Source organism: Pelodiscus sinensis, chromosome 16, assembly GCF_049634645.1.
Source record: "Pelodiscus sinensis isolate JC-2024 chromosome 16, ASM4963464v1, whole genome shotgun sequence".
Classification (NCBI taxonomy): Eukaryota; Metazoa; Chordata; order Testudines; family Trionychidae; genus Pelodiscus; species Pelodiscus sinensis.
The window spans coordinates 14798660-15044562 of record NC_134726.1 but is presented as its reverse complement, the minus strand read 5'-3'; the positions used below and the strand labels follow the sequence as shown (position 1 = coordinate 15044562).

At 44.5% G+C, this 245903-nt stretch overlaps 4 protein-coding genes and 2 long non-coding RNA genes across 17 annotated transcripts; 2 read left to right on the top strand and 4 right to left on the bottom strand.

Annotated features, from left to right (window-relative positions):
- Positions 1–2564: 2564 nt before the first annotated feature.
- On the bottom strand, positions 2565–32915 carry LOC102457826 (alpha-N-acetylgalactosaminidase-like). Of its 6 annotated transcripts, none has more exons than XM_006134124.4 (10): positions 32781–32915; positions 29922–30002; positions 26475–26507; positions 26212–26380; positions 19982–20156; positions 18399–18576; positions 13051–13145; positions 11897–12058; positions 10331–10528; positions 2565–4337 (listed from the first exon to the last, which is right to left on the bottom strand). In XM_006134124.4, exons 4-10 carry the CDS (start codon positions 26364–26366, stop codon positions 4041–4043), a joined length of 1260 nt encoding a protein of 419 aa, XP_006134186.2. In that variant the 5' UTR covers positions 26367–26380; positions 26475–26507; positions 29922–30002; positions 32781–32915; the 3' UTR covers positions 2565–4040. The 6 variants fall into 6 exon arrangements, with proteins under 6 accessions (XP_006134186.2, XP_006134184.2, XP_006134187.2 ...); XM_006134122.4 differs by having other exon boundaries at positions 26471–26507; positions 32781–32914; XM_006134125.4 differs by having other exon boundaries at positions 26471–26507; positions 29922–29966; positions 32781–32908.
- Positions 32916–33138: 223 nt separating this feature from the next.
- ZC3H7A (zinc finger CCCH-type containing 7A) lies at positions 33139–101126 on the top strand. 3 transcript variants are annotated; one of them, XM_075899325.1, is made up of 23 exons: positions 33139–33280; positions 40522–40625; positions 44343–44382; positions 45966–46163; positions 51818–51976; positions 59226–59306; positions 59389–59430; positions 60258–60291; positions 60952–61226; positions 69912–70119; positions 71918–71985; positions 73428–73620; positions 75288–75449; positions 78338–78534; positions 78788–78882; positions 81603–81784; positions 93795–93871; positions 95161–95294; positions 95668–95773; positions 96752–96860; positions 97871–98001; positions 99117–99280; positions 100203–101126. In XM_075899325.1, the coding sequence occupies exons 2-23, from the start codon at positions 40558–40560 to the stop codon at positions 100390–100392; spliced, it is 2913 nt and encodes a 970-aa protein (XP_075755440.1). In that variant the 5' UTR covers positions 33139–33280; positions 40522–40557; the 3' UTR covers positions 100393–101126. The 3 variants fall into 3 exon arrangements, with proteins under 3 accessions (XP_075755440.1, XP_075755438.1, XP_075755439.1); XM_075899323.1 differs by having other exon boundaries at positions 60952–61232; XM_075899324.1 differs by lacking the exon at positions 33139–33280 and adding an exon at positions 33522–33838 and having other exon boundaries at positions 60952–61232.
- LOC102459272 (uncharacterized) lies at positions 83317–103753 on the bottom strand. The gene is made up of 3 exons (XR_332785.4): positions 103616–103753; positions 87899–87992; positions 83317–84220 (listed from the first exon to the last, which is right to left on the bottom strand). It is a non-coding gene; the product is annotated as an uncharacterized LOC102459272 (long non-coding RNA).
- TXNDC11 (thioredoxin domain containing 11) lies at positions 103663–207036 on the top strand. Of its 3 annotated transcripts, none has more exons than XM_025190141.2 (12): positions 103663–103794; positions 110204–110420; positions 112040–112137; positions 116660–116789; positions 123787–123880; positions 167357–167469; positions 174750–174950; positions 185119–185908; positions 188781–188926; positions 192493–192602; positions 196579–196659; positions 206013–207036. In XM_025190141.2, exons 1-12 carry the CDS (start codon positions 103703–103705, stop codon positions 206656–206658), a joined length of 2718 nt encoding a protein of 905 aa, XP_025045926.2. In that variant the 5' UTR covers positions 103663–103702; the 3' UTR covers positions 206659–207036. The 3 variants fall into 3 exon arrangements, with proteins under 3 accessions (XP_025045926.2, XP_006134183.3, XP_075755441.1); XM_006134121.3 differs by lacking the exon at positions 103663–103794 and adding an exon at positions 104253–104398; XM_075899326.1 differs by lacking the exons at positions 103663–103794; positions 116660–116789 and having other exon boundaries at positions 110389–110420.
- Positions 132832–150860, bottom strand: LOC112547583 (uncharacterized). 3 transcript variants are annotated; one of them, XR_012896123.1, is made up of 3 exons: positions 150458–150860; positions 134129–139301; positions 132832–133177 (listed from the first exon to the last, which is right to left on the bottom strand). It is a non-coding gene; the product is annotated as an uncharacterized LOC112547583 (long non-coding RNA). The 3 variants fall into 3 exon arrangements; XR_003091351.2 differs by lacking the exon at positions 150458–150860 and having other exon boundaries at positions 134129–134511; positions 136341–142018; XR_012896122.1 differs by lacking the exon at positions 150458–150860 and having other exon boundaries at positions 134129–142036.
- On the bottom strand, positions 206709–210332 carry SNN (stannin). Its single transcript, XM_025190144.2, has one exon. The coding sequence runs from the start codon at positions 210330–210332 to the stop codon at positions 210069–210071; it is 264 nt and encodes an 87-aa protein (XP_025045929.1). The 3' UTR covers positions 206709–210068.
- Positions 210333–245903: the final 35571 nt, after the last annotated feature.

Below are 245903 nucleotides of genomic sequence, written 5' to 3'. Positions count from 1 at the left end.
GAGTTCAACAAATCTTTTGATATGGTCCCCCACAGTATTCTTGTCAGCAAATTAAAGAAGTATGGATTGGATAAATGGACTGTACAGTGGAAAGATAGCTGGCTAGATTGTCAGGCTCAATGAGTAGCGATCAACAGCTCGATGTCTGGCTGGTGGTCCATATCAAGCAGTGTGCCCCAAGGATCGGTTCTAGGACTGGTTTTGTTCAACATCTTTATTAATGACCTGGGTGAGAGGGTGGATTGCACCCTCAGCAAGTTTGTAAATGACAGTAAGCTAGGAGGAGAGGTAGATATAGTGGAGGGGTAGGGACAGGGTTCAGTGTGACCTAGGCAAACTGGAGGATTGGGCCAAAAGAAATCTGATGAGCTTCAACAAGGACAAGCACTGCTACAGGCTGGGGGCTGACTAAGCAGCAGTTGGACAGAAAAGGACCTGGGAATTACAGTGGATGAGAAGCTGGATATGAGTGAACAGTGTGCCCTTGCAGCCAGCAAGGCTAATGGCTATTAGGAGGAGCATTGCCAGCAGATCTAGAGAAGTGATTATTCCCCTTAATTCAGCAGTTGTGAGTCCACATCTGTAGTATTGCATCAATTCTGGACCCCCATTACAGAAAGGATGTGGACGTACTGGAAAGGGTCCAGCTGAGGGTAACGAAAATTATTAGGGGGCTGGAGCACGTGACTTACAAGGAGAGGCTGAAACATTTTAGAGGGGTAGACATATTAGTCTGTAACAGGCAAAACTTAAACAATGAATAGTCTTGCAGCACCTTATAGACTAACAAAAAGTGTAGATGGTATCATGAGCTGTCGTGGGCACAACCCACTTCAGATGAATGAGGAGAAGATGAGGGATTTGGGTTTGTTTAGTCCGAAGAGAACAGTGGGGAGGAGGAAGGATTTGATAGCAGCCTTTAACTACATGAAGAGGGGTTACAAAGAGGATGGAGAGAGGCTGATCTCAGTGGTGACAGATGTCAGAATGAGGAGCAATGGTCTCAAGTTGCAGTGAGGGAGATCTAGGCTGGATACTAGGAAAAACTTTTACTAGGAGGGTGACGAAGCACTGGAATGGAGATTCTACCACTTCCCTAGGTAACCCATCACTAGAGGTTTTTAAGTTCCGGCTTGTCCAAAGGGTTGTGACCTGGGGCAGGGGACTGGGGTATAGGAGGGGGTGCAAGGGTGTGGGCTGTGACCTTGGGCAGGGGATTAGGGTGTAAGGTCTGGGAGGAGGTAGAGATTCAGGAGGCAGACAGAGGGTTTGGCTTATGTAGGGTAGAGGAGGAGGAGCTGGGGGGCGTAGATGGTTGAGAGGAGGAAGGGGCTGGGATGCCACAGGCAGGCTTTGACTGGGAGGCTTATCTGGGTGATTCCCAGCCAGCAGCCCAGCCCCTTTCTCAGGCAGCTTCCCTGTCTGCCCTGCCCCCACACAGGATGCAGGGGCCATGTGCATTGGTGAATAAGAGCCTGAGGAGAGGGGGGAATGGTTCTTCATGCTCTGCCTGTTATTCAAATAGGCAGCTCCCATTGTTCAGAAAGAGAAATGGGTGTGGTAGCTGCTTTTCTGAGCGGTTTTGGGAGGGACACGCAGGGAGTCTGCTTGAGGCTCCCCACTGCGTCTGCAGGACATAATAGCTGATCATTTGTACAATTGATATTCTTTACCCATTTGATTTAATCAGAGACACTATTAGTTTTTTTGCTATTAGAATCCGTAAAAATATTAGGGATGTGAATGAGTAGTTGACTATCTGATAAGCAAATGCTTATTGGATAGTCGACATGCTAGTTGACTAGTTGCTTCCCCCTCCCTTGCTGCTTCTATCAGAAAGAAGCAGCAAGGAGGGGGAAGAGGGAGGGGTGCTTCAAGAAGTAGCCCCATGGGGAGCCCAGGGTCAACTGGGGCCTGCCCCGCTGGTCCCGGGTTCCATGTGGCACTGCTGCTTTGAAATGCCATGGGGAGCCTCATGCTTGATCAGCTTGCAGTCAGTACCAGGGATGTGAATGACTAGTCAACAAATGCTTATCGGCCAGTCACACACTAGTCGACTAATCGCTCCTCCCTCACCTCCCCCCCCCCCCCCCAGCCCTTCTTGTTTCAAAGCAGCAGTGCTGTGTGGAGCCTGGGGTCTGCTGCTTTGAAACACTGGCATGGAGCCCAGGGCCAGCTGGAAACTCCTGCACTGAACCTGAGCTCCATGTGGCGCTGCCACTTTGAAACACTGCAGGAAGCACAGAGCCAGTGGGGGACTGCTTGAATCAGTTACTGGCCCGTGCAGCCCACACTTTTGAAGTGTAGCAACAGTTGAGGCACCCTTATCAACTATTAAATTAGCTAATTAATCAATTTTACATCCCTAATAAATACTGCTATTTAAATGATGCACTACATAGTAAACTACATGAGCTAAGGTTGTGTTTTTAAATGGTTTTAAGAACTCTTGCACATTTGTCAGTGTATTTCACACACTTGATGATTGGAACAATATTTAATTTATATTAAACATCACTGCAAATTCAGTTTCCTTCTAAACAAATTAACTCTGAAAAGTGATCTGACTGTTTAAAGAACACTTTATTTGTTTCATTCAAAGTAATTGCACTTTGCATAACAAGGTGCGGTTACAGTTTAACTATAAAAAGAGGTTCCCTGACCCTATGTACAATAAGATGAAATTGCAATAAGATGAAAATTAAAACTGATTACTAGTGAAACTTTTAGACATGAGTGAATAGATAGAATACACCTTAGGGCAGATTCTTCCCTTAGCTAAACCAGTACTGTGTTGTTGAACTGAAGGGAAATGCTGTAAAATTACCTTATCAAAAGCCTAAGATGCAAGATTTTATAGAGCAATTGCATTTTACTTTACATGAAAAGAAATCAATTCTCGCTACATGCCTGTGAGGTAGGAAAGCATTCAGAGTTCTATTTTACAGAAGTGGAAACCCAGGCATGGAACAGTTGAAACCACAAAGGACGACTGCTGGGCAAAGCAGCAATAAGTTCTTAGCTCTCAATTCTGCATTTTCAGGCCCTTAGAGCATGTTGCCTTTCAGCTGCTTATGCAGAGAATAAAGCTGTAATCTTTTAAAGAAATGCTCTATCAAAGCTGACAGCCCCAAAATAGAATGGAGTCTGCACCACAAGCCAACACCCAAACAACTTGTATTCTATATGTCCTGTTATTAAGAAAACTCCATAAATACCACTGCCCCAGGAAAAGGTCTGCATAGTCCGAAACTGCCTTCAAGCCTTGTGTTTGTTTGGCTCTTAAATACAGAGCTGGCAGAAAGGGAGACTATGGAAGTCCTAATATCACATTTTGTTTCTTAAATACAAGTTGCAGCAAAAGCCTAGCATCTTAGGTTTGTTCTCAATCATGTGGCTGAATGGCCAAAAGTTTAAGGACCACATTCTTCCTCAGGTAGCACATATGTGCTCTCATTTTAATATCTTTTAAATATCTTGTTAACTATCTATGTTCATTTAGCTCCTATTGGACTGCAGTCTTCATTATGAAATACATAATTTCTTCATCATCAGTTGGGGAACATCCTGAAACTCAGTGTAAAGAAAAAAAAAGTGGTGAGAGAAAAGGAGAGACTATTATATTTCAGGTCTAGCAATCTCTGTGGTGTCTCTAAATAAAGGTATATGTACTATATTTCCATATCTATCTAAGGAAAGGTCTGAAGGGTTCAAAGTGGCTCTTTGTTTGTTTGCTTTTAAACAAACAAAGATCAGCCACTTGGTTTTTGTACTGCTCAGAAAATGCTATTTTCTTCTCTTCTGCACACCCAACCTATTCCTTGGGGAATATATTTAATATAGAACTTACAGTAGCACTTCAAGCAGCTTCAAGAAGTTACTTGTCTAGTAATAGTTGAAAGATGACAGACATTTCAAATGCATTTTAGATAATGCATCTGATATCTTTCTGATACAAAACTCCTATACTCTAGCTCCCATCCACAGTGAACTCGATTGTAATTACCCTAGTTAACATCTCTTTATAGCAGTACAAGTGCTTAGGCTCTCAAGACTGGTTTTGTAAAGTCGGTGAAAGAACACAGAGGCCTGAGAAACAGCAAGACTACCCCAGTTGGAGTAACTTTTATGTTAAGAGTTGTATTCAGTGCAAAATCTCCTAAGAACACTTGCTCCAAAACATCGTAGATCTTGTATCCTTCCTTGCAATCCAGGATACCCATCAGTGCTAAATTGGTTTCAAAAAGTCTCGGTATTCCTTCAGTGCCATTGTTCATAACTGCTACTGCAAACTGTCCATTGACCAGGATTCTCTTCCATACTTCAAAATGATGGCTCTGTCAAAATAGAAGTATATTGTGGGGATTCATGTTCATTGTCCTTACATCATCATTTCTGAAACTGGAGGGCTATGGAACTTAAACATCCCTTTGTATTTACAATACTATTAATAGAAACTGTCACCACTATATAATTAATTTACATGTAAACTAGTAGTAGTACTACTTTTAAGCTGTGTGAAATCCCTGTGAGATAGATGTGATGGGAATACAGACCTGATGCAGGTGAGCAAAATATGGGCCATCTCTCTTAGCTATTAATTCTTTCAGAAAATAGAAGCAAGAGGTGCTGCTGTAGGGATTCTCTGGATTCCAGATGTTACTTATGCTGAGACTAAAAGTACCTAAGGGTATGTCTACTAGAGATATGGACGGCTAACCAGTTAACTGGTTACTGGGTAAGGATCACCCTTAATGGGAGTCGACACCTTAGAGTCGGCAGCGACAGATACGGCAGGGCAGAGGTAGGAGGGCTGCTGGCTCCCAGACCATGTGGGCTGACAGGCTGGGAATCCACAGCCTTGTGGGAGAGAGGGGAGCTGCTGGCTCCTCTGTGCAGGCTCATGGCTGGGAGTCAGCAGACTTGCATGGGGCGGAAGCCCTCCTCCACCCTCGTGTGAGGCTGCTAACTCCCAGCCCATGTGGCTGGGAGCTGGCAGTCCAGCACAGGGTGTGAAGAAGCTGGGCTGGAGCAGCCCTTCTTCTAGTACAGGGGCTGCTCCAGCCCCACAGGCTGGAAGGTCCCTACTGCCCAGCCCCATTTAATCAGAGTCAGGCTCACAGGACTACAAAATTGCAAGGTAGATGCTTGGGCTAGAATACAGGTTCTGGATCCCTCCTCCGTCATGGGGGACACAGAGCCCAGGTTCCAGCCTAAGTCCAAATGTTTATACTGCAATTGTACAGCCCTGGAGCCTGAACTCTGCAAGCCCAAGTCAGCTGACAAGGGCCAGAGGCTGGTGTGTTATTGCAGTGTAGATATACCCTTAGGTACTGAACACAGGTTCCTGACCTGAACATCTTGGTTTAAGAGGCCTACTACAGCCAGATGTAACCGTCTTAAGAAAAAACTACCTTTGTATGCTGTGTTTGGCAGCATATATCCACTCACATTTTTACATTACAACATGTGACGGGGAAGAAGCTCCCCGCACTGCCATCTGCGCCGCCGCCGAGGTGCCGGGCGGCGCGGCCGGGCAGGGCCCTGGGGAAAGCGCTCGGCGGGAGCCGAGCCCGCTGAACAGGGAGGCAAACGGGCGGGTGTGCACGGCGGTAGGCACGCCGCCCGCGGCAGGCAGCAGGACCCGGGGGGAGGGGGACAGCAGACAGGGGGTGGAGCTGCACGTCCCTGGCGTGCCGGTTCAAAAGGGGGAGGGGCCGGAAGAGCGGGGGGCTGGCGGCATTCCCTCTACTCCCGCAGGCAACCCTGGGAGGCATGCCGGAGGGCCGGAGGAGGAGCGCCGGACCCCCACAGCCCAGACCCATCACGGGACGACCCACCCCAGGGACCCGAGGACGGGGGCAGGCGGCGGACGACTCCGACCCCCCCCACCCGAGGAGTGCAGAGGGCCGAACCCGCTGGAGGGCAAACCCCCGTCGCCGGCCTGTGAGTGGGGCCGAGGGTGGAGAGCCCTCTCCGCCCCCTGGCTGAGAGTAAGTCAGGGCGCAGCGGCAGCTGCCGCAGGGGCAGAGACATAGGGGCAGAGACCCAGGGGAAGAGACGGGGTAGAGGCGCAGGCGAGCGGAGAAGCGAGGCGACCCCGCACGCTAGCCCGCTCGATCTCGCCACACAACATTGGAAAATATGCAGAGATCAGATCAAAATGGTGTCCTTTCCAGTTTTTTTTTTTAATAAAAATGTAAGCAAGCTATTGTATACCTTTTATAATCTTATGAATTTTTTCCATGATGGACACTTGCGATGATTAATAAATAACATTTTTGTTTGTTTTGAGGGGACTAATCTAAAATTTTCTCCCAGAGGAGGTGAAGGTGCAATGTGTTAAAATGAGTAAATGATCTCTGACTGACGTGTCTTAAAAAAACTTAAATCAGTGTCCAGACAGATTTGTGAAACAAGAACTGAATGGCACACACTGCTCTTAATATGTTCAGGTTGACTCAAATGTTCTCTCAATCAGCAGCTGATGGTGCTGGATGAATGCATGTTGCAATTTACATTGCTAGTAGGGCACTTGATTAATCAAGAATTAACTCATGCAATTAACTCAAAATTTGTGATTATAAACCTGGTTAACCACAGGTTCAATAATCAATGTATTAAATATTTTGGAAAATGTAATTATTTAATTAAATATTTTGGATGTTTTTCTACATTTTCAAATTGATGTCAATTACCAACACAAAATACGAAGTGTGCAGTGCAAATTATTGTAATACAATTCATCTCCTAAAAGTACTGTAGTGCTTTATCATGAAAGTGCAACTTGCAAATGTAGGATTTTTTGTTACATACCTTTTCTGGGAGGCGGGAGGGGGAAGTAAAACGTTAGAGCCTAAAAGTCCACTCAGTCCTTCTTCTTATTCACACAATCACCAAGACAAACAAGTTTGCTTATATTTATGGTATATAATGCTGCCCACTTCATATTCATGTCCCCTGAAAGTGGAAACAGGCATATGCATGGTACTTTTGTAGCCAGCATTGCAAGGTATTTATGTGCCGGATATGCTAAAGATTTTTATGCCTTTCCTTTCCAGGGAACATGCTTCCATGCTCATAATATTTGTTTAAAAAAAAAGTGTTAATTAAATTTGTGACTGAGTTCCTTGAGAGACAATTGTATGTCTTCAGCTCTGTTTTTCCTGCATTCTGCAGGATGATGACCCTACACATGTTGTTTTAAGAACGCTTTCACTGCAGCTTTGACAAAACACAAAGAAGGCATCAATGTGATGTTTCTAAAATTAGCTACAGCCCTCAACCCAAGATTTAAAAATCTGAAGTGACTTTCAAAATCTGAGAGGGACATGGTATGAAGCATACTTAAGGAAGTCTTAAAAGTACAACACTCTAATGCAAAAATTACAGAAAAAAAACTATCACCAAAGAAGAAAATCAACCTTCTGCTACTAGAATCTGACTTAGATGATGAAAATGACATGTATCAGTCCATGCTACTTTAGATCGTTATTAAGTAGCACCCCTCATTAGCATGGATATGTCCCTTCGTGGTTGAAGTTTGAAGGGACATTATCTTTGGCACATAAGTATCTTGTGATGCTGGCTACCACAATGCTATGCAAACAGCTGTTCTCACTTTCAGGTGATACTGTAGACAGCATCACCTTGTTTGAATGAAGTTCTTTTTTATATATAATTGTACATTTACAAGTTCATTTTTCACGATAAAGATCGTACTGCAGTACTTAGCATTTTTCAATTCACCTCATTTCTTTACAATGAAAATATTTTAATCAAAGATAGTACTGTACACTTTGCATTTTTAATTTAAATAAATATTTGTAAAATATAGAAAACATCCAAAATATTTAAATTGGTATTCTATTGTATAAGAGCTTGACTAACCACAGTTAACTTTTTAATTGCCTGACTGCCCTAATAGCTAGTGTTGTTGTTGGTTTTGTGCATTTATTATGTTATGCAATAGTATTACTGCAAAAACAGGGAAGATAGATTACGTCAGTTTGTGTACTAGAGTTTTACCAGGCAGAAAAAAAATTCCATTACCCTGTATCTATCCAATGCTGTTTAAAAAACAAAAAACAAAAAACCCAACTCTGACCTTTTTTAAGTTTTTGAAGGACAGTATGGCTGGAACAGAAGAAAAATGGAACAACTAGAAGACTGAAGTAGTAGTATGCACTGCAGAACCAGTTGACTATGAGGCTCACATTAACAGTTCACTCTCTCTCCTGTTTCTTCTATCAAAATGTGTGTTATTTGAAAGGAAACTGTCAACATTAAAAATCCTGTAAATAGAACTTTATTTAAATTGGCTTCTGGTTTTGTTTTTATGGGCACACTGTGTAGCCTGTTATGAGCTTGTGTACTGCTGCATTCTTTTGGCAGGCAGGTTACTGAAATGATTATCATGTTTCACTATTCAGCCTGTTGGAGCCTGAAGGCACAGCAGGGGGAAACAGTACAAAGTTCATTTATTCTTTCATGGAAAAATTAAAATTGCTGTACCCTGGGATGTGATGACAACTCTTTCAGTAGAGAAGTTTGAATTAATAGTATACTTAGCATCTATATTGTGGAGTCCTAATCATAAACCAAAATCCCAGTGTCCTGGTACAGGATTAGGACCCCAAGCAGCTAATGCAAATGTCACTCTTCTAACAGAATGATAATGTAGAATCCAAACTAATTACAAGTTAACGTATGGTCCTGCAAGCACTCTGTATGCAGAAATCTTATTTAAATTAATAGCTGAAAGCTGCACAACTGGACTGTTAATGTTGTCTTTTATAGAGCATTTCCCCAAAATGCTTACAACATTAATTTGTTTATAGAATAAGCTATATCTTCTCCTTCACGACAAAATTCTGTTTCAATAATGCCAATTCAGCAGTACACAAACAAGCCGCATGCTCCTAGGTGGCAGGCAGTGTGCATGTGAGAGCTCCTTCCCTCCCTCCTGAGTTCCTTCTCTATGCTGGAACGATATCAGGGAGGAGACCAGAATTCCAAAGTAGAGGGGACGAAGGGAGGGTAGTGGAGCAACCAAGGGGACACTCATCTCGAAGAACATCCATTACTGTCGAGGTGAGTAACCTCCTCTTCCTCGAGCGATGTCCCCATGGGTGCTCCACATTAGGTGACTGCAAAGCTATTCCGACTCTCTCAAGTCCACGAGCACTAAGCAAGTATTATGATCAACCTATAGATCTAGAGAAAAGTCAAACAAATAAGGAAAAAGTAACTCTGAAGCAGAGTTAGTAAACTGCCACTTGAATTACATTCTTCTTTAATCCAAGTTGACACTGGATCAAGTGACATTCTCCTTAAAAGGAAAATATTATATGGAGCCTAAACTGCTATATATTTCAGCACAGAAATTGCTAAGTTTTTTTCATTCTAACAAAATCCAAAGTCCAAACTGTAAGGGTGTGTCTAGACTACATGCCTCCGTCGACGGAGGCATGTAGATTAGCCAGATCGGCAGAGGGAAATGAAGCCGCGATTAAAATAATCGCGGCTTCATTTAAATTTAAATGGCTGCCCCGCTCTGCCGATCAGCTGTTTGTCGGCAGATCGGGGCAGTCTGGACGCGACGCGCCGACAAAGAAGCCTTTCTTGATCGGCACAGGTATGCCTCGTGAAACCAGGTTTACCTGTGCCGATCAAGAAAGGCTTCTTTGTCGGCGCGTCGCGTCCAGACTGCCCCGATCTGCCGACAAACAGCTGATCGGCAGAGCGGGGCAGCCATTTAAATTTAAATGAAGCTGCGATTATTTTAATCGCGGCTTCATTTCCCTCTGCCGATCTGGCTAATCTACATGCCTCCGTAGATGGAGGCATGTAGTCTAGACACACCCTAAGATGGTACAACTCCTGTGGAAGTGTGTTGGCCAAATTCACTGGTGACGTGAATGCCAGTGTAAGTTACTTATGTGTAAACAGGTCAAAAATGGATGTTCATTCCATTCTTTTGTATCCAATCAATGTGTAAACTATTTATGCAGAAAGTGAAAGGGAGGACAGTATGGCAGGAAAAATAATTGAAGGGAGAGTGTAAAATAACACATCTTTCCTCTACCTTTCCAGCTACATTAAATGATTAAAACAAATCATACAACACAAGTTTATTACCAAAAGACTGGAAAAGCTGTCTTAAAAAAAAGGAATTCTGAAGCTTCCTTTCTTGGGGGAAAAAAAATAAGATCAAGCTCATATTGCCAAGTGTGAGTTCCTGGCAGAGCATGGTGATGAGATATAGCAGAACCATAATTTTAAACCCAAAACAAAAATACAGAGAGCAGACAACTAGCAAATCGGGTACCTGCATAATACGCTGTCCCTGAATTCCCAGAGAATCTTGATTTATATAAATTAGCAGCTGGTTTTGCAAGATGTACTTGGTATCCTCAGAGATTGTCCTTAAATCACTGGATATAAAGAGAGGGGCTGCCATGATTGCCCACAATGCCATCTGCACTTTTGACTGCTCATAACTCAGGCCAAAGTTACCAATAATCAGCTGAAATAAATCAGATACTGTTAAATGAAATTGTCTATATTGTGGAGTCCTAATCATAAACCAAAATCCCAGTGTCCTGGTACAGGATTAGGACCCCAAGCAGCTAATGCAAATGTCACTCTTCTAAAAGAATGATAATGTAGAATCCAAACTACATTACGTTAGTGTATGGTCCTGCAAGCACTCTGTATGCAGAAATCTTATTTAAATTAATAGTTGAAAGCTGCACAACTGGACTGTTAATGTTGTCTTTTATAGAGCATTTCCCCAAAATGCTTACAACATTAATTTGTTTATAGAATAAACTATATCTTCTCCTCCATGACAAAATTCTGTTTCAATAATGCCTCTGCAGACTTGGAAAATTATCTTAAATTTACCAGTTCATCAACAAAATGTACTCTTCTCTCTTTACACCACCAGGATCAGTGAGCAATTCAGGTTTTGAAAGGTTATTTTAATTGCTCCCCTTTTTCTGTAATATTTGTTCAAATGTTTACCAGCATTTTTCAACTAAGCTATTTTGTAGAGGAATTTTAGGTAATAAATTGTGCATCTATCTTCAAGCGTAATCCCAGCCAGGTTCACTAATGGCTCCATTTTGCCACCCTTCCTCTTAAATATATTTGTGTCACAACTTCACGAGATTGTGAAGCATTTTGGACTTTTAGGCTATTAACTTGCTGATTATAATGAAGGGTATGATTCTGTCACCGAGGTCAAGGATTCCGTTACTTTTTGGGACCTCCATAATTTCTTTCAGGTTAGTATTGGAGCAGCTGTCAGCCTCAAGGCTTCTGGAGTCGTGGGTGTTGATACAGATGACCAGCGGTCAGCCCCAAGGCTGCCAAAGCAGCAGTCCTGCCCCTGTCATAAAAGTGGCTGTGGTTGGGTCTCTTCTTGACTTATAGTTAAAAACGTTTTGGCTTGATCCATGTGCAATTCCTAGCTGATTTTTTCCCCCCGAGACCGTTAAATGTGAACATAGTTTACATCAATTTAAATGCAAACACAGTGCAACCTTAATGACTGAGTAGCCACTGCTTCTTTTATGCTAACTCTAACCCTATATTCATCTTATGCTATAAATACTCTCTAATTGTATTGTACCATTTTGCAGACTGTTAAGTTGAGGTAAAAATAATGATGCAGTGAGTTGGTGATGGAGGCAGAAGTAGAACCCAAGAGTTCTAACTCTGTCCTCTGCTCTAACTGCTAGACATGGTTTATTATACACTTGTGCATAGTATCAGTCTTCTTGGTTGGCTGTTCACAGCTGTCTTTTTGAAAGTCTTACTGAATTATCTTTTTATTAGGCTCTAGTTAAAATTTCAACAGACTACAAAATATTTAAAAAGACAACATCACCATATCTGGATCGTTCCATCTTCCTGGGCCAGCTGCAGGTTGCAGTTTATCCTGGTTATTTCCATACCACTCAATAATATTTAGAACACTCTCCCAGGAATCCTGGATGTCAATAAAATTTCTCCAGAGGTTACAAATTTCACCAAGTATGGTATAATTTACCTTAATAAAAACAAGGAATATTTATAGGTATGCTACATACGTGATCATCACAACCATGAAATAAATTACTGTGTTTCTATAGCCTCTGAATAAATTACATTTACACTACACTACTACATTTACACTACACTAAATTACATTTAGATTGCTACTGCCATTATAGATCTCTGAGGAACTTGGACAGCTCTGATTTTCAGCTGCCTCTATTCTAACTGTTCCCTTCTTCCCTCCTCTCCCTTGTTCTGCTTCTGCTGCTTTTCTACCAACACTACTTGCTAAGTGGTGGGTCTAATCACCCCTCACCTTTATGACACCATCAAATTAAGTGGATCACTAGGCTTCAGAGCTGGAACTAACAGGCTGTTAAAAATTATTATATAAACTCTCGGACAAAAAAGTAGATGGGGAAGACAGTGTACATAAATACTGTTTTGTTAGAGTTTATAATATATAAGTAGTATTGTCCATCACCAAATTCACAAAAAGTATTGATATAAAAATATTTTAAAAAACAATAAGCTGAACTGTTCTCCAGAAAATCAAATAAGGCTTTTTAAAATTTCTAAAGGAGTAAAATATTCCTTAGAATAAAACATATATCTGTTGTTAAATGTGTTTTTCCCCCAAAGGAAAACAACTGATTTTAAGGCAGTGGTTTAGTTGCTATTTGTAAACTGAGAAAATTAGACACCATTAACAGGCTAGTTTATTTTCAGATGTCATATTCATTATCTGAATGGTGACTCTGGTATCTACAGTACACAGCTTTCTCCTAGATACAGCTGAAAAGCAGAAGACTTTGATGTTTCCTTAGTGGAGTGAGTTTGTACATCTAACGAGGTGGTGCCAGTATGCAGGAATGAATGAAACCTATTAGGAGTAATGTGGGTACAGTTAATTCAAATAAGTTCCAGCCATTTTATCAAGAGGTTCTTGTTAGCTAAATACTCTCAGCTAAAGAGGAATAAAATAAAACCAGACAGTAGAGATACCTTTGGGGGAAGCCCTCCTTCATAGGCTGGCCAGCTACATGAATAAGCAATAGGTCTTCCTGTTTTATTCAGAGCAATGCTCATCTTTGGGTAGCCTAAATAAAACAGAGTATTCGATAGTAAAGCAAGGTAATATTAACAAGTTAAATAATAATAATAGCAATAGTGTTCTAGTTTTTTACTTGTTCTTGTTTTACAAAAATAAGAGTGGAAACGCTCCATGGAGAATTACATACGGAACATGAATTATATATGGAACAAGGCTAATTAAAGGCTTCCTTTACAAAGAGTTTATGCAATTTATGATCATGCCTGCCCAAAATTGACTGTTTCTGCGGAAGTAACAAAACCATTTTTGTACATTTCTATTTTCAAGTTATTCGGCAAGAGGAAGATTTTTTTCCCCCAAAATACATGTGTGATTGGAATAATCTTATACTTCTGAACCAGTGTTTATGAAAAGAGCTGAATGGCACAGTAGCATTATAGTATGCTGCCATTAAGGAAGTCTGGTTTTGGGAAAGAACCAAGGACTCTAATTTAGATCAGCAGAAAATGGAACATCCTGAAGAGATTATATTCCTGAAAACCCTTATGCAGATAGACTCATAGACTTTAAGGTCAGAAGGGACCATTATGATCATCTAGTCTGTCCCCCTGCACAGTGCAGGCCACAGAATCTCACCCACTCCTCCCAGAATAATCCTCTCACCTATATCTCAGATATTGAAGCCTTCAAATACTTTGAAGACCCCAAGATGCAGAGAATCCTCTAGCTGTGATCTGTACCCCATGCTACAGAGGAAGGCGAAAAACCTCCAGGGCCTCTGCCAATCTACCCTGGAGGAAAATTCCTTCCCAACCCCAAATATGGCGATCAGCTAAACCCTGAGCATGTGGGCAAGACTCATCAGCCAGACACCCAAAAAGTTCTCTAGTAATTCCTGAAGCAAAATGCAGGACAATGTAGCACTTTAAAGACTAACAAGATGGTTTATTAGATGATGAGCTTTCGTGGGCCAGACCCACTTCCTCAGATCAAATAGTGGAAGAAAGTAGTCACAACCATATATACCAAAGGATACAATTTAAAAAAATGAACAAATATGAAAAGGACAAATCACATTGCAGAATAGAAGGGGGATGCGGGGGGATGGGAAGGGGGAGGAAGGAAGGTAAGTAATTCCTATCATCCCTCCATTGACCTATTTCCCAGATGAATAAGTTTTTGAGAAAAGAGGTGCTGCAAGCACAGGATCTTGTCCCCCTCAGTAACTTTCCTTTCTAAGCACTTACTATAACAGTCTGGGAACGTAGTCCTAATTACCCTATCTGAGATTCACCTATTAAAACAAATCATAAACCATCTCTATTGGCACTTGTTCTATACACACAGAACTTAGGTTTCAAAACAGTTGACTTAGTAATACTTATTTTCTTGTACTTGAATAAGTTTATAAAAAGGTACTCTACTAATTATTGGGCCTCCAAAATTACTCTAATTGTGAGATCAATTATAAAAAGTTCATAATGTCACAACAACATAGAGTAGAACCTGAGACTATCAAGAGACTTACAAACTGACCAGTCAACCACACACCTCATTTGGAGCTGATTGTACACAGACAAAGCAGAGACGAAAAAAACTAAAAAGAGTAGAGTACTGTGTTAAATGTAGACTACTACTAAAAAAAGAAAAGCAGCATTTTTCTTCTGTATGGTAAAATTTTAAAGTGTATTAAGTCAGTGCTGAGTTGTAAACTTTTGAATGAATATCCATAACTTGTGTTCAGAGCTTTGAACATATCAGAGTACAGAACAACCAGTCCCAAGGATCATAATTCTGAAGTTCTAGTGTAATAATTAATGGTGACAGAAAAAGGTGCAAAAGGAAGACAAACTATGTTAGTCAAAACAGAAATGATATAATCCAAAGATTGTTGAGAATGTGCCTCAAACAAGAGTAGCATGGAACTGGAATTCAATGGTCTATAGCTGGTATGTCAGAAATTATGCTTGACTGCAGGATAAAATAATGAGGGGATAGGTTGTTTCACCTTCCTTTTCAAAATAAGATTTTGGGGAAAAATCTGCCTGCAGGCTAACAATCACTGCTGATTAGGAGATAAGGAGACTGGAAGAAGTGAACTTTACCATCAAGGCTATCTCCTGGACCCTGAAATTCATTGTTACACCGCTGGCCCTTTATTTGTCCTTATTCTGAGGAAGATCTTGATGAGGCAGGACCAGAGAGAGGGACCAAAAGGAAATCAGCATCTCCACTAACTAAACCCTGAATATCACCGAGGATGTGAAGCTTTGTCACTCAGGCCATAGTCCGTGTTTCTTCTCTTTCCTATCCTCCTACTTTTGCCCTCTGACTATTACAATTCTGGGTTGGCTGGACAAGACCATATATTTTGCCACACTGCTATAAGCCTGTAAGCAAAGAGGCAGTTGAAAGCAATATCATAAAACAGGCTGATGCTGGTACAAGCTTGTCAGCTCACAAAGTGACTGACTAGACATTTGTCATGTCTGTGTTTCTCTAGGAAGGAGGTAGCAAGTAGGAGTCAACACCATCAGCAGGAGCTGCTTTTTTCTCTCCTTTTGTGTATGTTTGTTTTGTTCTGCTTTTTAGAAAATAGGATCTGAGCTTAACAACAAAAGCTGCAGCCCATCTCAACCAACTTTTTCTTGTTTCCTAAAAGGCCAATTTTACGATCTAAGAACCGACTAAAAGTCTATCAAACTGTTTTGTTGTTGTTTTGCCTTTTAATAACTCTACAACTAAAGAGAAAGGGACTAAGGGATATTGTTTAAAAGAGAACATGTAAGCGTGTTCCCTTTTTTAACCTTTAATAAAAGATTTAAAAGATTTTACTGGTGTATTTGTTATGCTCCTCGGCAGGCTGAGGTCTCTGTTAGGGATGTTAATAATCATGTATTTGTGTAAATGTGTAACTGCTGAAATTTATAGCAGAAACATGTTTACACACAGAGGGCCAGGCAGGAGCCGGTGGACATGAGGAGCTGGTTTAAAAGCTGCCTGCCCCCTCCCCGCCTCTGACAGAGAGGCAGCAGTGCAGGGGGTAGGGAGGCAGGCAAAAGCCAATACATGCATGAAGACAGCTTTCAAGCATGTGCATACAGACTCCCATGGAGCTGCCTACCCACCCCTTTCCCCCATGCTGCTGCCTCTCTATCAGAGGTGGGGGAGGGAGGGAGCAGGCAGAAGCCAGTGCTTGGGGGGAGCAGGCATAAAAGCTGGCTCCCTGCGAGCACTGGCTCCTGCCTGTCCCCCTGCGTGTAAATGCATAACTGCTAAAAATGTCAGCAGTTACACATTTACACAAATACATGTTTATCAGCATCCCTAGCATGCACACTTGCATACAAAACCAAAAAATGTGATTTCAACAAAAATTTATTTTTCAAATATAAATATTAAACTGTCACACCCAAAGAAAATGATCCCCATCATGAACACACTTAAAGTGTATGGATCAAACTGTCCCATCAATAGGATTCACCACCACAGAACAAATCTGCAGTCCATCAAGTTTGCTTTATATTTTGGACAGTGATGAATCCTTCAGAAGACTGCAACTGCTTCATTAAATCTTCTCCTCTTGCAAATTATGGAATCTCCACACATGCAAGCTCTGATAGAGGCAGCATTATGGGGTACAGGCAGCTCTGTTGAAGCCAGTGCTCATGGAGAGCTGGCTTTTAAGCTGTCTTCCCCCCAGCACCGGCTCTCACCTGCCCCTCTGTGCTGCTGCCTCTGTGGGAGGCAGTGCAGGTGGGGAGAGATGCAGCTCCACAGGAGCCTGCACGCATGGAGAGCTGGCTTAAAAGCCGGCTCTCCACATGTACCAATTACCATCTGCCCCCCTGCGCTGTTGCCTCTGATAGGCTGGTGCAGGGATGGGCAATAATTTTTGGTGAGGGGCCACTCCAAAGTTTTGGTAAGTGGCCAACGGCCACACTTTTCTGAGGAGGTGGTGCAGAGTCTAGGTTGGAGGTTGAGTGCAGAAGGACACACTGGGTAAGGAACTGGGGTGCAGGAGATGGTGTGAGGTCTGAGAGTCTTTGGGTGGAGGAAGGGGTTGTGACCTGGGTCAGGGGAATTGGGGTGCAGGAGAGGATTCTGGCCTGGGGGAGGGATGTAGGAGGAGGTACAGGGTCTGAGAGGAAGTTGTCACCTGGGGCAGGGGGTGCAGAGGGTTTGGATGATGATCTGGGGAGGGAGTTGGGATGCAGGAGGGGTTGGGGTGCCAGAGGCAGGTGCTGGCTGGGAGGAGTTTACCTAAGTGTCTCATAGCCAGCAAGCTAGACTCTGCAGCCCCAGCCCACTTGAAACTGCAGCTGCTCCCTTCACATGCATCTCAACTCCAGCTGCCCCAGTCTCTCAGGCCAATCTCTCAGCTCCAAGTGGCTGGCTGTTTCTAGCCAATAGGAGCTGAGGATTGGGCTGGAAGCAGGGAGATCACGTGAAGCCTCCCCCTCCTTGCAGAGCAGAGAAGTACAGGGACTGGGTTTTAAACTGTGGCAGCTGCGTGCCTGACAGTCCTGGCATAGTGGTCCACAGGGTGGATCCTGTGGCTTGGCAGGCCAGATCCAGCCCCTGAGCCATATTTTGCCCAGGCCTGGGCTGGTGGGTTCTCAGCACAGTGCAAGCAGAGCAAGACGGGGCCCCTCTGAGCATAGGCCCGGCTCCATGGCACTACTGACACCATTGTCAACCCAGCCCTGGTTGAGGATGCTCAGGATCTATCACGTGGAGTTCACAAAATGTTTCACTTGAAGCATCATTTATTAATTGCAATTTGAGGCAAGATACTAGATGGGATGAGCAAACATGACCCATATTTCTATTAAAATGTTATATTGAAAACTTGAAGGGGACTGAGAGAAGAAATGGGCGGGAGTAGAAAGTAGACCCAGAAAGAGAAAGGCATGATCCTCTTGACTTAGCTGAACTTTGAGTGCTCAAGGAATGCAAAACAAAGGCCCTATTTCAAATCTTGTTTCTACTTAAAATGAGCTAAAACTGCATTATGAATGGGATGGGAAGAAGCATCATTCAGATCAAGAACATGAGAGATCACAATTTGATACTGAGCTTTACAAATATCAATGTTTAGTCACACAAAATAAATAGAAATTGTTTGGGGATTAAAAACAGGGATGAAGAGCAAGCCTACTACTTAACAGAAATTGAAGACTGTGCAGGCTTTTTTATGAACCTGAATAATCCAAGTGTAATTAGCTTAATTTATAAACAAAACAAAACTCTTGATCCATCTTTTCCCTTGTTCAAAAGTTAATCCTAAGAAACAAACCTATCGCTTTAACAGATGAGTTGGAATAGCAGCCATCGAGCTTCAGCATATCAACTTCCCATTCTGCAAATGTTTTGGCATCTGTATCAATGGTGTCCAGTGTGGTGCCAGGGTAGCCACTGCAGGTGTAATTACCCAGGTCACTATAAATTCCAAATTTCAGCCCTTTGGAATGAACCTGTAAAGCCAATCAAAGGGATTCTAGTTAATGTATGATTCCAGGTTACTCGTCTTCTAATACCTACAGAATCCCTCTTTCGTTTGTAAAATATCTCCATTACTATTCCACAGTTGGTTTTTTCTTGGCTACTTGCTAGTGAGGTCTCTGCCTATTATGGCAGTGATTTTCTGACAGCCTTTGCATACCAGAGTCCTAAAAAAACGATTGTTGTTCAATAATGGCTGCCTTGTATTCATAGTGAAAAATATAGTTAAAGGTTAATTACTGCTCCTCTTCATGCCTGGATCTCAAAATACTTCAAGAGTTAAGATGTAGGTAAGCATTCTTATATACACTGGGTAGAAACAAAAGAAAACAGTGATTTACCCTAGGTCACACAGTAAGGGGCAGAAGTAAGACTAGAAACCAAGAAGTGTGGGTCCTGGTTCTCTATGTCAGTGGTTACCAACTGCCCGTCTGCAGACTGGTGCTGGTCTGTGAACTGCTGGCTGCCAGGACACAGTGGCTACCGGAGCTCAAGCTGGCTGTTCATGGCGTCTCAGCTCCGGCAGCCATGGTAGCTGATCTTGCCTGGGGCTGGGGCTGGGGCTGGGGTAGGAGGAGGAGCAGGAGGTGCCTCCCTCCCTCTTTTCCCCTCCCACCCAGGTAAGATGGTGGCCTGGCCGGAGCTCCACACTCTCCTCCTCGGCTCTACTCGTGGGGGTGCAAGACACTTGGGGAAGGTGGGCGTGCAAAGGAGGAGGGAGTGCGCGTGCCACCAACGAATGCTCCCCCTGCCCATGCGGCCAGTTTTGGCTGGTGGTGGTGCTAGGGCTGAGGCAATGGCAGGAGGAGGCAGAGCAGGAGGCGCTTCCCCCCCCTCCTTCTTACCAGGTGAGGGCTCTCCCCACCCCTACCCATGGGGGAGTGAAGGAGGAGAGAGCGTGCGCGCCACCAACAGCTGTTCCCCCTGCCTGTGCGGCAGTAACAGCCACATTCCCTAGAGGAGGCAGCCTGGCTCTGGAGAGTGCGAGGGTGGGGTCAAAGGGCACAAGGCGGAGAGGTGGGGATCAAAGGGTGTTAGGCACTGAGGAGCAAGGAATAATGCTGATTAACCCTAAGTGTCCACTGATCGTCATCTATCTGTGCAGGCGCAATGAAAATCCAGTATGTATTTCCCTTAGAGATATGTAAACAATCATTTATACATATTATAATTAAGCCATTCCCTGTCATTTTTTCAGACAAATAGGTTGACGTTTTAGTTGACATTTAACTGAGTTCTGCAGTATATTATGCATATTTTTTCTAATTAGTTTATTTAAATAACTATGTTCACAAGAAAATTCTATTTTTAACACCTACACATGAGATAGCATAGTGAGAAAGTAGTATGTAAGTACATGTATTTTACTTAACTTACATAATCAGCAAGGGCTTTAATACCACTTGGAAACCTGTCTGGGTCTGGCTGAAGCCTACCCTGTGAATCCCTTTCCTTTGCAGACCAGCAATCATCAAGGTTCACATATTCATAACCCAGCTCCTTCCATCCATCTTCTGCCATCTTGTCTGTCATACTTTTGATCAAGTGCTCGCTGGAAACAAACAGAAGATTGCATTAACAAAAGTATTGAAATTCTACATTTTGCTTACTTGTATTTGATTGCAGGGACCTCAGAGTCAGGACAAAAATTTTATATTTCTTTAGAAAAATGGCAATTACACCTAAAAAATACCACCTTATGCCTTGCTGGCTGGCCACTGAGTCATAGGGAAAATGGCTAGTTCCTCCAGCTCCTGAACTTTTCTTTAAAGAAATCTCTTCTAGGTATGTAGTATATTTGTCCCTCCTTAGTCTAAAAGATCTGAAAATCTCAGTCTGTAGTTATGTAGCTAAAATGTAGCTTTATGTAATATAAAGTGCCTCCATGTATCCTGCCAGCCATCCTTTCTGAAAGCAGAAAGGACCTTACCTTACCATTGGTAAAGGTGCACCAGCCAGAATTTTGTATCTGAAGCTGATTCCAAGGCAGGAATAGATTTTTACAGTTTTAAGTTTTAGAATGAGTATTGTGAAATAAGTAAAAGGGATATGATGATTGTTTGCCTTAAATTATAAGTTGATGTTCCTGCTTAAATATTCATATTGTGTCTGTGTAACAAAGAAATCAACCCTGTTGTGTGTGTGTGAGAATGAGGAATGTGTGTGTTAGAAGATAAGTGTGAAGGCCATCACCGGACCAGATGTTCTAGGGAGAAGCCGAGAACAGATGTAAAAGGTCCAGGAGATGTCTGTATACCCCTCTTGAGATGCAGATGAAGGGCAGATTCATGACTCTACAACCATGGTGTCCAACACTCTAGCCAGTAGTCACATACGGCTATTTGGCTGTTTCAGTGTGGCTAGTTAGCTATAGTGGCTACTGCTTCAGAACTGGTTAGAAACCACAGCTCTCAAAGAAGATGCAAACACCTATCAGTTGGGACAAGATAGTTGTGATCAAAACTAGCATGAGGAAACAACAGATAAGGGATGAGAAGAACAACTTAAAACAAGCACTCGTTAAACAGCAATTGATTGTAGCATGAGGGTACGAAACTCACTGATCCCAATGAAGGGAAACTACTATAAAAAGGAGTGGGGGCAGGCAGCAACGCAGAGATGGGACTGGGGGGGGGGGGAGAAAAGGGCTTTTAAGCTGGCTCCCTGCAGCACCAGCTCCTGCCTGCCCCCACCCTGCTGCCAACTCAGGTGGTTCCACGGGAGCCAAAACGCATGGGGAACTGGCTTGAAAGTCAGCTCCTGCCTGTCCTCCTCACCCTTCACACTGCTGCCTCACTATTGGAGGCAGCAGCATGGGAGAGAGGTGGGGCAGATGGATTTGGCGCTTGTGGGGTGCCTGCTTAATGCCAGCTCCTCAGACACTGGCTCTGCTCTAGGGGTGGGGAAAAGTGCATGTAGTTGATAGGATTAACAGATGACCCTAGGCTTATTGGTTAATCATTTACTCTACTATACGCTAACCTTCCTACCCATTACTGCAGCTCCGGATGGAACCCAGAACCGCTCTCGCGGCCCGCTCTCACGGCCGGCCCTCTGTGAGCTGCATGCATGCTCACGGCCCATGCTGTTCTGCTCACAGCCGCCAGTGCACTGTGTCATATCCTGCAGGTGCAGGCCGGGTCTCACACAGCATCCCAGCCTGCATGTGCTAGCAGCTAGCTGCTGAGCCCAGGCCTTGGCAAGGTCTCAGGGGGTGGTGGCGGCTCCGGGACCTGGGAGGGGGACTGGGTTAGAATGAGGAGGGGAAGTGTCTGGCTCTGGGGAGCGGGAAGAAGGGGGGGGTGCGCCTGTCGCTCAGCGTATGCACCTGGAGGGAGACGCACAATGATAGTGGCTCCAGGACCCGAGAATTAGGTTAGATCGGGGGGGGGGGGGTGCCTGGCTCTAGTCTGGGGAAGGAGAGGGGAGGGGAAGAGAGAAGGATGGAGGGGGAAAGAGGGGGTGCGCACGGCATCCCAGTGAGAATGTCATGGCTTTAGCGGCAGCAGCTCTGTCTCTGGGACCCGAGAATTAGATTAGAGCGAGAGAGGGGGATTGGGTTAGAGGGAGGGCGGTGCCTTGCTCCAGGGAGGGGAGGGGGGAATGGTGCCTGGTTCTGGGGAAGGTGAGGGGGATTGGGTTAGAGCAGGAGGGGTGCTGGGGGAGGGGAGAGGAGGGGAAGGGAAGAGCAGCCAGCATGCTTCCTGAGACCCGGGATCCCCAGGTACTGGCCCCAGCTGTCTCTGTCAGCTCCCCCTGGCCAGATTCCCCCATAAGTATCCTTCCCCAGCACCCACAAGCACCCTGCCCCAGCACTCTGTCCCCGGCGCCCACCAGCACAGTTGGGGGCACATTAGTGAGGCTTTCGGGGTTTTGGAAGGGTTGTTTTTTTGCATCTCACTTGTGTTGCCCTGACTGACTTTTCTGTGGGTCAGTCACCCCTGACTCAAAACAGGTTCCCCGCTCCTCTCATAAATAAAGACAACGCTGAAACATTTTGTGTTTGACTTAATATTTTATTTAAAAAAGAAGCCTGGCCAACAAGCCCCCAGTTGGGGCCAAACCCCCATCTCGCCTCAGCATCATAACACTCCTGCACTGCCCCGACCCCAAACCTGAGCCTATCATACACTGGAACTCCCTGTCCCGAGCCTCTCACATCCCCAAACGTCTGCACCTCCAAATCCCCAATCTTCTGCCACAACACTCCTGCACCATCCATACACTGCAAATCTGTGTCCTGAGCCCTTCATACTCCCAGCCTCCCTGCCCTGAGCCTCTCATACACCCCAGCCCAAACTCCTTCACCCTCACAGCCACAAACCTGTGTCTTGCTCAGCACCCCAACAGTCTCCAGCCTGGAGCCCCCTCCCTGAGCCAGCATCTTCTTCTCTACTTCCTCCTGCACCCAAATTCCCTCCCAGAGCTTACACCTCTCTCCCCCACCCCACCGGTACGTGGCTCTTCACACTCTATCCACCCCTATTTTGGCTCTTCGTCTCCAACGGATTGGCCATCCCTGCTTTACTGGGTTGTGGAATGTCAAGCACTGGGTCTCATTGCTGCAGGGGGATCAGGTGACCTGTGTGGGTGCTAAGGCAGGCTATCCGCCTGCACTGAGGTGGCACTGTGCCTCAGATGTGGCCGGCAACAGGCCTGGCTCTTAGGTGTGTGTGTCGGGGAAGAGCGCACTGCCCCTGTCCTGAACACTGGCTCTGCACTCCCACTGGCTGAGAACCTGCTACTGGCTGCTTTTGGGGCACAGCATGGGCTGCAGTGCCAAGAGAAACAGAAAGCCTGCCTTAGCACCCCGGCTACATCCCTGATTGGGAGTCGCTCAAGATAAACCCCTCCTCCTACTGCCATGACTCCCCCTCCCAAAACTGGGGCCACTCCTACACTCCAAAGCTCTCATCCTCAGTCCCACTCCAGAGCTCAAACTCCAGTCAAATTATGTTAGGTTGAGGAAAAAAATGTTTTAAAATCACTGATCTAGGAAGTCTATGAAGGCTTCCACAAGTGAGATTTTAAGATAAAAGGATAAAAATTGGCATGTAAAATAGGGACAATAATATAAACATTTCTTCATAAGAGAATGGGAAAGGGAGAAAACCTTCCTGAATTTTACAAGAATTCTTTGAACAAAAGACTCAGGTCAAAAAAGGGAAAACACATAAAAACACTTTCAGTAAATGGTGTAGGACTAGAATTATTATAAGGTAGCCTCAGGGACAACTGCTATACACCATTCTTCTCCTTGGAGTAGTAAAATAAAACATTTCTTTCATAAATAAGCTCTTTCAAATAAATTGAGAATTTTTTATTCAAAATCTTCTTCCAGTCTACTGTATCTGACTTAATCTGGGTTTATTCTTATCCTAAAATCTTACCTAAATCTATGTAAGCATTTATACTACCTCTATTCCCATGGCATCTCACCACCAGCATTCTGTTGTACTTTAACATGAGAGCTATGTCTACACTGCCCCCGTTTTGCGCAAAAAATATTTAAATGAGGCAAAGTGTGGAATATCGCTGCACCTCATTTGCATAATTAATGAGGCTCCGTTTTTGCACAAGAGGATTTTCTGCAAAAACCCCCTCTAGCGCAAGAGCCATTCTTCCTGAAAAAAATGTGGAAGAACGGCTCTTGTGCAAGAGTAGTGTTTTGCCCAAAAACGGAGCCTCCTTAATTATTCCATGCTTCACCTCATTTGCATATTTTTTGCGCAAAATGGGAGCAGTGTAGGCATAGCACTATAGAAGTGTTACTAAGGAAGCACTACTCTCACAAACATTGTACTAACAGTATATTTGTACCAACACAATGCATTCACTCTTTGTCTTTTTATAGAGACTAATACAGACAAAACCTCAAAAGTTTGTTCAACATTCTCTTATCTCTAGAACAGGGGCCAGCAACTTTTCCTAAGCGGTGTGCCAAGATTTAACCCTCTTGCCCTGGGCCGTGCCACTCTCCTGGGAGGGGGAAGGACTCTCCAGCGTGCACCCGATGGACTCTCTGGGTCAAAGCAAACCTTTCTGCGAACTACCAGTTGCTGATGGAAACTCACTATTAATTATGTAATTCCATCCGAGCCATTTTACTAGTGCTGCAACTGGGGAGAATAGTTTAATTTAAATTGTTAAACATTAATCTCTTCAAATTTTAAATTTCTAATAATATGAGAAATTACAATATTTTACTTCCAATATTTTTGCTGAAAGTAAAATATTATGTCCAATAAAAATGTTTCAATGTTTACTTTATTTATCGCAGGGGTGGGGCTCACTGACCCACAGAATCAGTTGGGGACCACACAAGTGAGAAGCAAAAAAACTCCTCCAAAACCCCCAACTTTCATTGATGTGGCCCTCAACTGAGACACCCCATTCTTCTGGCACTCCAGCCCCATGTGGTGAGGTGAAGGAACAGGGAGGACTGAGGTTCAGGGCTTTCCATAGGCCACATTTATTTTTCTGGGGTTCCAGAGTTAGTGGATTTTGTGGACCGCCCCCCCATTAGGCTCTGGGGTGGGAACGAGAGGTTCAATGTGTGGGACAGGGCTACCAGAGAGTGGAATAGGGATGCAGGATGAAGTGAGGAGCACAGGGTCAGGGGAGTTTGGTAGCAGGAGAGGGTGTGGGGTGGGGGTATGAGAGGGAGTCTGGGGGTGGGAGGGGCTTGGGGGAGTAACACAGAAAAAGTGAGAAGGTGCGAATGCAGCCAAATAGCTTTTTGAGGAGGGAGACAAAGAAGTGGGGAGTAAAGGAAAGTGCAGCTTCTGTAAACTAAAACTGTATCCCCCCTCACAACATCCCTTTGCTCCAACCTCGCTCCTCTTAGTCCCATGATCCCCACCAGCCTGATCCCCTGCCTCACCCCATGCCGCTCAGTGTAACCCCTGTTCCCTCCCATGCTGCCCCCACAGCCTGATTCCCTGCATCACCCCATGCCCCCTCCCATCCTGCGCCCGCATCTTCCTTCACCCCCCCTCCGGCCCCACATCCCTGTACCCCCAGTGCACTCACCAGCGAGCACACTTCCCTGCCAGGACCAGTCCTTTGCTTGTAGGCTGCAGCTCCGAGGCTGGAGCAGGCAAAGTCCATGGCTGGCTCTAGCCCATTTGGGCAAGGGGCTCCCTGACCCCGCACACAGCCTATGGGGAGCAGCTCTGCATGCCGCATGTGCCAGCCACCCACCCCCAGCTCTACAGAGCAGGCCCAGGTCCTGCAGGCAAGAAGCCTGTAGGCAGCAAGGAAGGAGGTGGGTTAATCCTTTAGCTCCTGGGAGCTGCATGCCCAGGCTGGGCAGGGGCAGGCCCAGAAATGTGCATGCACCTCTCCCACCCCCTGCCTCCCAGCAGGAAGCCAGAGCCAGTGCTCCAGCCTGCAGCTGCGCGACTGAGGCTGGAGTCACAGCATAAGCTCCCCGCTGGGGGGGAGGAGGGGTTTGAACGCCCACCCGTGTACCATGGTAAGTCGGCTCACATGCCACTTGTGGCACATGTGCTGGGGGTTGCCAACCCCTGTTCTAGAACAAACTTTGAGAAGTTTCCTAACTTGGTCATAATTAGAACACAGACATTCTTGATCAATTACCTCACCTGATGCAGTTTTCAGGATCAGTTTTGCAATCAGTATTGCATCTAAAATGTTCCCAAGACAGCCAGCCCATTGGTGGCGTCCTCAGTAAACCATTATCTAAAGATGAACAGTAGGCAGCCAATCCAAACAGGATGCTCAGAGGAGGCAGCAACATGATTTACTGGACAGCTATGAAACAAAAGAATGCATCCAATTAATATTTTCACTTTTAGCATATCTGATGTTCAAAAACAGTCCTACAATTTGATTTGATCTTACTTGCGAGGTACTTCTGGGGCTGCTAGCATCCAGGTATCTGAGGACGCAAAAGACATAGAAATTAAAAGGATTTCAAACATGAACAAAGCTAGACATACAGTGGGACATTTCCAAATCTTTGAACAATGACTTATTTGTCTCTTTAATTTTCAATAGAAGATTTGCATCTAAAATCCAGTGATAACTTTGAGAATACATCATCTATCTACTAGAAATGTACACCTGACTGTCTGTGAGTCTGTTCAAGAACTCCTCCTAAACAGTAAGAGCTAGGACCACCAAATTTGGTATGCACCTTCCACTTAACCTAACTTAAAGCATGGTCAGGGTTTGGTTGTGCCAGGAAAATGGGATCTGTCTGGAATGAGATTGTTTTCCATAATGTGGAAACGGAGGGGGGCTGACCGGAGGACAGTGGTATTGCAGAGTGGTCACTGAATGCAACCATACTACCCTCAGGCTATGTCTACACTGGCGTGATCTTGCACCAGAGCTATGCAAATGAGGCTAAGCATGGAATATCACCGAGCCTCATTTGCATATCTAATGAGCAGCCATTTTGCGGAAGAGGCTCTTGTGCAAGAAGAAGCTGTCTACACTGCCCCTTCTTGTGCAAGAAAAACCCTCTTGCACAATGCTGTTACGCTGATTATTTTCAGCAGTGTAGACAGCTCCTTCTTGCGCAAGAGCCTCTTCCGCAAAATGGCCGCTCATTAGATATGCAAATGAGACTCAGTGATATTCCACACTTAGCCTCATTTGCATAGCTGTGGCGCAAGATCGTGCCAGTGTAGACATAGCTTCAGAGTGGCCTGGTGGGGTCGGGGATCACTACGCTGCTAGACACTGGATCAGGTAACTGGCCTCCTGCCTCAAACGCCTCCTATCTCACATCTCCAATGCCCTGCCCTGACTCCTGCAACCCCATACCACTAGCTCCCTGCGCTGAAGGACCTGGGCAATGCTGGATAAGTCTTATAGTTATAAATATAATTCCACACGTCAAAGTTTGAATATTCCTTTTGCCATTTGTTTTCCATAAAAGTGCATATAAAGATTTCATGAATTGCTTTTTTTCCCTACTAGCTTCTTAAAAATATATATCTACATATAACATTTAATTTGGGCTGGTGGATCTCTCTTTCACTTTACCATTCAAAGGCTGACCTGGGGTGATGACTTTACCTTGTACTAAAGATGCAAAAATGCAACTCCTTTGGTGTAAACTACTTTCAGTACCAAATTCATTTTAATGTAAATGACATCAGGCTGCAGAAAAGGATTGGTTACAATATCTCACACTTCTCACCTGGTCCCAGATCTTCACTGCTTTTGCTTTTTCTAGTTTAGCTGTTACGTAATGAAATCCTACTCACAATAGGAATGTTAAGAAGGGTGTAATACTTTAACTATGTAATTGACAAACATTTTGTTGACTACATGATTAATTGATATGGATTAGCATTGCTACCACTCAGTCCCAGCTTGTGTCAGATCCTGGCATCAACCCCTGCTGTGGCTCTGCACTACAAGCCCTTTAAGAGCCGGTACGCAGGCAGACTGGTGCCAGAGCTGCAGCAGGGGTTGATGCCTGGATCTGGCGCAAGCTGGGAATGAGCAAATCTGTTGGCCAGCCCACTAAAAAATGTACTTGCAGAGCTGCAGAAGAGTGGGGAGTGGATGCATGTAACTGATAGTGTTAACCAATAAGCACCCACTTACCGGTTAATCGTTTAGTTGACTACACTATTACATCCCTAACTCACAATGATGTTAGACTTAGGGATGTTAAATTTCGATTAATTAGCTAATTGAGTAGTTGATGGAATTTCCATCGACTACTCGATTAGCTAATAAGGGGAGGTGGGACGCTCGCTATCCTGGCTGCATCTCTGCCTTTTAAATGTAGTAAGTGGCATCTATGGCTCTTAATATATTTAAAAGGCAGAAGTGCAGAGCGGAACATGGGGCGAGCAGGGATTCAAGCAGTCCCCACTCACCCTGTGTTCCAACTACAGCGCCTCTGCCTTTGAAATGTAGGAAAAGGATCTTGGAGGATCATGCTACATTTCAAAGGCAGAGGCACAGCAGTTGGGACCCAGAGCAAGTGGGGACTGCTTCAGTCCTCGCTCACACTGTTTCCCTGCTGTGCTTCAGCCTCCCCACACCTACCCTGCAGAGACAGTGCTGGGGGGAACTGGCTTTTAAGCTGGATTTTCTGCCCCCCTCCCCAGCAGTGGCTCCTGCTCACCCCCACTTGCTGGCTATGTCTAATAGAGGCAGTAAGGGGGGAGGGTAAGTGACTAGTCAAGTCACTACTCAACAACCCAATAAGCAATAAGTCAACTAGTCGCTTACATCCCTAGCTAGAGCACAAATAGAACTATTGTAAAAACAGAGGGATAGTCATGGATAATCCCTGGGACTCTGCTTGTAACAGAACCCTTGCTTTCCTGGCAAAATGGTTGATAAAGAAAAAAATAATTAATTGCAAGGGTAATAGACTTCCTTTACTTCCCAGTGTTGTGTTTCTGTTAGTCTCTGTCTGGTACTATCAAAACTACATTTCAGAATTAATTGGATGAGCACTTAAAAACGATTTTCTTCTCTATGAGGATATTAAAGGTCTTTACACAACAACACGTTACTCCCAATATTCTTGACCAAAATTTTCCTTGCTTCTTTGCTATTGTGGAGTGTGCTAAACTGATTGATTGAAAGGTACAGTAGAACCTCATCGAGTAACGAGCACCAGAATCATAAACTGACCAATCAACCACATATTTCATTCAGAACCGGATGTATGCAACTAGGGAGCAGCAGAGACACCCTCACCACCTTCAAATGCAAATACAGTACAGTACTGTGTTACATTTAAACAAATAAAGGTAAAGACTTTTTTTTAAGATTTGACAAGATAAGGAAACTATTTCAGTGCTTGTTGCATTTAAATTAAGACAGTTATAATAAGTATCATTTTTCTTCTGCATTGTGAAGTTTCAAAGTTGTATCAAGTCATTGTTCAGTTGGAAGTTTTCAATAGAACAACCATTCAGTTACAAACATTCAGAGTTACAGACAGCCTCTATTCCTGAAGTATTTGTAACTTTGAGGTTCTACTTGTAGCTGCATTTCAGTCTGCAGAGTGCTTTGGAAACCTTTTGTATACACATAAAAACATACTACTTTATCAGATAAATATAGCAAAGTTTTATTCATTAATTAGTTACATTGAAGAGCAAGAACTTGTAATAGAAGCAGGCAGATTTCAACTATGTATAGCTGAAACTTCCTCATTTTGTATCAAAAACAATTCATTGCAACATTTTTTCTTAACTGTGAAAGTTACTCATGAACTATAATTACACAAGAAGCAATGTAGATACATCAAAAATAAGAAAAAATATAATTATCCAAACATTAAAGAAAAGTTAATGATCAAATATCTCACCTATATCGAAAGCAGGCAGGCTGACTTATCTGTTCCTGGGGAGATCTTCATTAACAAAAGAAGACACATGTGATCCCTCTTCTTTTAAATGAAGATTTAAAACAAAATTAATTTATACATTTGTCTTCTATAATTTATATTTTTATTTCAGCTAGGTCACTTATCTCCTGTTACTGGGCTGAGCTACATTTAGATTTCCCCCTCTCTTTAAAGGTACAATAGAACATTCCAACAGCTTCCCATCTGACACATTTGCTCTCCTAGGGGGAAGCAGAAGAGGAAATATGTCTTTATCGATCTTGGGGGATTCTACAATATCCATCAGTACAGTATCTAAGTGCATAAGTAGTAAAATATTCTATTGTGCTAGCAAGTTTGTTTGCCCCAACTGTCTCTGAAATGGAAACTATTACTAAGGACAATAATCTAATTCCAGTCCTCATATCTTCATTAATTCTCTTTTATGGCTGCAATTATTTTGGCTTAATTGTATCACTAAGAACTAGGGTCTAAGTCTTAAGAGCTGAATGCTAACCCACTTCTGGAGGAAAGGAAATCCTTAAACACAACTATTGCCCTCATTCACTGGGGTAGTTCAACAAGGTAAATTGGACTATTCAGTGCCTTGCTGTTGTATTCAAAATCATTAAGTAAGGGAATCAGACCAAGGTTCTAATTACTGCTATTTCTGCCCCTTATTTCAGTTTCTTGCCCCCGCACTCTCTTTTCTGTTTCTCTCTCTTCCCTCTTTGTGTCTCCTCCTGTGTGCATTCCCACTCAAAAAGCTCTCATTTTCCATTCCTCCTTGTAGATTTTATTTTCTTCTCCCTTACATGTGCTAAAACAACAAGTAATGAAATAATTCCTACATTTAACCCATCCTAGTTAATTTTAAGCACTGACACACAATGATAGTAATCCTTAAAATAATTGGTTTTAGATGCCTGCACATTCAAAAAACAGTCTTGTGATGGATAATGCTTGTCTGTCCACGCTATCGGATTTTTACTGGTGTATCTATAATGATGGAGTTATGCTAGTGCAACTCTCTTCACTGGGATTACAGCAATATATTAGTGCAGGTGTGGGCAATAAAACAGTAATGGGTACAAGCAAGCATAGCTCTCATTGACTGGGAATGGCAACCCACAGCCAACGGGAGCTATGATCTCCCATGCCTGCGGAGGGAGAGGTAAGTATGATGGAGTGGGGGCCCATCAGGGGCAAACCCTACAGACTGGATGCAGCCTGCAAGCCAGTATTTCCCCATCCCTGTACTGCTGTCAGCCCCAGTTTGTGCTGGTGTTAGATGCCTAGATTAGGGACTTGTAGCACTATGACTATAGTGAAGTGAATTTCCTTAATGCAGAAAGGAACTCAGTTTGCAAGTACAAGATATATCTTTATTATTTGGGATGAGCTTCAGTTGATATGCTTTACTTGCATTTTGATTTTCAAAACAAAATCAGAAATAGGAAGATATAACAGTAGTCATTGGAGTTAGTAGTGATGTGCTATCACACTAGAGTATAACCCTGACCTATTGTATATGTCTGGGGCTACGAAATAAAAAAATATCCTTGCAACATCACAGTTACTACTCTCAGGACCAGAGCCAGTAGTATCAAAGAAGCACTGGCCTAATTAGTGCTCTCAGCACTCTGCTTATTATAATTAACTGCTCAGAGTGTAGGGGAGTGAGATCAAGAAAGAGCAAATGGCATAAAGGGCAAAAAGCATCTCTATTTTTATAATGGACTGCTATAAGGAAGGTGTACAATTTTCTGGCATCCCTCATGCATATTAGTAGCCATTCTTATGGAACCATGTGTAAAATAAAACACAGTTAAAGCTCCAGAAACACAGAAGGGAAAAAAATTACTGACTCAAAAAGAGTAAAACTGGAATTTTAGATTTCCTATACCAGCTCCAACTATTTGTCCATTAAGTCAGACATTCCACACCCAGCAGTTTTCAAAGCAATGCTTCAGAGGATGCAAAATTCCCTTATGGACCAGTCCATTCTACAATGCTATGGAATCCTTTCTGAGTGCAGCAGGCCCAAAAGGTGATGTGAGCTGGTTCAATTGCAAGGGGAGCCAGTGTGTGTGTGTGTGTGTAGTCCTCACTGTACTGCTGTAGGTAACAAGAAAGGGAATCATGCAGGACACTGTCCCAAACCAGTGAGTGTGAGAGCTACTGGCTTTGTAAGATAAAGAACTACACTTTCCCTCACTTTAACCTGTTCACATACAGCTGAGGGTGATCATGTAGGACTATTTGTGAAATGAAGACAGGGCAGGGCAGGCTGCCCAGTTCAAGCCATGGAGTGTCACTAGTGTGGGAGAGGCCAGTTTGATGTTTTTGCCTGCAGCTGTACCTATCTGGCTGCAGGGCTTGTTGTAAATCCAACGTTGTACAGTCGCTGTCCCCAGGACAAAGCACGGCCCATGGCAAAAGGAGCCAGCGCCACTTGGAGGGTGCGATGCGGAGGCCACGTGCCGACCACATTCCGCTCGTGACGGGGGGCAGGCCCGCACTCAGTCTGACGGCACCGTCATGCCGCCCCACGAGGGAACCTCTTCCCCGCTCGCGGAGGTTCAGACAGGGGGGCGTGCAAGCACCATCCCCGTGTTTTCCGGCCTCACCCAGGGTCACGTGATCAAATAGCGCGCGCCCTGTGGGAAACAGCGAGAACCCGCGAAGGCGGAAGGAAATCCTGCGCACGCGCGGTGCTGTTAAACTGCCCAGCGACCGGCTACCCCCCCACATGGCAACAACAGTTTGAGGGTTGGCACCAGGCCGGAAACAGGACCTAGAAGCCGGCCCGCCCAAGCCATAGTAGCCAGTGCTAATTACCGTGCGGACAGCCGGGCCTCCGCCTGCTTTCAGAGAGGGCGTTGTGATAGTGAGCCTGAGCCAATGGGAGGCGCTGAGATTGCTGGCTTCCGCCTATGAGGACTGACGTGTCTCCAGAGTGGCAGTGGAGGGGTCAATCGGAGGTGGAGCTGTTGCCCGCTCCTGCCAGTCAGTCGAAAGAACATGTAGAGCCAATGGGAAGCAAAGAATGTGTCGTCTTCAGCCAATCAAAAGAGTCGGTCCTGTCCTCGGATTGGTGGAGCCAATAGGAGAAGCGGAAATATACTCCCGGCCGCTAATCGGCTGGGGCTGCTCAGTTTGAGGCGGCTGATTATGGCGCTGGCCTCCCATCAGCAGGGGGCGCACGTAGAAGCGGACGAGTTTAATCGGCGCCGCCGCTGAGGCAGGACTGGCGCGGAGAGGGCGGTGTTGTGTTGTTGTCCGGTGATCTCACTGTCCCCCGCCCCCCTTCTCAGCTGCGCCGCCGGACCTGGGAGTAGGTAGGTGGGCTAGGGGGGTACCGATCAGGGCGGGGGTGGCGGCTAGATCCCGCACACCGCCGGGCGGGCTGCCCGTCCCTCCCCGGGGACCGGGGCGCGTCCACTCCTCGCCGCCCCGGTGGGGGCGTCTCTCGGCCCACTTCCCTCGCCAGGCAGGTTGCTCCCACCCCGCAGAGCCGGGTTGGGCGTGTCCCTCCCACCCTCGCGAATGGGGCTACCTGGGCGCCTCCCTCCTCAGCTCGGATTACTCTTCTGGTTGGGGAAGTCCGGTTCTGCTGGGGGGACGTACGCAGGGCTAGTGCCCGGTGCTAAGTACGGGCCAGGACCGTGGCACCGGCTCGGCCGCCTTTGGGTGTGAGCCTGCTACGGGCGTCGTGTGTCCTGAAACCCCTGGCAAGCCCTGGAGAGGCTGGAGGACTCGGTTCGGAATCCCGAGGGAGGTGCTGGAGGACAGGCCGCCCGGCCTATCCCTTCTCCGAGTCTAATTGTGACTTGATAACATTTCAAGAGCCCTTATCCACTCGGTCTGGTCAATTTTAAACAGTGATTTACAGTAAGGTCAGGTGCTACACCTGCTCCCGGGTGCATCTTCTAATGTTTGTGGGTTTATAACGGTTAATTCCTATTGCTTTTAAAATGGTAGTTTTCTATATCTGTTGTGATGAGAGTGAAAGAAGAAAAAATAAACCAGCGAAGGAGGGAAGTTGACTATAAAAAACTAATTATTCAGAGCCTAATTCTGTACACAGTATTAAAACAGTATTTTAATCTTCAGATACATATCAAACAGTAGTAATGAACACAGTGACTGGTGTTACACACTCAGTGTGGCATGAGTCACCTTTTCCTTTAGTATATGATTTTCTTTTCTGTATGTTACAAATGATTTAATTTTTTTCCAGATGGCCCAGATTAGTTTCTACAAAGTTAAGAAAAACACCTTAATATATGCAAAGTGCTATCACATTTATAAATTGAGCATATCACATTTATAAATTGAGCAATCAAGATAAATGTGAAATTTTTTAAATCCTTCATTTGTAGTAAATATTACTTGGAAAGTAGTTGCCCAATAAGTAAATAAAATAGGGACATGATTTTATATTTGATGGAGTCTCTGCCACAACTACTACTCCTGTGTATTTATAGTCTTTATCTGCCAAAACAACAAGGATATCTGTGGTAATGAACAGATTTATTAGGGCATGTCAAGGCTCCTTCCTCACTCTAGCATGATAAATGCAGAAGTGGGGGCCTGCAAAAGTACCCCAAAACCATATCTTTCCAGGCTTTGGTATAAAACTTCCCCCCAAAATCTTAAAAACCTAGATTTTGGGAATAAAATCTGCTGTCACCACCCAAGTAATGATGAGAACTCAGGAGGGAGATCACTTGAGAAATCTCACCCTTAAAGTGAAAACCAGGACACCCATATTAACCGATACCGAGTTAATAAAAGAAAAGAGAACTTTTATTATCATCACAATATTCCTGTTGCTAGCATAATAACTAGATGGATGAGTCACAAATTAATAAACTCATGGAGGAACTCCACCATGGACCAAGACTTAATTTCAAAGGAGAGCAAAACCCATTTTTAAAAATGCACAGACATCAGATCCCATTTCCTAAACAATAAAACCTAACGGATTTATCTAAATCTTACCCAACTTGCACATAGTGAAGAGTCTTTTACTGGAGGGAGATATTTTGTCTGACCCCCTCACTAGCTGCAGAGCAGCTGCCCCAGAGACAAAGGAGGGAGAAACCAAAAATTCCTTTGTCCCAGTTTGAAATTCCTACCTGCATTCCTATTGGCCAACTCCACCTGGCTTAGGTATAGTTAGCCCCTTAGTCCCCAGGCTGCTGGCTAACCCTCATGATCATGACAGGGCATAAGCTTTCCTGGGCAAAATCTACTTAATCGGATAACTGGAGAAGAAATTACAGAGGCAAATGTGAATCTCCCCTAAAGTACAACTGAAAAGGAAGTGACTTGTCAAGTGTAGGACCAGACACATTGTTAATTGTAGGAATCACATTTAATTAGCTGTGTTATCTTGGTGAAACTTCTATCAATATGGTTTCCTTTATTGATACTTGTTTTTTCTAAATAAATATTTTAAGCATCTTCCTTTATTAAAAACAAATCTCAACTCCTATCCCTCTAAAACAGCCTGAAGTTCTTGGGGGTGAGAGGGAACGTTGCAGTATTACTATCTTCTGTTTTAATTTTCCAAAGAAGTATTAAAAATAATGGGGGAGGTGTGACAGCTAAAGCAAAACAAAACCTGCTTAGTGCTTGCTCAGTCATGAGTGGGAAGAAGCTAAACATGCTGTTACAAAATGATGCTGATATATAACTTTGAAAACTAGTGGGTTAGTCAGTGGTTGACCTTTAGCTTATTTTTTGTTTTGCTTTAGATGTGTTGACTCAAACACAGTTCTGTTTAGTTTCAATTTACGTAGAAACTCTTGCAAACATAGTAGGGGAGTTAAGATCAGTGTTCACTCTAACACAGTGTTTCTCAGTGTGGTCTGTAGATGCACTGTGAGAAACCTGCTAACTGGCTGCTCCAGTTCGTTTTATTTACTGGTTCCACAGCCACTGAGCCTTGCAGCTCCCATTAGCTCCGGTTCGCCGTTTGCAGCCAAGGGGAGCTGTGGAAAGTGGTGTGGACCTGGCCACTTTGAGAAACACTGCTCTAACATTTTCAGTCATTAGGTGAGTTGAATTTTCTTATGTGGAACACCAGTACTGAGATTGTTTGGATGTGCACCACTAGTACCAACAAAAAAAATCTCTCTCTATATCTATGGATGTGCACCACTAGTACCAACAAAAAAAATCTCTATATATGTAAAACTGTTTATCATATATATAGTAGCCCAATGTCTGTGACTCTGTAGCGCTGTAGCATTACGTGTTGCCTCCCACCGTGGAGCTTGGCTGACTTCTGCGCTGCTCAGCCAGGCCGCCGCGGGGGAGCAAGTGGCTATTTGGGCCCCACGGACCCCGTGAAGCACTCCCGTGTATGTCACCGCCCCACCCCACTTTGTACCGTCCTTCTCCTCCCGCTGTGGCGCTTGGCTGAGTTCTGCGCCGCTCAGCCGGGCCGCCGTGGGGGAGCAAGTGGCTGTTTGGGCTCCCCCGTGGCGGCCTGGCTGAGCGGTGTACAACTCAGCCGAGCGCCACGGCGGGAGGCGAAGGGGGGTGGGGCAGTGACGTACACAGCCAGCCCCTTCGTCCCCTCCTCCCCCCAGGCCGTGAACAGACCCTGGCTGGGGGGAGGGCAGGGGAATGAGGGGGAGGCGGAGGACAACTGGGATGCTGCAGGATCAATGCTGGGGTGGAGGGAAATGGTGCAGGGGGGCAGCTGGAGCCCATAGGCAGCTGCTCAGCCAGGCTGCTGTGCGGGAGTAAGTGGTGCAAACAGCCGTTTGGGCTCCGCACTCCCCATGCAGGAGCGGGAGGAGAAGAGAAAGAGAGTGAGAGGCAGGAGATGGAGGAGAGCTGAGAGAGGGGCAGGCAGGAGGAGGAGGGGGGAGAGAGAAAGACGAAGCGAGAGACCGGAGGCTCAGGAGAGAAGACTGAGATAGAAAGGGAATAGGATGTGGAGGAGAGACCTGAAAATCCCATTTTATAACGGGCTAATTGGCTAGTTAGGGATGTTTATAGTCATTTAAATGAACAGAGGCATCAAGGGGAAGGTAGGAGTTGGTGCTCATGGGTAGCTGGCTTTTAAACCGGCTCCTTGCGTGTGCTGGTTACAGCAGAGCTGCTCCCTCCACACCCCCGCCTCTGCTGCCTCCTACAGAGGCAGCAGCGCTGGGAGCAGGCAAGGAGCCTGTACTCAGTTCCCCTGAGCACCAGATCCTGTGGAGGATGAAGGGAGCAGATGGGAGCTGTATCAGAGGCAGCACTGTGGGAGGGAGGAAGAGGCGGGAGCCGATATGCTGTTCGCATGTGCCAAAGCCAGGAGTGCACTGACCTTTGGTTCTGGCCCTGCCCTTGAGGGAGCATTTTTAGTAACAATGTAATTGCTAAAAATTGTTGCAGCTATACGATTACTAAAATTAATTATATCGAACAAAAATACTGTTTATAGGTATGGAAGAAAAATATTATAATAGAGGATAATTAGGAAGGAGAATTGCTTAAGATGTTTGTTTAATATGAAATCAAATAAAAAGAAAATAATGCTACCTTTAAAGTAACTGTACTTTGTCATCCTTTCTAACAACTTAAACTAGTAAACACACCAAAATGGGGTATACTGAAAATGGCTATATAAATAAATCGAAGACATGGCTGTTAAATAAAAGCATAAAAAATATGTGCAGAGCCCCAATTTAACAACCTACTCCCACAGGCCACTAAATCGTCAGAAACTCCACTAAAGCTACTTTCAAAAAATAAAACATCTGCAGAATTTTGCAGTTCACAAAACTATCCCTCTTGCATACATATTATCTGCACATAAGCTCAGCTCTAAGATGCTAAACAAATCTAAGTAAATGAGAAACAGTCATGCTTTCCTTGCAATTGTTAATGCAATATTTACTGGAACTGGAAAGGAGAGTAAAAGGCATTCACTCAGTCTTACAAAGTTTTTCTGGGATGTCAGCTCTTGATAGTGCACAAACTTTCCCTGCTAATACTAAGTGAAAAAAATTTTGGTCTAGAACTTCAGAGGCTTCACCGTTTTGTGTTTGCTCTGTAAGTCTAACAGTGGAAAATAGCAGGGTGCCGCAGTATTCTTTCCCTCATTATATTTTTCCTGGCATAATCTTTTAACTATGTCAAAACTATATTGGTTGGTAACTATGTTGGTTGGTAATTTGTACCACTTCCTCCTCATTCCAGATTCAACAAAAAAAAAAAAAATGGAAGGTGTACTTGAACTAAACTCCCTCTGATGCATTAATGAAATGGGGTGCTGGGGAAACCGCCATCTCCTAGCATGACCCACCTGAAATTTTGGCACCTCCCCATGCAGCCTGCTTTTATTGCCCCCGCCTCGGAGAGAGTCCTGTGTCTTTCCTGTGCTTTGGCAGCTGCAGCCTAGCTAGTCTGTAAGGTGTAAGAATTATTCCCATTTTAAATATGCCTACAGCATAGCACAGAGTTGAAAAAGTTCTTGGATGAAAGGCATTAGAAAAACGCATGGTATGAACAGTAAATGCTTTAAGGTTACTTCTAGAATTTAAATGAAAAGTTGCTCATCTGGAAAATCTACCTTTTGGCTGAAGTATCTTAGTAGGGAGATTCCTCAGCCTACAGGTGTGTGTGTGTGTGTGTGTGTTTGTTTTTGTTTTTAAATTTTGAACAAAGTCTCTTCACCTGTGCCAAGGTTTGGTTTATAGCTTGAGCAGGATAATGGTCAAAAGTGCATAAATGTCAGCTGACTTTTATTTAGGACTGTTGCTATTTTTGAGAACTTCATCAGAGAACAAAATGTTACTCTTGGTTGCTTCCTCATTTTTCTGAACAGTCAACATCTGTTTAGAATAGGAATCCATTTCAGTAGTCTTCATTTTCTATAGAATAAATCTTTAAATGTCAGTGTGGACAGTTAGAGGCTTTGAGATAAAAGCTTTGAATTGTCTCTAAATTTTTCAATTGAACAGATTGTTAGAGCTCCACTAATACATTTACCCAGTGTTGCTCTGGTCCTTAACTCACTTAAATGGGAAAAAAAATTAAATCATTGCGTTGGGGTGGGGTTGGGGATGAGGGGTTCAGTATGTAGGCTTCCCTGAGGAGAGAGGATTACCCCAGGCCTCTCTCACTGCAGCACCTTGAAGCTGGGTGAGAAGTGTCTCTACATGGCTGCTGCAGCTACAGCAGGCACAGACTGAGGAGGAGTGCATGTCCATCAGCTGGGGCAGGTCCAGGTTTGTCTGCCCCTGCAGTCTCCAGACATACTGAAGAATGGAGTACACTGCATTTTCCCCTCATTCCCTGAGGAAGGGGAACAGCTAGCAACGTTCCCGTATTTTTAGGAAGGGGGTGCTGCAGCCTCTTTACCTTGAAGGGTGCCTGGAGGATAGGAGGCTTGGGACTGTGGCTATCACTTGCTTGGTGATCAGTGTTGCTTGTAAGGTTAGTGTTTAGGCGGCCACCCAGGAGAGATTGAAATGCTGCGCAGCTGATTAGCAGAGTGCCCACAGCAGGCAGCATGTGTTTCTACTGGTGGTGTACACCCTCACTTGCCTCAATGCACATAACAAAATTTATTCTGCATGTGGGTAGAAAAAATTAGAGGGAAAAAATTAGCTGGTGATACTCTCTCTCTTTTCTATATGGTTTTGTGTGTCCCTATATGATCTGGGGGTGGGTGGGGAGCAGCAGCCAAACCTTACACAACCAAACCTTTACCTTGCATTAAGTTATGATAGGAGAAAGCTGTATATGGTATTTGGGAGGAGTTCTTGAACAGACAAACTTGCTCTGTCATCGACAGACACTCTCTCAAATATATAGTAAATGGTAGTCTTATTGGCCGAGTCTGGGAAGGTTGCTCTTATCAGACCAGTGGTCCATCTAGCCCAGTATCCTGTCTTACAGTGGACAGTGCCAAAATTGAATAGAAACGGACAATTATTGTGTGCTCGAGGGATGTAAATATACCTAAAACAGGGCTACTCAACTTTGGAAGCCTTGGGGCCACAATGATACTCGCAGCACATGCTGAGGGCTGCAACTTAAGTGTGGTTGCATATACATGCAAATATATATGCAAATAGCTTTTCACACTGATGTACATGATAAAAGCACTTCCACAATTGCGGCGCTCCTGGCACCACCTCCGTGAAGGCTAGGAATGCCAGCACCCTCTACCCATCTGTTCCAGCCAGCCTGTCCACTTCCATCTTTCAGTGATCATCCCTCCTGGGAGATGCCTCATCATTGTGGAGCATGTACCCAGCGGAGGCCATGTTCAAAGGATCCTACCTGTGGGCTCCATGTTGAGCCCCATGTAAACCCAAACTGCATTGTGAGACACAAATAAATGGACTGCGGGCCGCATGCGGCCCCCGCATGTTTAGTGGCCCTACCTTAAAATGTCAACTGGTTAAACAATATTTTAATAATTGCCTGTGGGGCGGGCAGTGGCACTCCTCTGGTCTGGCTTGGGGTCCTCCTGTGGGGCCTGGAGTAAGACTAGAACCTTTTGGTATAGAGGTAAATACGCTAGCAAGTGGAGCATATTAAAAGCCTTTCTTTGTTCTTTCAGAAATCGTAGAATTAAAAAGTGGATGTGCGGGGTAACATGTCCAGTGTGCTTGAAGACAGAAGTATCAGACAGCAGGAGATCAAGAAGGGATTGCGATTTATACAGTAAGATCTTATGACAGATGTTCTTACAGTGTGTGTATGTGTGTGCGATCCTACTTAGTGTGGTTAATCTTTTATTTATATGGTCTCTTTTTAAAGAGTGAGATACGGATGAGCAGTTGGTCAATTCAGACTTCGTTATATTTGCACATTTAAACATACTGTCGAAGCAAAAACACGCTTCTTTGTGTTTAGGCAGCTAACAAACAGCTTTATTAATTAATAAAGCACAGCATGAGCTAAACGTGGTTACGGCAGAGCCGGGCCCAGTAAGGCTGCTAATACAATCAATTTTAGTATCTTTATACCTTTAGCTAAACAGTCTGACGTCAGGGCATTTAATTACAGAAATCCTCAATTAAATTTGGAAAAACAAAGCTTTATCAACAAGATGGCGGACAGGTATGAGGGAGTACATCTCCTGTCCCAACCAGCCCAATTAACACATACTAATAGCCTATCCTGTAGGCCTCTTCTCACGGGGTGACAGAAAGTTCACTCTGGTCTATGTGCTTGAGAGAAAAGCTGAAATGGGTTCTGATATACAAGATGGCTTCTAGCTAAATATGAAAATGGTTTCTACAGCTTTTACAACTCCCCCCTTTTAGCCTTTTAAAGGCTAACCTTGAAACTATTTTATACCTCCATTTTTCATTAAAGTATTTATGTACATTTTTTGTTCTTTTTTCTGCTTATTCTATTTTAACATTATGTACAATACTCTAGTTTTAAATGCTTAGGAGCTCCAAACTGACCCTTCTATTTGCTTTAACACAAATGGGAGGTATATCTCCAGTTTTCATATGGCTTCTGGTATCATTGGGGTAAGCTTGGTGCAGTGCTCTGTCTGAAAAGCAAAGACTGTTACTTGAAAAACCAGCTGCTCAATATGGGGAGAGAAAACCACACCTATATGTTTTGGGGAAGCTATAGAGCCGTGGTCGCCAACCAGTAGATCGTGAGCTACCGGTAGATCTCAGGGGTTCTAAGAGTAGCTCTTGAGCCCCTCTCTGAACTGTGCATCTGCGCAGTACATTTACATTAGATTTCCTCATTCGAGGAGCAGCTACTCACTGAGCAACAGCACAGGCAGCTGGCCATGGCGCTCAGCCAGGGTGCACCACGCTCCACGTGGGCTGGTGCAGAGGAGAAACTGCCTGGCCTGCTGGCTGTGGTGTTCAGCCCAGAGGAGGCTGAACCGCGCTCCAGCTGATTGGGTGGCTTCCCCTCTGCGCCTGCCTACGTGGAGCTTGGTGGCACCATGGCCAGCTGGCCGGGCAGCTGCTTTTCTTCGCTCCAGCCCGGCTGCCCTGCGGTTAGTCCGGAGAGAGCGCGGGTCGGAGGCTTCCCTCCATGGCTGGTGTAGGGAACTCCCTGCCCCCAACCTTGTTCCCTCTCCTCTGCCCCAAACTTGTTCCCCACCCTCCTTGCCCCCCGACCCCGCTGCAGAAACCTGCCCCCCCTGCAGAAACTTTTCCCCCAGCACCCTGCCCCCCCCGCGGAAACCAGTTCCTTCTGGCACCCTGTCTCCTACTACAGAAACCTGTCCCCCTGCTCCCCTCTGCAGAAACCTGTCCCCCCCCCCCCCAGCACCCTGTCCCCTGATGCAGAAACCTGTCCTGGCACCCTGCTGCCTCTCCCCTGCCTCCACTGGCACCCTGTTCCCTGCTCCAGAACCCACTAGCACTGCTCCCCAGTACTGTGTCCCCTGCTCCCAAATGACTTTTCTATGGGTCAGTGACCCCTGACTCAAGGCAGGTTCCCTGCCATTCTCATAAATAAAGACAATGCAGAAACTTTTTGTGTTTAACATAGTATTCTATTTAAAAATGAAGCCTGGCCAACACACCCCCAATTGGGGCAAAGCCCCCATCTGGCCACAACCACTCCTGCATTCCCCCTTCCCCAGACCCTAGATCTGAGCCTATCAAACACTGGAACCTCATGCCCTCAGCCCCTCACATACCCAACCCAAATTCCTGCACCCTCACGTCCGTGAGCCTGTGGCTTGCTTAGTATCCCAACACTGCCCAGCCTGGAGCCCCCTCCCCGAGCCAGTGTCCCCTTCTCCACCTCCTCCTGCATCCAGATTTACTTCCAGAGCTTTCACCTCTCACCCATTCCCACACCCAAATCCCTCATTCCCACCCCAGAGCCTACACATCCTGTCTCAACACAGCAAGGGTCCAGCTAGACTGCAGGAGTTTTTCAGGATTCTGGAGATATCCCAGAAAAATTCTTCTGCATCCAGGGTTGTGTTTGTTCTTCCGCTTTTTTAGTGGAAGAACAAACAGGCTCTTTTGGTCACCCCTATATTCCTCTTTCCACAAGGAATAAGGTGGCTTCCAAAAGAAGGGTTTTTTTTTTCTGACATTTGGTCCAGTGTAGACAGGCCAAATGTTGGAAAAACCTCTTCCTACAGAAGAATAAAAAAAAATAAGCAGCAGTATAAGGATTGGGGATAGCAAGTGATAGAGAGGAGGAGAATAGAGGGGGCGGGGCGGTAGATCTTGGCTTGGTCTGTCATTTAAAAAGTGATCTTGGGTGTAAAAAGGTTGGAGACCACTGCTATAGAGGTAGTCAGGTAGTGCAGGAAATCAAAAGTGTGCTCCAGAGGAACTCAGAGGGCTAATTGCAGTAACATTTACTGACCTTGAATGTAGAATAAACTTAAAAAACAACAAATGGTCTGGTTGCATTTATAGACTAACAAAACATGTAGATGGTATCATGAGCTTTTGTGGGCATAGCCCACTTCTTTAAATGAAGTACAGAGTAACTCGGCTACCCTCTGCAGCTTCTTGAATGTAGAGTACATTGTCTGTCTATGTGCCTAACAGCCCTTTTAATGTAATAATGGAGGAGGAAATGGTGTAGGCCTGTGTGTTTCCTTCATAAACAACCCCTGCTCTGAGCAGTGTATTTGCCTACTCCAGCATGGAAATGGAGTGGGAGAAGGGGCCGTGGAGAGCAGAAGACTCCCAAGGCCTCCTCTTTTATTGTCCCAACATAAGTAGTTAAAAAAGACTGCTGGGATGAAGAATACCTCTTGAAACTTCAGTGGGAGGAATGAGTTGCTTCAACATTGAAGACTTGTTTTCTTGCAGTTGGCCCACTGAGATCTTTTGTCCACACCCAGTTATTTCTTATTTTCAGGGGAAGGGAAATTATTCCCTTACCCATTTATAGGCTGCCCCAGATTCTTGTTGTAACAAAAGTATGTGATCCTTTCTGTGTTCCTTTGCCTCCAATTATTGCTTGGTTATTGCAGTTAGAAGCAGAAATGGTCTCATCTCTCTTAAAGCAGCTAGTGCTGTTTTAGGAACTGGATCAGTTGTTATCCATCCTCTGCTGACGTTCGGAATGTCTCTGATCAGGGTGTCAGAGTTCTATGCTGACAGAATTACAAAAATAGGAAGGGGTCATTTAGGGCCCCCAAACATTTTTTTCTTTTTCTCTGTCCCCCTCACCCATGTATGTAGGGATGCATTTTCAAAGAGAACTTTAAGTTTGCTAAGTCAAGCACTTGGAAGTTAGGGAATGCCAGAAGTAAGGCTGACCATGCATTGTTTTTTGTAGGATCCATGCCTCATTACTGTACAAAATGGATGGTGCTTAGGGAATTTAATTAGTATTGTCTGTAGCATGCAGGATTGTTAAGTTTAATATTCGTTTTTAACAATCTATTAATTTATAAATTTCATTATCTTTAATTCCTAGGTCTACTTTGCCCTATCCAGGGACACACAAACAGTATGAGGTAATAATGAAGTTATTCTCTGAAATTTGTTACAAATATGTGATTCTGTAATAAGTGGAAATCTCTTTTTTGTGGTTTAAAAATGTCAATGTTTTTGAGTGTCTAAATGATATTTTTACTAGTTTTTAATACTAATAAATTACAGTGGTATTTGCCTTTCATTATCTTGCCCTGCCCTGTGATATATGTAATCAAATATTTGAATGCACGAAATAACTTTTGTAGAAGCTCAGTGAGAGAATTTTTAAACTACCACTTAATCTTAGCTAAAAATGTAGATCTTTACAATTTCAGAAATTAAGATCTTGTTCTATTTTCATACAAATTAGTTGGACACTGCATTCGCTAGTCTAGAGGAGGTAGCTTCACCATGTGACACTACCAGGCATCTTTCTGCGGTTGTAGATAACTGGCAAATGGTTTTGCAGCTCTCTTTCTATGGATATTAAAAACTCTCCTTTTTCAGTTGTTTGAATTACAAATGTGAAAGTGTAAAAATGTACATGGTTAACCAATGAGCCTGGGCTCATCAATTAACGTTCATGGTTACATGCAGGCTCCTAGTATGGTGGGAGGTGGGAGCTGATACATGCAGGGAGCCTCCCTGTGTGTAACCCCTGACATTTTTCAGGGGCTATAGAGCTACTTAATTACACACATTTTAATATCCCTAGTTTGAATCCTAGCCAGATAGTAGTACAATCATGAATGGGCAATTGGTTGGATCCAAACATATCCCTTCTGAGACTTCAGTGTGAAATATCAGACTTTAGTTTTGTGGGGGCTTTTTCCAGTAAAAAGTAACTGTTTCACACAGGTGTCTAAGCTCTTCCATAAGCTGCTTTGTCAACAGTTGATGCCATTCATTTATGCCTAGGTTCTTTGATAATGGGTACCTTAGAAATGTCTAGATAATACTTTTCTGTAGGACTTTAAATATTGGTTAATGGAATAGTCAATTAACTTCTTAAATTTTTATCTGTGAATTATCAGGGACAGCAGCAAGAGTAGCAAGGGGTGCCAGGCGGTAATTGGTCTGTGAGGAGAGCCAGTTTAAAAACCAGCTCCCCTTATGGACTGGCTGCCTGTCGCCCCATGCAGCTGCCTCGGATAGAGACAGCAATGGAGGGTGGCAGCAGTCCCTGTGCTGGTGAGGGCTGAGCTCCTAGGCCCAGTGTGAGCTGGAACTGAGCTGGGCTGCTTGCCTACCTGGCTCCTAATACACTAAAAATGCAGAGGTGCAGCAGGGGTAGGTCCCAGACCCGGTGCAAGCCAGGGCTGAGCCAGGCTGCTGGCCAGCCTGCTAAAAAAATTATTGTAGGTGGGGAAAAGAGGTGGTGACTTTGTGTAATCTATAGCATTAACCTATAAGCATTTGTTTATCGGTTAATTGACTACACTGTTCTAGCACTACTTCTCTTGCTACTTTCTTGTAGTGTATTTTCTTTTAACTTGGAAACCAAATCTTTGCATTTAATTTTTTCCAATTAATTTGTTGCACGAAAATTGCAAGTTAATATGTATTCAGAAATATGGACTATTTGCCCAGAGTTCTTCAGTTCATGAGTGTTTCTTTGTTTCAGTTATTCATACGAGGGCTAGTTAGAAATCTCTTTAATGAAGGGAATGATGCATACCGAGAAGGTGACTGGAAAAGATCAGTGAGCCACTATACAGAAGCTTTAAACATATCAGATTATGCAGATTCTGAAGAAATCCACCTTTCCAATGAAATACTGGAGAAGCTACATGTAAACCGGATAGCATGTTATTCAAATTTGGTAAGTGGTTTTTTTTTTTTTTCCTCCTTTAAGCTTTGTGGCTTTCAGGGAAAGTATATTAACAAAACATGAGTTGCCTTAGGGAGGTTGTGGAATCTCCATCATTGGAGATTTTTAAGAGCAGGTTAGACAGACATCAGTCAGGGATGGTCTAGAACAGTGTTTCCCAGTTTTATTTGGCCAAGGAACCCTTTTCAGCTTTTCAGAATTTCAAGGAACGCCTAGGTTTGTCAAGCCAAAAAAAAAAAAGGGGAGGGGGAGGCGGGGGCCCACCAATTCATGAAAATCACATTCCTTCCCCAAGACACCCCCCATCTCCCTTCTGTGAGGCCTCATCCGCTCTGTTCCCCTCCTCTCCATCACTTGCTATACCCAGACCTTATACCTGTCTCAACCTTGTGAGAGTGAGGTGTGGGGTGGGAATGAGGGATTTGGGTTTGGGAAGGGGTGAGAAGTACAAGCTCTGGGAGGGAATTTGGATGCAGAAGAAGGGGCTGTTGACTCAGGGAGGGGGCTCTAGGCTGGGGAGTGTTGGGTTCAGATGGAAGGTTGGGGTGCTGAGCAAGCCAGGGCTTGTGGATGTGAGGGTGCAGGAGTTTGGGCTGGATATGTGAGGGACTCAGGGCAAGAAGTTTGTGAGTATGAAGGGCTCAGGACACAGATTTGTGATGTGTGGCTGGTGGAGGAATGTTGTGGCAGAAGACTGAAGGATGTGGGGATGCAGGAGTTTGGGGATGTAAGAGGCTCAGGACACGGGGTTCCAGTGTATGATAGGCTCAGATTTGGGGTCAGGTGGTGCAGGAGTGTTATGATGCTGCAGTGAAATGGGGGTTTGGTCCCAACTGGGGGCTTGTTGGCCTGGCTTCATTTTTAAATAAAATATTATGTCAAAATCAAAAGGTTTTAGCATTGTCTTTATATATGAGAGGGGTGAGGAACCTGTTTTGAGTCAAAGGTCACTGATCCACAGAAAAGTCAGTTGGGGCCACACAAGTGAGATGCAAAAAAACAAAAAAAAAAGCTCCTCCAAAAACCCCCAGGCCTCACTAATGTGGTCCCAAATGTGCTGGTGGGGGTAAGGGACAGAGTGCTAGTGGGTGCTGGGGCTGGGGAGAGGGTGCTGCTGGGTGGAAGGATGCTGGCTCAGGTGGCAGGGTGCTGGGGCAAGGTGCTGCGACAGGCAGGTGGCAGGGTGCTGGGGTCAGGGACATGGTCCTGCTGGGCACTAGGGTGACTGGCAGGGTGCTGGGACAAGGAACAGGGTGCTGCTGGGTGCTAGCGTGGATGGCAGGGTGCTGGGGCCAGGGCTAGGGCCAGAGCCAGGGTGGTGCTGAGTCCTGGGGTGTGAGGCAAGGTGCTGGGGCCAGGGCGGTGCTAGGGTGGATGGCAGGGCTGCCAAGGAATGGGATAGGGATGGGGTGCAGGATCTGGGAGGGAGCTGGGGGGCGGAAGGGGACAAAGTCTGGGTGGTAGGTAGGGTGCAGAAGCAGGCTGGATGTAGGGTGTCTGGCTACGAGGGAGGGAGCGAGGAGCGGACTTGGGTAGGAGTTGAACCTCTCTGATCTGGCACCCTCTAGACCTGACTGGTCCCAGATGAGGAATTTTTGGACCAGGGGAGGTCATTTCAGGGCTCCTGGTTTCTCCCCCCCTCCTTCCCCACTAGGCTTCTTTGCACCTCTATCCCCTGCAACCGAACTAAGCTGCCCACCCCTGCTGGTTCCCTGCACTTCCCCCAAAAACATCCCTCACAATCCAAGGGAGTGCAGCACCAGTTCCCTGCAGCCCCTCACAGCCCATCTGAGCTCCCCTGGTGCCTGCTGCCCCCCTACTCCTCACGTTCCTCTGCTGTCCTGACTCCTGCTCTTCTCACTGTCCTCAGCCCTCCTGCAACCTGCCCCCCTCCACCAGCCCTTCTCTCCTCCCTGTGCCCACTTCTCCAGTAGCCCCACTCTGATCATGTGAGCTACCCCTCCTCATCCCCTCTTCTAACACCTCCCTCTACAAACCTGCCCTGCCTCTCTCCTCTGGTGGTGGTCCCTCCACTGCAGGTGTCTGCCCTTCTGCTTCACCCCCAGAATCCCCTGGCACCTGCACCTTCTCTTACCCCTGGACCCTCCTGGTGCCTCCCCCTTCCCTCACTTCCCCTGCCCCCTTTGCTCCATTTTTCCCTGATGCCCACCCCTCACCATCCTCTGCCCTCATGCCCCTGTGCTCTCTCACATGACTTGCTCCATCCCAGCCTTCCTCATGCCCACCCCTTCTTTCAAGCCTTCTCCCAGCACCTCCCCTCACCCCTCTAGCCCCCAATGCCCTTACTTTCTCCCCTCCCAGCATCACTCTGTCCCCCTCCCACTGACACCTCTCCTGCCTTTTTCCTCATTGTCTGCACTTGGCCCCCTGCCATTTGTTTCTCCTCCACCCCTGTCCCTTTGATGCCTTCCCCTTTGCACAAGCACCTCCCTCTCCCTCTCCCTTCCACTTTGTGGGGCTGGAGTCTGTGCTCTGTCCCCGGACTCCGAACCCACAACTCAGCCATGCGGTGCATCACAGCACCCAGCAAGTTTAAAATCCCAGGCCATGACGTTACGTCACGTCACGTCCGGGCGACTCCCCACCCACTGGTTTGAGCATGCTGCGCAGGGCAGCAGCAGCCAGCGAGGGGGAGCTCAGGGAAGGTTGTGCACGGCGGTGATGGAGGAGAGACGCTCTCGGGCCGGGGTGGGAGGACGTGCGTGGGGGGAAGGAGGGTCGGGACCAGCTCCAGCTCCAAATATTGCTGGAGCATGGGCACCACGAGCCCACACAACTTGCCACCCACGCCTCTGCTGGCTAGCCGTCTCTCTCTCTCTCTCTCTCTTTCAGGGGGAGCGCCGGCTCCTCGCAGAACCCCTCGTTTTGCTCTGCGGAACCCCAGGGTTCTGCGGAGCATCAGTTGGGAAACACTGGTCTAGAAGATGGTGCTTGGTCCTGTCATGAGCGTAGAAGGCTAGATTTGATGGCCCTTGAGGTTCCTTCCAGTTCCATGATGCTATGAAGTCATAGAAAATTCACTAGTAGACAAAGAGCTTTTGGTTATGGTTTAAGAATTGTCAAAATGTTTCAAAATTGTTGAAGATTGTTTATTGTCTCTAAACATGTTTAGATATTTCTAGACAATAATACTAGCAGTATCGTACTGTCTTTTAAATGGGCATACTAAGCTCACATGCTGATAAAGTGGGAAGGCTGTTGTGGCTCTCTTCCCCATCCAGCTGGGAGGGAGACCATTCTCCCTTACTATAGGGTTTCTGGAGCAACTCGATTCCAGAGAAAATTAGCTGACATTAATAGGCCCAAGTCTGCAGTTCAGTCTGAGTAGCAGCTGGGCCTGTTAATCCTGGAGCCCTCAGTCAGGACAGATCAGCACACAGTCAGGTAAAGTAGCAGTGAGCGTATAGGAATCAGGTCTGTAGAGCGACAGAAAGCAAAACTGTCTGGCGTCCTTGGTTGGGTGGGAGACAAACCAATGCAGGCCTCTTGGCTGAAAGATGGGATGGCAGGGGGTAGGGAGACATAGACCCACCTGTCTCCGCTGTATCCAAGTCCCAGCCCAGGACCCTAACAATGGCAGAGGGGTCTGCCCCTGGGTCATCAAAGAAATCCAACTGCAGTATGTTGGCCTACTTGCACTCGGTAATAAGGATGTGAATCACTAGTCGACAAATGCTTAGCAGATAGTTGACACACTAGTCACTATCTCCCCGCCTCCACTTGTTTCAAAGTGGCAGTGCAGCGTGGAGTCTGGGGTTTGCCGCTTTGAAATGCCACGTGGAGCCTGGGCTGCATGCAGTGTTTCAAAGTGGCAGCGCACATGGAGTCTGGAGCAGCAGGGGACTCCCACGCTGACCCCGGGCTCCATGTGGCACTGCTGCTTTGGAAAACCACAGGAAGCACGGAGCCAGCGGGGGACTACTTCAGTGCCTCACTGGCCCCATGCTCCCCACAGCACTTTTGTCTTTGAAGTGTAGCAATGCCCTGGGGCTGTTGTTACACTTCAAAGGTGGGGGTGCACTTATCGACTAATCAAAGAGTTGATGCAAATTACATTGATTATTCGGTTAAGCCAGTTAATCTCAATTTAATATCCCTCGTCAGTAATAGAGCCAAACCCTCCTTGGTATCCCTGGGATCCTTCCTACATTCTCATTCTGGGGATACTTGGGTTTTAGGGTTGTCATTTGTCTCATTGGGATAAATGGATAGTCACAGCCCCAGCAGCTCCTTGTTGTACCAGGTGCCTGGCAGCTCCGGCAGTCCCTCTGGGTTTCTGGGTTTCATAATGGTAACTCCAATAGAGGGTTTGTCTTTAATGTTTCTGGTTCTTGTCTCTTCCTGCTCCTCCCCCGCCTCCCCACCTTTGTATTGGAGGCAGCAGGGGAGGGAGCAGGCAGGAGCCAGTGCTTGCAGGGAGCCAACTTTTAAGCAAGGTCTCCTTGAGCATTGGCTCTCATGGGGTGGCCTGCCCTTCTGTGCTGCTGCTTCGGATACAGAGGCAGCAGCGTGGGGGAGCAGGCAGGAGCTGGCACAGGTGGGGAGACAGCTTTTAAGCCAGCTATCCATGTGTACTGGCTCCTGGAGGAGGAGCAGGTACCAGCTCTTGCGGGGGCAGGGGCGGGAAGGAGCAGCTCTGTGGGACCCAGCTTAAAAGCTGGCTCCTCATGAGCACAGCTCCTGCTCCACGACACTGATACAGAGCCAGCAGTGCGGGGTAACAGGTAGCTCTGCAGGAGCCATCTTGAAAGCTGGCTCCCTTTGCGCACCGGCTCCTGTGGTGCTGCCTCCCTCATGTATGTAAACACTGAAAATTTCAATGGTTACACATTTACACCCCCCCTCCCCAAAATGCTTTTCAACATCCCTAGTCATTTACCGTTATATCTGTTTACTGGTATATCCACAGCTTTTAAGTACAAAGAATTAATGAATCAAAGGCATTATTATTCCCTTCCTTTCTATCTATATAAATAAAACTCGTCTTACTTCCAGAATGAATAAGAAATAAAATCTTAAAAGCTTTTACTATTTCTACCTTTGATTCCTCTAGAACTGAAGTATTCAAAATCTGTCCAAGTATTGTAATAGAGCTGTTTGTCTTTGTGAGAGCCAGATACACTGCACTTCTGTCAAATACTATAGACTAGGATTATGATGTTTGGTATGACCAGGCTTTAATACTGTTGCTGCTTTGTGCTTCGCTCACTTTGTAAGATAAATAGTCTGCTGTGTTACTTCAGTGATGATTTTTTGTTTTTGTTAAAACATAGTAAATGGTATCATTACCTTTTTATTATATGAAGGTGTAACAAAGTGTTAGCTGGACTAAATGAGGGTTCTAGAATATTTTGCTGAAGTATTGTCTCCCTATGCAATCTGTCTACAAAGCATTCCATGCTAACAGTAAGAACAATAAACAGCTAGTGAATTTTGATTCGGCGTTGATTCAGCACTTCTATCCAGAAGTAAAACATTAGGAAGGAATAATATCCTAAGAAGAAAGCCTACTTGGGAATTGTAGTTGCTCAGCACTTTCTGATTTAATTGTAGGCTATTTGAATTGTCTCCTCTAGCAACAAAATGTTTATTGAAAAAGCACTTAAACTTTTTTCCTTTCTCAGCGATTGCATGAAAAAGTTCTAGAAGATTGTGAGAGAGCTTTAAGATTAAATGAAAACAATTTCAGAGCTTTGTATCGGCAATCCAAAGCCTTAAATGAATTGGGAAGGTATAAGAAGGCTTATGATGCTGTAGCAAAATGCTCTCTGGCTGTACCCCAGGTAAGTAAATTATACAGAGTTAACTATACTTTTGCAATAATATCTTGGAAAGAGCTGGTATTTTATGTAGGACTGTGCTTTATTGATTATTTATTCATTGTATCTGTTTTCAGTGTGGAAGCTAAGAAATATCTGAAATATTTTTGTATTTGGTAGTGAAAACTAGGGCCCTCAAACCAAGTAGAATTGACATAGTTGCGTGTTTTTTTTTTTTTTTTTAAAGCAGGAGAAATTGTGTTGTGGTGGTGGTCTGGCTGGCAGGGGTGAAAGTGTGACTTTTTAGCCAGTATGTATGGATGTCACCAATGAGGTTCTTTTAGAGCAGTGATACTCACATGTTGGTGGTTCAGGAGCCAGATTAGCAATCTGTGTTACCCAAAAGAGCTGCAGTAGTGTGAATTAATTATTCAGTTTACTATAATGCTAGATATCCATGTTTAAACAGTATGATGGGAAATATTTAGCTTTCATTTACATTTTCTCATATATTATATATTGATCAACTACAGTTGGTTAATAATGTAGTACAAGAATGCTGATTGGTTTAAAAAAATTAAATCAGTGTTTCATTATCATCTGTTGCAAAGAGCAACAGGAGATGCATTAAAGAACTACTTGTGGCATGGAAGCCTCAGTCTGAGTATCCTGATAGTAATACTTACACTTTAAAACAAATGAATTAGGTACATGTTAAAATTTCAGCATAGTCAGTGAATGGGTTTTGCTTCTCCAGTTGGACAGTGGCCCATAACATCTACACATGATTTAGAGCCGTGGTCCTCAAACTTTTTTTCCCATGGCCCACCTGGCTCAGTACAAACTTTTCCGTGGACCACCAGTTGCTAATGGGAACTTGCTGTTAATCACATAATCAGGGCTTGCTGAAACGTGGCAAGCCCCGCTTGCCAGCCGCGCTGTCCAGCAATCTGCGCATGCACAGATCGCCCGAACCCAGCTCTTCTGGGTTACAATCTATTCTCCCATGGCGAGTAGATTGTATTATTTGTTGAGCCCTGCACATAATTATGCCCAAGCCATTATGCTAGTGCTGCAGTTAGGGAGAATGGTTTAATTTAAATTATTAAACAGATTAAACATGAGAGAGTTTAAATGTTTATCAAACTTAAACTAAGTAAAATATTAATTTATTTAAAATTATGTCCAAGACAAAAGTCTTCAATATTTTCTTTATGGCAGGGATGGGGAACCTTTTTGGGATCTGGGCCACCCACAGAAAAATCAGTTGTGTACTACACAAGTGAGAAGCAAAAAAAACTCCTCCAAAACTCCCCATCCCTCACTGATGTGGCCCTCAACTGAAACACCTCACTCCTCTGGCATTCCAGCCCTATGGGCGAGAGGAAGGGACCGGGAGGACTGAGGTTCAGAGGTTCTCATAGGCCCTGAGTTAGTGTATTTTGTGGACCTCCTTCGGCTCTGGTGTGGGGACAAAAATGAGGGGTTCAGTGTGTGGGACAGGGCTGTCAGTGAGTGGGATATGAATGGGGGGGTGCAGAATTGAGCGAGAGGTGAGATGCAGGAGGGAGTGAGGGTGGGAGGTAGGGAGCAGAAGCGGGCTGGGAGTAGGGTGTCTGGCCAGAGTGGTGAGAGCAAGGGCGAGTGTAGTATGTGGCCAGGAGGGAGGGTGCAGGAGCTGGCTGGGGGATAGGGCAGGGATGGGCAAGAGCCTGTCAGTGGGCTGAATCTGGCTCACCCAGCTCTTTCATCAGTCCTGTGAGGCAGTTGCTGGTCCTGCCCCCTAACGAGTTGCCTGGGAGCCGGGGATGTGTGAGCCCTTTCACCTGCTTCTATTTAAAGGGCTTGCACCTTCCCGGAAGCTGACAAGTCATAAGCAGTGTTCCCTGTAAGCCAGGGGTGGGCAGTAATTTTTGATGGGCCACTCCAAGTTTATGGAAAGTGGTCGAGGGCCGCACTCTTCCATGATATTAATGGAGATGTGGGGTCTGGAGTGGAGGTTGGGTGCAGAAGGGAGCTTGGGGTAAGAGTCTGGGGCGCAGGAAGGAGACTGGAGTCTGGGAGGGAGTTGGGATGAAGCAGGCGGTTGTGACCTAGGACAGGGGACTGGAGTGCAGGGGTTTAGGATGTGACCTAGGGTAGGAGGGGATTGTGACTTGAGGCAGGAAATTGGGGTGCCAAATTGGGAGAGGGTATGGGTGTCAGAGAGGGACAGAGGGTTTGGTTATGTTGAGTGTGGGGGGGGGTGAGAGGGCTAGAGAGTTGGGGCAGGAAAGGGCTGGGGTTTCAGAAGAAGGCTTACTTGTCAACTGCAAAACAAACCTGTCTGCCTGGCCATGTGCTTCATGAATAACTGAGTCCAGGAGAAGGGGCATGATTCTTCTTAGCTACCTAAATTCTAACTAGCGGCTCCCATTGGCTGATATCTGCTAGAAACCAGCCAATGGAAATGTGGTGGGGGCAGGGCAGGGCAGCTCCTAAAACTTCTTCCCTCCCCTCCAGTTTTAAAACTGAAATGGAGCCCTGCAGCTGAGTTTCTGCATGGTGCGCAGGGTTGCTGGGCAAGTCAGGGAGCATGCCTGGGGCTCCCTGCTGCCTCCGCAGGCCAGATCCAGTGGCTTGGTGGGCCGGATGCGGCCCGTGGGCTGTGTTTTGCCTTGGCCTGTTCTAAGCTGCCGGAAAGCACAACTTCACAAATGATGAATCAGCCCCGCCCAGTCAGGGGCTCAGGGTTCCATTCACAGAGCTGACTGACTGGGTGGAGCTGAATAATCTATCCTCTCTGAAGCAGTGCTGCTGCCTAGCTTAGAGGGAACACTGAGCGTGAACCCTTTAAATAGAAACAATTGAAAGGGGTCACCGATTCCCACCCTGCCACATTGCCTGGAAGCCACATGGAAGGTGAGAGCCCTTTCTCTTGCTTCTGGTTAAGGGCCCCACTACTTCTGGGGTGTCCTGCAACTATTTTGAAAATTTTTGAAGTAGTCTCCCTTGAAAATTTTTCCCACCCTTGGGGTAGCGTGTCTGGCCAGGAAGGGAGGGTGCAAGAGGAAGGGAGGGTTTACGAAGAAGCTGAGGGTGCTGGGTCTTTGAGGGGAGTGAGGGAGGGGGAATAGTGTGCGGCGGTCTGGTCTTGGGGGGGTGGTGCTTACTTGTTTTTGTGCACCCACTGCTCCCATTGGATGAGCAATGAGAACAATGGGGAAAGCCCCTGGAAAGTGCTTCGCAGCACTGCTGTTCACCCCCAGTGAGGTGGGAGGGGGGCTTAGTCCCTTGCGCTCCGCAGCACGCAGCCCCTTGCTTTGCCTCTCTCTGCAAGCCAAGTGTGGGAGGAAAGGTTGGGGCTTTCACACCTCCCCACGCTCTTCGCGCCATCTGAGCAGAAAGCCGGAGTCGGTGCTCAAGCTGCACATGGCTGGAGTGGCAGCACTGGCTTCCTGCTGCAGGGGATGACAGAGGATCTGAGCTTGAGCCGCAGACCACCTATAAGGTGGCCGCAGACTACTAGTGGTCCACAGGCTGCAATTTAAGAGCCACAGATTTAGAGGCTTATAATATAAAATATAACTTTTTAATGGAAAATAATTTTGTAAACTGGGAAACTAACAAACTGCTTGGTTCACATCCAGCATAGCATTCGCTGTACAATTAGTTAATTTGAAAGTGTTCAGCCTGAATTGAAAACAAAAGCAAATAATTAAAATGAAAAAAAGTTCTAGCATGCCTCAAAAAATCCCTGTTTGTAAATAGTAAGAAATGTCTTATCTGAATAGTTAACAAAAGGGCCGTTATGAATCTCCAGGTCAAATATACACGTGTACATGTATCAGTACTGCTGTGATCAATGAAGCAGCGTCAATTTAGCGGGTCAGGTGAAGAAGACCCACTAAGTTGATAGGAGAGTGCTCTTCTGTTGTGTCTGGTATTCCATCTTTCTTAGAGTAAGATAAGTTGGTGGGAGAGCATCTCCTATTGACAAAGCACAGTCTAGACACTGCAGTAAGTCAGCCTACACTCTGGTCACTTCAGTTATATGAATAATGTAACTGAAGTAGCATAACTTAAGTCAACTTACCAGGGTAATGTAGATAAGGCTGAAGTGAAAACTGCCACTATGGAGTATCGTGTGTAGTGTATCTGTTTTTCGGCCTCCTAGGTGAGGGGGACAATTTGGTAATGTAATGAACACTTCCATTTTGTGATATGCGGGGGTTAGGGGAGCCAGCGGGGAGCCACTCAGGGTGCAATGTCTGAAGCCTATCCCTAAAGCTGATGGTAATTCCAATATTTATATTTACCAAGCCAGCACAAAACAGCTTCTGCATTATCTTATTAGCCAAATCAGCAATCCAAACCACTCAGTTCCCTTAAAGTACCCAGACTCAAGCTTCCATCCTGACTTCCCAGTCAAATAAAGTTCTAACAGTCCAAAGGATAAGACAAGACACATTATCTTCCAGATCAATAAATGTCAGATGTAGCCCAAATACATGCTTTTATAGCCAATTCTTATTAATAAACTATTTTTTTAAAGAAAAAAGTGTAAAGAGATCAGTATACATGCAGACAGTTCAGTTCTTCAGGTTCATTTACATAGCAGAGATGGTGATCTTGTAATTGCAAAAATTCGTTTAAAATTTAGTCCATGGTTATAGTCCAGAATCTATATCCAGAGTGATTCCAGCCAATGTCTGGGATCTCAATCCTTATGGCTTATGGTCTCAGATCAGCTTGAAGTTTTCTTCTGGATGAAACAAAGTCAGTGCACCTTAAAGAGACACAAGGATATTCTAGGATCACATTTCTTTGGCTTGCAGCTTTCCCCAAGAGCATTCAAGCCAGGGAATTGCTTCTAGTTTATTTCCCATCCCTGGCTTGGATGCTCCTGGGGAAAGCTGCAAGCTTGGGAGAATTTAATAGTTTTTTGATTAACCCCATGGTAATCAAACATGAAGTAATTAACATAACGTAACTTATCCATTAAGCAGTTTATCACAGACTTTGAAGAGATAACAATGACACTATATTAACCTAGGTTCATCTAATTGTTAATGTTCCCTTTTGGTCTCCTTATCAGCAGTTAATAGTGATAGAAGCTAGCATGTCTAAGATATGTGTATTTACTTGTAACTGGTACATTTACTTGGCATTGCTCGGGTCCTTAATTCTATTTTTTTTTGAAGATAAAAGGAAAATTCATGCCAAGGCTGCTAGCTCTTCCTTTTCCTGTCCCTGTTAGGGAGTGAGAGCAAAGTGCACAGCTTGTCTTCCCAGCAGAGTGAGGAATGCAGCAAGCTGTTCTACTTCCCCCACCCCCCGCCCCTTGCTCCCTGATGTAGGGGAACAACCAGCAATGTGCCCATAGGAATTGGAGAGGTGGGGCGCTTCAGCCCCCTCCTTCCTTACAGGGCAACTCAGGTGGTGGTGGTGGTAAGCTTGGGGCTGGAACAGTTGTGAATGAGGGAGGAAAGGGGTGTGTCCCCAGCCAGCCAGCCTCTGTCCCTTTCACCTACTTGGTGATTCTGTCTCTTCCTTCTGTATGGTTTTATGAGAAACAAGCCCATTCCTGGCATATTCCATTTTCTTGACACAACCAACTCCTTACTTTGCTTTTAGTTAGTTAGTTTATGTTAGGAGGAAGCAGTATACCAAATTTAGTGGTGGTACTAGTTCTTGGTTAGGAGGTGTGGATGAACAAAACAAACTCAAATATATAGTGGATTACCTCTAATTTCTAACAATACAGGTTTGCATTTCAAAGTTCTAGAATCTAGTCTGTCTAGCATTGAATGATCTAAATTACCATTTATATGCTTTTCTCACATGTGTAAGTTGACTCTGGATCATTTGGCCTGGGACTGTTTAACCATTTTTGGTAGTGTGTCATTGGCGCAGATTGTGTTGCAGCTATTTAACAGTGGTTACATCTATAATGTATGGACACATTTTAATCAGATAATGCCAGATTAGTCAGGGGTAACTGGTAAGTAGGATTCCAGAGGGGATACTGGCCAAGTGATATCCCCAAGCCCAGTGAAAGGCTTGAACACCCCACCCTGCTTTGCTCTGCCCCCTCCTGTATCCAGGGCAGCCCAGGAGACTAGCAAGGCTGATTGGCCGGTGCCAGCAGCTGTAGTCTGCCTTCCTTTAATCACTTCTGCATTCACAGGCAGTGGGGTGGAGGAAAATGGAGCAAGGTGGCCCCAGCTCACGCTGCTCTCAGTCTGCACTCCACCACTTCTGGGGTGGTCCTGCCTTGTTCCCCAGAGAAGTGCCTCTGCTCCAGTCTGACACCACCTTCCAGAGCCAGCATTCCCTTCTGCATTCCAAGCCCTAGGCCTGTGCCTTCTCCCAGAGCCAGCACTGCATGCCTCCACCTTGACCCTCCTCTCATATCCAGCAGCCCTGCCTGCATTTCACTCCTCTGCCCCAAACCTGATTCCCCTCCCAGAGCCAGCACACATGCTCAGTCCAGTAAAAGTGAGTGAGAGCAAGTGCTGGAAGAGAACAGGATGGGGCTTTAGGGGAAGGGGCTGGGTAGATCCTGGTTTGCCCTTAAATTCTGAAAGTCATCTTGGGCATAAAGGTTGGGTATTACTGTTCTAAACCTAGTTAAATAATTAAGCAAGCAATAAGGTTTATGGCTAAAAGGTAAACTTTTTTTTTCTAGCAACATCCAACATAGCAAAAAATGTGGAAATGGTAATACACATTGTTCTTCAGACATACCCACATTAGGGATGTAAAATTTCAATTATTTGGCTAATTGAATGCAATTTGCATTGCAATTCAATTAGTCAACAAGGGTGCTTCTGCCTTTGAATTGTAGCAATAGTCACCACACCTCAAAGGTGAAAATGCTGCGGGGAGCATGGGACTCAATCAGTCCCCCACTTACCCCAGGCTCTGCGCGGTGCTTCTGCTTTGAAATGCCGTGTGCAGCCTGGGCCAGCTGGGGACTCCCAGCCGGCCCCAGGCTGTATGCGGCATTTTGTAGCAGCAGCACAGTGTGGAGGCTGGGGTCTGGCCCCAGGCTCCACATGGAGCTGCTGCTTTAAAGCAACCTCCCCTCCCCCATTGCCTCTTTCTGATATAGAGGCAGCAAGGGTGGGGGAAGCGACTAGTTGACTAGCTTGTATACCAAATTTTGTGGTCCTATTTCTTTCTGTTTAGGAGGAGTTCTTGAATAAACAGATAAACTCTCTCAAATATATAGTAGATATATTATATATATATGTGAGTGGTTATTTATTTATTTATTTATTTATTTTAGGATGAAAATGTGATAAAGCTGACTCAAGAACTTGCTCAGAAACTAGGATTAAAAATAAGAAAAGCATATGTCAGAGCCAGGGTAAGAGATTTTTTTTTTTTTTTTAAATCTCATGAGTGTTTAATGTTCACTAAAGACTTAAAATTCTGTGTTTTAATTGCAGCCAACTTCCTCAAACTCTGTTTCTGGAGAAGAGACAATAAAGGTAAATTTCCACATGTTCATAATAGAAATTGATTTTCTTACAGTGAAGTGAAAATGTCCTGTTAACTTGGTTAAAATTCCTGCACTGATATGGATTCCTGTCTAATCTTGGGCTTGGTTTTGCCATGAGTATATCTTACTCAGTCACTTGTACAAAGAGAACTTAGATACAAGTCTTCCTCGAATAAAAGATAGTTAAAATGTTGTCCTTCTGTGTTTGGCCTTATTGCTAATTTGTAAGGAAAGGATACAATTAACTATTGCTTTTTGTACTTAATGACAGCTTAAGTACTAAAGATAGTCCAGTGAGTACTCAGGTACTTAGGAATATTCAACTATCTACCCTTAACATATAGTCCAGTGAGTACTCAGGTACTTAGGAATATTCAACTATCTACCCTTAACATATATATATATCTAAGTCACTAATAAGTACTGAGAGACCTGTCCAGGTGTCTTAGATGCATAAAGTCCACCTAAATTGTAAAAGGGTTTTGTTAGTTAGAATTGCTAATAACACATTGCCTGAGTAAATACGAATACTTTAAAGCAGTTTATTTACACCAAACAGTAAATGAAGAAGCTTATTTTAGGAAATGAAATTCTATTAAATTAGTCTCACTGTTCGTTTCAGTTTCTTAGGGTTGCAATGATTGTTTCACATACTGTTTGAAAAGCCATTTTTTGTGTGTCAATCTTCTGAATTCTCAGATTTTACAGAAACTAAATTTTAAGTCAAACTTGGATTGATAAGACCAACTTTAAATGCATGCTTGAAGGGTGCTGTTACTCTTCAAGTTGATTGATTGATATTTTACTTATTTACAGAATTCAGATTCTTCTGTGGAGGATATTGAATCTGGTGAGTCTGCCTTCATGGAAGGAGCTAGCTATATAGTGCAGAGCCAATGTGTTTGTAACTATAATGATTCTCTTATCTGAATCATGAATTAAGCAGATTGAAAAAGTTTCAAGTCAGTCCAAGAAATAACTTCACATATGACTTCTTACTAGAATAGTTTTTTTATTTTGCCAGCAAAGTAAACTTAATAAGATGGTGTGACAGATGTGTGGGGTTTTGAGGGATTTGGATGAAGCGTGCGTGCATAAGAGAATACAGGTTAAGGTGGCTGTGCAAACTGTCTCCTGGCTATTATTGTTGCCGCCTCTTTTGATGTTGTGGCATTCTGATATAACTTCTGTAACTAGAAATAAATAGTTGTGGCTGTCGGGAGGCAGAATAAAGCATAGTATGTGATAACTTAAGCTACAAGTTTCTTACTGTGCCTGTTCACTAGGTATATCAGAATATGCAAACACTCCAATATACACATCTGCATATTTTTTCTGAAGTGAATTAATGAATACGAATGGTTGGTATGCTTTTCTTCAGTATCTCTTTCTATTCTAAAATTAAATTTCTTTAAGACAAAATATTTTTTTTCCATATTAAAAGTGGTGAAAATTGTTTTTTTCACAACAATGACTAGAAATTTTGTTTTTCTGAAATTTCCCATTTCAGATTTATCAGAAGAGAAACAAGAGATCCTTTCTACTGTTTCCTCAAACTTTGCCCTGGACGTGTCGAGTGATTTGGCCTCTGTATCTGTGCAGGCCATATCTTCTGTCATGCCTCTTCAAGTGGAAAAGAAATCCCTGCCTTCTTCAGTACTGGCAAATGGAAACATTACTTTCTCTGTAACAGAAGCATGTGTAGATAGTGGAGATGGAGATGATATTAGTATTGGAGAAGAACTTGATGAATTACTTGATTCTGTACCTGACTCGGATGAAAATGTAATGGTAAACTTTTGTTTTTTTTCCTTCTGGAAAGCAATCATTTAAAAAAGAAATTGTTTTTGGGAGGGTTTTTTTAGTAAACAGGCTTATAATTAAGTGTGCTATCTGTAGTAATACCTAGTCTATCAAATGCCACTCTATCTTTTTAATATGAACTTCCTAGAAATGTCATGTTTTCAGTTTCTTCTTAGAATAGTGACAGCATTAACAGATCAGTTCTTATCAGGTAATAAAGATATATCAGTATTAGAAATAGAATTGTGTAAAGGGTGGAATAGATAGAGATATTGAATAATAGGTCACTAGGATCAGATGGAGTATATCTGACACTGCTAAAATAATTAAAAAGTGAAGTGCTGAACTGCTGACAAAAATATGCAGTCTTTCCATAAAATTGGTTATTCTCTGGTGTCCACTTGAGTGGCTTGGTGGGTGGGAGGGGGAAGAAACCCAATACCTCCCTGTGTGTAAAAAAACAAACAAAAAAAACCCCCAACAACGGTATGTTCATGTGTTAACTTCAGTATATAGCACTATTATTGACAAAGCAAGAATTTTTTAAAATTCAGGAGTACGGAAATATGTCAGTTCTCAAACAGATTGTAAAAGTGAATAATAGTTCCCTTTAAAATAGCACAAACATAATCCAAATTATACTATTAGTATAATTTACTAATAAGGCAGTAGTAAATAGATTCGTCATGCAGGTTTAGTGGATACAACTGAGAATAGGTCAGTTTTTCTTCAAGGGGTGTCCCTGTGAGTGCTCCATATTAGCTGTCTTAGTGCCTTGTATTTAGTTGGAGATTTGTAGCAGGAATATTTGGATGGCGGCACATACATGGTTAACTGTAAACAGTTAACTGATGTGCGTTACCAACCATTTCTCCAGTTCCTTCCTTCTCTACTGCATTAGGCTTAGGTCAGAATGCACAGCAACTCGTGCCTACTGTTCACAACTGATTATATAAGTTTCCCCCTTTTTATTTAAACCTTCATACTTGTTATTTCTCTCCTTTTTTAATTCTCTCTCTCAAAAAAAATTATTTTTGTCTCCATTCCCATTCCCACCCCTTTGGCACAGAACTGGACCCAGACAAAATTTTCCTTTCCCATGGATTCAAATGTTGCCTCACTTGTAGGCTATCAATTCCAATATCAGATGGTTATGCCTAATATATCCACTGTTTGGATGAAACACATACCCCACAGAAATTTCTGCACTACGAAAAGTTGTCAGCCAGAGACTTCTGATTCATGCTTTTTTCTTACAGAGCAATCACTCAGACCATCTTTGGACCCTGAGATAAGGTCTTCACTTGCCAGCGTTTTCTGTCAGCAGCCTCAGACTAGGGATCCCTTCTACTTTTGCTGAAGGACCCTGTTCCCAAAAAGGCAACCAAACACAGACTGCAATAATTAACTTAGTATCTTTTTGGGTTTGTCTTTCTATCTCCACTGAAAACATCTGCCTGGTACTGATGGCACTGACCATCTTGGACCAAAAAGTGATGGGTATGTCTGTTATGGAGATGTCCCAAGGGGCAAAGGCAACAGTACAGTCAGGCCCTAACTTGGGCCCATGAGCTAAGAAAACATCCTCTTGCTCGTCTTCTGCAGTACTGAAAAAAGTGGTGACAGTCTCCATCATTCAGGTGTCACCTGTTGTCCAAACACAGCCTGGCATGATCCCAGCACAGTTTGTTCTAGTACAGACCAATGCTGAGCTTCACAGTACTGCAGGCACTTAACAGTCAGACAGACCTAGCTCTTCCTCGGTACCTGGAACTCTGCTTTTTGGTGTCCTGGGTCCGGTACCTCAATCCAACCAGATCCAGGTTAGATAGTGACTCCAGTGAGCTCCACACTACTTTTTTCTGGTGATGAAGAGAAGGCTGTGATTGTGGATGCCTCTCGTCATTCCTCCCTACAGAAACATCAGCAACAACCACCATTGCTACCGGAGCATGCCAAGTCGGAGGAACTTGCAGAAAGGAGAGATTAAAAAAACTGGGACTTTTCATCTTAGAAAATAGTATACTAAGGGGGGATATGACAGAGGTCTATCATGACTAGTGTGGAGAAAGTAAATAAGGAAAAGTTATTTACTTGTTCTCAATACTCACAAACTAGTCGTCACCAAATGAATAGGTAGCAGGTTTAAAACAAACAAAGGGGAGATTTTTTTTTTTTCATACCGTGCACAGTCGACCTGTGGAACTCGTTGCCAAAGGTTGTTGTGAAGATCAGGACTTCTAACAGGGTTAAAAAAAAACTAGATAAATTCATCGAGGATAGGTCTATCAATGGCTATTGGCCAGCATGATCAGGAATGGTGTCCCTAGCCTCTGTTTGTCAGAGGCTGGGAATGGGTGAAAGGGGAGGGATCACTTGATTACCTGTTCTGGTCATTCCATCTGGGACAACTGGCATTGGCCATTATTGGAAGACAGGATACTGGATTACATGGAACTTTTGGTCTGACCCAGTATGGCTGTTCTTATGTGCTACACACGCTCATTTCATCCTCTTCTCTTCATCTCATGAGACAGTCATGCCTCCACCACTAACTGCTGGGGAGAATTTAAAGTCATTTCAAGATCTCTTTAAGAGAGTGTCGATTTCTCTGGACATGTCTATGGTGGAATTACCAGAGACCTCAGCATCAACTGATGGACATACTGCCGATATCCTCGTCAGCCAAGATTGGCCTACCAATTAACCCTGATATTATGAAACCTGTAAAAATAATATGGCATATGCCAGCCACCTTTCTGCCTTCTTCCAAATGAGCAGATAAGAAATATGATGTGCTTGCTAAAGGTGCAGAATTTTTTTTCATACGCACACAACTCCAAACTCCTTAGTGATGGAGGGAGTACGTTACAGTTGGAAAACCTATCCAGTTCAAACTACCCCATCTGATAAGGGCAGGAAAAGACTGGATATGTTTGGACAGAAATCTTATTCATCAGCTTACCTACAGTTTTGCATTGCCAACTACTGCATGCTCCTGGAAAATTACACGTACAACTTGTTTGACTGAAACTCTTTATTGAATAATTACCAGATGAAGTGTACAAACAATACAAAGCAAACATCATGGAAGGCTCCCTCAGAGCTAGGACAGCACTACAGGCATCCCTTGACTTTGGTGACACAGCAGGCAGATAGTTAAGCGATGCTGGTTATGTGTTGCATTTCTTGGCGTCTCTTGGGATTTCTTAAAGTACTACTGAATACAGATGGGGATCTGCCTTTTTGTGCCAGAAACTGTAGAGAACACAGATGCTTCGCTGTATACCCTGAAAAAACAGGGTCACTTCATATGCAACGCTTCTGTCTGTCAACATACTCACAATTCCAATGTGTTTCTGACCAATGGCACAAGCAGGCAAATACAAGGTAAGCCCCCAGCGTCTCAGCCATTTATGTCATGGCATTCATTTTGAAACACTGATCAAGGGTTTGACATCTGTCCCTTCTCTAGAATGCCAGACAATGCACAGACACATGGCTTGCCTCTCACTATCCTTTCTGGCAAAACATTACATCAGACAAGCTGGTACTGGAAATAGTCTGCAATGGTTACTCTAGCCCATTTAATGTCCTTCTACCCCCCGTCCCCATCCCTGTCCCTCTGCAGGGATCCCTCCCAGGAGGCCCTGCTACAACAGGAAATCTGTATTTGAGAGAAGTGAAAAGTGCCATTTGCTCACAAGGGAACAGAGTTTTATTCCCACTAATTTGTGCTATCAAAAAAGAGCAGAAAATGGAGACCTATCCTGGACTTGCCCCAGTTCAACAATTTCATACGAAAATCATGTTTCAAAATGGTAACCGTAGAAATGATTACTTGAGAGTTACAAAAAGCTATCGTGCCGTGACCTTCAGAATGCATGTTTTTTTATTACATCACCACAGATGCTCCTGGAGCAGAGCGCACGGGAGCCTAAGGGCAGGCGGGCCAGCCGGGTGGGACATCGGAGTCGGCAGCCCAATTGGGAGCAGCTGGGGACCAGATCCAAAGTCCTCTAGCAGCCCCTAGAAGTGCGGGGCTGGGTCCAGAGCCCCGCAGCTTCACCTGGCTAACTGCCATTAGCGGGTGACGGACTTGGGGGCCAGTGGCAGGAGATCTCCCCTGGTCTGGCAAATTCACTTGTTTGGGACCAATCAGGTCCTGATGATGCCAGACCAGAGAGGTCCAACCTGTAACAAACCCATGAATGAGTGATGGATTCTTACATACTCACCACCATATTTCAACATTGGGGATATCCACTTATAGACCTATTTGTGGCAGCTTGCAGTTCCACGTGTCTCAAGTACTGTGCTCAAGTGAGACTATGGCATTTCTACTGGGGGATGCCCTCCTTATCAAATGGACTTACCTCTCATGTTTGTGCTTCCCCCGCCATTCCACTAATGAGTCATGTGCTACAAATATATACAAACAAGATAGGGTCCGGGTTATATTGATAGTTGAGATAAATGTTTCCTTAACTTGCTCAAATGGCAATGGCACCCCCACTGCCTCTTCCAAAAATTCCTCATCTTTTGACCCAGGATGGGTCCTCCATATACCCATTGCAGTTCTCCAGTTTATGGTGTGGCGGCTTCTTGGCTAATACCGCTTGATCAGGATTACTCTGAGGTGGTCAAAATGATCCTTGTCAATAGTCTCAAGCCTAGCACATGCAAAGCTTATAATCAGAAGTGGCTTTTAGTTATGCACAAGGTTTGGGGGAAAAATGCCTATCATTCCATTCGGCACCTCTGCCCAGAATTCTGGACTACATACTAGACCTTGCCAATGGTTCCATCAAGGTGCATGTAGTCATAATTTCAACAATTCACAACCTGGACAGAAATACTATCTGCACATCCATAGAATCCTAGAACTGGAGGGAACCTCAAGAGATCATCAAGTCCATGGTAGAACCAGGCACCATCTAGACCATCTCTGACAGATATTTGTCTAACCTGCTCTTAAAAATCTCCAATGATGGAAATTCGCAACCTTCCTGGGCAATTTATTCCATTGTTTAATGACCCTGACAGTAAAGAAGCTTTTCTTTATGTCCACCCTAAACCTCCCTTACTGCAATTTAAACCCTTGCTTCTTGTCCTATCATCAGAGGTTAGAGAGAATAATTTTATTCCCTTTTCCATGTAACAACCTTTTAGGTACTTGAAAGCTATCACGTCCCCTTTGTCTTCTCTCCAAACAAAGCAACCCTCCCTCCCCTTTTAAGTCTTCCCTCATAAGTCATGTTTTTCTAGACCTTTTATCTAGACCTTTGTTGCTCTTCTCTGGTCCTTCTCCAATTTGTCAACATCTTTCCTGAAATGTGGATCCCAGAACTGGACACAGTACTTCAATTGAGGCCTAATCAGTGTGAAGTAGAGTGGAAGAATTACTACAGCACTCCTGTTAATGCATCCCAGAATTATGTTTCCGTGTGTGTGTTTGTGTGGTGTTTTTTTTTTTTTGCTATAGTGTCTCACTGTTGACTCATATTAAGTTCATGGTCCTCTATTACCCCTACATTCTTTTCTGCAGGACTACTTCCTAGATGGTCATTTCACATTTTGTATGTGAGAAGCTGTTTGTTCCTCCTAAGTGTAGTACTTTGCATTTGTCCTTGCTGAATTTCATCCTATTTCTCTCAGACCATTTCTCCAGTTATTTTGAATGATAACCCTATTCTCCAAAGCACTTGCAAGCCCTTCCAGCTTAGTATCATCCAGAGACTTTGTAAGTGCACTCTGTGCTATTATCTAAATCATTGATGAAGATATTAAACAGAACCACTCCCAAAATTGATCCCTGTGGAACTTCAGTTATGTCCATCTAGCATGATGATGATAACTACTCTCTGGGAATGGTTATCCAACCAGTTATATATACATCTTCTAGTAGCTCCATCTAGGTTGTATTAATGAGACGGTCATATGAGACTGTATCAAATGCCTTACTGAAGTCAAGGTGTATCACATCTACCACTTTCCTCTAATAAACAGGCTTGTTATCCTATCAAAGTTATCATGGTGGTTTGACGTGACTTGTTCTTTACAAATCCACAATGACTATTATTTAACACTTCATTATCTTCTAGATGTTTGCAAATTGAGTTTTTAATTATTTGCTCAGCTATCTTTCATGGCACAGAAGTTAAGTAAACTGTTCTGTAGTTTCCTGGGTCGTTTTTATTTCACTTTTTGTAGATGGGTACTATATTTGCCCTTTTCCAGTCTTCTGGAATCTCTGCCATCTTCCACAACTTTACAAAGATAACTAATGGCTCCTACATCTCAATCAACTCTTTTAAAATAATATAGGATTCATTTAATCAGGCCCTGGTGATTTGAATACCTTTAACTTGTCTAAGTAATTTTTAACTTGTTGTTTTCTTATTTTAGCTTCTGAACTTAGCTTATTTTTACTAAAATCCAACCACCAAATGATTCTTAAAGGGAGCAAATAATATCTTCCCCTTCCTATGAAACAACCTGTGCCAGTATGGAACTTTAACATCATGCACCACATACTCAAGGGGAAATTATTGAATCCATGGCAGTCTGCTCATTACTACAGCTCTCCATGCAAGTCTTCTTCCTTACTGCAATCACTACCTCCAGGAGAGTAGGTGAACTAGCCACCCTAATGGCAGACTTTCCCTATACAACATTTCAGAAAGATAAGGTCACTCTAAGACCCTATTCAAAATTTCTACCAGAAGTTGTCTCTTCCTTCACCTGAATTAAGCTTGTTATTTTCCTGAAACCCAACATTGATGCCAGGGCTTCTTTCATCCATACTCAATAGCCACAGAGCTCTCCTATTTTACCTGGAAAGAACAGATCTTTAGAAAATATTGCTTTTTCCTGTCAATTGCCAAACAATCCAAAGGTTGAAACCATCTCTGATTAGAGACTAAGTGAATTTTGCAATATATTCATCTCTGTTGTGACCAGTGCAATATTCCAACTCCTCCCACTGGCTGCACTCACTGGACGAGAGCTGTATCTACATTTCTGGTCTTCCTCAACAATGTTCCCATTGCAGATCTTTGCACAGCAGCTACATGAGCTTCTGTCCCATACATTTACCAAATGTTATGCACTAGAACAACATCTTTTGGTAGATACTGTTTGGGCATTCCATACATTGTACTATGCAACAAGGTCCAAAGCCCCTCCTTTCCATACAGCGGTACTGTTCCATAGTTATCTAACATGAAACACTCACAGGGTTATTCCTCAAAGATTATTCACCTGGTGCAGTAATTGAGATTGATTGTTTGAAATGGTTGTCTCTCTGGGTGCTCCACAACCCAAGCTCACTCCCTCCCCTTAGCTTCAGAATCTGGGCTAGAGAAGGAATGGTTGGCAGCCTGTGCTGAATAGCTGCTCGCAGGAACACAAAGAAGTACTGCTGCTACAAATCACAAGCACAAGACACCAAGATATCTAATGTGGAGCACCCACAGGGACAACCATCTCAAAACTCCAGTTACTGCACCAATTGAATAACCTTCTCTTTTGAAAAGTGTGATTATTCAAATATACTTACAGTACAAATACAATGTTAGAGAGAGATGACTTAAAATTCCACTAGATTTTTGGGGGAGGGGAGCTCTAGTTTCTGCTGCCTCTTGTCTGTGTATTTAAATGTATTCAGAAAATAAACTCTCGGGGTCTTATCCTACAAAGGTTTTAAACCTGTACTTAACTTTATATATTGTGGTAACTTCTGTTAAGTTAACGGAACTATTCATCACTTTATATAACGTTTAAACATGGGGTAAGTCTCTTCAGTGTACAGGCAGTCCCCGAGTTACGCGGATCCGAGTTATGTCTGATCCGCAGTTACGAACGGGGTTTGCTGCCCGTCTCCCTGGTCTGCTGGAGAGACGGGCAGGGAGACCAGGGAGACGGGAAGCAAAGCCGGGGAGCACGCGGGCAGCGGACAGCCCAGACGCACCGCGGCTGTCCCGCTGCCGGCGTGTTCCGCGGCTTTGTTCCCCGTCTCCCTGGTCTGCTGGTCTCCAGCAGACCAGGGGGACGCCTGTGGTAGAGTAGCTGGGGCGCTGCTGGTTGAATCAGGACGCCTGGGGCAGAGCAGCTGGGGTGCTGCTGGGTTGCTCCAGTAGCGCTGAGGAGCTGCGCTACTGGAGCAACCCAGCAGCACCCCAGCTACTCTGCCTCAGGCGTCCCCAAGTCAGCTGCTGCTGAAACTGACCAGCGGCTGACTACAGGAAGCCCGAGGCAGAGTTGCTCTGCTCCAGGCTTCTTGGAATCAGCCGCTGATCAGTTTCAGCAGCAGCTGACTTGGGGACGCCTGGGTTTCTTAAGTTGAATCTGTATGTAAGTCAGAACTGGTGTCCAGATTCAGCTGCGGTTGAAACTGATCAGTTTCAGCAGCGGCTGACGCCAGTTCCAACTTACATACAGATTCAACTTAAGAACAAAACTGCAGTCCCTATCTTGTACATAACCCGGGGACTGCCTGTAATTCAGACTGAAGTTCAAGATATTCTTCATTTGAACTGTGTAGAGAGAGGTTTTGATACAAAAACAAAGCAATTACTAAAAACTATGCTGTAGCAGACCGTGTCATCTTTTGGAATTTTTTTCCTGAATATTTTGTAAAAATATTTCTTTTTTTTTCCCCCCCAGCAAACTGCAGTTGTCAGAGGATCCATTCCATCAGCTAGTGTAGCTCCTAATATAGCATTTTCCACAACTTTGTTAGGAACTTTACCAGTTGGCGCAGGATTTGTTCCAGCATCCTCATTTTCAGAAATGTATTCACAGCCTCTGGCTTCTTCTTTGGAGAATTTTTGTTCCTCTTTAAATACCTTTTCAGTCAGTGACTCAAAAAGAGGTAAGGAATGAGTCTGAAGTTATACCCTGTTTAATCTTACTTTAATAGAGAGTGGGAGAAGTCTGTATATAACAGCTGACTTCTCATCAGTTAATTTAAACAAAAAATGGTTTGTGGTGAAATGTTCAGGCAGTTCGACTTGCCTGTGTTTTTAATAGTCAGTACAGTAAAACTCCAATAGCGTGGCATCCAATTGTCTCGCACTCCCGATAGGCCGATATCAAAATGGCAAGAGCCTAGTGCAGGGGTGGCCAACCTGAGGCTCCTGATTGGAAAAAATTGTGGCTACTGACGGAACCGGGATGGAACCCAGAACCGCTCAGGTCAGCCACTCTCACGGCCGGGCAGCTGTGAGCCGCATACGTGCTCACGGCCCACGCCGTTCCGCTCATGGCCCCCAGCATACTGCGTCATACCTTGCACATGTATGCCGGGTTGCACACAGCATCCCAGCCTGCACATGCTAGCAGCCGGCTGCTGAGTGCAGGCAGCTGCTTCGGGGCCCGGACATAAGATTGGCGGGGGGGGGGAAAGATGCCTGGCTCTGGAGAAGTGGAAGGGGATTGGGGGGGGAGAAGGGGAGGGAGTGGGAAGGGGGGGGCACATGGAGTCCCAGATGCGGCGCAGTGGCTCTGGTTCTGGGATCCGAGCATAAGGTTGCAGGGAGGGGGATTGGGGTACAGCAGGGAGGGGAGGTGATTGGCTCTGGGAAAGGGGAGGGAGGGGGAGGGGAGATTGGGTTGCGCACAGCATCCCAGCCAGCTCATGCTCAAAGCTGGCCGCTCAGTGCACATGTCCCAGCACCTGGAGGGAGATGCGCAGCTGTAGCGGTGGCTCTGGGACCCAAGAATTAGGTTAGAGTGGGGGGAGGAGGATTGGATTGGGAGTATGACCCTTTATAGTACTTCCTGATAGTCTGGCATATCCGATAATCTGGCACCACCTAGGTCCCAAAGGTGCCAGATTATTGGAAGTCTACTGTATAAACCGTCACCAAGAATTAAATTTAAAGCATCTGTTCGTGTGATATCTACATAAACATGTTCTAGGCACCTCTGTTGGAGCTGCATTAACTATTAGGTTTTCCTAAAGTTGTTTTGATGCTGGGCATATAACATAAATTAACCTGAGGGAAATTAATTTTACTGAGTGGGATTGGGGATTTATTATGTGCCTGAATGAAATGGGAGTAAATAAATCAGGCTTTTTTTTTTTTTTTTTTTTTTTTAATTCCAAGGTTCTAAAAGGATTATACCATGGAGAGTACACACTTAAAAAAAATCTAAGACCTTTTTTTAAAAAAAATTGCTTAACACTTAATTAAATAGGTATAATTAATGGTGAATACTGAGATGCTAAATAAATAGGAAATATGCAATAAACTACAGTTTAAAAATACTCTCTATCAGACAATTATATAATTTGTACTTGGTAGTAGACTGGCTATTGCAAAATTTTGGTAGGTTCTCTTCCCTTACCATGTCTACAAACAGGGATTTGACAGTGACTAGTTGCCTGTTTGCCCACTTTTTTTATTTTCTGGACCTCTCTCTTCAGTCTGTACTTACAATGGCTGCCTCAACACATGTTCTGTGAGGCTGCTATTGAAGGTAATCCATTGGCTGACTAACTCAACATAATTTACGTTGTTTTTCTGTCCCAGAGACCACAAGGCACTTGCATGTAGTGGGAAAAGACATTGTTCCCTGTCACCTATATAGCAAGTGCATATTCTTACCTGAATAAAATGTGCTGGGAGGGGAAATAACTGAAAAATTGTTTCTTAATCACTGTCCAGATTTGTCCAGTTCAGTTTCTAGAGATGGAAAACCAACACTTAACAGCAATAATTCCTCTCTTTTACTTGTGAGTATCTTTCACATTTTCTTTCATGTGGATTAACATTTTACATGTCGTAAGAACTGAAGGAAATTTCTGGTTTTTTTTTAATTAATTAAAAAAATGCACAGATAACTTCATCTACCATGAAAATGTACAAACTGGAGTGGGGAATAGTAAACAGCGTCATTCTAAGACAGAAAATAAAACAAAACCCCCAGTTTCTGAAACTCCAGGGGAAATTGTATTTACTACTGTCCTAGCCAGTTTTTGAATTTGGTAAACTTTTTTGCAGCATGGAAGCTTATTTGATAGTCGACTAGTCGCTTACATCCCTAGTCCACAACAAAACTTTTTGTATGCAGTCCAGCTAGGATAAGAGACATTATGATACTGTAGTGGTCCACAAACAGGGCAGTAACCATATTGTGATGAAGACTCAATCTGATCTCTATTGTACCTGCATCATATATCTTGTCTTTCCCAAATGCCTACTCAGTAGTGGCTGATCTATAGGTGGGACTAGTGATTTGCATACTTGGCCCACCAGCAACTAACTGCATTTCTCACAGTCTCATTGTGGGATTTGGCAATGCATGTAGCCTGTAAAGGGGATGTAGGCTTCTTACCTCCCTTATTGTCCTGTATGGATATGCAGATAGACTGACAATTAAACCCTATTTGAAGACTCTGATCTTTTGAGGAAGACTTTCCGTAAGTTCTAGTTATGGAGATATTTAAATGATGTTGATAGATCAAGTTACCGTAATTTAGCGAATATACCCTGCTGCTTTTTCTATTTGAGTAAAAATATTGTATACCCCGTGCACGACTATAACCCGCGGGGTATACAAGACTTTTCTGTGCCGGGGGTATATTTGCTGGGGGTATATGTATATGGAGGTGAGGGGGGGGAGAGGAATTAGCCAGTCACCGCCCCAGGTTCCAGCGCAGCCGCCAGCCTCCGGGCCAGGGAGCGCTCATTGCACAGGTTCCTCTGCAGGCGCAGAAAGGGGCAGGGGGAGTAGGACCCACCAGTCTCCAGGCAGGGGAGTGCTCACCTCCTGATTCCTGCACAGCTGCAGGAAGGAGCAGGGGGATGAGAGATCCCCCACCCCTTCCTGTGGCTGCGCAGGAACCGGGGGGTGAGCGCTTCCCCGCTCAGAGGCTAGAGGCTGGCGGCCAGGAACTGGGGGATGAGTGTTCCCCTGCCCCTTCCTGTGGCTGTGCAGGAACTGGGGAGTGAGTGCTCCCCTGCCCGGAGGCTGGCGATTGCGCAGCCACAGGAAGAAGCGATTCACCACCAGGTGAGTAAAAAGAATTCTGTATACCCCGTACCCGAGTATACCCCACGGGGGTGTGTGTGTGTGGGGTTTGTGAAAATTAATATAACCTGTGGGTTATATTTGCTAAATTACAGTAATTCTCCTCTTTTCCCCCCCCCCCCCCCGCCCCCCCTGCTCTTGCAGATAAATGGCCCCAATACTTTGTTTGGAACTGAGGACTACGTGGGAATTGCAGGTCAAACTAGGAATGACTTTTCACATGTTTTTAGCAGTGGACCTGCTAATGTATCTGTGTCTTCATCACTTGTTGCAAGAAACCCATTGGAAGGTACACATGAACTAAGACAGGCCTGCCAATTATGTTTCATCAAAACAGGTAGGATGTACAGGAAATAAGTTTGATAAACAGTTAAATACATTGTTACTGTATCAGTGTTGTAAATTAAAATATTACTGGTTTCTAGAAGTGCTGAGTTCTGGCTTGTGTGTCATTAACAAAGAGAATATGGATCTGCATATTGAGTCTCAAAAAATATTGCGCCATTTTTCTATCTTTCCTTGATTTGGTGTTCTTGCCCTAATGGGGTCTTAATTTCTAAAATTATCCTCAGTCACTACATGCTTTCTCCAATCTGAAGGCTTACTGTGTGAAGTCATTCACATTCTGTATTCACTTTCCTCCCAAACCTCAGGGTACTCTGAAGAATGACTCCTTTGCTCAAGACTTAAAAACTTGCAATAGACACTCTGATTGGTCATGGGGAATTGAACTGCAATTCAAAGTGCCTGGTAACCTTCACATCCCATCTGTTTTATTCTTTCAAACTAATTCTAAATCATTATTGTGATACTACCAAACTTTAGCAATAATTATTAACTTCACTTTATTGACACGAGGGTCTTAACCTATTTTGGGCTGTTTGGTCAACTAATCTTTGAGACTTGAGCTATTGCTGTTACACAGCTGTATTTTAGAAGCAACCTTTTTTTCATCAAGACTGATATTAAAATCAAACACTATTCTTCAGGTTTAATATAAATATTCTGGAATATAATTGGAGCAATAAAATATATTTAATATTCTTAAAATTGCAGTGGCATATCTAGGTAATGTTTTTTGTTCGTAATTTACTGATCTGTAGTTTAGTTTAAAATGACTTCTGATATCTTGTAAGGAGGCTCAACAAGGTGATTTTGAAATGTCACTTATACATGGTATTTAATAAAAAGCAGCAGTTAGAAAATGCCTAAAGGATGAACTTCAGGATATGTTGACCTTTAACAAAGCATCAGTTTCTTCCCTTGTTTCTTTGCATCCATGCTTTCCTTACTCATTTCTGAAACCACACCGTTCCACCATGAACTTTTTATTCAGAGAGGACCAGACAGGAATGCACCAAACTCTATTCTTAGTAGGTTATTGTAACTCCTTTATTCACTCAGCATTGGAAACTTGACAATCTGCTCTCTGCTGTACATGCATTCTTAGTATTTATGGCTTTGGAAGAAAAAATAGATGTAGTTTTGAACCCAGCTAAAACCATAAGCAACTAGACCATAGGGCTGGCATTGTATTGTTACAGAATGCAAAAGTTGACTTCACTTGTGTTATATCTTTGAAAGTTCAAGTTTAATAAAAAAAAAAATATTTAGTTGACTGAGTATGGGATTTTAGTTGCATGGATCTCAATGATCTTAATATTAGAGATGAAAAATTAAAGGTCCCAACCAAATTTATGAAAATGCACCCATTGGGGCCAGTTTCCAAAAAAATAAAAATAAAGCTGGTGGTTCCAATGCAGAAGCAGAGGAAGATTGTAAAATCTTCTTGAATGACCTATTTTTCTTGAGTTTGTAAGTATTTGCGGGTTCCTTCTACTCTTCCTTTCCACCCTCTTTATTTGAGATTATTTTGTCTCTTCAGATTTATTGGTGCAAGTAAGAATTGTTAAATCTGTTCATGCATTTCATATTGGAACGTATACCTGAATATAAATTCACAGCTACTTATATAAATAATAAGCAACTTTTCTATTATTTCAGGGCCTAAGTTATTGGATTTCACTTATCACCCCAATTTAGAGCATAAGTGTAAAAAGGATATCTTCATTGGTAAAATAAAAAATTCTGAAGATAAATCATGGAAAAAAATACGCCCAAGACCAACAAAGACTCAATATGTGGGACCATATTATATATGTAAAGGTATGTTTAAAATTGGGAAGTTGCATAGTTTTAACCGAAACCCTATCATGAAAACTAATATTAGTTAGAGCATATTCTTCCTCCTAATTATAATTGTTTATTTTTAAAACATGAACACTTACTGGGCTATTTCCAAGAAGTTACTAATAACCCAGTGACTTGGAGGTTTTGGACACAACATAAAAGTGAACATTGCTTCATAGATTGATGGTATGAACCTCTGCTTATAACTCTAGCTGTGTATAATATCAGTGATAGAAGAGAGCAGGTATCTGTGGAAATACTATTTTTCTGGGTTTTTTGGCTTGAAATACAGATGGGCAGCTGGAAGGATAATTGGGGTACGCAAGTTCTAATGGACACTCCACATCTTCTGAGGGTTCTAAATGTCAGCTGTACTGAAAGGAGAACAGGAGACTCCTGACATGGATTTAATTGGGCTGCAATTTTATTATTCAGTGTCTAGGACTACCCTGCAGATAAGTGTATAGCTCAGACAATTCCCATGTTTATCCAAATAACTATCCAGGGCTTCCCCCCAACTTTCTCCCATTTCCGTCTAGGTTCCCCAGTCAACCTATGGCTTGGACCTTCCCATTGACACCTGCTTGTAGATTAGTTAAGGTGGGCTATAGGAAAGTGGGATTGGTTCCCTGCCAGACCAGTCATAGGAGTCGCATTCTATTCCTTTAACCAGCCTCTCCTTTTAAGTCCCTTATCAGGCAATGTATGTGGTCACTTAGGGTACATCTAAACTACATCCCTCTTTCGAAAGAATGATGTAAATTAGACACCTCAAAATTGCAAATGAAGCTGAGATTTGAATTCCCTGCGCTTCATTTACATAATAACGTCACTGTGTTCTTTCAAAAAATGCTATTTCAAAAGTGAAACCGCGGTCTAGACGCGGTTCTTTCGAAAAGAAAAGCCTTTTTCGAAAGTTCCTGTAAACCTCATTTTTAGAGGAGTACAGGATCTTTCAAAAATGGCTTTTATTTTTGAAAGAATTGCGTCTAGACTACGGTTTCACTTTCGAAATAGCATTTTTCAAAAACTCCATGATGCGATTGTGCAAATGAAGTGCGGGAAATTCAAATCTCAGCTTCATTTGCAATTTTGAGGTGTCTAATTCACATCCCTCTTTCGAAAGAGGGATGTAGTCTAGACATAACCTGAATGTCTTCCCTATGGAGTATCTGCACTGGACATCCACCCCACACTTAAAAATGAGTTGCATATAGCCTAACTACCTTTTTCTCCTCATCAGAAAAGTATCACCCTGACATCCACTGTGGGAGAGACGGGGGGTGGAGGGGAAACCTCTCACTCCACTGAAGCCAGTAGGTGGTGAAGGAAAAATTCCTTCCTCCGTCCCTAAGTCCTCCTCCTAAAAAGAAGCGAGTAGCACAATGGTTACAGCAGATCCTAACCCATCTCTAGGAGAGGGAAGGTGGCTGCTGCCTTGCCTAATGGGTGAAGAAAGGGCTTCCCATGTCCAGGGTTTGCGTGTTTTAAAGTTATCTCCCCCCTTACGTTCCCTGGGATTCAGTCAGCACCACAAAGCTGACCACTACCCACTTTTTGCTGCAGTTTCTGACCAACTACCCCCTGTCATAAAGTCCAGGTGTCATAGAATCATAGAACCATAGAGCTGGAAGAGATCTCACAAGGTCATCAAGTCCAGCCCTCTGCTCTAGGCAGGACCAATCCCAACTAAATCAACCCGGCCAGGGATTTGTCAAGCCGAGACTTAATCACTTCTAGGAATGGAGACTCCACTATTTCCCTAGGTAACCCATTCCAGTGCTTCCCTCCCAGTGAAAAAGTTTTTCCTAATATCCAACCTGGATCTCTCCTACCACAACTTGAGACCATTGCTCCTTGTTCTGCCATCTGTCACTACTGAGAACAGCCTTTCTCCATCCTCTTTGGAACCTCCCTTCAGGAAGTTGAAGGCTGCTATCAAATCCCCCCTCACTCTTTGCTTCTGCAGACTAAACAGACCCAACTCCCTCAGCCTCTCCTCATATGCTCCAGCCCCCTAATCATTTTGGTTGCCCTCCGCTGGACCCTCTCCAATGCATCCACATCCTTTTTGTAGTGGGGGGCCCAGAACTGGACACAATACTCTAGATGTGGCCTCACCAGAACCGAATAAAGGGGAATAATGACATCTCTGGATCTGCTGGCAATGCTCCTCTTAATGCAACCTAATATGCCGTTAGCCTTCTTGGCTACAAGGGCACACTGTTGACTCATATCCAGCTTCTCATCCACTGTAACCCCCAGGTCCTTTTCTGCAGAAATACTACTTAGCTGGTTGGTCCCCAGCCTGTAACAATGCTTGGGATTCTTCCGTCCCAAGTGCAGGACTCTGCACTTGTCCTTGTGGAACCGTATCAGATTTCTTGTGGCCCAATCCTCCAATTTGTCTAAGTCACTCTGGACCCTATCTCTGCCCTCAAGCGTATCTACCTCTCCCCGTAGCTTAGTGTCATCCGCAAACTTGCTGAGGGTGCAATCCATCCCTTCATCCAGGTCATTAATAAAGATATTGAACAAAACTGGTCCTAGAACCGAACCTTGGGGCACTCCGCTAGAAACCGACCGCCATCCTGACATCGAGCCATTGATCACTACCCGCTGGGCCCGGCCTTCTAGCCAAGTGTCTTAGATGTGGACAACATTCTTCTCTCTCTCCACCCTCCCCACCCAAACACACACTTTAAAAGTGAGGTGAAGTTTTGCAGAAAGGAGTAAGATGGGAAGCGTAGATTAATTTACAATAGAAGTGGCTCTTGACTTCCTGAAATGCAGAGATCTAATAATGATAAATGTGTCTGTGTAAAAGCTAGGTCAGATTGAACTTTTATTTAATGTCATTTTAGATGTTGCTGCTGAAGAGGAATGTAGGTATCCTGGCCACTGCACATTTGCATATTGCCAGGAGGAGATAGATGTGTGGACTCTAGAGCGCAAGGGAGCCTTTAATCGAGAAGCTCTCTTTGGAGGAAATGGAAAAGTCAACTTCACTGTATCCCAGCTCCTTCAAGAACACCATGGATTATTTATGTTTCTTTGTGAGGTGCTTCTTTAAAGACATTTCGCTGCTTTTTTAAAGATATGAAATAATTTAAACAGTTTTCATTTGACAGCGTTGCTAGATAGTAAGTAAACTGCTTATGAAATGATTTGGTTCATGACTAACTTGTAAGCATGGAGATGCGTATTGAATAATAGTTTGCACAGCCTCTGTGTCTAGTAAGATTTTGTTTTTTACAGTGTTGTCACACATGAAACATTCAACTTTTCTTTAATCCTTTGTTTTTTTATTTCAGAAATGCTTTGATCACAAACCTAGAATAATAAGCAAAAGGAACAAGGATAATTCTTCTTGTTCTCACCCTGCCATGCATGACTTCGAAGATAACAAGTATGTCTGAAATATTCTCAATATAAGTTTAACATTAAAAGTACAGGGATGTCTCCGAGTCACGGAGGTTGTTTGTAACTCTGAACAAAACATTTTTTCCCAAAAGTTTACATCTGAGTGATGATGAAATACAGCTTTGAATCTTTACTACGCAGAAGAAAAGTCCTGCTTTTAACCATCTTAATTTTAAATGAAACGAGAACAGAAATAGTTATTTTACCTCACATTTGGAGCAGGAGGTTGGGTGCAGGAGGAGGTTCAGGGCTGGGACAAGCGTTCAGGAGGCAGGCTCTGGCTGGGCACCCTTTAACTAAGACTGCTTCCAGGTGGTGGAGCAGTGAGGTTAAGGCAGGCTTACTCCTGCCCTGGCTCTGCTGTTCCTTAAGAAATGAGGTTTATGCGGTTTTTTTCGAAAGGGGGCTTTTCTTGAAAAACCCCCGCATCCAGACTACATTCACTTTCAAAAGAGAGTTTGGAATTTGCATATCCTTTTTTGGGAAAAAAAAAGTAGTTTAGACGTGCCCTGTGTGTTTGTGAGTGAGTGACTGACAGACACACACACACACACACACACACACACACACACACACACACACACACACACACACACACACACACACACACACTCTGTGTGTGTGTGTGTGTGTGTGTGTGTGTGTGTGTGTGTGTGTGTGTGCGCGCGCGCGCGCCAGCGATTTTTATTGCCAAGCTTCCTCCATCCCATTCCCTCTGTGTGGAGATGGGGTACAGGAGTGGGGGCAGAGGGGATACCCTGACATCAGTGGCCTCTCTTCTCCCTCCCACACCCTGCACAGCAAGCAGGAGGCTCCTGGGGCAGGGCAGCTCCAAGGTAAAGGGCAGGAGCAGCATGACAGTGGATGGAGGGGCAAATGAAGTGCCAGATAAGCTTATTGAGAGCATTTTGTGCTTGTAGTACCTAAGACAGTGGTCTGTAAATGGGAGATTCAAGGAGCTACTGGAGTATGAATAACCATCGGAACAGCTTTCTTAGTAAAGTGATTGCTTCATCACTTGTAGGCATGCCTTTAAAGCCTTCAACAAGCAAAAATGTGGTTACTAAAGTGCATTGATGTGTCTGTGTAGATCCTGCTGGCATGAACTAAAAGTTCTCTGGAGTGCGTATCAACAGCTTTGAAATAGTACTATGTTAAAGGCACACCAGGGAACTTTTAGTCTATGCGGACATGCTGGTGTGCTTTAGAAATTATTACCCCTATTGTGCTCTCTGTAGACAAGCCCAACGTAGTTTCTGCTTGATACAGGGGTTACTGGAGTAAAATCCAGTGACCTATATTTTATGCAGGAAGTTGGATTAGATGACCATTGTGGTATCTTCTGGCCTTAAAAATCTGTTCTTAACAAATGCTGTTCTTGGCTGTACATAATCTTTTCGCTGACTTCTTCAGGAGTTGTGTGTACACATACCTCAGAGGAAGGAGAATGGAAGTCCATGTAATTCCAAGAGAGTAGAATCCAGGAGCACCAAGGGCTCTGAATACTGCATATTCGTTATTTTAAAGCTCAAATGTACTAATTTATGGTGCATGCTAACCCACAGGCTTCCAAAGTTTTAATAATTCCTTAAGTGGCAATACCTCAGTTGCACAGAGAATTTGCTTGTAAATATTACATGAACAATAGTGATATAGGATTAGTCTGCCTACCAGTATATAAAAACTGTTTTAAAGAGCTACTAAGGGGCAGTGCCTTTGCTATGCTTGCCAAAACCCCTATCTCTGGGGGTAGGCAGGCCCGGCTCCCCTCCACCCTCTGATCAGTCCTGGCCTCTTGCAGGGGACTGCTGGGATCATGCCGTTCATGGCCTCTCAGCCCGCCGCTCTGGACACAGCCAGCTCTGGCCTCTTGGCTCTCCCCGCCCCTCCCCAGGTGCTAGGACCCTGTTAGCTCTGGTCTCTTGGCTCTCCTGTCCCCGCACCACCCCCTCCAGTCACAGCCCTGGCCTATCGGCGGCCCCCCCTTTTCCCAGTCACAGCCCCAGTCTCTTGGCCCTCCTCTGGCCACTGGAAGAGGGCCGGGGCTGAGCCAGGGGATGGTGGCAGTGGCTCTTCACTGCCTCTGGGGTTCCATTACTCTGGGACGCAGCAGGGAACTGCTGCCTTGGCCTGGCCTGCGTTTGGGCCACCAAACTCCAGCCTTGAACCTCGACCCCCGCAAGATTATAGTGCTAGCACTGGATTCCTGTAGGGGAGGGGCGGAGAGGAGAGAGCCCTGAGATTCCATGGTGGATTTGGCTCGTGGGGAAGCACGCGCACTGCTCTTCCTGTCCCCACAGCAGCACTTGCGCTTCCCCACAAGCCAAATCCACCATGGAATCTTGGAGCTTTCTCCTCCCCCGCAGGAATCCAGTGCTGGCTGTGTAAACTTTCAGGGGGCAGGGTTCAAGGCTAGAGTGCTAGCCAGGCGGGTCCCAGAGCATTGGGGCCCTGGACCTCAGTGAGGAGACACTGCCACCACCCCCTGGTTCTTCTGCAGGGGCAATCCTATGAGGGGTCAACTTCCCCTTCTGGGGACTTTGTTCAGGCTGGGATGTGAGGTGATGCAGAGTAGCGATGATGTCATCGTGTCGCTCTGCAGGACACAGAATTAAAATAAAATATGAAGCGGAAAGAATAGTCACGTTTTCCATATGCACAAAGAAAGTCAGACTGTTTAAAATACCAATTTCTTTTCAAAAACAGGTGCCTCGTCCACATTTTGAGAGAAACTACAGTAAAGTATTCCAAGATCCGTTCTTTTCATGTTCAGTGTCAGCTTGATCTGTGCAGACATGAGGTGCGTTATGGTTGTTTAAGAGAAGATGAGTGTTTTTATGCACACAGTCTTATAGAGCTGAAAGTCTGGATAATGCAGAATGAGACAGGTATGTTTTTAAATACTACCTACCCACAAAAAGATAAAAGAAATACAATTAATTGACGCATTAGTGAGTGTCTTCTGCTTACATCCTTCTGTAGTTTTCTGTATATCTAGTAAACATTGGTCAGTTTACCTGCTAGCAAATTGGTTTTGAGTAAGATTGCTAGACCTATACAATTAGAAAACTTCAGCTTTATCTAAAAGCAAATAATTTCTGACCCATAGAAGTGTCCTGCATTCATGGGAGGACTAAGTATCTACTACAGGTTGGACCTTGCTATTCTGGCATCCTGGGAACTCGACTGGCCCCAAATGAGGGGATTTGCCAGACCAGGGAAGGTTCCTCCTCCTCATGGCCACTTTGCCACCTGATTAGGGCTCCAGTCTGCCCCTGCTGCTGCCTGGCTCTCTCCCTGGCCCCGCTGCTGCCAGGGCTGGAGCGCCATGGCCAGAGTTCCGCAGCCAGGGTAGAAGTGCGCAGCTGCCTGGCTTTGCAACTGGGGCAGAACTCCACAGCCACTTGGCTCTGAAGCCACAGTGCAGGGACAGGGCTGGAGCTCCCTGGCTGCCACTGGAGTTGGGGCTGGAGTTTCCCAGCCGCTGGAGCCAGATTGCGGTTGCCGCTTTGCGGCCAGGGCCAGAGCTCCCTGGCTGGGGCTGAAGGCCCACCACCATGGCCAGGCTAGAGCTCCCCAGCCACTGGGGCCAAGGAGCTCCGCTGGGGCCATAACTCTCCACCATGCTGCACCCCCCCCCTCTCCCCTCCCGCCCCCCCCCCCCAAACCGCGCACGCGCTCTCCCTCTCCCTCTCCCTGCTGAGTCGCTGGCTCCCTTTAGAGTGCTCCTGCCCTGTAGCCAGACCTCCCTCTTCCTGGGCTCTGTGGTCCAGGAACATCCGCGGTCCGTAGACACCACAGATGTTGCTGGACTAGGGAGTCCTGGTTAAGGGAGGTACAACCTGTATATATTTTAGAGAATCCCGTGTGACTGTCTGTTCAAGAATTCCTTCTAAATGGTAAGAAGGCCTGAAATCAGTATACAGGTTCCTTTTGTAAGTTAAAGCAAGGAAACGGTTTGGATATGCCTGGAATGGGATTGCTCTTCATGAACCATACAGAAACAAGACAAAATCACCAGGCAAGAGGAAGGGGCTGGCTGGGGGTGTTTTTCCCCACTCCCTCATCCGGGACTGCCTGAGCCTCCCACTCCTACAAGCATACTTTAAGAAGGGCTATGGAGTGGGAGGCATCTGAAGCTTCCCCCCCAATTCATATGAGAATATTGCTGGCTGTTCCCCTTCATCAGGAGGTGAAAGGAAAGTGCTCAGTTTTCTGCATTCCTCACTCCAGCTGTGAAGCGCAGGGGGGCAGATGAACCTGGCCCTGCCCACAATGGAGCTGCAGTGGTCATGGAGAGGCACTTCTCATCAGGCTCCATGCTTCTGCAGTGAGACGGGGCTGGAGTAGTCTTCTCCCTTTGGAGCAGCTTGCATTCTGAACCCCTCATCCCCACCCAGAGCAATGATTTAAATGAAGCATGTAAATTTTCACTTTATTTTCAAAAAATAAAAAAATTAAGCATTGAGCAGTGCTGGGTAAATCTTCTAGTGGTCTATTTTTTATTAGTGTTTAAGCTTAAGGTCTCAAATGTGTTTTAGTTTTATTACAAAATTGCTTTGACTAGAAATTGAAATTTATTTTGAAGGTAAGAGAATGTTTCTGCAGAGTAAGAGAGACCTTTATCGGGCTTATCTTTTTATTACAGGTCATTTACCCAGTTTTGAATTTGTACTCATCTAGGGTGTGTCCAAACTACATGGCTGATCAGCTGTTGGTCGGCTCAGCGCGCGCTAGTCTGGACGCTCCCGCGCCGACCTGAAAGCCCTTTATCGATCTCCCCGTTATGCCTCGTAGGATGAGGTTTACCAGGGAGGTCGATAAAGGGCTTTCATGTCGGCAGGGGAGCATCCAGACTTCCCCGATCTGCCGACAAACAGCTGATCGGCAGAGTGGGGCAGCCATTTAAATTTCATTTCCCTTTGCCAAACAAACAAATCTACATCCGTCGACAGAGCCATGTAGTCTAGACGTACCCTTAGTGTTTTTGTTTCTGTAGCTCAAATTTGCTAAATGTTGCTACAAAACTTTCTTGTTAAATCTCTTCCTTTCTTCACCTTCTTGATATGGTATTGATGCTCCTTCCCACCAACTTGCAGTGGACCTTAGTTCTAGCGGTGTTCCTGTGGGTGCTCCACTGATGTCTTGGCGCACCTTCGTGCTGCTGATTGGAGATTTTGCCTAGCAGTGCCTTCCTGCACCACACATGTGCAGTTGCTGTCTCGCACTGTTTTAGTCCATTAGATGCATGCATAGCGCGATCCTCCCTAAGTTCCTTTTCTACCATCCTCAGCTGAAGATGGAGTCACAGCAGTGCTATCCTTCTGACAGAATGTTAAAAAAAAAAGTACAGTTAGTTTACAAATTGTAAATAGTTTTATTCAGTTTATACCCTAAAATCCTGACTATAATGCATACCTATGCATAATGCACACCTACCTTTTAAAAATGAGAATTCCAGCATAAACTGAACTCCTGTCTATAATGCGCACCCCGACTTTGCTGTATTTTGTCTTGCCTTTTTGTATTGCTGGGTAATCACACGTGAGCGCACGAGTATACAGTGCGCGGCGTTTCCATGCTGTCTTTGGGATGCCATGAGTTGTTGGCGATCTTACATGATTGCTGAAAAACTTAAAGTTGTTAGCTATGCTGAGGCTCATGGCTACAGAGCTGCCAGCCATGAATTTGATGGCAGAGCAGAGTCTAACATTTGGCTTTGGAGACTGCAGAAAGAGCACCTACAAGCGCTGCCTCAGATGAAGATGGCTGAGCGAGGTTAAAGTGCTGCATATCCTGAATTGGAGGCCAAGCTGGTTGAATGGATTGCTGAGTGTAGACAGCAAGGCGGTGGTGTTAGCATTGCGGAAGTTAGAATGAAGGCTTTGACCATGGCCAAAACGTACGCTAATACAGCCGGGTTTAAAGCTTTGCATAGCTGGGGCAATCGGTTCATGAATCGCCATGGCCTATTGGTCCGATGCCAAACAACAGTCAAACAGAAGCTACCCATGGACTCAGACGCCAAGGTACTACAGTTCCAAAAGTTTATCATAAAACTACGCAAGCAGCACTGCTACGACCTTTCATTAATTGGTAACGCAGATCAGACACCATTAAATTTCGATAATCCCTACAACAGAACGCTTGTGTGAAAGGTGCCAAGACCGTCTCCATTGCTACCACAAGCCATGAAAAGTCTAGGTTTACCATAATGCTTGCTTGCTTGCATGGCCGACGGAATGAAGCTGCCTCCTTATATTGTGTTCAAGCACAAGACAATGCCAAAGAATATTATATTCCCGAACACCGTTCACATGCGTGTTCACCCTAAAGTCTGGATTGATGAAGCTTTAATGCTTGATTGGCTACAGACGGTTTGGGCGAAGCGGCCGGGTGGACTTATGAGAAAGCGGTCTCTAATAGTTTTGAATGCATTTTGGTGTCAGCATAGGCCATCCGTCAAGAAAAGGCTTCAGCAGGACAAAACAGTCTTAGCAATTATTCCTGGTGAAATGACCAAAATGTTGCAGCCGCTTGATGTGACAGTTAACAAGCCAATGAAAGATGCACTACGTAGGAAATGGAACACCTGGTTCTTGGAAGGTGAACATACATTTATTGCAGGTAGAGGTATGCGAATACCGACGCTGCAAGATGTTACCCAGTGGATAGCGGATGTCTGGGTTGAACTTGATCCCGCTATCGTAAGGAAGGGGTTTCTGAAATGCAGCATCTCGAATCCTATGGATGGCAGCGAGGATGATGCCCTGTTGATGGATCCGAGCGACGATGAATTGTCCGAGGGCAAACTGCCGGTATGCGAAGATGACAACGATTTGTATTACCTGGATGAAGATGTCGAGAAGATACCCCGGAAGATATTGCTCGTCTGTTTGAGGAAGATTCTAACAAATGTGAATTCGAGGGCTTTGAAGATGAGTAGAAGATCAATTAACATATGGTATTTGCTTGTTTGTGCTGCAGTGTTGATTTCATTTGTTTAACTTACTTTTTTGAAACTGTGTGTATAGTTGCTTGTCGATGCTAATAAAAATCAACTTAACCTCTGGTGTCCAGCGATTAAGTGCCGCGGAACCGCCAAATGAAAACTTAGGGGGAAAAAAACTCGTATAGATAATGCGCACCCCGACTTTGATGTTAAACAAAAGGGGAGAAAAAGTGTGCACTATACTTGCGACTTTACGGTAAGTAGTTTCACCTAGTTCCTTATTTCAAAACCAAAAAAACCTGTTTCCCAGGAGTTTCTCTCTCTTCTCCCCCCCACCCCCCATTACTTTGTTTCTCTCCAAGTTCTGTATCTTCACGTTTGTTCAGCATGCCAGGCTCTCCTAGCTTCAAGAAATGTGATTCATGTAGGGACTCAGTGCCGATGATATGTGTCCTGTATTTAAATGCCTGGGAGAAAGCCATGTAGTGCAGAAGTGCTCGCATTGTCAAAACATGATGGCCAGAGTGAGGAAAGACCACAAAATGAGGCTGAAGAATCCTCTGGGAGAAATCCCTCTAACCACCGGAGGATAAGCCCCCAGACAGATGGGCGCACACAGCGCCCGGTGAGAGGGCTAGTTCATTGCCCCACCGAGGCTCTGGAGTGCCACAGGCTTTACTGGCACAATCACTGCCCACTCCATGGTGCTGTCTACTTCCAGCACCGGGGAGAAGTGAAAACTGGCCTCAGCGAAGAGATCGGAGTTGGAACCGAAATGCTTGGCACCCGCTGATGTCATGCTGCTGCCAGGGCACCCACAGGCATCCTGGCACCAACTGAACAAGCCAGTTCCTGGCAGACGGAATTAAAGCATGGTCTGGTACCGGAGCATAAGACAGCGGTTCCCAAGACCTGCCACTTACAAAAAGCCCCACATTTGGGGGCCCCATCTCCACTGGTGCAGGAAGTACCTTCATCACACTCCCCAACATTACCTCACTCCAGCTCTGTCACGTATCTCTCCCCACTCGGGGCTTAGTTCTCCCACTGGGGCTCCCCTTGCAGGTGCTGCCACCTCCTTCCCGCCGTAAAAGCCGGGTTTGCACATCTGGCACCGGTCGTGAGCGGAGGGGGACCTGGGCCCTCCCTCTCTCCAGGTCCCAGCCCAGGACTCTTAAGAACAGGTGTCGTGGACACCCTGCCCAACCGGGGGGGGCTATAGCAGCAACTCATTGGTCCCCGGGTTCTCCCTGATCCCGTCCTGGGCTGCTACCTCCTCTCCGGCCGGTCACCGGCTGTCTCCGCCAGGTCCGGTGGTTATCCTCACCCCGTCCTGGCGAGCCGATCCTCCAGCTCCGGTGGTCCGGTCTGGTCCCAGCTGGTCCAGAGCGGCTACCTCCCTCCTTCCCTGCTCACAGCTGGGAGCTGCCTTTTGAAGCTGGCGCCCCTTTCCGGGGACTCCGGTGCATGCCTTCCGGGCCCTCTGCCCCTACCCCGGGGCAACCGCCAGGGAACCGCCTGCGCTGGCGGCCGCCGCTGAATAGGTGCGGCAGAGCCGCTAGGGCTTCCCGGCACCTGTGCCTTCTGGCGCCCGAGTGCAGGGCGCGGGGCTAGCCTCTGCAGTCCCGTCACAAGCTCATGTAGACAAAGTATAGAAATATTTTCTAACTCTCCTACACCATTGTCACTGCGAACTGAACATGGCAGCAGGCTGGGGAGAAGATTTTCATCACATCACTAATCCCCAATGGGATTAGTGGTTCGTGGAACTAAACTTGACACCATCTTTTTCAATAGCCTCCACACCTTCTGTGGCTTGCTGTGGATCCGGGTATGAGTGGGTAACAGCTTTGACCTCAGTGGCCTCTCTGGGAGTCATGGCACCAATATCACCCCTGCTTCTCCCATTGCCACCACTTACGAGATGCACCAGCCTCTACCCCTGTGCATTCAGCCACACAGTCTTTGACTCTCAGAGCACATTCCATTTATTGTGCCCATCTTTCAGTAATAACCCAGGCAGATCCAGCACATGATGATGATAACTTACCTCAATCCAATTCAGAGTTCTTCACAGGCCTTGCAGTTTTCTGCTGTTCCAGACGAGGCAGTTTTCCAAGTATCGCCCTCCACTGGCAGATGACCTAAAAAAATTCCAAGATTATTCAAATGAGTGGCTCAGTCTGGGGACATTACACTCCAAGAAGTGCAAGACTAACAATATAAATTACTTAAAATACTCCAACCTGCTACATCCTCAGAGAGCATTACCCATCAATGAGGATATCATAGAACCATCGTATATACTCTGGCAGACACAGGCCTTTATCCCCTCGACCAACCAGAGAGCTGATAGAAAATACTTTGTCCCAGCAAAAGAGATGGATACTCTTTTCTCAAATCCCTACCCAAATTCATTAGTCATAGATTCAGTTCTTCATAAATAAAATACAACTCTACAACCCCCGATACAACTCTACGACTCGAGAGAACACAAACAACTAGATCTCTTTGGCTGGAAAGTATACTCCTCTGCCACCTTCCAGTTCAGAATATTGATTTACACTGCCCTTCTGGCTCATTATGATTATACCAATTATTCCAGATTACAAGATATTTTACAGGATCTTCCTGAAAACAAGAGACCCTATGTCCAGTCCATCATCAAAGAGGGCCAATCCATAGCAAAAACAGCTCTCTGGATATGATGGATTCAACATCTAGGCAATAGTAATGCTCAGGGCATCCTCGTTTATACTCAGTGGGAGTTCTAAAAGAATTACAGAAAAGGTGGAGGGACCTCTCCTTTGATAGGAACCAACTGTTCGCTACAAAAACAGAGGGGGTGTTACACTCAATCAAAGATTCTCTGCTCCACACTGGGTACTTTAGGCATGTACACCTTGCCTAATAAAAAATGCAGACACGCCCCACACCAAAGACCAAGAGACTTGAACTATCATAGGCAACAGCAGAGGCCATATGACAACAGGCTGGAGCAACATCCCAATAGGAGGACCCAACACAACCAGTCCTCCAATACTCGGTCTGAGTGACCATTCCAAAGATCCAGTGCATCCAAACACAATCTTCCATCACCATCTGAGACCCTTTAACCAACAATGGGCCCTTATTACTATGGACAGATGGGTTCTCAAGATCATCAAATCAGGCTACACAATCCCTTTTACGTCTGTACCCCCTACCCAACCCTCTACCCCGTCCCTCTTCAGGGAGCCCTCTCACAAGCTCGTTACAAGCAAAAGTACAAAAGCTGCTCAGCCTAGGGGCAGTAGAACCAGTTCCCACAGAATATTAGGGAAGACTAACTGCCAAGAAAACGGGGCTAGAAGCCAATTTTAGATCTCAGAAAGCTCAACAAGTTTGTCTGCAACAGCAAATTCTGAGTGGAGATTCTTGCAACCATTTATACCAGCACTGGACAAAGGGGACTGGTTCTCAGCCCTTGACCTTGTAGACGCAGATCTTCATATAACCATACATCCTGGCCACAGGTTCATGGTAGAACAAGAACGCTACCTATATAGAGAGCTTCCTTTTGGTCTGTCCATAGCCCCTCAAGTATTTTCCAAGCCTTCAGCCATGGTCATGGCCTTCCTCAGGAGGCAGAGCATCATTATTTTTTCCCTATCTTGATGACTACCTAATCAAGGGGCCCACGAGTCAACAAACAATAGCCATGACAAACACTACCAAAGATTGCTTCTCCCAACTGGGCTTCCTTATAAATATCCACAAATCTACCTTACAGCCTACCCAGAAGATAGAATTCATTGGGGCACTTTTAAATGCAGTGACAGCAAAAGCCTACCTCCCACTGCAACAACCAAACGTTACGCAACCTTTCAGGGGAGTCAAACATGCTCCCTTCACCACAGCACACGTCTTCAAATGTTGGGACACATGGCAGGCACAACCTTTGTCGTCTTATTCATGAGACTACGTATGGACTGCCTACAGTCCTGGTTCGTGACCATCTACATCCCCAAGTGACACAGCCTTGCAAAGCGCCTCACACTCCCACCAGTAGTCGTACAATCTCTCGACTGGTGTAACTCTCCAAGCAGTATCTTAGCTGGCATGCTTTTCCATTGCCCAGACCTATCAGTAATGATCACATCTGATGCATCACTTCTGGGCTGCGGTGTCCACTGTGGCACGAGAAGGGTACAGGGAAGATGGTCTCAACTCAAGATGCACCTCCATATCAACATCCTGGAACTCAGGGCCATCTGCAAAGTGTGTGCTCACTTCATTCCCCTTATAAAGGGCAGAACTATTCGTGTCTTTATGGACAACACATCCTTTCTGTTCTGCATTAATCTACAGGAGGTTGCCTGATCAATCTCTCACTGTGTAAAAGCAATCAGTTTGGAACTGGTGCAGCAAGAACCAGATAACCCCAACAACCACTTACATTCCAAGCCAGCAGAATACCAGGGCCGACAAACTGAGCAGACGCTTCTCTGAACACGAATGGGAACTCAATCTCAATGTTCTCCTTCCAGTTTTCTGAAAATGGGGATTCCCAATCATAGATCTGTTTGCCACAACAACCAAACACAAATCTGTTCCTGAGCAGGTCACGGCAAGAGATCAGAGGGAAACGCCTTCACCATTTGCTGTATCGCTCCTCTACTCTATTTTTTCCCACCAATTCCCTTACTCTCCAGAGTAATCAACAAGATCCATTCCGACTGAGCTGCAATAATTCTGATCACTCCCTGTGGGCTGAGACAACCTTGGTTCTCTTACCTACATCACCTATCAGTAAGTCAACCAATTCCTCTCCCCATGAGTCCCCACTTGCTAACCTAACTCTGGGGCAAGACCCACCAACCCAAACATGAAAACCCTGAAACTCACAGCATGGCTTCTTCATGGTTCCAAAATGAAGAACTTAACTGCTCAGAGAGAAATAAGCAGATCCTACTAAATAGTTGACATTCCTCCACAAGATACACCTGCCAAAACAAATGGAAATGCTTTTTGGAGTGGTGTAGGCGTTCATCAAATTACAACCAAACACCGCCCTAACACCTACCATACTGGCGTACTTGATGGACCTCAGTGAGGCAGGCCTCTCCATCAGCTCGGTTCGCATCCATCTCTATTACAGCTTTCCGCAAACAAGTTGATGATCTCTCACTCTTTGCACACTTGATGACGAAACGCTTCTTAACAGGCTTGCGGAAAACACATCCACATTTACATTCACCTGTACCACCTTGGGACCTAAATCTTGTACTTGACACACTCACCACTAGCCACGGCCCCACCATAATACCTATCCATGAAACTGGCTTTCATAATGGCAATAACAGCTGCAAGATGAGTGGGCAAAATTGCAGTCTTCATGGCTCACCCCACTGTACAGTACCTTTACTAAGGATAAGGTCACCCTTGGGCCTTATCCCAAGTTCCTCCCCAAAGTAATATCAGAATTTCACCTGAATGAACCCACATACTTATCCATGTATATCTCCTAAACCTCACAGCTCTCCAAGAGAGTCCATCTTGAACACTCTAGATGCCAGACTAGCCCTCACATTCTACCTAGGGAGAACCAAGGAGACCAGGAAATCAGACACACTCTTCATCTGTTTTTCTCATCCCCACAAGGGAACAGCCATCTTTGCACAACGCATTTCCAAGTGGATTGCGAGCTGCATATACACAGCTTACCAGCTTCCTGGAAAAGAACCACTACAGACCATTAGGACATACTCCACACATGCGATAGCTATATCAGTTGCTTTTCTACATAATGTGCCACTAGTGGACAGTTGTAGAGCAGCGACACGGTCTTCCCATCATACTTTTGCACAATATTATGGCCTACAGAAAGGACCCATACCTACCATCACTTTAGTAGATGCAGTCCTTGCTTCTTCACATAATGGCTCCAACACCCACCACCACATGGCAGGTACTGCTACTTAGTCACCTTAGTGGAGCACCTACGGGGACACCACTCGAAGGAGAAAAAGTTACTCACCCTGTGCAGTGACAGTGATTCTTCGAGATGTGTGCCCCTGTGGGTGCTCAATTACCCTCCTTTTCTCCCCTTTATAGGATTTCTGGTAGAAAAGGAACATAGGGAGGATAGTGCTGCATGCGCATCTAATGGACTAAAACAGTGTGAGATTGTGCATGCGTGGCATGGGAAGGCACTGCTAGGCAAAATCTCTGATCAGCGGTGCACAGGCACACTGAGACCTGTGTGGAGCACCCACAAGGACACACATCTTGAAGAACCACCGTCACTGCACAGGGTGAATAATTTTTACTCTCTTTACCTTGCAGTCTGAGGGAACACTGCTTGAATTATTGAGTTTACCATCATGGATGGCAGTGATGCCCAGAAAAAGGGCAGTGTGGAAGTGACAAGGTTTCCCATAGTTGGGTCCCATTTTTGCCCAGACTGTGATTCTGAATGTGCTCCTTCCTTGGAAAGGAACATCAGGTCAGCTCTTCTGTCAGGAAGTATAGTGGCCAACTTAGGATGACCCCAGGCCAAGAAAAATTTCAGAGGAAGACAGTCATGTGGTGGTATACAGAGTTCTCCGTCACTCAGTCCATTTATCTCTGCGTGGCCTTTGAGGATTTCGTTGGAAGGAAGGGCATCTGGTCTCCCTTCTTTTCTTGTCCCCAAAATGTCTAAGTTCAAGGTTAGCTGCAATTCCCTTTTAACTCAAACTTTTTTTTTAAAGTGTTAGGCCATTGCACAAATACGAATGTACATGTGTGTGCTTTTCACCTAGAGTACATCTACATAGCAACATTATTTTGAAATAATGCTAATAAAACTTCGTTCATGTCTACACAGCAAGCAGTTATTTCAAAATAATGTCAAAATACTGTCAAGCTAGAGGACAACTTACTCCAATTCCTGTAACCCTCATTGTATGAGTAAGGAAAATCGGAGGAAGAGTGCTCTATTTTGAAATAAGTGCTGTGTAGACGCGTCCAATTTCAAAATAAGCTATATTGAAATAAGGTACACAATTGACGTAGCTCAATTTGTGTAGCTTATTTCTAGTTAAGCCCTACTGTATAGACACACACCTACACATGTGAAAGCTCAGCTTCACATTTTCTAGAAAGCCAATTGATCTCTTCAGATTCTGAGAGAGGACTGTGAAGAAGGGTAACGCTCCGCTGAATGGAAATTCTCTTCCTGCTCCAATTTTAGGCACAGAACTTATTTTTCAAGGACTCTTAAAGTATGATAGAGTTGATTTGTCTTTAGTCTTCAGCCTCTCCATTGGCATGTGGAGAAGAAACCTTGGTGAAGCTTTAATTACATAGAAGGGTGTGCAGTAAAAGTCAGTCTCTGAGGACATAGGGATTATTAAAGAGTCTGAGAGAAAAGTGGTTGCAAGAATGGCTATCTTTTAAGGGCGATGTGACAGCCTTTTACTTCCTGCCTATATGATGATGCAAGTTGGGGGGAGGGGGAGTGAAGCAGGAGGAGTTACTATTCTGAGTAACATTGTTCCGTACAGGAGGAGTGTTTTTGAAGGAGCCTTGTGAACATAAACTGGAGTCTAAATTTTAGAAAAACAGGTGGTTTTCAAGAGGATTTCGGCTAGCTAATCTATGGTCATTTGTACCAGGGCCTTCGGTATCTGGCTTCAAAATTTGAAAACAGGCTCTTTGGAAGATCCAGACAGAAAACTTAGGTGATATTTTGCTCCATCTATGAATGTATTTGTGTTATGTTGGGCAGTATAGCATTTTAGGATGTCCTTCACTTGTTTAACTGCTTGTTTTTTTTTGAAATGTTATGGTAGGTAACACTAATGTCTGTCAACCTCAGCTTTCTTTTGTGGCGGTTGGAGTATTCAGTAGCAATTGAACATGTATATGTATACAACTTCCAAATATTCATAATGGTTTAAGATCTTTGTTTTCTCCTGCAGGTATGTCACATGATACTATTGTTCAAGAATCAAAGAAATATTGGCAAAATATGGAAGTAAATGCACATGGATCACAGGTATTTCCACTTATATCTTTCACAGGAAGCAAATTTGCATGGGATTAGTATGATTGGTGATGTGCTGGTTTTGATGTCAATGTTTTTACATGATCTAATTGTCAGTTTATCAGAAAATGGTTCATCTGAGTATATGCTCTAATGATTCTCTCTCCCCTCGCCCTTCCCCCATTCAATTAAGCTTTCTGGATACTTCATATAGTCTGATTTTTTCCTAATGCCACATTTCTCATTACAAATGTGCAGTAACCTTTTTCCTGCTTTATTTACTTTATCATTAAGGCTACATCTAGACTGCAAGCCTTTTTCGAAAGTATCCTTCGAAAAAGCCTCTTTCAAAAATGAGTGTCTAGACTACAACCAGTTCTTTCAAAAAAGCAAGTCGCTTTTTTGAAAGAGAGCAGCCAGGCAGTCTGGATGCTATCTTTCGAAAAAGCACAGTTTGCATTACATAGCGCCTTTTTATGAAAAAGCACTTTTGAAAAAAGGCGTTATATCTCATAAAATGAGGTTTACCGTGGTCAAAAAAACTGCTGTGTTCTTTCGATTTATTGTCAACAGAACGCGGTGGTAGTCTAGATGCAGGTAAAGATTTTTTCGAAAAAAGGCCACTTTTTTCGAAAAATCCCTGACACACACTTAACAGAATATGAACCTTCAGAAATATCTTATTTCAAATTCTGCCTTCTTCAGCTGAGGGCCTAGTAAAAAAATCCTTTCCTTTTCTAGGAGTTCCCATTTTTATTTTGTTTAAACAGCACATTGCACACCCATTGCCACAACCTTTGCGTGGATTTTATATGATCTAAACCAGTGGTTCCCAAACTTTTTGGCATCACGGCCCCTTTTTTATTTTTGAGAAACCCTCATGCCACCTCCCCCCCTCCCCCAAAAATAGCTGCAAAACTAGTTGAGGAAAAAAAATAAACACACACAGCAGACACCCGAGCCAGGAAAACTCATTCTCCAGTATTTTTCTGAATTTTTTTACGGGACAGATCAGGCTTTTTCTTGGGAGGAGGGGGGCTGGGTTGCCTCCCCTCCTCCTCCCTCCCCCCCTCAGATTTCCTTCATGCCCACCAGTTTGGGAACCTATGATCTAAACAAAATTAGCATGTTGTCATTAAGAAAAACTTTTACTTTAAGATTGCAAATCTATGTTTTCTGATGCATTTAGAAGCTGTCTAGTATGTAACATTTTATAACCCTTTATCTTAGGAGGTATGTAGTGATTTATGTATGGATTTCTCTGCTGATGCAGATAGTCATTTAAAATTTTTTATTTTAAGATTCTTGGCAACCAAATGAAGCATGGATCTCTAAATTTGAAAATGAAGTTTGTGTGTGCCCAGTGCTGGAGAAATGGTCAAGTTAGCGAGCCAGACAAAAACAAAAAATATTGTAGTGCAAAAGCAAGACACCCGTGAGTAACATGGATTAACTTCAAATGCATAATGTGTCTCATTAAACTATTTTGTAAAAATCTTTTGGATGAGGAAATAAGACTCTTCAAGGGGAGGCAACAAAGCCAAGCATGGTTGAAGTAGATTAAAGTCTTCAACCTTTCAAGTGTATTAATAATCAGGAGTAAGAAATTAATGTTACATACTTTACTTGGCAGTTTATACTGACTTTATTTTTCCTTTAATTCACAAACATGACAAGTGTTTGAGATTTATTAATTGCATTAAAATTAATGGTTTGAGGACGCTTTAGGATCAATCGTTCTTTACCTCTACATACTGTACTATTTGTCAATGGTATTGTATACATTTGAATGCTTCCATGTTCTTTAGGTGGACCAAAGATCGTCGTGTGGTGCTGGTGATGTCTAATGAGCGTAAGAAGTGGATGACCATTCGCCCTCTTCCCACGAAGAAACAAGTGCCTTCACAATTTGATGTATATGTTTATTTGAAAACTACCTTTTAAATAAGACACCTAAATAACTGGAAAATATTAGTAAAGGGCCAAATGTGTGTGTGATGTCCATTGAAATCAGTGGGAGTTCTTGGAGTGGCAGCAGAGCCAGGTGTTACAAAGGATAGCTCTTTTTTTTTTTTTTTTTAAATTGTTGAAGTGCCTCCAAATCAGTGAAATCTCAGTAATAAAAATATAGAAGGTATTAATTACTAATTAATTATTCACATTTGAAGCCTGCAAAATATTTATATAGTTCTCATAAAATTGTATTAAAAATGCAGAATATTTTGAGGGTGAGACACTCCAAACAATATTGGAAGAGATCTGGAATTTCATTTCTTGTGCAGTTGTCGAGATGAGTTTGCAAAACTGTGCTTCCTGGGTTCTGACAACTTGTTACTTTAAAAAGGTTCTGTTTTCAAGGAGCATTGTGTGATTTGTTATAGTGAATGGGAGGCATCCAGCTATAATAATATATACATTTGCCTTACATTTTTAATACTGTCAAATAATTTGAATTCCTGGAAACACAAAATGTTTTAATCATGGTGTGACTTCTAAGTTACAACTGACTGCATTCAATTTCTGTATTTTCTACTGTTGTTGAAGACTCATGAGCCCTTGTGCGCCTAGTGCTTCATAGGGCTTTTTTTAGGACTAGACAAGATCAGTGTGTTATGTGGGCTATATCCAATACTACCTGGATGGCCTTGAGAAAGTCACATAGACCTCAGCTGTATACTGACTGGGCCACAAGTGGCTTGTAGGCCACAGGTTGAGAACCAAATAAGCTGTTAGAGCCGTGGAACTCAACTATTTATTTGAGTTATAGTAATAATAGCTTGTCTGCTTACAGAATGTTAATGGGCATGAAGCAAAGCTACAACAACCTTTTATCACCCATGTAACAATATATGGCTAAAAGTGTTTTGTTTTGGTTTTTTTATTCTTATCTAGTTGTGCAATCATATTGCTTCAGGAAAGAAATGTCAGTATGTTGGAAACTGCTCCTTTGCTCACAGTCCTGAGGAGAGAGAGATGTGGACGTATATGAAAGAGACTAGTAGTAAGTAAAGAGTGTATGAAAGGTATTAAACACATGTCATAAATATTGGCATTTCTGTCTTTTTTTTTAATCTTTCTCTTACATTAAGTATCTCTTAATCAGTTTTCCTGTAGCCTTCCCAAGGCAATCTGGTGGGTAGATTTTTCTTTGAGTAAACCTACCCCACCTCTGATAATACAAAATTAGGGTTTGATACATTGTAACAGCATTTTAATAGATATTAATATTAATAGCAGGTGACCCATTTTGACAGAAATTAGTAATTACTAATAGTGCAGTTTTTAGCTTGATGTGTAAGTAGAAGAGTTGGTTGAACCATGTAAAATAGCATTTGTAGTCATTTATAAGAGCACCAAATTCCTGTATCATTTTTGGAAATGGAGTTAATTTGTATGTTGGGGGTCTGAGTGACTGCAAAAATACCTGTGTTAACATGTGAACAAGAATATTCACTGTTCATTCTTAGGGTTTAAGTTTGTTGTCTAGTTAGGTATATTGTGAGGGAGAAATAATGGATTTTGTGTGATTGCAAAGAACAAACACTGAATAACTGACGTGACACTAACATTTGCATTGCAGATGAGGAAGCGGGATAAATATCAGAAAATTTATTTACAAAACATTTGATTAGCTCTGATATCAGGATTAATGGATATTTCCATCACAGATGAGCACAATGGGGCCCAGCTGCAACTGGGACCTTTGGGTAATATCTAATAAAACTGTGCTTGCTACTCATATTAGGTAAATCTTAATTTCCCCTGCCTAGGTGTCTTGGAAGAGACTGGTCAGGTTCAGAAGCCAGAGTTTCACAGAGCTGTCATTATTAGCTACTGTCTCTCTCTCCTCCCCTCATACAATGGTCTATAGTTTGTCCTTCCTTTTCTACCTACACTAGATGGGGCCTAAAGATATCCATGCCTGATTGCAGACAATTTGGCAAACTCAGCTACATATTGGACTCTTGCCTTTAATTGCTGAATACTTATTTTAGCTTCTGCTCTTGTTAGTTCAAGATATGGAGCAGTTGTATGAAATGTGGCTAAAGAGTCAAAAACCAGAAAAAGAAGATACAACAACTCAAGCAAACAAAGAAAACGGGAAGCAAATTCATATGCCAACTGACTATGCTGAAGTTACAGTAAGTATTGCAGGTGTAGTAATTGTCCTAAACTCTTAACTTTTTTTGCATTTAATACAGAATACTGTGTTCCTTGCTCATAAAACACTCATTAAATGCTTGTATGCAGTGTTCTTGTGGCCATGTCAGTTCCAGGATATTAGAGATAAGACGAGTGAGATCTTTTATTGGACCAACTTTTGTTGGTGAGAGAAATTAAGTTTTGAGCTTGCGCAGAGCTCTTTCTGCTCCTGAAGATGAGCTCTGTGTAAGCACAAAAGCTAGTCTTTCTCAACAGAAGTTGGTCCAATGAATGATATTACCACACACATCTTGTTCTCTGAAATCCTTGCAGTTAGTTAAAAGTGAAGTCATACTGCAGACTCTGCAGAGAATTAGTGCTGCTCTTCAGAATTGGGGGAGATGGAAACTTCAGATGATGACTTTGTATAGAATCATAGACTACTAGAACTGGAAGGGACCTCGAGAGGTCATTGAGTCCAGCCAGTCCCCTGCTCTCACAGCAGGACTAAGCACCATCTAAACCATCCCTGATAGAGGTCTATATAACCTGCTCTTAAATGTCTCCACAGATGGAGATTCCATAACCTTCCCAAGGCAACTTATTCCAGTGTTTAACTACCCTGACAGGAAGTTTTTCTTAATGTCCAACCTAAACCTCTCTTGCTACAGTTTAAGCCCATTGCTGTTTGTCCTATCCTCAGAGGCCAAGGAGAATAATTTTTCTCCCTCCTCGTGACACCCTTTTAGATACTTGAAAACCGCTATCATGTCCCCTCTGTTTTCTCCTTTCAAAACTAAACATGCCCAATTCTTTCAGTCTTCCCTCATGTTCTTTAGGCCTTTAATCATTCTTTTTGCTCTTCTCTGGACCTTCTCCAATTTCTTGACATCTTTCTTGAAATGTGCTCAGAACTGGACACAGTACTCCAGTTGAGGCCTAATTAGTGCAGAGTAGAGGGGAAGAATGACGTCTCATGTCTTGCTCACAATCCTGTTTATGCATCCCAGAACAGATATATAAACACATTTAAAATTATTACTGGAAATATTAAACTGTTAAGCAGCTCCTTGCATGCAATTTTTCTTTAATTTTTGAAATGTGTGTAAACCAGGTGGACTTTCACTGCTGGATGTGTGGAAAGAACTGTAATAGTGAGAAACAATGGCAAGGTCATATATCTTCAGAAAAGCATAAAGAAAAGGTATTCCACACGGAAGATGATCAAAACTGTTGGCAGCATCGGTTTCCAACTGGATATTTTAATATTTGTGATAGGTATGTAGCTTTTAAATTTGAGATATCAAAGTTGCTCATGCATGAATGTGGTACCGCAAACGTAGACAGATACTATCGTTATTGCAGCTACCTGAGATGGTAATATTGATATTGTTTTAATAATGTCCACTCTATTAGTATAAATTGTTGATATGGTATGCAAAACAAATGGTTAAATAGCAATATTTTAACATGAACACCTGAGTGACTAATCGTGTATTTTAATGTGTGGTGGTGAGGTTTGTGTCAGAAGTGACACTGTGGAAAGGTTCAAGTCGTCTTGTGCTAGGATGAAATTTAGTTTAAATAACAGCATTGGTATATCACAGCTATTGCTATAAATATGCCCAGTTCTTAGAACTGCATACAGGGAATTATCCACTCTTCTTATGTAACACATTATCTTGAATTTATGGGGTGTTCTTTGCAAAGCAGATAGCCTTTGGTGACAGAAAACACTGTCATTGGAAACTATCCAAGAAATGTAGGTATGTTCTAGTGACTCAACACACCAACCTGTGCTGGTTAATATACTCTATTTTGTGTCCTCCAACAATGGAATAGACCAGTTAACATACTTTGAATCTCTGGAGACAACCTTGTTGGTTTTGGAGTCTGGGATCCTGTGTTAGAGGTCTAAAGTGCAGGAGCTCTCTGTGGCAGTATTTAAAAACTATATTTTATGGATTTGAGAAAATGAATGGCTGTGACAGGATGGGATTCTGATGATTTTTGGAACTTTGAATTTAATGACTAAATTAACATCTTAAACTGTATGAAAATCTCTCTGAAAAAAGAATTTGTGCTTCTTTAATAAAGATCTAATTGTATGAAACATAGTAGAAAATATTTAAGACTTTTTAAAACCAGATATTTAATGATACTCTTGTGAAAACTATAACATACCAATTTGTTTTAATAGATATATGGCTGGTTCTTGCACTGAAGGAAACAAATGTAAATTTGCACATGGAAATGCTGAGCTTCATGAATGGGAAGAAAGAAGAGATGTTCTAAGAATGAAGCTCAGCAAAGCAAGAAAAGATCACTTGATTGCTCCAAATGATAATGACTTTGGAAAATATAATTTTTTGTTTAAAGACTTAAACTAATACTAAAATGATGCATTCATGTTACCTTATGGAAGCATAAACCAGAAAATTTGACAGAATCCAAAGCACGTGACAGAAAAGCAGCAGATTTTCTGCCTTTATTGGTGCATATTGTTCCTCCTGAACAGCAAAAATAGTAGATGTAGGGGGATTCAGAAGACTTGTCTGTGCTCTCATGAAATGGAATGGTGAAGTAATAAAAAAGTAAGATATAACGTATTACATGCTTATTCGCCTTCTGTTGGACATAATGTTAGAAAAGAGGAGGAGGAGAAGGAAGAGGTTATATCTAGGAAGCCTCCCTAGAGTTGGTCCTTCAGAGGAAAACTTTATGGTAAAATTACAAAACACACTGGGTGTTTTGAGCTAAGAAGAAAATTATGGATGAAAATTCTTTAAATGTTTTAATGGAGAGGATTTGTTAAATAAAACTTTGCTATTTATCTCTATATAGGTTGCTAAAGAGGGTTTTCTTATTAAAAAGGATTTTAAGCAGAATAACCATTTAACAATATATGCTGAATGGTGTATTTTTTTCTCTATTTGTATATTTCAATATAATTTACTGAAATTGGGAGAAAAATGTATTGATTTTTCTTTTTTCAAAATCAAGTAGTTTAAATTCTATCTCTTGGTCTTTGTTTAAATGATGAGTTTTGAAAGATTACACTTGTATGTCAGTATTGTGTATTGTATGAATCAATGTTGCCTATAATAAAGTAACTTTACATGAAGCTCCTTTCTGCATGTAGCTTCTGATTGACTTATATTTTGCACAAAACAGTTACTTAGCCATTAGAGAAAAGTTTCCTTTTGGGCTGCTGCTTACAACCCAAAAAGGGCAAATATCCATCCAGGACATACATGCTGGGTGTTTTGAGCGAAGAAGAAAATTATGGATGAAAACTTCTAACGGGTAAGAGGTAGGGTATGCAGCTTCCTCTTTCCCCAACTTAAAGAAAGGTCAGGATTTGGTTGTGCTAAGAAAACGAGAGGTGCCGGTAATAGGTGTTTGTGCCAGTACATGGAAAGGGAGGGGACAGGAAGAAGAGGGATATGATATACTCAGTCACCACTGGAGGCAGCAAGTGCAGGAGACAGGGATATGCAGAATAACCACTGGGGCAGCTTCACCAATGAGACTAGTTAGCTGGGGGAAGGGGCTTTGCAACAGAGCAGGTAAGTGGTCCCTAACACAATGCCAGAAGGAGGCCCCCCAAGAAAGGCCAGAAACCATGGCCCAGGCCTGGATAGGCTGCATGCTGTAGAGGGGAGCACTGTAGGGCCAAGGGCAGCCCTTGGAGCCTCCCCCACTCCAGTCAGCTGCAGGGGCCAGTTGTAAAGCTTTGCCCCCCTTTCCTCCCATGGACAGGTTGCAGGCCAGGAGAAAGCAGCTCAAGTCAAGGCCCAGCCACAAGAGTGCCACCACACTTCCCTGGACAGGCTGAAGGGCAGAGGGAGGCTGAGAATAGCCAGTGGAGGCACTCCTCCAATCCCTGGACAAGCTGCAGGCTAGGGCTGTCCTGCACAGCTCTGACCCTCCTGGATCTGCTGGCCAAAGAACACAGCTTCGGTCCTCCAGAAAGCTGCTGCCACAGCAGCAGTGTCCTCATTGCCCAAGTGAGCTTTCCTTCCTCCCTCCACTCAGCCTGGGCTTTGTGCCCTCACTCCTGCACCACCACTCAATGCTATGAGCCAGGAATAGTGTCTCTAGCCTCAGTCAGAAATTGGATATGTGCAGTTGGTTGGATCACTTGATTACCTGTTCTGTTCATTCCCTCTGGGACACCAGTGACACAAGACAGGATATTGGGTTAGATGGACCTTTGGTCTGACCTAGGATAGTGGCTGTTCTGTTCTTACAGATTTTCTGCAGTGGTAAGTAATGTGGTCATTTATTTTGCACAGTGAGCAACACTGAGTAGGCAAGAAACTACATTTTAAAAATAAAGCTTGCTTTAGGTTTTTAACTGACTACTCCAGACATGTGTGTTATGATTTGAGGAATTGGACAAAATGCTATCAAGTTTTGTATTGAACACATATGGTTTCTAGCCTCTAGGTTTTGGAAGTATTTTCCCCCTCTTCTACTTTGCAGCTGAAATGCACTTCGCAAGCCACTCCAGAGAAATTCCTTTCAGCAGTAGAAGACCAAAAGAGTTGTGCTTTAATCTGAAATGTCACTTCTGAACAAGGTTATCCTCCGGATCACAGCTATGAGCTCTTTTCTTTCTACATTTTGTCTTTACTTCTAGGGATGTTAGCATATATTAGTTCAAAGGATTAACCAATATGCCTGCTCTTATCAGTTAATCATAATGACTACATGCAACTCCCCTCCCTGCCCCTGCACTCACTGTTCATGCAGCAGTTATAATAGGATACATATGTTATGTATACTATTTGAGTTGTCCTACTGGTTGTTGAAAGATGAAGAAAAGTGTAATGAAGATTAGCTTTAGTAAACTTTTAAGATTGAAACAGGACTTCTCTACTTGTACTCAGGGCTGGATTAAGGCATGGGCTAGCCGGGCAGTCAACCTATAGGGGGCACCTGACAGCAGCTGTAAGGGGCATACAGTGCCCCTTATAGCTGCCATCAGGTGCCGTGCGCCTGGCTCCCAGATCACGGGCTGCAGCAGCTCCTAGCGACCACCTACAGCGGCCGCCTATGGCGGGGGCTGCATTAACCCCCCGCTGGGCCGGCCAGCCATGCCCTTCCCCCCACAGCCAGGGGGCCCTGCATGGCCAGGCTCTGCCCACCCCGGGCTGTGCGCCAGCGGCGGTAGCTGGGCAGGGCTGGGCCTGGCAGGTGCCTCCTGCTACTATCAGCTTCATGTGCCCTCCCCTATGCACCCTCCCCCAACCCAGAGCACAATTAAACTGTCTGGCAGGGGCACCGGAATGGCTGGGTCCGTCCCTGCTTGTACTGTTCTGTCTGCTAAATATATTCCTATCTTTCTCCTTTCAGTTAATTTATCACCCACAGAAACAAGTTATTTTTTTCATTGTAAATTACCTCAGACTAGCGAAATCACCCCAGACCTTTTTTTCTGTTAACCCCCCTCGCCGCCCAGTTTTCTGACGGGGCTTGAGTTGATTTGTATGGCCGCTACTCAAAAAGCCGTAAACACTTCAGCGACGGTCGGTGCCCTGCTTTTCGCCTGCGTTTATTCAGCCTGGAACTTGCCTTTGTTTGAAACATTCGCTCAATGATACTTACAAGAGTGAACCAGAAAAGAGGGTTTCAAAGTTCAGCGAACACCCACGGTGCGGAGACCAATCCCGAACGCGGTCTCTGCTTTCCCCCATGGCTGCACTGCGGCCCAGGGAGAGCGACATCGCGGCCGTGGCCCGGCTCGGGCTGAGGACACTCGCCTCGGTCCGTTTCCCAACGGGCAGGTGAGACGCGAACACAGGGAGTTGTGAGGCGATGCGGGGGCCGCGCTGGTGTTTGACCATCGTTAATGGGGAGGCGGCGTTTTTCGCCTACTGCGCGTAGGCCCCTGGGGCTTGGCGACGGCCGACCCTCACCCTTCCCCCCATTTCCGAGCGAGCAGGCCGCTGGGAGCCGCCCGTATGCCCCGCGCTCTAGCGCTGCAGTGGCGGCCGCGTGGCTGCAGGTCCCTGCCAGGCGCGGCGACGTGGGGCCGGGCCTGTGTGCGCCTGCTCCGCGGGCCCGGCTGGCGGCGCCCGGGCCGGGCCGGACCGGGCGAGGAGACGTGGCGGCGTTGGGTTCGCTCGTGAGCCGTAGCCGCCCCCAGCCGTCCCGCCCAGGAGGCCTTGACAGGCCGGGGGTAGGGAGACGTGTGCGAGCGCCAGCGGCCCGTCCGCCCCTCCCCGCCCCGGGCTGGGAGGTGATGTCGTTATGCGGAGGCTCCGACCACTCCGCTGCCCCCCGGCCTCGGCCCCGTGCTGCCCAGATGGCCCGGAGACCCGAGCTGCTGTGCGGAGCGGCGGTCGTGCTGGTCTGCGCCCTCCTGGTCACCCTCAAAGTCACCTGCAGGTAACGGGGCCTGCGAGCTGCCCGGCCGAGGCGGCGCACGAGGGGCTTCCTGGGGTGGGCCGGAGGCGAGGGCGAGGGCTGGGCGCTGCCATGCTACTAGGGAGGCTCAGCGCGAGAGCACGGCGGTGCTGAGTCTCCCTGTCACTGGCACGCAGCCCGGGGAGCCTTGCTGTGAGAGTGCGTGGGGAAGCGCGCTCCCCCTTCCCGGGCATTGACACCCGTCCCCGGGAACTGTGCTTGGAGCACATGGAGACGGGCGGAGCTCTCTCTGGACACTGGCATGCACCCCAGGGGGCTCTGTGGAAAGTTTGAAGGCCCTGAGCTGTTTTTATGACACCAATGTACCTGAAGAGCTCTTAAATCAGGTGTAGGGAACCTTTTGTGGGTTGGGGGCTTGTGGCCCACAGAAAAATCAGTTGGGGACTGCACATAAGTGAGAAGCACCCCCCCAAAAGAAAAAGAGAAACTGCTCACTGATGTGGCCCCCTGACTGAGGAGAAAGAGACACTCCAAATTCCTCTTCAATACCAGAGCCTAAGGGGGCCCAGGCTCGGAGATTTTATGTGCCTCAGCCCTGTGGTGGGGGGCTGGTTCTCCAGCGCAGGCTCCCCAGTGCTGGGGAAGAGAGCTCTGAGCTTCAGGGGCTGCTTTCAGCCCCCAGGCCTTAAGTTTCCCACCCCTGCCTTAAATGGCATATACCTACTCTGACCCCAGGACAGTGTTGATTTTAAATGCGCAGTCTGGTTGTACCCATAAAGCGCTGAAATGTCCTGGAAATTCCAGTATTTTGGCAGGGGAGAGGAGAGGCTTTGCAGGGAGGAAGCGAGCCAGAAATGGCTCCACACTCTGCCCTTTCCTTTCCCCTGCCTGGGGGAAAAGCCTCACAAAGACGCACTGCCTAGAGACTTTCCCCTTTGCTCCCATGGGATATCATCTGGCCCATGGAAGCCAAATGGAAAGCCTCTAGGAAGTTGGTCCCTGAAAAGATGTTCCTGCAGCTAGGGGAAGGGACAGGGCAGTGTGCATAATCTGGCCAATGGGAGCAGTGGAAAGCCATGCATGTCTGAAAGGGGTGTGAAAACAAGTAAGTGGTCCTCTCCACCTCCCACGCAGAGATCTCGCATCTTCAGCCTGCTCACGCACCACCCTGCTGACCCCTTGTGCCCCAGCCTGCTTGCTTACCACTTTCTCACACGCCCACCTTGCTCATTCACTGCCTTGCTGAATGGGCTCTTTTGTGCTGTGATGGGATAATCCTTTGTGTCCCAAACCCCTCCCGATTAGTAGAGGGGGGGAAGGAGCAGTTCTTAGAGGAGTCACACAACCTGCTTCCAGACTGCTCACTAGGGATGTTAAATAACTATTCAATTAACCGATGAGTAACCTCATGAATTATTATTGGTTACTCGACTATTCTATAGTCCCGGGGACGTGGCTGGCAGTCAGTGCACTCTGGCCCCACTCCCGACAAGCCCCCTGCCACTATGCATGGAGTGCTAAGTGGGAGCTGGCCCACAAGGAAAGCCAGTTTAAGAACCAGCTCCCCTCATGGCCTGGCTGCCTGTTGCCCTGTGCTACTGTCTCTGATACAGTGGTGATAGCAGCCCCTTTCCAGGGAGAGAGGACAATCTCAGCTCCTGGACCCGGTGTGAGCCAGAACTGTGCCGGGCTGCCTGCCTACCTCCTAATAACATTTTAAATGCAGAGCCACAGCGGTGGTAGGTCCTGGACTTGTCACAAGCCAGGACTAAAAGAGGCTGTTGGCTAGCCTGCTAAAAAATTTATGAGCAGGGAGAGGGGGAATTGTGTGTAGGCTATGGCATTAACCTATTAGCTTTTGCTTATTGGTTATTTGGTTAATTGACTGCTCAATTACATCCCTTCCGCTCACCCCGCCCTGGCACTCTCTCCTGATTGGTCAAATCTGCTCTCGGGGTGGTTCTATGGGGCCTAAACCTATCCTTATTGGTAGAGGGTAGTGGGAGGTATTCTTAGAGGGGTCATGTGACACACTTTACTTCCAGTCATGAGCCCATCTTGACCTTGGAAGTACTATCCCAGGGGTGGGACTTCCTGTGGCAGGTGGGCAGGGCCTAAGGGCTATGGGGGCATAGCTAACTGGGTCAGGGGTGTGGCTAACACTAGATATGTCCCCATTTTTAATGGTGGGCCTGGATTGTCATTCAGATCTTGCATTGGAAGGACATTGAAGTTAACTGTACTAGATTGCTGAAAGTCACCCAGGTTTCTCTAGTGTAGGGATTCTCAAATGTTTTCACATCGTGCAGCATAAATAAAGAATTGTATTAGGAACATATGTCTCTCCAATTTACAACTGTGTAGATCTCCTTCCAATTTGTTGACAAATAACATCACTATGGCAACTATAGCAATGTATTTTTTTGGAAAAATATTAGGAAAGAATTTATAGGTTTGGTGATTTAACAACTGGAGATAGGTTAGGGATGCCAGCCAACACTGTGTGACCATCCACTTCTCTGCAGATCACCACCAGTTTCTGCTTTAATGGATGATGTTGGAGTGAGAAGTAGGTATGTGTGATGAATATATTAGGTTGCCATAATTGGATGATATATGGGTGTAATTACCAGTATCTTGATCGTCATCCCAAGCTCTGTTAGCCAGTTGATTTTTAAGGTGAGGGTGAGAGGACAAAATGGGTTAACCCTCTGAATACATACTAATTTATGGATCAAGCTGCCATAAAAGGGAGCTTCTTTTCTTCTCTGTATAATGAGCACCAACCTGATTAGTAGTTCTGCTATCCATAAGGACTCAGTGAGTTCATTTAGTCAAAATGAGTTTTAATAGCTCTGTCACGTAGGAGCAGCTCTTTGAGAATAGTTCAGTGGCTCTCAAAGGGTGGGCCAAATGCTTGGGGCTCACTCCCCCTACCAGCGGGAGCCTGCACTGGTGCTCCAGCCCCTCAGCCCTCCCTCTGCTCCTTGCAAACAGAGTCTGCTTCTATGGGGCTGGAGCAGCCTCTGTCGATGGTGGGCCTACGTCCCCTGCAGACGAGGCTTAAAAAACAACTAATAGTCTGCAGCACTTTTAGAGACTAACAAAAAATGTAGAGCAGCTGGTCTCCAACCTTTTTAAGCATGAGATCACTTTTTGCATTTAAGTGCAATCCAAGATTTACCTCAAACCCAAATACCCTTGCTCTGTCTCCTTTGTGCCCCTTCTCCGAGGCCCTGCCCCTGCTCACTGCATTCTCTCTCCCCCACCCTCCCTCACTTTCACCAGGCAGGGGCAGCGGGTTGGGGTGCAGGCTCTGGTCTTGGATAAAGGATTTGGAGTGTGAGAGGGGCTCTGAGCTGATCCTGGGGCAGGTAGTTGGGGTACTAGAGGAGGTTTTAGGTGGAGGCTGTGGGCGGGCGTTTGGATGCAGGGGTGCTTAGGACTAGGGCGGAGGCTTGGAGTTTAGGAGGGGGTTCATGACTGGGGTCGGGTTTCGGGATATGGGCACCAGCTGGGCACTCCTTACCTCAGGTGGCTCTTGGTGGGTGGTGCAGTGTGGCTAAGGCAGGCTCACCCCTGTCCTTACCGTGTACTACTCCCAAAAGCAACCAGCAAATTTCATGCCAAATCCTGCTGTGACCCCTCTCTGCTCTGTAGAGATAGAATACAGGGTGGGAGAGGGAGCACCATGACATTAGTGCCCCCTCCTCTGCTTCCCCTGCCCTGCACAGAAAGCAGAGTCTCTTGAGGGGACTGCTCCAAGACAAAGGGTAGGAGTTGCGCAGCAATGAGGGGAAAGGCAGTTGAAGTGGTGGGCCTGGTAACCTCTTGACCAAACCAGTTAAGGACAACCTTTCAGAGGCTCCAAGATCTACTGGTTTTATTTGCATGATCCCGGGTTTTATTTGCATGTTCCCGTCCGGTCGCCATTTTTAAATGCCACTAGTATGGACTAACTGCCCGCGGCTACACATGGCAGTTAAAAGGTAATTCGGACTAAGGACTTAGTTCGAATTACCGTTTAACTGCCGCGTGTAGCCGCGGGCAGTTAGTCCGGACTAGTGGCATTTAAAAATGGTGACCGGACGGGAACATGCAAATAAAGCCTGGGATATTCAAATCCCGGGCTTCATTTGCAAGTTCAAATGCCTACATTAGCCTCCCTAGTTCGAACTAGGGGGGTTAGTGTAGACATACCCTTAGTTATTTAAGTTTTTTCTATTACAGACTAACACGGCTACCCCTCTGAAACTGTGGGCAAGGTCTGCTCCAGCCTGACCAGAGAAGTCACTGCCTGCGGAGAAGGAGGCAGAGATGGGCTGTTCTGACTGGCTGAAGCAGCCCCTGCCTCTGGTGAAAGGGTCTGCTCCCCCTTTAATGGGTTAACCAATTAAATGGGATTTTACATCCCTATTATTAAAATAATTTTAAAAAACAGCTTTGGAGCAGTTTTGTAAAAGTAAGATGACCTTTTACACTGTTCACCCAGATTAGCAACTGGCTGACAGTTCTGTAATCTTTTACTTTGTTTTGTGAGGACCTTTGTTACAGTGAGGAAATGTGAACATGAGATGTGTGAATGTGTAAGGTAGGGATGTTTAAGTATCAATTAATTCATATCAGACAATATGAATTCTTATCGGCTACTCGATTATTCTATAGAGCCTAGGAGCAGGGCTGGCAGCCAGTGCTCTCTGGCTCCACTCCTGAGGAACCCTCTGCCACTCTGTGCTGCTAAGGCAGCTGCGTGGGGTGCCAAGCAGGAACTGATCCGTGAAGGGAGCCAGTGTAAAAACCAGCTCCCCTTGTGGATTGGCTGCCTGTTGCCCCGTGCTGCTGTCTGTGATAGAGGCAGCAGCTCAGGGTGACAGCAGTCCCTTTCTGGGGTTGGGACTGAGCTCCTGGATTTCTAGCGCGAGCTAGAACTGAGCTGGACTGCCTGCTTGCCTGCCTTCTAATACTCTTGAACTGCAGAGTTACAGTGAGGGTAGGTCCCGGACCCAGTGTGAGCCAGGACTAAGCCAGGCTGCTGGCCAGCTTGCTAAAAATTTACTGGCAAGGGGGAGAAGGGAGAGGTTAATCTATAAGCTTTTGCTAATTGGTTATTACCCCTTTTTTTCTTGGGCTGATCCCAAGGAGACAGGAAATAAAGACCAGACTGCTGTAATGCCTCTTAACATAAGATAGTTGATCCAGAAGACCCAAACTGGGTTCTCCAAACTGCATTTCCTGAGTGCAGGAGCTAAAAGAGGAGGCAGCTAGGGACGTTCTATAGACCAAACAAACTTAAGAGGAGAACCTTTTTATTTTTAAACATTTTTCTCTTTTGAATTCTTTCCTTAGATAATTGTGGGGTTGTTTGCAATTATTTGTGTGTATATGTGTTTTAAGTAATAGCACATGCTGATAAATCCATGTTAGGAAGTTGTAACATGATTAATCCCAGCCTAAATCCTACCTCATGACAACTTGTGACATCCTGGTCTGAAATGAGTTAATACAAACCACTTGGCCTAACAGCAATCTGAACTGCTGATCACCTTTCATTGAAAGTAGAAGGATTAGCCATGGTGAGGAAACAGAGTAAATCATTTAGGTTTTGCTGTCACAAAGGACAAACTAGTATGTTTTAGGGTTAAAGAGAGATGCTCTTCTTCCTTACGAGAATGTAAGGGGTTGTATGTATCAGGATTCATTCTGGGTATCAGTTTCGAAGATTTTTGTCATTGCATAACCTTTTCTAGGCCTCAGTAAGCGAGTGTTTAAATACATTTTGCTGCTGAATTATGTTTTCTAAATGCTTTTTTTTTTCCTTTCGCTTAGCCGAGCAAAAGATGTAACAATGGCAGCGAAGGCACCAGTTAATTTCTTCTCCTCAAGATCCCCGGTCTTTGATCTTTTTCGGGGGCAGCTGGACTATGCAGATCATATTCGCCAAGATTCTGAAGTTGTATTGTATTTTTTCTATGCTCCATGGTGTGGACAGTCTATTGCTGCAAGGGAAGAAATTGAACAAGTATCAAGAAGATTGGCAGACCAGGTAATTCCGGTTAAGATGTTGTTTTAAAAATGGCTTAAATGGCCTTGGTTGATTTCCAAACTCTGTCTTTCTCTGAGAATAGATAGTTCCCATGGGAAGTCATTGAGACTTGGATGCTCGCATGTAGCTTGTCCTCTTAATTTTTAAATTAAATGCTGAAAATCCATGGCTCCTGGATGTGTTATTCTCACATCTAAAAGGGAAATTTGTGAACTGCAATTAGTAGAATTTTCTCATAATTCTTCAGAGAGGGACAGGGTTGCCTTTGTGTAGAAGTGACAGCTTCAAACTTACAAATACTTGACTCCTAGGGGACACATTGAAGTAATAGACATTTATGTGGAGGCTCCTCTGTCTTTACTCCGCTGCCCTGCTCTTGGACATTTCATGCCACACATTAGGAGATAAGTGTAAATTACTGTATGCTTTGTCTTCAGTAGTACTTTTGTCAGCAAAACTTTTGTTGGTTCGGGTGTGAGAACACCCCCCTCCAATCAACATAAGTTTCACTAACAAAAGTGGACAGTATGCTATTAGTAAGAAACTCGCTACAATGTATATATTTGAGTGTATCTTCCCAATCAGTGAGTGGGGACTAACAGATGCAATTATTGTTGGGGCACATCTTCCCTTGCTGTGCTGGAGATCCACATTCTGGCATCCAATTTAGCGGGTCTATCAGACCTTCTAAATTGAACGCTGAGGGCAACTCTGGCCTGTGTTTGTACTCCTTGCAGTCGTGAGGATTAAGGGAAGCTGACAGGAGCATTTGCTCCCATTGGCCACTGCAGTGGAGATGGGCACCAAACTTGACTTTAGGGTAAGTCTCCAGCTACATATTCTATTCTACATATTCTATGTAGCTGGAGTTGCATACCTTAAGCCCACCTCCCTGGCCTTAGTTGCATATTTTTTCTATACTTTGTTTGGAGAGTAGCCCATTTTGCATATTCATTTTAGACACCAGTTGTGTATGGCACTATGTTAATCTTTGCAAATATTGGATTTGCCTCTATAATTGTGTCAAATAACCTGACTCTTTAAAAGAAGTAGAAAACTAGAGCACAGCCTTCTCCAGAAAGAAACAAGAAATCATATACCACAAATTATATACCACATCCATCTTGGATTATGGCAGCTATGTTTGCAATATTAATTTGATATAGTTTATTAATCATCTTTATTACAGTATAGTGCCTAAAGACCAGTCAAGAATGGGGTAACGTACACACAGAATGAACAGTTTTTGCCCTGAAGAACTTACCATCTAAAGAGACAAAAGGCAGAGACAGGATGGGAGAAGGGATGTAATAATGAACAGTGTGAACCAAGTGATGGCACTAAATGTTATTTCAGTCCCTTGATTTTGCGTATGGGTGTGTGGAGGAGGTGTTAGTTAAGAGAGAACAAAATAAATTAAAAGAAAAGTGAAGTGAGAAGGGACACTGAGAGAAAAGGAGGAGGAGTTAAGGGAGCAGAGAACAGGGTAAGAGGCAGTTGTAGAGTGAAGCTGAGGTGAAGGGACTTCGGTGGGCAGTGGAGATTGACTCCAACACTCTATCAGCACAGGCTAGAGAAAGTCATGGTTATATGTTTTGTACCTTTGGTCTGTTCTGCAGGTTCTGTTTGTGGCAATTAACTGCTGGTGGAACCAAGGGAAGTGCAGGAAACAGAAACACTTCTTCTATTTTCCTGTGATATATTTGTACCATCGGAGGTAAGAGTTTCACAAATGTGATTTGTCTGCATTTTAGATGTCCGATAGACAGAACATCATAGAAATATCAGGAATGCCGTTTGCAATTCATTGACATGTTGGAGGGGCTGTGAGCTTATGTTCACCCCTGTGCAGTGACCCAGCAGAGAGAGAACCTGAGAACCATTTAAATCCCACTTGCACTTCCACTGAGCCTTAGTGGAGCTTGCCTGGCACTGCCTCCTGTGAATAGTCAGTTACGGTATGTCTAGACTACATGCCTCTGCCAACAGAGGCAGGTAAAATAGGCTACCTGACATAGTGAACGAAGCGGGGATTTAAATATCCCCGGCTTCATTAAAATAAAAATGGCGGCCACGCTGTGCCAGCACAGCGCGTGAGTCAAGACGCGGATCGATCGACAGGGGAAGCCTTTGTCAACCGCTCCCTTATGCCTCGTTATGGGAGCGGTCGACAAAGGCTTCCCCTGTCGACCGATCTGCGTCTTGACTCACGCGCTGTGCCGACGATCAGCTGAGCCAGCACAGCGCGACCACCATTTTTATTTTAATGAAGCCGGGGATATTTAAATCTCTGCTTCGTTCACTATATTGGGTAGCCTATTTTACAAGCTGCTGTCGGTAGAGGCATGTAGTCTAGACATACCCTTAGAGTACGTCTACAGAGCAGTGTTGTTTTGGAATAACCTAGTCCTCATCTACACTACAAACAGTTATTTTCGACATAATGTCAAAATAACGTCAAGCTGGAGGACTTCTTACTCTGACTCCTGTAACCTTTGTTTTGCGTGGAGTAAGGGAAGTCAGAGGAAGAATGCTCTTTCTCGGACTTCTTGCTGCATAGACAGTGCCAAAAGCTGAAATAATCTATTTCAACTTGAGCTATGCAATTGACATAGCTCAAGTTGTGTAGCTTTTTTCGGCTTTAGCCCTGCTGTCTAGATGTGCCCTTAGGTTAAAACCTGTCCATTGCTTTGTCCTTAGGCAAAATTCCCAATGACTTCAATGGGAAGTTGTCTCCAATGACGATTCAAGACTTTGGACCTATATCATTTATTTTCTTTTTGATATTTCCTGCTTGCTTTGGGGGTAGGTAACATCATTTGGACTCAGTCTAGGAAAGCACCCCTACTGAAGACAGAATTTAGATGCTTAGGTCTTTTGCAGAATTGGGGCCTCTACCAATGTTAGGGTGTGAAACTTTGGCATCTCTAGTGTCCTTTAATACCTTTTCTTTTTTGTATTTTGCCTGTACTTGAAAATAAGGTTCTGAACACATTGCCTGACAATAGTTTCAGTGGAGGCAGATGCTGTATAGTCTCCCATGTACATTTCTATTTGTGCAACTTAGTACTTCATTGTGGCTTTTCCAGCTCATTATTTCTTCCTTGACTGCTCAACTAATCATGTTAAACTATGCAACATTGTTTTATTCATGTAAGTTAACTAATGTTTCAATTTTCAACAAATTTTATGTTAATCGGGGGAAATGCTGAAATTTTCTTTTGGGTAAAATAAGAATTGATTTAGTTAAATCCGTGCAACTCTGAAATAGACACATATTATTGATTTGTCTTGAGTCTGTAAATTAATCAGTACAAAATAAATCTCTGTAAGCCAAGATTAAATTGATATGAGCGCCCACATAGAAAGTTGCACCATAATAATAAAAAGGTTTCCGTTAGAACGTGTTAACTTATTTCAGTTTGTTTGTATTTACCAGCCCTCAGAACATGCTAAGCTCTACAGCAGGGCTACTCAAGTTTGAAAGCCCCAGGGGTCACAGTGATACTCACAGCACATGTTGAGGGCCACAACTTAATTGTGGTTGCATACACATGCAAATGTATATGCAAATTGCTTCTTTCACACTGACGGGCATAAATACAAAGATTAAGCTTTAAGCCGCAGTGCCGGACCCAAACATGGCCAGTGTGAGCCAGTCAGCACCTCTCAGGTTCTGCCCACAAGGCTAAGCAGCCAGCACTTCCCACAGTGCTCCTGGCACCTACTGCCTGGGAGCTAGAAATGCTGATGCCCTGTACCTGTCTGTGCCAGCCAAGTCCGTCTGCTTGCGCCTTTCAGTGCTCACCCCGCCCGGAAGACATCTTGCCATTGTGCAGCGTGTTCCCAGTGGAAGCCATGTTCAAAGGATCCTACTCACGTAAACCCAAATTACACCACGGGCTGCAAACAAATGGGCCATGGGTTGCATGTGGCCCATGGGCCTCGTGTTGAGTAGCCCTGCTCTACAGCATATTTTTCTGCCAGTATGTTTTGGATTAGTGTGGTCTTTGTAGTTCAGAGGACACTGCATTAATTAGTGTAGCAGGTGTTTGTTTAAATTCTTCTTTTTAGGTGTAACCTTTTGTTTGTTTGGGGATTTATTTTTTAAACACAGCACACCATTTTATAGGTCATATGTGGATCAATCCCTCTCCCAAGATGTTAAACTTCCAAAATTGTGTGTTGTGCATGCAGAATAATATTTTTGCACCCATTTTTCTACCCTAAGCATTGTGTATTATGTTCCTGCGTTTTGATATAATACATGTTGCTAACCATCTAAAGAGCTGTAATAATACCAGTTGACATGATCCAGTGCAATGCCTCTGGACCAATTCAGTCTGTGTGAATACATTGTATGTTTTAATGCAGATGTAATATTTTTCTTGTAATAGTGTATATGTATTACATATAGTTATGTGCAAAACTGTATAAAAATTCTAAGTGAATTCCATTGAGATAATGCCATATGGGTATGTCTACACTACCACCCTAGTTCGAACTAGGGTGGTTAATGTAGTCATACGAACTTGCAAATGAAGCCCGGGATTTGAATTTCCCGGGCTTCATTTGCATGTTGCCAGGTGCCGCCATTTTTAAATGTCCGCTAATGCGGACTCCGTGCCCGCGGCTACACGCGGCACAAACTAGGTAGTTCGGACTAGGCTTCCTACTCCGAATTACCTGTACGCCTTGTTCCATGCCTCAGAATAGGAAGCCTAGTCCGAACTACCTAGTTCGTGCCGCGTGTAGCCGCGGGCACGGAGTCCGCACTAGCGGACATTTAAAAATGGTGGTGCCCGGCAACATGCAAATAAAGCCTGGGAAATTTAAATCCCGGGCTTCATTTGCAAGTTCATATGACTACATTAACCACCCTAGTTCGAACTAGGGTGGTAGTGTAGACATACCCATAGAGAGTTAAAACTACATTTTATGGTTTTAATTTGATATTATGTATTCCTAAATTTCTTTTGATAATTTATTAAATTGTGCAGTGTGGTGGTAAATCTAATCAAATGGTTGCTAACAGCCACTTTTGAAAATGTATTTCATTCTTGCATCCTCCATTGGTAATGGAGCAGCAGTATTTGCACGTGTCTAGTTTAATTCTTTTTTTTTTTTTAATTTTCAAGAATTTTTTAAACCTCTATTTTTGCTGTTATGTGTCTGCTGAGGTGTGGGGATGTGGACGACTAGTCGACTATCTGATAAGCAAGTGCTTATTGGATAGTTGACAGGGAAGTCAATTAGTTGCTCCCCCCGCTCCTTGCTGCCTCTATCAGAAAGAGGCAGCAAGTGGGAGAGGGAGAGGAAGAGGTGCTTCAAAGCGGCAGCATCGTGTGGAGCCTAGGGCCAGACCCCAGGCTTCACGTGGCACTGCTGCTTTGAAACACGGTGTGCAGCCTGGGGCCAGCTGGGGTGTCCCCAGTCTGCACCCAGCGTTTTAAAGCGGCAGTGCCATGTGGAGTCTGGAATCGGCTGGGGACTCCCCTGCTTTGAAACACTGTGGGGGACCTAGGGTCAGGCTCCAAGCAGCGTTTCAAAGCAGCGGCACTGCATGGAGTCCAGGGTCAGTGGGGGAGTCCCCAGCCGACCCCAGGCTCCATGCGGCGTTGCCACTTTGAAATGCTGCGGGGAGCACAGGGCCAGTGGGGAAGTGCTTGAGTTCCCTGCTGACCCCATGCTCCCCGAAGCACTTTTGCCTTTGAAGTGTAGCAACAGCCCTAGGGATGTTGCTATACTTCAAAGGCAGAGGCACCCTATGGAGTAATTGAATAGTTGATGCAATTTAATTGACTATTTTATTAATCAGTTAATCAAAATTTGTTCATACACCTCAGTAGAGATATTTAAGTAGAATGGCCTATTCATCTACATGCTAATTAGAATATTTTTTTAATTTATCTGTCTTTTATCACCTTTTAAAAATAAAACTCAGAAGTTGTCTTAATCCCCAGATCCTTACCATCGTACATAATAATAGGCTCTTTTTTGGAATCTGTTTTTTCAGGAGGTAAATTCTGAATGGGACTCCCTTCTAGTCCCTAAACACGGCTACTCTATCAGTTACAGAAGTTACTCTTAATCCGCACTAGAAACTATCTGCTGCTCTCTAGGGACTGTGCATGGTGTCTGTGTATTACTCTCAGCATCTGCCATCCCAGCCAGGGACTGTATTGTTAATGTTACAGCTTAATCGTCAAGTCTTAATGTATTATTATTTTTTGTGCTAGTTTTGGACCAATTGAATACAAGGGCCCTATGAGTGCTGTTTATATAGAAAAGTTTGTTCGCCGGGTGATGACACCGCTACATTACATCTCGTCTCGATCAAAATTACTAGATTTCCTCTCAGATTATGAGGTACTTGTCTCTCTTGTCTGGTTTTACCATTTGTGGTTCTGAAAGGGTTTGTTTTGTTTCAGGATTAAATCTGACCTTATCCAAATCAGTAATTTCTTTCTTTCAGTGCATTCAAATGTTGTGACAGTTACAATACATGTGAAATGATAGGCCTGTAATCTGAGTCCTGCTGCCCAGGACAAAAGCCTAAGGGTAACTGCTGGAAACTTACACAAACTCATAGCGTTTTCTAGTTGTGTCCTATTAATAGGACACATTTCCATAAAGAATATGTCATGCCATGTCACAAGGTGCACAAAGGAGATGTACAGTGGACGGTTTTGCTCTTTTCACTTTTCTTGGCCTGTATGCAGCGGAAATCTTAAGTCTTCAGTTGATCTTCCAGCCCTTAATCTGTACTGTGACTGATTTGAAGAAAATGAAATGCAACTATTACCTTTCATCAAAATTAAGAACACAATCTATCTGGAGCACAAGAACCCAACAAAGAGCACCTAAGTGAGACTTGAACAAGGTACAGCCAACAAGCAGATGCAAGATCATTACTGGATCAAGCTCTGTAAAGAGATGCAGACAGCCTCAGAAACTGGAAACCTCAAACTTGTATGTGAGAGCCTGAAGATAGCTCTGTCTCAACGTCAACAAGGTTGCCTCCCTCAAATTACACAGTGCAGTTTGAAGGCACGAACCTTCTTTTGGTTTGAACACTATTCAGCATATAGGCACAAGAAAGAAACAGCACCAGCTAATCACTGGACCAAATACTAAGTCTACAGGTCATGTCAGTTATGGAGCCCACTGGAGACAAGCTAAGCAAGGCCATTGATTTGCTATCAAGTGGTGAGGATCCTGAAAAAGATGGCATACCAGCAGAAATCCTCAAGTATGGAAAAGACAGCCTATTACCATATCTCTATCAGCTGCTACTTAAATACTGGAAAGAGGTGACCTCAAGAGATGTGTGACACAAACATCATGACTTTATATAAATATAAGGGTGAAAAGGGTAACTGCCACAACTACAGGGTATCTTGTTACTCAGTTTGGAAGGAAAAGCTTTCACAGAAATCAGCTTAGTGCACCTACAACACACTGAGATGTCTACCCTGAAGGTACATAAAGCAGTTGCATTTCTTCATGCAAGCCTGTGTAATCCTTAGGATTTCGTAGTACTCAGCAGATCAAGAGATAATCTTAATTTGTGATGCTTGATTCTTCTTTTGCTTTTTGAGGCTATAATTGGCAAACTTTAGCTTTTTGTGTGGGGGCACCGAACATCCTCTTTAACTAGGGATGTTCATGGGTAACTGGTTAACTGGTTACCTGGTATGCATCACTTTAACAACTGATGCTTACTGGTAATGGTTAGCAGTTTTCTGGGAAGAGTCTTCCATGGGTGGGGTTTCTGGCTCTTAGCCTACAGGAGCTCATGGCCTGGGAACTGGCAGCCCTCCCACCCTGCTGCCACTTAAGCCCCAACAGCCCTCACCACTTCCAACCCCCCACTCCCCATGCAAGGCTGCTGACTTCCAGCCCCTCCCCTGTTTAACTAGTTATGAGATTTAATTAACATATGTCAGGTGCTTTGATATCTTTCAGTGGAAGAAGCCATAGAAAATATTTTTTTAAAATAATATTTGACAGTTAAACATAATGTATATATTTTCAGTGAAAATTCAGACTCTTTGCTCTCCTACTTTCAAAGCTCTCACCTTGAAAGCTTTCAGTGTCTTTGCAAACTGACTGTGTATTTTAGATCTGGCACATTCTCTTACTCTGTTTTTATAGACAGACGTTATAACAGAGAAAACATATTGTTGTTAGTTCCCATGTAAAGTGGACTAAGAAATGTCTACTTTGTCTCCAGCTGAATATTCTCCAGCTGCTGTGTCATCTGGCCAATGACTCCTGCCAGTACTAAGACAACTTTAATAGTAAATAGGAGGCAGAGAGAAACAGGAGCCAACTGCAGCAGCTAGAGCATTGGTGAGATTTAAGCTGCCAGCCACAAGTGGGAGAGCCAAGGGAATTGGGCAACGATGGCAAATGTTTAGTTAGTGAGGAGAGAGCAAGTGTTAAAGCAGAGGGTGAGAGGAACAGATCAGTTAGAAGGGGAAGATGAGTTTAAAAGCAAAAGTAAATGTTGTGATTCAAATTTTGTTACATTAAAAGCAGTAAAATATATCTAATTTTCTAAAATTGCTTTTCTGTGTAAAGCCAGGAACAATGTGCATTATGAATGGGAGAACATGAAATTATGGGTCCCTGAAATTATTTGAATTGAGATGATGATCCCTCTGTCCTGAGGCCTCCGTGTTTTGGATTGAAAATCAGGAAACGTGCAGAAAATAAACTACTGGTGATTTCTATAGACTTCCCCTACAGCAGTTTATTTTTGACTAACCTTTTGTATTGAACCTCATCTTTTACATGAAGAAATGTTAGTTTATAATAATTAAAAAAACCTAAATATTTATCATGACTGATCAGCAGTCATTCTGATTTTCAGCTTTTTATAGCTAGAACTCAACCCCTGCAATGTGCGTCTTGTAACAAGAAGTCTGAAAAGACAATTTGCTGTTAGTTATTCTTTCACTTATCTCATTGATCTTACTTTATGAGAAACATAGGACAATTCTCAGAATGCCATTTCATTTCTCATATGACAAAACAAAAAAGATTTAAACTGTTTCTGAGCAGAATACTTGTATTTTTTCCTATTGTGCTAGGGGACACATTTTTGTAAGGGACTGAACTGGTATAAAGAACATCAGAAGTGAAATTCTTCAAAATTAAATGTACAAAACATTTTTGATTTAACATGTTGGAAAGGACGTAGAAAACTTTGATGATGATATCATTTCATTTTGACATTTACCTCTTTCCGCTTCTTTTAACTATTGATGAGTAGAATGCTTCTTCAAATCATGTGACTGTATGGAAATTTAAGATAAAAATGGCAAGTGGTTGGGAAAGTGACATAGTACTGTATAACAAAAATAGATATTAATAGATTGAAAAGTTATACTTAATGCCACAAGAGGGCATACAAACCCTGTGATAAAATATCTGGTGAGAAAATAATAAATTTTCCCAAGTTTGAATGTGCTGATTCTGCTTTCCTTAACACTAGTATTAAACTGTTGAGGGTAGCAGCAGAGTTACATTATTGTAAAAGTATCTTGAGATCAGAATTGGAATTGTTTGCAAATTAAAATTCTCAAAAAACAAGAAAACAAATCTAGTAAAACAAAGCATAATGAGCTGAAATATTTTCCAGTATCTTAAGTCCAAGCTGTTTATGCCCCTTCATTTGACCTTTATCGTGATTGGTGAGTGTGTAGTTCATGAACATCACAAATGACAGCGTGCCAGAATTTTTACACACTTCAAAAGAATGGTAGGGAGCTGCACCCCCTGCTCACTATGTTGGCCACCCCTCCATCTATCCACCACATCTGGATCATGCCCTCCCCTCCTATCCGTGCCGCAACAGAAAGGGGGCTGCCACTAGCTGTTCTTGCAGCCAGATGGGGGCTGGACCATGGGGACTGCCCCAGGATTGGAGCCGGGGACAGAATGCTGTGGCCAGATGGGGGTTGGGCCCTGATGGGGCAGGGTGTATGGTTGAAGAGAGGGGTCAGGAGCAGGCTGGGCACAGGGTGTCTGTTCAGGAGGGAAGGGGGCAGGAGCGAGCTAGGGGCAAAGTGTCTGGCCAGCCCAGAAGAGGAGAGAGCCAGTGCCCAGGGAGCACACGTGGATTGCTTGAGTCTGGTGGCATCTGCATGTGGGCAGGTGAAGGGGGGGCAATAGCTGCCTGTGGCAGACTATCTCCCTTCTCAATGGGGAAGATGGGGCTGGCCCCTTCTAGGGGCAGTGAATGCAGGGGCGCCTAAGGCCATAGAGACTCGTCGCTCGGGAGAAAACTTTCCCTTTTGGCTCCCATCAGTTAGCATTGTGATCTCCACCCCATGTGTGGGGGCTACTCGTTATCCTGTCTCTCCAATGCTCCCCCCACTGCAGCCACTGGGTCACGGAGTGTCGGGGCCCCAGACCTGGAAGTAGAAGTGGGGCCGGAGGCAGCTACTGCCACAGCCTTCTGACCTATTGCAGGGAAGCTTGGGGCCAGCGCAGATTCCGAGGAAGGGTCGGGGGGGAACCCAGAGCCATGGCCACCGCTTCCTCTTCTGAGTCTGTAGGGGGGGTTACATGATTATGTGTCTGTTGTCCCACCAGAAAAAAAAATTATATATAGAGATAAAACTTCTGCTTTCTTCCCAAAGTGGGAGCAGCATGACTTATTTTGTTTAAAGGAACAGCTGTCCTTGTAGGCTGTTTATTCTTAAACTAGCTTCCAGCTTTTTTCCTTAGTTTAAGATTTTGTTTTGAAGCCTCCTTTGACTATCTGTACCTTCTGGGTACTTTTCCAGAACCATTCTTGTCTTTATAGATTATGTAGTTTGTTGGTAATATCTCACAAACAGTATCTAAGAAGGATCACAAGTAGGGAATACTTTATGGGTTTTAAATGTGGGAGTTAAAGTCCTCAAGGGAAGCCTCAGTGTCTGGGCAATCATGTGTAAATAGCCTTTTGTCCTTAAGTCTTATCAGTCGTTGGTCTGGAGAAGTCACATATCCACCCCTAGTGGCCAGGTGTCTGCCCATGCAAAAAGGGAATCTTTAAAAACAATAGGAAAGTAGGAGTCTTTTGTCTGGCTTGTGTGTCATACCCAAGGGAGGGAACCACAGACCCCAGGGAAAAGGTAACTTCCCTGGTTTGGCTGGGAAAGAAACAGTTTTAGGATGAGTTTGTAGTAAGTTTGTACTGGAGTTTTAGTGTAGAAGTCACTAAGCATTTTCTGTTATTTTGAATTTGTACTCTACTTTGCTCTGTCTGTTCTCACCTAATACCACTTAAATCCTATGACTTGTACTTAATAAAATCACTTTTGTTTTCTATCAAGGTCAGTGTTAATAGTTATTACCTGGGGGAGCAATCTGTGTACATTACCCCTTTCATTGTTAGAGGGGGCTTATCCAAATAATTCATGGGGGTTTTGATCTCATTTGGGGAATGGCATCCCAGGAAGCTGGGCCCAAAACTGCATTTTCCTTGGACTTAAAGAGAATCAGTGTCTGTATTGCTTCTGGGAGGAGGGTGTGTTCTCAGCTCTGTACCTTAGCTGAGTGGAGACCAGGGAGCTGGCCCAGCAGGACAAGGTGGCACCTAGGCCACTCTAGCCATGCCTTTGGGATCCCAGTTAAGCAGTTAATCAGGATATTACATCCCTATTTCCAATGTGCATTACTTTGCATTTGTCAGCATTGAATTTCATCTGCCATTTTCTTACCCAGTCACCCAGTTTTGTGAAATCTCTTTGTAACTCTTCACAGTTTGCTTTGGACTTGAAAGTGCTTTTCCAGTCATGGGCCTTGTTTGCCTGTCAGGCATGCCAGCTTGTCTTGCGTGAGTGTGTACGAGAGAGAGAGAGGGAGATGGACAACCTTTGTGTTTTTGGGACGTGGACAAGATTACTTAACTCGTTTTCAGCTGTACTTTAAGGCAGAATTTGAAATGTGACATCTGATTTTTTTTCGCTTAAAAGTTATTTCACTATGAAAAGTGGATTCACAGAAATCTTAATGTATCCTATGACAGTGAAATGAATAGTGATAACCACCCACATGTAGAACATATAAGTTAATATTTCACATTAATGTTAACAAGATGCATATAGTGTTCATTTTTAAAAAGGTAACTTTTAAACTTGCTTTGTAGCTTTTTGTTTAGATAACAGTGTAGTTATCAATCAAAGTGTGAACTAGAATCCTACATTTTAGGTCAATTTCTGTATAAGTGTGATGAATTGCTTGTTTTATCTGAAAATGCAAATATAAATAAGTTCGAGGACATCTATATTACATTCTCAGCTGTCTTCTCTCGTACCTAAGTTCTAAGAATCGCTCCTACACTATTATCACATATTGAAAGTCTGACAAACCAGTACAAGTCTTATTAATGTAAAATATCCCCAAGTAATATTTTTAATTCTCTAGCCATCTCAGTAAAAATGCAGGGTTTCTCTTCATTTTTAATTGAAGAAACCTGAGAATTTTGAGCTTACTTCTTACACACCTATCATTAATATATTTTTATTGGGCTACCAATCATGCTTCATATCTCCAGCAAAGGCAGTGTGATCTGCAGTCTTTGCCTATGCTGATGTGATAGTATTCTTCCCACCCTCAACCCAGTTTCTATTTAAAAAAATTTCTCTCTCTTTTCTGGAGATCACAAATCCTTTTTATCTCCAATTATCTGGTTGCCCAATGAAATAATATATTTCCTTTTTGTGAAAATGCAAATAGAATCTGGATTTCTCACCTTTGTTTTTGATAAATCAGTCTCTCACTGGTTTCTGTAGCAACTCATGAAAATCTCACATGACTGATAGCTTCCCAGTGTGAAAGAGACTGGCAATCATACAGAAGATTCATTTATGGATGTGAATCATGCATAGTATAGTAAAAACTTAAAGAAAACCAAGAATTTTTTGTTGAAAAAGGGTTACTGTTGGCTTCATTGTACAGGATCACATTACATTTCAAATCTCAATTTCAAAAGAACCCAGTATGGTGTAATGTAGATAATCAAGTATTCTATCAACATGATGGTGATGAAGCTTGACTCCTGCAGTTATTTTAAATTACTGCCATTTGCATAGAGACTAATATAACAACTAACGTGGAAATTATGCAACTGTGAAATTATAATGTTTCTGCATGTACATGAGCTTTGTCTTGTGCACATTTTCCAAATTTTAGCATTGAATGATGTTTTTTTCTTTTCTTAAAATTCCGTTTTCTTGCATAGTAAAATGGCTAATTTGCCTTTCTAAAAAATAACGAAAATAAACCATCAATGTTTAATCTGTTATGGTTTTTACTATAGTGTACTTTGTAATAGTTTAGCTAACTCTAATTCTTATTCTTGTAGCCTGGAGTTCTGGGATATTTTGAGTTCAATGCTTCACCTCAGCCTCCTGGTTATATGACATTCTTCACATCAGCATTATATTCATTAAAGAAAGGTAAAAGCTTTATTTTCAGATTTTTAAGAGATCTTTGCAAATAGTTTACATAAGTTAACTTCAGTCCTTATCTGAAATACTTTTGTAATTTGAGCATTACAGCCCTTAGCATTGGTCTGACAACTAACTCATGTATTGCTTTGTTAACCATCAGTCAATGAGTTAACGAGAAATACAAAAATATTTGGACAGACAGAATGGAACAAAATACATAGTGTATTTATCCTTGGTCACATTTTCATAACACAATAAATATGTAATCTTCATTATGTATACAGTTTACTCAATATAACAAGCAAGTCTTGTTTGCCAAGTCTCTCCCCATTATTAAAGGAACTGCAATTCATGTTTCATATCACGTTTCCTTGTCTAGTATTTGGGTACAGAAGTACTCAAAAATAATATAACTGTTGTGTGATTTTTGCTTAATTTCACTACAAGTACATAAGAACGGCCCTACTGTGTTAGACCAAATGTCCATCTAGCCCAGTATCCTGTCTTCTAACAGTGGCCAATGCCCAGATGCCCCAGAAGGAGTGAACAGAAGAGGTAATCAGCAGGTGATTCCCTCTCCTGTCATCCATTTCCTATCTCTGACAAAACAGAGGCTTGGGACACCATTCTTTCCCATTTGATGGAACGCCATGAATCTATTCAGCTCTCTTTTGAACCCTTTTAAAGTATGTAAAGTCATAGTCTTCACAACAGCCGCTGGCAAAGTATTCCATAAATCGAAGCAGTAAAATTATTTGGTGCATTTTTTATTTTAGTATCTGAAGATTATTTTAAATGTTATTCTGTTCCTGTTAAAGCTTTTTAAGTACTGAACATTTTTGCCACATTTCCTAAGAGCAGAAGCAATAATGTCACAATGAGCTGGCCTCCACAGTTGAACCATTAGTCTCTTATTTCTGTGTACATTGTAGAGAAAAATTCGCAGAACATTCTCACATTTAAAATGCTTCATCTCTGACACAAGTAATCCTATACTAAGAATAAATAGTGTAAAATATAATTACAGAATATCTTAAAGATTATTCTTTGTTTTCATGTTTGCAGACTGAAAATGTCATAGTGGTTTTTTTTTTAAGATGTAGCAAACATGGTATCTGGATAATTTCTTGTCAAATATTGTGGTAATGCTAAATACAACTTACATAGATGCTTATCTAGTTTGTTACAGACATTACATTACACTTTTCATGAGAGTGTTGGGAGAATTAAATAATATTGATCCCACTTCATATGTTGGGGACCTGTGGCATAAAGAAATGGAATAGCTTGTCCCCTGGATTTGCTCGTCCTGAATTGCTGAATAAGCAGTTCAGTGGCAAAACTTGTCATAACAGAGTAGTCCCAGTTTTGAGTTTGACATACTATTAATTAGTCATGCTTTGAGACCCAATCCTTATTTTATATTTTTAGTTTTCCTCAATAATGCACATCAATAATTTGTGTTTTAAAATGCTGAGGAAGACAGATTGTCTTATTTTTGCAGGTTGAGTAATTATTTTGTTAACTATCTTGTGATGGGTTTGATCACAGCAGTCCCCTTGGGATTGTCACCGTCACCTCACCTGGTGTGTTGATTAAGCCCCTGAGCCTGCCTTCCTGCCTTGTGGGGCTCCCTACCACTCTGTTTTTGCTGGGCCAGGAGCTCTGGTCTCCCCCAGCCAAGGCAGAGTTAGGGTTACTGCCCTCTTGCAGAGCAACATGGACATTGACCAACTCAGGTCTGGAAGGACTCAGCCATAAGGTCGCTGATACGACCCAGGAAACCAACCCCCAAAAGGGACCAAAACCTCAAATAAATCTGTGTTACCCTGTGTAAGAGTTTTACACAGATCAAGCTATAAGTTCAGCTACCTTAATCAGTGAAAGAGAACTATACACAGAGCTTGCTCCCCCCCCCCCCCCGTAACAATTATTTATAATGGGCTTGATAATAAACAAGTGCTTTTATTAAGTACAAATAGGATTTAAGTGGTTGCAAATGAAAATAGTCAGATCAAAGTAAGTTACCACATTAAAAGAAACTAAAGATACTAGCTAATTCTAATACACTAAGAAACTTGATATGTGCTCATTATTACCCTAAATAGTTGTTCTTATCTCAGATAAAATGCTTCAAGTCAGAGTTGATCTTTATTCTGACCTGGGTCTACAGCTTTTCAGAGTCCTTTGTTTTCAGGTTTCTTCATGTCTATCCTCTTAGAGTGGGCAGGCAGTTATAAAGGCCTGATTGCTTGCCATTCCTTGAATAGGCTTTCCCTCAATAAGGGAAACCTTTATTCAGTCTCTCCATCAGCATGGAAAATTACTAGATTCAAAATGGATTTCAGTACAAGGTGGCATGATCACATGTCTTTCTAGGACCAACCACAGTTTAGGCTTACAGAAAAAACAAAACCATTCACAGGTTATTGATTTGATCACCGAGCTGTTAAGTTTCTAAAGTATTACTGACGGCCCTCCTTAGTACATTTAGAATTAAAACCGCATTCACACTTCGTATTCCTAACTTTACATACCAAAATTCATGAACAAAAATAGGATATATAGATTCTGCAGATTGTAACTTTTGAAATTGTTACACGATCTGTTTTGCATAAAGCATCTTTAAGTTAGGCATATTCATTTTCATCAACCAATTTTCATAAAGCATGGGGGGGAGGGTAACACATTGTATGTGTTTTGTCATAAAATGCATGCAAACCCAGGTACCTTATGGTTTTCACTAGTCAGATGTGTACAGGGCAGCTAGTGCACCACACTTCAGAGCACTTTTTAGATTATATCTCTTTATTCTCTCAGATTGTTCAGAAGAATCATGCTGCCATCTTTAGCACACATTATCACAGTAAGGTTTAATCTATAAGGTATTATGGTGGGATAGCATTGTGGGAGGAAGAAGCTGATGGTTGCTCTATAGCATGTAATCCTACTTGAGCTGATTCTACAAAGTACAGAGGATGCCATCTTGTAGGATCAGATCATTAATGAGTTAATTATGGACAACTGCTTTGTTGTAACATCACATTTTTGTTCAACTGAAAAATTAGTGTTATGAATATTTTTTTATTATCCAAATGTATAATTATAAAATTATGTTGTGTGTCATTCAGCCTGATTCTTTTGGCCACCAGTGTGTGTTCAGGCCGTGCCTACAGTCTACTACCTTGCCACAGCCACACCGAAGGCAGTACAAATGGAATGGGCCCTGCCATTCCTCAGTTTCTTCGTATTGATTATGCCAATGAGACCAAACTCATGCAGTGTTTCCTTTTCTGTGTGTACTGTGCTACTGATATTAGTTCGTAATCTTACCATTTAGGTGGCTGTTAGTTAATTCATTCTTCTAGTTACTTAGATTAAGAAGATTTTTCCTAAAAAATAAATAGATTTCAGCTTTGGTTTCCTCAATACAAAGTGCCTTGGTGAATTGGAGCTTTGGTACCTACCATCTCTGTACCCCTGATGGATAATTATCAGTTTGTTTAATTGGATCCATCCTTTGCACTATGTGCCTGAAAGCAGGTTGGATCTGAGCAGTATTCAGTTACTATTCCCAATTCTGGTCCTTCAAGGAACACATTTTGATGCAGGCCTCCTGTGTGGTCACTTGTCAGCCCTCCACATTTGCTTTTGTATGTTTCTTCCAAAATCCATCTCAGATTAGATCTATGCTGGTGGAGAAAATCAATGCAAGATACGCAACTCCAGCTATGTGAATTGCTTAGCTGGAGCCGAAGTACCTTGCACAGATTTTCTGGGGCAGCCCCACAGTGGGATGTCAGTGGGAGAAATGTTTCTGTCAACTTCTCTTACTTCTTGCCACAGTGAGGAGTTCTTGCACCGACAGGAGTGCCCTCATGGTTTGATTTAGTGGATATTTACTAGACCCGCTAAATCAAACCCTAGAGGATTGATCGCTAGAGTGTCAATCCTCCGGCAAGTGGAGATATGGCTATAGTAGGAATTCTGCTTTATAGTTGAACTCTTTTGGAGGACCACATGGTAGGTGAAGCAAGGAACATAGGCTTTGCTCAGGGCTTTATAAAATCACAAGAACAAAGCATACAAGAGTTACAGATCTTTAGGCAAATCAATAAAAGCCTGTGTGGTGTTCCCCTGGGATCACCGCTTCTGGTGAGTTCTTATCTAGTCTGTATAGTAGGTAGATTAGCCCTTTCAGAACTCTGCCCCATGTGTTCCCTTTTTATTTGTCTGCTGAGAGAGTTGGGACACTGGGTAAGCCTTGCTCTTAAAGTTTCCATTCCCTCTCTCATGCTGACTTCCTGACCAGCTTCATAGCCCCCAACTCATATTTAAAGTCTTACTTTCACCCGAAGACAAACTGGAACAACTAGTTTCCTTTAGTTTGGCCACACTTTTTGCTCGTTTGTTCTGACTGTCTCTTTGGCAATTCTTGTGTTAGTAGCTTCATGGAAATGTGATGCATTAAAATAATCTGCCTCGGTCTATTCTTGTCATTTCTAGGCAATCACAGCTACACACTCAAAATTCAAGTCATGTTCTTCATAATAGTGGTTACAATGTCAAGGAAAGGTCAGAGTTGATACAGACATATCACTACATCTCACTGACCTCTCCTCCCCCCCCCCCCCCCCCGAGACAAGACAGTACAGACAGAATGGTCCATCCCTTAGAGGACATTTGCTCCTATTCATCCCCATCTAGACACATCAGGAAGTCATCTTCCATTCACCTCCCCCTCCTGGTGCTGTACAACGGAATCAGGAAGAGACTGTTAGGGAAAATTCTAGAACTTTTCCTATTACTACTTATGGGACTCAGGGAGAACACCCCCCGATAGACTCCTCATGTGTTCTGTACTTCAGTACTCATATTCCTACTCACGGGACACTGTCCTTTGTATGTGGGAACATCACAACATAACATGTGTTCTTGTGCCTGTGAGTAGCAAGGAGGGCAGCTGTGAGGAGCTCAGTCCATACCTTTAAAAGACACTTTCTTTGGTAGGCTTCCAGACCAGATCTCTCTTTTGGTCAGGGGCAATGAGTGCAAATGCCCCAAAACACATTGATGGGAGGGACTGTCCAGTAGCTGGATGGGTCACTGGTGACAGGAAGGGGGCCCCCCAGCGACCGCTTGAGGGTATGGCCCCTCCACACTCACCAGCAGTAGCAGAGGAAGCAGTGCAAGGTGGTTCTTCTGCTTTGTTTTCCTGGCTGCCACTGCACTCCCTGGTGGGAATGGAGCAACACAGCAGCCAAGGGAGCAAAGTAGTGGACCCGCCTTGTTCTGCTTGTCCCATGGCTACCAGTGAATGTGGGGTGAGGGGAGACGGTGGACCACAGGTGCCAGTGCTGCTAGTTCCACAGGCTGCCTCAGTTGGGGGAAGAGACGGGATGGGGGTGGATCAGAGTTGGGGAGTGGCAGGGCCTGGGTGGAAGTGGATTTTCCTTGCCCTTCCCTTACCCAGGCTGGGGTGGGGGGCGAGGGTCACTTGTCTGGTAGCCCCTGAGGTTCCCTCTAACCAGTCACCTCTGCTTTTGTTAGAGCTTATGACAGGTTGGGTCACAGAGATCCCCTTGAGATTGTCACCTGATGGGCTGATCAAACCACTGAGTCCACCTACCTCTGTCCTCGGAGGTGCCCCACCACTCCCCCAGCAAAGGCACAGGTCTGGGGTTAGGGATGTTCAGTTGCAATTAATTAGCTGATTAAGTAGTTGATGGAAATTCCATCAACTACTCAAATAGATGTTGGGGGCGAGCTCACTACCCCCACTGTGGCTCTGCAGTTTACATGTAGTAGGAGCTGGGCACACAGGCAGCTCAGCTCTTATTACTTTTAAACTGAAGAGCCGCAGTGGGGTTAGCTCCTGGGGCTGGCCGTCTTGCGCCGGCTCCGGGACCACTGTGGCTCTGCCTCTCCTACTAGCCCCCTCGCCACGGAGGTGGTGCTGGGGGGAACCGGCTTTAAAGCTGTCTTACCCCAGCACTGGCTTCTGCTTCCCTGCCATGCCTCCCCCTACTGCCTCTGACGCAGAGGCAGCGGGGTAGGGGGAAGTGTGTAGTCGAATAGTCGACTACTTCCACAACTACGGATTTAAGGAAATAGACTTCTAGCAGAGTAACATAGATACTTATAACAGCTCAGCTCTGGGAGTGCTCAGTTACAAGAACTTGACAGCATCCAAGAGCACAGCCCCAATGGGAACAAAGCCACAAATAAATCCATCTTACTCTGTATAAAAGTTTTTTAAACAGAAAGCTCATAAAATTCACTCCCTTTATCAATGAAAGAAAGATATGCTCATCTGTTTTCTTCCCACCCCTAGGTAACAGTTATTTACATTGGATTTGATAATATACAGAAGTGATTTTATTAAGTATAAAAAGTGAGATTCAAGTGATTGTAAGTTATAGATGAAAATAAGTTACTAAACTAAAACAAAACAAAACAAGCCAGCTAAAATTAATACAATAAGAGAAATTGTTAGAAATTATAGTTTCTCTCCCTAGTTTTCATTTCAGGTGAAGTCTTTTTAGGCCAGAGCTGTTCTTTCTGACTTGGGTTCAGCAACTTATCTCCATCCCTGTTGTTAGAGTACTTTTTTTTCCAAATGCTTTCATGTATTCTCTTGGGGCACAATCTGTGAAGGCAGCTGAAGACCTTCATCGTTTGCTTTCCTTAAATAGAATTTCCCGAGAGCAGGATGTCTTTTTTTTCCCATTCCCCCATTTGGAAAAATACCAAATTCAAGATGGATTCAAGCATCAGATGGCCTGGTCACATGTCTTTGTAGGACCACAGTTTAGGCTTACAGGAAAAACAAGACTATTCACAGATCATTTTCTTGAGCATAGGAGCCATTAAGTTCCATAAGTACCACTAATGGCTTTCACTAGACAACCTAGATTAATAAACAAAGGCGTGTACTTTGTATTTCTAACTTCACATAGAAGAAAGATACATGCTCACAAATAGAATGTACGCATTCAGGGGATTACAAGCTCCATTACTTGACCCATTTTGCATAAAGTATGCATATTCATATTCAGGACCATATTTCTGTGAAAGTATTGGGGTTGTATCACATAGTTGTCCTGCAGACATTGTTTGAGAAGGACTCCTACTACCCACCCACAAATAAAACTGTGAGTTCTAGATACTCACTTGAAGAAGAAAGAATGGTTGTATACTCTGCAATAAATGGTGTTTTTTGGAGACGTGTTGCTCGGACAGATTGCACAGCCTACCCTCTTCCCTTGCTCCTTTGGAATGCTACTCCTCCAGGAATCTTTACTGATGAAAGTGCTAAGACACGATTGGATTCACTCCACCATTTATGCCTTCAGGTGGGGGGAGGAGAAGGACAAGGAGCTAGGCTAGATAATCTGATGATTACTCATGACCATAAAATCAGTTATGTCCCCAGTAGAATCAGCTGGCCAAAAGAATCTGATCTGCACATGGGGCACATATGCACCATGTGTAATTGTGTGGACCACACATTTTTGAAGAAAATTATTGTTGGTTAAGTAATCATTTTATTTTGTATTAAATAAAAAGCCAGCTACTTTGTAAAAAGGATAACTGGCTTTATATCTGAAACAAAATACAGGACTATGTAGCACTTTAAAGACTAACAAGATGGTTTATTAGGTGATGAGCTTTCATGGGCCAGACCCACTTCCTCAGATCAAATTGTGGAAGAAAATAGGCATGACCATATATACCAAAGGGATACAATCAAAAAAAGTGAACACATGTAGCATGAGAGTATGGTATCTTCCATAACTCCCAGTGCCTCCGCCACAGAGGCACCAAGTGCATCTTCATTGCAATCGGCACCAAGGCATAATCCAACACCTCACATAGCATCAGTGCCATCTACTATGGCACCATCTCAGCACAGCAATACACATAATATAGAGATTTCACTTTCCTCCACATTCAGTTCACCATTTCTCAGTACCAGTCATTCTCCTGCTATGTTAACATCACAAATAACATTTTTTCATGAAAGATTTTCATCCGAATCTGAAGTTGACCTTGATATGGAGTTTTCTCCAGAAAACTTTCTCGACACAGATAAGTCTATTACTCTTCCAGATCACATTCTAAATATGGCAATCCCTGGGTACCTCCACCTATGCCAGACCCACACTGGTAATACTGGAATAACTGGCAACCTTGGCACAAACACCAGCATGGCCAGAAATGACATTTAGTGCAATATTTCCCTCCACCACACTCCCCACTTACAAAGCAAGCACAGGAAGGGGACCCACCCAGCCAACTTGCGGATGTAAGGTTGAGCCAAATGAACCCACCCCACCAGGGGAAGTGGCTGTGCCTTCAGTTCCAACAACCTCAGATGACTCTGCACATTTTCAAGACCTTTTTAAATGTGTGGCTGCTGAATTAAACAATCCCCTCCAGGAGGTCATCAAAACCCAACATGAATGAACATATTGCACTCAGTAAACAATCGAAAATAGCACTACTAATTAATCCTGCAATAATGGAACCTGCAAAGATGGTATGGCAAATGCCTCCATCAACCATTCCTACCTTTAAGAGAGCCAGGGCTCGACAATATATGTAATCTACTCGCCCGTGGCAAGTAGATTACATCCCAGAAGAGCCGGGTTCGGGCGATCTGCACATGCGCAGAATGCCGGACAGTGCAACTGGCGAGCCCTAAAGAGAGCAGATAGGAAAATATTACATTCCACCCAAGGACTCTGAGTTTCTTTTCACTTACCCAGGACCTAACTCTTTGGTGGTGGAAGCTACACGCCAGAAGAGCAAGCAGGCAATAATTTCGGTCTATCCCATCAAACCATGTTGGCAAGAGACTTGATTTATGCAGGCTCAAAGTTTGCACGTCTTCCACCTTACAATTTCGTATTTCCAAATATGCTGCTCTATTGAGTGAATATGTCTATAGAAACTACACCAAGCGCAATGATTTTATTGCAGATATTCCTGAGGCAAGAAGACAACAGTTCAAAGACCTGATAAGAGTCACAAGATTGCCAGAACAGCCTTGCAGACTGCATTAGATGCTGCTGATGCAGACTACATTAGATGGTGCTGATACAGCTGCACGATCTACAGCAACAGCAGTAGTGATGAGAAGGGCTTCATGGTTTAACACTACTCCTTTTCTTAGAGAAATCCAAGCTACGGTGACGTTTGACGGCCAGAAACTGTTTGCAACCAATACCAATGAAATTCTTCACTCGGTGAAGGATTCCAGAGCAAAGCTCTGCTGTTTAGGGATCCTCAACTCGGCACCTAGAAAGAGACAATACAGGTATCAGCCCTACCCTAGGCCTTGATACCATCTGTACACTCAACATTACAACAGACAAGGCCAACATCAACAGAACAGGGGTAGAGTCAGAAACCAGTGACAACGCCCTCCTACCAACTCGTAACAGTCACAGCAAATTTTAACTTCAGGTTGAGGGTCGTGAGAACCACAAGAGATCAACTTCCTTGACACTACAATACAATTACATGACGGACACATTTTCACCATCTTATACCAGAAACTTTCTGACCACTACATTTACTTTCATGCTTGTAGTTTCCATCCCCTTCACATTTCTCAAAATCTATAGTTTACAGCCAAGCCCTAAGATGCAACTGGATTTGTTCCAATGCCACAGACAGAGACAAACACCTACAGGATCTATATAGAGCATTCTTAAAACTGAAATACCCACCCAGAGAAGTGAAAAAACAGATTGACAGAGCCAGAAGAGTACCCAGACATGAACTACTTCAAGACGGGCCAGGAAGAGAAAACAACAGAATTCCACTTGTCATCCTCTAGGGTGTGTCTAAACTACATGGCTCCATCAATGGAGCCATGTAGATTAGGCTGATCAGCAGAGGGAAATGAAGCTGCAATTTAAATAATCGCGGCTTCATTTAAATTTAAATGGCTGCTGCACTCTGCCGATCAGCTGTTTGTCGGCAGATCAGGGCAGTCTGGACGCGCCGCTGTCGACAAGGAAGTCTTTGTTGACTGGCGCAGGTAAACCTCGTTTCACGAGGCATGTAGTTTAGACACACCCTTATAGTCCAGAACTTAAACCCCTCCAATCCATTATCAACAATCTACAACCTATTGTGGAAAATGACCCCTCACTCTCACAGGCCTTGGGGGAAAGGCCTATTCTCGCTTACAGACAACCCCCTAACCTCAAATAAGTTCTTTGCAGTAATCATGCAACACACCTCCATCATAATCATCCAGGAATCCATCAGTGTGATCAGCCCTGGTGCCAACTCTGTCCACACATCTACACAAGCGATTTCATCACTGGATCCAACAACATCAGCTGCTACATCAGGGGCTCCTTTAACTTCACATGTGATCTGTGCCAGCAATGCCCCACTGCCATGTATATTGGGCAAATTGGACAGTCTTTATGGGTTAGAATTAATGGACACAAATCAGATATCCAAAAAGGCAACACAGAGAAATCTGTTGGAGAACACTTTTACCTGCCCAGGTACTTGTTAATAGATCTCAGAGTCAGAGTGTTGTTTCAGGCCAATTCCACAAGCCAAATACACAGGGAAGGGTTGGAAGTTAACTTCATTTACAAGTTTGATTCCTATCAGGGAGGAATGAATAAAGTTATCGGCTGGTTCACATACTATCTTCCACATCCTAATGACTTAACCAACCAGTAGGCCAATGGATACTCATAGAGGTGAAATTATTCATATCAGCCTCTTGTAACTTGAATAATCCAATTCACTATTTTTTCTTTTCCCCCTCTTTCCATGCCTCCTCCGCCTTCCCTTATTTATTCTTGGATCTGGACTTTCAATACTCCAGTCATCTGAAGAAGTGGGTTATACCCATGAAAGCTCATATTACCATCTACATGTTTTGTTAATCTTTAAGGTGCTGGTAGACTATTCGTTGTTTAAGTTTTTCCAGTTACAGACTAACTCAGCTACCCCTCTGAACCTATTCCAACATTGCTTTTACAAGCTAAATTATATCACCGCTGTCTGCTATCATTCTTGACAAAACTAACAGCATATAATCTCTGACAGATGGGTCTTCCAGATAATTGAAAAAGGCTATCTTATTCCTTTCATGTCTCTACCCCATTTCCATCCCCCATCCCAGTCCTTCTTCAGGGAACACTCTCATGAGAATTGGCTTCAACAAGAACACCTTTTGCACATACGGGTAGTTGAACCTGCCCTGCACAATCTAGAGGGAAAGGTTTTTATTCGCATTTTTTCCTCATGGAAAAACGTTCCTGAGGTTGGAGACCCATCTTAGTCCTGCAACAAATTCGTTTAGAAACAGAAATTCAAGATGGTGATACTTAGACATTTTCTCTGATTTGTTGTAGGTTCACAACACTACCAATACAAAGTACTCCCCTTTGGACTTTCTGCGGCCCCGAGAGTCTTCTCAAAGATTCTGGTGGTCATCACAGCATACCAGAGGAAGCTAAACGTCATCATAGTCCCTTAGCTAGATGATTGCCTTTTGAAGGCACACACACACACAATGACTCCTGCCACTCGCTGTGAATCACAACATACCTATTCCAACAAATAAATGCAGCCAAATCAACACTCTCCCCCACAGAAAAGATTCAATTTATAGAAGCATGTCTCAGCTCAACAAGGGATACTGCATCCCTTCCTAAAGACCGTTTCCAAAAAATTGTGGCCTTGGTAAACACCTTACAATCCAGTCCCCAAGCAACAGCACACAAATGCCTTCAGCTTCTGGGGCACATGGCGGCATGCAATTTTGTTGCCAGCAATGCTTGCCTCCACATGAGATGTTTGCAGGGATGGCTGGGACAGATCTACAAACCTAATATCCACCTACTATCCAAATCCCTCATCCTCCCAGTCCTGGTAAAGAAATCCCTGCAACGGTGGACCAGTCCCCAGAATCTTTGTTCCAGAGTCCCTTTCCACCTATCTGAACCGTTTGTCTCCAGGATGACGGATGCATTTCTTACAGGATGCAGTGCTTATCTATGACATCACATGTCCCAGGGTCTGTGGTTCAGCAGCGACAATAACCCGACATATCAACATCTTAAAACTAGATGCAGTCAGACACGTTTGTGTGATATTCCTTCCATTCGTTGTCAACAATCATGTGAGACTGTATATAGACAATACTGCAGCAATGTTTTATATGAATCATCAGGGCGAGGCCTGATCTTAACTACTTTGCACAGAAGCCATAGCACTTTGGAACTGGTGCCTCAAATATAGCATAAACATTACTGCGGTGCACCCTCTGGGCACCCTAAACACTACGGCAGATGCACTCGGCAGAGCTCTCCCTGCCTAGTACAAGTAGCAAATAAACCTGCACAGATTGTCACAAATCTTTCGACAGTGTGTTCACCCTATCATAGATCTATTTGCCACACAATCCAACAGAAAATGTCACCTATTCTGCTCCAGGGCAGTCATCGGGTCCATGGGAGATGCCTTCCTCATCAACTGGTCATGCCACTTCCTGTATGCGTTTCCTCCCCATCCTCCTGTTAAACAAGGTGGTCTAAAAGGCAAAGAGAGACAAAGCACACTGTGATGGACACCCGCCCCCCATGCTTTATGAAATGGACTTATGGACATGAATATACATAACTCAAAGGTGGTTTGAGCAAATTATTTAGTGTAACCCACTAATCTTCATGTCATGATCTGCTGGTTCTGTTTATCTTACTTTGATGTATGTATCATTTTTGGATGTAAAATTAGACATATGGAATGGGGAATACTTTGTGAGTTTCAAATGTGTGAATGGGAGACATGGAGGGTGTTACCCGCAGCTTCTTGATGAGCCACTGTTAAACAATCTTTTGTCCTTAAATCTGAGCAGTGGTTGGTAGGGAGTGGTCTCACGGCCTTAACAAAAAGAATAGGAAAGCAGAAGCCTAGGTCTTTTGGTGGGGCTGCACCTGAAGGAAGGAGCCAAAGACCTCAGGGTCTGGGAAACAGCCCTGGTTTGGAGCTGAAGGTGGAAAAGAGGTTTTAGGGTGAATTTGAAGAGTTTATGCTTAGGTTTCAGTGTAGAATTAGCCAAGTGTTTTCATTTTTTGATTTGTAACCTACTTTGCTCTGCCTCTTCTTGCTTATTACTACTTAAATCCTACTGCTTCCACTTAATAAAATCATTTTTAATTTATATCAATCCCAGTGTAAATAATTGTTACCTGGGGGGGGCAACCAGTGTACACATTTCCCCTTTCATTGTTAAAGAGGGCTTACCTAATTCTTTGGGGTTTGATCTCATCTGGGCAGTGGTCTCTCAGAAGGCTGGGCCACTCTCCTTGGACCTGAAGTGGTGCAGTATCTGTACTGCTTCTCGGTGGGGGCAGAGACTTCAGCTCAGGGCCTTGGCTGGGGGTGACCAGCGGAGCTGGCCCAGCAGGACTGGGTGGTGAGGAGCCCCAGAGAGTGGGAAGGTGAGTGGCAGTGACTGTGTCAGCACCCCAGCAGGCACCCCCGAGGGGTCATCTGTGACTGCACCCTGTCACACACAACTAATTCTTATAGCTCCATCATGGCCATGTGAACCATGGTTTTCCTTTCTGATGAGGGTGTCCTGTGTGCCACCGATCCACTTACCATACAGCCACGATCTCCTTCCCCCAGGATCCCACGCCACCCAACTGAACCTTGACTCGCTACACCTAAAGGTGTTGCTCCTCCATGGTTCTGACTTGCTCACAGCAAGTACAAACAGTCCTCCTACACAGTAAGTCGCAGAGCACCCATAAGACTTACCTTCAAAAACGGAAAAGATTCACCACGTGGTGCGTTTGCCACCAGATGGCACCCTCAACATCTTTCTTACCTGCCATCCTCGATTAACTTCTGCACCTTAAACAAGCGGGCTTTTCAATAAGTTCCTTTAGAGTTCACCGTGCTGCTATTACTACCTTGCACCGTAAGATAGATGACTTGTTGATATTGGCGCACATCCACTCACTGAGAGGTTTTTAAAGGACCTTCAGACACTTTATCCTGATATCACCCCACCAACACAACCGTGGGACCTGCATCTCATACTGGATGCTTTAACCCGGCCACCCTTTGAACCAATGGCTACTACCTCTCTCCTGCACTTATCCAGAAAGACCACCTTTCTTGTAGCCATTGCCTTGGTGAGATGGGTGGGAGAGATCACAACCCTAGCTATGGGTCCCCCATACACAACCTTTTTTAAAGACAAGGTCACTTTACATTCCCACTCCAAATTCCTCCCTGTAAGAGCCCACCACGTCTCATGTTCCTCCATGGGCATTCCCCCACAGCTTGGGCCCTGGCTTTCCCCAGGGGCTACGGATGGTACTGAGAACCCTCACCAAACTGGGTGGTAGTTTCCACCTCTCCCTCCACACTTGCGTACAGCAAAGTGGTGCTGTGTGAGCATACGGGTCTCACAAGACAGTACCCTCTCCCCAGACCGGGCCGCACCCTGCTGAAGTGTGCGGCCCAGTCGATGGGCAGCCAGCCATAAAAGGAGTCCTCGGTAGCCAGATAACAATGTTGCGTGCCCTGCAGCAGCGTGCACAGACCGGGTAGGTCCCCTTTACAGCAGGTGCAGTGCAGGGTCAGGAGCTCCTCGCTTGAGAATCCTACCTCCGGGCCAACTCCCAGCTACATGGTGACTCCGAACACAGAGAATGAGATGAGGCGGGCAGCCAAGCCCCCGTGAGAGCCCCCTGCATCCCATGTTGCATGGGGGTGGCTGAGCTAGGGCCACGGTCCACCTCGGAGATGGCTGCAGACCACTAGTAGTCTATGAATCGCACTTTGAGAACAACTGGTCTAAACCTTTCTTATTTACTCTAGTTTTGACAGTTTACCTCTGTATTTCTGTAGCTTCCAACTTGTGTTCAGCTCTCATTCAGTGACTCTTTTCTTATTGGAAATGGGCATTAGACAGCTCCCTGAAGGACTGTGGTTAGTGCCAAACTAATATATGCAGACTATAATATATACCAACAACAAAGTCACTGATTATGGGGCTACTGTTTACAGGCTTCAGAGGAATTAAGTCATTAATATTTGTGTCTTCACATCTTGCATGGAACACATTTTTAGAAGCTTAAAATCATTATTCATTCTTATTTCTTTATTACTTATTTGTATGATAGTATATAAAGTTTGAGGCCCGATTGTGCTAAGCACTGTGCAAACTGAATACAAGCCATCTTTGCCTGAACAGCTTACAATTTAAAAGACAAGGCAGAAAAAAAGATACAGATAAGCAATATATTATTTACATTCTTACCATTAAATATTTACCTGCTTATCTCTTCAAAGACATGAGCATCATTTTTTCCTTGAAGTATTCTGGTAGGCTCTCCAGTAGTTTCTACTACATCAGGATGCAGTTCTGTAGAAGGTATTCAAACCTTTTGATTTCAAAAGATTCAAGCTTTTTTAAAAAATGATGATGAAAGCAAGAGAGTCTGGGTGGGATTTTGTTGAATAATGGCTGAATTGCTACACATATATTCTTTTTCGAAATAAATAAAGGCAGACATCTCTTTGTCTCCATGACAACAAAAGCAGCCTCCTCACATACTGGTGAGAAAAGGGATAGACTTCTGTAGAAACAGGTTAGAACATACTTGTGATAATTTGTAACTTTCTATATCTGTCAGTTTGTATGGAATCTATTTAATGTTCTAGGTACTATAAACCAGCAAATACAAATATATAAGTACATATATATTAATGCACATTGACAATAAAAAAAAAACTTGATTTTTTTTTAATTGACAAGAACATCATTTTCTAAAACAGCATTCTTTAAATAATGCATCTGATTTTTAAAAAATGTTCAGCATTTTTAATAAATATTGTTCTTCTTTCGTGTGGATACTTAACTATTTTCAATAAGGGAGAAACTGACTTATCAGGAGAAATGATGACACTAATTGTACATAAAGTACTATCAGATGAACAGAGTAAACAGATTGGAAAAATACATATTTTTGGTCCCACCTCTGTTACAGTAATCCTGGGTATTACCTTGAGCTGTATTATGCACAAACTTTTCAGACAGAAATGTGATTTTGAAGTTTTGTCCTCTTTAAAAACAAACAGAACTTGCTTATGTCTGCTCAGTACTTGCTCTATAAAATAAAACCCTTGGATAATGATATTAGGAATTGTAATTTAGATTCTCTACCCTTCACCCATCAACCCAGCATTTAAGATGATCATATTGATTCTGTTTAAATGTTTTGGTGAAACACATGCTGAATTTGAACTTCAACCATTTATTTCAACACTTTGAGTCAAATGTTCTGCACTGTTAGCAATGCTGCTGATCCCACTGGATAAAAGAGAAGGATTCTGCAGTTGGATTTGTGATCTGTGGAGGTAAAACCTTACCTCAGCGGAAACAGTTTAGTTAAACCAAAACTTTAAGTTGGTAGGTACAGATGGAGCTCAAAACTGAAAATCTCAGTGAACACTGAAGGGAAGCAGAGAAAGTGAGACATCAAATCATTATGACAAAATTTGTAAGAGTAGGCACATGGAATGTATGAATTTTTTGTAGAATGGGAAAGCTGGCACAAGCTACACAAACTATAAAAAACCAAATAAACCACTTGAATATACTTGGGCTCTATGCATCGAGAAGGGCAGGGAATGACAAGATGCTGTCTAATGGTGAACAAAAGAAGTGTAGGAATTATGCTAGATGACATTTCAGCAAAGACCCCGTTGGCTTGAGAGCCAGTGAGCAGCAGAAAAACAGTCAATCTGCACACAAGCAATATCAAGTGTACAATAATTGTACCAACAAATTCAGCAAGTGACCCTGAAGTGTATACGTTCTTTGAGCAGGTACAGCTGGATGTCAGTGTTCCCTATAAGCTGACCACTTGGGCAGCCACCCAAGAGAGACTGCAGTGCCACCCAGCTGGTTAGCAGAGTGCCTACAGTGCTCACAGCCAGCAGCATGGTGGTGCATATCTGCATATGGTTACGTGCACATAACAAAATTAATTCTACATGTGGTTGGAAAAAATTAGAGGGAACATTGGCTGATGTGCCTAAACATGCCATTTCGTGCACAGCAGTGGAAGGCACCTTTTTGATAATAGCAAACAGGTTTTGAGTCTCTGGCACAGAGCCTCTTAAATTAGGAGTCAGTCTTTTCCAGCATAAGAGAATTCACAAACTCACATGGAGATCACCAGAGAATGCAACTATCAATCAGGCCATGTGTCTATACTTCAGGAGTGAGTATCTTCTTTGAGGAATGACCGAGCCATTAGAAGAGCAAATGTTAGCTTTGGATCATTATCTTTTAGTGACCATAATAGAACATAAACTTTAAAAGATCATAAAGATGGACAAAAAGTGTTACAGCAATCGAGAATTTCAAGGACAAAGAAATACAGATCAGATTGCTTTTAGCAACAGTTCTGGTATTTTATAGGACCAGGCTGAGTAAAGTCTGGAAGACAGATGGACAAACTTGAAAACTTGTAGGTAAATCTGAGCCTCCAGAAAGGGTGGAAGAAAGATGCATGGATTACATCTGGAACCCGAACAGCAATTAACAAACAGAAACTTATGAAGGCAAAAAAGGACAGAGCAAGAATCAGGCCTAACTTTTACATGCAGATTCAAGATGTAAATAAAAGGATAAAGAAGAGAAGCAGGAAAGCTGTAAATGCCTGGGCTCAGGAGATGTCTGCAGAGGCAGAAATATCTCTGATTGAAACTTCAAACAGCTCTACTGAATAATGAAATACCTTTCAGGAAGAACCTGACCATCATGGGTGATGTCTGTCACTACTGTTATGGACAGGTGTTGAAATAACACAAAGAACAAGTCAGAGGAAGAGAACAAAAATTCCATTCCATATAAAACTGTTCAGAGCGTTGTCATGTACAGATTCTAGAGAAATGCCTATACAGGCAGTCCCCGGGTTACGTACAAGATAGGGACTGTAGATTTGTTCTTAAGTTGAATTTGTATGTAAGTCAGAACTGGTACATATTGTAGGGGAAACTCTAGCCAAACATTTCTCCAGAGCTCAGTTTTATTCTCCCACACCTCACTTCCCTCTGGGTATGTCTACACTACCCCCCTAGTTCGAACTAGGGGGGTAATGTATGCATACCGAACTTGCTAATGAAGCCCGGGATTTGAATTTCCCGGGCTTCATTAGCATAAAGCCGGCGCCGCCATTTTTAAAAGCCGGCTAGTGCGAACCCTAATCCGAACTATCTAGTCCGTGCCGCGTGTAGCCGCGCGGCACGGGGTTCGCACTAGCCGGCTTTTAAAAATGGCTTTTAAAAATGGCGGCGCCGGCTTTATGCTAATGAAGCCCGGGAAATTCAAATCCCGGGCTTCATTAGCAAGTTCGGTATGCATACATTACCCCCCTAGTTCGAACTAGGGGGGTAGTGTAGACATACCCTCAGTCCTTTATTCTCAAGCTGAGGTGTCTGCTGAGAAAAGCCGCTCCACGTCTCCCTGGTCTGCTGGGGGCGGTGCTAGCTTCGCGTCTCCCTGGTCTGCTGAGGGGAAGCAGCTAGTGCGGGGTTGCCTCACCCCGTTTGTAAGTAGGGATCCGATGTAAGTCGGATCCATGTAACCCGGGGACTGCCTGTATTCAGTTAGAAATAGAAGATGCACCAGTGAATAATACCCAGTGAAATTAAAGCTGCTGTCAAAGGTCTCAAACAGATGAAAGCTTTTGGAGCTGACAGAATTCAATCAGAAGTACAGTGGCAAAAGGATATTAAATGTGCTGGCATTATGTAGGAAATAATACCATTAGTGAACACCTATAATTAAAGCAGGAACTGGACTGGCCAATATGCCAGCAGCGCAGGAAGGTCTAAAGCAGGCCTGGGAAAAATACGGCCCGCGGGATGGATGCTGCTCACCCAACCACTGGATCCAGTCCTCACAGTCAGCGGGGAGCCCCAGGTAGGCTCCCCAGCTTGCCCCGTGCACCATGCAGAAAAGCGACTGCAGGGCTCCATTTCTGTTTTGAAACTGGTGGGGAGGGGAGAAGTTTTAGGAGCAGCCGATGTGAGCTGCTTGTTAGAATTACAGGCAGCCAAGAAGAATCACGCCCCCTCTCCTGGGCTCAGTTATTCATGAAGCACATGGCCAGGCAAGCAGGCTGGCTGGCTGGGAAACATTTTTAGCTGTGCAGGCAGTTAGGCAAGTTTGGCAGCTGACAAGTCTCTTGGCCCCAGCCTGCTTGTGGCACCCCAGCCCTTTCTTGCCCCAACTCTCTGCCCTCCCCCCACTCAACATACCCAAACCCTCTGTTCCTCTCTTACACCCGTACCCCCTCCCAGATCTGGCACCCCAATCTTCTATCTCAGATCACAATCTCCTCCTACCTTAGGTCACATTCCAAACTCCTGAACTACAGTCCCCTGCCCTAGGTCACATCCCAACTCCCTCCTAGACTCCAATCTCCCTCCTGCACCCCAGTCTCTTACCCCAATCTCCATTCCAGACCCCACATTTCCATTAATATCATGGAAGAGTGCAGCTCATGACCACTTTCCAAAATCTTGGAGTGCCCCCCCCCCCATTAAAAATTATTGCCCACTCCTGGTCTAACGTCTGTCACATGCTTGAATGGGACAAAACTCTTACTAAATATTTTAGAAACTTTGTGTGTCTGTCTATCCATCTGTGAGTACTTTTGTTCAAGAACCTCCTCCTAAACAATAAGAGCTAGGACAACTAAATTTGGGATATATCTTCCTCTTATAATTGAATGCAAAATAAGGGTTTGGTTGTGCCAGGACAATGGGATGTGCTTGTTTCTCATAAAATGGAAAGGGACTAGTCTGGTAGGAGGAACTGTTATACTGTAGAATGGTAACAGCAGGGCAGCAAGGGGCCAGAGGTGAGGACTGGGATAGCTAGGGCAGGGATGGAGAAAGGGACAACTATTTACTCTATATTTCAGTGTGCCTGCCTGCCTGCCTGCCTGCCTGTCTGACCCCCAGCTAGGTGACATGCACCATCTCCTTGCTGTGCCCACTGCACCTGCCGCATCCATGGAAAAATGGTTCTCACCTGGCCCCAAGCTACAACTGTGGTGAGAGAGAGCTGGGGTTGTCCTTTCTCCCTGAAGCAGCCTGCATATTGAAACCCTCATACCCAACCCCACTCCAAAATAGGGATGTAATAGTATAGTTGGTTAACTGATAAGCAAAAGCTTATGGATTAATGCTATAGACTACACGCATTTCCCCCCATTCCCTTGCCAGAAATTTTTTTAGCAGGCTGTCCAGTAGTCCGGCTTAGTTCTGGCGGCACTGGGTCTGGGACTTACCTCTCCTGTGGCTCTGCATTTAAAGTGTATTAGTAGCCAGGCTTGTGCCGGGTTTGGGAGCTCAGACGCTCCCCTGAACAGGGATTGTTGTCACTCCATGCTGCTGCCTCTGTATCAGAGGCAGTGGGAGCGACAGGCAGCCAGTCCTCAAGGGGAGCTGGTTTTTAACTGGTTCCTCTCGTGGACCACCTTCTGCCTGACACCCCGGGCTGCTGCCTTTGATACAGACGGAGCAGTGCGGAGTGGCAGGGGGCTTCTTGGGAGTGGGACTGGATTGCACTGGCTGCTGGCCCCACCTCTGGGGACTATAGAATAGTTGAGTAACCAATAAGAATTAATGAGGTTAATTGACTATTCAGTTAACCAATATTTAACATCCCTACTCCAGAACAATGATTTACATGAAGAAAAAAAATATTTGGCTTAAGGACTCCAGCAATTCTGGGTAAATCTTCTAGTGCTAGTATAAAATAACTTGATAAGCAGTTTTTATTTCCTGTTTATTTTGCATTAAGAATCCAAAATGGAAAAGGCTGTTACAATGATTAAATAATGTAATGTTTATAAGATTGATAAGTTAAGATTTGTGTTACTTATACCAGTTACATTCTGTTTGCTGAAGTTGGCTCTGTTGCCTTATTTTATTCCTTTTATATTTTGCTTGTAATGAGCAAATACAGAATGTTGAACATTGGGAAATATCTTTCTTTCACTGCTGTTACATTATAAAGTAAAGTATTTCTTATAAGCAGCATATGATAATGTTTTCACAGTCTCGGTGCACAGATTCTTTCTTATAAAATATGTTACCTTAAGGTAAAGGGGGTGTTGTATGTGCAAAATCCCCTTGAATTTGGTGTTAATTTTTGATGCACATAAGAATTTTCATGGCTTACCTCTTTTGAATAGATTTATTTAGCCTTTTAAAGGCTAAGGTCATGCCAGTGCTTTGTACTCAAGATTCTATTTGAGGACTAAAAGTGCTCTACAAACATCATCTAAGCCCAAAAACATCCTGGTGAGAGATCATTGTATAGGTTTGACCTCCAAAAACCAGGACTCCCTCGTCTGGCAGCGGACCAGGGAGTCCTAGCTGGGAGCCCCAGTGGCAAGAGGGCACCTGTGGCTCAGAGCCCAGTGGTGCTGGGGCTGGGACCAGGGTTGGAGCCCCAGTAGCACAGTGGGGGTCATGGCAGCCCCAGTAGTGGGGACTCAGCAGCCCCGGTAGCAGGGATGGGGACGTGGCAGCTGCCTCAGCCTTGGTGACAGGACAGGGGACGTGGCAGTCCATGCTGCCAGGGCCGCATCAGCCTGGCAGCAGGAAAGGGAGGCCCCTGATCTGGCAAATTCCCTTGTTCAGGACCAGTCAGGTCCCAAAGGTGCTGAACCAGAGAGGTCCAAACTGTACTCATTTTACAGATTAATAAACTGAGAAATAGATCCAGTAGGTTTACTTGAACATAATTTATTTAGGAGCAGCTTTTCACTGCAGTAATGGTTGTAAAATCCTTTTGTATACAAGTGGGCAGGCAAGTAAGCAATCTGGAAATAAATGATTTGACATTCACTTTTTCCCAAAAGGCAGGCTGGAGTAGATTAACAAATTCAGTTGTTTGTTTGATTATCTTTGGACTTTACTGATGTATTAAGGCTGTGACTGGATTTTTTTTAAAGTTACAGAATAATTGATTACAACAAGATGGCAGTAGCTATAATGGTATTGTTTGTTTCCACCAAGATTTTGATGATCAGTGTAACATTCCTGAAAGGCATACCAATTCTCTTGTCTTTCTGCCACTTGATTTCGGGTAGAATTTATGTGTTTTGCTGTTGTAAGTAGCTTACTGTGTGAAATTTGATCTTTGTTTATCTTGAATGCTTGTAATGTATTGCTCTTTTATTTTGTTAAGAGAAATTGACATTGGAGAGTTGCCTATAGTTCTTGTCTATTTCTTTGCCTGTAAAAAGCATTTTTAAATTGAGTTTAAGTTCTGTTGCCTATTAGGTTTTTTATTCTTCTCTTGGAGGGGGAAGGAAGACAAGTCTGCTTATATATTGCTGCCTTGCTTGTTCCAAACATTTCATCAGAACATTAATATAAACGTAGAAATGTCATATGCATTATTTGTAAAGTATTATTTGTCAAATAGAATTGTTTAGGTACTGTTTAGCATTCTTGTCTTTAAATTTTTCACTGTAAATTTCTGTCATCTGTAATTTTAAATTTCAGTGCCTTTACTTACAGGCCTAATACTGATCCCATTAAAGTCAGGTCCTTAATCTGGCCCTTTATATTTATGGAAATGAAACATTGAAGGGGAAATATATGCCACAGGGACTTGTCATATGTATTTCATTTGTCAGTTTATCACAAAGAATAAGTATCAGAAAAGAGCTGTAAATCTCCCTTCTGGTAGAGTCCACATGCAGCTTGAACTCCCATAAAAGTAGGTGCTGTTGCTGGCAAGGAGGGACCTAATTCAGCACCTCCCCTTTGTTGCTTTCACTAGCAGAACTTTGTCCTGGCTAAAAGTAAAGCTGTGCTCTGAAAGCAGCGCCTTCTAGTATGAATTCTCTGGGAACACAGAAGGGTCTGTCTGGTTCACGGAAATGCATTTTGCAGGATGACTCCAGTCTATGGCTGTTGATTTGAATTAATCTGAATTTCAGTTTTTTCCTACAGTGTTTACTAAGTGTTTCACTAAGGTGAACAATAAAATGATAAATCTGTGTTCTAAACGTCTGAGTAAACAGATACATGATGAAATTATTTGTACCTAGCAATATTTGTAATCTTTTAGATAATCGAGAGAGCTTGTTTTGTTTCATATAAATTGCAGTGTGAAAGATAAGTCAAAACAAACATTTGGAACTGAACAAATGTTAATGTTATTACTGAACAGATTGTTAACATTCTTTCAACAGTGTACAGTACTTGTTTGATATGGTCCAAGTTTTGACTGATTTGTCTGTTTGAAAAATGTGTAATTTAAAAGGTTGTCTTGGAGATTAGGTATATCTTATTATGCAGGTTGGACCAGCTGCTCAGCAAGGTGACAGCCCTGCTTGGTCTTCAGCCTCACTTGGAGGCACCACTGCCTCCCAGCTTCACCAAGCAGGTTCGCTGGGCAGTAGCGGGGCTGTCAGGTTCTTTGCTCTACCACTGGACAGCAGCTGTTTGCTCTGCAGCAGGGCAGCAACCTGCTGCCCCCCCGGTCTCGCCGGGCAGTTTCTCTGCTGTGCTCCAGCCCTGCTGCCTCCTGCCCTCCTCCACCCCCCACTCGCTGCAGCCCTACTGCTGAGCTCCTGGTTTTGCTCACGGGTTATCCTCACTACTACTGGGCTTTAGCCCCTCTTCAGGGCTTCCAGCAATTAGCTTTCCACTGGGACTCTCTGGTCCTAGGAAATTTGTGGTCCTGCCAAACCAGGGATGTTTCTGGAGCAGAGTGTCCTGGTTAAGAGAGGTTCAACCTGTATTAGATTCTTTAAATCATGCTCTTGCATTGTCTGTGAATTCAGACTGTTTAATCTTCTGAAACTAGCACACATTAGTGCAAAAAAGTCATATTTTACCCTAGAACAGATCAAATTATATATTTTCTCTCTCATTGCTTTTACTCTTAAAATTTACACTAAATTTTGCTGAGATAGTAATTAGAAATTTTCTTTCTCCAAATCATAAAGTACAGATTTTTTTTTGAGTTCACAGTAAAATAATCTATACTTGTGGCTCTCAGACATTATTGGTTAACATATTGCTTTCTTCAAAAATTGTGAATGGAAGGGATGGAACATTAAGCTCATGTACCACAATTAGGGAACCTCTAATCTAAACTGTAATGATGTACTTACCTAAAGGTTGAAATTTCCATCTAAGAGAATGCAATAGAATAGAAATGTATCATAAGTATCTAGCACTGGGGTGGGCAATAATTTTTTTTAAGGGGGACCACTTCATAAATTTCTGAAATGACCTCGGGCCATCCCAGATGGGGTGGGGTCTCTGGAAGGGGCAGGGCCAGGGGACTTCTTTCTCTCCCCTCCTCCGCCTGAGCCTGATTGGCGTGGGGTGGGGGAGCATGTGAAGTCTTTCCCCCTCCCCAGAGAGATTTACCAGCTGATTTAAAATAGCTGGCAGTTCCCTCTAGGTGCCGCAATGGGAAGAGCCCTTGTGGCTTCTCCCACCCTTAGGCCAATCAGGCCCCCCTGCCTCCTGTCCCCATCCTGCCAGAGTCACACAGAAGCTCGAGAGAACTGTTGGCTGTTTTAAAACAGCTAGCGGTTCCCTCTGATGCCACGCACCCCCGATTGGGAGAGGAGACTTCACATGCTCCCCCCGCCAGGCCAATCAGGGCTTGGGGGCAGAGGAGTGCACGATGTCTCTCGCCTCCTGCTCCCCGCTGACAGGGGCATGTGATGGCTAGTGAGAAATACCGGCTGTTTTAAATACTTGGGTGTGGGGGAGGAGACTTCATGTGCTCCCCCGTCCCCACGTCTCCATTGGCTTGGGGGTGGGGAAAGTGGCAGGGTGGCAATGGGCCAGATTCAGCCTCCAGAGGCCCCTTTGCCCACCCCGATTTAGCAGGTCACAAGGGTTAACATGGCTTTTAACTGAGATTTAATCAGGAAAAATTCTACTGAAAAACACAAGACTCTCTTCTGCCTTTGGGAAGACCTCGTAACTCAGTGGAAGCTTATGAATCAAAGTTTTTCATCGTGGAGTGTGATCTCTGGCATTCCTAGGTTGATTTCATAGTCTGAGAAAGCTATAAGGACACTGGAGACCTACTATGTTGGTTTGCTGTTCTTTTGTTAAGTGTGCTCTGGCTTATTTTCCTTCTTATAAAATAAATCTTTACACTTTTTTTTTCAAATCATCCCATCACTACTTTTATTAATGCACTATAATGTTTAGTCCATTGAGTCAGTTTGTCTCTTTTTTGGCTTTGAATTACTTATTTTTTTGCTTTTTTCCTTTTAGCTTGTTTTTGTTAGTCACCTGCAATGAATTTTTCATTGTTGTTGTATAAAATTGTGTAATTTAAATCAGATAACTCTTTTTATTTTTATCATCAATCTAGCATAATATAATTGAAACTACAGTAAAACCTTGAAGTTACAGACACCAGTGTTATTAACTGACCAGTCAATCACACATTTCATTTGGAACCAGAAGTATGTAAACCAGAGGTATCCCACCTTTTTAAACCCAAGATCACTTTTTAAATGTCACGGCAAACCAGGATCTACCCCATTCCTTCCTTCAGGACCCGCCTCTACAAACCTTTCTGCAGACTACTCGTTGCTAATGGAAACTAATAGTTAATTACATAATTACACCCGAGCCATTTTGCTAGTGCTGCAGCTGGGGAGAATGTGGTTTAATTTAAATTAACTAGATTAAGCGTTTTAACTTTCTCATGTTAGTTGATCAAACTTCATTTTAAATAAAGTAAAACATTATGTACAACACACAAGTTTTTGATGTTTTCTTTATTTATGGCAGGGGTAGGGAAACTTTTTTGTGTTGGGGGCCATTGTCCCACAGAAAAATCAGTTGGGGACTACACAAATGAGAAGCAAAAAAACTCCTCCCAAAACCCCCAGTCCTCATTGATGTGGCCCCCAACTGAGAGACCTCACTCTTCTGGTGCTCCAGCCCCCACAAGGTGAGGGGAAGGGGCAGGAAGGATTGAGGTTCAGAGCTTCCCATAGGCCAGATTTACTTTTCTGGGGTTCCAAAGCTAGTGTATTTTGTAGACCCCCTTAGGCTCTGTGATGGGAACAAAGATGTGGGGCTCAATGTGTGGGACAGGGCTGATAGGGATAGGGATGCAGGATCTGGGTGGGAGAAGGGCTGCAGGGTCTGGAAGGGAGTTTGGCAGCAGGAGAGGGGGCACAAGACAGAGTTTGGGGAAGAGATGGGGTTAGGGGAGTAATGCAGAAAAAGGTGAGAGGGTGAGAATACAGCCAAATAACTAGTTGGGGAAGGAGGCAAAGAAGTGGAAAGTAAAGGCAAGTGCAGCTTCTGCAAAATAAAATTGTATCCCCCCCTCACATCTTCCCTCTGCTCTAGTCTTGCTCCCCTCAGCCTGATCCCCCTGCATCACTCCATGCCCCTTGTGCAACCCCTGGCCCCTCCCATCCTTCACCCCCATCATCCTTCACCCCCCTTCTCGCCCTCCAATCCCTGTACCCCCAGCACACTCACCAGCAGCACAGTAGCTCCAGGACTTGCAGCCTCCAGGGAGCAGCGCTGGGGCAAGGGGAGAGAGGGGGCAGAGTCTCTTTCCTGCCTGGCCCAGTGGCTCTGGGCCTGGGGTTGCCCAGGGATAGCTTCAGCTGGGCCAGACACAGTGGGGTGCTGGGGAAGGGGCTCCCGGAATCCACACACAGACCAGCCACGTGCAGTGGGGCTGTAGGGAAAGGGCTCTCCAAGCCTGCACACAGCCTGTGGTGATCAGTGTGGGATAGCCCTTTTCCCCAGCATGCCATGTTTGCCAGCCACCCATCCCCTTCCTGGAGCAGGAGGCAAGAGCAGGGATGCACCGCGTGCCTCTTCCCAGCCAGCAAGTTAGCAAAGAGGGACAGCTGCCTGTGTAGCTGCCCCTCGTTTGATCTAGTCCAGCTGGAGTGCAGTGCAGCTTTCAGCCTGCTGAGGCTGTGCCATGCTCCAGCTGGCCTGGATCAAAGAGGGGCAGCTGCCTGGCTAGCTGGCGCCACGATTGACCAGTCAATCACAGTTGACTGGTTGGTGACCACGGATGTAAACTACCAAAATAAATAAAGGGAAAGCAGATTTTTTTTTCTTCTGCAGACTGAAGTTTCAAAGCTGTATTAAGTCACTATTCAGTTGTAAACATTTGAAAGAACAACCATAATATTTTCTTCACTGTTCCGAAAAACTTCCATTTCAGTGGTGTTCGTATTTCTGAGGTTCTACTGTATTGAAAACTGCATCCAGTAAGAGAACTGTTTTAAATAAGTGTGCAAGAGACAAGCAAAAATTCAAAATTGAAGAGGTCATCTTACTCAGTTTATGCGCAATATAATTCTGAAACATGAACTGTAACTAATGGCAGAGATGAGTGAGACAGAGGAGCCATGGGAAAGCTATTAAGTTGCAGCTCATTTGACACTTAAGGCTGCCTCAAAAATGTAACCCATATCTTCAGTCTCTGCTTTAAAGTTTCCTCAGGGTCACTAATAAAATTTTACATGATAAAATTTTGCATTAAATATCAGCGCTACTAGCTATTTTTTCCTGATCACTCGAATTGCTGCTAATGATGTTTTGTTGTATAAAAACTAAAAAAGAATGTGAGAAGGAGTGAAATATCATCCTATTTGAGTTGGTTTATTGTTTTTTTGTTTCTGCAAGATTGTATAGGTGGCCACAGAAAAATACATATATGGTAGATTTCTCGAATAACTTTCCAAATAACTACAATTAATGTTTGTTTTTCATTCTTATATTCTTCAGAGCTGTTCCTCATTACCTACAGTACTTATATTTTAGAGAGGTAAAATGGATTTACTTCCTTTGACCCAGCTATAACTACATAGCTCTAGGGAACTATAGGCCAGTCAGTCTTACCTCGGTTCCTGGAAAAATCATGGAAGGGATCCTTAAGGAATCCATTTTGAGGCACTTGGATTAGAGGAAAGTGATTAGGAATAGTCAGCATGGATTCACAAAGGGCAAATCGTGCCTGACCAATCTGATTAGCTTCTATGATGAGGTAACTGGCTCGGTGGACATGGGAAAGTCAGTGGATGTTATATACCTTGACTTTAGCAAGGCTTTTGATACGGTCTCCCACAATATTCTTGCAATATTCAGAGCAGAGGTCTAGCACATTACTCAGAATTTTAAGTGTCAGTCTCTCACTGATTGAGAGAGAGGTTGATGTTTATGATTCTGATTAATATAGATTTTATGTGGGAAATATTATTAAACTGAGAGTTGGGAGTTATTGTGTTTGAAACAGAAATCTCTAATGTAGATTTGGTCAGTCTGTGCAGGGTAGTCTGTGATTTGGTCAGTCTGTACAGGACAAGCAGCAGAATGTGATACTGCTTTTGCTTTTGAATAGATTCTAAACATTTCTACTTTAAAACTTGAAAATTGACTTTTACATTAAGTATTTTAGAAGGAGCACACTTGATTCATTTTTAAAATTTTAATAAAACAAGAAACTCAAATACAACAAATGTGACTAAACACAGTAGAGTTATGATGATTGAAATAATTAACATTGATGTAAGTTCACTTAGTTGAATAGAGTTTTCAGTATTGTAGAAACAGGACTAAGTTTCACATAGGTAAAGTAATAGATAAGTGATAATTAAAGTCATGGCAGATATTAAAACCCTATGCAGTATTTTTCAGGACAATTGTATGTATGACTGTGTTCTGTTCTATGTGGGTGGATTACCACCGCTCCCCCAGGAAATAAAACCAAAGACAGGAGATGTAAAATGGAGCAGTTGAGACTGTAAACAGCTCCAGAGAGTTGCTACACCATGGAGGAATTTGCATATACTGATTCAAACTGAGTTTGCAGAAACGGAGTGAACTTGGGGTATATAAAGACTGAGTGAGCAAATGAATATGACTCTTTGTCCCAAGTAGGATTGCCAGCTCTTCCTAAAGGGTTGGAGAGTCTTTGTGCCTGCCTGGCTCTTCATGTAGAAGATGGGTCATTACTGGTATATATTATGTGCATTTAAATCTGTTAATTGTTTTTATATGTTTTCTTTGTGATGGGTTGTCCTTAAAATAAATATACTCTTCTGAGACAGATGTGTGGTAACTTGTAACTGCTGACATACAGCCTTTGGAGAGAAAGCACAGTGCAGCCCTGGAGGCAGACTGGCTTCTTACGGATGTCATAGCAGGAGGTTGTGCCGCCTTAAAACTTGAGGTCAGAGGCCATGGAATGTAAGTCCCTGCTGGTAGAGAGGTGATGGCCGAAGGCCTGAGACCTGACTGGGCATTGCAGGTGTGGACTGTGGAGTGTGAATACTATATTTACCTAGATAACTGTGTGTGAATATTAGTTGTCATAGTCTCAGCAATTTACTCAGTAATTGCATACACATTGCTTGCAAGTAACAGGTTTTATTTAAGTGTTAATTACCAAGTTAAACTATGCAGCATATTTTACTTCAGCTGTGGTCACTGATTTAAGTATTAATTTTGTGGTGTTGCCACCAAAAATATTCATTAGTGTCTTTCCATGAGTTATCCAAAATACTAAGTATACTTAGTTGAGGTGAAAAATCAATTATTGGGTTTAATAAAGAGGCCAGAGGATAAAAATATTCAGTTTCAGTTCAAAATTGTTTTTCCTTAATGCATTAAAATAAAGTTAGAAGCACAGCTTATTGAGTCTTAGTAGCATTACAGGACTAGCATTAATCAGAATCTCTCCAACTGGTTTTTTGCGTCTTGGCCTGAATTCAAAGGGTTGTGAATGACAGTACAGTCTCCCAGAAAGAGGAAATAAAACCTCATGGCTGTTCGGTGCTGATGATGTAATGTATCCAAAAATCTAGTTATGTTTATTTCATGGTTGAAAAGTTGGTTTTACAGTGCGATTCAAGTTGTGCACTCATCTGACTCTTCGGCCTAGTATGGGTCTGCTCCTGAGTAGCATTTTCAGATTTCATGTTTTTAAGTGGCTATTAGGGATGTTAAAATGTGTTTAATTTTGTAAACGTGTAACTACTATAAATTTCAGCAGTTACACGAGCCAGTGCTGTGGGGAGTGGGGATGTCATCATGTAGCCTGGGCTTATCAGTTAATCTTGTCAACTACATACATTTTTCCCCCTCCCCTGTTGCCTCTGTATCAGAGGCAGCAGGGCAAGGGGGAGCAGGAGCTGATGCCCAGGAGGAGCTGGCTTTAAGCAGGCTCCCCACAAGCACTGGATCCATCTGCCTTTCCTACTCCCTGTGCTGATGCCTCTGGTAGAGAGGCAGCAGCCCAGAAGGTGAGGGGGCAGGCTGGAGCCAATACATATGGGGAGCTGGCTTTCAAGCTGGCTCCTTGTGTGTATTGGCTTTCGCATACCTGCCTGCCCCCCTTGCTGCCTTCTACAGAGGCAGCACAGGGGGATGGATGGACAGGCAGTTGCTGGTGCTGGTGCTGGGGGGAGCCATCTTAAAAGGCAACAGGGGCCGGGGCGGGGGGGGGCTGCCATGATGCAGTCTCTGTCCACAGCAGGCCCGACCTACTTGTGAACAGAGGCTACTCCGCATCTCACGGAACAGCTTCTGTCTATGGTGAGTTTGGGCCCACCGTGGTCAGAAGCTGTTCCCTGGTCGCAGGGAGCTCAGACTCCCTGCGAAGAGGGGCTCCTATCACTCTGCACTTCTGCCTGTGTGTGTGTGAGAGGTAGCAGCTCAGGGCTGCAAGCCACAGGCCTTCATAGGGAGCTGTTTCAAGCTGGCTCCCCTTACGGACCCGCTCCTGCCTACCACCTCATTCTGCTTCTGAAACAGAAGCAGCAGCGTGGGTTGGCGGAGGCTCCCTGGAAGCTGCTGGCCTCACCCCTGGGGACTATCAAATAGTCATGTAACTGCTAAGATTTCATACAGTTACATGACTATTCAATACACAGGCAAATTCCCTATCCCCTAAGCCACTCCAGGACCCACCTCACCTCACCTCCCAATTTTCCGCATGTCCCTTATTCTGCCTTCCTCATGCAGGAGCAGGCTCCAGTTCTGTCTGTCTGCGCCTGGGTTTGGGCCGGGGAGCATTAGAGCCCACCACTCTGTGCTCCCCAGGCAAATGCCCTATCCGCTAGGCCACTCCAGGACCCCACCCCACTTTCCACATGTCCCTTGTCCTGCCTTCCCCATGCGGGAGCGGGCTCCAGTTCTGGGGCAGCCAGTGATGACAGTCCTGCTGCTCCTGGGTTGGGGGACTTGAGCCCACCACCCTGTGCTCCCCAGGTGAATGCTCTATCTGCTAAGCCACCCCAGGGCCCACCCCATCTTCTTATATTCAAGGTGTCCCTTATCTTGTCTCCCTCATGCAGGCGCCTGCTCCAGTTCTCCCCAGGCAGATGGCCTATCCCCTAGGCCACTCCAGAACTCACCCTACCTCCCTACCATTGGGATGTCCCTTCTCCTGCCTTCCTAGTGCCTGAGCCAGGTCCATCCAGGGGGCATGGCATGCATTATTTCTCTGCACAGCTCTGCTGGTGCACTCAGTCATGACCCACAACCTCCGTTGCTCTTTCAAACAGAGTCTCCCCCCTGTAAGCACCCAGCCCTGACCTTCTAGCCTCCCACTACTCCTGTCCTGGACCTCATACATCCCTAATGGGAAGCCAGATTTAGCTCCCTGCAAGCACTGGCTCCTGCCTGCCCTCTATTTCCTCCTCCTCCTCCCACCCTCCCACCACCCATGCTGCTGCCTCTGTGGGAGGCAGCAGCAGGGTAGGGTGGGAGGCAGCTCCGTGGGAGCCAGCTCCCCGTGCACACTGTTTCCTGCCTGCCCACCCCTCCTGCCTCTGTGGGAGGCAGCATGGGGGACAGGGTTGTAGGCAGCTCTGCAGGAGCCAGCATCCATGGAAAGTTGGCTTTAAGCTAGCTCCCTGCACATATGCCTGCCACCCATCCCCCTGTTCTGCCTCTGTGTTACAGAGGCAGCGGGGAGGGAAGTGGGGGGGAGGGGGACTGCATGTAACCGTTAGGATTAACCAGTGAGCCTAGGCTTATCAGTTAATTGCGTAAACGGTTACATGTTCATATCCATAGTGGATATAATGTAATAAGAAGCTACAGTTACAAACAGATTATTTTAGTAAATCCTATGTATGAATAGTGGTTATCTATCTTGTAAATTGTGTTTGTGTGCTGTTTAGCAAAATAGGTATTCTACATTAAATAATGATTTATAGTTTAGTAATTATTTTTTAAAAGTAATCCTTTCATATAATCTAATATTTTCTTAATGGGAAGTACTTAATTGCGTTCAGTGAAGGGGTCACCAATGTGCTAAGCTATTTGGCTGCATGTATCTGTTCTTTCTGCATGCTGCGCTGGCTTTAGCCAGATAATCCACACAGCAGGCTCTGATCAAACTGACCAATAAGAGCATGAGATTTGGTTTAGTAGTAAAGGCACCCAGCCAGGTTTGTTGTTGACAAAGCACGGTAATAACACGTGGCAATCTCTATGAGATTATTAAGACATGTATGCCTGTGAAAACAGACAAAAGCTGGTCAGTGGCGGGACTTGCCACTTCCCACGAGGCTGGACAAGACTACCTCTGAGATGCATATTTATATACCAATACAAACAAGTTACATGTTGCTCCTGATGTATCATGGTGCCACCCTCTGACATATCCCTGGGTCACCCACTACCTTGTACATATTTATTTGATAAAACATCTTTATGCATCATACTATCATCCTGACATTTTCCTTAAGATGGGTCAGTGTCTTCCTGTTATCTTTAGGGATGTATTTGGTGTGAAGGTGTTCTGGTCTCACTTTTCTGGAATGTGTTCGCATGTAGATTTTTATTCCTAGCACTACGTAGGAATGTATGTTTCTGCAATATCAGCCCGATTCTTGCTAGATTCCATAAGAAGGGCCTGTTTCTTCCTCACACCGTAACTTTGCTTTGTATCAGCAAAGTTTTGACCACTTTAGACCAAGCCTCTGATGTAAGGCTTATGTTTCAAGTTATCTTTCTACTACATTTTATATCCAGAGCTGTTCTTGAAGTTTTAAGAACACGTTGTATCACTCAACATCCCATCATTTTTCAGGGTATCCCCATATATCTCATGCAATACAATATTCTGAAGAGTAAAGCAGGTGCAATTTAATGTGTTTGATTATTATACTACATAGTACATAATATGGCATCCTAATTTACATAATTAGCAAAATGACAAGGTCCCAATCTCTGTTTGAAATCCAGATGCCCCAAGGGCTTCTTACTTAGCCCCTAAAAATTGCTGCTTTCATTAGTTAGAACCATAATATATGCTTTTCAGATATGTATAGTATCTTTATATTAGCCCAAAAATCCACTCTATGACATCTGAGGCTTCATCACCCAAATGCCACATGATTCCTACATTATATGAATGCTTAACACTGATTCTGTTCAGTGGGCTGGTAAAGTTTCAGGAACAAAGTCCTGAAAACCATTTTGATGAAAGCATTTTATGCACATATGTGCTTGTGTGTAAGAGTATTTGGTATGTTACATTTTATGCATTTGTGTTTGTTTTTCAATATTTCAAGTAAATTTTTACATATAAATATTATGCCAACTAACTTTTATATCATCTTATAAAATATTATTATCTTCCTACCCTTGCTCTGATGTGGCTTAGCAATCCTAACGCCCTGCTCAAATTTAAGATTCTAAAGTATATAGGTTATTCTTTGAGAGATTACTCATGTACATTCCAATATGTGAGTGCACATGCATGGCCATCTGGAGATATTCCCTAGTGGTACCTGTCACGTCAGCTGTGGAACCTCCTGTAGTGGTACTTTCATAGCTGCTTATATATATCACTGCTGGCCCAACACCTGCTCAGTTCCTTCTTTCTGCTACTGACCGTCATTGTAGCTTCTGCCCTCTTGCTTTGCAAGTTGTCAGTCCCTGGCGTTTATAGTTCCTCATAGTCGTGGTAGTATAGATTAGCTTTGTTTGTGTTGTAGTTGGTTACTTTGCGGGAGTTTCCCACTCCACTTATCTACTTGGGTTTTTGGGGCATGCAGCAGCCCTAGGACTTCAAACAGTGCGCCAAGTACGGGAAGTATATGCCTAGAGGCGACCAGCATGCTCCTGCCTGAAGTGCCTTGGAGAAGGTCATCTGAAAAGTAAGTGCAGCATTTGCAGGGGATTTAAGATGAGAACTAAAAGGGAGAGAGATCAGTGGCTTAATCTCCTCCTGATAGAGTTGGCACTTCAGCCCCAGCCCCAGGACATGGCCTCCACATTGGTGTGCAGCACTCTGGCCTTGGTGCAGGAGACGTCGATGCTGCACCAGGATGAGTGAAGGGTTCACTGGCACAGATCCCCTTCGTGTAAGACAGGCTAGTCCACATGGCATCAGTCGCACACCCTGGTACTGAAGAAGACGACCTCCAAGAGGTCTGTCATGTTCCAGAGGCAGCCCTCACTGTGCTGAGCCTGCTCAGGCTGGGCCCCAGCACTGTCGACTCTGGCACTGTGGGCAGGGCCATTGAGTCCAGTCAGTGTTGGTGGAATCTCTGGAGCCAGTGGTGGTGGAAAAGGACTTGGATCTTCCCTCCACACCAGATACTTTTGAGGCCACTCAGGATCTCATTGAGTTTATGGTGTCTGCTCAGTTTGAGTCGCAGCTGTCGTCGCCAGCAGCACCACCTCATAGGCTGGCTTTGGCACCGCCTTTTGTTTCTTCTGCCCTGTCCCCTGCATCACCACCAGAAATGATACCTCCGGCACTGGTGCCTGTACCCGTGGCACTGTTTATGGCATACCATGTTCCTCTTCCTATTGCAATGGCACTGGGAATGTCTTTAGTGCTGTTGGCACCATGGTACCCGGGGAAAGCTATTGACTATGAGCCAGCATGGAAACTACCATCAAGTCTGATCATCTGCATTGTTAGGCTTTGCTCCCCTTTGGTCAGTACTGGAGTATGTGTGTGAATCTGACACTTAAGTCTTTTGTGTCTAGGAGCTCTTGGTTCAACTCCTGGCACACCTTCCTGCACCACTCCCAGAAATGGCATTCGGATTCATCAGTGGCTCCGGTGCAGTCCTTGCCTCACCTGCAGCAGGTGCCTATGTATTGTCCCTTCTGGATTTTGTGGGCATGCTATCACAGCTAGGGCAAGGGCCACCTTCCAGGGCTGTGTGGCACCTTTCACCCAAGCATTGTCTATGTATTTCTCAGTAGCCCCAGCTGGAGGTATCTGTGGGTGACAGTGAGCAAGTACCTGTGGGACCCCTTATCCCTAATGATCCTCCTTGACCAGCCACAAGAGGTAGCTCTTGGAAGACCCTCTGGGACAGGAAGATACTGTTCTCCCTGTGGTGTTGTCCTCCTCGCCCCGGGATGAGGTGGTGGCTCAGGCACCTCTTTTTTTCCTTCCGTCTATGGATTAACAGGGCCCATCAAGATCTGTTTCAGCATGTGCCCAGAGCCTCAACCTCCAGGCCAGTGGAGGAATCTGACCTCATAGTGGACGTACTCTTGCCTGAGCATCTGGCAGTGGTTGCCCTACTTATTGTTAAATCAATTCAAATCACCATTGTGGTGTTATGACAGAGCCCAGCATCGATTATGCCCACAGCTAAGGGGCATAAGCGCTATTTCGTGCCACCTCTTCACTTACCCACTACCGGGGTCACTGGTGATTGAGGCTGTCAACCACAGAGAGCACAAAGGTTGTTTACACTTGACAGATTGTTTTGGCAAGAAGGAACTGAGTGGGCATTGGATCAGTGTGCATATGCAGCCATGAAGGTGCTACTCCAATGGTGTCCACAGTTGACCTGATGGGTACCGCGAGGGAAAATCTGATGGCCATGCATGTGTGTGCGCACACATGTATTGGAATGGACATGGGCAACACATCTCGAAGAACACATTTTTTTTCAATTCTTTATGTAATTTGGATAGATTGTATGTGCCTGTGCAATTCTTTCATAAGATGACCTTTTAAAGAGTCTTTAACTCCAGTTTGACAGCTGATTCTCTAAATTGCTTTTAGTGACTAATAACTCGTGACCCTCATAGTTCCAAATTTGGATTATATAAGATGCTTAACTGGGACTTTTTCTCTTCCTCTTCCCTGCTCTCCCCCCAAATTACATCCGACTCGTACAGATATCTTCAAATATTTTTAAATAAAGATATGCTCCTGTCAAGGCTGTTCCTCACTCTGGTATGACAAATGCAGAAGTGGGGGCTTGCAAAAAGCACCCCAAAACCTGGTCTCTACAGGCTTTGGTACAACCCCCCCCCCCCAAAATCCTAATACCCGAACTTTGGAGAAATCCGCTGCCACCACTCAAGCAATTTCCACAAAAAACAGGGAAGAGATCAATTTGGAAAAGTCCCTAAGATAAAACTCTCCCCCTGCTCTAATCTCCGTTTTACTTGGAGTTGGGAAAAACCAGAGGGGATTCACAGACAGTAATGGACTCTGCCCTTATAACTAGGCACCGAGTCACAAGACAGAACAATCAACTAATACCGGTTAATTAGAAAAAGAAAACAAACTTTTATTATCAAAACAAAACTACAGTTGCAAGCATAATAAAGTGGCTAGATAGAAAGGGCCACCAATTGATATACTCGGGAATCCTTGGTTTCAAGATTGTAATTATGAAAGAGAAAAAAAACCACACTTAACAAGCTCAGACTTCCCAGACCAAATTCCCAGACCAGGAAAACAATAAAACATGATGGACTGTCTAAACTTTGCCCTACTTACAGACTGTAAGAAGTCTTTTCTCAGAGAGAGACGGGCCTCCCATCTCCTTCAGTCTTGGAAGAAACCTCTCTGACCTGGATAAAGGATGGAAAAGATAAAAATTCCTTTGTCCCAGTTTGAAATCCCTACCTGCATTGCTATTGGCTGACCAGATACCTGGCTAGGGAGAGGAGACATGGTTAACCACTTAGTCCTCGGATGCTGGTCAGCACTCCTGATTATGACAGTTCCTTTCCTGACTGTTTGCTTAGAAATGAAGTCTATTGTACTGCTTCTGATTTTCAGTTTTGGCTCTTTTGAACTAAAGTCCTAGAAGATTTACAGGCAGTCCCCGGGTTATGTACAAGATAAGGACTGTAGGTTTGTTCTTAAGTTGAATCTGTATGTAAGTCGGAACTGGCGTCAGCCGCTGCTGAAACTGATCAATTTCAACCGCGGCTGAATCTGGATGCCAGTTCTGACTTACATACAGATTCAACTTAAGAAACCCAGGCGTCCCCAAGTCAGCTGCTGCTGAAACTGATCAGCAGCTGATTCCAGGAAGCCTGGGGCAGAGCGGGCTTCCTGTAGTCAGCCGCTGGTCAGTTTCAGCAGCAGCTGACTTGGGAACGCCTGGGGCAGAGCAGCTGGGGTGCTGCTGGGTTGCTCCAGTAGCGCGGCTCCTCGGCGCTACTAGAGCAACCCAGCAGCACCCCAGCTGCTCTGCCCCAGGCGTCTTGATTCAGCCGCTGCTGAAACTGACCAGCAGCGGCTGAATCAGGATGCCTGAGGCAGAGCAGCTGGGGTTCTGCCGGGTTGGTCCAGTAGTGCCCAGAGCGGCGCTGCGGGACCAACCTGGCAGCCCCCAGCTGCTCTACCCCAGGGGTAGACAAGAAAAGCCTGGTCTGCTGGGGGGGGGAGCACTAGCTGCACCCCCCCCCCCCCCCAGCAGACCAGGGGGACAGGAGCAAAGCCTTGGAGCACGCCTGCAGCGGGACAGCCCAAGCGCGCCCGGGCTGTCCCGCTGTGGGCGTGCTCCAAGGCTTTGCTCCCCGTCTCCCTGCCGACCAGGCGGCGGCTTTGCTCAGGTGTCCCTGGTCTGCTGGGGGGGTGTCCAGTGGCTTTGCTGGACCCCCCCCCCAGCAGACCAGGGGGACAGGAGCAAAGCCGCCCAGGCGGCGGGAGTCCCGCTGCCTGGGCGGATTTGCTCCGGGGCAAACGAGCAAAGCCGCCCAGGCAGCGGGACTACTGCCGCCTGGGCAGCTTTGCTCGGGTGTCCCTGGTCTGCTGGGGGGGGGGGGGGTCCAGCGGCTTTGCTGGACCCCCCCAGCAGACCAGGGGGACAGGAGCAAAGCTGCCCAGGCGGCAGGAGTCCTGCTGCCTGGGCGGCTTTGCTCCGGGGCAAACGAGCAAAGCCGCCCAGGCGGCGGGACTCCCGCCGCCTGGGCGGATTTGCTTGGGTGTCCCTGGTCTGCTGGGGGGGTGGGTCCAGCGGCTTTGCTGGACCCCCCCAGCAGGCCAGGTAGACCGGGAGAAGCTTTTCTCGCCCCGGAGGACACGGGTGGCGACTCGCCGCCCGTGAGCTCCGGGGCGAGAAAAGCCCTGTTCGTAAGTGCGGATCCGATGTAAGTCGGATCCGCGTAAGTCGGGGACTGCCTGTATTGTTTTTGTAAATTGCAGATGTCTTTTTCATCTTCCAGTAAATCATAAATCTTGTGAATTATGTTATAGTCAGATCTGTTCACTTCAGTGATCCTAGCAGGCCAATAGAGGTTTTTGCTGTGTAAAGTATTACTTTACTGGGGAACCTCCCAGAATTCTTTTCTTAAGCTGAATTTTTAGCCTTGTCATCCTGAGATTTGCCTTGGACACGTTGTTCTCTTCCCTTTGGGTGTGACTGCAGCACTCATCTCATAGACTCTACTGTGTTTGCTAACTTCCTCTCTATTGTTTACACTGACAGATTGTTCTGTACAATGTAATTCTACAGACATTTCTAGTGTATACTGCGTTGTGTTGCTTCATCACTTGAGTCATCATATTTCCTGAGAATTCTTAAAAGGAACAGAGATCCAAAATGTTAGAATATTAAATTGTATTTGTGTAAGGCAGTTGCAAATTCTTAAGTAACTTTATAAGAGTCCCCAGAATAAGTACTGTAATAGGAGTTACGTTCAGTGTCTTGTGTATGGTTCGATATGGCTTCATTTGGAAAAATGGGGTGATATTCATATAGGTGCAGAGTACTGGTGCAAGGCACTCTAACATTTAAGTTCTGCATAAAATTGCTTAAAAGAAGCTTGCTGGCTAGGCAGCTGCACAGAATACAGTACATGCAAATTAAAAAGATCTGCACACTGGCCCAAAATAGGCCAGTATGCAAGGCTATACTGGACATGAACTATCGTAGGGATTGCAAATCCGAATTTTTGCGTGGATTCAGTAACCAAGACAACAGACACAGGAATTGCTGTTGTCATACTCTAGCCCATAAACTGGGATATCAACCTGGTTTTCTGTTGGAGTGGATTTTGCTTAGACTTTGTGCTCACAAAGTGGACTTTATTCAGAGATCTTGATCCTAACCCAGTTGATTCCAGTAGTTCTTGGAGTCCATAGCCAATGATGTGTTAAGAGCCTTACTCTAGAATGGTAAAGCCACTTGTAAGTTTTGTGGAGCATTTCAGATGAGCTCCTGAATCTTCATACATAATTATGCTATTATGTATTTCATAGACATCACAGAACAACAATTTTAGAAATGTTTTAGAGTTAAAAAAATATTTAATTGGTACACTTTTTCATATCCCTTCACCCAATAAAATCAGTTTGCCTTACTTAGCAGTCTTGCTGTACAAACCACAGGAGAGAGAAATTATAACGAATATATCATATTAGTGCAAGGAAGGGAAAGAGAAATAAGGAAATGTTTCTCTGGCAGATTTATTTGTTGTTGCATTTGTTGGTTTTAAATGGGATTTGTTTGAAATTGCTGGAAGCTTTGGAATATGGAAAGTAACCGCTGCAATGAATTTGGTGTTTGTTACTGTGACTTTGGCAATTGATTCCAGTCATGGCCTACCTTGGGGTGTATCTAGACTACGCTAGACTTTCGAAAGAGGAAATGCAAATTCTGCAGGAATTTGCATATATTCTTTCGAGCTCACTTTCGAAAGTGGCACTTTCGAAAGTGGAAGTAATTAAGACGCGGTTTTGTCAGCGAACCCTCCCGTTTGTTGACAAGCTGCTTTTCCTGAAAACGTGAGGTTTACACGGCTTGTCGATAAATGGGAGGGTTCACTGACAAAACCACGTCTCAATTACGTTCACTTTCATAAGTGCCACTTTCAAAGTGAGCTCGAAAGAAGATATGCAAATTCACGGGGAATTTGCATATCCTTTTGAAAATCTAGCGTAGTCTAGATACACCTCCAGGGAAAGTCTGTTAGATGAAGGTGGTGGAGTGATGTGTTATTGATAGACATGTAGCCCACAGTTCAGTGTGGTTCACCAGTAGCCCTGGAAGTTACAAGGTGTAGACTACAAATTGGCATGTTGAGAGAATTTCCTGGTGTCTGCAAGGGTGTACTCTACCCCCTCCTTCCAGCAGGAGAATTCAGCACTAATTGAGTTGGGGACACGAAGCAAGCAAGCAGAGAGGAGTCTGCTGAACTGTAATCCTGTTCTGTGCCCTTTAGGCTTAAGGGCTTAAAGAGTACCTTGAGAGGAGTTTAAATGACACAAAAGAGACCAAGAGTTTGGCAGTTTTTAAGGTTAATTATTGTGGGAGTTAGAACATTTACACAAGTGTTAACACTTCTCAGAACAGCATAGAAAACACACGTCTCACTTCGCTGTCAGGATGGAATGAATCTGTCATTGAGAGACTGGTTGAAACTGAGCTAGGGTAATAAAAGGGTTAGAGAAACAATGGAAGCCCTGAAGACTGAACAGTCTATGCTCAATAGAGGGAGGCTCTGGCAGGTGCAGTTGTGAACACAACATGGTCCTGACTGGAGACAAAGATCTGGGAATGGTCTTCTGGCAGAGGCTGGCTGCTCTTGCCTGGGACTGACTGAGGTCAGACTAGATGGGAATCTGCTACAGTTTGGCTGGAGAATTATGCTGACTTGGCCAAAGGGACTATGTTTTAGATTTTATTTCCTTGTGCTAGCATAACGACTTCCAGTGCTAGGCTCAAATTGTCAAATAAACCCTGCTCTGTTTTGAAAATGCTGTTTGGTGGCATTTCATATGCTTGTTGAGTGCATTAGTTCCTGAAGAGTGAGTAGACAGTTCTCTGACCAGCAGTCTGTCTTAATGTGAACTCGTAGGGGAGAATTGATAGCATGAAACAGGAGCAGTGAAGCCTGTTTCAGAGGTGGTGAGGTTGTGTAGTCCTGAGATTCCTCATGGATCTGGCATGTTACAGGGTTTCCTCCAAGAGACTGTTAAAATATAATAGCACTGATCCTGTGGATTAGGGATGTGAATAGGTAACTGGTTAACTGGTTATGATAAGCATAGACAGACAGATAGAAAGGCAGGCAGGCACTTAGAGACCCATTCTTAGTCTCTACCATCTCAACCAATTTATTCAGACTGAAGTTTCACATGGTCATGGTAGCATCTATTGTAATTCCATCCCTGGAAAAAGACATGTAGTTTACAGCTGTCAACATGGATGTCTGTTTTCACATGGACATTTACCCCACTCACTGATATTTCCTCAGATTCATAATTAGCCCTGACCACTTTCAGTAGACTACTCGGTATAGGCATTGTTGCCACTCCCAGGGTCTTTAAAAAGGTGTTCTCTGTTGTAGCAACCTCGGTCAGAAGTTGTGGACTTCCTGTACCATGATGATGAGGTAAGAGAGAGAGAGAGCTTGTGACACACTGTCATGTGGGTTATAATCTAGTCCATGATACCGTTCACAACGTTATCCTTGATGATGGAGCTGGTGTGTCAGCAATGAGATTGCCCAGGTGGCAGTATACCCCAAGCTCAATTTTGTCAGCATGCAACTGTCTCTTTGAGAGTCCATCTGTCTGTGCATCTGTGAGTCTGTTTGTAGGAGCCATAGGAGCTAGGACCATCAAATTTTGGTATGCAGTTTCCTCTTACCCTGACTAAAACCATGGTCAGGGATTGGTTGTGCCCAGAAAATTTGAGTGCCGGGAATGGGACCATATTTCATAACATGGAAAGGGAAGGAGTAGGGTGGAGAGGGTGCAAAAGGGACGGGGACAGACAGGAGGATGCAATGCTGAGAGTGTCCACTGGGGGCAGCTGCAGCACAAAGAGAGTGGCCTTCACCAAGATGGGGCTTCATCATCTTGCTTTCCAGTACACTGGTATGGAGCTTCCCCTCCCCCTGGTATGGAGCCTTCCCTGCAAACTGTGTGGGGATCATTGGAAGGGGGAAACAGCTCCCAGAGCCTGCCCCCCCTGTGAAGAGCCTGCAGGCTGTGGGGGGCGTTGGAGGAGAGACTGCCCTCCAGACAGCCTGCAGGCTATGGAAGGACAGCTGCAGGGGGGAGCAGCCCCTTGAGCTTGGCCCCTTCCCAGACAACTTTCAGGATGTGGGGGGGGGCACCCACTGGAGGAGGAGGTAGTGCCCCCAGCTTCGCCCTCCCCAAACAGGCAGCAGGCTATCCCTTTCTTCAATGCTCCTCACAGCCTGCAAGAGGGCTCCACCCCCGTCTTGAGCCTACCCACACCTCCCAACTCTCTGCCCTAAGCCACCCACTTCCTGCCTCTCCTTACTCCCAAACCCTCCCTCCAGCCTTCATTTAAAAAAAATACAATTATTTAAATAAAATGTACATTTTTCATCTATTTTTAAAAAAATCTTCAGTTAAAGACCTGAGCAACACTGGGTAAATCTTCCAGTACTTCATATTTCTGACTTCAAATACTGGAAAGATACATGCACATAAATAATGTATAGACATTCAGCAGATTACAAGCTTTCCAATGGTACCTTAAATAATTATTTTGCATACAGCATATTCCAGTTATGTCATATTTTATTCAGCAACATATTTTCATAAAGAACATGGGGTGCCTTTAGACATCTTGCTATTCACCAATCTCCATTGTGAAAACTGACTGTTCTTACCTTTTTCCCTGTCGTTTAACCAGTTATTGATCAATCACATGATCTTTCCTCTTATCCCATGACTCCCTATTTAATTTAAGAGCTTTTGGCGTGGGATCTTTTCTAAGTTTTTTTTTTTAATCCAAATAGTATATGATTGAGTGCATTGCCCTTATCCACATGCCTGCTGACTGTGCCAAAGGTTGATGAGGCAAAAGCCCCATGTTGACTCTCTTTCAGCCTATGATGTTCACCTATGTGTCTGCTTATAAACAAATGCAGAAAGCCAATATCATTTTCCTGTTTCTTGTTTTGTTATGTATTGCTCTTTGGCATTATATTAGCTTTCTGCCTTTGTTTCCTTGTCTGTTCAATGGGCATAATAATAGTGACCCTCCTTGGGAAAGTTCTTGAAGGTCTCCAGCTGAAAAGCACTACATGATTGCTAAGTATTATTATGATAAAATCATTGTTGTTTAAAGCAAGATAAAAGCGTTAACCCATTCTTCAGTTTTTCAGAATTTTACTAAAACTAGAAATTTATCCTTTCAGATTACCTTGGGACAATACGCTTCGGAGTGATCACGGATAAACAAATTGCAAAGGAAATTTCGTTGACGCGCTCGGGAAGTGTATACCTTCATAGACACGTCAATACTTCACTTGTGAGTACTATTATTATTAGTTAACATTTATATTTCAGTAGCAACCAGAGACAAACTAGGTTGGACTGAATGTGCTGGGAACTATATGAACATAGAATATATGACAGTGCTTTAAAGAGCACTCATAAAGCTGTCACGTTTTCTTATCCAGTCACCCAGTTTTGTGAGATCTCTTTTGAGCACTAGACAATCACATGGATTTAACTATTTTGAGTAATTTTGTATCATCCTCAGATTTTGCCACCTCACAATTAACTCCCTTTTCCACATTATTTATGAATTTGTTGAACAGCACATGTCCCAGTACAGATTCTTAAGAGCATCCTGCTTTTTACCTCTCTCCATTATGAAAACTGACTATTCTGACCCTTTGTATCCTATTGTTTAACCAATTACTGATCAATGACCGTATCTTTCCTCTTCTATTATGACTGCCTACTTAGCTTTAGAACTTTTGTGTGATCATTCTATTCTTACGGTAGGTTCAACCAATTTGCCTACCACTGAAGTCAGGCTTACCAGCCTTTAATTGTAAAGGTCATCTATAGAGTCTTTTTTTTAAAATCAGCTTTACATTGACTATCCTCCAGTCATCTGATACAGAAATTGATTTAGACAATAGATTACATACCACAGTTGGTAGTTCTGGAATTTCGTATTTTTGTTCTTTCAGAAGTCTTGGGTCCTGGTCTCAGTGACTTAATTCTGTTTGTTTGATTAGTTTGTCCCAATCTCTTCTACTAACACCTCAGTCTGGGATAGTTCCTTAGATTTGTCATCTAGAAAGAATGGCTTAACTGTGGGAAATACCTCTCATATCTTTTGCAGTGAAGACCTATGTAAAGAATACACATAGCTTCTTCATTATGGCCTTTTCTTCCTTGAGTATTCCTTTGGCACCTCAGTTGCCCAGTGACCCTGTGATTGATTGATTGATTGTTTGGTAGGCTTTTTACTTCTGATGTACTTAAAAAAGAATTTGCCATTTAGGTTTTTTTGCCTTTTGCTAGTTGCTCTTTTTGTTGTTGTTTTGGCCTGCCTAATTATACTTGCTAGAGTTTTTCCTTTTATGACAGGATACTGATTGTGGAATCACTGTGTCCCCTAAACTCTTCAGCCTGGGCTGCCTCTCACAATGGTTTACAAGTGACCAGCAGCAAACCTCTCCAGGAGCTGTTGTAACACAGCACAACTGAATGTGGGGCCCCATACCCAGCTATATTTTATGAATGCTCCCAGAGCTGCTCATGAATCACAGAGAAAGGCACCAGCCATATCCCCTCAGCTCTCAGCCTTGCACTGCCCAGGATGATGTATTAATGTATTAATTAGCTCACAGCTTAATCAATGGAAATTAGATATACACCAGCCTTTGACACGTGAGCCATTTAACAGACACTTCAGGCAAACTCACTAGTAAAGATAAACAGTCAAACAAATTTATTAATTACAAAAGATAGATGTTAAGTGACTAAGTGTTGAGCAAAAAGAGTTAATTACCAAAAGACAATAAAATATCATCATGCTGTCTAAACTCTCAAGCCTATTAAACTGGGCAGCATCTAAATTAAGTAGTTTTTTCTCACCCTACTAGATATTGTAATTCACAATGTACAGATTTGTCCCTTAAACTAGGAACAGCCTTCTGCTGAAGCCTTCAATCTTCTTCTCAGTGTCCTTGTTGCTTACAGCATAGGTGGGAGAAGAAAGACGAGGCAAAGCATGGGCCTGCTGTGTTTGGTTTTATACCCTTAGTTCATGTTCTTGCAGAACACAAGTCCAGGCATGTTTCATGGGTATTGCTGAGTCCCAGGCAAGGTGAAGCAATTCCCCTGATATGGCTCTCTTTCTCAACAGTGTTTGTTGAGGGCTGTTTAATACCCTGCCTGGGCATTGGTTACTTTCCACGCTGTTGTCTGTAGGGAGCTAAATAGCTGGCTGATTTGTCCAATGTATATCATGTTTTAGTGCCAACCATGCAACATTGTCAGTCCCCATAATACACGAGGTTCGAAGGGATGCCGGAAAGAATGAGACCACAACTGGGGGCTTAAAAAACAAAGATTGATTTTATTTTGATGAGGACTCTGGCGCCTAATGACTGTAAACTTAGTCACATGCACGGTCGCCAGACAATCATCAGAATGAAAAACAAACAAATCACCAAACAATATAAAACAATTCCCTGAGGCTTTTCTAAATCATAATAATTCCCAATAACTGCCCAGGGGTTAGAAACAGTCGAACTCACACTGATATTGTTCATAAATCTAACCATTTACACTATATTACACAAAGAACAGTTAAAACCCTTAACAACCACTATTTAAAAACTAACACAATAACTCTTAAACTACTGTTACTAAATAAACAATGAGGGGAAATGAAAATCAATTGGGATAGGGATAATTGCGGGGAAGAGGCGTCATACCGGTTCTGGAGACAGCAGGAACACGAGTACCAGCCACATGCTCACAAACTTTCTCCACTCAGGTCGACCCACTCGAGGTATGCTCAATGAGACACGAGGGGGGGGGGCGCAAGGCGACTGGGTGATCAGGCCAGATGTTCACTCCATGTGATTCCCCGCGTGAGAGGGTTCGGCTGCCTGTTTTATTGCCTGTGGACTTATCACCCCATAGGTTGGGTTTTGCCGCAGTGCGTGGAGTAAGCAGGCCTGACCACCAGTCAGTCCATTGGCTGATCTTTTACTGCAGTGGGTGGAGCGAGCAGGGGAAGATAATTAATTTATATGCCCTTATATGGGAAGCGCTCCGCCTCATAGACAGAGCCCCCTATACCAGCCTTTGAGGTATAACAGGCTGTGGCTCACCTGCGACGGGCAGCCAATGTTGATGTTCTGTCTCGGACAAACATAATCTCATAACAGTGGGTTTCAGCAGATTCATTTCCCCAGATAACTCATATGCCATGGTCCATATGCAAGATCACCATTTTATATGTATAAAAATATGAGGACTATGGGAGTTGCAAGAATTTCACTCTTGTGACTGTTCCTTCTAATTTTGGTTTAACTAGCTTTCTCATTTTTGTGCAGTTACCATTTTTGAAGTTAAATTCTACTATGATAGATTTCTTTTATATTTTCTCCCCTAGAAAGTAAAAAGTTAAATTTACTTTTTTTATGGTCCCTTTTATTGGGAGGGTCAGCTATATTCTCCTTTTGGACCAGATCCAGTGTGCCACTTAGGACTAACTCAAGTCTAGCCAGTGATCAGAACCAAAATCAGGAGACAGGCTAGGAAGACCAGTGGTGGAGTCTGAATCAGTGAATGAGAGCGAGGAACTACCTCCATGCTTTAATAATTTGCCTGGGTTTATAGTCTTCAAGGTTTATAGTGCTCTTCCTTGGCTGCTGAATGGCAGCCTGAATGTGCCAGTCATCCTCTTATCATAACTAAAAGCCAGGTAAGGGTTTGATTGTGCCAGGAAAACGGGGTGTGCCTGAAGTGGGATTGCTTCTCATAAAACCATACAGAAAAGAGACAGAATCACCAGGAAGTAAGGGGAAAGTACATAGTTTGCTGCATTCCTCAATCTGGCTGGGAGCAAAGGGGGCAGCGAATTAACCTGGAGCTGCCCCAGCCAGGGACATTCACCCCTCCCCCAGCTGTGCCCTCTGGAACTGCAGCAGCCATGGAGAAGCGCTTCTCACATGACTCCAAACTGCTGTGGTGAGAGAGGGCTATGGTGTCCTCTCTCCGCAGGACAGCCTGCATACTGAATCCTTCATCCCCAGCCATACCCTAGAACAGTGATTCAAATGAAGAAAAACAAAAGTTGATTTAAGGATCTGAGGAATGACGGGTAAATCTTCTAGTCAGATCATAAATGAGAAATCCACTCTGGGGTGTACCCTTCCATATTCTTTACATCCCTTTTCATAGATTCCTAGATTAGAAGGCCAGAAGGGATCATTGTGATCAGCTACCTCTTTTATAACAAAGGCCATAGAACTTCCCTAAAATAATTCCTAGGGTGTATCTTTTAAAACAGGGGTGGTGAATCTCAGACCTGGGGGCCGGATGTGGCCTCTATCTTGACTGGATCCGGCTCCCGAGGCTCAGCATTAGGGAACATGCACTGGCACTCCAGCCACTTACTCACAGGGCTGGAGCACACTAAGTCTACTAGCCTGGGCCCCCTAGGCTCTGGTGTGCGAGGGGAATGTGGAGAGCGTCTTTCTCCGTCTCAGTCAGGGGCGTCTCACTTTGCTTTTCACTTGTGTGTGGCCCCTGGATGATTTTTCTCTGGGTCAGCAGCCCCCAACCCAAAAAAGGTTCCCTGCCTCTGTTTTAGAAAAACATCCAGTTTTGGTTTTAAAATTGACAGCGATGGAGAGAGAATACATTACAACTTTTGGTAAATTGTTCTAATGGTTAATTATTCTCACTGTTAGAACATTTACACCTTATTTCTAGTCTGAATTTGTCTAGCTTAGACTTCTAGACTTCCTGCCCCTCCGCTAGACCTCCCTCTTCCTGGGCGCTCTAGTCCAGGAACACCCGTGGTCCAACATCTGGACCACAGATGGTGCCAGACCAGGCAGTCCGGGTTAAGGGAAATACAACCTATAGCAGCAAAACATAAACCTCAGCCTATGCTAACTCTGTCATTTCTCTTTTCTGATTAAAAACTGGAAATCCCAGTGAAGTGGAGAATTTCCATCAGAAAAAAATGAGAAGTAGTCAGAAGAGATTAGTAAATTTCCCAAAGAGAGATGGGTGCATCCTAAAAAGTGGTTCTCCAGAAGATGAGAGCACCAAGAACAGTTTCTTAATAATGCACAACTTCGATAAATTGCCTCGCCTTTCCTCCATCATTTTGAGTTAACTTCTGCTGAGCATGATTTTGTTTGAATGATGGTGAATGTTATCTTGAAAGTTTTGATCCTGAAAAGTCATGTAACAATTTCTAGGAAGAAATTCAACAGACATTCTAATTCTAAAATAAAATATGAAATCTTCACACTTCTAAACGGGAAAAAATAAGTAACATTCTTTATCTTTCTGGTATGTTTACATTTGTAATTAGCGGTTATCATTATTTTAATATAATTGTGTTAAATCAAATTTTAGTGACCCAGATTTTGATAACATTATTTGTACAAACATCCTGTATGCATTTCATCAGTTTACAATGCAGATAGGAGAAAGAGAGTATAATTAGAAAAATGCAGATTTTAATAAGTTTCTAATTACAAGAGAAGTAAATGATTATTCTGTCATCTTTGATTATAATAATCTGTTCATATGCTGTGATGATTTAGCTGGGCAAAAGTGGTTGCTGCTATATATAGGCATGCTCTTATTTTCTTTAATAATAAACAAACATGTTGTGGTGTTCAATTGCTTTGATTTGCAGATGTTCACTGGGAGCCTCAGAACTATGCACAGTCTATAAAGTGAGAGGAATTCTAAATAAAGGCAGATTAAATTGTTTTTTAACAGTGTTCAAGGTCAAAGTTATTTTCTGAACTGAATTGCCAAAACAGTGTTCATCTCTTTTGCCAAATAATTGTTTTAATACTTCATAGTAACCCAGAAGGAAACATTATAATATATGTTGCCATCAAATTTAAGATAAACTAACTTTTGGTTACCTAGGAGTGTGAGGGAAGATACAAAATGTAGACAGTTTTGCAACTTTCAGTATTAAGAAATGTCTCATGGATTGGTAATAGCTGTCAATAGAAATATTAATTGTGTATAATGTATTTTTCCTTGGTTCAAAGCTAACATGTGGTGCACATTGAGTTCTAAAGATACCTGATCTATTACACTCTTAGAAAAATTACTTAAATGAGTTAACTCAAAAACACTAATCCTAGTGTCAGCTATGTTCATGGAGGCCTGGTAGCTGGGAATGTTAATTTTAGTTGAAATTTATGAGGCTGGGGAAGCAATTAAGGACCTGAAATACAACTTTCAGAATAGCCATTCTGTGTGAAGGCCTTATCTCTGTATATGTCCTCGTTAACTGTGGAAATGATATGGAGATAAGGAAGGTATTTCTGGTTTATTCTACTCAAATTATGAAGAAAGATTTTCATGTATCACCTGAAACAGTAATTGGTGTCTGTGCAAACCTGTGATAATGGTGCATGATAAACAGCATGCTTTAATTCATGAAAGTGACTCCACAATTTAAATTCTTTTTTTAGAACATTGAATTAGTTAATCACACACAGTGATACCAAAGCTATTGAATTGCAGTCCCAGCTACATCAGGATCTTAAAGGAGATGCATTTAAAGGGAGTCAATGTGATGAAATTAGAGACATAGTGGGGAGGTTTTTCTGGTATCCCACCATAATGTATCAAGGTGAGTGGCACTATTAATCTGGAAACTGGGGTCTTTCACATTAGTGAAAATAAACATCAGAAGAGATTTGTAGCAGGTGTAGTGGAGAAATACAAAATTCCAAAGTCACTTGAAAACATTTTGGAATTTTTTTTGAAATGGATGCATGTTGATGGTTCAGAGTTTCCACACACTTTTATAGAAATGTTCACAAACCTCTAGTTGGTAGCACATTTGTTGACAAGACTAATGTGATACTTATACAGGTAACTTTTTGAAGTCAAAATTCTTTTTGCTTGTAAATAAAATCAAACATACTAAAGGATTATAATACGATTGTTTATTTCTAGTCTAGTGTATCTATTTTAGTCTGTCAAACATATTGTGAAAAAAGGCAGATGGCATTAATTTGTTCAGCCCCAAACCAAAGTTTAAGAATCATTGCTTTAGGCAGGGCCCTTGTTCTTTTCATTTCATTATCAGCATTCAGCAAAGAAGTAATAATAGAACAAGATTGAGGGAGTGCAGAGAGCATTAATTCAAGTTGTAATCAGAGCTACTAGATACAGAGATAAAAGCATTTACCAACATTGAGACAGCTTGACTGGAAAACAGAAGAATAAACGGAAACAATAAATTACTTTACAATTTGTTTTTGACTACCATTTGATAAATCTTAATTGAGAATTGGAAATACAGTGCACGAAACTTCAGAGTGAGATTCTACTCATGGTACTACTCATTGGGGAGGCACAAGGAAGAGTATCTAGGGAAGTATACGTGGAATGATGACTAGCATGAGAATGGTTCTTGAATAATGTCAGTAAGTCAGAGCTGTAATAGTGCCAACATATATATAACAATATATGTATATGTACATTTTATGTACCTCATTCATTAGTAAACAGTGTATTTAAATAAATGAGGAGGATTAATTATGATTTTTCCCTTTCAAGATTTATCCAAGTGAAGTCATGAACTACACAGCTGAGAATATTTGCAAGTGGGCTTTAGAAAATCGAGAGACACTTATACGTTGGTTGAGACCACATGGAGGAAAAAGCCTTCTACTAAACAATGAACTGAAGAAGGGACCAGCATTTTTCTTATTTATACCCTTCAATCCCTTAGCAGAAAGTCACCCTCTTTTAGATGAAGTGAGTGAAATATATTATTTTTATTGTGATAGATCATGCAGGCCTCAGTCACAGATCAGAATCCCATTGTTCCGGCACTATGCAAACAAAAAAAGGTCTGTTTGAGTGGGTTTACTTCTACTTTTTGTTCCATAAAGATCTAACTTGAAATTGTATGTATTGATACAGATTGGGTGCCAACTATGTGTTACTTGATGCAGGGCCCGATTAAGTTCTTTGTAGGCCCTAGGCACTCTCATAATCATAGGTCTTTAAATTAGAGAAATGCTCTATCGCCTATACACCTAAAAGTTAATTGTATGTTATACATGTATGTTTTTTGTTGACTAAAGCTAACAAATTATTAAGTTTGATTTAGCTGTTTTCTTTTCTTATTTTCAATTCAGTTATTAATTTTTGTAGGCCCTAAAGGTTTTTCTTGGGCTCTATGCACTGTGCCTATTGTGCTTAATGGGTAATGTGGCCCTGACTTGATGTTCCAGAAAAATGTAAAATGCTTATACTGGGTCTGATTTTTCTTCCCACCATGCACCACCCAAAGCTTGTGGTTTGTGATTGCTAATGGAAACTGTTATAGATCCTAATGATCATGAAGGACAGAGAGAGGGGAATGGTTATTATGTACTAGGTACTATGTTATGGTTGAATACTGCATACAGATGTGGTTGCCTCATCTGAAAAAAGATATATTGGCATTGGAAAAGGTTCAGAAAAGGGCAACAAAAAAGCTTAGGGGTTTGGAACAGGTCCCATATGAAGAGAGATTAAAAAGACTAGAACTTTTCAACTTAGAAAAGAGGAGACTAAGGTCTATAAAATCATGACTGGTGTGACAAAAGTGAATAAGGAAAAGTTATTTACTTGTTTCCATAACATAAGAACTAGGGGTCACCAAATGAAATTAATAGGTAGCAGGTTTAAAACAAACAAAAAGAAGTTTTTCTTCATGCAGCACACAGTCAACCTGTGGAACTCTTTGCCAGAAGAGGTTGTGAGGACCAGGACTTTAACTGGGTTCAAGAAAGAACTAGATAAATTCATGGAGGCTAGGTACATCAATGGCTGTTTGCCAGGATGAGGAGGACTGGTGTCCCTTGCCTCTGTCAGAGGCTGGGAATGAGTGACATGAGAGGGATTGCTTGAAGAGTCCCTGTTCTGTTCACTCCCTCTGAGGCACCTGGCATTGGCCACTGTCACAAGACAGGATACTGGGCTAGATGGACCTTTGGTCTGACTCAGTATGGCCATTCTTATGTTCTTATTCAATTGATTTTTACTTATTGAATTAATTAAGTCAACCTAATGTGGCCATTGAGAAATTGAAAGGATTTATTATAGTTCCTTCCAGTAGAAAATATAATAATTTACGAACATTTAACCCTATAAATTCCAGGGTGGTCCTTGCTATTATATTGGAAAAAGCAATATCAGATTATAAAGAAAGATTGAAGCTATATTTTGTGTTTGTAATTCATATCCATCTTGCACAATTTTTTTCTTGCAGCCTTTTTAAAGGGGGCATTTCTGGTCCTTGGAGTGTTTTTTCAGTAGACTGAACGGCATGCCTTTTTATTTATGAAATAATCTTCATTGTAATGTCACTTTTGTATTTAAGATATGTTGCTATCTTTGTACTGTTCAGCATCTTTAAGGCATTGTTTCATTTGCTTGAATCTGGTTAAAATCAAATTAGTATGTGTACACAGGATTAAGTGGCACTTCTATAGAATTATTGTAAATTACCAGTTTCAGTTTCAATAATATCTAATCTCAAAGTGGGCATATGAGACTCAAAATTGCTTGGTTTATAATCCAGAAATGTGTCCTTGAGTTGGCAGAGCATGTTTCTTAGTCAAATTTCCTCTTTCCCTTCTCTCAGCTAAGGAAATTAAACCAATAACATTCCAAGATTCTTGCTGTGATTAGTGGTCTGAGCATAGGATTGGGAACTTGGAATGGATCAGCATTAGTTTTAATTTTGGTTTTAGTTTTCCTAATGTAAATAATTTGCAGTAATCAAAGGTTGGTGTTTCAGATTTGTGTGGGGAGATGTAAATTTAAATTGAAAACAATTACAATTCTCATAATATTTCATTACATAAATAGACATTCATGAAGTGCTGGGTATCCGTGTGAAACTACATCAAAACTGTTAAAAACGAGTAGTCCTGTGACACCTTAGAGACTAATACATTTATTAGGTCATGAGCTTTCATGGGTAAAGCCTTCAGCAGATGAGTTAGAGTGGATACTGTGAGTTATCAGGTGTGTTATCTATACTTTCACAGACAAATCCAACTTTGGGGGACATATCAGTAGTATAGCTGAAACAAGAACTCGTGATCTTTTTACCAATACAATGTTACTGTTGTTATTGTGAGCATACCCAAGACCTAGACATGACAGGTTCCACTCCCGAAAGTCTTGCATTTACTGGCACACATCTCTGCATACATCTTTCTAGTTTATACGTTTTATAGTAGCATATTCTGTTTGCACACACAGTTATTGATAACCTTGTAATTCCTTATGTTTATTACAGACTGCAGGGTTGTTGTAAAGGGGCATTTGAGCCAGCAATTTAAAGTTGTAGCATATTTTCCAGTTCTGCTGGTACTATTTGTTTTGTGGGGTGATAGACTGTGGGAAGCATAATATTATGGCAAGTAATGGGTAAAAGTTTGGTTCTGGATCCAAACTTCGTCAAAGTTTAGTGGACTTCAGTTCTGAGGTTCTTGTTTGGGCCATTGAGAAGAGGAGGAAGGTTCACGTTGCAAAGTTCATGGTTTTCAGATACAGAACTCATTACAAAAAGGGATCTGAACTGAGAAGTTTTGCTCTGGATCCCATCGTTTACAACTGGGGACGATTTAGACCCACCATTTTTATTTGGCTCCTTTTCTAGTTGTGCGCTTCTGGGATTTCTTCAGGTCACAAAATACCTTATCTTTGAACTAATTAGCTTTTGCAGTATCTGTTTCTAGTTTTGTCTCTAGTGAAGTCAGCAATTTCCATAGTTTCCTTATTGCATATGGCACTGTACCAGTCAGTTTTCCTACAAAATCATTTGCAAGACTGAAAAAGAAGATTGGAAGGGAATTGAAGTGATTCCTGTAACAAACTACCCTCAGCATAAAGCAAGCTGAATTCAGCCTTTTTTGGCACAAATAATACACTCTAGTAATATTTAGGGATGTGAACATGAACCCGTGTGCACAGTTTACCAATGAGCTTGGGCTCATCGATTAAAGTGCATGGTTATATGCAGCCCTCCATCCCACACTGCTGCTTCTGGGAGGGAGAGGACGGTGGGAGCTGATGCTCATGGGGAGCCTACAGAGTCATCAGCGCAGAGGGTGGACAGCTCCATGGGAGCCTTCTTCCCCCACATATAAACCTTTAACAGTTGAAATTTTCAGTAGTTCCACCTTTTATCTAAATGAATTTTAACATACCCAGTAATATTAGACATAATCTATTTCAATAAAGTAAGAGTAGTACACCACGTCAATTATCTACTTTCTGATATAATGAATTTTAATTTAAGAGAAAATATTTATTTATGTCAAAGCATTAAATGAGATACCGGGCCTCTAGATTGCTGTAACATGACAGTGCAATAAAGGGGGCATAAGAAGCTACAGTATATTATGCAACTTGTTTACCACAAAGAGAAATTGTTACTGCAGCCAGCAGCCTTTGTGAATTTCATCTCTCTCTGAATCTGCCTGTAGGGCATTCACATAGCATGAAGCTGTCAATTTGTTGTATGTTAGCTCTGTTCAAAGAACTACAGATTTGTCTTATTAGAACTGATTGAAATAAGATTTTATAATGCAACTATGCTTTTCAGTTCAGAAAAATAATCAGTCTTCTCCTACATCTGTTCACATTCTTTAGTTATGATACAGCATTAAGGAATGAGCCTGTACAGAACTTAATCTGATGTTTTTTAGTATATACTAATAAAAGGTTGTACCGATGATTTCTCCAGTCTCCGAGGGATAGCCGTGTTAGTCTGTAACTTTAAAAACAAAAAGTCATCCTGTGGCACCTTAGAGATGAATAAATATATAGGATCATAAGCTTTAGTGCATAAAACCCACTTCATCAGATGAATTGGAGTGTGTCATGCCACGACCCTAGGCAGGGAGGCAGCTCCTTTTATCAACGAAAAAGCACAAACAAAAATATGGCCCACCCAGCTGAAGTTCCCATTTGGGGCCAGTTATAAATGTAAGTATGGCCTGCTTGGCCAAGGTTTACAGTTCAAGTTCCTCTATAAGTGGACATACAGCCTGCACGGTCCAAGTTCACAGTTCAGGGCTTCTCTACCCACAAAGGTAGACACAACTCCTGGTCCTAATTATGGAGGGAGGCGAAGTCCAACAAAGGAAAAGGAGTTGGGGGGAACGGGCCTTCGCTCCCCACCAGGTCCCAACCCAGGGCCCTAAGAGCAGGGAAGCAATCCACTGCCCAGTTGGTGGGGTCACCGCCTGTAACACACCAACCCACGGGGCCTTTGAGAGCAACCCCTGCCCTGGGCCACTTCCTGCCCACTTCTGACGTCTTCTGTGGATGATTTGACCATCCACAGAGTACGAGGTGTCTTCAGTGTCTCTTGGGCTCGCTTCTGTCTACGGCAGGTCGTGGGAACTCTGGGTTTGTAGCTGTAGTCGCCACGGCCCAGATGGCTGGGGGAGGTGAGCTCTTGCCCTGAAGCCACAGTGAATGTAGCGGTTGAGGATCCGTGTCTCCTGATTGCTCGGCCCCTACCTACAGTCCGGAAGCCTGGGCCATGGTAGCTCAGCGCGGGCTGGTAGCCCCTCTGGGGGCTGGTGGAGTCGGCATGCCAGCCCTCCTTCCCCTGGAGCTGTCCAGGGTGGCTCCAGCCTCGGCATTTTTGCCTTTGCCTCTTCTGCTGCTCCGCTCCTTCCGGCCCTGCCTTCCTCTGTCTGTGCCGGCCCAGGGCTGTTTATGCTGCCGGCTGGCCGGGAGCTTGAACGGCAGAGCAGCGGTGTCGGAGCCTTCTCACTCCACAATGCCTGAGTTCCCTCAGCCTCAGTGCGGGGTGTGGATGCCCCACCACTGAATGGAAAAAGCAGTTACCTGTCAATTGTAGGACCCATGTTTATGAAGCTAATTAAGTAGGCTGGATGTGTCCCATTCATAGCTTTTGATGCGAAAATGTGAATGTTGAAGGCAGGGGAAATTGCTTTTGTAATGCATTAAACAGTTAATATCTTTATTCAAGCCCAAGTTGACAGTGTAACATTTGTAAATGAATTCCAGTTCAGCAGTCTTTCTCCATAATTGGGTGGTAAAATTCCTTTGTAGAAGAATGACTACTCATAAATCCATTATTGAATGTCCAGTTAGGTTAAAATGTTCCTCTACACAGGTTTATGTTTGTTACCATTCCTAATGTCTGATTTGTGTCCATTTACCTTTTTCGCAGAAATTGTCTGGTTTTTTCAAAATACGTGGCATAGGGGCATTGCTGACACTTGATGGCATACAGTCCATTAGAAGATGTGCAGTTGTATGAGCCCCTGATGTTGTGACTTACATGTTTGGGTCCTTGTGTTGCTTGTATAAATATGCGGACAGTGTTGACAGTGGGGTTTGTTGCAATAATAGGTTCCTGGGTGAGTGTGTCACAGGTGTGATGGGTAGCTGCTGGTAAGGATTTGCTTCACATTTGGGGTTGTCTATAGGCAAGGATTCGCCTGTCTCCCAACGTCTGTGAAAGTGAGGGATTGTTTTCCAGGACAGGTTGTAAATTATCAGTGATGCACTGGAGGAGTTTAAACTGGGTTCTGTAGGTGATCACCAGTAGTGTTCTATTATTTTCCTTGTTGTGCCTGTGTTGAAGTAGGTGACTTTTGGGTACTTGTACAGCTCTGTCAGTCTGTTTCTTTACTTCCTCAGGTGGGTAGTTTAGTTTTAAGAATGCCTGATAAAGATCTTGGGAGTTGAGGAACTGTTGTGGGTTTTCCCACAAAAGCTCATGTTCCTATATATTTGTTAGTCTCTAAGGTGCCACAGGTCTACACATTGTTTTTAATATATATTTAACTGTTAAATGCACTACTATATAGAGAAAAGTTATCATACGCTCCTTATTGCTGTTCATTTTATCTCTCCATTCTATCTGTCCTGCTACAATAAACTCATAAGAAATTTAAGAATATTCCAATTTGCAGATATTTTCAGAATGTATTCAGTTACACGAAAGCCAAAGAGAGTAGGTGGAAAAAGCCCCCCCAGTAACTACTGTAAATGAGGCATGGCTACTATATATTTTCTTAGTTCCTGCCAAATTCCTACTAGAATTTTCATAATTGGGAAGTTTAGTATCATAATGAGTATCGCAAACTCTGAAGAAAAGTATAAAACCCCTTGAGAAACTAACAAAAACAAACCTTCACCTATTCTAGGGAAATGAACATCTTGACTTTTAGTATAAACTTAGTACAGGCAGTCCCCGGGTTACGTACAAGATAGGGACTGTAGGTTTGTTCTTAAGTTGAATTTGTATGTAAGTTGGAACTGGTACATATTGTAGAGGAAACTCTAGCCAAACATTTCTCCAGAGCTCAGTTTTATTCTCCCACACCTCACTTCCCTCAGTCCTTTATTCTCAAGCTTTATTCTCAAGACCCTCCTTCCAGCCGACAGTGGGGGGTGTTGGAGCTGCCCAGAGGCGTCCGCGGGGCCAATGGACCCAAAGCTGGCGGGGGCGGGGTGCCTCCCCCATTGTCGCCGCCTCCCGCGGTGCGGGGGGCACTTCCCCTGCAGCGCTTGGGGCAGCGCCGGCTGAACCTCCTGTCAGGCAGCACGTCTCGGAACAGGACCAGGTACCTACCCAAAATAAACCCAAGGACAGGGAATAGCAACACAAGTGAGGGATATCTACAGGGTGAAAAACTGCATCGAGCATTTCTCCGCTGAGGTCTGCGGATAGACATGGCTCTGGGATACCTTAAATTTCAAGCTGCTGCCTTTAAAGGCAAGCAAGGGCCTCTACTGCTGCTCTTTGTACAGCCGTGCGGGAGCCCAGCTGGCGGTGCACAGGAAAGAGCCGTGCATACAGCACTCCCCTTCCAACACCCCACCCCACCCCCGGAGGCTCTTCCATGGAGCTGTGCAGAAGCGGGGGTGGGGAGCACGGACGATCTCCCTTACACACGAAATTATTAGCAGGAAAAGCACGGAGGAAGGGGGGGAACAGGTAAAATGTCAGCAGGAGCAGAGTTAACCCTTCGCTGCAAGCAGAGGTGCCGGGGCGGCCTTTGGAGGCGAAGCGCCGCAGCCGCCCCCCATTGCCGCCGCCGCAGCCCCGGGGAGGGGGTGGAATGTTCCCCGCGTGCGGCGCGCGCCAGGCTCCCCGGCCAGGGGACTCTATGGCGTGGGGCCCCAGCGGCAACAAAAATGTTGGCGGGTGAAAAATTTAACCCGTCGCCTGCCGGCCTCGGCGCGGGGAGTTTTTTAAAGTGGCCCTGGCGGCGCTTCGCATCCACTTCCCCCGCCCCCCCCCGCAGCCGGGCTCTGGGGCTGGGGCCAAGTGTGCCCCGTGCACCCCGACCGGCCGCTGCAGCGCCTGGAGGCCGCAGCCCGGCGCAGGGTTGGGTGTTTAATGGCGGAGGTGGATTCCCCTTTAAATCTCCCCGCCTGCCCGCCCCCTTCCCAGGTCTCCCTCTTACCGGCTCGCTCCTCGCCCTCCCTCCGCCTCCTCCCGCGAACGGGACTCCCATCCCAGTCCCACAATGCACCGGGCGCGCCGGGCTCCCTCAGCACCGCCTGAATGGAAATGCCGCCGCCGGGGCGCAGTTAGTGCGGGGTGCCTCCCCCACTGTCGCCGCCTCCGGCGGCGCGGGGGGCGCTTCCCTCCAGCAGACCAGGGAGACGTGGAGCTAGCGTCCCCCCTCCTCCCCAGCAGACCAGGGAGACGCGGAGCGGCTTTTCTCGCCGCGGAGGACACAGGTGGTGGGACCGTGGCGCGTCTCGGCGATCCCGCTGCCCGCGTCCTCCGCGGCGAGAAAAGCCACTCCGTGTCTCCCTGGTCTACTGGGGGGGGGCGCGCTAGCTCCGCGTCTCCCTGGTCTGCTGGGGGGAAGCGCCCCCCACGCCGCCAGAGGCGGCAACAGTGGGGGAGGCACCCTGCACTAGCTGTGCCCCGCCACCCCCCGGTTTGTAACTAGGGGTCCGACGTAAGTCAGATTGATGTAACCCAGGGACTTCATGTATGTAGCAAATATTTATTTTTGTAAACGTATAACTGCTGAATTTTTCAGCAGTTACACATTTACATGCAGAGGGGGTAGGTGGGAGTCGGTTTTCACAGGTAACTGGCTCTCCACAAGCACCACCTGATACAGAGGCAGCAGCGTGGGAGGTGGGGGGTCAGGTTGCTCTATAGAACCGGTATGCACAGGGATCCAGCTTGAAAGCCAGCTTCCCACATGTACTGCCTGCCTTCCCCCCCACCCCAGCTTTTTTTGTTGGCTCCCCCCGAACACAGGTTCCCACCTGCCCCTCCCTCGCCATGTAGCTGCCTCTTTGGGAGGCAGCAAGGCAAGGACTGGCAGCTCTGCGGGAGCTGGTATGTGCAGGGAGCTGGCTTAAAAGCCAGCTTCCCATACATACTGGCTCTCGTCTGCCCCCCTCCGGCCCTGCACATCTGCCTCTTAGAAAAGCCAGCTCTGCAGGAGTTGGTGCTCATGGGGATCTGGCTTTTTTAAGATGGCTCTCCCCAAGCACCAGTTCCCACCTGTCCCCTCACGCTGCTATCTCTGTGGGAAGCAGTGGGGAGGGGGGAAGAAGTGGACAGGGGGCTACCCATGGGCACCGGCTCTTGCCTCCCCCTCCCTGCCCTTGCTGCCTCTGATACAGACTAGGGATATAATAATGTAGTTGATTAACCAATGATCAAAAGCTTATAGGTTAATCCTATAGACTACATGCTTTTCCCCTCCCCTCCCCCATTCCTTGCCAGTACATTTTTTAGAAGGCTGGCCAGCAGCCTAGCTTAGTCCCAGCTTACACTGGGTCTGGGACCTAGCTCTGCTGTGGTTCTGCATTTAAAGTGTATTAAGAACCAGGTGGGCAGGCAGCCCAGCTCAATTCTAGCTTGCGCCAGGTCTGGGAGCTCAGACCCATCCTGGACAGGGGCTGATGCCACCTTGTGCTGCTGCCTCTGTATCAGAGGCAGCAGTGCAGAGCGACAGGCAGCTGGTCTCTGAGGAGAGCTGTTTTTTTAAATTGGCTTCCCTTGCAGACCAGCTCCCACCTGGCACTCCTTGCTGCTGCCTTTGATACAGAGGCAGCAAGGAGGGCTGTGTGCGTGAAGTCATTAGGATTAACTGATAAACCCAGGCTTTTTGGTTGATTGTGTAAATGATTACATGCTAACAGAATTAGAATTATGTTTGTGAAGGAGAGAACCTCCATGCCCATATATTTTCAATTAAGTGGCAAAATTCATATTGTTAGTGAAATGAGGACCCAGTTTAATGATCAAATCCAGAAATCTCTTATTCAAGCAAAACTTCTGTTGACATCAGGAGCAGATAATTTTGCCACTGAAATAAATGGTAGTTCTGCCCACAGAAGGACAGGAAGATTTGGCCTTATATCAATAGTTGATTTGACTGGATAACAATTGTTATGTTCAGAATGAGATGTTCGGAATGTACTGAGCAGTGTACATTTCACTTAATTTATTTTTTATCTTCTATATGGAAAACAAACAATTTGGAAAAATGCATATATTGGATTATGCATCAACAGGATTTAGCATCACAGTATAACATTATTAAAACCTAACAAATATGATATAAAAGAGGGTTCTGAGGTGAGTATGTATGAACAGAAGATCTTTGCAGTTTGGCTTGTTGTCAGTCATCACTGTTCTTAACCACATACTATATTTGGAGATTTTTTTTAAATTTAAATTCATCATAAACTAACAGTGCATCCTATGCCTTTTGGTAAGAAACTAAAATTGAAGGATAAGAGTTGGCCCTGTGTCTGAAATTCCAGAATTGTACATCTAAAACTTAATATATTGTATTTATTTCAAAAAAATTGGGCCAAGTATTGTCTGTGTTGATATGTGAACAATATATATCTGATCATGTTTCTTTGTCATTTGTTTTTTCTATAGATTACCAAAGTGGCCTTGGAATACAACAACTGTAATAAAAGCCAAGCAGCTGAACCTGTTCCTCAGCACCTGAGAGATTTAAATCCACCAGCTATTGAGTCCATTGTAGCCCATGCCCATACACAACTGGCAGACGCATACTCCATAACAAAGTATCCATGCTGCAACACGGTGCTGCTCCCTCAGTGGCACTCCATCTCTAGGACTCACAATGTCTGTGAGCTTTGTGTAAACCAGACCCTTGGAGTCAAACCAAGTAAAGTTAATGTACCGCAGTGTAACTTTTTAGAGATAGAAGCAGCTTTGGACTCTTTCTACCTCAAGGAACGTACTTTTTTCCAATTTGTATCAAATACCATAGAATGCAGCAATTTCCTAAGTTTCTATAGTCCTTTTAGCTACTATTCTGCATGTTGCAGGAAAGTAAATAGGGGTCTGATAAATTTAATTAGTTCTGAAAAGACCATACTTCAGACCCCTAATGTAGCATTTTCTTCCCATGGGAAAGAAGATAAGGATGATACTCAACATTCTATTCCTCACATTGAGGAGAGGAATTGTTTTACTCCTGACCTTCATGTTAATGGTACTAACATTACTGGCTTGAGCTGCAGGACCAACAAGACCTTGAATCTCTATCTACTGGATTCAAATCTGTTTTGGATGTATGCAGAGAGGCTAGGAGCATCAAGATCTAATCATTTGAAAGAATTTGCTACTATCGTTGACCTGAAGGAAGAGACCCACTATATCCTGGATCAGAATCAAACACTTACAAAATCTACGATAGGTATGGTATGCAGCAATCTTGTATTCAAAATTTAAAATAAGCGAATACATTAAATGAAAATAGGATGGATTTGGCAAGGAATAGTAACTTTGGAGAACTTGTGTAATTGACAAAAGCAGTTCACTTTATAAAGTGAGGGTTGAAAGCATTGTGCATCTTTGTCTGCTTAATAATTAAACGGTAGATGATTTTTTAGGATATGATAAAGAAATATTTTCACAAACCAGTAATAACTTAGTTGAAATAGAAATTTTGACAACCTCAACCTCTTAGTATTTGTCAGTGCATTGACAATAGCTAGGTCATCAGACTTTTAGAATTTAGTGGTCAATCCATGAAACCAGATTGCCAACAGATTTTAAGAAGTGTCTCATAAGCTCAAATTACATAATTGCTGATGCGTCAGAGAAAATATCTATAATGCATTTTATTCCTAAAATCATGTACTTACAAAATGATGCATTTGATACACTCACATCATTTTATATTACAGAAGACATTTTCTGTGGAATTAGTATTGTTTGAATTCAGCAATGCCAGCTGTTGGTTAATGTCTTTCAGAATGCTAAGTAGGTAGTGAGCTGCTGTTAGTTACTAGGATCACAAGTGGGGTACGTGAATCTAAAAAGTACAAAATAGCAGTTTGGAGAAGTGACTTTTGTGAAAACTGACCATTTATTTCTATCCTTTACTCCCTATCTTTTACCAATTACTGATCTATGGGTACGTCTACACTACAGCGCTAATTCGAACTAACTTAGTTCGAATTAGTTAATTCGAACTAAGCTAATTCGAACTAACGCGTCTAGAACTAAAAACTAGTTCGAATTAGCGTTTTGCTAATTCAAACTAGCATGTCCACATTAAGTGGACCCTGAACCGGGCTTAAGGATGGCCGGAAGCAGTGCTGGCAGGGCATCAGAGGAGATGCTGTCTCAGGCTAGCCGAGGGCTGCGCTTAAAGGGACCCGACCCCCACCCCGGACAGACAGTTCTCAGGGGTGCCCTGCTTGCAAACCAGTCCTGGCTTGGAGTGCCTGGAGTGCCCACACTGGGCACATCACAGCACTCGGCCATCAGACCGGCTGCACTTGCCGCAGGCTGCCATCTGGGGAGAGGGGGCAATTGGGGGGCTGCAGGAGAGCTTCCACCCCCAGAAGCCCGCAGAGCCAGCCCAGTCCTCCCCATCGGGAGCTCGTGCCCCATTCCTCCCTCACCTCTTTCCACTTACCCTTCCCTAGCCCCCCTTCCTAATGTACAAATAAAGAAAATGTGTGGTCAAAAATGGAATCTGTCTTTATTGAACAAAACTCGGGGAGACTGGGAAAAGGAGGTGGGAGAGGGGAAGAGAGAGGGTGGGAGAGGGGAGGGCAACTACAATGATCAGGGGTTGGGAACAGGTCCCATATGAAGAGAGGCTAAAGAGACTGGGACTTTTCAGCTTAGAAAAGAGGAGACGGAGGGGGGACAGGATAGAGGTCTATAAAAGCAGGAGTTGGGTGGAGAGGGTGTGTACAGAAAAGTTCTTCATTAGTTCCCATAAAGAAGGACTAGAGGACACCAAAGGAAAGGAATGGGTAGCAGGCTTCAAACTAGTAACAGAAAGTTGTTCTTCACAAAGCAAAGAGTCATCCTGTGGCACTCCTTGCTGCAGGAGGATGTGAAGGCTAGAACTAGAACAGAGTTTAAAGGGACGTGAGATCAAGTCATGGAGGTTGGGTCCATGGAGTGCTATTAGCCAGGGGGTAGGAGTGGTGTCCCTGCCCAAGGTTTGTGGAAGGCTGGAGAGGGATGGCACGAGACAAATAGCTTGGTCACTGTCTTCGGTCCATCCCCTCCAAGGTCCCTAGTGTTGGCCACTGTCGGCAGACAGGCTACTGGGCTAGATGGACCTTTGGTCTGACCCAGGACGGCCATTGTAAGCTCAGGGCTCAGGGTTGGGGGTCTCAGTGGACCCCCTTGATTTTCATGCACACCTGCTCCTGGGTGGCCAGGCTGGCAGCTCTCCTGTCCTAGACGGCCACTTTCCTGTGCCTAGTGCGGCGATCGTGGACAAGGTCCACGATGTCCGCACTAGCCCAGGCGAGTGCCCGCCTTTTACGGTCCCAGGCAAGCTCCTGGGAGCCGCCAGCCTGGTCCCAGGAAGAGGGGGAGAGCTGGGGGGCATCGGGTGGCTGGCTCGAGCCGTGCCAGGTGCAGGGTCTGCTGGCTGGGTGCTGGCAGGCTTGCACCTGGCACGGGCACTGTAGCCAGCCCGTGCCCCTTTAAGGGGTCTGGGGCCGGGAGGGGGGCAATAGAGTTTCCCTGGTGTTGGCCAGAGTGGCCACCAGGGAAACCTGGGGAGGGCTAGCCTCCCACTAGTTCGAATTAAGGGTCTACACACCCCTTAATTCGAACTAGCTAGTTCGAACTAGACTTAATCCTCGTAAAATGAGGTTTTCCTAGTTTGAACTAAGCGCTCCAGGTTCGAACTAACGGAGCGCTAGTGTAGCGCCTATGAAAGTTAGTTCGAACTAACGTCCGTTAGTTCGAACTAACTCTGTAGTGTAGACATACCCTAAGAGAGGAACTTCTCATGACTAATTTCCTTAAGAAATTATGTTTTCTGTGTGTTTGATATTTCTGCCTGATTCTGGCTCCAAGCCCCCTGCTAGCTCCCTGGGCCAGCATAGTGCCCCCCAAGCCCAAGTCTCACACCTATGGGGCAGCCTAGTGTCCCCCACACAGAACATTGCACACTGCAGCACAATATGCCGAAAGCATGGGGCCCAGCGCCATCATCCCGAGTCACCATATACAAGAGACAGCTCTGCTTAGATATTATGGGTACATGAAGCTGGAATAATGTTCTCGATGTCTCTCTTTCATTTTAGAGAACTTCATTCAAAACTTCAGCATTCTCTACAGTCCCTTGAAAAGGCATCTTGTTGGTGACTCCTCAGTCCATTTTCATGCCCAGCACGTAATCACTGAAGTGACTACTAATACCTTTCATGATGTGGTGTTTTTGAATGAAAAGGTACAGCTCATCACTGCAATTACATTGAGGGATTAATCGCATTTTGAAGAACAGGATTGTAGAGTTCATTCTTTTGAATTTTCATTGTTTAAAACTAAATCTCATATCCATACAGTTACATTGATTGTGTACATAATTTTAAACAAGGGTATTCCTTGAAAGCCATACTTCACAGCAGTTTAAATTTAGGCGACCACTATGATACAAAGCAGCCAGAAAATCAGCCAAACCAGCTAAAGACCCACCCCCTGCCTTCCTGTTCTGTGTGTATCTTTCCTGTAGCTGAGATTTTAGCCTTTTGTATTCTTACTTGATAACTATTTTTAAAAATACAGATATAATTGTGGGGATGGAGAATGCCTGTTTGCTCTTTTCATAGTTGCAACTCACAACAAATTACATTTGAGATCCAAGATCAAGAACATGTTCAAAGTCTCAGGTCCCAAACCTGCACAGACTCTAAAGGAGATATATATGATGAACATTGCTTTTATGAACTAGTTAAGAGTATAGTGATTTTACTGGCTGCAGATGGAGCCATTTGTTTTCTGTCCTAGAAATAACTTACAAAATACAGCCAGGAATTAGGCAGGTGGTACCTAGGGGCTGTGTGAGGTTAAGGCAGTGGTTCTCAAACTGCAGTCTGTGGACCACTAGTGGGTCCATGGCTAACTTCCATGTGGTCTGCAACTCAAGCTCAGCCTCCTCCTTCTCCGGCAGCAGGGAGCACACGTTGGTGCTCTAGCCTTGCCCTCCCTTTCCTACATGGTTGGCACACTGGCGCTGGCTTCCCACTGAGGTTGGAGAGAGAGAAAGCTCTGAGCCTCACTGTGCAATTGGGCTCACAGGGAAGAAGTGCTCCCCCTCCCCGGGTGGGGGCAAAGCAGCACACTGGCCCGCTCCCGGGAAGCTTTCCCTGCTGTTCCCATTGGCCAGAATCTAGCCAATGGGAACAGTGGGAGGTGGTTCCTCGGACTGGTGCAGGGCGTGAAGGCAAATAAGTGCCCCCCCCATGCTCAGACCACTGCACACTCAGACCCCTCATGCACCACCGCCACCACCTCCTGTTGAGACCCCATAGCCCCATCCCACTCCTACACCCTCTTCACTGGCCAGACACCTACCCATAGCCTGCTCCTGCACTGTCCCTCGTGGCCAGACACTCTACTCCCAGCATGCTCCTGTACCCTCCCTCTGGCCAGACCTTGCACCCTCACCCCCTCCTGTATCCCACCTCCCACCCAGATCTTGCATCCTCACCCCCTCCTACATCCCACCTGCTGCCCAGATCCTGCACCCCCATCCCTCTTGCTGGCAGCCATGCTCTGCACACTGAACCTTTCATTTTTGTCCCAACTCCAGAGGCTAGGAGGGTCCACAAAATCCACTAACCCTGGAATCCCTATGGGAAGCCCTGAACCTCAGTCCTCCCTTCCCCCTTCCCTTCCCCCCGGTGGGGCAAGAGTGCCAGAGGAGTGAGTGTCAGTTGGAGGCCACATCAGTGAGGGTTGGGGATTTGTGTTTGTTTTTTGTTTTGGTTTGGGGTTTTTTGGGGTTGTTTTTGTTTCTCACTTCTGTGGTCCCCAAATAATTTTTTTTTCCTGTAGGTCAGTGGCCCCTGACACAAAAAAGGTTCCCCACCCCTACCATAAATAAAGAGAACATTGAAACCTTTTGTGTTGGATATAAATTAATATTTTACTTTATTTAAAATGAAGTTTGATCAACTAACATGAGAAGTTCAAGTGCTTAATTTGTTTAATAATTTAAATTAATATATCCTTTCTTACTGGTTAAATTAAACCATTCTCTGTTGCTGCAGCACTAGCAAGATGGCTTGTGTAATTATGTAATTAATGGTGACTTTCCATTAGCAACTGGTGGTTCACGGAAAGGTTTCCATTGAGCCAGGTGGGCCACGGGCCAAAAGGTTTGAAAAACACTGGGCTAGGGTATAGCCCAGAAGTTAGGCAGGGTGTAACTAAGTACTGTGTGAGAGCAGGGAGGTAGCTCAGGGTACAGGCAGAGGGTAGTTAAGGGCTGCATGTGGCTCAGTGTGCAGGGAGCAGGTAGCTGTGTATGATCAGGGGATAGTAAGGTAGTAACTAGAGGCCGTGAAGACAGTGGGTAGCTCAAGGGACAGGGAGGGCATAGCTAGGGGTTGTATGCAAGCTGTGGGGGGTAGCTTTGTGCAGGCAGGGGGTAGCTAGGAGCTGTGGCTGTGAACAAAGGGGGCTGGGAGGCAGCTTTAACCCCCAGCACCAGCAGTAGAGGAGAGAGCACCAGTCTGCCTGCGCCATGGCATCAGTCAGAGAAGTGGCTGCCCTGTGGCTCAGGCTCCTGCCTCTGACCTGGGCAGGGAGAGAGCGAGCCATTGAACTGTCCCCTGGACTGCACTGCACTTGCTAGAGAGACCCACAGCTCTGTCCACACGCTCTGGAGGCTTCTCTCCCACAGGGAGCACTGGTCATGCAGGACTCAGCCCTGCCACTCCCACCACTCGGATGGGAGGGGGGCAGGGATTGGGGTTTCAGTAAGGGTGTGTGTGTGCTGAGGATTTATGGGGGCACTGCTGATCAGTGTTTCAGCTTGGAGGGGTGCTGGGGATTTGGGAGGCACTGTGGTTCAGGGCACTGTGGTTCAGGCCTAACAGTCTAAGGGGTGTTAGGAATTCATTAGGGGGTGGCCCTAGGTATTGGGGTTTCAGCCTGAGGTGGTGCTGGGAATTAAGTGCAGGAGGGACTACCTGGGATCAGGGCTTCAGACCCATGGCCTAAAAGGGCTGGCAGATCCCTCCTTGAGAAATCCTGTTTTCGTTTTCACATGACACACACTCCTCACTCATTCTTGCACACCCTTGCCCCTCTATCACTCACGGGGTTGCTTGTCCTCCTACCTGGCTTCGTGTCTTTCTCCCCTTCACCCTGCCTGAGACCACTATATGCTGGCCACTACATGCCCACATTCACCTGCCAGCCACAAACAAGAAGCTACTGTGGCTGTGCTAACTGTGGACTGACTGACCAGCATTGGGAGCAAAAATATTGGACAGTTGGCCCATTTTTTTAAAAGGAAAGGTTGGGACACCTGCAAAAGGGTTTAAATAAGGACTGTCCTGTTAAAAATGGGATGGAGGGTCTCCCAAATTAAAGATGTTTCATGTCACTTTTGCACCTCCCCTATGATGGGGCTATCATGGGTTGGTTGAACTCCAGACAGAAAGTATATTCCCAAAGGCTTGCATCTGCCTGCGAGTTGCAGCTGAGGCATCAAAATGTTACAAACATATCTCCTTTTCCCAGGCTATGCTTTCAACATGCCCTCTGCATCACCGCTCCTGCTGGAGGATACACCTCTTGTTGGGAATTTCTTTTCTTTTTGCTTTGGGAGCCACAGGGCACCATTGCATAATGGACAGGGTGTAAAAAGATGAGATTACATTTTCTTTTGTCTTTAAATAGCTTAGATGTTTTGTTTAACACATTGATTACTATTTCTGCTTATGTAAATAAACCCCAGATACTAACTGAACTTTTCTTCTCCCCCCTCCCCCAACCCACCTCCAGGATGTCTTGCTGCTCTATTATGCACAATGGTGTGGATTCTGTGCTTCTCTTAATCACATCTTTATCCAGCTAGCTCGACTTCTGCCTCCAAACAACTTCACTGTGGCAAGGTAAAAAATATTTTTTATTTTCCACACTATTTTTAACCACTTAGACTTCCAGACATGCATATATGTACATTATGTAGCTTGTAAAGTTAATATGATGCCATTAATCTCCACTAATTTATGTTGAATTGAAAATTAAGATTGAATGCCTATCAGATTAGACACAGGTCCTATGAATTCATTATAAGCCATGTATTATACCATTACTAATAAGTTTAGAATATTACTCTTTCATTCTATTTTAGTCTGTTTACTCAAAATTGAGTGATATGAACTCATCAGCTCAAAGGAAAAAAATTTAAACCGTATTTAGTGTAGATTCTGTTTCTCTTCTCTTTGTTATATACCTTTTGTTTTCATGTAAATAGTGACTATTATACTAACAGATCCCCTTCTTTGTGCCTGTTGTTGTTACACACACATCCCCTCTCACAAGATCATCCTACCACCTAGCTCTGAGGGCAGAGTGGAGAGCAATGGCTGCTGACTGGGCATCCAGCTCTGAAGGCAGTGTTATACCAGTAAGCACAGAAATAAGGGTGCCAATGTGAAAAGTGATATTTGAGGTTGCAGGGCTCCAGCTGCCTCTCTTATCCCTGCCTCCTGGATGTGCGTGGCCCTTCTGCATGAGCTCCAGCCACCCAGTGTTCCAGCCAAAGCACTTAAAAGCACACAACTCGTGTCTCCTTTGACACATTGCTATGCCTGCCCCATACATTGAGAACCACTGGTCTGTATAATACTTCATTCCAAGTTTTGCCATTCCTTTTTCCTGATAATATTTAGCTTATTGCACCATACTCTGCATAGACTAATAATGATGCAAGAATGTCTGAAATGGTTTGATAAACAGTTACGTAATTCTTATATTATTAGGGAAAAAATTAAAAACTTTTAATTTAAAAAATGGCACATTTATCTCCTTTATTTGATTTTAATGAGCTGTTAATACAGTCCTAAAACCTGCTTTTCTAAGTCAGTTCAAAATTCTACTCTCAGTTCTGGCACCAGCAACCCTTGTGCTTTGATTGCTGAATTTCAGTTTTATTGCAGGGCTGATTCTGTGTCTGTTCCCATCTTCTTTTTATTCCAGGGGTGGGTAAATACCGGCTTACTGACCCAATCCAGTTCCCCAGAGTTAGTCCCTGGTAGGTCGCCACCGGGGCTAATCCTGGTGAACCGCCACACTTTTATTGTCCACCCTTGCTCTATTTCCAGACGCAGTACAGTGGGGTTACTTGTGCTATTCTCCAAATTATTTTTTTCTTTTCCTACACAAGAGTCAGATAATTATGAATAATTTTATTTAAGCAGACTCCATCTTCTACTGGGCACAACAGGGACAGCATAATATAAATATAATATTCCACTGTTGTTAAAGTGCAAGCACATAGAAACAAGCAAGGAAGATTTTAGCAAGGGAAATAAAGGGGTTGGACAGATTTAATTGAGAATCCACTTTGTAGGGCCCATTGCCACAAAAACGATCTCATGCCTCCTTCTGTTTCCCATCAGTCAGTAGAAGGACTGGTGTACCTCAAAATATCAGTTTCTAAATCATTGTAGTTAAAGCAGTACAAAAACTGCATGGATAGGCCCCAAGGCTCAATGACTAAGTCTTCAGTGTAGGCAGAGCTAATGCAGTTAAGATACTTAAAAAAGCACTGTTAATTTAAAGTCAACCTGCTGTAATTAAAAAAAAATCTACAGATTGACATTCTGTACCCATCAGTAAAACAGTGGTCTCCTGTTGTAGTGGATGAACCTCAAAAGTTTCAGTGTTGTCCAAAGCACACTAAATTTGTGGTATCCTGGAATAAGCACAGCTGAATGAATGCATTCTGTGATGAGCCGTCTGAGATCTGAAAATCTCTCTCTTCTGGTGGTAGTGTTTATAGTAGGAAGTCTGGTTTTCTGCGAATCAAGTTAAAAGTTTTTAAATTAATTGTTGTGTTAGTATTTTATTTTATGAACAGTGAGAGTATAACAAATAGCTTTCCAGATTTTTCCCAAGACAGAATGCAGCTGACACTGTACATTCTGCACCAGCTGCCCCCAATCAGTCATTCGTGATCGACTGGTTGATCGTGGAGGCACTGACAGTTGAACTTGGTCAGTCTCACATCTCCTTCCTCCCTCCATTGTTTTCATGTAGCAGAGGGTGCCTTAACAAAGCACTAGCTGAACTAGTCTCACTCTGCCTTCCCCACAGGCTATGATGCTACTGTAGCCTCAGGCTGATTTGCTGGGGAGCTGTTGCCTTTACCTTGAAAGGTGTTTAATGGGACAGGGAGATGTTTAGGGGGGCATGGGCTGGGCTCACTGCTTTGAATTGCTGCTTGATTCACTTCTCTGATCCTGAAAAGGAAACAGCAGAAAACTGCCCATCATCCACCTCCTAACCTTGGCAAAAGTTGTGTCTGCAACATAGAGCAAATTCCAGCAATGCCCAGTGGATATGGGAGCTTCCTTTCCACACAGAAGGGAGTACATGGGTGAGGGGGAGAGAATCACCCTCAGCCCTCCAGTCGTTTCAGGCAGCAGTGAGTGGGATTGGGAATTCTCTGCAGCTCCCCATCCCTGTCAGTAAGGGAGAGAATCCACAGCAGCTCAACAGTGGCTGCAGGCTATGGGGAGGAAACAGAGGAAGGAATCAATGTTGCCAGTCAAAGGAAGCCCCAGCTTGAGAACATCCTTGATTAAACAAACAGTCCCAGTCAGGACTGCAAGACACATACCCCCCCCATCCCAAACAGAGAGCAGCCTGTGTGTGACACAGGCAGCAGAATGTTAATAACAGCCGCCACTTTGGTAACTGCCACTGCATGTCATAAATTACTCCTGTCACCTGACTGGGGCTTTGAAATGCCATTAATGGAAAAGAGCTTGTTGCCAGCACAGAGCCTGGAAACCCCTGCCAGAACCGGCCTCCTCCGCTGCTTCCTGCACCTCAACACACTGCCACAGCAGACCAGGCTTTTCTCGCCGACACCTGGGGTAGAGCAGCGGGGGGGCTGCCGGGTTGGTCCCACAGCACCGAGGTGCGGCGCTACTGGACCAACCCAGCAGCACCCCAGCTGCTCTGTCCCAGGCTTCCTGGAATCAGCCGCTGATCAGTTTCAGCAGCGGCTGACTTGGGGACACCTGGGGTAGAGCAGCTGGGGTGCTGCCGGGTTAGTCGCCGCAGGCGTCCAGATTCAGCCGCTGTTGAAACTGATCAGCGGCTGATTCCAGGAAGCCCGGGGCAGAGCAGCTCTGCCTCCAGCTTCCTGTAGTCAGCCGCTGGTCAGTTTCAGCAGCGGCTGACTTGGGAACACCTGGGGCAGAGCAGCTGGGGTGCTGCCGGTCGGTGCTACCAACGTCGGCGCTACCAGACCAACCCAGCAGCACTCCAGCTGCTCTGCCCCAGGCGTGTCCGATTCAGCCGCTGCTGGTCAGTTTCAACAGCGGCTGAATCTGGACGCCAGTTCCGACTTACATACAAATTCAACTTAAGAACAAACTTATGGTCCCTATCTTGTACGTAACCCGGGGACTGCCTGTAGATGGTATCGTGAGCTTTCATGGGCACAGCCCACTTCTTCAGATGACTAGTGTGTTGGATGTCCATTTTTGGTTCTGGACATCCAACACTCTGGTCATCTGAAGAAGTGGGCTTGCCCGCGAAAGCTCATGAATACTATCTACATGTTTTGTTAGTCTGTAGAGTCCTACCAGACTATTTGTTGTTTTTTAAGTTTATCTACTAGGTGTCATATATATTAGGGGTTCTCACACTTATTTGATTTGGGTCCTCTTTCTTTGTGCCGCTAGTAATTTCTTGTGACAGAATATGTTTAGGCATATTTTCTCCAGATTATGCATCCTCTAATCCCCATCCAAAACAATAATAAAATAAGATATTTCAGAAGCATAAGTAATGGAATGTTCAGCTCAGTTCATGAGTTTATTTTTTCTTTTTGTTTTGTTTTTTTTACAGAATTGATGTCACTCGAAATGACCTTCCTTGGGAATTTATGACAGATCGTCTCCCTACCATTTTGTTTTTTCCTTATAAAAGGTAATTTTTTTCTTCCATTTCTTGGAGCTTGAAGATTGAGTCTGGTTGTTAGCCTCACAGGAGAGGAAAGTCAAAGAATTGCTCATTTCTAAGTATTTATCTTTAATACCAATGCACTTTCTGAAATAGATTTTTGTGGACAAATGATTTGCTGAAAGTGAATTGTCTTCCAAGTTTCATTATTTCATAGTTTGTCAGTATTTATTTGTAAATAGCAAATTATTAACCTTATTTCCTAATTAATTTTCCCCCTCGGTTGTGCAACAGTTCTTTTGGCATTTTCAAAATTGACTAGTGAGTGAGACCTGGGGGGAAGAGAATGATAGAAAAAGAGGCAGGATTAAAAAAAGAGATAGAGAGATGTCAAAGGATCATACAATGGATTCTTGCAGTAAGATGCAAGACTTATTGCAGTTTTCTTTCAGAAAAAACGTTAGAATAGGCATACACCGAGACAAAGGTTAAACTAATCCATATCTTTTGTCTCTTAAGAGAATTTAAAAAAAAAAACAATTGAAGTTAAGAATTTAAAAACGAAATGAAAATAGAAAGTTGTCTGGAATTTATTTTTTTAAAATGGTAATAGGCAAGAATAAGCAGGGGGAGATCCGGGACTGCTTACCCCCAGAAACAGGGGGTTGGTGAGCCTAGCAGGTAGGGGGTACCACCCCCTAGTTCTCGTGATTAAAATTACACATGATGAAGTGTTTGAAGGGTAAGGAACTGATTTTTTTTTCTGTGTGAACCATTGTCTGCTGAGGTGTGGGCAGTTTCATATTCTTTCTCTTTGTATGAGGAATTTTCACACTAGAGCAAGCTTCAGTAGAGAGAGAATATGTACACCAGTTTTTCTGAACTGGTGGTATGCATACCCTTAGGGGTACGCGAGAGAAGTCTGGCTGCCCAACACAAGTGAAATTTGGCAAAAAATGTCCGGGATTTTGTCCTGCGAAGGGGATCCAGGGAGGGGGCAGTGGCACCCACTTATCAAATTGAATGTTCGGAGCCGAGCGCCCAGACGTTAACAGCCGCTCTGCACACGCGCCCCAGCACTGGGCTGTGCTGCGGCATGTGGCAGCTCTGGTGAGACCCAGGGCAGTTTCAAGTTGGGGGGCAGGTGAGAGTGGGGAGAAAAAAAAATCAGTTCCACGGCCTCCTTTCCTAGTTCGTTTCCTGTCTCGCAGCCTTCCCAGGGTGCTTCAGCGGGGAGGGCCACTGAACCTGGAGATGTGCATTACCCCCATCCTCACCAGCAGCTCAGTACAACGCATCCCCATCGCCCCTTCCCCGTGGCGCTGTGGAGAGGAGTTAAAAGGCTGTGAGGTGGCACAATAAGCTTTGCTCCAAAAGAACACCCCCCCCCCCGCATCAGCAGCGTAGCGAAGAGGGAGTTGGGGGGGGGCAGTTGCCTCTGGGCACTACGCTAGGGGGGTGCGGGCTGGGGTGGGAGTGCACAGCCCCATGCAGCGAGCCTGGCACTGGCAGGCCACTTGCTTCGAGGCAGGGCAGGCACTTCAAAGGTAGGGTTACTGCCTGGCTGGGGGGGGAGGGGCATTGGCTGCGGGTCTGGGGGAGACCTGGGGGGTGCTTATAATTTTTTTAAAGGGGTACTTTATAAAAAAAAACCTTGAGACGCTGATTTACACCATTTACTTAATCTGCTAGGTTCTCTCTATTGGTGTTTAAGTTGGATCTTATTTTCTTCTTGTTTCTTGCTCCATTAGTGAAGTTGTTAATCCTGATTTGTGACATCAGTTATGTTGCCAAAATGTATCTGAAGTCATAAATGCAACATGATGGTTTTACTTCAGGATCAAGGAGAAAGAGAATATGGTGTGAATAGGAGAAAATAGGTACAGGTTGAACCTCTCTCATCCGGCAACATCCCTGGTCTGGCAGGACCAAAAGTGTTGCTAGACCAGAGAGCCCTGACCCCAGAGCTTGTGTGGGGCTGGGAGTGGAGCCGGTCTGGTCAGCGACAGCTTGCATTGTCAGTGACTGGGGGGCAGGGAGCCCTTGGAACAGGTGCCGCTGTGCTGGGAGCAGGGCACCCCAGGAGCACAGCCAGGCAGGTGAGCCAGAGAAGGTCAAGCCTCCAGGTACTCCCGGAGCAGCAGCCAGGAGGGGAGCCCCAGGAGAGCCCGAACACCTGACCTCCCTTTGTCCCGCAAATTCCCTTGTTTGGGACCACTCCCATCCCGAGGGTGCTGGACTAGTGAGGTTCAACCTGTAGCCTGAAAAAACACATATTTGAAATATAAGAGAGGAAGGAGGTACATTTATTATCAAAAGTCTCCTTGAGCAAGAAACTGTTAAAATGTTTTAAAATTGTATTGGTTTGAGTGTGTCATGTCTGCATATGATGAGTCAAACTGCAAACATAATCTTTTGTAAACACTAACTTTTCTTACAGTGTTCTTCTGTACTGTTTGTTAAAGCTGTTTTATTTCAACCTATGAATATATCAAACACTCTGCTCCAGCGTTCAGACGAAAGCCACACACATTAACCAAGTTACATCATGTAAGAATTTCCTGTGTGAACTGTCGCTGTGGTTGTTGAAATGCAAGCTGCATTTAATATTTCACAAAACATGAGTTTTAGATATTTTTAGGAAATATGACAGTTCTTTCATCAGCCATGATCGGGGTCTTTAATGTTATTGACTCTGTTTTATAGTAACGATGATCAGTCACAGTGCAGTGCTCTAACTTACATTGCAGAGAATGTTAGTATTGCAAAGCACTTTTTTTCAGTCTGACTCATTAGCAAATCATCAACCTTTCATAAGGGAAGAGCTAGCTTTTGCATTAAATGTAACACAGTAGACGTGGAGAGTTTGCTGGTACTTTTTTATTTAAAAATAAATCTTTAGTAGATTAATATCTACTATGAGATAAGGGATCTTTCGGAAAAGGCTTTATTTTCCGAAAGGTCCGCGTCTAGACTGGCGCTTTTTTCCGGCAAAGCTCCGTGCCGAAAAAAAGCGGCAGTCATTTTTATGCTAATGAAGCAGAGGAGATTTAAATCCCCGCTTTATTAGCAATTGCGATACGTCTAATTTGCATCCCTTTTACGAAAAAAGGATGCAATCTAGACGTAGCCTCTGGGTTTGGAAGGGTTTCTATTTGGGTTAATTATCAAAATAATAAACCTTTCACTTTTAGAAAGCTTTATTCTCTCTCATTTTCAAATATAAAATTGGGAATCTAAAAAACTGTAATGTACCGTGTACTCTGAAATGTACATGTATATATTTTTCTGAGCTTCTGAATTCAGTAAAATTAAACAATATATGTGTAGGCAGTGTGTAAAGATACCTTTAATTACAATAAAAATTAACCAAAGAGTCAGTGAAGTAGATAGTCATCTACCAGGATTCCTGATTTTTGGCCATAATGAATTGTTTTTGTGCTCCATCTCCACCATACTCCTCAAAATTCTCAATTAATTTAGGCAGGGAAACTAGGTTGCCTTTGTTTTTAAAGAGAAGTCTGCCTTTCTCACCAACTTGCATGATCTTGGTGTTAAGAGCAATGAATTTGTTGTACTTCACTGTTGAGCTTTTACTTTAGGGAATCTGTGGATATAGGAAAGGTGGTGGATGTGATATACCTTGACTTTAGCAAGACATTCGATATGGTCTCCCAAAGTGATCTTGCCAGCAAGCTAAGGAAGTACAGATTGGATAAATGGACTGTAAGGTGGAAAGAAAGTTGGCTACATTGTCGGGCTCAGTAGGTAGTGATCAACAGTCTGGCTGGAAGTGGGTATCAAGCAGAGTGCCTCAGGAGTCAGTACTGGGTCTGGTTTTGTTCAACATTTTTATTAATGACTTGGATGAGGGGATGAATTGCACCCTCAACAAGTTCACAGATGACACTAAGCTGGTGGGAGGGATAGGTAGATACTTAGGAGGGCAGGGTCCAGAGTGACCAAGACAAATTGGAGGATTGGGCCAAAAGAAATCTGATGAGGTTCAACAAGGACAAGTGCAGAGTCCTGCACTTGGGACAGAAGAATCCCAAGCACTGCTACAGGCTGGGGACCGAATGGCTAAGTAGTAGTTCTGCAGAAAAGGACCTGGGGATTACAGTAGATGACAAGCTGGATATGAGTCAACAGTAGGCCCTTGTAGCCAAGAAGGCTAATGGCATATTGGGGTGCATTACGAGGACTGTGAGAAGATCTAGGGAAATGATTATTCCCCTTTATTTGGCACTGCTGAGGCAACATCCGGAGTATTGAACCCAATTCTGGGCTCCCCATTACAGAAGGGATATGGATGCATTAGAGCAGCGGTTCCCAACCGCCATCTGCAGTCCGCTGCCAGGCCACAAACTGCTGGCTGCCAGGCCATGGTGGCTGTCGGACTTCAAGCCAGATGTTCCCAGCAGCTCACCTCTAGCAGCTGTGGTGGCTCGGGGGTGGCAGCAAGAGGCTTCCTCCCCACTCTGCGCTTGGGGAAACGCACTTGGGGAGGGAAAGGGCTCAAAGAAGGAGGGAGGCGGAGCAAGAGATGCTTTCCCAAGGCTTCCTTCTCCCTCCTGCTCGGGTGGCTGCTTTTGCCAGCAGCAGCACTGGGGCTGAGGTGGTAGCAGGAGGAGGCGGAGCAGGAGGCACTGGCTGGTGCTCCATGCTTCTCCCCCTCTCCCCAACCCATGTGGGTGCAAGACGCGCTGGGGAGGAAAGGGGTGCTAAGGAGGAGGGCCGCTCTCCCTGCCCACATGGCAGTAACAGCTATGCTCCGTCCGGTGAGTGCGGGGGTGGGTAGGGTGGAAGTAAATGGGGGGATGGGAGTCACAGGGGAAGAGGGTGTTGGCATGGACTATAGGGGTCAGAGGTTAAAGGGTCAAAGAGCATAGAAGTGGGGAGTCAAAGGGTGGTATTAGGCAGTTGGAGCTAGGAGGACTGGCAACATTTTATTTGCATATTTATTATTTGCAAAATCAATAGGCAAATATGTAAATAAATGTTACTAGTCCACCAAATGTTTGTGAATGGGTTTGACAGTCTGCGCCATAAAAAGGGGTGGGAACCACTGCATTGGAGAAAGTCCAGTGGAGGGCAACCAAAATGATTAGGGGGCTGCAGCACTTGACTTATGAGGTGAGGCTGAGGGATTTGAGCTTACCGAAGAGAAGAGTGAGGGGGGATTTGATAGCAGCCTTTAACTACCTGTAGGGGTTTTCAAAGAGAATGGTGTGAGGCTGTTCTCAGTGGTGGCTGATGACAGAACAAGGAGCAATGGTCTCAAGTTGCAATAGGGGAGGTCTAGGTTGGATATTTTACTAGGAGAGTGGTGAAGTACTGGAATGGGTTACCTAGGGAAGCTGTGGACTCTCCATCCCTAGAGGTTTTAAGTCCCATTTTGACAAAGCCCTGACTAGGATGATTTTTTTGGGATTGGTCCTGCTTTGGGCAGGGGGTTGGACTCAATGATCTCCTGAGGTCTCTCCCAATTGTTTGATTCTGTGATCTGAAGCTTCTAACTTTTGTATTTTATGGTAATAAGACTTTTATCCTTAGTTCAGCAAAACTTACTAAGCATGATAAACATTCTGGTTTATCTGTTCCTTTCATGGAACAGGCAGCTAAATAGAATTAGGAGTTTTTTACTGTTTTGGTTTAGGGAGCTGTATAAGGTATAGCACGCCTATCATTTAGACATCTTTGAAACATCCACGTCTGTTTTGGGGTTTGGTTTTGTTTTTAACTTCCTGGTCTGAACATAGATTGTGCTGATTGATTCAATACTAGGACTGGGCTAGTGTTCTTTTTTCTGAATAGTAAGTACATTTTGGTTGTATTCCACATAAAGTGCTTTTATCCATCTTACTTTGATTAATTTACAGCCAGGCTACCCGCTCAGTACTTACTGGGAGTGATCAATATGAGTTTATCCAATGTGATGGATCACACTGTGTACATCAGTGTTTCTTAAACCTTTTAAGACCAAGGAACACCAAACAATATTTTTTTTTTTTTACGAGGAACACCAAGGATTTTTTTGTTAAGCAAAAAGAAAAAAAAGGTTAGGGGAAAAAGGGTCGGGGGAAAGTTACTGATGGGGGGGGGGAAGGGTCAGGGGAAAGTTACTGAGAAAAAAAAATTGCCTGCCCCTTTAAGAGCAGCCATTTTGAATTCTGTTGTTCTCCGCTGCACATCTCCGATTGCCTGTCGGCACACCAGTGTGCCACAGAACACAGTTTAAGAAACACTGGTGTACATATTACCTGCTGTGAATCTGGTTACTGATTTGGCAAAAAAGGGATTTTGTAGAAAAGAGTGTAGCAAGTGTTTTTTTATAAATCCCTGAACTTGGGTGGAAGGATTATAATCAGGGTGCGACAATTAGGGCAATCTACTTGCCTGTGGTGAGTAGATTTTAGCCCAGCACGGCACTGCAGAGTGATCAGCGCATGCACAGCACGGTCTGCGCATGCGCAGCGTGCCAAACCGCGCGGCTGGCGAGCGAGGCTCACCCCCACTTGTCAAACCCTGATTATAATCGTGGTTGGAGTTATTTGCTGAGTATACACAAGTTTTTTCTTTGCTCTGCGAAGTTCTGTAGCATAAGATAGCGAGTCCCATGTTCAGTTCTCCTTACCACCTTTAACATTGTTTGATTCAAACCTGAGATTAGTTGAGGCTGACAGGATTTTGCTAGTTAATACATAAAAGTGTACATCATGTTCAATACTTGTTTTAAGTACAGGTTTCCTGATTAGAATTGTGGAAATATGATAGCTTTGCACTAATTTCCAGTAGGTAGTGATAAGTTAATTTTTATCTGGAAACTTCATAGTATGATATCTATTATAAGGGAAACAGTACACATTATACTGGATAAAGTTTTTATTTTGTTACCACCATAATGGTTGAATTAGGGCAGACTCATATAAAATTAATTGCATCTATCCAGAAAAATCATTGTTCTGTAGTGAAAGATTGTTTTATTTTCATATCAAAAGTGAAAAAAGCTAAATTGGAGGGGGTGGAGGCAGAAAGGTGTATTGTATATTATTTTTCCATTCAAAAATGTTTCTTTAGACACTAAAACCCACTAATTACTTCTGCATTTGATTTAACTTTGTAAAAATGTACGTTTTGTGAAGCCCTTTATATTGGTCTCAGAGGGATAGCCATGTTAGTCTGTAACTTAAAAAACAATAATGGTCCCGTAGCACCTGAGAGACTAATGAAATTTATTTATATTACTATTTATATGTTTTTGTTAGCCTTTAAGGTGCTACAAGACCATTGTCATTGGTTTTTAAGTTCCCTTATATTGGGTCTATTTTGAAATCTAAATGTGCTATTTTGTGGGGAGCCCTCAGTTTAAAAACCCATCTGAGAGAGTACAATATGACGATGATTGTTGTTGAGCATTTTTGATTGAAATGATGTACGGGGACTGAGTACTGCATATTCCAGTAATTTGTTTAGGGCAAGGACAGGAGTAGGAAAGAATCTTTCTCTTCAGCTGAGAAATATATTCTTAAGAGCATTTATTCTTAAGAGGATGCTTTCTCTACTCATTAATACTGTGTAATATACAGAGTAAGGCCTTTCATACCTTTTGCTTTAAAATAGAAAGTATGAGTGGTAGCTTCTCTAAATCTATGGCTTCAAAACTAAACTAAAAAAGACAGTCTTCTGTCACTAATACTGCCCCACAACAGGACTCTGGCCGTCATCATCAATGCTTTGGACACCTAGCTCTTAAATCTCAGATTCTTACAAAGCAGAAAGGAAAGGTCTGATTTTCTTTAGCGGGGCCTTTCATCTGGTTTCTGTTATAGTATGTAAGGGTCAGTATTTTATGACTGAAGATTAACTGGTTACTTAACACATAAGAGTAACTAAATTTTCTGTAGAAACCCTTCATTATTCTCTAAATAAAAGGAAAGCTTTATTCTTCCTGACATTTAACCTGTTTTCTTATGGCTCCATATATATTTATTTAGTATCCACCAGGACTATTACACAACTCTTTCCTGTACGTAAGCTGGTTTAGCATTTTGTTCCTTTTCATGACTCTAAAAGTGAGGCAGGGGCTAGTTACTTGCGATCTGTTCTAGAGGTATGGAAAAGAGTAGCTTTTAAAAGCTGTTTTATCTCTTGGATTTAATAAACTGTTCAACCAGGAGAAAAGATGATTGGTGTAAACCCTGGTCCATATTCTGTTCTTTTACCCTCTAATGCAGGCAGATTCCCTAGATTTGGAATGTATGCTTCTGGGGCTCAAGTTCTGCTCAGTTATACTGTGCTTAAAGCACTGTACTTAAAAATACGAGGTATTGAGGGAAATGTGACCTCCGGCAGTTAGGACGGTTCCCTAGCTCAGCTTAAGGTACCTGGACTCCAGCTACATTATCTCTGTAGCCAGAATTGGACATGTTAAGCTGACTTTCCTTGTAGCGCAGACCTGTATTGAGAGGTAAAATATTATCTCTGTTCCTTAAACTTGTTGTAGTACCACTGCAGGGTGAATGTGTGGGGGAAACTTATCAAATGGAGTAAGTTTGAATAGTTTAAACTTAGCAGTAATGCACACTGAAAAGGGGTATGTCTGATGCACTTGAACCTGTTTGTCGTGCCATGTGTCTACAATTTCATTCACTGGTTAAATGTTTGCTTTAGTAGTGTCCAGGCTTCAAAATGAAGTTATGGCTTGTACTTCACAGTAGGGTATCATAAAGTAAGCCCAAGCTCTGTGTAGGAGCAGGTTTACCTCTGTCACTGAATGAAAGAGCAATAATTCTTCCCTAGGAATACTTGCTTCAGAAATAAGGTGTAGAAGTTTTCTGGTAGCATACAAACTTTACTTAGTGATTTGGCAAACTAATATACGCTTTTATGATGCAATGTCTTTTTCCCCAAGACCAAATTTTCAAATGGGTATTTCTATGACAGGAAATTCTATGACAGGAAACTTTAACAAACTACAGATCTTATGCTTCAAAAGCATTTAAGCAGAAAGTTGCCTTTAGATGCAAGACTCACGGTCAGCTCATGGACACTAAATTTTTTAAAAATTGGTATTGCAAATTAAAGATGTCAACACCCTGTATAGTCTAGTAGCACCTTAAAAACTAACAAAACATATAGATTGTATCATGAGCTTTCGTGGTCCAGATCCAAAAATAAATAAGGGAAGGGGGTGGGGAGGAACTTTTAATACTCCAGTCATCTGGAGAAGTGGGTTATGCCCATGAAAGCTCATGATACCATCAACATGTTTTGATAGTCTTTAACGTGCTACCAGACTATTTGTTGTTTTTTAAGTTTATCCTGTACAGACTAACTTGGCTACCTCTCTGAAGTAATTTAAATGTGTATTTTTATAGGAAGGACAAAAGTGTGAAGTTTCCTGAAGATTTTTCAGTTACTCTTCCTAATCTGCTTAAGTTCATTTTGCATTACTCACGTTTACCATCAGCTGCACTTGACTCAGAACCCTGCACTAAAGAATGTCCACAGAGAGAGAGAAAATTACAAGAAGAGCATATCTCCCACTTAAAGAGTGAGATTCAGAAATTGAGATCAGAAGTCAGTGCACTACATCAGGCTCAAGATCAGCTGAAAGCCCAACTTTCTGAAGCCAGAAGAGAAGAACATAAACTACAGCAGCAGAAGCTTACACTGGAAAAGCAACACAGTATCCTTCAGCTCCACAGTGAACAGTTACAGGCACTGTATGAACAGAAGAACAGAGAATTAGAAGAAATGGCTGAAAAGCTTCAAGAATTAGCAGATGCATCAGAAAATCTCCTTACGGAGAATGCTTTACTAAAAGTCCTGGTAGCATCAATAAAGGGGAAGCTAGAGAACAAAGATGAAACTAAGAAATCCATTCAGTCAGATGAGATTCTTCCCAACCACAATACTGGTCCTGTTCTAACTGCTATAGACGGATTACATGAAAGAGAAAGGCTTGATATTTCCAACATTGATTCCACAGTGACTGAGCATAAAGAAAACAGGACAGAATAAGTGCTTATGCTATAAGGAAGTGGGCATGGGAAATCAGGAATGACACTGTATTGGGAAGGTATTTATGCAAATTTTATTTGTTGTAAATAAAATCTTTTCCAATTGTCTAGAAAAAAAATCAAACCAGAACATTTCCATAATACTTCAAACAATTTACCAGATCTTGAAACCTAAATGGAGATATGGAAAACACTTTCTATTTTACTATTGCACTAATGTGATAGCCATTGTATTAATTTAACTTAGGTTAAAAATAGTAAATTCCCAGGGGCAGCAAAACAAAGCATCTTCTACAAAAGGACCAATTTTTGCACTGGCTTCCTCCCAAGTCTCCCAGAGGAAGAGTTCATTTAGGAACAGTGACAATTTATACTTTTTTAAGAAACAGCTGAAGTTAGCCATCTTCACCTGCATGTTGCCTTTGTTTACAGAATTGACTGGAAATGCTGAATGTGTCTTTAGTAAACTTGAATGAAATGTCAAATGGTTAAAATATTCTGTCATTCCAGTTGAAGGAGTTCAGCAACTTTGCGTAACACTTTTACATGCTCCACAATTAACCATTAACTGCCTTTAAATTCTAAGTAAAGGAACAGTTTTTCATAGATATTTCATTATTGGTAAAAAAGTAGATAGAAAAATCTTATTCATTCTCCTTATACATCCCGTTAGCCTTCCCCCACACAAAAAACAGGGAGAGGAGAATAAGGTTTGGCATCCCAAACAGTCTATTAACTGCCACCTTGGGTGCAGTTAAGAATTATGTGTGCATGAACAGGCCAGTGTCTCAAATAGACTGAAAACCACTGAACTACCAAGTTTATAGCTTCCTACAGGATGCTAATTTTCATTTTTCAAACTATGGGTCACATAATGTCAGACACTGGGCTACCTTGTTGTAGGATGACCCAGTGACTAGTGGCGGTTATAAGGCAGGCTTCCTGTCTGTCCTGATGCTGCAAACTATGCTGCATCCTAGAAGTGGCCAACAGCAGGTCAGGCTCCTGGGGGACAGGAGACAAGGGGCTCCATACACTGCCCCCACCCTGAGCACTGGCGTCCTACTCTCATTGGCCAATTCCTGATCTGTGTCTGCAGGCAAAAGTAGTGTGCAGAGCCGCTTGTATGCCTCCACCTGGGAACCAGACCTGCTTCTGGCTGCTTCCAAGGCAGTGTGGTCTGTGGTGCCAAGAGAGGCAGCAAGCAATAGCACCCCCACTTCACCTTTGACCAGGATCCACTGGAAGTAGGCCCATACCCAACCAAGAGCATGATCCCCTCCTGTACCCCCGATCTCTCATTCCAGCCCCTCCACTGGGTCAAAAGATATAATTATGTTGGGGCATGCGCATCAATTTTTTTCAACGAGGTTTTGAGAAAAAAATGCTTGAAAGCTTAGTTCATGAGTGAACTATCATTTGTTTGCACACCGCTATGGCCAGCTAAGAATAAATAGTGTAGTTATTCCCAATGTAATTCACACCACTGTTTAGCGTAACTGTTGCCCCACACAGATGGTGGTGGGTGAACTTTCACATAATCTACACTGTGGTTCTCAATTTTTTGTGCTGGTGATCCCTTTCACATAGCAAGCCTTAGAGTGCAATTCCCTCCTCCCCTAAAATTAAAAACACATTCTTTATATTTCGCACTATATTACAACTGTTGGTGGTATAGCAGGATTTCGGGTGGAGGCTGACAGCTTGTGACCCCCCCCCCCCCCAAAGGCAGTGTTTGTCAAACTGTACTTCGCAGAGTTTTCTCCAGGGGCTCCACAAGGTTGACAAACTGGAAACATCTATAGATACAACACATACAATCAGTGGAACGCTAGGGCTCTGCATAAATATTTACACATGTAAAGGGCTCCAGTGCCCAAAAAGTTTGAGAACCGCTGCCCTAAGGAATCAACTGTCAACCTGAGAACCCCTTACCATTTATTTAGACACCCCCATCCACCCTCCCTCTGTTTGCAGGAGAGTTTAGTTTAAGTTAAAGGAATTTCTTAGCTCCGTGTGAACTGGATCTGGCAAATGCTGGTAGTTAGGGAAATATGCAGCCCTAAAAATAGGAAATCTAGAACATTTTAACCACAGCTAAATGATTGTTCAGAACCAGTGGTATTGTTTACAGTCTGTCATTTTTCCACTGAAAGTACCTGTTACAGGGTTTTCTGTAGTAAAGACAAGGGAAAGGCTGAAAAAGGAGGGGCCCTTGATGTGAAGGTACTTTAGTTTGCACTAAATGTTGTTTAAAAACCCTCCCCCAGCCCCAAATGAACTTTTCATCTCCCTCTACCCCTTCCCCAAAATGTAGTTAGCTGTTACAAGACAGATTTCAGCCTGCCCTGTAAGTTAAGAAATGGAGAAAAAACCCTATCTACAAAATACATTACTGTAGACAAGCTGGTATCTAGACTAAAAAGTTTGTACAGTTGGCTATTTAGTTTCATGTTTACATATGCCCTAGCTGATAGGTACACATGTAAAACAGTGGTTATGGGGAAATAAAGAGGAAGAGTTACATTAATGCCAGTTCTAGTGAAAACACCACATGCTTACTAACAGGAGGGAAAGATCTGCTCTACTGCTATTTTTAATTCCATTGGAAACCTTCTGGACCACACATGAAGTAGCCATCATTAGTTTCCGGACTGGAAGCTGTTAAAATGGCAGTTTCCTTGCAGTTAGCTACATGGCTAGGGCAATCACAGTATTTGCTGCTCACAGCATATCTACACCCTAAAGGAAGAGAGGTACTGTTCCTTCCTTATAACCCCTATCCTTTCTGCCTCGGTCATCTTACTGAGATTATATTATACACCTGCATTTAAGAACACTGATTTAAAAAACAAACAAACAAAAACCACCATTGTCTATTGTTGTGCACTCAAAGCTTGTTTCTGCTATGATGTTCTAGCTGCAGGTTTGGTTTTGAAGGTCTGGCATCCCATCCATCATCATGTGACTCAGAAGTTGCAATGTGTGTTACTAAGAATAACTTCATACCACTTCCATATGCTGGATAACAAAAAGAGAACTCCTGGCAGCCTATTTACAGTTCACAGTTAGGTAGTTTACATTACAGTAGTAGTTCCATCAAAATAGGCTCAGCTAAACATTCAAGTAACAAAAATGCTATTAGTCTTTTCATGCCAGCATATCCCTTTGTGTCCATTGCCAGCAATGGACTTTATACCAGAGAAGTCACCTCTTAGTACTAAGGAGTTACAATACAGAATTGGTGGATAGTGTAGTTTCTCAGTGCATGCAGTGGGCAAACCAACAAAATCATAACTTAAGTTTTATCTCAAGATGTTTTCAGAGAGCAGAATGTATGTCATTCCTTCACAGTATCAGTTCTGCTATTTAGACAAATGTAGTCCAAATACTCATCTGTGCTTCCAGAAGTTAGCTATGAACTTCTGCGCCATTAGGCGTCAACTTTGCTTTTCTCTCTACACATGGTCCTTTAGCAGAATACTGCACCAAAAGGAAAGGCTCTTTGGTTTCTCCTTCTCCCACAATGCTCTCTTCGTCTTCAGACTGGCTGATCCGTTGCAGACGCAGGTAACACCAGCAGCCCAATATCAAGGCACCAAGAGCAGCTATAGCAATCAGAATGACTATTACAGTCACCACTCCAGTGGTGGGGCTGTGATCCATAATAGACATGGTCAGTATTCAGATCAATTTTCAGATCTTAAAGATGGTTCTTCAGTCCTTAATAAGAGTTTTGAGATATCTGAATCTGCATCTTGGAACTCTGAAATACAGAAATAAGACATGTAATGTAATTGCACAGGGATATTACAATTTTACCTTGTTCAGTAACTAGCTTTACAGATTTAAACCACCCTACCCTCTTACCCATTTTTTGGTTTTGTTCATTTGTTTGTTTGGAAAAAAGTCAGCTTTTATACAAAAGCCTTTCAACTTGAAAACTTTGCCCCATCATTTTGCTTTAGCTTTGATTTGTAGGTTACAGAATGATGCATTTCCTACTGTACCAAAGTTTATGTACGACTCAAAAGAACATTATCCTGAATTTATGTATCAGTGTTGAAAGCACAAGGTGAGGTATTAGTGGTGTTTGCTACACATCAGCAAGTCTCAAGAGCGAACAAGAGGATTGCCTTCTGATGTGCCTATGGACAATGAGTGGGGGGGGGGGGGGAAGACTGATCCTGGAGTACCTCAACGTGACTGATATTTGCTTGAAGCCTCATGCCATCAGTAGTGAAACATCCTTGGAATTTCTAAATGTTGTAATTTCTAAACTGAAAGGTTTGCAGCCCAGATGGAGGGAAATTCCACATTAGACCTTGTCATAGCAGAGGAACTGATCACACAACTGCCATTCTACCCTGCATTAAAGAACCTCAAACGCTCTGACAGTCTGAGCCTCGGTCCATTGACTCTGGCTTTCCGAGCTAAGAGCAGTGCAGATGCTTGATTGCAGGCTCTAGCCTGAGTTCTGAGACTCAGACCCATGTAATGCAGAGAGCCCAGAACAGCTACACTACAATTATTAGCCCCGAGCCAACCAAATAATAAAAAGCACAAGCTGTAGATTCAGCACAATCAGATTATTTATACTGAGTCTACCCAGCACACTATGGCTGTATCTACACTGCCTGCTTCTTGCGCAAGAACTCTTGTGCAACATCACGTCCACACTGCCATGTGCGAGATGTGCTTTTGTGCAAGAGCATACATGGTAGTGTGGACACTGTCTTGCGCAAGAAAGCTCTGATGGCCATTGTAGCCATAGGGGTTTCTTGCACATCCACACTGCCCTCTTGCGCAAGAGTTCTTGCACAAGAGAGCTTACACCTGTTAGAAAAGAGCGTAGCTCTTGTGCAAGAAGCCCTCCCCTACCACGCTTTACTGTAAATCTTCTTGCGCAAGAGCGGGTAGGCAGTGTGGACGCTCTGTGGAAGAATGGCCATTCTTGCACAATAACTCACTAGTGTAGACATAGCCTACGTGTTTTAATCTGGCTGCACGTAAGTGCCTATCTGGGAACACAGAAGGAAAGCCAGACTTTAACAGCAGGTGGCACAAAGTCAGCGAGTATGAAAATCGTGCACAACAGCCTCTACAGTTTGGTTACGTGGGCAGAAGGATGACACTACTACCCAGCTGCTAAATAAAATGTCTTACTTGTCAAATTACTTCATTCCTTCAAACTAGGGTGCCCCACTGCAGTACCAACAGAAACTTTGTTTACCTCTGCCACAGCTGGTCAGTCCCCACTGGGGACTCTCTTGTGCATTTCAAAGGAGGCACCCGCGTGCAGTCCAGAATAAGTGGGACTTCCCTACTGGTCCCGAGCTGTACCCAGAGTTCTGCATTCCTCCTTCAAAATGTACAAGAGCCCCAACAGGTGCTCTTGTACATTTCGAAGGAGGAATGCGGAAGTGCCTATCGACTAGCTGACTAGTCAAAGGAGATTCCATCAACTAATCAATTAACTGCATTTTAACATCCTTACTGCAGTCTGGCAAAAATGGAAGAGGGTCTTTACTTCAAGCTTCCCTCCCTGTTGCTCTAGAGGAGCAAAATAGAGAGTTAAAACTAAAGCTGAAGAGTTTATAAGGGACGGATGAAACATGGATTAGAGGTTTTTTGGGTATTGCTCTTAAACCTACCCAGACTAATCAGCAGTAGCAAAGAGAAAAATGTCTATCCTGACACACGTCAGGACACCTTATTTAAGAGAATGCCCTTTGAAGATTTTTAAATAAGTTTCCATTCATTTGCTATACCATAGATCTTTTGTCCCAGCTGATGGGTAAATTTATTTAGGCTTCTCATGCTCTGCAGCTGTCAGATCAGAAAAAAAAATCCAACAAGGACTCATGAATTTAGAGGTAAGGCTGAGGCTTTTTGGATATGTCCGCACTGTTGTAGAAGCAAGTCTCCCAACCTGGGTAGACAGATTAGTACTTGCTTTACTCAAGCTACAGACCTCAGATATTGGCCAATATCCATGCTGCTGGAGGAAGCTACTAGCTCAGGGCTCAGCAAGGTGTAAAGGCTGGTAGGAGGAAAGGGAGAAGCTAACATTCCAAAGTCACTGGAAAGCATCAAGGGCTGAAGCTGTCAGGAGAGCAAGTCTCTACCCTTCACCAGAGAAAGCTGGTCCCTAGAATACCACTTGGTGGGGAGAAGCATGTAGATTGCCTGGCTGCTTCATAGAGCTCCGCTTTAAGCAGAACATGTTACACACATAGACTCTCTGGCTCCTGAGACAAGATTTCCCCACCTAAAAACTTTCCCTCCTCCCCCCATTGTCTCCCTGATCATCTAGAACAGGAGCTTCACCACAAACCCAATGACTGAGCTGGTTAAAAGTCAGACCATCATGGGCACATCAGTAGGAATCATTGCCCAAAATTATCCACAAGCCACTCTTTAGACAAGCCTGGGCACATACAGAACAACCACTGTTCACTATGTTGTAACTCGTGTAGTGACACAGGAAATAAAGCAATTAAATACAGAAGTGATGTTGGGCTCCATGTGTCAATTCCTGTATCAAATGTACTTTATTTACAAATAAAGAGCTTGTTTTTAAGTACAGACCCTACTAGCATGAGAGGGAGTTAAAGTCAAAAGGGACTCTTTTTTGAAGCAGTCACCAATAATACAAGTTGTGCTAGCTGAATTCTGCTCTCAGGTACTCCTGTGTAACTCAACAGCCATTACATTTTGTACAACCCAACATTTGGATTTGCAACTGGAATTTAGGAAATAATTGTTAATGATGCATAATAGAAAATAGCATAATCATAGCTCTGTGGGTTCTGCAGAGCCAATGGAAATCAAACTTATGTCATTGACATGGACAGCTGATTATGAATAAGGTAGTAATTTTTAGTCACATTCCTCACTGAAGTCCTCAAGTTATCTAGACTGAAGTCGGAATAGCCATTTTTTGTTTGTACACAATGTAATAATAATGGCACCTGCAATCCCGTCTGATTTCTGTGTTCTACCTTACTATGGGAGTAGTCATACAGTGAAGATTGTAACATTTAAGCCAGTTTTGAAGTAAGGTGATTGGAAGGGCCTACATGCTATATCAGATTCAGTAAGTGCTTGTTAAAACTGCAAATCTATCTACAGCACCAAATGGTTGCATTGAACTAAACTGCAATTAGAGCAAACACCCTGATCCTACAAGCTGACGCATTCAGGAAGACACTTGAACCACATAGATCAGCGTCTAGGACTGTGGCCTAGGTTTCTATTTGTGATAATTCTCTCCTGCTTAAAAGGGAGACTGTTCTTCCTTATTTTTTAGGGAAAAAGATGCTTCCATCAAGATTTACAGCAGAGGATGAGATTTCTTGCCAAGCCATTTGACAGAAGCAGCTGAGTTGGACTGAGAGCTCCATATCTTATCCCTCCAAAGGCATGGGAGGGTTTTTTTTCCTCCAGTAACTGGCTCTTTTATGTGCTGTGCACAGGAGATATGGATTGGACGTGAAAGGAAAAAAAAAAACGGTAACTACTTTTCTAAAAATTAAAACCAGAAAAACCTCTACAGTGTTCTCAATTCTTCCCATAAAATTATTTCTTTACCTTTTTATAAGAGATGACTTAAGAGGTACAATCATGCTGCAACTCAAGTGAAGTGAGAAGGGGAAAATTAATATCTTGTACTATATTATTTTTCTTCCATTTTTGTTTTTAACTACATAGGGACTAGGTATATAATGACCGTGATAGGGACTTACGTTGGCAGGCATTTCTTGGCTACTAGTGGATATCAGAGAGAACTCTGTTAACCCAGCTGTCTCAGAGTATAAATTGCAGCCGCTATGGGCCCATCCATGCCTTAGGAGAATTGGCTTATGAATATGCATAACTCAAAGATGCCTTATGCAAAACAGGTCTGTAACATACCAATTTTACAGTTACACGCTGCTGAATCTGTATATCCTGTTTTTGTGCATGTATCATTCTTGTATATGAAAAGTTAGCAATGTGAAGTGTGAATCTATTCATAGCTCTAAATGTGCTAATGAGGGCTGTTAGTGATACTTCAGGTACCTAATGACACAGTACTCAAACTTATGGTCATTGGTGGATGGGTGTGTGTCCTGGAAGACCAAACTGTGGTTGGTTCTAGAAAGACATGTGACCATGCCACCTGGTACTGGAATCCATTCTCAACTTCGTATTTTTGAATGGTGATGTAAAATCCCTTTTAATTGGTTATACATTAACTAGTTAACCAATTAAAAGGGAGGTAGGGGGAGGGGTGCTCCAGCCCTCACTAGTTAACATTAACAGTGAGGCTTACCAAGTAAGTAGTTAAACATTCACATTCTTAAAGGGACAAAAGACAGGACTATGCAGCACTTTAAAGACTAACAAGATGGTTAGTAATAATAAACCATCTTGTTAGTCTTTAAAGTGCTGCATAGTCCTGTCTTTTGTTTCAGCAAGACCAGACTAACAGGACTACATCTCTATTACTATTCTTAAAGGGGGAGCGGTACCACTGAACAAAGGGTTCCCATTCTGGGGAAAGTCCATTTAAGTAGTGGGAAGCAATCAAACGTTTGTCTTCAGCTGTCCTTTGAAACTGCCTGGGCTACCTAAAGAATACCTGACAACAAAGAACTCTGTCAAGCTATAGACCCAAGCCAGAGTAAAGATCAACTGACTTGAAGCTTTTTACCTGAGATAAGAACAACTGTGTAAGGTTAGAACTAGCTAAGCATTTTGTTCATTTTCATTGAATAACTCAGTTTGACCTGTTTTCACTTGTAACCACTCACATTCTATTTTTGTACTTAATAAACACACTTGTCTTATCAAGTCCTGAGTAAATAATTGTTACAGGGGAGGGGGAGCAACCAGTGTGCATCTCTCTTTCAGTGATAAAGGGGGCTGACCTTATAAGTTTTATAACTTTTACAGGGGATGAGATGGATTTACTTGGAGTTTTGGTCCCTGTTAGGGGGTGGTTTCCTTATAGCCAAGCCCTCCCAGATCTGACCAGGTTCAATGGATGTGAATGGGAGCAGTAATTCCAACTCTGTGCCCTGTCTTGGGAGACCAGAGCTTCTGACCCAGTGGGACAGGATGCTAGGGAGCCCCAGAGGGCAGGAAGGAAGGTATCAGTGGCATGATCAGCACAACAGGGGACAACCCTAAGGGGACTTCTGAGATTCATCCCATCACAACAGCTGCAGAAACTCCCATTTGAGATGGTGCTTCTGAGATGCCAGCATCAGGGAATAATGAGAAATGTCAATGAAGATTGATACAGTACATGTAGTATTGTCCATTCTAACAACTCAAGCCTCATGTCCCTCCCTCATGTCCCCTTCCCTACCAGCATGCTCATTGTTTGGAGCAGGAAGCTGTTGCCGAGGGAGTGCCTCTCCCCAGCCAGGAAGCTCTCTGTGCAGCAGCCCTAAATCTATAGGCAGGGTTCAATTAGCAGCTCCACAGCCACCCTGCCACGCAGCTTACAGGGAAAATAGTGAATGATGGCCTAAGTTAAGTCAACAAGAGCCTAACTTAGTTACTACTAACTAAAGGAATTGTATGTTACTTAAAGGACCACTAAGCCCTGGCCTAAACTAGGGAGTTATTTCAAAACAAGCAGAGCATCCACATTACCAAGCCTGTAATTTTAAAATAACTGGCTGGTTACTTTGAAATAACTCCAGCTTTTCATGAGGAATAATGCTTATTTTGAAATTATTTCAAAATAGCAGTAGTGTGGACACTCAGCTGCTAATGTGTCAAAATAACTGGCCTCCAGCAGCCTATCTGGTCATACCTTATAGCTCCAATGCTCCTCTTCTCCTGCAGAGTTTAAAGCTGCAGGCAGAAGGAAAAGAGTTTGCAGCATGAGGAGAGCTTTGCTAGTCCCATGCTACACAGCACCTATTGCCATGACTGACCCCAGTGCTCCCTTGAAGCCCCCCTCCCCCACTCAAGCATTCCCACAACAGCCGTGACTACCACTGGCCAGGGGCAAAAGGCGGCACTAGCCTAGACTGGTGTGGAGATTCTGGACCTCATCAAGCTGTGGGGGGAGACCACCAACCTCCAGGATCTCTGCACCAGGAGGAGGAAGGCCCCTGTCTATGGCTGGATGGCCACCAGCCTTGTGGAAAAAGGATACAAGTGGACCCTCAACCAGGCCTGCATGAAGATGAAAGTGCTCTGGCAGGTTTACACTAAGGCCAGGGAGCAGAGTGCACACTCTGGAGCAGCTCCTCACACTGACCGCTTTGAGTGGCTGGATTCCATCTTGGGATGGGAGCCAGTCACCTCTCCTACCCATTGTCATTGAGTTTGGCCACAACATGCCCAGCGTCAGCCTCCACAAGGGCAAGGTTGTGGAGGACAAGGAGGAGCACACCAGCCAGGAACTGTTACCCTGGAACCAGTCCTTCTCTCCCTCTCCCCTCCTCTTCCTCTCCCCTTTCCCCTGCACCCGCCGTCTCCCAGGCCTTAGACAATCCTGGTGAAGACATTTCACATGAGTTCCTTAACTTTCCCTACGCACACATGCAGATGCCAGGCTGAAAGGGGCTCCTTTTTGGCCTGGTGGTTTCATGACAGTCTGTGTACATGGGTGCACATGGAGTGCCAATCTGGAGCATTCACCCCCATGACGCTCTCTCAGAAACCCCTCGCTCCTTCTTACAAGGTTCTTGGAAAGGCCTGCCTTACTCTGGACTCTGTGGTGGGACACCTTTCCACAACAAGCCACCACTAAGGAAGCTGTGGTCATGGAACCACACAGACAGTGCACAGGATCATGCCTGCACTCTGGTAGCATCTGCTCCTGGTCAAGCATGGTGATGCAGAGATTTATCCTCAGCATGGGAACCTGCCAGAGGAAGGAAGAGGAGGAGATGCTAGTAACACTCTTTGGCAAGTGGCCTCTGCGGCTCACACACACACCTCTCCCATCGGGCAGGGATAGAAGTCTGCTTTCTGCAGGATGCTGCCAGTCCTGGACCCAGCCTGTGCAGGACACAGAAGGAAGCCAAGTTACCCTGTCCTGTCCCCGTCCCCCCCGGCTCATGGCCTCGCTGGTAAATTCCCATGCCTGATTGTCCTGTGGGGCTAGCAAAACACCCCAGGCTATCTGTGCCCCTGCAAGAAAGTGCCTGCTGTCTAGGCAACAGATGGCTTTGATCAAAGCACATCATCTGCCAAGATCTTTGGTGTCAGTACAGAGATCAGGGCTAGACTTCATACAGTGGCTCCTGGGATGATTGCCCTTGTAACTTTTCTTCACAGTTGGGCCAGCTGTGAGCGTGCCATGTCGTCCACCTTCCACGCCATCTACCTGATTGAGTGGGATCCGCCAGAGAAAGTGAACTCATGAAGACCTGCTGCAGGATCAGATGGCCTGCCTCCAATCCCTATCTGAGGTTTGACAAGGAACACTGGGAGCAGGCTGCCAAGTGGGAGGAGCACCAGGCTAAGTAGGAGCAATGGAAGGCCATGTGGGACCAGCTGGCACGCCACCACAATGCCACATGTGCCTCCATAATCTCTGCTGGAGCGCATACTGAGCGCATGGAGCAGGCCAGCAGCCACCTTCCCACTCCTACTTCCCCCAACTCCCGGCACCCACACCCATGGCTTCTCCTCCTAGCCCCCTCGAACACATGGTGGTGGGGCCTCTTGGGCAGCTGAAGCCTCCAGCACTACCCAAGGCAGGTGCCAGTCCCAGCCCTCTCTCTCCCCTGTTGTATATCTCCCAAATAAACTGAACTGTTTTCCAAACAAAAATACTTTATTTGCTCTGCAGAGGGTGGGGAAGGAAAGGCACACAGGAGCAATGCTGGAGCCCCTTGTGGCAAGGCCTAGGGGAAGAGTCACAGGTGGCCTTGGCTGAAACTCTCCCTCAAAGCCTTCCAGATGAGCACAGTCCCCTGATGTGCTTGCCGTATGGCACTGGTGTCCAGCAGAACAGCCTCTGACCTCACCCAGCAGAAAAGTCTCCCCCTTGCTCTTACACAGGAAGTGGAGCACACAGCAGGCCACCACTTCATAGGGCAGTGTTTATTAAACTTTGAGACCACAGCACACCACACAATATTATTTTTATTATGTGGAACACTTATGAAAAAATTTTTTTTTAATTGACAGAAAAACAAAGAAGCAACAGAAACAAGGAAGAAGTCGCGGTACACCTGCGAGTTGTTCACGGAACACCAGTGTTCCATGGAACAATTTCAGGAACACTGTCAGAGGATGTTGTGCTCGCTGAGGCCCAGATGGGTGAAGAGACTCCTGAACCTACCCTTTAAACAGCTGAAGCCACATTCCACCACCATGCAGCACCTGCTCAGCCAGGGGTTGAAGTACTTCTTGGTGGGGTCCAGGCTGCCTGTGGAGGGCTTCATCAGCCACAGGAGCAAGGGATAGGCTGTTTCACCCAGGATACATATGGGCATTGGCATATCCCTGACAGCGCAGTTGGGGGGGGGGGGGGGGAGAAGATGGGGAGTGCCAATGTGCATCTTCTGAAACAGGCTTGAGTTCCAGAATAGAAGGGTGTTGTGCACCTTTCCAACGTTAATGTGAGTGTACAGTCTCTAGAGGCCCACCAGGGGCTGCAGCACCAAAGAGAAGTACCCCTTCCTGTTTATGTAGTCCAAGGCATGGTAGTCAGGGGTCCATTGGGTGATAGTGACACGTCTGCAGGAGAATGGTGGGTCTCAGCCATATGTCCTGTTGTCCGAGGGCAGAGGTGAGCCACTTGCAGAGTTCCAAGAAATTGGCCTTCTGCCTACGCAAGTTCTGGATCCACTGCTGGTTATCCCATCACTTCAGGATAATACAGTCCCACCAGTTGGACCTGGTCTCACCCTGCCAGAAAGGGAGTTCCATGGTGTGTAGGGGAGTGAGGAACATTTGCTGCATCAGAAGCGTCAGGGGCTGGGTGGAGGTTGGGGCTGGTTGTACTGAAGCAGCACATGGGCAGTTTGAATGAACTGCGCCATAAGGTGCAGCAGGAGGCCTGTGAGCCTGGCACTGCTTTGCAGCGGTTCCAGCTCCATGTTGGAAGTGTGATAGTGTCTGCAAGGGCAACTAGAGCACATGGTGTGAGTTTGGTGTCCTGCAAGGAGGGAGGCAGTGTAGAAGTGGCATAAGATGCAGCCTGAGAGGAGACCCTGTAAGCACAAGTCTCAGCTAGCCTCAGCAAGGAGCCACAGAAGTGTCCACCCTCCTGGTGCCCTCCCCAGAGTGCTTCCAGGGGCTTTAAAGCCGATGGAGGCTCCAATCAGTGTGAAAGCACCATTCTGAAATTACTATTTGGGGTGTTATTTTGAAATAATTTCCTAGTGTAGACATGTCCTCAGATACTGTGATCCACATAGTGCACTAAGTCACAAGGCTCCTAGTTATAAAACACTGCAGGATATGATCCGCTCTCATTGAGGTCACAAAGTTGTTAGTGGCCTCCTGTGACGGCAGGATCAGGCTCTTGCAACTTTAAGGAGGTCTTGAAGTTTGAGAGTGAGAAACTTGGTTTCTGAACTCAAATTTAGGTCTCGTCTCTCCTAGAAGTTTGCACAGAGTAACAGTTAAACAAAAGGTCCCAAGGAGGAGGATTTTTATTCCAGTTTCTCCTATGGATTCAAGTTTTTTTTTTTTTTAAAGTATTTTGATGCTCTGTAAAGACTCCATGCATCATAAAGACAAAAAGAAAAAAACCAACCAGTCTCGTGCCCCTTGGCTGGTCACCTTAAAAGCTTTACAGCAAGCTGATTGGTGCTTTAAGAGGTTTCGTCTCTGACATGACAGCTTAACTTCTCAGCAAGGAGTTATTCATAGTCAAAAACTAATGCAAGAAAAAGGCCTGGGGGGCTACCATTGAGGTATGCCTTTTTGACCTGTATTGCTTAATTTCCTCATGGTTTAAGTACCCAAGTTTGTCATTAAGACTAAGTATAATGGGAAACAACAATTGGCAGGAGTGTGGTGTTTGTGAAACTTAATCTGGATAGTGTATGATCCTGATATGACGGTTTCGTCCACAGGGTGACTGAACTGCTAAAGGCAATAGAGCCAGCCATACCTGGATCATGTTTAATTAGCTCGTTCCAAGCCTGAGGGGGTGGAATTAAGGAGGGTCAGGTGATAGCTTCAAGGTCATCTGGGCCTTAAATGACAGCTCAGTGTTGGGGATTGTACCTGGAGTGAAAGGGAAGGGGCTGAGCCAGAGTCCGCAGGAGCCAGCCTAGAAGCCCAGTGTCCTATAAACAGGCCCTGGAAGAACAGAGCCCAGCAGGGGCTGAGAACAATACTCCAAGGAATCCAGCTTGGGCCCTGGAGGCTCCATCCCAGAACCCTAAAGACTCACAGGTAGTCCAAGGAGGTACGGGGGCAGTGGAATCTTTTGGGTTTAGGATTTTTAGGTTGCTTTTCCTACCTGCAAATGGATTAAGTTTACTTGACCAGAAGGCTTAGCCATGCCTCCAGTTGTGTGTGGAACCTCAGAGTGCCAGGCCAGCAGAGGGCCATGCAGCTCTAGAGTGGCAATGAGGGAATGATTTCCAAACGGTTTATGCTCCACCCCTGCAAACTCCACAGGAGGTGGCTGAGTTATGGCTGTAGCCAGCAGCAGCCACCTGGAGGTGTTAGCTGCATAGGTAGGTAGGAACAAGCTGTTGTCAGCCACAAGGGCAGGAGAGAGAGAAGTGAGCTCTGCAAAGTCATGAGCCAGATCATCCCTCCTACCATTGTCCCCCACCCCACACAGCTGGAAGCTGCTCACATCCCTTCCCTCCTGCACCATGCCAAAATGGCTGCTACTGGCCACATTCTAGTGTGAACCATGACAAATCTGGGGGGAGGGGGAAGAGAGGGAATAGGATCCTGTGAAAGTACCAGCCCAAATCACCGCCCATGTGTTGCCTCAGGACGGCGTGGTGCCCGATACCAGCAGAGGTGGATCCAATCCAGGAAACCAGTCAGGCAGGCATGGAGAACAAATGTCAGGCAAGGAGGGTAGGGTCTGTTGGTTACCAACCTTGGAGGGGAGGGAAGGCATCTGTGTGACCACCCCTTTGTGTGAACACTAAAGCCTCAAAGATAAATAAAATGAATCCAACTATGCAGCATTTCTTTTTAGCAGGCTCAGTCATCAACTTCATAATTTGAATGTTTGTACTGCATGGTGCTGATTGCCATTGAACGCACGCTAATAAGAGTAGTTTTACCAGGTGTTCTCTAGTCAGCACAGGGAAATATGGTCATCCTAATCCTCACTTTAATTTGAGTAAGATGACAGACAGAAAAGGCTTTATATGTCTAGTCACATGCCACTATTATCCTAATCATGAATTAGTAATGGTATTGAAAGTAGCACTGTGATGTAGTAACGTAGTTGAGGAGTACTCAGCGCACTTCTGCTCTTTATTTAGAAAATACTCATATAAAGCTACCAAGAAAATGGGTTCTAGGTCGCCTGCCAGTACCTCTAGAGGATTCTTCCCTTTCAAGTTCCATCTCATGTTTCTCGAGATTCCATTCCCACTCTGCACCTGCAGCAAACTGAAAGGTTTAAAATCTAGTTTCCGGAGACAGTATTTTATATGGGGGATCTGAAGTTATCTCTTCCCACCTTCTCTATAAGATATTGGTGCATCACCTTCCTCAACAAACCAAATTTTCAGTAGCTTGGGCTCGCTTTTACAGTAGCTTCTGACTAGTTCATTCTTAGGGTTTCTTGGAATCTAGAAGAAAGATATATGCTGGAATAGTCATACATATGCTGATTTAATGTTTGCTTCACAAGATGTTAAATTCTAGTAGTTCCAAAAAAAAAATGAATGATTAGTTTAAATGCTGGCCAGATTTCCCTCCTCCCCCAGTAACACTCAATTGAAGGAAAGATTTAAATTCAGCAAGTCTCTATGCAAACATACTTCATCTTTCCACCTATCTTAAATATTTGGAATAAGTAACTATCAAAAAGATTACCAAGTGAGAGATTTTGGATATGCTAGACAGATGGGACTTTGTACAGTTTTAAAATGTAATATCTTCCACATGGAGGAGGGAAGAGAGTTGGAAGAGCAGGGAAAGTAAATGACCCAGAAGGAGTACAGTATGTCATCCAAGGAGGGGGACAGGACTTTTCTTATTCTGTAGGATAACCATGCCTTAAAAGCAGGAAAGTGTGACTGCAGCTCATGTAGGCACATACCTGAGCTAACTTTGACCTAGCTAAAAATTAAGCCTCCAGGTAGATCAAAGCTAGCTAGTGCATAGCAGTGTGGTTGTGGCAGCAGCATGTGCTGGCCTCCCTAGTACAATTCCACCCGGGACCCTGGGTACATACTCAACTAGCCAACTTCACAGCTACACTGCATTTATTACTGGAGTATAAATCTAACTGGCTCAAAGGTAGCTCACTCATATGCCTGCATGAGCTGCAGTCATGCCTCCTGGCTACACTAGTGTCATTCTTAGTCATGGCAAGTAGACCTGGGCCTCCCTGACAAAACTCTAGGAGACTGTTCATACCTCCCCATACTAGCAGAATATATATTTCTATGAATGTTGTTTCTAAATATTCTGGTCACACTAACAAATCAATTTCAGAAGTAAGCTGGGTTGGCTACACACTGTAGTAATGGCAGTCACTACCCTTAGTAGGGATGTACAGAATAAATTTTAAAAGACTAAGTTAAGTGCACTGTTCCAGGCTATAGCATTTAGCTACATTTGTAATATTTCAGCTTAGTCCGCAACACACACTTGTTCAGGATTGTCATGATCATGAGAGATGGCCAGCAGCCTGGGAACTAAGGGGTTAACTATACCTAAGCCAGGTAGAGTTGGCCAATAGGAATGTAGGTAGGAATTTCAAACTGGGACAAAGGAATTTTTGGTTTTTCCCTGGGGCAGTTTCTCTCCAGCTACTGAGGGAGCCAAGAACAGACTCTTCCTATCTGTAAGTAGGGAAAGGTTTAGATAAATCTGTTATGTTTTATTGTTTTATGGTTCGGAAAATGGGATTTGATGTCTGTGCATTTGTAAAAATGGGTTTTGCTCACCTTTGTAAGTAAGTCTTGGCCCTTGGTTGGGTTTCCCCCATGAGTATATTAGTTTGTGACTTTTCCATCTAGTCATTAAGCTTGCAGCGGGACTATTGTGGTGATAATAAGTTCCCTTTTCTTTTTATTAACCTGGTATTGGTTAATTTGTGTGTCCTGGTTTTACTTAGGGGCTGAGATTTCCCAAGTGGTCTCTCGCTGGTTTCCTTATTACTTGGGTGGTGGAAGCTGATTTTTATCCCCAAATCTAGGATTAAGATTTGGGGGGGGGAAGTTTTATACCAAAGTCTGGAAAGAGGGTTTTGGGGTACTTGTGGGCCCCCACTTCTGCATTTATCATGCCAGAGTGGGAGAAAGCCTTGACAAGGATGTAGCATACTTAAAATCAGAGGTAATCAATTTTGTCAAGGACCACAATTCTTGGTCAGGGTAAGTCAAGGTCCAGACTCCAGAGAAAATACAAACCAGTAAAGACTTCATGCTTCATTCAAAAGCATCTGGATTTGGCTCAGTCTGCCTGTTGATTACTCCTAGTTAAGACCCTACACAACACATCTATCTTTGAAGCCACTGGCCATATTATTCTTGAAATGTAATTATCTCAAGCCCAAGACTCCATCCAAACTGAAACATGCATAATGTCTCTACTTTGAGTGAATACATAAATTTCAAGTGGACACACCAAGGATCTTCAGTTTCCTTAACACTTGAGTCCTCAACATTCTTCACCAAAGAAAAGTTTGTGTCTGCCATCTGTGACTGCTGATGTGAGTTCACTGATTTAACCTACATATTCAGAGCGGTTTCAAAGGCCTTGCTTTATTTTTAATTTTATTTCATTGTAGCAGCCAGGCAATGCTTGCGATGCCACTAGCCAGAAAGGGCTTTTTTTATTGGCTGGTTGTGTCAGCTTTAACACAAGCCAATCTGTTTGCACCCGGCACATATCCCTGATTATAATTAAGGGAAAGGTATGGAGAGGCAAGCAAAAAGAAACAAGTCTGACTTGATAAAGATGAATAGAAACAGACCATGTTTTTAGAGACTAAGATTTCTTGTCAAGAAGGACATACCAGATTTCTGAACCTTCTGCTGTTAAACAGGAGTACCTGTTAGTACTAAATCATGCATGAACATCAGGGCTGTAAAAAAGCTTCTAAAGAAATTTAGATCTACATTTAAATGTGACACTCAAGTAGTATACTCATTACTCACTAAAGAAAAGTGAGTGAGATTTAAAGTCAATATGTTGACTAATTGTGCTCCTTCCATACTACAGTTTTAAATAATTTTGAAAGATAGGCTTATGCTTCTTAAATAGGACTACTTTGGTATTTTAACATTTGGTTTGGCTATTAACCAAATTGATGGAATTGAGATTAAATCCATTATTAAGGCAACTGCAAAATAAACTTTGCAAATCTCTTAAGATGAGTGAGTTTTAGTGCAGAGAGTCATCTTCAGTGGCAGCAAGAAGGCAAACTAAAGCCTGTTTTGAACATTGAATTTTTCTTGTTAGTCACACTTATAGCAAGTGGCCCGTACTGCATTATAAGTGCAGTATGCATTTGCAACACCAGCGGCAGACTTAGGGCAGGGCGAGCAGGGCGGCTGCCCCAGGCCCTGCGCTTCCCAAGGCCCTGCTCATGCGCCGTGTCAAAAGGGGGGCCCTGCGAAATTTTGCTGCCCGGGGCCCTGCGGCATTCTCATCCGCCCCTGTGCAACACCGTTCAAGACTCAACACCAGTACAAGACAAGTGATGTTCAGTGGAGAATCCAGAAAAAGACTACGAAGAAAATCTATTAGAGCAGCAAGTGTCAATTGGACACTAATAAGTACAGGCAGTCCCCGGGTTACATGGATCCGACTTACATCGGATCCCTACTTACAAACGGGGTGAGGCAACCCCACACTAGCTGCTTCCCCCCAGCAGACCAGGGAGACGTGGAGCGGCTTCTCAGCAGACACCTCAGCTTGAGAATAAAGGACTGAGGGAAGTGAGGTGTGGGAGAATAAAACTGAGCTCTGGAGAAATGTTTGGCTAGAGTTTCCCCCTACAGTATGTACCAGTTCTGACTTACATACAAATTCAACTTAAGAACAAACATACAGTCCCTATCTTGTACGTAACCCGGGGACTGCCTGTACTGGCATCTTCACTACCCAACCTTCATTGTCTGCGTTATATAGAAATGAAGAAGCCATTTGTGTCATGCATCAACTATAATCAAATACATGTTTGTGCCAATACAAACCATAATTAGACGAGGATCCACTATTCTCAGCAGCCAGGATATTTAATCCAAAGGTAATTCTGCACAAAACTTAAAACCCAGCACTCTTAAAATTCTGTTTAACATAATAATCAGAGAGGCTCCAGCATGTCCATGAGGAGCATACAGGCCACTGGCTGCATAGACCACTCGGCAGCACCATTATCCTCCCCACAGGATACAGACTCCACAGGGATGACTAACATCACAAGGGCTAGTCTAGGCACACCAAGATAATGGGGGGGGGGGGAGAAGGGAGGGGGGGAGAGAAGAGAAGAAGGCTCACACATGCTTAGCCCTTGTCCCCAGATCTGGATGTGGGCTCAATTGTGGAGGGGATCCAGGTGGGGGTGAGATGTTTCTGGTGGGGTAAGCTGGGTGCAGATGGCTCAGTGGGGGGGGGGTGCCGAGAGAAGGTCTAGGAAAAGTTGGTTGGGGCTCATTAGGGTGGTCTGGGGTGCTCAGTGGAGCTTGGTGCTTAGGCCCTTGTCCTAGTGGTACAGGGGGATGATGCTAGTCAGGGTGGGGGTTTGAGTGCAAGAGTCTCAGTGCTTGAGCCACATGAAGGGGTGACATGGCAGATAGGTGAGCAGTTCCATGTACAGTGACCTCCCAGAGAGAAGAGCAATGCGACAGGAAGTAGGGATGGAGAGGTATATGGCACTTCCTGCAGCTGGGGAAGCTTCTGGGGGTGAACCTAATCTAGTCCCAAGAAAGGAGATCCCTTGTCAGCTAGGACTAGCAGCTGAGCCTGGTGCAGAGTAGGAGACACCAGCCAGCATTCTGGGTGCCAAAGGTGCTGGGGAGGGATGACTGCTTTTGCAGCTTCCTTGTAAGAAATCCATTTTTCAAAGGGAAGCAAAGAAATCTGTAGGGAGACATGAATTCTGCATGCATGCAGTGGTGCAGAATTCTCCCAGAACTAACTATTACTTTCCATTTAAACAGAATCCTCATTTTCCTGGTCTTTGTATCATGTATCAAACAGAGGTGCATGTTAAACTAATAATTTTGACAGATTACCATTATATATCCATTTAGCCACAAACTGGGCTCATTTGCTGTTAGTTCTTTAAATGCAGATATTCTCAGAGGCAACTTTCTGCCAGGAAAATTCCCTCCCCATAACTAAGCTCTTTACTGTTGGATAACTTTCAAAAGGAAACAAGCTTAGCTTTCAAATAGGTTAAACTTTGTTAATAACCTTGAACTTAAAATACTTCATAACTGCTATTCCTACTGAACACATTTGTCAAGTGTAGCACATAGGACTGTAACTGCATGCAGATATCTATCCATGTTGAGTGGATTAAATAAGTTAAATTTGACAGGATTTTATATTTTTGTGATCAATAGACAACAGGTAGGTGATTGGAGGCCTGAATAGTTCTCATTGACAGTTCTCAGTTACTATCCTCATTTTAAGCATACTTATGGTACTAGATTGCAAACTAAAGGGGAATTTGCATGAGAAAGGCCTGCTCCTACTGACATCTAATCAAGTTTATATTGATTTCAGCAGCAGGAACCCAATTTTTAGCTAGCCAATACATAGGGCATTTATTTGCAGTTACTTTTGTTTAGACAACATCCCTATCAAAATTTGAGGTCCTTTTTAGCGCCCATTTCATCTTTATGGAGTGTCAATAAAGAGACATACTAAAATTACAATGTCTCAGTACACTATCATAGAAAGAAAAAATACCAGTGTTCAACTTTGTCCTTTAATATATACTGTTAGTCAAGCCTTGATTTATTGTTCTGAACTGAAGTAAGGTTAATACCAATTGCATGTTTCAGTAGACTATTGAATCCATCCCCACAACTAAACAAGGCACTCAGCATCTCTGAGTGCCTATACTACAAGTGCTGCAACAGTTATACTACTCTAGTGTCAAGTAGTAGAGGGGTAGCCGTGTTAGTCTGAATCTGCAAAAGCAGCGAGGAGTCCTGTGGCACCTTATAGACTAACTGAAGTGTAGGAGCATAAGCTTTCGTGGGCAAAGACCCATGCATCTGACGAAGTGGGTCTTTGCCCACAAAAGCTTATGCTCCTACACTTCAGTTAGTCTATAAGGTGCCACAGGACTTCGCCGCTTTTGCACTACTCTAGTGGTGACACTGCCTATGGTGAAGGAAGTTATTCCCTCCCCACCATAATAAATCCATCCCCTTGAGGCAGTAGCTAATTCTTCTGTCAACCTTACTGCATCCACAGTGGGAGCTGCATGGGGGGAGGGGGCAGGACAGGACTAAGGATTTCACACAGGATGCAATTCTCCCACACACATCCCTGAGCAATGCTGCTAGTTCAACCTAAGTTCTAGAGATAGACCAAGCCCTGCCTGGCACTAGACCCTCATTTCTGAAGAACTGACTTGGCAAGATGCTTCATTGCGATCAGACCCTCTAATCCCCATTTCTTAAGGGGGGTTGAGACCTATATAATTTCACCAACAAAAGCTTGATACCTGTTTGATGGATTTAAGCAGTTGAAAATGTTTACACTCTGAAAGCTACAAAAAATGAAATGCACAGAGAGGCAGTAATTTAATAGCCTGATCCACCCAGTTAGCCAAATGCAATTGGTTGCAGCAGTTGAAGACTAGAGAAGACCCTCATCAACATAGTTCTGCCTCTTAGGGAGCTGGATTACTTACTCTCTTAAAGGCACTTCCTGTTGGCATAAGCAGCCTCTTCACTGAAGCATTACAGCATGCAGTAGTGCCACTGCAGCATTTAAGCACAGACCAAGCATAGGGCATAAATCCTCTCTGCCAATGTCCCTCAACTACTCTGGGTTACACTGCATTAGTCTCTAAACATGGTGATGCATCAAAGATTCATTTTTGCCCTTTGCTTTTCTGTCCTTTGCCTGCTGATATAATTACATAACTATATCTGCACACAGATAGTCCTTGGTGTAGAAAGGGCAAAGCTTGTCTGCTAGTTTGTGCTATCTGCAAGCAGGTTACAAAGGAGTCAAGTGGGAAGTGGACTAGGGGGTTACTAGCTGCATTCTTCACAGACTAACATTCAAAAGCTGTATGGTCTGTTTACAGACAGGTCTGCACCTGCATTGCTGCCAGGAAGAAAGTGTGCTATATCGTACATACAGCGCACACACACTGCAGGTGTATACAGAGACTTATTTTTGGAATGTGTAGTCATTTTGACAGTATTTAACAGCTAAGATGTCCAGACAAGTTAGGTTTAATATCAAGACAGTCCAATGACATTATAACCATAACTCAAATATGTTTCCAGGTGATCTGGCAGGGGTTTGGTCATTTCTTCAACAATGGAAGACAAAACTTCTTAGAAACTAACCCCCAATCAAATTTAGCAGCCCTAAATATGTTTTAAACTCAGAGGGTTTTATAAATATCTACTCCTCTATACACTACATTTCACCCTAAAGAGTACCCTATATACAGGTATCTTTTTAAAAAAACGGCAGGCCACAAGGCTGAGGCAATCAGGAGAAGATACAACATGGCAACTGTAGTTTTAATATGAGTCTAAGATTTCTCACCTCACACCAAATGGGGCGAGGAGGTGAAAATTTGAATCCCCTTTGCCTCCTGAATTTTGCAGCTTGTTTAAAGATGCAACCTTTCTTCTACACGAGTCTGGAAAGCAAGGGTGCTACGTTTGTCAGACAGCAATGTGCATTTGCTACAAACCACCTCCACAAGGTGAGACTGCGTATGGACTCGGAGGGGGGCGGAGCTGGGGGCACATGGAGAAAAGCATGATGTATCCAGACAGCGCAGGGAGACGGATCTGGGGCTCAGCGGCTGGGAATCCGTGCCAGTGCTTCAGTGACTCAATCACCCCAACTATTTCCACAGCAGACGAGCCCGTGAGCCAGGAGAGGCAGCTGACTCGCACAGCGGGGGTGGCTCGCAATGCTACCTGTCCGGACGGTGCCGAGCACTGCAGAACCGGGCATTAGGGACAGGCGGGGCAGTGTTAGTGGCCCAGCGGGGTCGATGGCAGCAAGCAGGCCGGGACGCTAAGCTGCGATACGGGGGAGCTCGCCGCTTCTTGCGAGTGGGGGAGGGGGCTTCCCGTCTCTGCTCCCACGGGAAGGGGCGCGACGAGCTTCGCCGCCGGCAAGCGCCAGAGCCAGCCCCGACAGCGCGAGGGAAGCTCCAGCTTCAAGGCCGCCTCCCCCTCCCCTTTGTTTGTAGGTTGCGCTCGGAGCGGATATCCCCGCCCTCCCGGGCCGGGTGGGGGAAACGCAGGGGCGAGCCAGCCAGCTGGACCCGCAGCAGACACAAAGAGCCGCAGGAAAGCAGCCTCCGTGCAGGGCCACGGCTCCCGGGGGGCGGGCTGCAGTTCCAGGGGCTGGGCTGCCGCGCCGGGCGGGAGACGGGACTAGAAATGGCTGAACCGACTAAAGGACTTGAGCGAGGACGGCAGCGCCCCACCCCCCCAGCCCGGGACAAAGCGCCCCGCCGCCCCGCCACAGCCCCGGCGTCCGCCACCCGGCCCGTGAGCGCTGCCTGCAGGGGAGCGACCCGGCCCGCCCCCCGTGGGGCCAGCAGGCAGGCACCCGCCTCCCCGGCAGCACGCACCGGCCCGGCCCCCTGGCGTCGGGGGCAGCGGCCCCGCCTCACTCACCCTGGCTCACGGGCGCTCCGTGGCCGGCCCCCGGCGCAGGCGGCTCGGTGCCCCGGTGCACGGCCGGCCCCGCACCATCCCGCGCGCAGCCACCAGACGCGACCCGGGCAGCAACGGCTCGTGCCCCAGCAGCTCCGCCTTATATAGGGGCAGGGGCGGCGCGGGGCGGCGGCCAATCGGCGCGCGGGGCCCGGGCCCTGGCTAGCAACAGCTGACGGGGCGGAGCGGAGGGCGGGGGACTCGGTGACAGCGGCGAATGGAAGGAGTCCAGCCGCCCGCGACGCGCAGGGGGGGCTGGCACAGGGCGAGGCGGCGCCCCCCCCCCCCCCCCCCCACGAACCTCCTGCGAGGCAGCGCGACCCCTCCCCGGCTGTCGAGCGAACACGCACCGTCCGGACCCCTCCCCCCGCCCTCTGCCTCGACCCCCAGATCCCGCAAACGAGCCTCCCCGCAGGGATCTGAGCCCGCGAGCCGACCCCTCCCTGCGAGCTCCCGCTTCCGCAACCGACCCCTCTCGCCCACCTTCCCTTCCGGGCAGACCTGCCTGGACCTTGGGGGGCAGGGGGGCGTCCTGCTGCTAGTAGGACATAGACACAGAGCAGGGCCCCCCAATGGCACACTCACTCCAGCCAGCTTTTAAGAAATGGGGGTGGGGAATAGACCTGGTCCTTTGCTCCCTCCCTCCCACCGCAAATGACCGGGGTCCCAGACCTGTCAGGCTTTCTAGGTCTGTCACAGCAGCTTGAGACTGAAAAGAGATAGGACATGCACAAAAATCCCACCTTCAGCCCTGCCTAGTCACACAAGCAGTGCAGTAAGAACCCCAACTGGTTTAGTATTCATCATCATTCTAGCTAAGTATACTGTACAAGCTTCTGAGTGATTATCTAATCTACACATTGCAACATAGATTCTATGATAGATTAAACTCCTAGTTTTCTCTAATGAAACTAGTGTAACAAAATACATGAATATTTGCCAAGGCCTAGTCAATACTCACAACACCCGAGGTTCTTGCCAGCTTCCAGTGTAATTTAACCTATACAGACAGTTCAGAGTATTTTAAAAATACATATATTTATGCTGAATCCCATATAGTTCATATAAGGAAGGGGGAAAATGACATCTGAAATAATTTATTTAGTGGTCTGTGTATTACTTATATTCTAGTCACACCACAGTCATAATCAGGCCCCCATTGTGATAGACCAGTGGTCCCCAACCTTTTGGGGCTGCCGGGTGCCCAGGGTCTGGGCCGCTCACACACCAGGCACCCAGGGGCGGGGCCACCCATACACTGCATGCCTGGAGCTGGCGCCACCAATGCGCCACACTCCTGGAGCTGGCGCCGAAACTGTGCCGCACGCCCAGGAGTGGAGCTGCCGTAACAGCCCATGTCCCATACGCCCGGGGGCGGGGCCACCACTACCCATGCGCTGCGTGCCCGGAGCCGAAGCCAGCGCCTGTGTCAAGCACCCAGGAGCCAGCAACGCCCATGCGCCGCGCGCCTGGTGGCAGGGCCACCTATGTGCTGCGCGCCCAGGGTTGGTGCCACCCCTATGCTGCGCGCCTGGGTCGGCGCTGCCCATACGCTGCAAGCACAGGGCCGGCACAGCCCTCGTGCCGCTCACCTGGGGGCGGGGCCACCCCTGTGCCACGCACCTGGACTGGCACCGCCCATACGCCGCACGCCCGGGGCCAGCACAGACCTCACACCGCGCACCCGGGAGTGGGGCCACATAACCGCCGCGCGCCCGGGGCCGGCACTGATCATGTGCTGCGCACCTGGGGCCGGTGCCGCCTATGAGCCACGTGCCCGGGGGCAGGGCCAGCCCTGATCACTCGGCGGGCACACAGAAATGGCCTGGCGGATGCCATGGTGCCTGCCGGCACTACGTTGGGGACCACTGTGATAGACATTGTATAAAAGATTCCTAAATTCTTCAGAACCTTCTGGTATCAATTTGTGCTGTGGTAGTACCTTGAGGGCCAAGCCCCAGCAGGCCCAACACTGCATGCACAGACATAACTAAGTACCTGCTTTGAAGAGTTTTACAATTTATGTAACGCTAAGGGAGGATGTCTAACTGGGGATGTCTATTTCCAGACCTATGTTTAATATTAGTTATTGCCTCACTTTTTTTTTTTTTTTTTTTTGAGATCTTGTGCTCCAGCCTGTAGGTAAGCAGATGAAGGGGTTTCTTTCAACGTTCTATGAAGCATCTGGTACTACTTACTGTCAAAGGATACTAGAGTCAAGCAGTCACTGTTTGCACAGTGGCAGTTCTCAACAATACAGAAACCAGATTGTTCCAGAAATTGCCCTTGAAAAGTTAAAGGCTGATAAAATTCCCTAGAGAACCCTTCCTCAAGAAAAGGTACAGCATTTTCAGAAAAACTTAGCCTGCTTTACTATCTCTCATCTTTTGTTTGTTCCCCTGAAGTTGCATAACTCCTTGCCTGCTTTTTAAGAGCTGCACTTTACTTGTAGTTTACTTTTAAAGAGTTCAATAAAACATCTGTTAGTCATGTGTTCATAATCAGCTGTGAAGAAAGACTAAAAAACTAATCACTAAGCATTTCTGCAAGTTTAAAAATTGCACATATTTAATAGTGCAAGATCAACTAACTGGTTGTTTTCCTAGCTAAGAGCAAGTGATCTTATTGTTCTGACAATGCAGTCTTCATCATCATGGTATTCCAGCTATTCTTTTTATCAACTGACAGATACAGTGGTTCAGGCCACTCCATATAAAAGTGGGTACCTTATTAAGATGTCTGCATCCCACATTTAAGTGGGAATCAATGCCCAATGCAGAGGTGGGTAAATGCCTGTTTTTAAAAACCTAATTGTCAGTGCAATGCAAATGCTTGTGAGGCAAGGTGAGAGAGGACCAACTTGTATTGGAAGAGGGAGCAGCTTTTGAGACACATTGAGTTCTTCTTCAGGGCTGAGTGTCTCAAAAGCGGTTTCTCATAAATAGAAGTTGGTCCAATAAAAGTTATTACCTATCCCGCCTTGTCTCTCAGGTATCCTTGGACCCTTATAGGTACAACTACATTGCAGTGTAAGTATTCTAACGTAGGATATGGGTGTGTCCTCATAGTAAAGCACCTACTTTTATCAGAGCTGTTATATCCTTTTGTATGGATATATTTATGACATAGCTGACCAGTAAGAAAAGTCTCTTCAGTGTGTTAGAAAAAAAAAATCCCACTTCAGTAATAGCACCTTTCTGATCCTCAGAAAAGTCTAACCATTTATTTTGAAACATTTTGAAAACCTGTTCCATTTTGTTTTTAAAAAAAATTAGTGTATTTTGCAAAATGTATTCAATAAATTACAGAGGGTCAACATTGTTCATATCAATATCTCATAGTTGCTAATGGATTTGTTTTCAATATCCTAGGGGGCACTTCTCTAATAAAAAGATAGGCCTTCCCAGATGGAGAGCACAAGGTACAACCTTCACCATCACACTGGAGGAAGAACCAGTGGAAGGACACTGGTTACACTCAGTAGAAACAAACTAAAATATGCCCTGTAGCTACGTAGCAGATGAGGAACTATTGATAATGCTTCCTTCATTGTGACAGATTGGCTAGTTAATACAGAGAATATTCATACTTTCTCTTTCCAGCAACCAATACTGAGGGCATGGTTACATGGGAATTTTTTTTCATTACAGCTGAAGCATTTTTTTCCCTCTCAACTTTACACTGCAGCAGCATCTCCTCTCCTCTTTCAAAACCTTCCTCTTTAGCATTAAGTGCTCCCAGTTCATCTGCATGCTTCAGTGAAGTTTATGAAGTTCTTCTGCACACAACAGCCTCTAATAATAGAATTTAGAGATGGCCAAGACCCATCCTCTTTGCTAGTTCAGGATTGAACCGTAAAGTGAGTTTCGCAGAGTTTTATACAGTATGGCTACGTCTAGACTGGCATGATTTTCTGCAAATGCTTTTAACAGAAAAGCTTTTCCGTTAAAAGCATTTGCGGAAAAGAGCGTCTAGATTGGCACGGATGCTTTTGCGCAAAAGCGCTTTTGCGCAAAAGCATCCGTAGCCAATCTAGATGCACTTTTGCACAAAAAAGCCCCGATCGTCATTTTCGCAATCTAGGCTATTTTGTGCAAAACAAATCTGAGCTGTCTACACTGGCTCTTTTGCGCAAAAGCTTTTGCGCAAAAGGACTTTTGCCCGAACGGGAGCAGCATAGTATTTCCGCAAGAAGCACTGATTTCTTACATGAGATCATCAGGGTTCTTGTGGAAATTCAAGCGGCCAGTGTAGACAGCTGGCAAGTTTTTCCTCAAAAGCAATTGCTTTTGTGGAAAAACTTGCCAGTCTAGACATAGCCTATAATTTTAAATGTTTTTAGCAGTGGAAATGCCATAACTTTCCTTTGGAGATTGCGCCACAGGACAGTAAATAGCGCTGCCAAAGGAGATTTATGTTCAAATTACAATTTGACTTTTCTTAATTTTTTCCCCATCCAGGGGCATCAGCTTTGTATACATTTTTGTGATACCCACAACTGGTTCAAGTCCCGCCCACCTCCACATACCTAATGTATAAAATATGGGGACTGGGGTTCTGGCTTTGTGGATGGGAATGTGGATGAGGTTTGGGGTGTGGGAATTGTTCAGAGCTAGCGCAGAGAGTTGTGGTCAGTGTTTCCTCTAAACTGTGAGGTAGCCCAGCTTCACAGATGACTAATCAGCCCTGCCCAGTCAGAGGATCAGGGCTCCCTGCAGGGAGCTGACTGACTGGGCAGGGCTGATTAATCACCTGTGAATCTGTGCTTCCCCTCAGTTTAGAGGGAACAGTGGTTGTGGTACAGGCTAGGGATGTTAGCAAGTAGTCAACTGGAGTATCAACTACTTGTTCGCCCCTTCATAGACGCAGTGTGTGTGTGTGTGTGTGGGAGTAATTAGGGTTATCAGGTAGTCTAAAAAAAAATACCGGACACACTTGATGGGGGGGGATGGACCGGCTGGGAGGGGAGCGGGGCTGGCCGGGAGAAAGTGGGGGGGATGGGAAGCAGAAAAAGCCGGAAAAGAGCGTCCAGACTGGCGCGATCCTCCAGAATAAAGTAGGAAGTAGGAATAAGAGATCCTCTGGAAAAGGGCTTTATTCCGGAGGATCGCACCAGTCTGGACGCTCTTTTCCCCAAGCCGGAAAAAAAGCGGCGGCCATGTTTATTTAAATCCCGCGGGGGATATTTAAATCCCCCGTGGATTTCCCTATTCCATAGTTAGAAATTAGCATGCCTCTTCCGAAGAAGGGGCCAATCTAGATGTAGCCTAGGAGTAACAGGAGCTAGTGCTGGGTGGGGAGTTGGCTTAAAAGCCAGTTCCCTCAGCACTATTTCCATGCTGCCACCTGGTCCTCCCCCCCACCTCCAGGCAGCGGGAGAGGATAGGGGAAGCTGCTGTGAAGCAGCCTATCCCTGCAGTGGGCCCTGGCAGTTCTTACTACATTTAAAATGCAGAGAAACAGCACAGGTGGCTCCTGCAGCCAGCATGAGCTGGGACTGCTCAGTTCCGGCTTGAGCCAGCTCCTGGAGAGCTCTGTAGAGCATCCTTGTCAACTCATTGTGTAGAATAGTCAATACAAATTATATCAGCTACATGATTAGTCAGATAACCTCAGTTTAACATCCCTAGTACAGGTTTCAGTGTAGGGATGAGGGGTTTGGAGTATGAGCAGAGGGTTGGGTATCAGGCCTGAAGGCTCGGGCTGGGAATGAGAGCTCTGGGGTGGGGCTGGGCCAGGGATGAGGAAGTCAAACTTTGGGCTGCAGCAGACAGGCTGTCCTAGGGCTGGGGTCAGAAAAGAGGACTCCTCTAGCCGTCCCCCTACCAGAACTCACCCAACCACACAAGGAGTCTGCTCCGAGTTACCTGCCGAGGGGAGGGAGCTTCCATGTGCCTCCTCTCCTTCTCCCTCCACAGATGCTGCAGTCAGCCTGCCACCAGCCCTGCTCCCTTATAGTCAGGCTGCAGAAGCAGCAGCCAACAAAGGAGTGCAGGGGGCTTTGGGGCAGCCATAGGGCACAAGTCAGTGAGGCTGGGGGAGGCGCATGAGGGCTGGCAGGCAGGGCTGGGGGAAACTCTAGGGGAAACATGCGGGGCAGGAAGCGGGACAGGTGAGAGACCTGGCCCACGCATTGGTGGAGCCCAAGCACCACTGGCCCATACAGCTTGCCACCTCTTTTCCTGCTGTCATCAGTCCAAACTCCTCCCTTGGAATGTCCCAAATAGTCTCTATCCTTGTTTGATATTTACATCCACTTATTGTTCATGATAGCCAAACTGCACCTCTATTTTGGAGTTTCATCATGTCAGCCCTCCCAATCCCCTGATAACTGTTATTATTTTCCTATGAACTCAAACTCTCCAATTTATCAGTGTCTTGTGTATTGTCATAATATATATGTAGATATTTATATATGCATTATTACATATATATATATGTATATGATTCAGATCTGGTTTATATGATGGATGTGAAAAATTCATGCTCATGAAAGACATAATTAAGGTGACCTAAGCCCTATGTCAGAAGACATGATACTGGGCTGATGGATCTTTGGTTTTACCCACCTTTGGTTTTACCAATATGGCCATTCCTATGTTATGGTATAGACACCGCCATGTTGACAGAACAATCATTTCTTTGAGCTGATCCTTGCCAGGGGCTGGATTAATTAAAAAGATGAAAAATCTCCTTCCATTACTGTAGAAAGCATCTACTGTACTATCCTGTATTGTAGTGTCTGCAGTTTAGCTTTAATCCAGCATCTAAAAGCTCCCCAGAGTTATTAACAATCTAGTACTGCCAGGTTAATTGTAGACAGCTCCATGGCTGCCACTCCCAAGCCATGGGTGGACAATTTTCCTTCTTACCTCAAGACCAATCTTCAGGACTGGATGTGCAGAGACTATCTGACCCTATGTCCTACCAAATTCACTGCCATGAAAAATGGCTCATGGGCATTCTTTAGTCATATTGCTCTATGTAGAGCTTTTATTGACACAGTGTCAATGCAGCTTTATTTTACAAGCCAATAACCAGATTCCTGCATGGATAAACTATGAGACTGAAGGTTAAATCATAGTGAGGGAACCTGTTTAAAGCTAAGGAAACGAGAGGGGTGATAGCAAAATAAGCATAATTAATGAAGCAATTTTAATTTTCCGTCAGGTTTAGGGAGAGTAGTGTGTTTATCATTAACTATCTGGAGCGTTAGGCAATTGAGGCTTTTAGCAATGGTCAGGAAGTTGAGTATGTCTGTTGTTTTATTGTGAATTGATTAAAGACATGTCTATATTTTGGCCAAATACCTGCAGTTGGCCTATGACAGCTGACTCAAACTCACATGTGACTGCATCTACACTGGCATGATTTTGCTCAAATACTTTTAACGGAAAAGTTTTTCCATTAAAAGTATTTGCGTAAGAGAACGTCTATACTGGCATGTGCCTTTGCGCAAAAGATTTGCATTTGCGCAAAAGCATCCGTGCCAGTGTAGACACTCTCTTGCACAAGAAAGCTCCGATAGCCATTTTAGCCATTGGGCTTTCTTGCGCAAGAAATTGATGTTACGTGTCTACACTGGCATCTTGTACAAGAACACTTGCTCAAGAGGACTTATCCCTGAGCAGGAGCGTCAGAGTGTTTGCGCAAGAAGCACTGATTTCATACAGTAGAACATCAGTGTTCTTGCGCAAATACTCGCGGCCACTGTAGACAGGTGGCAAGATTTTGTGCAAAAGCAGTTGCTTTTGCACAAAATCTTGCCAATGTAAACACAGCCACAGAGCTTAGAGCCAGGCTAGATATTTGGACTTGGAGTGCAGCCTGAGCTCTGGGACGTTCCCCTTATGTGTCCAGCCACAGCCCATATTGTCCACTGCAATTAAATAGGTCCTTAGCATACAGAGCCTAGAGACCACAAGTTAGTTGTCATGGGCCAGTGGTGGGTGTTTAACTGCAGTGTAGACATATCCAAAGTGACCAGAATAATCAAAATGACAACATTAGCTACTCCTCTTTGTCACCCTGGACATTTGTTAACATTTAAATATCACATACCCAAAATCACACTGTATCTTATTTTCATTTTGTTATAATCACCTAAAATAGCAGTGCAAAAGCAGTTTTTAGACTTTAATGGAAAAGGCAAAGTATCCCATGGTAGTGGAGTTGTTGGAGGTAACTGATTTTGTTGTTGGTTTTTTGTTATTGTTAATTCCTCCTTCACTCACACTTTAAAATTTTTTACTGAAATAAAACAAAATGGCAGTTCTTACCCACCACCAGAAATTTCAAGGCTGAGTCCTCTTGCCCTATTCAGTATAGAAGGTACTACGGACTGTCCTTGCCATAAGTCCAAGATATGTTCCAGAAAACTTGGACTTATAGCAAAACAACTTACAGTGGGGAATTTTTTTTCCTGCAGCTGACTTCCATTTGTGCAAAAAAAAAAAAAAAAAAATGTTTTGCACGACTTAAGAGTGGGGAATGGAAGGACTTATAACCCATCAGTTCCTACAAGTGTCAACAACTTTAGTGCAGAATGGATATATATACTGGGGCAACTTACAGTGCGGACACCCTGTACTGCATGATGGCAGCAGGAAATATATGTAAGACAGCCAAAGCAGGTATGGCTAAAACTAGAGTGACCACATCTCCCTATTGTGAATATGGGAAATCAGGTAAAATAGCTCAAATTCAAGCAAGTTCAGTGTCAATCAATCAGAACTATGCAGGAACCACCTCCCCAACATGCTATACAAACTCCAGGGCCCAGTGGGGGAAAGGGCACCATGGGGGTCTGAGCTGGGTATGTGTGCTCAAGCATAGGTGTAGTATTTTGGGTGAAGGACCAGCAGGCTTAAGCCAGCTCCACCTTGATTCACCCCAACAGGCCACCCTGTCTTGGTAGTGGCGGGGAGCACAGCCTCTAAGAGAGGGGCCCAGATCAAAACGTTTGAAAAAGCTCAAGGTGCAGGAGGGGGTAGCTACAAGCTGTGTGCGCTCAGACATAGCTCTGGGTGCAGGGAAGGAGTAGCTAGGGGCTGTGTAAAGATATGCAGCTAGCTCAGGGTGCCTAGCTGGCAGCCAGCAACCTAGCTAGCAGCTAGCTCAGGTGGAAAGTAGTTCAGGGGGTAGGGAGTGAGTTGCTAAGGGCTGTGTGTAGCCAGAGAGTAGCCCAAGGGGCAGGGAGGGAGCAGCTAGAGGCTGTGTGTGAGAAGGTGGATAGCTTGGGGTGCAGCTTAGGATATCCCAAGGTGGATCGCTTAGGAGGTAACTAGGGGCTGTGCAAGCAGGGGATTACCCAGGAGGGCAGGGACCGGGTAGCTAGAGGCTGTGTGTGGCAGGCAGGTAGTTCAGGGTGCAGGGAGGGATTGTGTGGCCAGGGAGTAACTAGATGCTGTGTGTCGAGGTCTCCCCTGAGGCCCCTGTTCCCTGAGGGCTCTACCAGCCATAGGTCTGGGTGTGCCACCCTGGCACCTGGTACCAGCTGTCTGAGAAAAGGGGGCTGGGAGCTGCGGGGCAGCTTCAACCCTCTGAAGCAGCAGGAGAAGAGAGAAATCCACCCTGCCAGTTCCATGGCACCAGCCAGAGGAACAGCTGCCCCACACTGCCCAGCTCTGGCTTCCCACCTCCAAACTGGTCAGATTCTGGGAAGTGGGGGAGGGGGTCTGTGCCCAGAACTGCCCTGCATGTCCACTGAAGTTTGGGGGGGCAACATCCCCAGCGTCCCCCAGCTCTGCCCATGGGCTCGGGGTTTTTTGTTGCATGGTGAGCACTGGGGATCTGGGATTCAGCCCTGATGCTCTCGGCCTCAGTGTGGGGAACAGGGGGCTGGGGATCAGGACTTCAGCCTCTTGGCTCCTGCTTTCAGCCCCGCAGTTCCCAGCTTCATTGGCTGGAGGGAACACCAGAGATCAGGACTTCAGCCTCGTGTGTGTGTGGGATGGGTGCATGACGAAGGTTTTGGGCTTCCACCTGGGGGGTGCATGCGAAGATAGGGGCTTCTGTCCTTCATCTCCTGTCCTGAGCCCCCTGGGAGATCCCAGGGCTTGGGCAATCAGCCTTGCAGCTCCCAGCTTCAGTGAGGGACAGGAGACACCAGGGATTGGGGCTTCAGCCCAGTGAGGGGAGTGCTGGGATCAGCCCTTGGGAGGGAGGTGCACTGGGTATTGATGCTTCAGCACTGTAGCGCCTACCTCAGCCTTGCTGGGAGCGAAGGGGTTCGGGCACAAAAATCTTGTGCAATCCCATTGAGAACCCTACTTTAGGTGACACCATCCTACCCCCGTACCCAGGACTGCTTCTCCTCCTACCTGACTTTGCCTCTTCCTGCCTCTCCACCCAGCCTAACACCAACACATGTGACCAGCCACTGCCTGCCCGCCCGCCCGCCCTTACGGGCTGTGTGAGCAAAAGGGGCAGAGAATTCAGAGGCAGTTTCAACCCCCAGCACCAGCAGCAGAGGAGAGAGCACCAGCCTGCCTGCGCCATGGCACCAGCCAGAGGAGCAGTTGCCCCGTGGCTCAGACTCCTGCCTCTGACCTGGCCAGGGGGCAGGGAGAGAGCGAGCCATTGAACTGTCCCCTGGACTGCACTGCACTTGCTAGAGAGACCCACAGTTCTGCCCACACGCTCTGGAGGCTTCTCCCCTACAGGGCACAATGGTTATGCAGGACTCAGCCCTGCCACTCCCACCACTCATGGCTTGGAGAGTGGAAGGGAGCAGGGAGGCCTCAACAGTGTGTGTGTGTGTGTGTGTGTGTGTGTGTGTGTGTGTGTGTGTGTGTGTGTGTGTGTGTGTGTGTGTGAGAGAGAGAGAGGGGGGGGGGATTCAGGAGACACCACAAATCAGTTTGAATGGGGTGTGTATGTGCTGAGAATTCAAGGGGGCACATTGAATCAGGGCTTCAGCCTGGAGGGTGCTGGGAATTTAGTGTGGGAAGGGCTGCTGGGATCGAGATTTCAGCCATGTAGCAGGTGCTGGGGACCAAAAGGGCGGCAAACATCCCCATCCCCCATTGAGAAACCTTGCTTTAGGGGGAGGAGTGAAACATACCCCACTCACCTTCCCACACCCTTAGCCCTCTGTCCCCTACCTGATAAAAGTGAGTGAGTAGGGGCAGGGCCTCGGAGAAGGGCCAGGGAGAAGGCGGACAAGGGTGTTTGGGTTTGAAGTTGATCCTGGGTTGCACTTCAGTTCAAAAAGTGATCTCATGTAACCTCGTTCCACGAAGGTTTAGGGACATTTTGGAATAGCAGTTTATTTTGAAATTTCAAAATAAGCTATTTCAAAATTAGTATATCAAAATAAGATATGCAATTTGCGTAACTCAAATTTGAGCATAATTTCAGCTGTAGCTGTTGGGAATTAAAGCCCCTTCTGGCTTGCAGGCTCAGCTGGGAAGGGGAGTATCATCTGGGCTTGCATGCCATGGCTTCTGACCTGAAAAAGAACTTCTTGGCTACGTCTACACTGGCAAGATTTTCCGGAAATGCTTTTAACGGAAAACTTTTCCGTTAAAAGCATTTTCGGAAAAGCGCGTCTAGATTGGCAGGACGCTTTTCCGGAAAAGCAGTTTTTCCGGAAAAATGTCCGTAGCCAATCTAGATGCGCTTTTCCGCAAAAAAACCCCGATCGTCATTTTCGCCATCGGGGCTTTTTTGCGGCAAACACTACTGTGCTGTCTACACCGGCCCTTTTCCGGAACAGTTTTCCGGAAAAAGACTTTTGCCCAAACAGAAGCAGCATAGTTTTTCCGTAAAAGCACTGATGATTTTACATTAGATCGTCAGTGCTTTTCCGAAAATTCAAGTGGCCAGTTGTAGCCAGACACAAAAACCCCATCTTGTTTTTCCACGAGCCCCATCTTGTTTTTCCCCCCCCAAGAGAGCAAGAGAAAGGCAGTCAGCCTTTGATGCCCTGGGAACACAGGTTTGCTGCCTGTCCCTGACTCTACCATAAACAGAAACCAGACAGTAAATGGGCTAGCTGACGACCCGGGGCCTCCCGTCGCCCTGATGGCTAGTACCAGTAATTGACACACCTGCACTGTCCCAGGAGAGGAATCTTCGCCCAGAGGTGCCCATTGTCTGCATTTTCCCAGGTGTAAATTATGCTTTGCACCCTTCGTGGGAAACTTGGCATTCAAAGCCATTTTTCCTAATTGGCCACTTGAAACCAGGAAGAAGCCTACATGACCCAAGGGGTATAAAAAGAGGTTCAGCTGCCAACCCCATTTGAGCTCCAATCATCTATACCTGCTGGCAGGTATTGATTGTCTCCCGAGGTCTGTGGGACGCCCAACCTCGCCCTACTTCTTCCCAAGGGATTGAGAGAAAGACGCTGGCCACGCCAAGTCTGGAACGCAGGGGTGAGAATATATACCTGCTAGGTGTCTATTTTGCATGCATTTAATAAGAGCTCAGAGAACCAAAGGGTTTCATGGTACCTGTAAGTGACTTATTAGTGTAATTTCTGTCCTGTCCTTTGTAGTGTCTGTGTTATCTGTAACACAGTAGTAGCATTTAACAACTAAGTTTACCCTGTAACAATAAATAGTAACTGTTTAAGCTTTAACCTGACTCCTTCAGTTGCTGTAACAGAACCAAGCACAATTTAAAAGAACTTCAGCCGGTCATAAGGGACTCACTGCCCTGACCGTCGGCTGACACCAGTGTAGATAGCTGGCAAGTTTTTCCGGAAAATCAGATGATTTTCCAGAAAAACCTTGCCAGTGTAGACACAGCCCTTGTGTATGGTTACAACTATGCTATTTAGAAATATGGATAGAGTACTGTACCTTTTATTGGGGGAAGAATCAGATCACAAGAGGCTAGTCAGACTTCTCATTTTTGTCTGATTGCAACACAACTGTCTGGCTCTCATTTTACATCTAACTCCACAAACCTGGTGTTCTCATTGTTTCACTTACACCGTGACATCACAAAGCCCAAATGTTTGGAAAACAAGATGTATGTTAAAGAAACAGTACCAAGCTTGTCTTTTTCTTTCTCCTTATTTTTGGTGGCATCTGTGTCCCAAACTTTAGAGCAGAGGTGGGGAACCTAAGGCCTGGGGGCCAGATGTAGCTCCTGGTCTGCCTGGATCTGGCCCCTGAGGCTCGGAGCTTCCCACAGGAGCTTCCCCACACCAATGAGGAACCCATGCTGATACTCCAACCGTCCTATGGGGCTGGAGCACACAGAATCTACTAGTTTGGGCCCCCTAGGCTCTGGTGTGTGAAGGCAATGTGGGGAGTGTCTTTATTCTCAGTCTGGGGCCATGTCAGTGAGGATTTGGTTTTTCTTTTTTGCTACTCACTTGTGTGCGGCTACTGACTGATTTTTCTGTGTGTCACTGGCCCCAACCCAAAAAGGTTCCCCACCCCTGCTGTACAGGCCCTTGACTTGCTGCAACATTCATATAACCTCTCTGTGTACCTCATTTTCCCCTTCATAGCTCCAAAATGGATACAGTAATATGTACTTCACAGAAGTTATCCCAACTTCAGACTTTGACAAACCAAGGGTTTTGTCTTTTACAAGCTTCCTCCGTTTCCTGCAATTTTTTTTGTGCCAGAGGTGCTCTGTAGGTATGCATCCCAGCTCTTATGAGCGTTTTTCTACTTTCTCAGACTCCTGTATCCCTCAAGACTTCCCCATTAAAGTTAATTAAAAAAAACCATAAATCACTTGAATTTTAAACTTCCGATTTCATTTTCTATGTGAATAGGAATTGCTGCAGGAAGTGTCTGTAGCAGAGCAGGGAGACTGCAGCAAGATTTGTTCATATAGTGCTACTGTTTTTGTAAAATACATGATTTAAGTTAGTATTATAAATGACTAAATTTTATTGCATATGAGTGTTTAAAAAAACAACTTTGAAGATTGGCCCAAAACTGAAATTTTGTGACTGGAGACAATCTCTGTAACAGCCTGAACCAGAACATTAAATATTCCCTCAGTTGTGGGGAAGTACATATTTTTAGTCCTCTTTCAAATGTCGTGAACTAGATCCTATTTCTGACACTTTTCTGTCCTGTGAAGTATAATAATGATTTTGCAAAGCTGTGATTGAGTATCTATTGATGGGAATTCTTAAGTAGGTTTTTTAGTGTTGCTATGATTAGACTGTATCCTATGGTCATTTTAGTATTTGTGGAGACTCATGATTAGGATTTCTGGATGATGGTCCTGGTTCTGCCATTGACTTGCTGCATATTACACTTCACATGTATCCCAAAACCTCTGGCTATGTCTACACCGCAAAGCTATTTTGGGATACCAGAAGTATTCCAAAATAGCTATTCTGCATCTATTGAAGCAGTCTGTTATTTTGAAATAGATTTCAAAATAATGGGCAGCTTATTCCAACGTCCTGGTAACCCTCGTTCCACGAGGGTTAAGGGGCATTTCGGAATAGCAAGTTATTTCTAAATTACCTCAAAATAAGGTAATTTGTGTAGTGCAAATTGCATAGCTTATTTCAAGGTAAGAGTGCAGTGTAGATGCATGGTTTCTGTCCCTCAGTTCTCCCTTCACAGCTGCAAAATGGATACAGTAATGTCAACTTCACAGTGGTTATAAAGATTAACCTACTGTTTTAAAAGTGTATTGAGATCCTTAAATGAAAGGTGCTATTAAAGAGATCATGTGGGTGAGGTAATATCTTTTATTACAGTGGTTTTCAAACTCTGGGCCACCGCTTGTAAGGACATGCCGCTAATGAGACGCGTCCACTGAAAACCTCTGTTTTATTAGATCAGCTTCTGTTGGTGAGAGACAAGCTTTCCACGGACTCAGAGCTCTTCAAGTCTAAAAGTGGTATTACAATACAGACTATGGAGGAGGGGAGGAGGACTACATTTTGTTTAACTTTAAAACTGCGCTGTGAGTGATGTCCCAGACAAAGGCATGCAAATCCCTAATGATTCATGGTTGTATTGCTTTTGAACTATGCACATTAGGTTTTGCAGGACCAGATCCTAGACATCGCTTATTATGAACACCACAGATTAACAACAGTGAAATGTTTCTAAAATTAATTTTCTGCTTTCTGTTTGCATAATCTTTGTACCTGTCTCATCTTGAGTAATGAAAGACAGGCCAGTTACTTTCTATTCAGAGTCACTTTGTGATTCTTATGCAGTAGCAGCAGTGCTACAATGGTTTAGGTTCTGCAAGGCCCGCTCAGCCTAGATGTACCGGGGAATGAGAAGCAGACAAC

Bases quoted from the DNA above. Each gene is read 5' to 3' on its own strand.
- LOC102457826 (XM_006134124.4), bottom strand. From the start codon at position 26,366: ATGTTGCTGCCTCCTCTGAGCATCCTGTTTGGATTGGCTGCCTACTGT. The intron at 12,059-13,050 runs GTATCTCTACTG...GTTTTTATTAAG, and splicing joins AAGGAGGGCTTCCCCCAAAG to GTAAATTATACCATACTTGG. The intron at 10,529-11,896 runs GTGATGTTGTCT...GATTTATTTCAG, and splicing joins GATGGAACGATCCAGATATG to CTGATTATTGGTAACTTTGG.
- TXNDC11 (XM_006134121.3), top strand. From the start codon at position 104,253: ATGTCGTTATGCGGAGGCTCCGACCACTCCGCTGCCCCCCGGCCTCGG. The intron at 123,881-167,356 runs GTAAAAGCTTTA...TTATCCTTTCAG, and splicing joins ATTATATTCATTAAAGAAAG to ATTACCTTGGGACAATACGC. The intron at 188,927-192,492 runs GTACAGCTCATC...ACCCACCTCCAG, and splicing joins TGGTGTTTTTGAATGAAAAG to GATGTCTTGCTGCTCTATTA.
- SNN (XM_025190144.2), bottom strand. From the start codon at position 210,332: ATGTCTATTATGGATCACAGCCCCACCACTGGAGTGGTGACTGTAATA.
- ZC3H7A (XM_075899323.1), top strand. From the start codon at position 40,558: ATGTCCAGTGTGCTTGAAGACAGAAGTATCAGACAGCAGGAGATCAAG. The intron at 60,292-60,951 runs GTGAGTCTGCCT...TTCCCATTTCAG, and splicing joins TGTGGAGGATATTGAATCTG to ATTTATCAGAAGAGAAACAA. The intron at 73,621-75,287 runs GTAGGATGTACA...CTATTATTTCAG, and splicing joins ATTATGTTTCATCAAAACAG to GGCCTAAGTTATTGGATTTC.